Below are 206,029 nucleotides of genomic sequence, written 5' to 3'. Positions count from 1 at the left end.
CAACCCCCTGCAATGCAGGAATCTCAGCTAAATCATCCTGCGGGTTTAGGGTGGTATATAAATTCTAATCGTCATCATCATCCATGTCTAAGCTAAGTCATATTTTTAAGTAATGAGTAAAACCTAGCTGAATACACTCAAGGAGTATGTGAACCCTGCCCACATGCTCAGTAGGGCGGCTGGGCAATATATTGATATAACCGGTTCAAAGTCCATATTGGGATGTCGGTTTGATAGTTTTTGAGCTGGCAACACATTGTGAATTTTGTGTGGGTGGGTGTACTGTGCACTATGCAAAAAATCACAATGTGGGGAAAACCGTGAAGCAGCCAATGCCTCTACATAGCTCTGTCCTTATTTCAGACCTGTGATATATCGGTATATCGCGATGTTTAGTTGGTGATAATATCGTAATGTTGAAAACCAGCCCTAATAATGTTCAGCCTGGGACAGAAGGGAGAAAACCGTGCAGGGAAAGTCACAAACGGTGCAAAAGCAGTCACTACCCATCCAGCTGTTTGTGAAAACACCAACACGGCCCATCAGTCTGAAACGGGATGAGATTGTAGTACAGTAGTTATCCCCATAAAGGGGTTTAGGTGAACAAACTGAGGGCATGTGCTTAAAAATAATCAGTACTAGCGTAGTGCTAAATAGCCAAGTGGTAAAGCATTTAAAGACTGCTCATTAAATGGTATCCTTTTGTTGCTGTATTTTAGATGCTTTCTGACTTCTTATGCTACCTAGGTTCCTTTGTAAGTCTAATGTCTCTGAACATTTTTTCTTTCCTTTCCTTTTTAAAAACAAAAATGCTCATGCCCATGTTTCAGACAGGGAGAGATTCAGCACAAATGCCACTGTAGTTCTCCTTGGAGCTAGGACACATACTGCATCTGTTACACATATAAAATATCTCGGTGCCATAGGCAGGGATCTTAGTATAATGGGATGCAATTGTCATTCTGCAAACGGCTTGAAAGACGGACAGCATGGAGTTGTGCAAGGAAAATCACAGCCTCCTTTTTAGTTAAAAAATTTTTTGAAAGCCATTTCCGATTGCCACTTTTGTATTGTCTGTAAAACCTTCAATGTTTTAAAAAGCCAAGGTACCTCTGAGTAGTTGTTCACACGGGTAGAACATCAGCCGTTTGTGATAATCTGGGAGCAGCCCACACACTCAGTGTTAGGACACATGGCTTTGTCCTAGGCTCAGTCTCTGGTGCCTCCAGTTAAAAGGCTCTTAGGTGAAAGACCGTGAGCTGGATGTTGCTGAACTACAACTCACAGCTGGCAGAGGTCGATGATACAGCTGTAGTTGCGCTACACCCGGAAGGCCACAGTTTCCCTACCCCTGGGCTGGATGGACCAGTGGTTTGACTCGGTGTAAGGCTGTGCTAACAGAACTGATCACTCTAATTCTGTTTTCATTCTTTTTTTTATTCTGTCGAAAGGTTTTGCAGCGGCGTGTGAATCATTAGCTGACGTTTACACAAGCTGGGCCTTGTGTAATGAAAACCACATAGGTATCACACTTTAGGGGGTCGCTGCAGAGGCATAATACCATCCAACATTTCCCTCTGAAAAGAAAGTGAAGCATCAGCTCAGATTTCTAGACGCGAGCTTAAAATTATTTTGTCGACAGCTGGTCAGAATCCTGACCAGCCGTATTTCCATCTTTCAGCACCCGGCTTCCCCCATTCCTTTTTAGGATGCGGTGTAGGTACGATGGATTCCCCCCCCCCCATGGCAATTTTCATGCTTGCAATTTTCTCCCTGCACTTCTACAGCATCCTGTGTCCAGGGTGGGGTACTTGCTTGGTAGGCATGTAATGCCAGATTCAGGCTGCTCACAGTCTACGTGATTCACCCCCCACCCCAATTTCAGGCCATCTGTGCATTGCAAATAGCTGGTCCTCCATACGCTGTCATGCACAAAAGCACACGGTTTGTCTGTCTTCCCCGTCCCCTCCCCCAGCTGATCTGCGTAGATCTGTGGGGTCATCGTTCTCTCTCATCAAACAATCAATCTGATGATCAGGAAGAAGACAATTTGTACCCTTAGCACTGTGCTTTTTTTTTTTTACATTTCTCTCCCCTCCCCTGCCTCTCATCCGCTGCCATCAAAATTGGTGGACCCCTTGGGAAAGGAGCAGAAACATTTGATTGTGGGGCAGGAGGCAGTGTGGCAAATTAGACCCCTGAACTGTGGGTTAACCCTTCGCCCCACCATTTTGTGGCTTTGTTTTCAGGGTTGCTGGTAGGGGTGGTAAAAAAGAAAAGAAAAAAGAGTAGATATTCATCCTGTTCCTGGACAATCTTATTTTGCCCACCAAGCGAAGTAAGCACAACCTTCTGAAAATAGTAAAATAAAAATAGCAACAGTAATAATAATAATAATAATAATAATAATAATAATAGTAGATATTCATCCTGTTCCTGGACAATCTTATTTTGCCCACCGAGCGAAGTAAGCGCAACCTTCTGAAAATAGTAAAATAAAAATAGCAACAGTAATAATAATAATAATAATAATAATAAGCCATTTCTATAGAACAGGCACGTCCAACTCACAAGAGACTGTGATCTACTCCCAGTATTAAAATTCTGGAAGTGATCTACTCATGAAGGGGGGTGGGGTGGGAAGCCAAAGTTGTTGACTCCTTTTTTAAGGGGGTGGGGCAAGCCAAAGTTGTTGAGCTATTTTTTAGGGAGGGGGGGGGGACGAAAATTATTGACCTTTTTTTGGGGGGAAATCACTCACCCAAAACAGCGACGCAGTGGTAACGACTGCTTCCGTTTTCTAACGTACCATTAAAGAACACCCATTTGACGCAAAGGAGGAACAGAGCCGCGGGCGGGGGGGGGGGCGGGGACTTCCACTCGCAGACTTGCTTATCACCAATGCCAATCGAGAGGGAGCCCGAGATCGACCACAATCGTCCGGGGATCAGCCTGTCCATCGCGGTCGACAGGTTGGACACCCCTGCTATAGAACATATAACTTCTGGTCAGCAGCATTTTTTTAAAAAATGAACCTGGTAGAGGAGCTGGTGCAGGGTTGGTGGGGAAACAGAAGGGGCTGCCATGGTCAGAGCAGGAAAAATTACCTCTAGTTGCAATTAATTAAAATAAATAAATAAACAAACCAGGATCCAGCATCAGCATCTATGAAGCCAAACCTGGACACGGGTAGGGAAAGATGTCAAATAATGTTTTAGGTGCCTCAACATTACCTTTTGAGGCACCTGAGATCTTTCCAGCCACGCTTGGGAGGCTCACTTTGCTTCTGTGTTTTATGCGTGCCATAATATTGCCCCAGTTTGCACCAGCTTCTTCTCTGTTCCTGCTCTGGGAATTGCCATCCTGTTATTTCTTGCAAGGAAACGTGGAGGACAATGGCCGGGCCTCCCGTTGGTGCCCCCAGAAAGCTTACGGTATGTGCTCGGGCGCATAAAATAAACCAGGGTGCGTGTTTTTGTGGTTCCATCGAAACACAGCCCTGGAATTTCCAGGCTGAAGCTGTTTGGCGGAGTCAGCTTGTTTAAAGAAATAAAAGGCGATGTTCTAACTGCATGCGACAGTCTGTCGCTGTGCATAACTTTGTTCCTTCCTTGAAGTGTTAATGTTTTCTAACCAGATTCCTAGATTGTTAGCGGTCCTGGAAACCTACACCAAATCAATGGGACATCTGCTGCCTGTGCCTCTTTTTTGCCCGTGCAAACGGGTGGGAAGAGGCTTGCCTGAACTAATTGCTTTGATAAATTATTCATTCTGGTGCTACGCAGCAGGCTGGCGATCAAATGCTGTCTCTTTTGCCCGCGGAGGAGACAAGAAGATGTAAATCTTCCTTCCCCTGCAAAGAGCAGTGATTTAGGCATCTTTTAAGGCCTATGGCAGGTCATTAAAGGGAATGGAAATTGGTCACAAAAGCCGAGCTGGTTGATGCCGACTGACTTACTGCTCTCCCTTTCTCAAAGCAAGGGACGGACATCCATTGGGTGTCACTGTACTTTGGAGACTGGAGAAAAAGGCCCGCAACATCTGACTGTGGTTAATTTCCAATGGGATAGTTCTTTATCTCCCTCTGTTGGCCCACACTAAACTTTCTCCTGCAGTGAATTCATCAAAAACTTTCCAGTAGCACCTTAGAGACCAACTGAGTTTGTTCCTGGTATGAGCTTTCGTGTGCATGCACACGAAAGCTCATACCAGGAACAAACTCAGTTGGTCTCTAAGGTGCTACTGGAAAGAATTTTTTATTTTGTTTTGACTATGGCAGACCAACACGGCTACCCACCTGTATCAAAAACTTTGTTTTGTTTCCCACGGTTGATGGTTTCTCCATAAGCCGTGTTCTCAGAAAACATGGCTTTGGATAAAAAGCTTGCTTGAACAAGGGGCCAGCAAACTTTTTCAGTCCCTCAGACCTTGTGGGGAGCCGGACTATATGGGGGGGGGGGGAATGAACGAATTCCTATGCCCCACAAATAACCCAGAGATACATTTTTAAATAAAAGGACACATTCTACTCATGTAAAAACATGCTGATTCCTGGACCGGCCGCGGGCCGGTTTTAGAAGGCGATTGGGCAGGATCTGGCCCCTGGGCCTTAGTTTGCCTACCCATGGCTTAAACCTTCAAGCTGCTTGCTCCCTCCACCCCCTTCTCAAAGTGAGGTCTTAGTGGGGAAAAGAGGAATAATAGATTCTTGCAGGTACCGGTAGACTTTAAAGACAAGGTGCTTGGATTATGGTGGGCAAGGATGGAGATCTCTCAGTGAAATCCATTAGCCCCGCACCCTCATGTTTGCTCCCCCTTTAGCTTTCTAAAATACAGTTGCTGTTGGGTCTGGAGGTATGAACGCAGCTGGGAGCCCCTCTCTGTACACACCAGGTGCTCTCATGATACTCAACCCTGCATGGTCTGGGTTCTCAATCACACAGGGTTGGGAGTCCAACCAAGCTTCAGAGCTCTTGTAAGGAACTGAGGAACCAAGGCATCTGCACTTGCCTGTTCAACAGACTGGAGAACTCAATTCCCAGATCTAGAGGGGAGCCTGGCTGTGACAATTAACATCGGTTGCTTTCTTTGTTCGGAATTAATCAAGGAGTTGACATCAGTCACTTGCCCACTATACAGTTGTACCTCGGTCGACGAACACCTTTACGACTCAAACGTTTTGGCTCCCGGACGCTGCAAACCCGGAAGTGATTTTTCCGGTTTGCAAGCGTTCTTTGGAACCCGGACGCCCGACGCAGGTTCCAATTGGCTGCAGGACCTTCCAGCAGCCAATCAAAAGCCGTGCCTTGGTTTCCGAACATTTTGGAAGTTGAACGGACCTCCGGAACGGATTCCGTTCGACTTCCAAGGTACGACTGTACTACTGAAAAGCTTTTTCTTTAGGCAAGCCTAGATAGGACATAAAAACAGCCAACCACTTAGAGGTTTTATTTATGGTGAAGTGGTATACATGTTTTGTTAAATAAATAAAATAAACGTTTTCTGATGTTGACACAACTTCTGCGTGTTTTTCAGTCTTACGTAGGTACGACCAATGGCATGGTCTGATTTGAATATGTCACACAGATTGTGGGCGAAGCTACTGCGCCGGAATGCCATTTTGTGATTTTAGTCTTAGCTTGGGGTGGCTTAGCCCCGGCCTGATCTAGACACCCCCCCTTTCCAAACATTTATTTTCTGGTCTTCCCTGGCACCCCCAATATGGGTGGCAGCAAAAAATAAAAAAAAAGGTGTGTGTGTGTGAAATCAGATACAGTGCTGTGATGATGCAAATCACCAGTCATCATATCAATCGTTTGATGAGTAGAGAGGGGCCAATTACATTTCTCTTAACTGATTCACACAGATTCTCTAGAGGAGAGTGTATTGTGTGTGTTTTGTGTGTGCTGCTCCTCTGGCTGAAAAAGGTCAGCTGTCCCTATTTTAGTTCCTTCTGTTCCCCCCCCCCCTCTCTCTGCCCCTTCCCAAACCCATCTGCCTATGAAAGGATGGTGAGCCAGTTATTTCAACGCTGGAAAGTAATGTTACAACTAACGAAATGGATTTTTGCATAGCGGCAGCAGCACTGCTGTTTTCCACCAAGCCTTGCATTGTTTTGTTTTGTTTTGTTTTTACTGTGGAGAGTTCACGTTTGCCTGGGTCGCTGTTTGGACCTGTTTGTAGTTAACCGTTCCTGTGAGATCACAGAGCTTGCAAAGAAGCTGAGAGTCTTGTGTTCCACCCCCCCCAACCCCACCCCACCCAATGCTTTGCTGACTTGTGAGCCCCTATTATATTGCACAATCGTACTGGAAGCCGCATTCTTCCACAGCACTCGCAAGGATCCCAGTTTGCTGTCCATTGAAGCTGAAGAGCAAATGCTTTTTCCGGTTCTGAGCTCCCCATAGTTACTAAAGACTCCAAGGACAAAAACGTGGTATTATTGTTGTTGTTTTTTTAATCTTTGCTGCATCACTAGAGAGTAGGAAGAGATCAGACTGAAAAAATGTTTTTAATGCCAAATCGGTGGGAGTGGACTACCAGTTTGCCCCAAATACAAAGCCTGGGCTTTGTGTATAGATCAGCAAAGGGGGCCCTCATGGTTGCTCCACCACCCTCAGAAGCTGTGTGGGCAGGTGGCTTGGCAAGTGGGCATTCTCTGTGGCAGCCCCTAAGTTGTGGAATGCCCCCTTCCCATGGCAGTGTGTCTGGCTTCTTCACTGTACAGCAGTGTTCCCCAACCTTGGGCCTCCAGCTGTTTTTGGACTACAGCTCCCATCATCCCTGGATAGCAAGGCCAGTGGTCAGGAATGATGGGAGTTGTAGGCCGAAAACAGCTGGAAGCCCAAGGTTGGGGAACACTGCTGTACAGCTTTCAGAGAATCCTGAAGGCACAGCACTTTATCCTGGCCTCTTGACACCTGAGACGTGTGTTTTCAGCACCACACCCTGTTAACTGTGAACATAATTTTAAGTTTTAACTTTTTAATTCTCATTTCTTAATGGTTGTAACCCGTCCTGGGACCTGCTGGTGAAGTCTGGGTGGTAATAAAGAATAAAAGGGTTTTTGAAGCTTATTGGCTAATAGGTTGTGTGTTGTTTTGTCTCTAGCCCATGGCAGTGGCTATTGCTGTTTGATTCTCAGTGCTGGCTTATTTCCAGTTTCCTACTTTGATGACCAGTGTGGTGTAGTGGTTAAGAGCGGTGGACTCGTAATCTGGGGAACCGGGTTCGTGTCTCCGCTCCTCCACATGCAGCTGCTGGGTGACCTTGGGCTAGTCACACTTCTCTGAAGTCTTTCAGCCCCACTCACCTCACAGAGTGTTTGTTGTGGGGGGGGAAGGGAAAGGAGAATGTTAGCCGCTCTGAGACTCCTTCGGGTAGTGAAAAGCGGGATATCAAATCCAAACTCTTCTTCTCTTCTCTTCTCTTCTCTTCTCTTCTCTTCTTCCTGTACAGGACACAAATGGGTTAATGGCAAACCCTCCCCTATCCTGGAACCCTTCAGATGTTATAGGACTTAGATAATTATAATTTTATTATTTATACCCTGTCCATGCTGGCTGGGCCTGATGGCTGTTGTAGTCCAAAACATCTACATCAGGGTTTCCGAAACATGGGTCTCCCAACTGTTTTTGAACTGCAGTTCCCATCATCCCTGACCCCCTGCTCTAGCTAGCTTGGGATGATGGGAGTTGTAGTCCAAAAACAGCCGGAGACCCAAATTTGGGGAAACCCTGATCTAAAGGGAACCAGCTTGGGGCAGGGAGATTTCGAGGTATATCCATGTCATTGATTCTGATGTCCAGAGCGAAGGATTTCCTTGGCATATGTTTGTATGGGGCGACCTTTGAAAACCGTCTGCTTTCGCCCAGATAAAAATATGCGGACCATTTTTTAAAAGTGTGGATCACCTTCAGAGACCAGCGAGTGTTCATTATTTTAACTCAGGCGGCTGCGTAATGATTACCGTTTCCCTCCCCCTGCGAGGCGCAGCGCCTCTCTACAGCCGCAAAGGATGCAAGAAGGTCAGTGGCGGGAAGGTAATATATTTTTTTTGCAGGTGATTGTACTTGAGTTTCTTTGTAGCTGGAATCCGAGGCGCAGGCAAAGAAGCCTGCCTTTTGAAGTGGTAGAAACACCGCTCTCTTGTTCTTGCCTCTTCTCCGTCTTTGAAAGTGCTCACAATCTGCTCTGCCTTTTTCTCTCTCTCTCCCACCCCTACCAGGGAGGAGGAATAAGCCGTGAGTCGCATAAACTTTCAAAAGACTTCCGATAAATCCAGGCATCGCGCAGCTCGCGCATCGGAACAGATGGATAATGGAGACTGGGGATATATAGTAAGTATGCGCGGCTGGGCTGTGGGGGGGCATGGCAAGTTCTCCCAGGGGTTCTGTGTGTGTCTGCTGTGCACATGTGTTTGAATCTGCCCTCCTGTGCTCCTTTACCAGGCAGCTGGCCCCCATGCAAATGCTGCATTTCTTCCAGTAATAATACCCTGTATGTGTTGTTAGCTACAGGCCTACAGCCAAAGATTGGGCCAGTAGATTTCCTCTGTCAGCTGCCGGCAGAGGTGGAGAACCTTCTTCTAGCACGAAGGTCACACCCATTGAAGCTTTTAAGGAGTGTTAGAAACTCAGATAATACAAGCTAGGTGCCAAATGGCTCCTTAAACCAAAATTACAGCTGCCCAAATAGAATGCTTTGTTGCCATTTTGGCTCTAAAGTCTTAATTTTTCAAAGGATGAACTGAGTGTGATGGATCATCAGTTAAACATCTGGCTAGTTCAGGTGACAACCTTGAGCAATGTTAACAGGCTTTGAGAACTTAAAAGAAGATAAGTAACTTGATCCGGGGACAGTCCACATATATGTTGGCCTATTCCTACCTCTTCACAACGTTCGCAACGTAAGAATATTCTTCAGAGCTGTGTGAGGAGGGCAGTGGGATGGGTTAAGTGAAGACAAGCTACAACAATTAACTTTGACTTTGTTCGCTGCTCCTGCTCGGGCTGCACAGAAAAAGCATTTTGGTTCCTGAAATTCATTCCAATTGTGCAGATAAAATATAACTGATAGAATGCTACAGGATGTGTTATTAGTGTGTGGAAACAGCCAAGATCCAATGACCCCCCAGGCATGCACCTCCAGATGGTGGAGGTGTCGGACGCTGTCCTGCTGCCCAGGCATCTTCGCTGGGTTGCAAATAGTTGGTAGCCAGGTGCAAAATGCGCCTGGCTAATTTCGAACACTTCTTTTAAGCAGAGGTTGGGGTAGCCATCTGTCATGGATGCTTGAGTTGAGATTCCAGCATTGCAGGGGGTATGGTGAACCTGATCTTTCTCATCCGTCTGACAAAGCAGGCGACTCCACGGGGATTTATGCTATGCTGAATTTATGTCACAAGGATCTTTGTTGTTGGTACTCTTCTAACAGCTTCCTACTTGTAGTATTACTTATTTATCACAGTTATTTATATTTTGCCTTTCAGGGTACAAAGCCCCCGAAAGCTGCTTATAAGTAACATTTACATTTCAAAACGAAACATAAAGTTTTTTTAAGTCGTCAGGGTCTTTCACACAGGGCAGCTGGTGGTAGGTAGAAAGACCCTGGTTTGTGTGTGTGTGTGTGCTCAGGATACTCCAGCTGTAGCAAATCCCAGGTGTCCTTTGCCTACATCCTACAGACTACAGTGGTGCCCCACTAGACGAAAATAATTCGTTCTGCGAAAATTTTCGGCTACCGGGTTTTTCGTCTAGCGAAGCGGCAATGACAGCCGCGCTTTCGCTAGACGAAAAAAGAAAAAAAAAAGACGAAAAATTTTCGTCTTGCGAGGCAGCCCCATAGACAAATTCGTCTTGCGGGGCAGCCTTCCGCTAGACGAATGCCTTCGTCTAGCGAGTTTTCGTCTTGCGAGGCATTCGTCTAGCGGGGCACCACTGTATATTCATATCTGAGAAAGTTTTCATCTCTGCCTCTTTTCCTTTGAAAGAATGGGCAGTATCCATCAATAGCTCCTAATGCACAAGGAACAGCTGAAATCCCACTTAATAAGGCCTGCACAAGTGAATCTCCTAATGCCAAGCATCCTTTTCTAAAAGCCATCCCGCAGGCAACGGAAGAGTTAGATGAGCATCTCACCTTGACTCAAAAGCACTCTATGTCCTGCTTGTTCGCTCACGAATCTGCCCCTGCATGATGCCACATGGCCCAGCAGTGAATCTGCTTTGTTTTTTTCAGTGCAGTGGTCAAGAAGTCAAATGATGTTTGCAGCCAAGAAAGTTTTGTCTCCAGTTTCAGTATAATATTTTAAAGGAGCCTTATTTTGCTACAGTGGTACCCCGCTAGACGAATGCTTCGCTAGACGAAAAACTCGCTAGACGAAAGCATTCGTCTAGCGGGAGGCTGCCCCGCTAGACGAAAAAGTCTATGGGGCTGCCTCGCAAGACGAAAAAATTTCGTCTTTTTTTTTTTCCGTTTTGCGGAGCGCGGCTCCCATTGCCGCTCCGCAAGACGAAAACCCCGCTAGACGAAAATTTTCGCGGGACGAATTATTTTCGTCTAGCGGGGCACCACTGTATTTCTATTGACTCATCCTGGGGGGGCTTCTCTGGGCAAGTCACGCATTTCCCCTAATTGGCTCTTCATTTCAGCAGTTCGTTTGTTATGTAGCTCTTTTATTTCGACCTAAAAGAGTTCCTTACTTAAGTCTGGTGCCGCTGGTCCTCTCGGCGTTGGTTTCTTTTTTGTTCTGCTGAGCTATTTCTGCCTGGTATATGTTGAATGTGCATAGAGAGCAAAGGGGGCGGGGGGGGGAGAGGCATTGTGCTTGAATTCAGACTCTGTAACCTACTGGGCTACACTGTAAAGGCTAAGCAGGTTCCCTCCCTTCCAGACATATGCACACATTGTCACAAAAAAATTCTCCAAAAGTGTTGTGCAGCATTGTGGACAAAGGCACACGGGGTGCATAAGTGCGCTCATTCTTGGGTGAAATTGGCTGCATGGAGCCATTTAGTGCAGCCTCCAGGGGGGTACTATAATTGTATAAAGCCCAGTGGGGTTAATAGTAGACCAGCTGAAATAAATGGGCCTAAGCTAGCCATGGCCATGGATTTCAATGGCTCTGCTCTGGGTAGAGCTAACATTGGGTGCAAACCAATGTGGCCTGTGTGCCAGGAGTGCCACAGGGAACAGTGGTTTGCGACTCATCCTGGGGTGCAAGTACCCTTTTTGCACCTCTTACTTTTTGCAGCTTTGTAAATAAGGCCTAAAGAGGCAGTTACACCTCCCTTCACCTGGTTGCCCACCTTCCTCTCCTCTTTGGACAAGAGGTGGGGACACTTGTGCACAGGGGTGATGGCACCGTAAAATAACTCTGCATGAGCAGCAGGGTCTGCACTGTGATCTCAAAAGGAAATGGCAGGTCAGGTGAGAACGAGGCACAGAGCCAGGGTGATGTAGGATGAGTAAGATGCTGTGCCACTGATAGGTGGCTGCGTTCGGTCACCCGTCGGCAATTGTTCTTCGGCCCAAGAGAGCAGGTAATTGTATGGCTAGATCAGGGGTCTGCAACCTTTAAGACACAAAGAGCCACTTGGACCCGTTTCCAAAGGGGAAAAACAACAACTGGGAGCCGCAAAACCATTGCGACATTTAAAACAAATATAACGCTGCATATATTGTTTCTTACCTTAATGCAATAATAATAAATAACGTATAGGAGCCAATGCAAAGTATAATTAGTAAAAACAACAAGAATAAGTTATTACTTTTTTGCATTGACTCAGGGGCATACCCAGGATCAAAACTAGGGGGGGGGGCAAGCCATGGTCGTTCAGGTTGTGACATTTCAGCACGGAAAGGCGAATTATAGCAGTGCTTTATTACAGTAGTTATTACAATTATTTGCTTGGTTTTTTAAAATTTTTATTCTAGTTACATGTCTTATACCAGGGGTGGCCAACTCCCAAGAAACTGTGATCTACTTTCAGCAGTGATCTACCTCCATTTTTTGGGGTTCAGCTCAAAGTTGTTTTTAGGGGGGTGTGGTGGGTGGGAGAGAGGGCTTCCCCCTCTAAGATAGGTTGGCAAGCGAACTAATAAAGAAAGAAAAGGGGGGGTGGGAATGGAAAAGTGGGATGGAAAAATATAAATTGGGGGTGGGGTGGGGAGAATATCTATTAAAAATATGTAGTAGTTTAAAAAATAAAAATAAAGGGGGAAAATCTTTTTCTTCTTTTTCCTTTTTTTGAAAACAAAAACAAAAGGGGAAGAGAAAAGAAAAAGGGGGGATAGAGGGAGAAAGGGGTAATAATAAAAATGCAAATAGAGTGGCTGCAGCAGCTGTGGGGGTGTTTGTTTGTTTTTCGTTTGTTTGTTTGTTTTAAAAATGGGATTTCTCCCCTTGGATTAAAAAAGGAGGGGAGGAAGAAAAAGAGAGGGGGGTGGGAGAGCAAGGCAAAAAGCCAAAAAGCAAAAAACAGGTTTGGGGGGGGGGAATCACGCCAGGCACTGCAGCGCGCCGCCCTTGGGGCCCCGGGGCCCCGAGCCGCCCTTGGGGCCGTCTTGAGCATGTACACCGCCCGCAGCGAGCGCTGGCGAAGCACCGGTTGGCGGAGGTTTCAGAAGCAGCCTGGACGTTTTCGCCGCCGCCCCCCCAAAGCAGCTCTACTTCATCCTGTCGGCGACCATCACCGCCCTCCCGTCACGGCGACGCCTGGCCCGCCTGCTCCGCCCTCCGCGCGGCTGCTTTGAAAAGGATTCCGCCCGACAGGGGCCGCTCAGAACAGGGGCCGCCGCCACCTCCCGCCGCCTTTATTATCCCGACTCTTTTCTCTCTCTCTCTCTCTCTCTCTCTCTCTCTCTCTCTCTCTCTCGATAACTCGCAAAGCCCAGCTCCTTCTTCTCCCCGCCCTAACGCCACCCTCATTGGCATGTTCCCCTCAAACAGGAACAGGCATCCCGGCGGCTCATTGGCCGGACGAAGCATCGCTCTCCCGTGCCCGCCTCCCGCCTTCATCCTCAGTGGCTACCTCGGCGGTAAGGCCCCGGCTCCGAGCCTATGCGCCAAGGCGGGCGATCTGTCCTGCCAATCGGCACGCCGAGGTGGTAAAAGCTCAGCCCTCCCCACACACTTATTGGTGTGAAGAAGTCGCTTCCTCTCTCTGGGAGTGGTCAAGGTGGACATCAATCTTGGGTCTGTCCTCGGGAACCCCGAGAGGGCTGAGAAAGACCGCCCAGCTGTTCAACGTTGATGCGGATTATTCATGGTTTTTTTGGCCCCCCTTTTTTTGCCGATAACCATTTAATTATTATTGAAAGGGCATTGAAAGGGGGCATGCCGGAGCCGCGGGAGACCTGTCAGAGAGCCGCATGCGGCTCCGGAGCCGCAGGTTGCTGACCCCCGGGCTAGATGAATGCTTCCCAGAGGATGGTACAGTTGTGTTCCAGATGGAATTGAAAGGCAGATTATAAATACTGTTCTGCCTTATTCCCTTTTTATTAGGGGAGGAATCCAGCTGGTGCCTTTGGGCTCAGACGAGGGGCTTTTGATTCAGGCGATGCCTCTGCTAAGAGGACAGGCAATGGGGGGGGGGTTGTCCTCTCTCCCCTGCTCCCTCCTTGTGCCACCTGAAAATTGAGCTAGGGGCGCTCCAGAACAGGGCAGCAGGTGGCAAGAGGGAGAGCTGCAGGAGGAAGGGCAAATCAGGAAAACTCCCCTCCATTTCTGTTCTTCTTCTGGATCACAACACCTTCCGTGAGCGCAAGTTGGGCTCTACCCTAATTAACTTTGGATAATAATGCCCTGTGCTAAGTCATACAGCGGGAAAGTGCAGTTCTTAATTGTTTGTACAAGCAGTGGTTTTTTAAATGGTCGTTTAAGGTACTTAGGGACGCGGGTGGCGCTGTGGGTTAAACCACAGAGCCTAGGGCTTGCTGATCAGAAGGTCGGCGGTTCGAATCCCCGCGATGGGGTGAGCTCCCGTTGCTCGGTCCCAGCTTCTGCCAACCTAGCAGTTCGAAAGCACATCAAAGTGCAAGTTGATAAATAGGTACCGCTCCGTTGGGAAGGTAAACGGTGTTTCCGTGTGCTGCTCTGGTTTGCCAGAAGCGGCTTAGTCATGCTGGCCACTTGACCCAGAAGCTGTACACCGGCTCCCTCGGCCAGTAAAGCAAGATGAGCTCCGCAACCCCAGAGTTGTCTGCGACTAGACCTAACGGTCAGGGGTCCCTTTACCTTTACCTTTAAGGTACGTATGGGATATTCATATGTTGGCTTGTGAGAGCTCTGAAACCTCTCCTCTCCCCTTCCGCAGATGACTGAGCCGATCACTCTGAATGTGGGTGGCCATTTGTACACGACGTCGCTCACCACGCTCACGAGGTACCCCGACTCGATGCTGGGGGCCATGTTCCGGGGCGGCTTCCCCACTGCCAGGGACTCCCAGGGCAACTATTTCATTGACCGGGACGGGCCGCTTTTCCGGTACGTCCTCAACTTCTTACGGACGTCAGAGCTGACTCTGCCTCTGGACTTCAAGGAATTCGACCTGCTTCGTAAAGAAGCGGACTTCTACCAGATCGAACCCTTGATACAGTGTCTTAACGAGCCCAAACCTCTGTATCCCGTGGATACCTTTGAGGAAGTGGTGGAGCTTTCCAGCACTCGCAAGCTCTCGAAATATTCCAACCCGGTGGCGGTGATCATAACGCAGCTAACCATCACGACCAAAGTCCACTCGTTGCTGGAAGGCATCTCTAACTATTTCACCAAGTGGAACAAGCACATGATGGACACGAGGGACTGCCAAGTTTCTTTCACGTTTGGCCCATGCGATTACCACCAGGAAGTCTCCCTCAGGGTCCACCTGATGGAGTACATCACGAAGCAAGGCTTCACCATCCGAAACACGAGGGTCCACCACATGAGCGAACGAGCCAATGAAAACACGGTGGAACACAACTGGACTTTCTGTAGACTGGCGCAGAAAACGGACGACTGATTTCACCCTTTCTTTCCCCGTTTCTGTTCGTTTACTGTCCAAAAGCTATGTAGCAGCTTCTCAGAACAAGGTATTAGAGAGACTGGAGACTGGCTTCCACTCAAACAACATTGGAGAATCTCTCTGCATCTCTCTCTTTCTCCATATATAGATAGATAGATAGGTAGGTAGGTAGATAGATAGATAGATTTGTTTTAAATATTTATTACAGATTCCTAAGGACCGGAGAATGGGCATGCTCCGGCCTCTCATCTTCCGTCATGTCGTGAGGAAATGTTTGCATGTGCCTGCTCATTCCATCAAAGAAAGTTTTTTTTTCCCCCCGCAAAGGATGAAGCAAGAGGGCATCCTTGGAAGGACTGTGAAATAATTACATTTAGGACACATTTTCCGTGGTGTTCACATAGTACAATGCAAAGTGCTAAAAATCGTCTCCTGGTTTTTAACCTATGTTTAATCCGTCTAGTGCTATAACAAACCACTGGGAACATGCCAGAGGCTCCAGTCCAGTGTGAATTATGTCATAAGCTACACCAAAATGAATAAGAAACAGTACAAGAGAAAACAAAATAATAAATAAAATAAAAAATCCTTCCAGTAGCACCTTAGAGACCAACTAAGTTTGTTCTTGGTATGAGCTTTCGTGTGCATGCACACTTCTTCAGATACACATGCAAGCTCATACCAAGAACAAACTTAGTTGGTCTCTAAGGTACTACTGGAAGGATTTTTTTTTTTAAAAAAAAATTTTGTTTTGACTATGGCAGACCAACACGGCTATCTACCTGTAACTAGTACAAGAGAAGTTTGTGTAGGAGAAGTTCTCTCTGGACTGCACCCAGATTTGTTAAAAGTCCAGCTGGAGAGAAGAAAAGCTACCATCATGTAATCTAACCTAGGTTTCATAAATCAGTAAGCAAGCAGTATTAAAATAATTGAGGTGCCACCAGGCTTCTCCTGACCCTGGTTTTATTTTCAGCAGTACAGCCTTTTATAGTTATGAGAACGGTTTCTTTCTATGCATTATAAAACAAGCAACCAAATATTACCTATGGCGATAAAAATACAGTTAGAAGTATTTCCATTGGATTTGGAATGAAAAAATAATAATCCCTGTGGCAGAACTTTTTTTTTAATGCCTGGTGAAATATTATTCCCAGGTATAATGCTTGCCAGCAAGAAGCTAATAAAAAAATGAAAATTACAGATTTGATTTGTTTGTTTTTCTCTCTCTCGAAATTATTCCAAGATGCATAGGAGTAAATGAAAATGAAGAAGCATCTCTGAAAGTAAGAAAACTTTTTAGAATCACCGGTTGGAATTTTCTGAGCAACCAAAATAATGACAGCGCTGGATTTAGGGATCTATATCACACATGGCAGCTGGGCAGGGCGAGAGGAATATAATTGTGAAGAATTGCATCTTCCGTAGAATAAGAAAGGCCAGCTGGCACGCTGCAGGCCAGATCCAGCCCTTGAAACAATTTGATCTGGCCCTCTGAGGCCCCACCAAATGCTTTCCAAATTGGGTTAAAAAACAAATCTTGCTTTACAATTTCGCTTGCAAGGGGAAGAAGTTGTGAGTCTGCACGTATGTTTCATATGCATTTTATTGTATTGCTGTTGCATTTGCACTGTGGAAGTGCACAAATGCCACTGCTTAGTCTCCCATCATTTGGGGATCTTTCACGAAGCCGCCCTACCCTTCCCAGGCTTATGACCTCATACCATCTGAGCACTTGTGTTCTGCATCTGCTTAGTGCTAATAGATGCCAGAGCACCCTTTGCACTCCCGGCCTCCAGATGAGCACTCGGGGCAACAGAGGGTTCTCTTGAGAACATAGGAGCTGACCTTCTCTGCCATTGAAACAAACAAAAAGCTTGTTTCTCGTGGATGCAGATAAACGGCTTTTCAAAGTATTTAGAAATGTACAATTGCAGCAGTCTCCCTCACTTTGTGTTTGTGCATGGGGCTTGTAAGTAACACAGATATAGCTGGATGTCCCTTATACAATGAAATACACGAGGACAAGAAACGTGAGAAACAGTATTAATAAATATTACAAAGGAAGATGCCTTTAAGGTCATGCTTTAGAGCTCGCTCAGAAAGCAGTTCTGGAACATGGCATTCAGATGTGTGCTTGTGTTTGTGTACCAATTCATTCAACAATTGTTGCCACCTTGCTTGCAAATGACCTGAAGGGTTTTTAATTAAAAAGTCATTAAGTCTTGCTTTTGATTCTTTAGTGATGTGGGTGGGTGGGAAGGAGGGAGGTTTCTGCCTCTGGCAGATAAGGAGGCTTGCACCAGCATGTTTTCCCCTACAGTGTTTATTTTATTTTTTTTATTTTTAAAAGCATAGTGCTCAGTTAAAGACCGGGTAAATGGCCTGCATTAGCTAGTCGTTTCCCTAAACACTCCCAAATAAAATAGAGTGGATGCTCGGGTTGCAAACTTCCGGGTGCGTGACCTGAAATCGCGCAACCTGAAGTGGCCGTAACCAGAGGTATGACTGTAATCCCAGAAGACAGAATGCAAGAAGGGGGAAGGGGGAATTCCGAAGACAATGGAGGCCTGCAAAATTTAACTCAAGACTAAAAATATTTCTAAACATCAAGCAGGGGCGCTGCTAACTTCATCCAAGGTTTGCTTGACTCTTTACTCAAACCCTTTTCAGCATTTCAATCCAGTTAGCAGTTGATTTGGAGGGTTCCAGCACCAATAAATTCTGCACCCCTCCCAAAAAGCTGTTCTCCCCTCAAATATGTCTCCATTGACGAACCAACAACACCAATAGTTTCGATAAGACAACGTGGCATCACACGTTTTTATTTGCATTGCAATGGCTAAATTGTTCAACGTGCGAATAGCAGAATCTAAAAAAATTAAGTGGCGCCATTTAAAAATAAAACAACATTGTGTGGGGGAAGATAGACCCATCACCTCTTGGATTCCGAAGGAAACTTACAAGGACAACAGCTTTACTTGGAAATGACTCTTTCTTTTTGTTTAAAGTACTAATCTCAAGGATGCCATGGAGCTTACATTGGTAACGCATTATTCTTGTGAATGAGCTACAGATACAGCATAACGGCTAAGTGTGAGAAAACATATGCTGCATTCAACTTGTAGCTCGATTACAAACTCATTAGGTGGCCTATGTCAAGCTGTTATGATCCCTCCTTCGTCTTCAGAAGATGACAGCTCAAGGACCACCAAATGAGCTTCAAGGCTGAGTGTAGATTTGAATCCAAGACTCCTCTGTCCTAGTTTTGATGTTCTAACCACAGTCGCACACGCAGCCTCTTGTTCTTAAACTTTAATGCCAGCAGAGGACTTTCCCCATTCCTTTACTGCGCTCCTTTTAATTTATTCACAAGAACATTATTTATTGCTCTTTGTTCCTCAGCCTCCCCCCTCCTTGTAGGAGCTCAAAGTGCTGCACAATAATCACAAAAAATAAAATATGCATAAAACCACAAAACGCTTATCAGCAACGAAATACAATTCAACAGACAGTGATACCTAGACTGCTGAACTCCAGTCCAGCTCTGTACTAAAGTATGTTCTAAGTTTTCAAGAATGATAACGGCATGTGGGGGTGTGGGGGGGAGCCAGCTTTCCAGCAGGATGGAATTCCACAACCAGGGAGACACCACCGAGAAGTCTCTGCTTTGCATCGCAGCCCTGCGGCCCACGTCTCTCCAAGGGACCACAAGCACAGCTTTGCCATCTCAAAGCCTGAACTGACAGAAACTGAGGAAGGCACTTGTTTTAAGTACTTGAGTATCAAGCCACTTGGGGTTTTGTACCGATCCCTTGAATCGGGCGCAGTAGCTCATAGGCAGCCTGTGCAGTGCTTTAAGGATTGGTGAAACACGAGTCCCTCTTGCTGCCCCGTGTTCTTAGCTGCCAGCAGCAGTAGTGCCAGCTTTTGCACAGTCTTCAAGGTAAGCCCCACATGGGGTGCATTGTAGCAGTCTATCGCTTAAAAAGGCGAGGTGCATATGTATCCCCTGCTTCCTCCAAGGAGCTTCACATGGCATACACTGCTTTCCTTCCCCCACTTCGAAGCATCTGAACTGCAATTTATTTGCTTGAAAGTGCTCTTCCTAAATTGCACACTCTCGCAAGCTGATTAAATGGAAGCAACGCAGGTTGAACTCGATCATTAGCTTAATTTCAGCTTTGCGTGTTTCTGCTAGCCTGGTGCCTGTGTGGAATTAATTTAAAACATCTATACCCCTGTCTTTTCTGCGCAGGTTTTTCAATTTAGTGCAAGCTCTGTCACCACAGTGAGGTTTTAAATTAGAGGTTGCGAGGTGGGTTTGAGAGACCTACAATTACATCCTAAGGGTCTGATGGTTCTTAAAGGCATCTTGCCGAGTTTCTTTTTCTTTTTTTACAGTTTAGGCACTTGGAGAATAGGTACGTTTCCCTGAAAGTATTAAAAACAAGAATCATCATCATGGACCATTCCATGCCTCTGCTTACATTAGTGCAGGCGAATTTCCACACAGGAAACGCGTGTGTTAGAAAAGGGGGCGAAATCATTTTCGGTTGGCTCAAGTTGCAGCCAGCCCTAGGTGGGCAAGCATGCCCCGCTGCCAGTCACCTGAAATCGTATGGCATCTGACCTGGCTGAAATGGTGCAGTTTGCATTCCGCTCCAGATTTACATTGCAAACTTGCTTGCAAAAGGAACAACTGGGAGCCCCAATCTAATGCTCCCAATTGCTCCTTTGCAGCTGCGGCTTTCCCTGAGGTCATATGACATCAAGTGAGTGACAGGTGGGTGTGGCCAGGCCCTGAGAAAAGCCATAGCAATCCCTTCTGCCATCACCAGAATTCTGCGATCGATAAAGTTGCTATAGGGGGTTCTGTACAACAACTGCTACTCCCTTGGTCCTGGTCTGGATCCTAAAGCAAGGGAGGGAATTGTGGCGCTCCTCCTAGCTCTGGTCAGCATGACCAATGGTCAAGGGTGATGGGAGCTGTAGTTCAGCCGTATCTGGAGGGCCACAGGTTCCCCAATCCCAGCCCTAAAATGGCTGGTGGACTGATCTCATGGCAGTAATTCCAGTGTCCTGGGCTGGCACATAACCTTGTCAGCAAGGGCTGCTGTGCACAGTGAAATAAAATAAAACTTGGCTTATTTGGTGAAGTTAAAAAGGCATCACCCCATCGCCAAAGCAAATTGTTCAGATTCGCTGGCTGCCTTCCGCTTGCGGGGAAAACTCAAGAGAATGTTTTGATGGACAAGACTCAAAAGGCAGTCGGCCACTACATTTTATGGGTTTACATTAATCAATAAATGTTGCTGTTGCTTTGAGAGCAGCAGCGGGGGAGAAAGGAGCTGCCTCTCTAATTCACTTCCTCCTTTCACAGCTTGGACAGGGCGTTCCGGAAAAGTGGCTTCAAATACGTCTCGAAGATCCGGTTGTCCTGTTGGGGAGACAGAAAGCGAGTGTCAGTCGCATAGACGGTCAGCTACCTAGGACAGAAAACAGAAGCCATTGTGGGGGAGTCAACACCTTGTGTAACTCTGTGCTTCCTTCTTTAGTGTCAAGACTGAACAGGGTAAAGGCAGGGCTTTATGGGCTCTTGCCCAGCTGCAGAGTTCAGCAATGAAACCAGTATGAAGGTCATATTTGGAAAAGGTGCTGTAGGAAGACATGTGCTTAGGCGTAGTGTGTTCCTGCAGCGGCTAAGATGCAGGCCACACACATATCACCTAATAATGCTCAGTAAGTGCTGAGGAGCAATTAAAGAACCTCTTAATGAGGGTGAAAGAGGAGAGCACAAAATATGGCCTGAAGCTCAACATCCAAAAAACTTAAGATCATGGCCACTGGTCCCATCACCTCCTGGCAAACAGAACGGGAAGAAATGCGAGGCAGTGAGAGATTTTACTTTCTTGGGTTCCATGATCACTGCAGATGGTGACAGCAGTCACGAAATTAGAAGACGCCTGGTTCTTGGGAGGAAAGCAATGACAAACCTAGACAGCATCTTAAAAAGCAAGAGACATCACCTTGCCGACAAAGGTCTGTATACTGGTTTTCCCAGTAGTGATGCATGGAAGTGGGAGCTGGAGCATAAAGAAGGCTCACTGGAAGGACAGATCCTGAAGCCAGATCATGGCCACCTCATGAGAAGAGATGACTCCCTGGAAAAGACCCTGGTGTTGGGAAAGATGGAGGGCACAAGGAGAAGGGGACGACAGAGGACAAGATGGTTGGACACTGTTCTTGAAGCTACCAACGTGAGTCTGACCAAACTGCGGGAGGCAGTGGAAGACAGGAGTGCCTGGCATGCTCTGGTCCATGGCGTCATGAAGAGTTGGACACGAATAAACAACAACAAAGTGCTGAGCATTATTTTGCCAAGACCAGCCCTTCCTGCACCTGTTAGCAAAGCAATTGCCTATTATTTGCTGCTTTTCTCTTAAGGAGCTCAAGGTGGCATACATGGTTCTGCCCCTCCTCTTTTAATCCCCACAACAACCCTGTGGGGTAGGTTAGGCTGAGAGGCAGTGACTGACTCCCAAGGCCACCCAGTGAGCTTCGTGGCCGAGTGGGGATTTGAACCCTGGTCTCCCAGGTCGTAGTCCAGCACTCGAACCACTACACCACACTGGAGCTCCTAAATGGTGCTCTTTTAGACTACTGACACCTTTCCCTGCTCTATCTCACCTTTCAGCATGTCAGCTGTGTCCCCCTAAGGCCCTAAGGAGGAACACAGCTTTCAACTGCATCAGGGTCAGGCTCCCGACCCTTGCAAATAGGCAGGGCTCTGCACTGAGTTGCCTCATTCCCCCTTGGACATGCGCAAGAGAGAAACATGCCTGCATTTCACCGACATTACTAATACCTGTGCCAGGGTACCCCAAACTCTGCAGCAATAAAACCTGGATTCTGTTAAGTGCATAGTTAAGCAAATCGTGCTGATGGTTTGCCCATTTTGCAGAATCTATTCTCAGTTCTTGAATCATTGGTTTAAAGGAAACCCACAACCGCTGCCCTGTTTCTCCCTCTGATTTTAGTCAAGAGCTGTGCCCCTCTTCAGCTTCCCTGCGATTCTGGTTTTGCTGCTTGGGGGGGAATCCAAGGAGCAGCTCGGAGAATTACGCTCACCCTGTTGGCTGCTGGGAGCCCTATTAAGCTCCCACTGCGGCGCTGAAGATGGTTAGATGCTGACAGTGTACTTTCATGCTTTCCCCTGCAGTCGCCAGAGCTAGAAAATTGCCTTTCCTAAAAATAAATGTGCCCCATAGCAAATTTGGTGTGCCCCCTCACCTTTCTGCACAGCACTTTGGAGCGCACACAACCCTTTATATATAACTGTGCCTCAACTCTCATCTCTTTTCCATTTCTCCATCTTTCTGTGCATCAGCTGGTCTGTGTTCTTTTCACTCACTGCAGCTTTTTTTTTGCTAATGCCACATCGCCCCTTAACTCTCCTTATTGCCCCTGCCTTCTCCAAAGCTCCGGTCACCCCTTCCTTAAAAGTAAAGCTTGCCCCGAACCACCCCAAACTCACTTCCCCCCCTGCACTTTTTGGCTCCAGTTAACACTTCCCTGCCCTGTTCCATCTACTGTTTACGATGCTCAGGGCTGCTTGTATTTTGGGCTAAATCTGTCACAAATGTCCAGAATTCTGCACCAGGCGAATAATCCAAACTATGCACTGCGGAACGCTAAGCTGCATTAAGTTATGCAAACTGAACGCAAATGTTTAATTGGTGCTCAATCTGCATATCTTAAACACAAATGTGCTTTGCATAATTAAATTTTATTTCGGCTTGGTATGGAAAGCAGGCTTTGCCCTGCTGTAGTGCAGCATGACAATTAATTCACGTTAAAACGGGGAAGCACAGGTATGCCTCTCCTTTAAGTTGTCTGGCATGCACTGCTCTCACCTGATGGTTGGTTGGCGACTTCTTGGCCCACTCGTAAAGCCTCTGATAGGCTTGACCGTCATAGCAGCCAAGGGCTGAATTTAAATTTGCATCCGAGAAATCAAATGCATCCACTAAGGGCACAGCATCTTTCCTGAAAAAGAGCAAAGGAAACTTAATGAGCCCCAATATACAAATCACAATTTCTACTTCATAAAAACCAAATAAATCCCCTAACACTTGCTCTTCACCCTAGAAGTGCCAGAAAGCATTTTTTGTTCCTTTTGTAGCATAAACATTAACTTTGTCCAGTCCTGGGGCACCACAATTTAAGGAGGATATTGACAAGCTGCAATGTGTGTAGAGGAGAGCGACCAAACTGATCATAGGTCAATGAGAAAATGTTGAAGGAGCTGGGTATATATTTAGTCTGGAAAAGAGGAGACTGAGAGGGGATATGATAGCCATCTTCAAACATCTAAAAGGGCTGTCACATGGAAGATGGAGCAAGTTGTTTTCTCCTGCACAAGCAGGGCTGCAACGCTGATAATTTGGCTAATGAAGACAAAGACAGAAGGAGACCCCTTTTTAAAGCAGGACCTATAACATTTACAGCTTAGAAGGAAGTGCCAAGATCCTGAAACTGGACTGCAGGCAAATTGGCAGTCAGAGCAAGTGAGCCAAAACTGGAGCGAGGCACTTTCTCTTTTGTTCCCATAGTCATTTAGCACAAAGGTAAACTTGTAGTTTCTAAAATCCAGATGGCCCTGTGCTGGCTACTTGAGTGAAGTTTTCAAACAGTCTTCAAGGGTTGTTCCATGTAAAGCGCATTGCAGTAGTCTAGATCAAATGGCATTGTCAATCAGGGAGCACAAGCCTGTGGCCTGCCAGGTGGTGTTGGGATCCCAATTCCTATCAGCTACAGCCAGGAGGGCCAATGGTTGGGGATAAAGGGAACTGTGATTCAGCCACAGCAGGATGGCTATAAGTTTCCTACCCCTCTCATAAATGAACTACCGTATTTTTCTGTGTATAAGACCCCCCCATGTATAAGACACCCCCTATTTTTAGGGACTCTAATTTAAGAAAATAGGGGGGAGATTGCCCTGTGTATAAGACGACCCACAGTTTTCCACATAATTTTAAAGTAAAAAACCCTAGTCTTATAGACGGAAAAGTACGGTAATTGTAGGCCAAAATATCTGGTAGGTGGGGTGGTCTGACAGGACACTATCATTCCTGCCTTTTTATTTACATCTTTTGGCTACATCTACCTCCATCGCTAGATAATCAATTTGTCTGTCGACTGCACAAATAAATCTGTTCTCGGAGCTAGGTATGGAAGATAATATTTTGATATGCCGGGGCATCCATTGCTTTAGGTTTTATAACCCAGAATAAACTCTGTAGCATTATTCTACGCTGGGTAGATATATTGTGGTCCCAGACAAATGAAAGTGGATACACATGGGACAATTGAACATAATAAGAAAATGTAAGTTTCACAGGGAAGCCATCAGAACAATTTACCATCTATCGGTTACAGATTGTGTCTCTTTAATTTCAACCCACCAAGGTAAATCCCAAAGATAATCTGTTAATGGCATGCAAACGGTAGCTTTATCTTTTAATGCCTTTACGCTTCGTGGTGAAGTCACGACATCATAGTCACCCTCCTTATTGGAAGCGATTTGATAAAAGTCTTTAGAGTAAATATTTCTGACTTGTTTAAAAAGCCCACGCAGCTGATTTTGAATCAAAACCACCCGACGGTGCTGATGCATCCATTTCCGTTGGGAAACAGAGAGGCCGCGGCTTCTGTGCTTTTCAAAATTTCAGAGCCAGCAGGAACGCAACTCTTATTGCAATATCTTTATCTGATTGCTTTTATTAAAAACAGACAAGATCTCGATAAGCCACAAGAGACGTCATCGTAGGAAACTGACCAAAAGGTTGAAGAGATATTGGTATCTGAAGAAGTGTGCATGCACACGAAAGCTTATACCAGAACAAACTTAGTTGGTCTATAAGGTGCTACTGGACAATTTTTAATTTTGTTAAATTTTTTATTTTGTCTGCGTCAGACCAACACGGTTACCTACCTGAATCAAGATATTTTCTGTTTGTAGGGTAAATAATGGCCTTGTAGCTTCAGTGCCATTCAAGCACACCAAACTGACAAAGGCCACATAAGTTTAAAGCAGGGGTGCCCAAACTTTTTTCAAAGAGGGCCAGATTTGATGAAGTGAACATGCGTGAGGACCAAAGTTGTTGAGCTTTTTTAAGGATTTAACCCGAGGACATGTACTGCCACGGGGGCCGGATTAAAACGACCGGCGGGCCCCCAAAATGAATGGATTTTGGACATGCCTAGTTTATAGCACTCTCCTAAACCACTTGAGCCCCAAAGAACCCTGGGAACTGTAGTTTCTTAAGGATGCTGACAGATGTTAGGAAGAACCCCTATTCCCTTCACGGAGCTACAATTCTCAGGATGGTTAAACATTCCATCCCTCTTCCCAGGAACTTTGGGAGTTGTAGTTCTGCAAGTTCCCCTCTTCACCCATCCTAACGATGGGCAGCTTGCTAGTTTCATACACGGTATTGTTTAATGACTGTTACGACACAAAGTATGTTCCAAACACGGAACCAACCGTATGAAGCCCTTAGCAGAAAAAGAGAATAACCTCACCGAACGACAGCCAGGAGATCCAGGTACGATTCGGTCACCATGTCAGTTTGCTTTGTAGAAAGGTAGCCATCCTGCACAAAGTCTCCCAAGTCAGAGAAAATCCCATGCAGGGCATAGAGGTCGCAGAGATGCTTAAGGACCCTCTGGATGGCAGCCTCTTTTCCAAATGTCTCCAACGCTTTGACAAATTTTTCCACCACGATGTATTGGCTGTGAGCCTGGCAAAGTAAAAACACCATTCACCTCTGTGTGATAACTCACCTTGAGGGGGGGGGGGGAGGGAGCGGTGGCATTGTGGAACTAGGTTCCACTCCTGGGCTATGTGCTTTCTCTTTTTTTATGATTAAAATAGCTTTATTTAATTTCAAACTTATAAGATACAATCATAACAAATCAACCAATAGAAACAAATAAACAATAAACAAAGAACGAAAAGCATATAATCTAGACATAGTAATCCACAAAAAAATAATATATGAAAAACAAAACAAAACACACGGAAAAGAAAGAAAAAAGCAAAGAATTATAAATAACAATTAAAAATTGGTTTCCAATTGTCGGTATATCGCTTCCCTTAGTAATAAAACAAAACTTGCTATACCTCATGCAGTAATTGAAAAATAAATAACTAAATAAATAGCTCACATTTTCATATAAATCTCCATATTATATGAAAATGTGCTTTCTCATTTCAAGGCCACAGCTGCCAGCCTAATTGTTAAGAGGTCATACCCACATTGTTCATTTAAAGCACCGTTATACCACTTCATGGCTCTGTGAGAGGTCTCCTAACAACCCTCAGCAGACGACAGACCCCAGGTTTCTTTGTGGGAAGAGGGTTTTAAATGCCTGGTGCAGATATGACCCCAGTATCAAGGTGACCGCAGTGCCCTTCAGACTCATCCCCCAGCTGAGTGAGAGCTGGTTCTCTCCAATATGCTCCCACGTGACTGGGTGCAGAGGCTGAGAGCAAAGGCATAAGGCTGCAAATCCGTTCCTCACTTCTTTCCCAAAACCTCCACTCCATTACTCTGTCCATTATGGAGTCCTGCTTCCACAACTCTTAAAAGAAATCCTGAGCTGGGTTAGGTGGACTGAATTTATGCATCGCTTCCCACAGCAGAAAGCCCCGAAACGATTTACAGTGAGACAAAATGACCTCTCGTCCGTTCATTCTACTGTTCATCACCACACACACCCATTTAGGGAAAGTCGTAGCTTAGGGGAAGATCATCTGAGGGCCCCCGGTTCAATCCTTGGCATCTCCAGGTAAGGTTATTTTTATTTATCCGTTTCATAAAATGTATAGACTACTGGATTGTTAAAAAAAAAAACACCTCAAAGTGGTTTACGAAAAGACTCCCCCAGTGTTTTCTGGATTCTAACTCCTATCAGTCCCGGCCAGAATGATCAGTCGCCAGGGATTATGGGAGATGAAGTCCAGCAAGATCTTGAGGGTCAAAGGTTAGCCACTCCTCCTTTAACAAGGTACTGTTCAGAGCTAGAAACATCAGTATCATGTTCTTATACAAAACAGGGCTTTTTAAAAATGGGATCTGGATGCAACACAATATGCTGTACTGTCTATTATTATTACTATTATTATTATTATTATTATTATTATTAATCAGTTTAGTTTTTCAAGTGCAGTTTAGGAGACAGGATATCTGGCAGAAGAGCCAGTAGTAGGTGAAGCTACAAAGTTTTTACCAACCATGGCAGCCTGGGCAAGTTGGACAGAGCACCTGTTCCAAGCGTCGTGCTGTGCCATTCCCTGCTGAACAAAACCCTGGAGTTTGACAGCTGCGTTTCTTGCAACTCTATAGGGATAGATTGAAATAATAATAATAATTTATTAATTATACCCAGCCACTCTGGGCAGTTCCCAACAGAATATTAAAAACACGACAAAACATTAAAAACTTCCCTAAACAGGGCTGCCTTCAGATGTCTTCTAAAAGTCAGATACTTGTTTATTTCCTTGAAATCTGATGGGAGGGCGTTTCACAGGGCAGGTGCCACTACCGAGAAGGCCCTCTGCCTCGTTCCCTGTAACCTCACTTCTTGCAGTGAGGGAACCGCCAGAAGGCCCTTGGAGCTGGATCTCACTGTCCAGGCTGAATGATGGGGGTGGAGACGCTCCTTCAGTAACTATTATAGACACCCAAAAAACTGTCAACAATTTTGCAAATATTTATGGCTATTTTTTTTTAAAAAAATGCCCCTAAATGGCAGAAACAAAGGTCTGGTCTGCACATGGAAGAGAATGAAGGTGACAGAAATCTGGGCTGTATCACACAAGTGTCTTAACCAGTTTTGAATGGTCCATGATGTAAAGCACAAAAACAACTCCCTGCAAATTAAAACAGCTCTTAAAAAAAAGTTGGAGCTTCCCCCCCCCCAAAAAAAAGTCATGTGGCCTAACGTGATGGCTATCCCTCCTACTACCACCTAAGAACTCTACCACCCTGTTTTGCTGAATGTATAGCTCGGGCAATATGCACACAAACCAGCCTCTCCCCACAGAAGCTCTTACCCCGTTTCTAGATAACAAATAAGTCCCCTGTAACATAATGGATTTATCCTGCATCAGAAGCTTTGCATGTTGCTCTCATATTGCATTTTATTGCATTACCCGTTTGCACCCTAAAGCTTTGAAATTGTAACAAGATGAAATACAACATAAGAAACAAAAGAAGCAATAAAATGCAATTAAAAATAAGATATGCTTTTAATGCAGCCATGCCATGAACTGCCTGAATGAAACTCGCAGTTCACTGGTGGTGCACAGACTACAGTTCGAGAATCCCTGATATAAGCCATTTTAAAAAGCAGTCTAAAAACAGTTAACACGTTCAACTAGTAATTTCAGGGTCACGGGGAACAGTATCTTCCAGCCATCATACAGGGCTTATGTAATCAGCCGTTCATCAAGGGAGTTTGGGGGAGCAATTGTAGTATCACAAAACAACCCCCTGAGGTAGGTTAGACTGATACAACTTGGCCTACAGCCTTCCCTGATCACGATTACACCTTATTTGATCTCCTGTTGTCTATCATCCTCTGCCTTTAAGATGGTACATGCAAGAAATCCCACCCCCCCCCCCAAAAAAAAACCACACAAGCAAAACTGTTGGGTTCCAGCATCTCTGTGCCAACCTGAATGCTCTGTGCCTATAAGCTTCAGTGTAAACGTCAGGATTCAGGAAGTCTCTCTTTTCCTGGGCTTGGCATTTCCCAAAGCTTTCAGAAGTCAGGTAAGCAACTGATGAAGGAAGAGGCTGGCCGCTTTGTGCCATCCCAAGGCACTTTATCAGAAACCTAATGACAAAGAAAATGAAGATTGAGCCACATCCTCATCCCAGAGGCATTTGCTGAACTCTGCACCTTGTTTCCAAACACTTAATTTTCAGCGGTTAAAAAGCAGGGCCACAGGTAAGGCAACATTTCTGTACGACTCATGATACAAATAACTGGAAAACAGGATAGTTAGTAGGCAGGCCAGGGGGCGAAAGATATCTAAGAACATGCATCATGGCTATATCTCAGGATATTGACTCTGCTGCAGAATCCTCAGCAACTCTATCTTGCATTTTTAAGTGTGCTGGGTTTGCACCCCTAATTGTTGCAGAGAAAACACAGAAAATATATTCGTCAGCATCACTATTCCGGGGTCTCCTACAAAGGCCTGCCCCCAGGAGGCCACTAGATTGTTGTTGTTGTTCAGTCGTTCAGTCGTGTCCGACTCTTCGTGACCCCATGGACCAGAGCACGCCAGGCACGCCTAAACTTCACTGCCTCTCGCAGTTTGGCCAAACTCATGCTAGTTGCTTCGAGAACACTGTCCAACCATCTCATCCTCTGTCGTCCCCTTCTCCTTGTGCCCTCCATCTTTCCCAACACCAGGGTATTTTCTAGGGAGTCTTCTCTTCTCATGAGGTGGCCAAAGTATTGGAGCCTCAACTTCAGGATCTGTCCTTCCAGTGAGCACTCAGGGCTGATTTCTTTAAGGATGGATAAGTTTGATCTTCTTGCAGTCCATGGGACTCCTAAGAGTCTCCTCCAGCACCATAATTCAAAAGCATCAATTCTTCAGCCTTCTCTATGGTCCAGCTCTCACTTCTATACATCACTACTGGGAAAACCATAGCTTTAACTATACACTAGATTAGTCACTCAAAGACTCCGCTGAATACAGACTTCCCGCAAAATACCTGCTGCCACCAGTAGGCCTCTCTCTTCATATTCTTACCCAAATGCATCTGCACAAGTCATGTGGGATGAGACTATGAACCTTAGAATCCACCCAGACCAGAACACAGACAGTTTAAATGCTAAGCAGACAATTGATTAAGGAACACAACATCCAGGGTATTTCAAAAACAGCTATCCTCTTTTACAGTTGCTTGCTCTCTCTGTCTGTCTACCTGTCTCTCTCATCTCATTCTCCTTTCTCTCTGTCTCATGCAGTCAGTCAACTGTCATTTTCCAATCAATGCTCAATTCGCTTAAGAGATTTCTAATCCCACTCTTCATTAAAAATAATCCTAGAGTGGTGTTATCTGCCTATCACTCACTTGCAACTCCACCCAACATTTGACTCCATTCCTCCACTGTCAATCATTCTTCCACTCATTCTTCTGCCAGTCAGAGTCTGCAGAAGAGAGAAGAGTTACAGTGGCACACTTGACCACTGCATACCCTGATTTTCAGCCCACTCCCATCTCACACACCACCATCTTTCCTTAATCCTTATCTTAGTCCCCAGGCACAACAACAACAACAACAACAACCAAATTATGTAATCCTTCCATTTTTCTGAATTTTGGAAATCCTGTTCCTTGAGCCTGCAAGAGGTTTTAGTTCTGGCCAAAATGACAACTTTCCTTTCCCTCACAGAAGGTTGGCTGCAAAATACGCTTCAACAGCATTGACCGCTGAGCAATTGGAATATGCCCTGAATTGGAATGTACAGTTCTCTACATTAGAACTGTCAACACCTAAAAAAGGATGCAACACGTGTCAGTTTTTCCCAGTTGCTGAGTTCGGAGCTCATCATTTCAGAATTTTGGAGTGTCAGGCACTCCCTTAAATAAATCAGCATGAAGTTGCTTGGGACACAACTTTGGCTGCCTAGTTTCAAGCAGAAGCACAGATTAACTGCTTGCTGACTTCTAAAAGACAAACACACACACAATTCTGAGCAGAAGCATTTGCGAAATGTATCGTGGAAAAGCTTCTGATATCTAAAGTGGCTTTGGCAAGGCCTCGGAAGCAAGATGGGAGACAGATTTCGATAGAGTTTCAGTGCAGTTACCTGGCTGTCTGCAGGAGGAGGACAGTGTTTTCCCCCTCATAGGTGCAACCAGCCACCTGCCTGGTGTATAAGGAAGGCAGGCCGCTGAGAAGAGAGTAGCCATGCCCCCCACAGGCCTTCCGACAAATCTCGACTCCGGCCGAGCAGTAGTCTGTAGCGATGACTTTAATTCCTGCAGCAAGAGCATGAAGCTGTGAATTGAGGCAGAAAGAACAGTGTTAAGGGAGTACACTTCTGCATTTCCCATTCTACAGAACAGCATCTCTGGACCAGTGACATATGAAATGTCTGTAGGTTTATATCCTTTCCTACTATCATCCTGAGGGACGCGGGTGGCACTGTGGTCTAAACCACAGAGCCTAGGGCTTGCCGATCAGAAGTTCGGCGGTTCGAATCCCCGTGACGGGGTGAGCTCCCGTTGTTCGGTCCCTGCTCCTGCCCACCTAGCAGTTCAAAAGCACGTCAAGTGCAAGTAGATAAATAGGTACTGCTCCGGCGGGAAGGTAAACGGCGTTTCCGTGCGCTGCTCTGGTTCTCCAGAAGTGGCTTAGTCATGCTGGCCACATGACCCGGAAGCTGTGTGTGGACAAACGCCGGCTCCCTCGGCCTACAGAGCGAGATGAGCACCGCAACCCCAGAGTCGTCTGCGACTGAATCTAACGGTCAGGGGTACCTTTACCTTTTTACTGGCAGCTGGCAGTTATGAAGTTTTTCGTGTTTTAATATTCTGTTGGGAGCTGCACAGAGTGGTTGGGGAAACCCAGCCAGATGGGTGGGGTATAAATAATAAAATTGCTGTTGTTTTTGTTTGTTGTTAAATATGCCACCACTGCGACTGGACCTAACGGTCAGGAGCCCCTTTACCTTTACTATCATCCTACTCAGCTTAAATTCATAGGTCATATTTTATGGCCGTGGGAGTGTTACCTGTCCTAAATTCTTAGGATAGGTTACAAAACATATTTGCAACCAGACCAAAGTTTCCTTGATTCCTGTGGGAGTCAGTTAAAACCAATTAAGACCTTTTAACTGGACACCAGCGAGGTCTTAAAAGTGCTGGATTTTGACTGGATTGTGTGCAACGTCGGAAACTCTGATTTGTATTTATGGAATTAGCCACATATCAATGATACTGGGAATATCCAACATGGTGGCCTCTGGATGTTGGTGGATTCCGGCTCCCCTCAGACCCAGACAACTTGGTCAATGGTCAGGAATGATGGGAGCTGGAGTCCAACGGCATCTGGAAGGCATCACAATGACTGTCCCTGAACTAAACCCTGAAACTGCAGGTGCCCCACAAAGGTAAAATTCACTTACCATGTATTCGGGAAAGGCACCGAGTACATGCTCCCCTGAAACTCTACCATTTCAAGACGGTATGCATATTTGTAATGTGGTGATGCATGTCTGAATGAACCCTGCACATGAAAAGTTAAGTACCTCAGGAGCAAAGGTTTCTGTCTAGCTTTCCACATCTAACGAGTGTTGTTTTGGGAAATTTGGGAGAGGCACTCAGCTTTGCCACTACCCAGAGTTTGAAACGGCACAGTCCGAAGGGAATGTAGCATTTGCCTTTCCTACATATCTAAAATCAGCTCCAAGAGCCAAGTTTTTACAAGCAGGGTTGTCAGTTGAAGGGAAAAAAACACCATACATCAGTTGAGGAGGGAAAGCCTGCAGCAGCCATACCACTTGTGTCACTTTTAAAACAAACGGTTACTTTTTCTTAGTCTGTTTTATTCTTGTGGATTGTTTTTAGTATTGCTTTACTAATATTCTATATTGGGGGGGGGAAGAGTTTTTATTGTTGTAAACTGCCTTGGATAGGCTTTGCATGTAAATATTTTTAAAGTCAATGCAGATAAATATCACCTCACACATTTGACTGCAAATCAAGCAATGCAGATATATGTATGAAGTAGTCCTCTTCCTGACACTTCTTCTTTAAAAAAAAAAGATTTCAAAATCTTCTGGGTTTCTTCTTCTGACAGTTTGTTCTTTTTATTACCCACCTTTTAAAATTTAAAGGTTTCTAAAGGAAGGCCTGAAGGGATATTGCTTATCTTTCTTCACGTTACCTCAGGGAGCAAGTCAAACTTTCCTTCTTTGGTTTCCATGTAGCCCCTGTCAAAGAAGTCCCGCAGATAATTAGCAACAAAGAAAAAGGCATAGGCGGTTGCCAGCTGAGGAAGAAGCTTCTGTTGCTGGGTCTGATAGTCAAGAATCTTTGCCTCGCGGTCACTGAGGGGAGAAGAAGAAGAAGAAGAAGAAGAAGAAGAAGGAGAAGAAGAGTTTGGATTTGATATCCCGCTTTTCACTACCCGAAGGAGTCTCCAAGCGGCTAACATTCTCCTTTCCCTTCCTCCCCCACAACAAACACTCTGTGAGGTGAGTGGGGCTGAGAGACTTCAGAGAAGTGTGACTCGCCCAAGGTCACCCAGCAGCTGAATGTGGAGGAGCGGAGACGCGAACCCGGTTCACCAGATTACGAGTCTACCGCTCTTAACCACTACACCACACTGGCTCGGGAGAGAAAATGTCTCAGATTATCCAAAACGAACAGCAAATGAATAGCCTCCATTTACCCGAAGGAGCTTCCATTTTGCATTTCCTCTTTCACTCTGGGAAGCCAACACAGGGCGGCCAATTTCTGTCTCAAGAACTGACCCAACCACACGCCCCAAAAACACCCACTCACAGGTGGTGACCGGCTTAGCAGTGAGATCTTATTCCAATGTTAACAGGACAGCATTTTCCACCTGACTAGCTTAGGGGGCCAGCGGAGGCCGTGTGGCAGGTAGAGGGGCTGATTCAAGTAAGTGAGTCCCACTGGTGCAACAGGGCTTCCTCCCTTCCTTTGCTGAATGGAAGCCATTCCAGGAAACATTCCTTGTCAAAATACATGGAGGTAACTTTAAGCTTGCACATGCACATTCCAACACCTTTAAAATAAAGATAATACCGTATTTTCCGGCGTATAAGACGACCCCCAACTTTTCCAGTTAAAATATAGAGTTTGAGATATACTCGACCGCAGATTCTCCACCCGGCGTATAAGACGACCCCCGACTTTTGAGAAGATTTTCCTGGATTAAAAAGTAGCCTTATACGCCAGAATATACAGTACTGGTAGTGAACCAGATTTAAACAGAGGCTGTTTTCGACGGCCTTAATGCACACACATACAGAATCCAGGGTCCCCTCTATGTCATAGCTGTCAACTTTTCCCTTTTCTTGTGAGGAATCCTATTCGGAATAAGGGAATTTCCCTTTAAAAAAATGGGAAAAGTTGACAGCTATGCTCTATGTTTGTGTCTTTCCTGACCGGAAATAAATTCTGAGCCAACCTGAACACACAGCCAGGTATCTGCGGTCACAGAAGGAGGAAAAACATACTGAGACAAAGAGACACGGTCACCCCAACTGTTTGGGAACCTCCCCTTCCAAAGCACCCTTGGGGCACCCAGTCCCTCACATGAGTCTCCCAACATTTGCAAATTCACCTGCTTGCTTAGGCCTAATAGTTTAAGTAGATGTAAACAAGGGGTGGTGGTGGCGATTAGTGGCCGAAACACTGAGAGTTGGTGTGAAAAGAGGAAAGCAATAATAATAATAATAAATAGTCAACAGAGGAGCAGGACATTTAATGCATCCCTGCCTGGAGCCAGGCCCTCCCTTCCCACCATACCCGGGCTTCAACTCAGACTGCCGGCGCACTGCGGAATATCGGATTGCGATGGTGCATGCCTTCATCAGATTGGGGACAATTTCATTTTGAAGCATGAAGACACGGACCACAATCATAGTAAGGTAGTTAATTTTTGCAGATCCTTTTTTCATATACCGGCCATCTGGCAGGACCTGGAAATTGTGAAACAATTAAAAAAAAGGTGGTGTGTGTTAGCAGAAGCAAAATTTAAGTCCAGCATTCAGAACTCTGAAGCATTTACAGACGCTGCAAATGTCTTTCAGACTGTGTTGTTGTTTTTTCTTTTTTCTTCCTGTCACCGGTTTCTCTGTCACCTCTTTTTTTTTGCTCCCCATGGCAGCCATTTTGTGCTATCGCCCACAGCACTTTTATCAAAATATTACTACTGGCCCGTCACTTAAAAAACAAACAAACCTGAAAAAGCATCATTTTCAAACATTCCTTGATCACCATGAGGACTAGTCTCTCTTTAAAAAAATATGAAATAAGAGAATGAAACTTCATGTAGATTCTTGACATTCTGTCTTCACCACCTGACAGATTCCATATGAAATTCCACCCATAGAGTAACTAGAGGCTTTTGCTATGGTGCAACTGATGAAACCTGTTTGATATCCACAGCTAAGTTTACCTGAGAGAACTTGGCCAGCATGTTTTCCCTCGGAATACGAACATTCTTCAGCAAGAGAAAGCCATTGTCAACATTTTCAAAGCTCATTTTGGGACCAATATCCCCTGCAGTTACTCCTACGGAGCAAAACAAGCAAGGATTCAGACAGAAAGGTAGGTTTAAAAAAATTGTGCAGATTGAAGTCTCTTTTGGAAATCAGGATACGTAACCCAGCATTCTGCACAGTGATGTGGCTAAGTAACAATAGACTCTGGACTTAATGGTTTTATGCCCACCAATGAAAGCACATGTTTCTTCTGCCCAACAGAAAGCACTGAAAAATCTATTAACTCCCTTTTTATTAATCCCCCAAATTAGATGGCAGTATGTACTACAGTACTTCACTTACAGTGCAAGTCTATGCATGTCTACTCAGTAGAATACCCTATTGAGACAAATGGGACTTTACTCCCAAGTAAGCATTACCTTCAAATGGTGGTAAGCCGGACACCCCTTCCCCCCTAAATATTCTTCCTTATTCTGTCCACCTCCTTTGCACCCCCTCATTTTTTGCATAATATTTTAAGACTTTAATAGCTAGGCTAATGTATTTCTGTATGTAAATGGTGTCTGATGAACTCTGCTATTCTTCTCTCCATTTATTTTTCATTTTTCACTATTATTATTATTATTATTATTATTATTATTATTATTATTACTATGGCACAGCCCCCAAAGTGATGAATATATCTGAACCACATGACAACATGAAAGCATTTTTCTGAGCTTAAAAATAATGTTGGAAACCAGATTTATTTTTGCATTTAGAGGCCCTTTTGCTCATTCTGATGAGAGGGGCCCAAGATTGCGACTGCAGGGGGTTGAACTCGATTGAGCCTTGGCATCCCTTTCAACTACCCAATTCTATGTTTCCATGTCTGCCTCCCAAGACTGCCCTGATGGCACCACTGATTTCAAGGCACCCCAGTTTCGGATGGTCAAAGACCAGCATTGGCAGGCTTGAAACAGATACAAAAAAAAAAAACACCGCCCAATAGAATCGTCTTGGAACCCTCTGGAGTAAGTCACTGTCGGGATACATAGAATGTTGTTTAGCCTAGTAAGTCTGCAGGCTTGAGCTTGCTTGCAAAGTGAAAGAAGCTGATGCAATAGACCTGCAAACCTTACTGTGTCAGAGTGACTCAGCAAGAGTGGGCCAACAGATGATTGGCTGCTGTCTTGTATTAAAGGGGAACCTGTTAAGCAGGGTGTGGTGGTGTAGAGTGGAATCAGAGAGTGAGAGTGAAGTTGTCATACTTGTCTTTGTATGAACTGTCTGTATGTATATAGCTCACAATAAAACAATACTGCAAGGAAGGACCTGTGGCTTTTGCACTTCTCTGCTACAACGCCTTGGAGCAATCCGCGACAGTCACCTGGTTCCAGAGAATGATCTCGGAGGCTGCGGACCTGCACCATGAAGGGATGCATGCCATAGGACTTTCCTTTCAGGTAAAGCTGAGCAAAGACCACAGCGTGAGTCGCTGTTCGTCCTACTGTAAGGGCAAATGGAGGGTGAGAAAAATAAGTCATCAATTCCTCGAAAAGTTAAGCGGCATTTTCAGAACATAAGAACAGCCCTGTTCCAAGTGTTGGTGCTGACCTTTAAAGCTCTAAATGGCCTCGGTCCTGTATACCTGAAGGAGCGTCTCCACCCCCATCGTTCAGCCCGGACATGGCGGTCCAGCTCCGAGGGCCTTCTGGAGGTTCCCTCACTGCAAGAAGTGAAGTTACAGGGAACCAAGCAGAGGGCCTTCTCGGTAGTGGCACCCGCCCTGTGGAACACCCTACTGTCGGATATCAAGGAAATAAACAGCTGTCTGACTTTTAGAGGACACCTGAAGGCAGCCCTGTTTAGGGATGTTTTTAATGTTTGATGTTTTATTATGCTTTTAATGTTTCGCTGGAAGCCGTCCAGAATAGCTGGAGAGGCCCAGCCGGATGGGTAGAGTATAAGTAATATTATTACTGGATGAGGCCAAAGGCTTGTGAGTGCAAGAGCAATTCTCCTCACCTGCCATTCCCAGCTACAGTGACGTGAGAACATAGCCTATGTGCCTAGGAACCACTGACAGACTTATTCTCCATGAAATTTCTCTAAATTTCTCAAGGAGAAAACTTTTCTCCATCTACTTTCTCCACATTGTACCTAATGTTATGCACAGCTGGGCTGCTCCCCGCTACTTGATTTCTCCCTAATCTAAAAAATTGTTGCAACCTTTCCTCACAGGAAAACCTGCTCCCACCCCCCACACCCATTTTGGTTGCCCTTTCGCAAACCCTTTCCAACTCCACAATCTCCTTTTTTCAGGTAAGGTGCCCGGAATTGTACACAGTATTCCAAGTGCGGTTGCACCACAGATCTGTATAATGGTGCTACGATACCTTTATATTCCAGCACCGACCATATTCAAAGCTGCAATTAAAGATGCAGATTGGGAAGACAAGGGGTTTGGGAAGGGACCTAACTATGGGCTCACCTGGACTTCCTTTTGTGCTGCATGTCTAGACACAAATCTGGTATTTAAAGCTCTGTGCCCGAGCAATGGTTTTTTGTTTTGTTTTCTGTTCTGGCGCTTACCCCAGGAAAACCAGTGTTTTCCTGCTGAAATGCAGCAAATGGCAAGTGGGTTTTCCTCTGTACGTTTCCCAAGTGGATTCATTCATAGTGTTTCACTTAACACTTTTAAAACATTCAGCTATAATACATCCTTTAAAGATTGGGGAAACAACTAAAGGACAGAACGAACGAAAGAAGAAGAGTTTGGATTTGATATCCCGCTTTATCACTACCCGAAGGAGTCTCAAAGCGGCTAACATTCTCCTTTCCCTTCCTCCCCCACAACAAACACTTTGTGAGGTGAGTGGGGCTGAGAGACTTCAAAGAAGTGTGACTAGCCCAAGGTCACCCAGCAGCTGCCTGTGGAGGAGTGGAGACACGAACCCGGTTCCCCAGATTACGAGTCTACTGCTCTTAACCACTACACCACACTGGCTCCACCCCTGAATGTGTTTGCTACCTACAATCTCCCGGCCACCACTTCATGGCAGAGATGCTTGGCGTGTTGAGAACAAACTCCTGTGTAGCAGCATCAAAGGTGGCTGTTGTCTCCAATCCCCGAAGGTAAGTTCCTGAAATAACAAAGAACAGGGTTTCTCAGAGCATTGCAAGACCACCAGTAGATTCCACATTCACTAGTCAGGCCCACAAATCCCAGCCGTGCTGTTCTCAAGACTGGGTCCAACTCCTCATTTTTTGTAAGCAAGTTCCACCCTCACAGGCATCTCGATTTTTCATTTGGGGCTTCCTTGACTCAGGGTCACTGCAGCCGGTGCTGTTTTCCAGAAAAACAGGTGCCGGAAATCACCATAAACGCCTTCCTTGTTCTCTTATAATGGCAATGGCGCCCACCTGAGGGTTGCCAGAACTGAGTTCCGGCAAGTTCCGGCTGGGGGAAAAAAGCCCTGAGTGTGGCTAACCCCCATTTTCCCATGACCTCTATTCTCCAGCTGTCTTTTAAAAAATGAAAACAAAAAATAGGGATATCCCCTGCAATCAAAACTCAGGTGTTGAACTTGACAGTTTTAGACTGCTAGCCATTTTCCTCTTGTGGCCTTCAGGGACCAGAGCCCCTAAAGCACTGCCAGACAATTACAAATGGTCGGAGTCTTCTGGGCGGTCAGCTGCCCACTCTGCTGCAGGGCAAAATGCCAGCTGGAGCTGCCTGGACTCAGACCTGGTGGGTTGGCGGCAAACGTTTCCCCGCAACTGCTCTGAAGCAATTGCTACATTAGGGCCCCATTGGCACAGTGGGATTTGACATCGTGGTATTTGGATGGGTTCTGGCCCTAACAGCCACAATAATCTAGGAAACTTACCGTGACCCAATTCGGTCTGGGCATAGGTGCCTACGATGTAAAATTTTTCTGCCAAAGGGAGCCACTTGGCGAGCTGTTCGTCTGTGGCTAACCCCATAAGGCTCTTAACAAAGACCACGTGGACGTTGAATGCCAGGTTGGCATGAAGGGCCCTGCAAAAGGATATACAAATCCTGTCATCTCCCTGACGTTAGTCCCTAAGTGTATGATCCCTGCGCAGAAATGCAAAATTGCAAAGCACAGGGCGATTACATCAGTGGAGAACGTGACATTTCAGCGGGGCATTTAACTTCACAACAGAGGCGTGACGCCTGTCTTCCTCCTTATGCCGTACTGCTCCCTGATAAACGCGGCTGATAAAGAGCAATTTTGAGATAGCCAATCAACATGGCCTAACATTACTCGTCCGTTCAGTTCGCCCACAAAAGCCACTGGCAACCCTCGCTAACTCATTCCCGCAGCAGCTTCTGCCCTTTCCCCTCCTGCCGTATAAATCCAAGGGTGCTCCCACAAATACAGAACAACATATATTTGACCTCACTGGCTTACAGGGAAATCCAAGTTCTACAGTGCTGTCTGATGCACGTTTAACTCAGAAATAATTCCAACGGGACTTACTTACAGTAAGTGTGCACAGAAAGGGGAAAGGGGTGGGTTTTTTTCAGCTCGAGGGTTAGGTGCCAGTGGTGAGCATGGCCAGGAACACACACACACACACACACAATGGGTGGAGCAGTGGGTGGAACTTTCACCTTTGTGCAGTAGGCTGCTTGCCAATTATGCAGATGCCTGAGCTCTTTACAACCAGTAAAAGCAATTAAGATCTATTAGCATAGTCCAAGGACATGTTCTAACCTGGCAACAACCATGGAAGGTATGAAGCAGAGTCAGTGAGGCGGGTGGGCTAGGGAAAATCCCAAGAGATGGGAAGTGGGGAGTTTTGGCCTTGTATACCTGGAGGAGCACCTCCACCCCCATCGTTCAGCCCAGATACTGAGGGTCCACCTCTGAGCGGTTCCCTCACTGCAAGAAGTGTGGTTGCAGGGAACCCGGCAGAGGGCCTTCTCAGTAGTGGTGCCCCCTGCCCTGTGGAACGCCCTCTTGTCAGATGACAAACAGGTACAAGCAACTATCTGACTTTTAAAAGACACTTGAAGCCAGCCCTGTACAGGCAAGTTTTTAATATTTGGTGTTTTACTGTGGTTTTATGATTTGTTGGAAGCTGTTCATATAAAGTGGCATATAAAGTTGTTGTTGTTGTTGTTGTTGTTGTTAGAGAGGGAGGGCTGGAGGGTGTCCTTTGGGTTTCGCATCCCTGGTACATAGCTAACCATGTCTACTCAGAAGTAAGTCCCTACTTAATTTAACAAGGTGTACTTCCAAGTAAGCAAAGGTAAGGCTGCAACCTTACTTTCTGTTCATGCGCTTAACAAAATTTATATACCACCCTGATTGCAACTAGAACCTCTTAGCGGTTTACGAAAAACAAAGCAGCCGTGAAAAGTCAAAAGCAGGCGTTTTCTTTTTTTCTTTTTAAAGAATTAAATAGAATTAAAATCAATAATTATGCTAAACATAGATTGAAGTACATGTCAGCTTCTAGGTGTCCGGATAGGCTTGCCTGAACCAAAATGTTCTTAGCTTGCCTGAACCAAAATGTTCTTAGCTTGCCTGAACCAAAATGTTCTTAGCTTGCCTGAACCAAAATGTACACCGAAAAGGGTACAGTGAAGGAGCCTGCCTGATGTTCAACAGGCAGGGAGTTCCAATGTGCAGGTGCTGTCATGCTAGAAGTTAGATTTATTGCAAGTACAGATCTAATATTGCATGGCACCTGCACCAGTGCCCATTCTGAGGAATGAAAGGGTCCAGTGGGCTTATATGGGTTAAAGTGACCCATCAAGTAAGCTGATCCTAAGCTGCTATGGTGCTGGAGGAGACTCTATGGTGCTGGAGGAGACTCTATGGTGCTGGAGGAGACTCTTGAGAGTCCCATGGACTGCAAAAAGATCAAACTTATCCATCCTTAAAGAAATCAGCCCTGAGTGCTCACCGGAAGGGCAGACCTGAAGCTGAGGCTCCAGTACTTTGGCCACCTCATGAGAAGAGAAGACTCCCTGGAAAAGACCCTGATGTTGGGGAAGATGGAAGGCACAAGGAGAAGGGGGCGACCGAGGACGAGATGGTTGGACAGTGTCCTCGAAGCGACTGGCATGAGTTTGGCCAAACTGCGGGAGGCAGTGAAAGATAGGCGTGCCTGGCGTGCTCTGGTCCATGGGGTCACGAAGAGTCGGACACGACTGAACGAATGAACAACAACAACAAGCTGCTATGGCCTTTATATGCTAATACTAACACCTTGAACCTGGCCCAGTAACCAATCAGCATCCAGTGCAGTTTTCTGAACAGCCAGGTGACATGCTGACAGGGTCTCACTCTCACTCACTTTGTGCACTAATTTCCATTTCCAGATCAAGTGCAAGGAAATCCCGACATCACACTATGCCAGTGTTGAAGTCACAGGCTCCTGAACTACTGTGCTCAAGCTCTTCCCCCAAAACATTTCCTTTTCCCCCTGTGCTTTTTGAGCCTGAATCCCAACCCTTTCATCTTACGGCTGCCATATTACGTGGCAATATGGTCATAGCTGCTCCTTTATGTATTTAGTAACATTGGCGCATTGCTTGACTGTAAACGAACGAAACCTCACAGCAGCTTACAAAAATAATAATATTATAGGTAAATTTTCAGATCAGATGTGGCGTCCTCTCAACTCTGAAAATGTATAGGCAATTCTGTCTGCCACATATTTGCACAATCTCTTGGAAGCCAGAGATTTCCCTTGACTGTAGTAGGCCGCCTCACCTAGCTTAGGTGAAAGCAGACACTTTTTTTTTACAAAATAGAAAATTCTTTCCAGTAGCACCTTAGAGACCAACTGAGTTTGTTCTTGGTATGAGCTTTCGTGTGCATGCACACTTCTTCAGATAGTGTGCATGCACACGAAAGCTCATACCAAGAACAAACTCAGTTGGTCTCTAAGGTGCTACTGGAAAGAATTTTCTATTTTGTTTCGACTATGGCAGACCAACACGGCTACCCACCTGTAACTGGAACTTTTTTTTTTAGATAGCTAATACAATTCTAGCAGCATTTTGTCGTTTTCAAATCACCTGTGGCAGTAACCCAGTTCAGGTCCGCCTGCCTCCCATCCCATTTCGGCCGCCTTCTTTGAGAGGTGAACGGACTTCCTGACAGCATCTTCGTATCTTTCGTTCTGGCTCATGAAGTACTGGTTTTCTAGGCTGAACACCGGATCACTCTGGATCATGGCATCTGCAGAGCACACAACGATCCTTTAAGCAGGCCGAGGCACAGGAATCACACACAGGAAAACCAAGCTGCAATTACACTGATGTTCGCTAAGAGATTTATAGAAGAAAAATGCAGCTCTGGCAGTGAAGCATCTATAGCATTTTACAACACAGCAGAAACCTCCAGGCCATTCACATTAGCCTAAGGCTCTTCTTCGCCGAATCTCTGAGTTGGGGTGGGGTGACCCAAAAAGAGGCCATCTTAGCCCAACCTGCTGACAACTTGTATGAAATCCACCATTATTTAATACATACAAGTTGATAGGGACAGACTACCGCCAGCACGTTAACTCCGGCGCTTAAAAGCTTGTGCTAGCTGTTCATACATTACTACGTCAGGTTCAGGGTTCTTGCACAACCTCTGTTTTAGCTTTTGCACAAACTTAATCTGGATAAACGTGCAACGAACAGGTCATTCCGGAAGAGCCTCTTTAAAATCAATCATCTCACCAGTCCAGTTTCTGAAGACTGCAAAAAAATACGATTGGTTTGGCTAAGACTTTTGTTGCAAACGAAACCATCCAGCTACAAAAATTGTTTTTAAGCGCTGCGAAGGAGGATACACCAAAAGGCAAACGATGCATAGTTGGGGAAGCATTAAAAATAGCATATTGTCGACGTTCAAACTAACACAAATACTTATTTCCATGTGGACGACTTACCTACTGTCCTCCTCATCTGTGTCTTTTCAGCACCTCCATCCAGTATATTGGTCAGTCGTTCGACACTGAAGGAAGCTGTTTTCCTTTCAATGTCAAGGTCAGGGTTCACAATTTGTCCAGTGGAATTCTGGATGCTTTTATTTGCATTCCACGATGCCATTCTGAACGTTGGTGGAATGCTGAAGAGACAGAGGAAATTAGTTACTGAACATTTATAGACGTCTTACAATGAAGTTGTGGGTTTTTATATTTTTGTCTGCAGAACTGAAGCTTCTTTAAGACGGCCCTTGAATGGCTATCAACACAGCCCCACGTGCACTTTACTTCTGAGTAATCGTGCGCAGGAATGCGCTCTGTGAGCGCACCTTTAAATCAATTGGCTCCACCTTGAGAATATGCTAATCTGGGAGGAGCATGCTCATAATTATAATCATTGGCTGATAGTGCTGAGATCCCTTGAACGTGTGCCCAACTGCAGAAATCACCAATAAGCTACAGGACACTAGGTTTGAAAGGGGATCGAAAAAATTCATGGCTACTGGCAGCTGGATGGGACGGGGATGGTGCTGTAGTCTAAACCACTGAGCCTAGGGCTTGCTGATCAGAAAGTTGGCGGTTTGAATCCCCAGGACGGGGTGAGCTCCCGTTGCTCTGTCCCAGCTCCTGCCAACCTAGCAGTTCAAAAGCACGTCAAGGTGCAAGTAGATAAATAGGTACCGCTCCAGCGGGAAGGTAAACAGCGTTTCCGTGCGCTGCTCTGGTTCGCCAGAAGCGGCTTAGTCATGCTGGCCACATGACCCGGAAGCTGTCTGCGGATAAATGCCAGCTCCCTTGGCCTATAGAGTGAGATGAGCGCCACAACCCCAGAGTCGTCCACAACTGGACCTGACGGTCAGGGGTACCTTTACCTTTTTACTGGCAGCTGACAGTTATGAAGTTTTTCATGTTTTAATATTCTGTTGGGAGCTACACAGAGTGGTTGGGGAAACCCAGTCAGATGGGCAGGGTATAAATAATAAAATTGTTGTTGTTGTTGTTTGTTGTTAAATATGCCACCACTGGGTTAGGCCCCCCATGCCTCTCAATACCATCTGCTGGAGAATAACAGAACTCAAAGGTCCAACAACTGGAACCAGGTGCAAAACAGTGGCGAGGAGGGAGAGACTTTAGGACCACGGTGCCTCTGAGCATATGTTCAGCCCAGGAATTTTGTTTTCAGAACCGGAATTGATTTTCCAGTCCTCTCACACAAAAAATTGACTCCTGGTTCCCAACCTTCATTTCATCAACCTTTATTTTGGAGGGTTTTTTTTTTTTTTTTTTTTTTTTTGCTGTTGCAGCTATTAAACAATTGGCAGTCAGACTCCTTGCTGATCTATTGCAAATCAAAGATCTACCAGCAGATAACAATCTACTTTCTTCAAACCCTATTTTAAGCTGTTGTGAATTAATAGTTCCTGGGGGCTGGGGAGATCTGTCCTCTTTATAAAACCAAGTGTACTTACTTTGCCTCCCCCCCCCCCCATTTCCTTGGCACGGTGCATTAAACCTCTGCAATAACACAGGAGTTATTGCAAAACCTCAAACTTTGTGCTGACTGCACCTGTAGATCTCACATTGTACCCTCTTGCACAACAAATTTAATGTCTGTGCTTGCACATCCCAAGGTACGTACGTGTTTTTCCTCCTGCACACGCCCAACACGGGTTAAACATTTTCAAAACTGCGAATTATTATTTTGCAATCGTAAGCCTTTCATTAAAATCACACTTTCTATAAAGCTGATAGGGGATTTCCCTACCTCTGATCTCAGGAACAACCCCGGGGATATCCAGCGAAGACCCTCGTAGCACCTTTAAAGTTTAACAAATTTATATAGGCATCAGCTTCCCTGGACCAAATCGCCCACCATCAGATGCATGCAGCTTCATCCCGAGTTGCAGGTGTGGGTTTTTGAGTGTTGGTGGCTTGTAAACAGTGAGGCAGGAAAGCACGGTTGGTGATAATTGTGTGGCCATTCACGCACACAATCAGAAATTCATAGAACGGTAGAGTTGGAGGGGGGGGGGGAACCTGACTGTCATCTAGTCCAGCGCCCCCTGCAAATGCACGCATCCTCAACTAAAGCACCCGTGACAGATGCTTAAAAACCTCTTGCTTAAAAACCTCCCGTGAAAACTCTGTTGTTTCCGGCGGGCAAAGTTAACTCAGCCCAGGATTGTCTACCGAGAAATTAAAGTCCCACCGAATTCGGGGTGGGGGTGGGAGGTTTTAACTCCCAGGAAAGCGAGTCCAGCTTCAGTCAGGTCCCCTCCTCTCCCCCCCACGCACACGTGGGTCGTGCAAAGTGACTTACCGCCCTTCGCAAAAGGGGAATTCTCGCAAGGCTATTTCCTGATCCGAGCGGCTGACGGAAAGACTTCCACTGCCGAGCGCCTTGCTAAGTAAGTTTGAATGCCTTTTACCTTCTTTGCATATGCGTGTCTATGGTGTTTTCCCCCACGTCTCTATCGTACTGGCTGGCTGAGCGGGCAGACGCGTGTCGCCACCGCCTTCTCCTGGCCGGAATGCCGAGCTGCTCCCGGGAACAGAGGAAGAACGCCAAGAGAGCTCTTTCTCTATTTTTTTTTTTGCCTTCTCAGATCAGAAGACACTGTTAACAGGATCAGAGTTCATCCTCATGTAACAGATGATGAAATCAAGGCTTTATGCTTAACTCCATCCTCTCCTAAATGCTCTCAACCAAGCAGTGCCGGATTTACCGGTATGTATAAGCTAAACAAGCTATGACTTAGGGCCCCACTCTCTTGGGGCCCCCCAAAAAAATTAAAGGGGAAAAAACTGGATGTACATTTCCAAAAATATAAGATAAAAACAAATAAAATAAAACCTACATACAGCAGGTTTTATTTTATTTTATTGTTTTGTGTTGCGTAGGCTCCTATGATGTAAGTAATGGGCCGCACCTGCTAGCCTGCTCCCTAAAATTTCACTGGTTTGCTCATTTCTATATACTTCATAGGGTGCCTGCATTCTGCGTGTGCAAATGGTTTTAGATATCTGTTAGGTCCATAAATTACCATATAGCATATATTCAACACAGAAAACAGTGACAATTTGTTGTTGACAAAGGACAGCTGGACCCATTACCTTCAGTAGCTTAGGGCCTCATCAAACCTAAATCTGGCCCTGGCTCTCACCCAAGGGCCACGTGTTGCGATGCTTGGACTAGATGACCCTCGAGGGACCCTTCCAATTCTACATTTTTTTTTAATATTAAGAATACGAATAATAAGAATAATTTATTATTTATACCACGTCCATCTGGCTGGGTTTTCCCCAGCCACTCTGTCTGGCTCCCAACAGAATATTAAAAATATGATAAAACAACAAACATTAAGAAGTTTCCTCACCTCCACTATATTATTATTATTATTAAGTCACACCTCACCTTTCCACTGCAAAAGTGGTGCTCAGGGCAGCTTGCAGCAGTTGTTTTTTAAATAAAAAACAAAAAGAAAAGAAAACTCCCCCCCCCATATGGGAATGAGCACCACCAGAGTGACTCACGAGAAGCAGAAAGTAATATAAGGACTCGCAGAGAAAGGCACATTCGATGAAATTTGTGGTTTCCATTTATTTCATATATAAAAAGAGGGAAAAGGATCTTCATTTTACTTGATGCACAAGAATGTTTCTGGAAAGGATTTGTGCATTTGTGATATGCTTATGTACGACCATGGATGCATTATTGTAACAAATTAAGCTGTACCATTGCCGCTGTAATCCGCAGACTGGACTCTAGTTCTGTTTTCCTGTCAAACCCCTTTTTATTGAAAAAAACACTATGGGGGGGGAACACATTTTCAAAAATAAAATAAAATAATTACGCGTTGCTGAAGGGTTTGTTTTTAAATCCTCCTGCTGTTGGATTCATGTGTTGTTGTTTAATTGTTTTTTATTGGGTTTTTGTGTGTGTTTGGATTCATCCGTTCTTTGCTCTCTTTAAAAGACGAGAAGGCGATGTTCCTTGGGGTTTTAAGTTGCACTAGAAAAACAGTAAGGCATCAACAGCGGTTCAAAACATATAGCTACCTCAGCAGCTGCAGTGTGTGAAATTGCGCCTTAGGCTATTGTCCTTGGGGGAAAGACTATATAGCACAGTGGTAAATCATATGTTTTTCACAGAACTGCCCCCCCCACCCCTGCCTCAAATCAATTCAAATCAATTCCTGGTTTCTTCGAGTTGGGCTGGAAACAGACTGGCCAGATTTTTCTTTTAAAAGGGCCAGAGATCAGAAGGTCGGCGGTTCGAATCCCCGCGACAGGGTGAGCTTCCATTGCTCGGTCCCAGCTCCTGCCAACCTAGCAGTTCGAAAGCACATCAAAGTGCAAGTAGATAAATAGGTACCGCTCCGGCGGGAAGGTAAACGGCGTTTCTGTGCGCCAGCTCCTTTGGCCAGTAAAGCGAGATGAGCGCCGCAACCCCAGAGTCGTCTGCGACTGGACCTAACGGTCAGGGTACCTTTACCTTTATTAAGAGTGGGGAACCCTTTTCATCCCGAGGGCCTCATTCCCATGTAGGCAATGTCTGGAGGGCCATATGGTCACAGCCAGAAGCAAAATATTTCCTTCAAAGGCTGGACTAGGTTACATTTAAGGTCCCTTCCAACTCTAGGACTGATCAACATGAGTAGCAGCTAAACTATCTGGACTGTTCCACAATTACATCCCACCAGAATCTTGGGAGAACTAGGGCTTCAAGAATTATAGGGTGGGCACCAGGCAAATATGCTTGGGGAGGGCATTCTGCAATAAGAGAAAGCCCTGTCCTCTAGTGGCCTCCCATCTCATATCTGATATGTGGCCTTCACTAATAATAACAACATCATCATCATCATCATCAACAACAACAACAACAACAACAATTTTATTATTTAAACCCTGTCCATCTGGCTAGGTTTCCCCAGCCACTCTGGGCGGCTCCCAACAGAACACTAAAAACACTAAAAACATTAAAAACTTCCCTAAACAGGGCTGCCTTCAGATGTCTTCTAAAAGTCAGGTGGTTGTTTATTTCCTTTTGACATCTGATGGGAGGACGTTCCACAGGATGGGTGCCACTACCAAGAAGGCCCTCTGCCTGGTTCCCTGTAACCTCACTTCTTGCAGGGAGGGAACTGCCAGAAGGCCCTCGGAGCTGGACCTCAGTGTCTGGGCTGAACGATCAGCATATGCCTGGGATCAGATGGGAATTGCTTATGCCATCCCCACCATTGCATCCCCATGTTAGGAAAAAGATGCACTGCTGAATTTTTTGCCTGTCGTGCAGTTGTTCCAGAGACCCAGCTCGGGGAGGGGGGAGGGGTTAAAGAAAGGTAATAACAGTTTGGACTTTGGACATTTAGCTGCTTTATCAGTCCTGAAACTGGAACAGCAGCATTGTGCTGAAGTTCCTTAACAGCGTGGAGGTTTATTGCTGGGTAGCTCAGTCAGAAGTGCATGAGGAACTTAATCTCAGGGTCGTGGGTTCAAGCCCCATGTTGGGCAAAAGATTCCTGCAATGCAGGGGGTTGGACTAGAGGACCCTCGGGGGTACTTTCCAACTCTACAATTCTATGATTCAATTTCACATTGATATACCTGCCACATTTTCTTCTCAAGGTAGTGTACATGGTTCTTCTGCTCCTCATTTCATCCTCGCAACAACTGGGTGAGGTAGGTTAGGCTGAGAGAGAGGTATGTATGGCCCAACATCACCCAGTGATCTTCATAGCTGAGTGGGGATTCGAACCCAGGTTTCCCAACACTCTAATCATTACACCACACTGGCTGACAAAGGAAGGCCGACAAACACCGCAAATTCCTGCTAGTTTCCACAAGATCGGTTTATACAAATTTGATGGCCGTTCAGCAATATCCACTTTGGCAAGGCCTTCATTTTCCCCTTAGGCACATGTTCAACAGAAAGGGAAGGGAAACATTACTCCTTTCTTGAGGCAATTTTTTTTCTGCACCCACTTCATAAGAAGGCAAAGGATTGATCCTGTTTTATAACTGGATTTGGATGAAGGCAAGTGGAAATAAACGCCCTTTAATTATCAGGCTCAGCAAGGACAGAAAGCGTGGTTAATAGTTTCCGAACTCTTCTCTGCCCATAGCACCATAAATTTCACCTGTTGAAAACATGCTATAAAATCTTTATGAACAAGGTTAAATGGAAGTTGCTTATAGGAAAGTGGTTTCCAACCCCACAACCCCCCAAAAGGACCACTTGAAGATTGCTAAGGGTCTTGCTGGACCACTTAGCGATTCTTCTGCCTTCTGTAGCCATTATAATGCACTGTGCTAGTTGCGGCACGGTTTTTAATGGCATTTTTATTGCTTCTTTTATTATATATTGCATTTCATTGTAGAATTCAAATTGCAATACAATGTAAGAAATAAAATAAGCAATAAAAATGCAGTTAAAAACCAATACACATATTTAATGTGATGGATGTGCCATCTCCTGCCTTCAGCCGCAAATCCAGAAACATGCTACACAACACCTAAATGAAGTTTTCTGGCCACTGGTGGCCCGCTGGCCACAGTTTGAGACCCCCTGTTCTAGGGTATGGGTGTCCTTTGGTTTATTATGGACAGTCAACAATCTTTTTCAGGGGGGGCTGGGGGCTGGGCAGAGGGCTAAAAGACACCAGGCTTTCTAGCAGATCTGCATCTTGGGGAAAGCAATAATCAATAATCAGCATCTGTGGATTTTCTTGGGTGTGTGTTGTACTGGTGAAAGATCAAACTTCAGTGGCAGAGCACATGCTGCAGTACCCAGCATTTCCAGCAAAAAAACAAACAAACAAACAAAAACAGATCAGGCAGCAGTTGATGGAAGAGACCTCTGCCTGGGACCTCACAGAGTTGCTGCCAACTCTGGCGGGAAATATTGGGTTAGATGCAGAAATTGTTCGACGTGGACCGTATGTCCTGCTACTTTAATATCCTCCACCACCACCACCATTGACACCTTAATGCTGAGATTAAGATAAATCCTTTATTGCGTTTTCTGAAAGGATTGTCCAGGTGTTTTTCAAATTAGCCTTAAGGCATTCCATCTCTCCACCCTCTTAAGCTGGTTGCAGGAATTTCCCAAGCAAAACGACAGCTCACTTCTGAAGAAGTGTATCTGAAGAAGTGTGCATGCACACGAAAGCTCATACCAAGAACAAACTTAGTTGGTCTCTAAGGTGCTACTGGAAAGGAATTTTTAAATTTTATTTTGTTTTGACTATGGCAGACCAACACGGCTACCTACCTGTAACTAAAGCTCACTTCTGAGTTATACAGGCATTGGGGCATCTGTATCATAGAATCCTAGAGTTGGAAGAGACCACAAGGGCCATCCAGTCCAACCCCCTGCCAAGCAGGAAACACCATCAAAGCATTCCTGACAGATGGCTGTCAAGCCTCAGCTTAAAGACCTCCAAAGACGGAGACTCTGTAGCAACACTGAACTTCCCTGGCCATTGGCCATGCTCGCTGGAGCAGGGGGGAGGTGTGGTTCGCCAACATTTGGAGTGCCAAAGGTTCCCCATACCTGCACCAGGGCTGAATTTACATGCGTATTTTGGAGTGAGGGTGGGAAACCTGCCACTCTTGGGATATTGATGGACTACAATGCCCATCATCCCTGCCACACTGGCAATAGGACAGTCGTCCGACAACATATGGAGGCCCGCAGCTTTCTCAACCCTGAGCTAGAGTAAACTTTGCACTATGGTACTTCTTCTGCGAATATTGTATAAAAGCACCCCCAAGTGGTGAAATTATGTTTCTGAGCCTGCAATAGGTAGCTATTGGATGTAAGTTAACATATTTATTAGTATATTCTGTGCCGTTTTTGAGCATGGTGCTTTGCAGTGTACCAGAGGAGCAGAGGGTAAATGACTGGGTTGAGAGTTAATTAAAAAAAGATTTGATTTGGGGAGGCAGGGTGCGCCCTAACCCTTTGGGAATCTTTCTCTTTTTGGTATTATTCTCTACGGCATGAGTCATAAACCACTTTGAGGTGTTCATTTGTTTTACAATCAAGCAGTGTATAAATTTTAGGAAACAATAAAATAACAAAAAGGGGAGAAGCTGTCTTGTATTGTTGTCTATGACAGATTTCCAAATGTGATTGTAGGTCCAAAGAATAAGGGTATTTTTGGGTCAAGTCAAGAAGTTAGGACAGGGAAGTTAAGACAGCTGGGAATTGTGTGCATGTGTGAACTTTTGGTTGAGCGGAAAGTTATAGTTCATTGAGATTAGTGCAGTGAAATATATATATATATATATATATATATATATATATATATATATATATATATATATACACACACACACACACACACACACACACACACACACACACACACACACACACACACATATACTCAGTCCCTTCGAGTAAATGGAATCTGCTTGTCAAATAAATGAAACACCCCAGTGCCATTGTAAAGTTGAGGGGGTGGTAGGAGCAAACTGACAGCTGAAGCAAGGATGAGGTAATTTTGAGGGCCGAGGCGGCCAGGCTGCCGGACAGAGAGATCACTGATGAAGGAGGAGATGTATATTGCAATATTGTGCAGGGTTAACTTAGAAGTAATCCTTTCATAAGGAAGGGAGTAATGTCTGAACATATGCACAACTCTATTCAGGTAGTTATGTGTGTGTCTGTTCCTCAGACTCATTCAACAGGCTGGAAATGCTGTAGGGCTGTTTTATCACTACTGCACCAGAGCTAGCCTGAACACCAGCTAGTGGCACAAAGTGTAAGCAGAAGGTGGGAGAATTTTCTGGGTTTTTTTTTTTTTTTAGCCAATCCAGACACAGAGAGAGAGAGAGAGCAGGAAATTCTGACAAGGGGAATACTTTTGTCCATTATTGATCCTGGCTCCTACCTTTGGAAGATGGCTCCCAGTTCTGGACCAGATTTGTCTATGCCTTTAAATTATATATAATGGGATTTTAAATCCCCCCCCAAATGATAGGTTATATCTGGCAGCATTGACCCCACTATGTGGGAATCCCTTGCAAATGATCGCAGTGCCTGGAGACAGAAAGTCAGGACGTTTATCTGCAGCAGTGACCAAGGGAGGAATGACTTCTGGGAGGAGTGCAGAGAGAAGAAACGCCATGGTGCATCTGCATCAGCACAACTGGACACCTTCATCTGCCTCAGGTGCAACAAAACATGTCTCTCCCATATCGATCTTTATAGCCACAGCAGACGTTGCGACCTTCCCACTGTTCAACTCACCCCTCCATTGCATCCCGAGACAGATGGATGCAAACCAATGTGTTTAGTGGTTTAAACATTTTTGTCAGGCTCAGTCTAGACCAAAACCTTGTGCAACTTCTCACTGAAGCGCTGCGAATGTTAACTATACTTGTATTAACTGCAGCTGTACTTGCTATAGCCGAACACTAGAAGACAGCAGACCCGAAGCAGTTCTGGCAGCAGCGACACTAGAACTTGTCCTTGGTGCGAGAGTGCAAAACAAACCATGATCCTGGGTTTGGAATGCTGTGCTAAGCTAGCTCCCTTGCGGTTCATTTACCTGCTAATGCAAAGGTGGGGTGAAGTGGCAGGGCTTGGGCTGGGGGCATCGATATGCAACTCGTACACAGGCCTGGGGATGTCGAAAGCTCTTTGTTCCAGGGCAGAATTTGCTTTTGTCTTCTTTGCCGACACAAGGTGTTCTAAGGATAATGGCATCCTTGCCAAATGGTTGTTATGAAATGAGGCCGGATTGAGCAAGGATTGCCAATGCTCTCAGGTGTTCATTGGACCCTGTTAATTAAGTATCTCAGCCACAGGGGGAATATTGTGAACAACGAACGGGTGAGACACATCAAAGGATTTGCCCTCCCAAAATTAATAATGGGGAAGTGAATCAGCTTAATCTCGCGACCTTATTCTCTTTTTGAGATTCTGCATTGTTCAAAGATTCTAAATATCACCACCATCATTATTAATCCATTTGTATCCTATCTTGCTTCTGAAAAGCAAGGTGGAAACATTCATGAGGTCTCCAGGCACTCTTTTATCCAGACGTTGGCCAAACCCAGGCCTGCTGTTTCGTTCCAGACAGCGGGCTGCATTATACATCCTTGGATCGTGAAGTGCTCTAATAGATTTCACGATTTCCACCAAGCGACTTGGAAATGGAGAAGATGGCATTGCTTTGTGAATGCTTTGCAGGGCTGGGGCCTTGGAAGTAGCTCCACAATGTTGCAGACCTGAACCTGACTAGAGGCTAATATACCTGACCAGAGTAACGATGGCAGCTGTTTGCCTGGGTGTAGCATCTTTCCAGCGACAGTATATGGGTTCCCCCGAGGAACGATCTTTCTCTCTCTGGGCTCAAGCTAAAGCTACATTAGTAAAAGGAAAAGGAAAAGAAGTTATAAATGCGTTTTAACACTTTGACACCAGATGGTGCTGTAGAGCTGAAATAAGAACTCTATGAAATTTTCCATTAGGAGCTTCAAAATGGTTTTCTACAGAGCATTTTCAGACCGGTTTTTTTTTTTAAATAGCTGTGTAGATGCAGCCTCTCTTTCTGCCTCGCACACACACACAGAAAGGGAAATTAGACAAAGGCTGCTTTTACACCACACATTGAAAGCCACTTTAAAAAGTTGTGGCTTTTCCGCACAGAATTCTGGGAGCTGTAGTTTGTTAAGCTGTCGTTGGTTAGAGTTGGTTAGGAGCCCTTCTTTCCCTCACAGAGGCCTCAGTTCTCAGATTTCCTCTTGAATATGCATTGATTGTTAAACCACTCCGGTAACTGCAGCTCTGTGAGGGGCACAGGGGCCCTCCTGTATAGAAACTAGCCAACTATTATGAAGATAAAAGCTATATTTTTGCTCTGTCCACTTTCTTCTCTGATTCTGCCCACTGCCAGCGGAACGTTGCCCAGAAATGAATGTTGCTCCTGGTCTCCTTCTCTATGTTTTCTTTCTTCCTAGATGGGTCCTGGGAGGAGATCCCAGCATGCAACTCTTAATGAAAAGGTGGTCACCTGGGGGGAAGACCATGAAAGTTGAAACCGCACCCCCCTTGAGTAAGCCTGGAGTTGTAGTTTTAAAAGATCATCCGTTCCTTAGAAAAACGAAATCAGTTTATTTTGGCTGCTGGCTGTTTTCATTCATAGAATATCTAGCAAAATATACAATTACTCATCAATTCGGGTTTTGTTCTGTTTTTTTTTTGTTCTTGATAAAATGTTCTCTCCCCAAGAAAGCAATGGTGGCAGTTAAGTTGTTAATATGAGGTTGTGCAATAATATACATGCAGCAGATACACAGATGTCACTATGTTTATATAGCACAATATACCTAAGTAGGGTACAGAATGAGTTTCTTTGGGGTAATAATAATAATAATAATAATAATAATAATAATATGCGCTTTCGAGGAAAAGTAACAGACATTTTGGGAAGCACAATTTCCGGTACCTCTGTATAGGCTTAATTCTGACTCATATAGTACAAGATCCCTAGGAGCTGTTAAAACACTGCCCAATAAAGATCTCTGCATAGCCTTCAGATGTGGTGCCCCTGGCTTGTTCCAGAACATTTGGAATGGCGAGCCCCAGTGTTTACACATGCAAATTCCTAATATCTACCAGCAGGTTGTATTATGGATTAATTGGTCCCAAGCCAAGCCTTCTTGTGTGAAGGCACTTTGAGGCTCTCTTTGAACCAACTTCTCATTACTATTCTGAATTTTTCCGTGGGGGAAATATCTCTCAACTTTTGTTTCTTGCTTTAAGAAGAATTCCCCACCCGCTTCACATTGTACCACTGGGGTGGGGGTAGGGGTGGGGGGGAAGGAACTACAATCTGACAGCTGGAAGGGACCTACTTTTTTTTGAAACAAAGAAATAAAGATAAGGGAATCACTTTTATGTGCAATAGAACTGCTCCTTCATCATGCACTGCAGTTAAACCATGAAACTCCCTCACACGGGAGTCAGCAACAGCCACTAACTCGGATGCTTTTAAAAGAGGATCCAGCAGATTCATGGTGAAGGCTACAAGCCACAATAGCTATCTGTCTCCATGGTCTGAGGCAGTACTGCTCCTGAAAATCTGTTGCGGGGAAACCACAGGAGAGGAGAGCGCTCTTGGACTCGGGTCCTGCCTAAGGCACCTGGTTGGCCACTGTGAGAACAGGGCGCTGGACTAGTTAGGGCAGGCATGGCCAAACTTGGCCTTCCAGCTGTTTTGGGACTACAACTCCCATCGTCCCTAGCTAACAGGACCAGTGGTCAGGGATGATGGGAATTGTAGTCCCAAAACAGCTGGAGGGCCAAGTTTGGCCATGCCTGAGTTAGGCCATTGACCTGAGTCCACACAGGCCTCTGTGTGGCCCCATCAGGCCCTCTCGATGCAGCTGCTGTGATTCTTATTAGGCCACCACTTCCCGTCTCTCTGAGACCGCCATTTTCATCCTCCATATTCTGAAAGCAACACATTTGTAGGCATGGTTTCTTACTCCTTCCACACAGCTCCTAAAGGCCCCTTCTGGAATATGATCCCCGCTCCCCATGTCACAGCACGAGGGTTGAGAAGTGTTTGCATCCGACCGCATGATATAACCCGGGCCTGCTCATTCCGTAGTAACATGTTAAGTCACAGAAAGGAACGCGAGTGCTATTTTACGAATGAATCTAAGAGAGGACCAACACATCCTCATAGGAACAAAGAGACACCACATGCTTCCCCCACCATCTCAGCGGTGCAATACATTGGAGGCTTGCCTTATTGTGTGTCAGACCATTGGCCTATCACTCAGTACTGTCTACACAGGCCAGCCGTGGCTTTCTGAGGTTTCAAGTGGGGGTTTCGACCTGGGAGCCTTTCACATCGTGAGGCGAACTTCAAGTGAAGTACAGAAACTCACACGCTTATTGACATGGTTGCATTTTCTGGGTGGGTGTTGCTTCGATACAGCAGAAAACGGCGAAAGCGTAGCTGAGTGAGCTCTAGCGGGTAGCTGGCGCTGACTGCCTCTCCCCTTTTTCGTTTCTTTTGTTTTTTGGCCCCCTTCTCTGGTTTTCCAACAAGCTACTCCAAAGATTAGCTCGACTAAGCCTGAAATTTATTACAACCATTAGTTTCTGCTGCTGAGCGGCTTGAAGCCCTGGCATTGATATGGCAGCCTATTCTTGAAAGACCATCGCCCACTCTGTCCTCCTGAGCACACGTTGCATCTCCAAGGTTTAAGCCCAGAGCTAACAAGGGATGGGATAGGGCATCAACATTGCCTGTTTACTCGAGAGGAAGGCTCAGGCCATTATTATTACCCCTCACCCAAGCGCTTCTACTAGCAGAGCACCACAAACTTTCCCAGCCAGGCCACACACCCCCACTGATGTTATTCCTTCCTAGATGTGCAGCAAAAGTCCATGTTGGGAATTTCTACCGGAGCAAGCGTTAATAAACCAGCAAGCAGCCCCAAAGACGTAACTGTGAATGTCCACCATATAAGAAGATGTCAGCATGTAGGTATTCAAGCGAGCAGAGAAGGCCCTCCTCTTCCATTTTGGTCTCAGCTGCTCCCATCTGCTAGGCGACCTTCTCCACCCCAGTTAGCGTTGATGTCCTCCTCAGGTTCTCTTTTACTTTAATAAATTCTGGCGCGTTTTCTTCTTGCTTCTCCTGCTCCCTCTCCAACTGACGGGAGAAGAAAGGAAGGATATATACATGAATAAAACTGTGTATGTGTTTGTGTGTGGAGAGAGGGAGACCTCAGGCTGGGATGGTGGAAATGCAGCTCTCCGTGTCTCTCCATCAGGCCCCCGGCACGCTCTCTATTATTATCTATTTAAAGATATTTTAATCCCACTCTTCCCCCGAAAAAGGTTTGCAGGTCAGTGTACAGATCACTGTATAGTGGTATCTTGGTTTGCAACCATAATCTGTTTGGGAGGTCCGTTTCTAAACCAAAACAGGTTGTAACCCAAGGCGTGCTTTCGCTAATGAGGCCTCCCCCCAAAATTTGTTCGTAATAAAAAAAAGGGGGGGGTTGTAATCCAAAAAAAGGTTGCAAACGGGGACACACACTTCCGTGTTTGACGTGTTTGTAATGCAAAACATATGCAAAACAAGGTACCACTCTACAAGCATGCTACATTCCAGTCGGAGGTTTCTACAAACAGGAGGTTCCATGACACACCCTAGTCAGGCAAAAGCACTCAAGGAGGGTCCAGTGCAGAGCTGGTGACGGTTGTGGACTGGCGGGAAGGGGAGTATGGCTTTGCAGAGGTGGCCCTCCTTACCACCCTATGCCAAAAATAATCCCCTTCCCTCATTTTAGAAAGGCAGGATGTAGAATGGGAAGGAAGGCTGATTAGCAGCACGAACTTCCTTGGAATGCTGCCACACTTTTAGTGGGGGGAACATAGGAAGTCTCCTTATACGGAATCAGACCTATTGGTCCACCTTGCTTAGTACTGTATACGCTCACTGGCAGCCGCTCTCCAGCCTAGGGGTCAGCCTAGGGTCTCTCTCTGCCCTACCTGGAGATGCCAGCCGGGGACTGACCCTTGGACCTTCTGCAAGCAAAGCAGATGCTGTACCACTAAGATACGGGGAGAATGCATTTTGATCTCCTCCCATTGAAAGTCTTGCACCATCTACACACACACCCCTTTTCTAATGAAAGGCAGCTGCTAAAAGCTTTCAGGGTGGGGGGAGAGAAAGATGCTTGGATCCTGTATTTTGCCTGTCTAGCAGATAGCTTTAATTGCAAATAAGCCAGAATAATTGGGAAATTGCTGAAATCAGGTTGAGTTGAGACAATAGTAATTAATAATCATAATAATCAGGAGGCTTTAAAAGAAAAGAAAAGAAAAGGAGTTAAGAACTCTTAATTAAATGCCTGAGGAGGAGAGTATTTTGTTTAAATTGTATTGGTTTTTTAAAAATAAAAAATAAAAGAGCTTAATCACAGCAGATTTCTAGCTAAGCTCATGCTACACGTCTTCCAAGCCATGGAACATCCACTAAGCGATGTCTGCAATTACCAGCTAGCGTGAGAGAAGGGAACAGCATGTGTTAATGAAAACAAGAAGGATGAACATGGCAACGCGTGTTGATAATTGTGCCTTCAAGAGATGTGTGCGGCGCTCTGCCGAAAATTTAATTAAGATCTCTATCTGGTTAGAGTGCAACACGCAATGTTTTGGTTGCCTTCCCTGTTTCGCCGGGCTGGTTTAAAAAAAAAGTGAAACCCTGAACTGGTGTTTACAAGCTTAGAGCTCTCGGTGACTTCAAGGGGATTGAAGAGTTTGTAAGTGGTGTTAAGATCTGGGGATTAAAGCCAGGGGGGAAAAGCAGCTGCTCTGCTGCTGGGGCAGGAGGCTTAGGCGGCCTGGTGGCTGCAATCCCATTATGGAGGGCAGAACCTGGATCGAAAGGGTTTATCCGGATCATCAGGTGAAAGCTTGAGGCATATTCCTGCGAGTCTTGAGCAAAGGTAAATTGCATTAGTTTGCCAATGAAGGCCAGTTTGCTCCAGTGAATGGGCCCCCTGCCACACCAACCCCAGTCTGCCCTCTCTGTCAATCTTATTACTTACAAACAAAGTAACCGGGGGGGGGCATTACCTTTCTGCTTCCTCCTGCTTAGTCTCAGCTGTGGATGAGTTTATGGAACGAAGGGGGTGGTGGACCAAAAATGTTCAGGAGCCACCGATCTAATCAATCGTTTGATGAGTGGGGGGTGGGGAGAGATGGGTTGGCTGCATGCCTCTGTGTGTGCATGCATGTGAGACGGTGGCATATGGTCGCACCCACTTTTGGCCACACCCACTGCTGGCCTGGGGTGCCCAGAGGGTTGGCTAAGGATGGATACAGCCCTCTGGTCACAAAACATCAGTCCCTGCTGATTTAGACAGAAAAGCATCACTGTGGTGCAAGTACAGAGCACTGGGATTGGTCATGGATTCATCTGTTTCCAAGCCCTGTTTCAGGTATTGAAGCTTGACAGCAGCACTGCGCATAAATACCCACAGATCCTTTCCCTAACCTGCCAGTGCAGAGTTGTTTGTGAAAAGACCGGAGAGCACCATGTGACTGCACTTTAGAGTAAGTACAGGGTGGATTTCTCTGTGCTTCTGATGTGGTTTATTGCAACAAGATTTCAGAACTGCGTCCTACCTGATCCAGCTTCTGTTGCCTCTTCAGGAGCTCTTGCTCGAAGGGAGATTTCAACTTCTTCGCCTCTTCCTCTTCTTTCCTCTGCCTGATCAGCTGGTTCCGCCGCCGATGCTCCATAACTCGCTGCAGTTCTGGTTTGCTCTCGACTCCCAAGCCTCTGTGAACCCAGGAGGGGAAAGGGGCAGGTTAATTAAGGCTGAGCTGCCAAGTGCAAATGGTTGCATCCTGCGGGGGAAACAAACAGGGCAACCCTATTCAAAAGTAAGCCCCAGAACTCAATGGTACTTACTACAAGAAAAGTGGGGGAAAGAATTGCATGCTTGTGGTGGAATCCTACACATGTCTACTGCTAAGAAGGACATCCCATTGAGTTCAATGGGACTTACTCCTAGGTAGGTGCGTAAAGGACTGCCTTTTGAAAAACTACTTAGGTATAATGATTATGTACAAAGGTGCCCCAGCTATGGAATCATTTCCATAAAGAGAGTCTGCCCACATTGCTTTCCTTCAGGTGCCGCACAAACATTTATATTTGCCCAGAAATTTAAGAAAACATTTCTTCCCTTTGCTGATTATGCAGCTGTCTCCAACCTGCTGCTTTAGTTCAGTTCTGTGTTTTATTATATTGTTTTCTTTTGTGCAGCACGCGGTCTGAAATCGAAGATGATGGGAGGCAACTTATCTATCTATACAGTGGTACCTCGACTTACGAATTACTCAACATACGAATTTTTCGACTTACGAATGAAAAAAGTGCCCGCACGCCTATGAATTTTTCGACATCCGAAGGACATCTGTTGGCGGTTTTAGATGGGGTTTACTTGACTTATGAATTTTAGATGCGGTTTACTCGACTTACGGATTTTTCCGAATTTTTCGTTTCCAATGCATTCCTATGGGGAAATCGCTTTTTTCGACTTACGAATTTTTCGACCAACGAATGTGCATTCGGAACGGATTAAATTCATAAGTCGAGGTACCACTGTATCTTAGAATTTCAACAGGTGTTGCTTAAAGGTGCTACAAAAACCTGTCCTCTTTACCATTTGGCCACCATTGGGGGGAGAATGGTAGCGGGTTAGTGATGTGGCCAACCATGTGCTGTGCCTTTCTCTCAGCCAAGCATATGACAGGAGGTGTCTGGTGGCGTCTTCCTGAGTAACCAATTCAGGCTGACTGGGTACAGGAACAGTTCCATTGGCCAGAAAGAAAGTGATGGGAATCCATGGTGCTGGCAGGGCAGGGGGTTAAGACAGAAGGTACCATTTCCCCACCAAGTGGAATAAGCAGGAGCCCTCAACCCCAAGACGGAGGAGGGCTGGCCTGCCACCTTTTAGAGTAAGCAAGGCAATGCACAGGGCCATCTAAAGGGCATCCCCCAACCCCATAAGACTGCTAGGTTCAGAGTCTAAAAATGACCCAACTGCAGCATGGATGGGAAGGGGAAGGGGAAGGGGAAGGAGACTCTGTGCTGGCTACCAGGCAAGGGCTTTCCCCACCTGCCTTGCCCCACACTCCAGCCCTCGGAGCCCTCAGAGATTTCAGAAGGAAGTTGCTACCATGACAATTATGTGAATGTGTTTTTTTGATGAACTGAGTGGAAGACTATGAGTCATGGGGAGGTTTCGGGGGGAGAGAGAGCACGTGAATTCAGCAGTGCTTACTTTGTCTTTTGCTTGCTTGTTTGTTAATATTGTTGTTGATATTGTTAATATTGTTGCTAATACTGTTTTGTGGATTGTAAGCACTTTGTGAACTTTCTAATATGACTTTTCTCATGGTTGGGCTGTTTAGTCTATTTTTTAAAAAAGTTGTTTTGTTAATGTTTTATAGTAGGTGGTCACTTTATTGATGACTTGGTAATGTGTATATCATCTATGTTGCAATTGTGATGCTCCGCTATGTTATTATTTATCGTATGTAAGCCGCTTTGTGACTCATGAGAGTGAAAAGCAGAATAGAAATATAAGAAATGAATGAATTGGAAAAGGAAAGTTACAGACTCCTGGAGATCCCAATTCATGACAATGGAAAATATTTGAGAAGCCCTTGGTTTGATCAGTGAGGCTACTTTCTATATGACAAATCGTGCATCAGTGCGAAAGCTTTATCTGAAATTATTCCTCACACCGCTACTCTCTGTGATCAACCTTAAAATTGTATGGGGAAAAGTATAAAAAGAAAATGTTTTAATTAAGCATAACATTTCTAAGTTTAAACAAAATAAAATAAAAAATTCCTTCCAGTAGCACCTTAGAGACCAACTAAGTTTGTTCTTGGTATGAGCTTTCGTGTGCATGCACACTTCTTCAGATAATTTCTAAGTTTGACCAACTTAAAATAATAATAATAAATCTCAGCCACTTCTTTACCATCCACCAGCAGGGGGAGTAATTCAACCAATAATCTTACACTAGAATACCTCCCCCTTCATGGATCACTGCCTTGTCGTGGCGAAGGGGCTCGAATTACTCAGAGAAGCTATGGACAGGTCAAGATGGACAGGTCATAGTGGAGAGTTTGGACCAAACGTGATCCACCTGGAGAAGGAACTGGCAAGCCGCTCCAGTATCCCTGCCAAGAAAACTCCATGGACAAAGACAACAGGCATATAAAAGATATGACGCTGGAAGATGAGCCCCTCAGGTCGGAAGGCGTCCAACATGCTACTGGGGAAGAGCGGAGGACAAGTACAAGTAGATCCAGAGCTGATGAAGCGGCTGGGCCAAAGCCGAAAGGACGCTCAGTTGCGGATATGCCTGGAAGCGAAAGGAAAGTCCAATGCTGTAAAGAAAAGTATTGCATAGGAACCTGGAATGTAAGAACCATGAACCTTGGTAAGCTGGATGTGGTAAAAAATGAGATGGCAAGAATAAACATTGACATCCTAGGCATCAGTGAACTAAAATGGACAGGAATGGGCGAATTCAGTTCGGATGACTATCATATCTACTACTGTGGACAGGAATCCCGTAAAAGAAATGGAGTGGCCCTCATAGTCAACAAAAGAGTGGCGAAAGCTGTACTGGGATGCAATTTCAAAAATGATAGAATGATCTCGATACGAATCCAAGGCAGACCTTTTAACATCACAGTAATCCAAGTTTATGCACCAACTACCAGTGCTGAAGAAACCGAAATTGACCAATTCTATGAAGACTTACAACACCTTATAGAAATGACACCAAAGAAGGATGTTCTTCTCATTATAGGGGATTGGAATGCTAAAGTAGGGAGTCAAGAGATAAAAGGAACAACTGGCAAGTTTGGCCTTGGAGATCAAAATGAAGCAGGGCAAAGGCTAATAGAGTTCTGTCAAGAGAACAAGCTGGTCATCACAAACACTCTTTTCCAACAACACAAGAGACGACTCTACACATGGACATCACCAGATGGGCAACATCGAAATCAGATTGATTATATTCTCTGCAGCCAAAGATGGAGAAGCTCTATACACTCAGCAAAAACAAGACCTGGAGCTGACTGTGGCTCAGATCATCAGCTTCTTATAGCAAAATTCCAGCTTAAACTGAAGAAAGTAGGAAAGACCACTGGGCCAGTAAGATTCAATCTAAATCAAATTCCTTATGAATACACAGTTGAAGTGAAGAACAGGTTCAAGGATTTAGATTTGGTGGATAGAGTACCTGAAGAACTGTGGATGGAGGCTCGTAACATTATACAGGAGACAGCAACAAAAACCATCCCAATGAAAAAGAAATGCAAGAAAGCAAAGTGGCTGTCCAATGAGGCCTTACAGATAGCGGGGGGAGAGAAGACAAGCAAAATGCGAAGGAGATCGTGAAAGATACAGGAAATTGAATGCAGATTTCCAAAGAATAGCAAGGAGAGACAAGAGGGCCTTTCTAAACGAGCAATGCAAAGAAATAGAGGAAAATAACAGAATGGGAAAAACCAGAGATTTATTCAAGAAAATTGGAGATATGAAAGGAACATTTCGTACAAAGATTACCACAATTAAGGACAAAAGTGGAAAGGACCTAACAGAAGCAGAAGACATTAAGAAGAGGTGGCAAGAATACACAGAGGAATTATACCAGAAAGATATGGAGGTCTCATACACCCCAGGTAATGTGGTTGCTGACCTTGAGCCAGACATCCTAGAGAGTGAAGTCAAATGGGCCTTAGAAAGCCTTGCTAACAACAAGGCCAGTGGAAGTGATGATATTCCAGCTGAACTATTTAAAATTTTAAAAGAGGATGCTGTTAAGGTGCTACACTCAATATGCCAGCAAGTTTGGAAAACTCAGCAGTGGCCAGAGGATTGGAGAAGATCAGTCTACATCCCAATCCCAAAGAAGGGCAGTGCCAAAGAATGCTCCAACTACCGCACAATTGCACTCATTTCACACGCTAGTAAGGTTATGCTTAAAATTCTACAAGGCAGGCTTAAGCAGTACGTGGACCGAGAACTCCCAGAAGTGCAAGCTGGATTTCGAAGGGGCAGAGGAACCAGAGACCAAATTGCAAACATGCGCTGGATTATGGAGAAAGCCAGAGAGTTCCAGAAAAACATCTACTTCTGCTTCATTGACTATGCAAAAGCATTTGACTGTGTCGACCACAGCAAACTATGGCAAGTTCTTAAAGAAATGGGAGTGCCGGATCACCTCATTTGTCTCCTGAGAAATCTCTATGTGGGACAAGAAGCTACAGTTAGAACTGGATATGGAACAACTGATTGGTTCAAAATTGGGAAAGGAGTACGACAAGGCTGTATATTGTCTCCCTGCTTATTTAACTTATATGCAGAATTCATCATGCGAAAGGCTGGACTGGATGAATCCCCAACCGGAATTAAGATTGCCGGAAAAAATATCAACAACCTCAGATATGCTGATGATACTACCTTGATGGCAGAAAGTGAGGAAGAATTAAAGAACCTTTTAATGAGGGTGAAAGAAGAGAGCGCAAAATATGGTCTGAAGCTCAACATCAAAAAAACTAAGATCATGGCCACTGGTCCCATCACCTCCTGGCAAATAGAAGGGGAAGAAATGGAGGCAGTGAGAGATTTCACTTTCTTGGGTTCCATGATCACTGCAGATGGTGACAGCAGTCACGAAATTAGAAGACGCCTGCTTCTTGGGAGAAAAGCAATGACAAACCTAGACAGCATCTTAAAAAGCAAAGACATCACCTTGCCGACAAAGGTCCGTATAGTTAAAGCTATGGTTTTCCCAGTAGTAATGTACGGAAGTGAGAGCTGGACCATAAAGAAGGCTGATCGCCGTCGAATTGATGCTTTTGAATTATGGTGCTGGAGGAGACTCTTGAGAGTCCCATGGACTGCAAGAAGATCAAACCTATCCATTCTCAAAGAAATCAGCCCTGAGTACTCACTAGAAGGACAGATCCTGAAGTTGAGGCTCCAGTACTTTGGCCACCTCATGAGAAGAGAAGAATCCCTAGAAAAGACCCTGATGTTGGGAAAGATGGAGGGCACAAGGAGAAGGGGACGACAGAGGATGAGATGGTTGGACAGTGTTCTCGAAGCTACTAACATGAGTTTGGCCAAACTGCGGGAGGCAGTGAAGGATAGGCGTGCCTGGCGTGCTCTGGTCCATGGGGTCACGAAGAGTCGGACACGACTGAACGACTGAACAACAACAACAACAGAATACCTCTGGCAGTTTTTGCTGCAAATAGTCCCTGCAGAAATTGATCTGCTCTAAGCAGTGGCCATTGCCCATCATACTGACTTGAGCAAAGTTGGGTCAGGATTCAACGGCTGTTAATGTGGCATAAGAGTGCTGGAGCTGCATGGTGCGGATGTGTGGCCTTAGTCAGTGTGGTGTGTTTTGAATGGGTTTTTAGCTCCAATGCGACTGTTTACATTCTTTGACCTTTTGGTCACCCTGCTCAGATGATGTCCCTTGCGACTTACCAAGATCTTAACTGGGTTTTTTTAACAACAACAACTACCATCAAATGAATTGACAGAGAGCTTGGAGAACATGGTCAATCATGTCTGGACTGGGTGGACCAATGGTCTCACTCTATAAGGCAACATCTGCACCCTATAGTCATGCCTCCTCCCCACCCCACAACTAATCCTGGGGATTGTGGTTTGTTCCCTAGGAAGATGGGTTGGCTGTTAAACCACTGCAGGCAAACAGAGGTCTCTGACAACTCCCAGCACCCTTAACAAACAACAGATGTCAGGATTCTTTGGAGGAAGTCCTGACTTGATAAAGAGGTATGATATGGTTTTAAAAGTACTGTATAGTGTAGATGGGAGTCTTAGAGAGGCTTCTATGTCCAAGCTTGTGAAATAAACATTTACAGCTAAAAGCAAGTGCTGATGAGCCACAGAAGAGGAGAGCAAAATCCTAAGTAGAGGGCGCTCAATAACTTGCCTTGGATTTTCAACCTGGAGACAGGGATCGGGGCGGGGGCGGGCGGAGTAGGACCTGCAGATTCCTTCAGATCTGGTATGTTGCCTGCTGAGGCAACATTGCAGATCTCCGAGATCTCTGGTGTATTTCGATGGGGACTAAACACGCTTCAAGCCTGAGACTGTTTCGAAGATGTTGTGACAATTAAACTGGTATTAGAACCAATACGCTTGTAGCACAGGTAGGTATTAAGATTGTGAAGATGCTGTGCCAGATCCTAATCTTATCAGATGGAAGCAGGCAGGATACACACAGTCTGGAATAAAAGTAGCTCCCAGCTCCACAGGTAAGCATGCTGGTTGTTAGCTGCTGCCATTATTAACTGGTTTAGGCGGCTGTCTTAATTGTATCTACAGAGGAACATAGGAAGCTGCCTTAAACTGAGTCAGGTCATAGGTCCATCAAGCTCAATACTGCCTACACTGACTGGCAGCAGCTCTCCAGAGTTTTAGGCAGGAATGCCAGGGACTGAACCAGGAATCTTCTGCATTCAAAGCAGATCCACTACCTCTGAGCTACAGCAATTTTCTAGCCACCCACCACAAATTATTGTTCTTGTTCTAAGCCAGCTAGGGAGGGTGTTGCCCTGAAAGGTAGAATACAAATTTATAAATGAACGAATGCATGAATAAATACATACATATGCTAATTATCCGACCTGAACAGCTCACTCCATAGCCCAACTGCCCCCTGCCTGCCCTTTTCAAACAAGATTCATGCTTCATAAAACAAACAATGCTAGCGGATGTGGCTTGGAAGCAGACAGGATATTTACCAGCTCTTCTGCTTCCTTTTATCTAGGAGGACCTTTACAAGCCCCCTGTCTTCCTTTCATCTATAAATATATGTACCGGTACCTCTTCGGAGGGTTTGGGGAAATCTCGGGCGGGAGTTGACGTTCTTCTGGCTCTATTGACGCTGCAAAAACCCAAGGCGAGATTATGAAACGTGACCTGAATTGTGTGCAGGCTTCTCCTCTGGTGTAGGAGTGCGTGTCCGCTCGGGCTTTGTGATTTTAAATAATGATTATTATGTTTAAAGAGGAAAAAAAGAGCTATGGATATTGTAGTGCAATGGACCAGCAGGTGAATGTTAAAAGGGGGGAAATGAAATAGTGAGGATGGATAAATTGTAAAAGGAAAGGCCTGCCTGTGCTAATCGGAATAGTTATGGAGACATTCACATTGATCCCAGGGCTAGAATTCCAGAATCTGGCATGGATTATCAGAAGCCTGGCAGGTCCAACTATTTCCCAATCTTGCTCCATGACTAGCAGGGGCAGAACCAGGGTCTGTGGAGGAGCCACTTGCTACCTGATCCTTTAAAACGGGGGCACCAGGGAATTTCTTCATATAAACATTATGAAGCACATGCCCTACTGCTCAGCTATGGTCTACTACCCTAATCACTGCTGTTCAAAATGACTATATAGCTCTATTCTAGCACGGATATGGGCGCATGGAAGCTTCTGCGCTTAAAATGCCAGCTTTCTTTTTCATTCAACAGAGCAACTTCCTAGTCCTCATGGCTTGCGGGAAAAAGTCTACAAAAGGTGCCATTTCCCAATGAGACTCGTGCTAATTGGAGGGAAGGATCTGTTTGCTTCACATCAATCCCTGCCTTTTATTATGACTCCTGGCCTCTATTCTGCAATGCTCACTTCCAAGTTTGCAGCGTTCGGGAGCCTCTATTCTGCAATTTATTTATTTTTATTTTTGCAAAAAACATGTGGCTCTAAGAAAGACTCTTAAAATCCACCCCCCCCCCCCAAACTCACAGGCCAAAGGCCTGGAGGGGAAAAAATCCATAGTCTGGGATGTGGAAGGACATGGCATATTCCAGTTTTCATAAGTGGAATAAACTATGCAGGTCAGCGGTGCAATTGTGCATAGACACGGGACCTGCTTCTTCTTCCTAGTTCATAATTCTACTCACTTTGAGGTTAGGGTGCAGTAAACAGCAGTGCTGGATCTTTTTTCCTCACCTCTTATGATTCATAAGCAGCTCCCTGTGAAGTTCTTGATGGCTTTTCGAGGCTCTTACAGGGTTGAGCAGCTTTTTAGGTTTGATAAGATCAGGGTTTCCGTCAATGTAATCTGGATGAGTCATGATATTCCCAATATCTGGCCTCTCTCTCTGTATTTCAGTATACATAGATGCTAGGAGGGAGGGGGGAAAGCGGGGGAGAGAGAAAGAAAGAAAGAAGGCCTCTGGATTATTCATTTTTCTTCTTCCAGATATATACTGTATATATGAATCATCTAAAGTCTGTGCCCTTCCGGATTACAATTACTACCTGAGCAATGTCATTCCCTGACAGTAGGTAAGTAAGCGGTTTGCGCTGGACCTCTTGCATGGTGCTTGAGCTGAGCTCTCTAAGCTTTTGGAGGACTAACTCATGTTTTGACTCTGTGTGTGGAGAGTTCCACACAGATCCCCTCACCTCTTGAAAGAATGTGCCGGAACTCACTACAAACAGCGCCCTTGTCCTCTTATTATGGCAATGGCGTCCACCTGAGAGGTCCCAGTACTGAGTTCTGGCTGAAAAAAAGCTCTCCTTCATTCTCTCTCTCTCTCTCTCTCTCTCTCTCTCTCTCTCTCTCTCTCTGTGTGTGTGTGTGTGTGTCTGATATATAATTGCTGTGTATCCTGGCATTGCACACATGAGTCACACTGCTCACCAACCTTCCCTGCGCATAGAGCTCCAGAACGCCCCCCATACAAGGGGATAGGAATCCTGATTGGTCCAGAATTCCCCCTTGCATGGAAGAGATTTATCCGTGGCTACTAGCCACGATAGCTGTGTTCCACTGTCAGAGGTAATGCGCCTCTGAATGCCAGGGGCTGGGAATTGCAGGCAGGCAAAGTGCTGTTGAGCTCATGCCCTGCTCCCTGCCTTCCCACAGGCACCAGGCTGGCCTTTGTGAGAACAGGATGCCGGACTAGGTGAGCCGTTGGCCTGATCCAGAAGGGTTCTTCTTATGTTCTTAGGTCCTCCTGTTCTCTGCTTGTGTGCACTGGGCCCCACATCCCTAGAGCCGGTTGGCAATGTGGGTGCTGCGGGAGTGGGTCTGGCGGGCTCAACGTCACTCCCTTCCTCAATTCGTGAGTCCTTTGAGCGACCCTCCAGCAAGGTAGGCAACGACATGGTGCCCTGCAAATTCCGGGGCTACAACTCCTAGGGTTGCCATATTTCAAAAAGTAAAAAACCAGGACACCCTGAAAGTCGTTGAGCTCTTCATTAGAAAGACGCCAGAATTGTTGAGCTTAAAACACCACAAAATGGTTGAGCTTTCTGGAAATTCCCCCTGGATGTGACTTCTGCCTTTGAAATCCCAGTAATGTCTGGAAAAACCCGGACGTATGGCAGCCCTAACGACTCCCGTCATCCTTGACCATTGGGCCATGCTGCCTAAAATATTCAGCTTGAACTCCATTTCACCCTACCTTTCTGCCCCATTCCCCCACTTCTGTGACTCTCTATGCCCTGTGTGCTGCAGTGATATTTGCTGGACATACTTGTACCAGACGCTGAAAATGTCAGAGTGAGAGCAGAGGGGAAGAAGGGCAGCATTAAATGAATTACAACCTGATAATTCATAAAATTATACATAAAAAACAGAATTCATAGTGTTGAAGCGGCTTCCTGCTGCATCGCATGCTAACTGGGCTAGTGTCCCACCGGGGTGGGGCGGGGGGGGGTCAAGGGAAGGGGAGAAAAACAGATCACAACTGATTACATCAGCATAATTGGGGCGAAAAGTTCAATGCTGCAATTAAACGCTGCAGGGTAGCGGATCCAGGCGCTCCGTGCACCAAATTATTTTGCAGCAGAGTTGCAAACCCCATTCGGCTAGCAGGGAAAGAGAGGCTGGCTAGCTTGGCCACCGTTGTTGAGACACAGACCTGTGGCTCACCCTGGCCTGTTATGACACAAGAAACACCTGCTGTACTCAGGAAAGTATAGCTCCATATCTAGGAATGATCCTTGCTGGAACAGCTCCTTCCTTTGTACAACTTTCCCCAGAAACAGTGTGTGTGGTTTTTAAATGCTTCTTCCACAGTTTGGAAGCAAGAATCTTGGGGTGTTTCCAGAATCTGGACTGTCACTATTTTCAGGTGGGGTTCAGTCACATGCCAGCAAATTTGGGTTGACTGGGAGGTTTTGCACAGCAAACTGATTTCCCCAAAAGGTTGGGTTTCGTTTCATTTTTGCGATAAGCAAAGCGACGGGGAAATGAATTTGCTTTGGTGCAGCAGTGTCTAACATCCCCACCAGCAAGTCAGAATGGATGCTCACTGAATAGCCAACTTCATCTGAACTCCCTGCCAAAACAGTTCAGGATGAATACCACAGCCAGGTAGTGGAGGTAGAGCTGTGGGGCCAGGACATAGGAGACCCTTGAACAAGACCGGTCCTGAAAGACCTACACTGGCTCCCAGTTCATTTCTGAGCACAATTGAAAATGTTGGTGCTGACCTTTAAAGCCCTAAACGGCCTCAGGAGCGTCTCCACTCCCATCGTTTAGCCCGGACACTGAGGCCCAGCTTCCGAGGGCCTTCTGGCGGTTCCCTCACTACGAGAAGTGAGGTTACAGGGATCCAGGCAGAGGGCCTTTTCGGTGGTGGTGCCTACCCTGTGGAACGCCCTCCCAGCAGATGTCAAGGAAATAAACAACTACCTGACTTTTAGAAGACATCTGAAGGCAGCCCTGTATAGGGACGTTTTTAATGTTTGATGTTTTGTCATGTTTTTAATATTCTGTTGGGAGCCACCCACAGTGACCGGGGAAACCCAGCCAGATGTGGGTAGGGTATAAATAATAAATTATTATTATTATTATTATTATTATTATTATTATTATTACTACTACTATTAATGAGACCTTGCTTTCTGCAATACATTGCTATCTACAGTCTGAGTTTCTCATCTGTAAGATGGCCATAACATTGACCTACCCCACAACTTTTTTCCATCATGGGTGCAGTGAGATCAAGCGGCTTAGTCCCACTTTCTTACCTCGGAGGATTTTGTTGGGAGCTGCTACAAAAACAGGGAAGAACCTAGAGCCTGTTCTTTGCCAGATCTGTTGTTGTTCAGTCGTTCAGTCGTGTCCGACTCTTTGTGACCCCATGGACCAGAGCATGCCTGGCACGCCTATCTTTCACTGCCTCCCACAGTTTGGCCAAACTCATGCTAGTCGCTTCGAGAACACTGTCCAACCATCTCATCCTCTGTTGTCCCCTTCTCCTTGTGCCCTCAGTCTTTCCCAACATCAGGGTCTTTTCTAGGGAGTCTTCTCTTCTCATGAGGTGGCCAAAGTACTGGAGCCTCAACTTCAGGAACTGTCCTTCCAGAGAGCACTCAGGGCTGATTTCCTTAAGGATGGATAAGTTTGATCTATTTGCAGTCCATGGGACTCTCAAGAGTCTCCTCCAGCACCATAATTCAAAAGCATCAATTCTTGGGTGATCTGTCTTCTTCATGGTCCAGCTCTCACTTCCATACATTACTACTGGGAAAACCATAGCTTTAACTATATGGACCTTTGCCAGATCTATATATGGTTAAAACATTTATATCCCACCTTTGTTCCAAGTAAAAGGTGACACACATAGTCAGAGCAAAAGGTCCCAGGTCCAGTCCTTGGCATCTCCAGGTGGGGTTTGGAGAGACACCTGTCTGAAACCCTGCAGAGCCTCTGCCAGCCAGTGTAGACAATACTGGGGTAGGTGGACTAATGGTCTGACTCAGCATAAGGCAGCTCCCTATGTTCCTAAGTCTCCCACCCCCGGCTCACTTTTATCTTCATGCCCACCCTGAGGTAGGTTGGGCTGAGTGTGTGATAGGGCCAAAGTCGCTCAGTGAGCTTCATGGCTGTGTCGGGATCTGAACCAAGTTTCTGCCATTCAGAGTCTGATGCTCCAATCACTAACCCACACTGCCTCTCTAGTGTATTAAAGTCCCTTTGCCAAATAAAATGCTGAAGTCATACACTGGCTTTGATATCCAATGGTTGTTGACCCCCCAAAAAACTCCCCACTTGTCACATTGAAATGATTTTTTTTTTTTTGAAACATTGGAGGCAGGGGAAGAAAGAAACAACCTTGAAAACATATTTAATTTGCCCTCTAAAGTAAAGGAAAATGAGAAGCTGGAGAGCCTTTTGTTTTGCGATCCCTCGGCCTTTGTGACAAACAAGTGTTCCCACTTGGATATTTGAGTGTAAAATGAGAGGAGCAGGGAGACGCCAGTTCCTGGGCAATCTGTCAGGAAAAAGGAACACCCTCTGGCTGTTATTCATCCCTCTCAGTCTTACGTAACCCCTGAGCTCCTCACTGAAGAGGACTGGACTTTGTTCTTGCAAAGAGAGGCTGAATTAATTTGCCGACAGCCCAGAATGTTCGAAACCAAAGAAATCGATGGCAATGAGTGGACAGGAGAGTATCTCAAGATTGGCGTCGGGAGATCCTACATGCTCTGGCCAAAACGGAAACAAAAGGCTTGTTCACACGTTACACTGAATGCAGGCAGAAGCTGTCTCTACACGTGTACGAGGGCGTGTTTGAAAGAGCGCGCACTTGTCAACACTTGCTGAAAGCCACTCCTATGCTCTTTGCATGCTGCTTCCCAAACATCTGACAGGTGGCTGGCAAATCTCCTCGCTCTTATGGCTCATAAGTGCCCCAAAACCAATGCACTGCCAGGCACTAATGGGAAGTGCTGAGCAAGGGGATTTGATGGGACAAGCCACCTGCCAATATTGTGATGACATCAAGTGATTGACAGGTGGATTGTCCTGCCCACTTGCCAGAGTTGGCCTATGGGGCGGGGCAGATAAGGATCAAGCTTGCTGGACTAAAGAAGTTTCCCACCCTGGCCCAAGAGAATAATAGTGGCTCTTGTCTTGTGCAGCAGTACCAGGGCTGGCTCAAGACATTTTGCCGCCTGCGGCAAAGGGCAAGATGGTGCCCTTACTCCTGTTCCATGTACAGAAGCTAGTTGAATCTTATTTCAATGCTGGTAACAGGACAGCATATCTCCCACCATACCCGAGGGCAGCAGGCTTAGAGGGTGCAAACAGTCTGTGTGGAAAACACAGAACTGTTCCCCAACACTGCCCTGCTCCCCAACACCTGCTGCCTGAGGTGGCCACCTCATCCTGCCTGATAGTAGGGCCGGCACAGAGCAGCACGCAGAGCACAGTGCACTTGTAAACATTACTAGACGCCTGGCTTGACGGAGAGCAGAATCTTGACCTGGAGACAGCTTAGAATGATTGCCAGAAAGATTTTATGGATCTCAGTGCAGAGCTCAGAGTGAATGAAGCATGAACATACCCAACAAGCTGAGTGAGTTTCAGACAAATATTTACTCGGGTATTTACAAAAAGGAGAGGTATAGCAGGTTTTTGCTGGACCTCACCTTGCAGAAGCACGAGTTTCGTAAGGAATGTGTGGTTCTCTTTGGAAACAAAGGGAACAGTTTCTGAATATTGACGTGGCAAAGCTAACAGGGCACGTAGCACTCAATAACTAGGATCTTGGTGTTTTTTTTTTGTAGTCATCAACATTTTGAATCTTACACCTGGATCCGGAACTTCCTCCTGATAGCTTCTGCCCTTAACCACAAGGCAACATCATTAGGCCGTGGAGTAGAGGGGCATTTTGACGTGCAGAAGCTCATTATGACATCCCCAAGGAGAGTCCAGAAATGCCGCCAGCTCTGTTGGTCTACTGTATGTATTTGTACACACATGCACCAAAGAGTAGCAGTACACAATAATACCCCATTTATTAGGATCAGCATGGCTGTAATCCTATTCACAACTCCCTTGAAGTCAGCTTCACTGATTTCAGTGCTTACTACATAGGTTCAGCTTGCGAATATACTGAGCTTTGGCACACGACCTTTGGGCTGATAAAATGCAACGTTTAACTTTATAATGCAAACGATCTTGCAAAGAAACAGCTAGCATGAAGTAGGAACGCCCAACAAAGAAAAGGGAAGCTGTGTCCAATCTCTGCTTAATTATTTCCCTCTTTCTCTGATTTCCCCTCTTCTGATCACTTACCGACCAACTTGAAAACCTCATTGTTCCCTCATTCACTTTTGCTTTTCAAAAGGAGCAACATTATTCCTGCTACAGCACTTTTCAGCGCACAAAGCATTCTGCAGTTTTGGGTGGAATCTACACACACGTTAAAAACGCTGTGAAAATCCTTTTTAAAAAAAATTGTTTTGAAAAATTCATTGAATTTGCTATAGCTCATGTTCGCCACCTGGTGTCACAATTTTATATTGCACTTTACGTCGCATTCAAAACGTTTCATTTGCAAAACGTTTTATTTCCTAATATAACAGCCCTACCATTCTTTTCACCAATGAATGTTAACTCCGATAACAGATATATCAGTGACCTCTCTTACTTGGCATCTCATGGTCTCTTGGACCAAGATGGCAGCAACACCTTCTTGTTACACACCTGTCTCATAAGAGCAAAATCAGGGCAGCTGGCGATGCTGATCTCTATGCCGAGAGATAGCCAAGCCCACTGCAGTTCAAACTAGTCTTAAGACCACATCTGACAGAATTAGATTAATCACACTGGCAATCATTTACAATCTGTTTTGGGTATTTTGTAATGTTTTAGACTCCATGGCAACTAGAGGAGAAGGTGGGTGGGAGAGAAAAGCATTTTAAAATGTGAACGATCTCTGCTAGGGAAGGAATATCTGACAAGGAGGGTCAGACTAATACAGATTGATGCAGGTCCATACAGGGGCAGGTGGTCTTTCAGGTAACCTGGTCCCAAAAGCTGTCCAGGGCTTTTTATTTGTTAGCAACAAGGCCTGGAACATGGCCCAGTAGCTGATAGGCAGCCAATGCAGTTCTTTCAGCACATGTGTATCATGTGGACATCCAAGTGCTCTGACCAAGAACCACTCAGTGTGGCCGAGTCTTTGGGGAAATCCAACCTGTGCTGAGTTTTCAGCAAAATCAGACCATGGCAAGGCAGTTTCACACTGCCCTGAGTCAAATTCAACCTCTGCATGCTGCCACACACATATTTATATACTGAGGCACTAGAAGGGTTGTGCTCAACCCCAACCCACGAGTGCTGATGTCACAGCAGCTGCTTCTCCACAGTTGTGAGGAGCAGCCCAGGATGCTGCTGATGGTGGACTGACCGCAGATAATTCATTGAAAAATAAATAAATAAAAATTGAACCTATTTTTTTCCAGCCTTCTAAAAAGAAGCATCACGCTACAAAGGCCATTTCCATGTTTTGTGGCATGACAACAATTGGCTGAATAAAGTGTTCATGCACATGAAAGCTCATAGCAATAACAAACATAGTTGGTCTGTAAGGTGCTACTGGAAGGAATTTTTAAATTTTGTTATAACTGCTGAGCTTACTCCAAATCAACTAAAGCTCTAACATTTTTACAGTGTTCTTTTTTTAAGGCTTCCATTCTTCTTTAAATCTTTTCTCTTCTTGCTCTATAATTCTGCTGGTTAAGATTGCTAATTCTGCATATTCCATTAATTTCATCTGCCACTCATCCTTTGTAGGTACTATCTCTTCTCTTCATCTTTGTGCATATAGGATTCTCGCTGCTGTAGTGGCATACATAAATAAATTTATTTGTTTACTTGGCACCTCAGACCTCATTATTCTTAACAGGAAGGCCTCTTTGGAAAAGTCTTCCGAAATAATTTTTTCAATTCATTATATATCATTTCCCAATATTCTTTAACTATTCTACAGGTCCACCACATGTGATGAAAGGTTCCATCCATAGCTTTACACTTCCAACATTTACCTGATTCTGACTTATACTTTTCCTTAAGAGCACGTCAGGCCGTGAATTTTAATCCTGTTTTCCACAGCTTCCCCCACAAATCTAACTCTATATTGTGGCCCACATCTATAGCCCAAATGATCATCGCCATTTTCGCCATTTCATCCTTTGTCTCTCATGCTGACATTTTTTAGGGCAGACTTTCCTTAAGTTAAAAGCTTGGTTTCTGCTACTTTAATTGCTTTCTGTTCAGCCACCTCATGAAGAGAAGACTCCCTGATGTTGGGAAATGCTGGGTGATAAGTGATTAATTGCTCAGTAATTAGGTAGGTTCTGTTCACTGCAGGGAGAAGCTTTAACAGCCGGCTTTCTTTTACTGTATTACATTTTGCTTTCTTTCTTTTGTAGCAAAATTATATTGTTTTAGCTACCTAAGAAAAGGGGAAAATGGAAGGAGATGATGTAGTCAAAGCTCTACTGCAGTGGAGGAGCATATTAATTAAGAGGTACTTAATCATTATTCCTCACAGTCATACTGAACAGGAAGCAACAGAATGGCAAGAAGCTACAAAGAGGAAGCTATTAATTATTTTTTCAGGGGGCCTTGGCTGAACAGGGCTTATTTGTGACTGAACAATACTGAAGGGTTTTGGCCACTTCGTAGGGCATTGCTGGGTAACTCAGTGCTATATGCTGTGTTGCCTGAAGCCACTATTTAAATTAGTGTTAAACTGGTCTGTATAGTTAAAGCTATGGTTTTCCCAGTAGTGATGTATGGAAGTGAGAGCTGGTCCATGAAGAAGGTTGATTGCCGAAGAATTGATGCTTTTGAATTATGGTGCTGGAGGAGACTCTTGAGAGTCCCATGGGCTGCAAGAAGACCAAACCTCTCCATTCTCAAAGAAATCAGCCCTGAGTGCTCACTGGAAGGACAGATCCTGAAGCTGAGGCTCCAATACTTTGGCCACCTCATGAGAAGAGAAGACTCCCTGGAAAAGACCCTGATGTTGGGAAAGACTGAGGGCACAAGGAGAAGGGGACGACAGAGGATGAGATGGTTGGACAGTGTTCTCGAAGCTACCAACATGAGTTTGACCAAACTGCGGGAGGCAGTGGAAGACAGGAGTGCCTGGAGTGCTCTGGTCCACGGGGTCATGAAGAGTCGGACATGACTAAATGACTAAACACCAACAAAAGTAGTCGGCCAGCAATTTTTTTTATGCCTTCATGAGGGCGAAGCAAAAGTAGCCCTCAAAGGTGAAATTCTAATGTTGGAGTGAGTGAATTACCATATTGGAGGGAGTGGATTTACCACATCAGATGAAGCAACAGACTATTTCACAGTTTTTCTTACTTAAAAAAAAGCTGCAACCAAATTAAGTAGCCAGGGCTGTGGTGCTCCTCATTGCCAACAGAATTACCTAGTGCAAACAGTGCTATGACGGAGCTTGTTGTTGTTCATTCGTTCAGTTGTGTCCGACTCTTCGTGACCCCATGGACCAGAGCACGCCAGGCACGCCTATCCTTCACTGCCTCTCGCAGTCTGGCCAAACCCATGCCAGTAGCCTCGAGAACACCGTCCAACCATCTCATCCTCTGTCGTCCCCTTCTCCTTTTGCCCTCTATCCTTCCCAACATCAGGGTCTTTTCTAGGGAGTCTTTTCTAGGGTCTTTTCTAGGAAGCATCTTCCCCATTATTTGTAAGAAGATAAAGAAAGGGAAAAGGACTGCCCCAGCTGAGAGGCGATACAACACCAATGGACTAAATCAAGACCATTTCATTTGATTTAACTTAAATTGGTCCCCTTCACATCTTGTTGCACAACCTTGTCAATCCTGTATACTAGGGATGAGGAACCGTCATCCCACAGGCCAGTCCTGATCCGCGAATGGGTCCAATTTTGCCTGCAAGGCCATTTCTCCCAAACCACACCCACCTGCCCACCAGCTGACGTCACTGGTCAGTTTATGGGTGGGAGGTCAGGGTTTTGTCTTGCATTAGCTGCACACCATGTTCCCAGGCGGAAACAGCCAAGGCAGCAGAATTTTACCCCTACTCATTGGCGTTAAAGCTCTCTGCAAAAGCACTCTTTGAAGCAGCTCTGTTTTAAGCAAGTGGGTAGGTGGGTGACAAGAGAGGATAATGGAGCCTTTTCTCCCCCACCATCAGTTCCTGCCCGCTCTCTTAAAGGAGAAGCCTGGGGCTGCTTCAAATACCATTTTTGCTAAGGCCTTTAAGACAACTCCCCATGCTCCTGTTTCAGTCTCTGGAGGCTGAAAAGGGCGTGCGGATGCTGTCGTAAAGCCCTTTGCAATAGTGCTTTCTGAAACAGCTGCCCCAGTTCTCCTTTAACAGCAAACTGAAGCTCTCACGTTACTTTCCAGAGAAAGGGGCATTGCTTCAAGTACAGATACAATATGCGTCCCTGAGAAGTGAGACTTGGAATCTTTTCTCCTTGACTAACACAGCTGGTGTTTCCAAGAAGCTGACATTACATTGGGCCATCAAACAAAAGTAGCATTTATCCTGCCAAAGTACAGATATTAAATACAAAAGGGTTTCCATGCCAACTTGAACTCTCCCTTCTCCTTTTCAAGGTTTCGGTGACCAAATCTGATATTTTCCAAACTCTGTCAAAAAAACCTTGTCCAAATAAAATGAATTTTAGAAATAATGCCTTTTTTAAAAAAAAAAAAGAGAGAGGGGATGAAGGAAGGTGCCTCACCTCAGCTTGAAAAGCAGGAATACCAAGCACTGTGGAGATTTTGAAGGTGTAGAAGAATATCCCTATTTTACAAGTCTGCTGAAGCCCAACTCAGTTACACTACAATTGGAAATGGCTGACTTACAGCACAATCCTAACTTACCATGAATACTCATAAGTAAACCCCACTGAATTCAATGGAGCTTACTCCTAATTGGTTTAGTTAGCAGCTCAGTCTCACACTCCATGGTATGGGTAGGTCGGAATCTACTGACTGATCTCTAAAGGATTTGCAGTAGATTAGCAAATTGAATTGTTTAAATATCAACCACCTCGGGCCCTACAACTTATCAGGAGAGGCCCTCTTGGCGGTGGTGCTTCTAGTTACGGCCTGGATGGATTTCCTCTGCGACAGGGTCTTCTTGCCAGTGGCTCCAAGTGATTTTAAAAAACATTCCTGTTTACCCAGGCATTTGACGGCTGATAAGACACAGGCCATGGCAACCGTGAAATTCGTGACAGTGGGGGTATGTGATTGTTTCTAAATGTTCATAGATGTTCTAAATATATTAGGATGGCTTTAAATATGTTTTTAATTTTAACTCTATTTTAATTACCTTCAGCTCTGAGGTTTGGCAGCCTGGGATCCTTTGATGGAAATTTAATGAATGAATAAAGGCAGAGATGGCCAAAACGGAAAAAAGGGCAGTTTCCTTTCCTTTTAAATTAAGATGGTAAGGATTTCACTCTGGTCCGTCACCCAAACCTTGCCCTGTCTGGCCAATGATTGGCCCAACCTGAATTCCAGTTGATGGTGGGCTATCCTGCCCTACTTTGTGGCTGAACAGACCGGCCTAGGATGGAGAGGCCTCCCCCCCCCCCCCATGGAGCCAAGGCCCTTCCATAACGGGCTGCAACTGGGTAAGAGGCCATTTTGGTAGTAAAATCAAATTTTGAGTATGTGGTCAGAGGCGGGACCCTGGTCCTTAATTCTACATTTCGTGGTCAGGCGAGTGGGTTACTGTGGGGGGCTGGTGATAAAAGCCCATATGACTTTGGGGGCACCAAGTGCATCTGGACTCTTATGACATGTTTTCAAGTCTGCAAACAGGATACACATTCCACTGTGTCAAAAAGCCAAATGCCAACAGATAGTTTTTCATGCGGCTGAGGAGTGGCTGATAATTTATTTCATTTCCATTCCGCAAGCCGACACAAAAAAAGGCAAAACTTCGCAGCACACAATCCTCCCCATTGTTTCTGAAGGTTCTGCTTTGCAGTTTCCACAGTGTAAGCCAATGTGCTTTGTACAATGCGGCCTACTGCCTAGTAAAACGTGTTTAGGATTGCAGCCTTATTGTATTCGCAGATCAGCAAAGAAGAGAGTCGGATTTCTGAAAGATTAGGGCTAGAGGAGTGGTTTGCCAACTGAAGAGTCGATTAATCCCCTTGCTTTTAAAGTTACCATAATGCCCAAACCTCAATATTAATGCCTTTTTGAGAATACTGAAGGCGAGAAATATGAAATAACCTGCAATCTAGGCAACCTCCCGCCCAGCCTCATTGTTAGATTGAACCTGTGTACAAACCATACTTTTAAGCACATTTAAGGGGCATCTCCACAAGGTATCCTGGGAACTGTAGTTTGTTAAGGGTGTTGGGAATTGTAGCTCCATGAGGACTAAACTACAGTTCCTAGTATTCTTTGGGGGAAGCCATGTGCTCTAAAGGTAGGGTGTGTATGCCGCCAGAGACATACTTTATATTCTGTGCTTCATTTAGTGCCTCAGTAACACACCTGTCTTAGGCATGCTAATAGAAATGCGCCACAGCCTTCTTCAAACTGGTGCCCTTCAGATGTCGTTGAACTTCAACTCCCGTCAGCCCCTGCCAGCGTGGCCAATGCTCAGGAATGATGGGAGTTGTAGTCCCTGGAGGGCACCAGTGGACCTCTTAAAACAAAGGCTGAGGATAAGTAACAGCGTTTCTTTACCTCAGCCGGCGAATGTGCTGAACAGCAGAACTAACGCACACCACAGGCCAAGACATTCTGCTGCAGCTTCCTTTCCTTGACCCTGTTCTTCCTCCACTTCTGCTTATAACCACATTATCTGATTAGGGATGTCACCTGAAGATCTTAACATACAGGGGGAAAGGGACAATTTCCCCACATCATTAAAAGGCGGTTGGAGGATGGATGGCGGATAACAGATTGAGGTTGAATCCTGACAAGACAGAAGTACTGTTTTTGGGGGACAGGAGGTGGGCAGGTGTGGAGGACTCCCTGGTCCTGAATGGGGTAACTGTGCCCCTGAAGGACCAGGTGCGCAGCCTGGGAGTCATTTTGGACTCGCAGCTGTCCATGGAGGCACAGGTTAATTCTGTGTCCAGGGCAGCTGTCTACCAGCTCCATCTGGTACGCAGGCTGAGACCCTACCTGCCCGCGGACTGTCTCGCCAGAGTGGTACATGCTCTAGTTATCTCCCGCTTGGACTACTGCAATGTGCTCTACATGGGGCTACCTTTGAAGGTGACCCGGAAACTACAACTAAACCGGAATGCGGCAGCTAGACTGGTGACTGGGAGCGGCCGCCGAGACCACATAACACCGGTCTTGAAAGATCTACATTGGCTCCCAGTACGTTTCCGAGCACAATTCAAAGTGTTGGTGCTGACCTTTAAAGCCCTAAACGGCCTCGGTCCAGTATATCTGAAGGAGCGTCTCCACCCCCATCGATCTACCCGGACACTGAGGTCCAGTGCTGAGGGCCTTCTGGCGGTTCCTTCATTACGAGAAGCCAAGCTACAGGGAACCAGACAGAGGGCCTTCTCGGTAGTAGCACCCGCCCTGTGGAATGCCCTCCCACCAGATGTCAAAGAGAACAACAACTACCAGACTTTTAGAAGACATCTGAAGGCAGCCCTGTTTAGGGAAGCTTTTAATATCTGATGAATTATTGTATTTTAATATTGTGTTGGAAGCCACCCAGAGTGGCTGGGGAGGCCCAGCCAGATGGGCATGGTATAAATTTATTATTATTATTATTATTATTATTATTATTATTATTATTATTATTATTAAAGTAGTAAAACAAACAAACAAAGACAATATAAGCCCCATCCCTGGGGTGACATGACGGATATCCCTTGATCTGCATGGCAAGCCGCTTAACGCGGAAATATTTTATACAGACTGTGTGGGTCAGTGGTACTGCCTTGCATGAAAAAGGTTTAATCCCTGGCATCTCCAGGTGAGGAAGACTGGGGAAATCCTGGCTGGAACCCTGAGAAGCTGCCCATTGCCAGTCAGTGTGGGCAATATTGAGCTATGTGGTATAATAAGGCAACTTCCGACGTTGCCCTGTTTCCTTCAAATTAATGTACGGAATTTGCTGCTGCTGGTGACTAGCTTGGATGGCTTTAAAGGGGGATAATACACATGAGTGGTGGAGGAAGAGGATGAGTCTATCAGTGGCTGTCAGCCGCGGTGGCAAAATGGAACCTCCATTTTCATATCACTCGGTGGGAAGCAACGGCCAGCAAGAGCGCTGCTTGAGGGCTTCCCAGGGGTATCTAATTGGAAACCGTGTGGGGAACTGTACAATGGAACTGATGGGCCTTTCATATGATCCAGAAACGGGGCCCTTTTTAGTCTCTTAATTAGGCTGGATGCAACCTTTGCAACCAGACCTCTGGCTGCTGGATGTCCTGCGGTCCTGTTTTGGAAATGGAGTTACAGAAAATTGCATGGCTGTGCTGGAGAGAGGCAGGGAGCTGGTAGGAGGTTTGGAACACGGGTGGGAAACCGCTGTATTCTGTGAGCAAAAGAATCTGTGAACACGGAAGAGTTTGCAAATGCTCAAAAGTTACGAAAAGTTAGGCATCAGGTGAAAATACTGCTTTTGAAGCAGGGCCATGGCTGATTAAATCATATATGGCCTTTTAAATGTGTTCGTGGGTGGGGTTTGTTGTTATTATGCTATGCATTTTGTATTTTTGTTTTGTTTTTTATGCTGTAAACTGCCCTGTGATCTTCAGAAGAAAGGTGGTATACGAATTTAATAAATGATGATGATGATGAACAGAATTGCAACCTGGAGTTTTCGCCCCACTATAAATTTTGAAAATTGAGTTTGTTAAGGGTGCTAGGAGTTGTAGCTCAGCGAGGGATAAACTACAGCTCCCATGATTCTTTGAGGGGGGAGATCCATGTGCTTTAAATGTACATTGTATACTCAGCCTGATGAAGGACTAGGAGAAACAGTTAATGCCTTGTCTCCTAAGGTACATTCCTACTCTAGTTTTGGAGTCTTTGCTAATCAAGTACCACGCACAAGATTTCTTTGCAATCATGAGGTCTAGGACCTTGATTCTTTTTCTTAAAAAAAAAAGGACCAGAGCTTTGATTTTCAGGATAGACACTGAATGAGGAACAAGATTCCACGCTTGTGAACTGAACTACATGGACTCCAGGCCAAAGCTTTACGTGCTTTTCACTGTGTGCACAAGAGTTCCTACATGTATAGGTTTCCCTGTCCACTTCAATTCTAGAGCAGCCCTGTGCAAGTACAGTGGTACCCCGCTAGACGAATGCCTCGCAAGACGAAAAACTCGCTAGACGAAGGCATTCGTCTAGCGGAAGGCTGCCCCGCAAGACGAAAAAGTCTATGGGGCTGCCTCGCAAGACGAAAAATTTTCGTCTTTTTTTTTTCCCCGTTTTGCGGAGCGCGGCTGTCATTGCCGCTCCGCAAGACGAAAAACCCGCTAGACGAAAATTTTCGCAGAACGAATTATTTTCATCTAGCGGGGCACCACTGTACAGTCATTCCTCTTCCTAATTCCCTGAATATGGAATTTCTTGTAGGCATGGAGTCGCATGAGTCTGAGGATTAGGTAGGCTGCTGCACACCTTGGTGACCCTTAATTCTTTTCAACCAGTTGTCTCTGCAATTAATTGCTTATCCAATCATCTCCAAACTTCTCGCACAATATGCCCATTTAAGCCAACAGTGACTCTGAGCTATTCCTTTAATCACAGAGCTTTTGCTTCAGCAGATTGTGGGAGTTTGGCTTGTGCAGAGATTCCCACACCATGCCCGTTATCTGCCAGCAAAGAGGGAAAAAACTGAGCATAACTTTTGACGGGGCACCATTTGCTCTCCCGTCACTCACCAGGCAATGCCCTTTTTTCAGGAACAAAAGCTCCCAAAGGAAGAGCCAAGCCCCCTTTGTGCGGGCCGCATGTGAAACATTAAATAATTAACCACATCTAATTTGCCCGTATTCATAATGCAGCAAAGCGCCTGGAAACTGAGGCTGACTTCATCTTGGGTCATCATCCTTCCTCCTTATCAGGTCTCAAGGTAAAGGAAGATTAAACTCTATTGCACCTGCACCTGGCTAAACCAGCTTATGCACATGGGAACCCACCCTTAGCTAATACAGGTGCAATCCAACTTCCTATTTAAGTGAGTGCGGGGCTCCATCTTCTCTGGGAAAAGAAAGGTCTAAAAAAACTGCAGTTATATAAATACGCCAAGTTACATATTTGTCCTTCCCCTGATGAGTTAACACAGCGAATCATTTTAAATGCCTCTCTGAAATGTCAAGCATGCTACTGTTCACCAAAACCACTCCAGTAGCCACCAATATTTTTCTAAAAATATAATTGCAAAGAAGCAGTGCAGCAATAATGATTCCCCACCTCTAAAGAGTATAAAACAAATCTCTCCAGTCCTGCTGATACAATATATTCAATATGAAGAAATACTATGTAAGCTAAATGATCAAAACAGCTACTGTATTAACTTTTGCTAAGCAGTGACGGGTGTCCGGGAACAATACAAAAATTACCGATTTGCATCATCACGTCATCATTAATTAGATAATTAACTAGGCACCTCACAGAAACAGGGTCTACTCCCTCAGCCCCAGCTGACAGCGCAGAGCAAATTGTCACAGAAAGTTCAGCGCTGGTTTATTTGCTGGCAGTCTTCCAGAAAGAAAGAAAGAAAGAAAGAAAGAAAGAGAAAATATCTTTCTAAATGCAATTAGCCTGATAAGTTTTCAAGTTGTGTAATGCTAGAACTATGCACAGTGAAATCTTTTGCAGCTGAGAAAGGCTTAAAAGAATCTGCCACCAAATTCAAACATCTCAGGATAGCGAAATTCAGTGGACGACGAGAAACAAAAGGGGGACCCATTTGTATACAAGAGGGATTCTGCAATCCAAGAGAGAAATTCCTAGGCAGTGTGAGATCTACAATCCCTGTTGTCAAAGAAAATAGGGGTGTGTGCGTGTGCGTGCTCTGCTACATACCCAGTGTCATATAGATATCTTGCACTGTGCTGCTCAGAAAACACCCTCATGTTTGCACTTACCTGATTTGACTAGCATTGCTCTGTAAAGTCCAGTCGCCCCAGGTGGGATCCTCACCTGGTCTTCCATCCTCTGGCTCATTTAGGCTTTCAGGTCTCTCGGTTTCTCTCTCTCAGCTCCCTAGCACTGACTTAAGCCTCTCCCTCTTTTCCGCACCTCGGCATGTTTCTAAGCGTGCATGACTTTTTGGCAGTATACTGCTAAGCTCTTTCACTTCTGCAAAGACCTTTTCAGAGGCGACGAGAATAAGCGGTCACGTGACCCTGCGAGCGGCTGTATAGTTGCTGCCCTCCCCTGCTGACAAGCACATTCTGCTCTAACAAAAACCATTTCCCTCAGATCCTGTAATATATTACATTACTTACTGTGCAAAAAAAGAAAGAAAGAAAGTGCATCAGCCCACACCTCTTAAGAAGGGGGCACTATAGACTCCCTTTTGCACTAGGTTTGTCGGGCATGCTGTGAACTTTGTCAGTGCCTTCAATGTTTAAAAATAATATTTTGTGTTCATTTCAGGAAACACACACACACACACACACACACACACACACACACACACACATATTGGGAGGTGGAAAATAAATTAGCAAGTGGGCAGCGTAGTGCAAAACAATGATTTCAAGGAGCTGAGGAGTTGCTAGAATGGCAATTTAGACAGGAACGTTTGCCGCTTTCCTCCTACGCCTGGAATAGCAGATGCCAATGTCAGAATTAGCACCCAGGTCACAGCAGCCAAAGAGACTGCTTTGTTTGACAGGTGCACTCTGAACACTGTTCGGGGGGGGGGGAGAGAAAGAGAGACCAAGTTGTTGGGCAAAGCCATAGGGGCACATGAAGTTTACCTTAACCTGACTCAGGATGCTGGCCCGTCTAAGCTCACTATTGTCTATACTGCTCCCAGCCCAACCTGGAGATGCTGGGGTATAAATAAATAAGGGACATTCTGCATGCAAAATAAGTGCTCTGGCATTGAACCGCAGTCCTTTCCAAAGTTTCTCAAACCCCAACTGTGGTTGGACTACCACTCCCATCATCCCTAGCTAGCAGGGCCAGCGGTCAGGGATGAGGGGAGTTGTAGTTCTACAACTGCTGGGGACCCACGTTTGAGAAACACTGGAAGCTGATGGTTCCCTACAGTCCTCAGTCAAAATAAGCTAAGTGGTGACGAGTCCCTGTTTCTGGGTCACAGCCTGCTCACTACCAAGGAGGAGTGCTGCTAGGTGCTTAAGAGACTTTGGGTACACACAGGCCCTTAACACAATGTGGCACGTAATAATTTATATTATCATCAAACTGTTGAATTTGTAGTTGTGTGCGGAAGGGAGGTCAGTTGGTGGTATGGGGTTCCTTTGTTGTGCTGTGTATCGTGAGGGGAATAGTGTTTGTATGAGGTATGTTTTTCTTTACATTGCAATGCAATGTAGTCGAAGCAAAATTCCAAGTATGGTTGATACTTGGCCAATAAAAATAAATTATTATTATTATTATTATTATTATTATTATTATTATTATTATATGTGCAAATATATAAGGGGGGGGGAACTCTGGCTGCCAAGGCTTACTGGGAATTATGTGCCGACAGAATTTTCCAGGTCCGGTGTCCTGGATTGGGCCCTCCCCTCTACCTGCAACCCTTTGGCAAGAACTGCTGCCTCATGTGCCCATTAAAGGTAAAACAAGGGCCGCTGGGCAAATTAAGAGGGCATTATGTAGTGTGTCTGGTCCTCTGTAAGCAAAGTTTGTGGGTTTTTTTTTAACATCTTAACTTTTCTGGTTATTCTTTTCTGCAAGCTGCTCTGGGTACTTTATAGTAGAAGGGCAGGGTATAAATGCTAATTAACGACCAAGAACAACAACAACAGGTGAGGAAAGAAGAAGAAGAAGAGTTTGGATTTGGGTTCCAGGATAGGGGAGGGTTTGCCATTAACCCATTTGTGTCCTGTACAGGAAGAAGAGTAGAGAAGAGAAGAGTTTGGATTTGATGTCCCGCTTTATCACTACCCGAAGGAGTCTCCAAGCGGCTAACAATCTCCTTTCCCTTCCTCCCCCACAACAAACACTCTGTGAGGTGAGTGGGGCTGAGAGACTTCAGAGAAGTGTGACTAGCCCAAGGTCACCCAGCAGCTGCATGTGGAGGAGCGGGGAATCGAACCCAGTTCCCCAGATTACGAGTCTGCCGCTCTTAACCACTACACCACACTGGTGGGCTGATGCTAGGCCCCAGTCACTGAGGTAATTGGGCAGGGCAGGGTCTTTCCTTAGGGTTGCCATACATCCAGGTTTTCCTGGACATGGCCTCTTTTGGGGGGCCCAGCATGCCCCTCTGGGCGGATTTTTGTATTTTACATTAAATAACTTTTTTATTTTATTTTTGGGGCTGTGCTAGACCTGGTGATGACTCCGCTGGCCGCCAGGCCTTGCACGGACCTCTGGCCTCCCATTGTCTGGAGACGCAGTGTCTCATGAGCAGGAGAGCGAAGACAGCAAAGGTAAGAGAGGGGAGGGAAGGAGGGAGCAAGCAGGTGGGCGAGAAAGGGGTCAGTGGCAGGGAGGGGGCGAATGACGGAGATGCAGGATGGTGGGGTATGTGTGTGCCCCAAATGCGTCCAGGTTTTTGCACTTTGGAATATGGCAACCCTGCTTTTCTGCTCTAGCTCCTGTTGGGTCACATGTTGTACGGGTGAGAATTAGGTACATATTTCAGGTTCTTCCCAAACTTTCACCATTTAGTAGCAATAGTAAGCAATGTAACTTACAACTAGGGATGGATTAATGTATCGTTTTTGGTTTCTCTCAGTTTCCCAATTTTCTTGTTTTTTGAGTTCCATTCACCACATTTCCACATCCGTCTGCATTCTGTTTGTTCCTTACAGTCCACGTGAAAATTCATCAGAATCTTGTGCGGATTTCCCCTAGTACACATTTCTGTGTGTGGTGTCTTTAGGATTTGTGGTTTATTTACACATATATGCAACCTGAGGGAGAGGCTTGCAGCATTAACACCCCAAGAAGGCTTTGCTTCTCCCATAGCCATGTGCGCCAGGTTGTGAGGTCACACACGTGCAATGGGTCTCCACAATGTTGGGCGCAACCTTGTGCCTCTCGGTGCTTGAAATGACTTACGGTACATAGCCCTCTGTATCTTCCTGTGTTGCTGCTTAGCTTGAACAATAGCTTAGCATCATGCTCTGGACCAGTGCCTATTCTCCACTTAACCTGAAAAGAAGTGTGTTAACGGCTGCTGCAAAGGTGTTGCAATGCAGAGTGGAAGTGAGATGAGCTTAATAAGGATCTTTTTATCATGTTCTCTGTTAATTTATGCCTACAAGTGAAGATGACGCTTTGCAATACCTCACATGCCATGTGAATGGCCTAGGGACATTTAAAGATCAGCTCCTACACGGAACCACCCTTCATTCCGAGCACAATTGAAAGTGTTGGTGTTGACCTTTAAAGCCCTAAACGGCCTCGGTCCCGTATACCTGAAGGAGCGCCTCCACCCCCATCGTTCAGCCCGGACACTGAGATCCAGCGCCGAGGGCCTTCTGGCGGTTCCCTCATTGCGAGAGGTGAGGTTACAGGGAAGCAGACAGAGGGCCTTTTCGGTAGTGGCGCCCACCCTGTGGAACACGCTTCCACCAGATGTCAAAGAAATAAGCAGCTATCCTATTTTTAAGAGACATCTGAAGGCAGCCCTGTTTAGGGACGTTTTTAATATCTAACGCTGTATTGTTTTAACATTCATTTGGGAGCCGCCCAGAGTGGTTGGGGAAACCCAGCCAGATGGGCGAGGTACAAATAAATTATTATTATTATTATTATTATTATTATTATTATTATTATTATTATTATTATTATTATTATTATTATTATTATTATTATTCCCCCTTCGCTAAAAAAACATTTGGAAGCTGCAACCGGCCCAAAGTTTAGCTGCCATCGTTCTTACGAGAGTGAAGCAGTCGTTCCCCAGCTGGTGGCCTCCAAATATTGCTGGACTACAGTGTCCATCATTCGTTCGGAGATTGGGGTGGTGTGCAGATTTATGTTATCAAACCTTGAAGAGACCGCTCCTAGTCAGGGTTGACAATACTGAGCTAGACGGAACAATGGTCTGGATCAGTATAACACTACATCCAAAGTTCTGGAGGGGGCAGGACACTTATGTGAAGAAAAAGTCTCAAAAACTTTGGCCCACCTGGGCTCATAGTTATCTCAAACACTCACCTGAGCCATTGATAACATGATTCCCGTTTTCCTTGTGACACTTGGGCTGGAGGGAGTATTCTTTCTAGGAAAAAGGAAAATAATTTGTTTATTGTTTAATTTACATTTATTTAAACCTTTGAATTGTAGCCTCCTCCTTGTATTGTTACGGTAAGAGCTTGATCCAAATGTTATAAAAGTATGTGCAATGTGCAATGTCTCTCTCGTATTTTTTCCATGTAACATTTTTACAAATCAGTTTCATTTGTTGAAACATTAGGAAGAAAAGGGGGAAAGAGGTGGGTGGGGTGGGGAGATATGTGGGGTGGGGTGGGGTGACGATGTTTCTATTTTACTTAATATATGTAGGATTTGGTGTCAGCGTTGCTTGTGCAGGTTCTCTGTTGTTTGCTTGTGTTCCTTTGGTTGTGATAGAGGTTGGGGTTGGCGTAGGGTGTGAATGTTCATTTGTGGTTGGCTGTGGTGGACTTTGTTTTCATGTGTGAGTGGGGTGGGTGAGTGTTTTGGATCAGGTTAGCCATATTGATTTGTATGCTGTTGGTGGATTTTTGTCATTGTCTTGTTGGGCTGTGTGTGTGATATAGGGGAGCCATACCGAGGTGAAGGTGTCTTCTTCTATTTGTCCCCATGTCAGTTTCAGCTTATTGGTTAATTTTTCTAGTAGGGCTGTTTCCCATACTACAGTATTTGGTACCATTGGTCCATGCTTACTCCTGACAGGTCTCTCCAGTGTCTGGTTATGATTGATCCAAATGTTATATAACCCACATAGTGTTCTTGCTAGATCTAAGATTTTTGGGGGGACATAATGGGGTGGGGGTGGGGAAAGGAAAGATACCTAAAAGACCGTATCCCCTCAAATGAGTCTGCCTTGGTAAGCACACTTGGTAGGGACAAGGAACAGGGCCTTCTCCCAGATTTGGAACTCCCTCCCTAGAGAAGCTAGTCTGGCTCCCTCCTTGTTGCCCTTGCGCCAGCAGCTAAAGATCTTCTTATTCCAACAGGCTTTTGAGAACTAGATGCTTTTAATGAAAGGACTGGAGCCGCGTTGTATGGTTTTAATAGATTTTATATATGTATATAGTTTTAAGTCTATCAATGTTTAATTGTTTTTTAATGATTGCTTTTTCTGTGTCTTATTATTATAAATCAGGCTCTAACATCTGCAGGGCCATGTAGGGCTTTTCAAGTGAATCAAAAGTTGAAACACTAATTCAGGAGTAGTAAGTGTGGTGGTCTCCAGCTGTTGGACTTATACTCTCAACAGTCCCAGCTAGCATTCCAGATGCTGGCAGAGGCTGATGGGAACTGTGGTTCAACAACATCTGGAGATCACAACACTGACAACCTCTGCCCTAAGGTATACAAATGATGTATTTGCTATGCTAAGTGTGCATCCTGAGTTGTGAATAAAAGTTATGCACCTGAGTTAAAGTGCACTGGTAAACATGTTGACTCAGAGGTTGCACTCTGGTCGGTGAGGTTTAGTCTCCTATGGGTGAGTTGAGAATCACAGCTTCATAGCACAATCCTATGCATGTTTGCTCAGAAGTACACCTTGCAGCGTTCAACAGGGCTTACTGCCTAGCAGGTTTGTTTAGGATTGCAGCTTTTATTTTTGCAAAAATTCCCTGGCATGAAACCAAAATATTAGGGGGAAGCTTGCAGCTGGTTTGCCATCATGTATACCAACAACAAACTCCATGTGCCTTTCTTTTTACTTTTTACTTAAAAGCTTTCATATACCTCTTAATATTCTTTAAAAAAAAACATACAACTAAGCACTGCACAATCTAAAACAATTTAACAGTGAAACAAAAACAAAACTGAAAACCAGTAAAGCAGCAATATAGATAACGGTATTTAAAACATATAAAAGTCAGAGGAATCAAACATGTACAGAAACATCTAATCTTATGGGGCAGGGAAAGCCTGGGCTCAACGAGATGGCCAAAACAGCACCACCTACACACAAGAAAAGTACTTGGGAAGTACAGTGGTACCTCGGGTTACATACGCTTCAGGTTACATACACTTCAGGTTACATACTCCGCTAACCCAGAAATAAGAACTTTGCTTCAGGATAAGAACAGAAATTGTGCTCTGGCAGCGCAGTGGCAGCGGGAGGTCCCATTAGCTAAAGTGGTGCTTCAGGTTAAGAACAGTTTCAGGTTAAGAACGGACCTCCAGAACGAATTCAGTTCTTAACCCGAGGTACCACTGTAGAGAAGTCTTGGGAGGAAAAGAAGCCCAAGGGGAGAGCCCTCCAACAGCCCAGTAGGGAATGAGCATGTTCAGAAGTCACAGAACATATGTGTGTCTCTGGGGAGGAGGAGGAACAGAAAACAGGGATGGCGGAATAGAGGAATGGATTGCAGTGATCTGAAAAAAGGGACTGTCTGACTGAGAGGAAACGAACAGGCACACTCCACGCTGCAGTATTTTGTTGTAGGCCCAACTTCTTGTACTAAGAAGTCTTTGCTTACTTAACCCAAAACTAGTGTACAGTACTATCAAATGGAGGGCTTTCTATTTATAAAGTTTCCAGGTATGTGGGGGTGGGGTGGGGGTCCCTGTAAATGTGATTATTGGGGTGTCGAACTGGCGTGAACAATATCTGTATCTCACCAAATGTGTTGGTCACCCGCAGCCCCTGTCAGTAACATGAGAAAGAGGAAGCTTTAATTTTCACCCTTCCATACACTGGGTTAATTCTACTTATTTACACGGCATAACCACTTCAAAGCGTGGAATGTTACCTCGACCCATTTAACCCCGAGCAGAGAGTTTAACAGGAGTGGGTTTCCACATCAAAAACCGGGTTGTTTTTTTTTTCAGAAGTTGTGCGAGCTAAGACCCCAATTTGGCACCTAAATTAGGAAAATAATCCCAACCTATGCTCTTAAAGGCTTCTGCACAAAAAGCCTTTGTGTTTCTCCAGGGCTCCCTGAAGGTTACTGTGTGTCAGCGATGCTGGTTGCCGGGTGATGTTTATCTGGCGCTGCTCCTTCGGACAATGCTTTTCATAGTCAGAGGACTTCTCCTTCCTGCGATAGTACTTGTGAGACTGGGGTTCTTTGCACTTGATATCCTGAGACGCTGTAACATGAATACTGCTGGGTCCCAAGATGGCAGCAGCAGCAGCAACCTTGGCCAAACTCCCCTCCACCCTTTCTCCTTGCTGATTTGCCAGGCATGGAACGTTCCATAAAAGTTTCTTTTATGTGAGCTAACGTCACAGGCGCAGTGTGCTCTTATCTGGTGATACGAAGGGAAATCATAGGTAACTTCTGTGTGAGGGAACACATGCCGGAAAGCCAGTGTGGTGCATTGGTTAAGAGTGCATAGCTGTCAACCCTCCCTGCTGTTTCCCAATGCTATAATAAGGGAATTTCCCGCAAAAAAGGGGAAAGGTTGACAGCTATGTGAGTGTCAGACTGGGACCTGAGACCAGGGTTCAAATCCCCACCTGGCCAGGCAGCTCTTTGTTGCGCAGCATAAATTAATAACGCAGAGTTTTTCCGTGAAATAATAAAAGCTTTAATGGGTTAAAGTAAACTTCTTCATAAAGAACATGGTTCCAAATAGTTTGACTGATATTGTGGCAGTGGCCCAAAGGGCCATAATGAATGTGACAATGTGAATCCCTATAAATCCTTGAATATGCTTCTTTAGAGAAGTTGTGGTAACCTGTTGCTTTAAGAAACTGATGATTTGGCAAGAGACCATCCCCACTGGGATAGAAAAACAAGCAAATATGTCAATCACAAAGCTGCAGCTCATAAACTAGAACATAATTTGATACATGGTGCAAATGGCTACACGTAACACAGGTTCCCAACACGCATACTAACAAAATGTAACGGATTATTGAGAATCAAGGTTTACTTAGCAATGCTGATTGCGCATGCGTATTAAACTAGAATGAGGTAATGATTGTACATGCGTATTAAACTAGAATGATGTAATGATTAACTTGATTGGTTAAATTGAAATCCTTTGTTTGAAGCGTTATAAATACCCCTACCCGGACCTTTGGGCGGGGTTGCAGTTTTGCGAAAAGATTCGACTGTAACCTATTGCTTTGCAATAAATAACAATGGACTCCTAAGCTCCTCTTGTCTCTGAGTTTTATTGGCCTAACTCAGAATATAGGCCATTTCGGCCTACAACAATATTACATACTGACTCTGCTCACAACTGAGGCAGACAGACTCTTGACTGAAATCTTATTGAGAACTTAACTGACACACAGAGAAAATGGCTGCTACTTTTAAGAAGAACGAGTCACATGTCAGAGTGACTCAGCAGTTAGTAGTTAGGCCTGAATAACTTTAGGCCCGAATGATTGTGCAGTCCCAGCACTTCCCAGCCTGCTTTGCTGCTTCTGGTCTCATGTGTCTTTGTCACACGACACTCTTTGGGTGACTTTGCGCCAATCACTCTCTCTTAGCCAAACCTACCTCACACGGGGTTGTTGTGAGGATAAAATGGGGGTAGAGAACCATTTATACTATCCTGAGCTCCTTGGAGGACAAATGTGGTGTTATAAATGTGATAAGCAAATGGGTAGGCCTGGTCCTCCTCGACAGTTGCGGAGCTCTGGAAGACAGTTCCTAGTTTGTTTCAACACTCAACTGCCTCCTCTCTCCCTCTTTATCCCCCCCTTACTTTCCCACTGCTCCTTCAAGCCTGAGGTCTCTCCTTCTGAGGCTGGATTAAGTACGGCTGGAACTAACTACACAGCCTGGGAATAAACCCCCTGCCCACCGGAAACACCTGTAAAAGGAAGTAGAAAGCAGAGGTTGCCATTTGGGCAACCGGGTTCGCGTCTCCGCTCCTCCACAGGCAGCTGCTGGGTGACCTTGGGCTAGTCACACTTCTCTGAAGTCTCTCGGCCTCACTCACCTCACAGAGTGTTTGTTGTGGGGGAGGAAGGAAAAGGAGATTGTTAGCTGCTTTGAGACTCCTTAGGCTAGTGATAAAGCGGGATATCAAATCCAAACAAGACACTGTCATTCCATCAGTATACCTGAACCCTACCCAAAGGCCTGGGCAGAAAGGTGTGTCCTCACTTGCAGGTGAAGCAGAAGCAGTGTTGTGGTAAGACACATCTCAGAAGGGAGGTCATTCCATTGCTACACTGCCTCTACTTCATTATCTCCTCTTTTGTTTTTAATGACAGCCAGTGCTTCTTTCTGGGGGTACGCATGCCCCTAAACATTTTATGAATCTAAGTTTGGCTTCATTGAGGGGCAGTATTTCAATATGAGTAGGACAATGAGAGTACCCCTAAACATTTTTTTTAAAGGAAAAAAGCACTGATGACAGCAACTGGAGTCGATGCAGCAACACTTAGTGGGTAGGAGGTGGATTTGGCCCCAAGGTCTCCTAGTTTCTGACTATGGATATTTGTGATATAAAAAACCAATGTCAAATACTGTGACAAAGCAGATGCACACTTTCCCTTCGTTCTGACTTTTTCTTTCTGCCCGCAAGTAGAATGCAGGGTCTCACTTAGGTCGTCAAATAATGCTTGTTGGCTAAAAGGCACACTGTGTACTGCTTTTGTCCCTGTTTGTATCTATATTAAATATCTCAGCACAATGAGAACAGCTGCTTCCGTGGAGGAGGAGATGTCACGGCCGTTTCCTTTTTATCAGTTTCAGACCACATATTGGAAGGAAATATACACATTGCTTGCAAAAAGCACACACACACACACACACACACACACACACAAAAACACCTTTCTGCAACATAGAAACCGATCTTGTTTATGTAAATGAAGGTCACATCCACACTGTTAACACTTCCCCCAAAGAACTTTGGGAACCGCTAGCATATCCAACATTTCTCCAATGAAAATTTGTTGTCGTTTAGTCGTTTAGTTGTGTCCGACTCTTCGTCACCCCATGGACCAGAGCACACCAGGCACTCCTGTCTTCCACTGCCTCCCACAGTTTGGTCAAACTCATGTTGGTTAGCTCCGAGAACACTGCCCAACCATCTCTTCCTCTGTCGTCCCCTTGTGCCCTCAATCTTTCCCAACATCTGGGTCTTTTCCAGGGAGTCTTCTCTTCTCATGAGGTGGCCAAAGTATTGGGGCTTCAGCTTCATGATCTGTCCTTCCAGTGAGCACTCAGGGCTGATTTCCTTCAGAATGGATAGATTTGATCTTGCAGTCCATGGGACTCTCAAGAGTCTCCTCCAGCACCATAATTCAAAAGCATCAATTCTTCAGCAATCAGCCTTCTTTATGGTCCAGCTCTCACTTCTATACATCACTACTGGAAAAACTATAGCTTTAACTATACGGACCTTTGTCAGCAAGGTGATGTCTCTGCTTTTTAAGATGCTGTTAATGAAAATAGGGATGTTCTATTGAACAACAACAATTTTATAATTTAAACCCCGCCAATCTGACTGGGTTGCCCCAACCACTCTGGTCAACTTCCAATATATATATATATATATATATATATATATATATATATATATATATATATATATATATAGCATTTCCCCATACAGAGTTGCCTTCAGATGTCTTCTAAAGGTTGTATTTCATCTCCTTGGCTCCTTGGTCACATAACTCCACATCCTCCAACATTTCTCTAATGAAAATAGGGACGTCCTAAGGAAAAGTGGGACATTCTGGGGATTTCAACTAAAACTCCATCTCTTAGACAAATCGTAAAGGGAGCCCTATCCTTGTTTACATCTGGTTATAGATCCATTTTTGATCTGCAATTAAGTAATCAGTTAATTATCCAAACTAATTAAACCAATTGGCATTTACATCTTTGGTATGTATTACTGCAAAGCTGGGACAAATAGGTGGAATCATATCTTACCAATTCTTAAACAGCTGGTTACTAAAGTGGCTGTGTGTGGCCTACTTAGGAGAGTCCTCTGTTTGAAGGGCTGTCTGGTCCAATACTGGTTTAAAGGCAAAATAACCACAAGAAGTGAATCTGCTCATCAACAGTTATGCACCTGGGCAGCTGAGTAGGCACACAGGTCATTCGCTCACAGTCTCCCCCACAGGACCGGCGCTAGGGCTTCTTGCGCCCTAGATGAACCACCTTCTGGTGCGCCCCCCTCGCCAAAGCCTGCTTTAACGGGAGGTGGTGGTGGTGGAGAGGCAAGCAGCAGCTTCTCCGCTGTAGCGGAGAAGCTGCTGCTCGCCCGCCCCGCCCCCGCCAAAGCCTGCTTTAGCGGGAGCCGGGGTGGTGGTGTAGGGGGCAAGCAGCACCTCTCCGCTACAGCGGAGAAGCTGCTGCTAGCCCCAGGGCCGTCTCAGGCACATCTGCTGCCATGGCGCGGCGATCCTTCCAGTGCCCCCATGCGTCCGGGGTGTCTGAGGGAGAGGGCGGGCGGCGCAAGCACCCGGCCGCCCATGAGGGCAGGGGGAGGCTGCCGGCGGGGCCGCGTGGCTCCCCCCACTCGCTGCGCTCGAAGACGGGGCTGGGTGGCTGGCTCGCAGCCCGCCCGGGAGCAGAATGGGTGGCAGCGGCTGTGCCACCAGCACGCGAACGCCCGCCTGCCCACCCGCCCGTGGGGGCAGGTTGGGGAGGGGGTGCCTGGTATGCCGGGCGGCTCACGGGGGCACCCCTGGGGGGCCGGCGCCCTGGTGCGCCATGCCACCAGCCCCAATGGACGAGACGGGGCTGGCTAGCCCGTCCTGCCCAAGCCTGGCCAGCGCTCCCTCCATTTTGGCGCCCTAGGCAATTGCCTAGTTCGCCTAAATGGACGCGCCGGCCCTGCTCCCCCACTATAGTGGAATATACTGAATTGCTAACTGAATTACTGTATGACGAGGTTTGTGTTCAGCATTTGGCAAAAAAATAAAAATAAAAAATACACAATGGAGGTGCCAGATCCACTGCTGTGGGGAGGGAATTGCACAACTTTGGAGCTACCTCAGACCTATTGAAGTTAATAGACACGACAAACTAAGGTTCATCAGTTTTAGTGGGTTTACTCTAAGTAGGAATGAGCTCAATATAACCCTGGCTGTATAGGATTGCTAGCCATTCTAGAGGGAAAGATGTGCTGCTGAGTCATCCTGCTCAATGCCCCCGCCTTTGCTTTGTGGTCAAAGAAATGAAATATAAACCAACCCCCCCCCCTCACACTGCTGCAATCTAGCTAGGGAGGTATGGATGGCTTGTTTGGCTTCTTGAGAGGGAAGATAGCATGACAAAGGACCTTTCAAACAAAGTCTTTCTGGTTGATTTAATAATTTGTATGTAGAAAAATGAGGGGGGCAGAGAATATTTAGGAGGAGCCAGGCCCCCTAGCTCCCCTGTGAAGGTGCTTTTCTGAGTGCTCCTGCTGCCACAAGTGAGGTGGGTGATATCTGAGGAAGGGGACTCCTTAGTTTTGGCTCCCTGTTAATGAAATTCTGCCCCCTGGAAGACTTGCCTGATGCAGGTGAAGGTCTTACTTTATCAGGCTTTTAAACTGTTAAAACTGATAATTTTATTGCTGCAAATTTGTTGTTGTTGTTGTTGTAGTAGTAGTAGTAGTAGTACCCTGCCCATCTGACTGGGTTGGCCCAGCCACTCTGGGTGGCTTCCAACAAATATAAAAGCTTGTATCTATCTATATCTCTATTTTTTTTATCTTGTGTGCCGCATAAATGTGGAAGAAGAAGAAGAAGAAGAAGAAGAAGAAGAAGAAGAAGAAAAAGAAGAGTTTGGATTTCATATCCCGCTTTATCACTACCCGAAGGAGTCTCAAAGCGGCTAACATTCTCCTTTCCCTTCCTCCCCCACAACAAACACTCTGTGAGGTGAGTGAGGCTGAGAGACTTCAGGGAAGTGTGACTAGCCCAAGGTCACCCAGCAGCTGCAAGTGGAGGAGCGGAGACGCGAACCCGGTTCACCAAATTACGAGTCTACTACTCTTAACCACTACACCACACTGGCTGTGTGGCATAGATTTTTTTAAAAGTACTAACAGGGCTGACCTATGGCATAGCTACTAAAGCACAAGGAAAATGGTGTGTGCAGAGAGCACTCGGCCATTTTATGATTCTCTTCTATCAAATTGATCTTGCGACTTGTTTTTCTGAGAGCTAACATTTCAAATTTCCTGTGGAGAGAAATACAGCATGACGTGAGGTGGCGTGACACCACCGAGTCATCTGGTTAAAACCGTTGCACTGAATCATAGCCGGCTCGTCTTTCTCGGGAGCAAGTTAATTAACTAGCATCAAATCAGGATATTACACTGAATCTAATAAAATATACTCCTAGGATATGTGTGTTATGCGCGTGTGAAAGTGTATTGAATGTATTTCCTGCTAAGGGCAGATGAGCAAGATCTTAAGATATTTTAACCTCCCAGCTTTTGTGCTTGGAAATTAACTTATTATATAATGGTAACTATTAGAGCATTTTATTAAGAGGTGAGCCTCTTCCTACTTTAATGGCTAGCGAACTCTTTCCAGGCTTAATTCAAGATTATGGGGGTTGTTTTTTACAGCACAATCCTGTCCACGTTTACTCTGAAATTGTACCTAAATGGCAGAATTACTCCTTAGTCAGTGTGCTTCAGATCAAGATCCTGTCCACGTTTACTCTGAAATTGTACCTAAATGGCAGAATTACTCCTTAGTGTGCTTCAGATCACGACCCTAAGTAACCTGGGACCAAATATATAAGCCTGCCTGTCCAATCGTTGAGGCCTAGTTCCTTGTCTCCCTGCCACCTGCAATGTGCCAAGTGTGCATGAAAGACAGGACCAGCCCTACATGTAGGCAGAGTGAGGCAACTGCCTCAGGCAGCAGATGCCGGGGGAGGTAGAAGTATCCCCACCATTTCTCCTGTATAGCGCAGTGGTAGAGCACCTGCTTCATAGAATCATAGAATTACAAGGGTCACCTAATCCAACCCCTTGCAATGCAGGAATCTCAACTAAAGTATCCTTGAGAGATGGCCATCCAACCTCTGCTTAAAATCCTCCAAGGAAGGAAAGTCCACAACCTCCTGAGGGAGTCCGTTCCACTCTCAAACAGCTCTTACCATCAGAAAGTTCTTCCTGATGTTTAGTCAGAATCTCCTTTTTTGTAATTTGAAGCCACTGGTTCGAGTCCATCAAGCTTGTATGTGACAGCTCTTAATATATTTGAAGATGGCTATCATATCTCCTGTCAGTTTCCTCTTATGTAGGCTAAACATACCCAGCTCCTTCAACCATTCCTCATAATGCTTGGTTTTCCAGACCCTTGGTTGCCCTCCTCTGCACACGGGAGGAGGCGAGGGTTCCATATTCAATTTCCAGGTCTAGCTGGCAATTTCCCTGCCTGAAATTGTCAAGAGCTGCTGCCAATCAGAGTTGACAATACTGAGTTAGGAGGTCCAATGGCCTGATTTGGTATAATACAGCTTCCTAAGTTCCTATCAGGTGTAAGGAATATTGTATCAGCAAACTTTTCAATAGCTCATGTTCCTTTGACAGCAAATTGTGTGTATGTGTCTGTCCCTCTCCCTCTCCCCACCCCCGTGTGTGTTATATGAGAGAGTTTTATAAGCATCTCTAGATTTGTTAAGAAACTCAGAATTAATCCAATAGTTTCAAATTTGAGGAGTTTTTGCTTGCTGAAATTTCATTTCATTTCTATTTCGGTAGTGGATCAGCAGAAGTACACATTCGGCAACATTTCTCTCTCTTCATTTTTCTTTTCCCTGCCGCTACATTTTCTCCAGTGGCAAAATGTGCGTTCCACACAGGTTCCTCACTTTATGGCTCTCCTGAAAGAGAGCATGCCATGCCATTGTCAAAGCTTTATGCCTGCTCTGCTCTCCTACGCTAAGTATTAATCATATGATAATTTCCCCACGCCTGGCTAGCATAGAGTTACCTTTCAATGGGATGAATGCCGCCAGTAATCTGTGGTTGCATTCTTGCTTTGATTTGACGAAGCCAGCTGCCAGCCCGCACATAATCTAAGTACCAATAATGCGAATTTAATTGCTCCATGGCAGGAGTGCCTTTGAATAGATTCAGGTCTGCATAAAATAATATTGCCATCACTATATTATGGCTGTTCGAAATCTGATCTCATGAACTGGGAAGAGACTGCGGTGATTAAGAAATCTTAAGATGTATAAACACAGCAATCCTATACATGCCTACTAAGTAAGTCCTATTTTGTTCAATGGGACTTATTTCTGGATCGGTGGGTGTAGGATTGCACCTTAAATTACCAGTCAGAAAGAGATTTAAGATACATTCCTAAATCCGCTTACCTTGAAGAAAGCCCAATTGAATTCAGTAGAAACTTATGAGTAAACATGAGTGGGATTGCACTGCAAAGGTTGCAATCCTATGCATACTTACATGGGCGGAAGACCCTTTGAACTCAGTGGCACTTACTTCTAAGGATTACTCCACATTGTGGACTATTTGTGTGAGCAGCAAAATCATTAATATTGGGGCTTTTAGCTGAATCCTCTTGGGTGAGGAGGTGGAATTTTCCAACAGCTTTTCCTCAGAAAAACCCTCTTTTTTTGGGGGGGGGAAATCAGCTCACTTAACGTTGAATGAAATTCTAACGTTGGTTCATGCTGGTTGATTGAAAGAAGGAGTGGGAGGAGGGGATGGAAACTGGTAGGAGTAGTGGGGACAAACCCATTGCTTCCTTTAGTTATTTTAAAATAATATTGAACAGTACTAAAAACTGGATCCCCGTTGTGTCCAAAATTCATCGATGAAGAAATTTGGAAAGCCATTTTGCAGAATATAGTGAGAACAGGATGTTGGGTCTGATCCAACAGAGCTCTTATGTCCCTACCCCCTTTATATTCTCTTGGGCAGGACTGGAATTTTCCTTCAGAAACAACTCGACAAAAGTGGTTAGTTCCACCACCCTCAGACGTACAGCCTGGGAGACAGACGGCTTTCTCTGTGGCACCCCATAAATTGTGGCACTCCCTCCTCACATAGCCACATCTAACTTTTTCACTGCACAGCTTCTGCCATATGCTGAAGACACACCTCTTTACCCTGACCTTTGACAGTTAAAATATTTTGAGTTTTTCTGGAGACCCATTAATTTTGCTGAAATTACAATGTTCCATTTTTGGTAGGAACACATTGCACTTGTTTTTGTAACTATGTATTATATCACTGGGACCTTATGGTGAAGGGCCATTGAGAAAGCTTATAAATAAATAAAAGGGAACACTATTTTCCAAAAATTTGTCAGAAAATATATCCTGATTAATTTTGGCTTAGTCGTATTTGAAATAAATCAAGGATGTTTCTCTCTAGATATCAGGTGTTGGATGATTTCCCAGAACGCACTGCTAGACAGGGCCACAGAGAAGACAAGCGCCTCATGGGTGTCAGGCTAAGAACATGTGAAGTCCGTTGCATGAGTCTCCTCACCCGAGAATTGGCAAGCAGCTCTGAAGCACTCTAAAATACAAGGGCTATTATGCTGCTGTCACCGCTGTGGCACTGGCTTCAAAGGAGGTCATTTTTTTGGTGGCGATTTTTTAGAGAGTGGAGCCATCAGCTTTGGCAGCAAGATTTGTCGGCTGGCACTTAGCCAGGAGGCTAAGATCATTGACTGCTGTCTCTCACTCAGCTTCTTTAAGTTCCCTTCAGCTTTATAAAGAATGGCAAGTGAATGGTTTCATGTCACAGCAAAGATTAGGATGAGGCACTCTGAGCACACAGGATGGGGGTGGCAAAAGAAGAGAGACGAGAATGATACTAATGGAAAGGAAGGCAGCTCAAAGCATAGAAAGCAAGAAGGGCAGGCGACAGCCTTGGCTTCCCAGCAGGGCTCACTATTTCTAGGGTGTACTGTCCACAGTGAGCTGGGCCCCAAACCAGACAACACAATAAAGCAGTGTCTTTAACCTCCCCCCTCCCATCCCCAGTGCTACAGGTTGTTTGGTACAAACTCCAAAATGGATTCCCATCAAATTGTGTTAATTGTAAGACTAAAAGAAGAGTCTTGCTGGATCAGACCAGTGGATATCTAGCCCTGCATCCTGCTTCCACAGTGGTCACCCAGATGCCACAAGCAGGACCCGAATGCTACAGCAATCTGCTAATGTGGTGTAGTGGTTAAGAGCGGTAGTCTCGTAATCTGGGGAACCGGGTTCGTGTCTCCGCTCCTCCACATGCAGCTGCTGGGTGACCTTGGGCTAGTCACGCTTCTTTGAAGTCTCTCAGCCCCACTCACCTCACAGAGTGTTTGTTGTGGGGGAGGAAGGGAAAGGAGAATGTTAGCCGCTTTGAGACTCCTTAGGGCAGTGATAAAGCGGGATATCAAATCCAAACTCCTCCCCCTCCTCCCCCTCCCCTCCCCCTCCCCCTCCCCCTCCCCCTCCTCCTCCTCTTCTTCTTCTTCTTCTTCTTCTTCTTCTTCTTCTTCTTCTTCCTATAGTTTCTGGCAACTAGAGTTCAGAATCATGCTGCATTGAACAATGGTAGTAGACCCTAGCCATTGTGACAAGTAGCCATTGATAGCCTGTTCCATGAATTTGTCTAATCCAAGTGGGTGGCCATCACCGCCTTTAAGGTATGCTTGTTTTTCTGGTTTCTGGTTTTAAGGCATTCATTCCAGTCCAGAGGTTGCCATTTGTGGCACCTTGGATACAATGGCGTCTTTGAGATCTTCCCCCTAGTGCCCACAAAGCCAACATTATCATTATCGTCACCATCACTGAAGGCAAAAAAGGGTGGTTGGTTTTCTACCCCTTCCAGTCCTTGTCTTTAGGCCCATGGCTTCCTTCTTTCACCATAAGGACATCAGAAGAGGCTGTTGGATCAGGCCAATGGGCCATCTGGTCCAGCATCATGTTCTCATGGTTGCTTGTAGGAATCAGATTCCTCTGAGAAACCTGCAAGTGGGAACTGAGCACAAGATCCCTCTCCACCACAGTCCAGCAACTAGTATTCAGAAATTTTACTTCTTTCGACTGTGGAGGCAAAGCACAGCATGTTCTGGTGACGGAGTGGTCGCGAAGACCATATGACACTGATCCTGTAAGATCTACATTGGCTCCAAGTATGTTTCCGAGCACAATTCAAAGTGTTGGTGCTGACCTTTAAAGCCCTAAACAGCCCAGTGCCGAGGGCCTTCTGGTGGTTCCCTCCCTGCGAGAAGTGAGGTTACAGGAAATCAGGCAGAGGGCCTTCTCGGTATTGGCACCCACCCTGTGGAACACCCTCAGATCAGATATCAAGGAAATAAAAAACTCCCTGACTTTTAGAAGACATCTGAAGGCAGCCCTGTTTAGGGAAGTTTTTAATGTTTGATGTTTTATTGTGTTTTTAATACTCTGTTGGGAGCTGCACAAAGGGGCTAGGGAAACCCAGCCAGATGGCCGGTGTATAAATAATACATTATTATTATTATTATTATTATTATTATTATTATTATTATTATTAATTATCTTATCACAGAGTTTAATTCAATATTAAAAGTAATCTTGCAGAGTACAGTTCTCTGAGAAAACTTTAGGAAAAATTCACCTCCTCCACAATAATTTGCAGTGAACCCATCTACCCCCCCCCCCCATTTTACTTTCCTGCAGCATGAAGAGTTTGGGGGAGACTGTTTTTACTCTTCCATGTATTGTCTTGGTTTTCTTCACATTGACTTATAGTCCCAGAACTCAACGATTTTTCTGCTCATCCCTTTGTCAGCTTGCCAAAGTGTCTCCTATTTGTCCTTCCTGTCTCCTGCTTCACAGGCAAAGAAGTGTAAAGTGAGGCATCTGCTTATTTTTTAAGTAACACAGAAATATTATATTACCTTTATTCCCTGACCTCAACACACAATAGTTTTCAACTAGTATCATATGACACAATGCTCTTCAGAGCCACGAGTGCTTGTTGTTGTAATGTTGCATTATCTATCTTTGAGAGAGAGAGAAAAAATCCTAATTTCCATGCTGGGAAGTAGCTGGACAAGAACTGGGCCAAAGCAAACAAGATGAATTTTAACAGGGAGAAATGTAAAGTACTACACTTGGGCAAAAAAAATGAAAGGCACAAATACAGGATGGGTGACACCTGGCTTGAGAGCAGTACATGTGAAAAGGATCTAGGAGTCTTGGTAGACCATAAACTTGACATGAGTCAACAGTGTGATGCAGCAGCTAAAAAAGCCAATGCAATTCTGGGCTGCATCAATAGGGGTATAGCGTCTAGATCAAGGGAAGAAATAGTACCACTATATTCTGCTCCGGTCAGACCTCACCTGGAATACTGTGCCCAGTTCTGGGCACCACAGTTCAAGAAGGATACTGACAAGCTGGAACGTGTCCAGAGGAGGGCAACCAAAATGGTCAAAGGCCTGGAAACGATGCCTTATGAGGAACGGCTTAGGGAGCTGGGTATGTTTAGCCTGGAGAAGAGAAGGTTAAGGGGTGATCTGATAGCCATGTTCAAATATATAAAAGGATGTCATATAGAGGAGGGCGAAAGGTTGTTTTCTGCTGCTCCAGAGAAGCGGACACGGGGCAATGGATTCAAACTACAAGAAAGAAGATTCCACCTAAACATTAGGAAGAACTTCCTGACAGTAAGAGCTGTTCGACAGTGGAATTTGCTGCCAAGGAGTGTGGTGGAGTCTCCTTCTTTGGAGGTCTTTAAGCAGAGGCTTGACAGCCATCTGTCAGGAATGCTTTGATGGTGTTGCCTGCTTGGCAGGGGGTTGGACTGGATGGCCCTTGTGGTCTCTTCCAACTCTGATTCTATGATTCTATGATAAGTTCAAGAGAGGACAAGCTGGGAATAGTAATAGTCCTACAAAGTTTCTGGCTGAGCTTCGCAAAATGAACAACATCCCCGATGGGTTTTTAATAGCAGGGAAGTTATGATTTTATATTGACACCAGGCACAATGCCTCATTAATAGGCTTCATCACAGTGTCCCGTTACCATGGTGTCATGGCAGGCTCCATGACAAACAGCCAAGTGGTCCCATTGACAGTTTATCCTCTTTCACTGTTCATGTTGGTTGCCAGACCAGCAGAATACAAATATTCTGGGCATTAGTTTGGCAAAAGCTGACTAAAGCACACTGCAGAGTGAAAGAAAAGGGATTTATCTGCCCATGGTCTGTAATTCATATAAACGTCGCCTGGAAAAGAGGAGGCTGAGAAGAGATATGAAGAGCCAACTTCAAAGATCTGAAGGGCTATCACATGGAAGATGCAGCAAACACTCCCTGGCCTCTGTTTCAGCCAGCTGCTTTATTTGCAAGCATGCCTCACTACAATCAGTGCGAACAAAAAAATAAAAATAAAAAACAAATCCTTCCAGTAGCACCTTAGAGACCAACTAAGCTTGGTCTTGGTATGAGCTTTCGTGCGCATGAAAGCTCATATCAAGAACAAACTTAGTTGGTCTCTAAGGTGCTACTGGAAGGAATTTTGCTATTTTGTTATTTTGTTTTGACTATGGCAGACCAACACAGCTACCTACCTGTAACTACAATCAGTGCGGCTTGCTCCCATCCATGTAAATGTGTATAGGATCGCAGTTTAAGAGTAGCCTATACATTCTTGCTTTGTGAATTTAAAACATGCTTGTGTGTCACGTGGGACATGCCTGTTGATACCTGTATCCTTCTGGTCACGGCCAGACCCGAAGGCAGGGATAGTCTTCAGACTAAACTTCCCTCCTTGGTAATGACATGGTGTAGTCTTAGCGTAACTCCTGCTCCTTTCTGTGATTACTGGGGTTGTGTCTTGCACAGACCCAAGGATTCCTCTGGGATGGGCCATCAACATATTTTGTCATGTTAACAGCCTCTGTCCCAGGTGAGGCCCTGGCCTGGAAAGGGAGTTTAGCCCGTGTTTTTCCACTGGCCTGGAATCTTCTCTCCAGTACTCCAAATGCTATCTAAATACTACTGTTCTTTAATGTCTACCATTCGCTAATGGACTTTGGTACCCTAGATCTATAACAACATGACTATTATTTATTACGTTTCTATACTGCCTTTCATCCGGGGATCACATAGCTCTTTACAATATGTGTAGGGTTATGCTGCGCTAAAGGCCTAGCTAATCAGTGACCCCGAGAATGTGCTCTTGCTCAAAACAGTAAACAGACCAAAGTTCATCAATCACACATTCTTTGCAAGGATCCCAGCACACCAGGCTGGCTGCTGCTCACCTCTGATATATGGCTTGTTACCACTGCTTCTGCCTATCAGGGCACTCCTATTTAAGCTTCAGGGGGAGGGAAAAGTGAAAGAGGTCCACTTTGCCTGCTTGACGCCTCAGCAGTTTAGCTGTTAAAACTCGATCTAGGTGCAACAGGAGGGGATGTTCTGCACGTTTCACAATAGGACGTCCCTATTTTCTTTGGAGAAATGTTGGAGCATATAACGCTGCCATTTGGGCTACCTCTTTGGCCTACAAATGTTCCCACAGAATTATAGTTCCAGATAACTGCCGTACAAAGGAAGTGTATGTCCGTCAGTTTTGGGGGCTTATGTGTGACTCCAGGAAGTCCCATAAGGCTCTCTTCTGTTTCTATATCTGAGGTATAGAAGGCTGCCGCCGCCTTCCCTCCTCCTGGCTTCTCCCCGCCCTGCCTAGAGGAAGAAGGGGGGGGGACTGTGCTTTGTTGGTGCCAGCAGCAGCAGCGCTTGAGCGGCCGCCATTTTAAGCAGCCCCTAACCGGAGCCCTTTTGCGCGCCGCTCACTGTCCCTCCACCGCCACCGCCGCCAGCTCCTGCTGCTCACAAGACACAGGTAAGCAGTCACCAGAACTCGTGGTGCTCTTACCCCCCCCAAATATAGTCCGCCCCCCCCACAAAGTCTGAGGGACAGTGGACCGGCCCCCTGCTGAATAAGTTTGCTGACCCCTGTTTTACAGCATCTGCAGCTGGCCATATGGAAACAATAACATTATTGCACTGCCACCTGCTGGCCACACAGCACAGCCAGCTGGCCCTCAGAAGTAGCAGCAGATAAATGATTAAACTTTTTGTTTCATGCCTGCCATAGAGATTGTTAGTGGAGTTCGGCTCGCACAGTGATGCTTTTGTCTCTCCTCTTCCCCACAGCAGGACTTTGTGCACCCTGAATAGCAATTCTGGAGGAACTGGGAACCCTCTGGAACTGCGAGGGGCTGCAGAGGTTTAAGAGCAGAGTTTCCCTTCTAGATGGGGTACCTTCCCAGGGTGATGAGCCCCATCCGCCCCTCCCTTCCCTCTAAAAACACATGCAGAAACTGCTTTCTTGGACCCACTCTTGGTCTCGTCTGCTCAGTTCACCTGAGACTGTCTTTGCATGCATCTTTGCATGCAGGGGAAGGCCACCCATGACCCATGACCCCTGCCTCCACAAACCCACCACCCCGGAGGGGTCCTAAGTCCACGCCAGCATTCATCAAACAGTGTCACACAGAGCTTCCAAGTGACACACCATGCGTGGCTCTCTTCTCCTATAACTTTCTAGAGGAAAACACAAAATGGAGCTCTCACTCTGGCTGGCAGCGAGTACTGGACCAGGCCCCTTTGCAGCCTAAAAACTCTCGGCACATGCCCACATTGCCCAGCTCCTGGTTCGGCCTCTAACTGTTGCTATGCCACAGCAATAATATCTCCACCGTGCCAAATGCTCCTCAGCGGCTCTGCAGAAGTTGAAAATAAATTCTGAGCCCACCTTCCTGCCCCACTCGTGGAGCTCTTTCCCCATTGTTCGCCTTTGCTTTCCAGATGAGAAATATATAAAAGTAAGTTAAGAGAAGGGCATGTGAATGGCTCAGCCTTTTAAGCGACGGCACCTCTCTCCCTTTCTCTTTAAAGTAGATGCCGTCCCAGGCCCTGAAACTCTGGCACAAACACATGACCAAGCTGCCTAAGTAGCTGGCATTACATGCTAATCCCCTGGAAACACTGAGGGTTCTCCTTCGGCCTGCTTCTCTGAATGAAAAGAGGCCTTTCCCTTTCATGCTCCAAAGCTGCCCTCTGTTCGGCAGGCCACAAACACAGATCTCTTGTCTGCTTTTTCCTACCCCTACTTCTTTTTACCCATTACAAATTGAGGAACATGCATTCTTGTCGTTGGGATGAAAAATGTTCAACTAGGGTTGCCATATTTCAAAAAGGACGCCCCCAAAGTTGTTGAGCTTTTTTAAAAAAATATATATATGCAAAAAACAAAAACAAAAACATTTCCGTCTTTCGGAAATTCCTCCCAGACTCATTTAGGGTGTCAATTTCCCCCCACTCCCATAATTAAATATGATGTTCAAAGATGATAAAGGGGAATAGCAGATCCTCCAAGTGAAGTGTCCCTATTTTCCAGTGAAAGTCCCAGATTTACAGAAGCTGTCCTGGTTTCCTGATTTGATCCCATAATGTCCCCCTTTTCCTTAGCACATCCCTATTTTCATCAGTGAAATGTTAGTGGATATGGTAGGATGTCCCTAGTTTCATTTGATAAACGTTGAAAAGTTTGAAACGTTGAAAAATGGTCAAACGCCTGGAAACAATGCCTTATGAGGAACGGCTTAGGGAGCTGGGTATGTTTAACTTGGAGAAGAGAATGTTAAGGGGTGATATGATAGCCATGTTCAAATATATAAAAGGATGTCATATGGAGGAGGGTGAAAGGTTGTTTTCTGCTGCTCCAGAGAAACGGACACGGAGCAATGGATTCAAACTACAAGAAAGAAGATTCCACCTAAACATTAGGAAGAACTTCCTGACAGTGAGAGCTGTTCGACAGTGGAATTTGCTACCAAGGAGTATGGTGGAGTCTCCTTCTTTGGAGGTCTTTAAGCAGAGGCTTGACAGCCATCTGTCAGGAATGCTTTGATGGTGTTTCCTGCTTGGCAGGGGGTTGGACTAGATGGCCCTTGTGGTCTCTTCCAACTCTATGATTCTATGATTCTATGATCGAGTTATGATACCCCAAGCTATATGAAGGCAGCCCTGTATTGGGAAGTTTTAAAATGTTTAATGTTTAATCATGTTTTTATATATGTTTTATACATACATGTTTTATATATGTATGTACAGTGGTGCCTCGCAAGACGAAATTAATTCGTTCTGCGAGTGCTATCGTATAGCGAAAATTTCGTCTTGCGAAGCACCAATGGGGGAAAGAGCGGTTTGATGGGGGAAAAAAATCGCGGAAATTTTTCGTCTTGCGAGGCAAGCCCATAGGGAAATTCGTCTTGCGAGACAGCCTTTCGCTAGCGAATGCTTTTCGTCTAGCGAGTTTTTCGTCTAGCGAGGCATTCGTCTAGCGAGGTACCACTGTATATGTATATGTTTTATAAATCCCTATTTTCATCGGAGAAATGTTGGAGAGTATGGGGTAGGGTGCTGTATGACTGAGAATATGCAGGAGAAATGAAGCACAAATTCCCACCACCTCTGACCACTGGGCGAAACCACCTGGGGATGATGGGAGTTGTAGTCCGACAACATCTAGGGACCCAAGGGTGAAGAACACTGACTTCAAGAAAATAACACTGGAGTGAGTGTTGTGAAAGAAGTTAAGGTTGGATGAATCTGTCAGTTAGGGCTCACTCCCAAGTTAAGTGTGCATGGGATTGCATTCTAAGATGCATAGATATGAGAGAGTTTAGTGTGATGTGTTATCTTAAATTTCTTTCTAATGCAGCATACAATTCTCTGTTATCGATCCCCAGATCCACACCCTACTCCAAGAACTATACAATCCTCCATGGTAGGGGAGAATGATTACAAAACAGTTTCAGTATGTATGAGGGTGAAACTTGTGAGTATTGCTAAATGCACCCCAATCTCTGAGCAGTGATACGTTTCTGGGGGTTCCAGCATCTACCATGGAACTGATTTTATTACAAAGTCACTGGTGACTGAAGTTACTGCACAGTTTCAGAAAAGAAGCATCACCAGCTTATTAACAATGCTTCCTTGATCTCCTGCCCAGTGGCCACATGAACTGCAGAGCATGACGACAACCTTAGATTTTTATGTATAGGGGAAGAAATGTTGCAAACACCCAGCAAGAATATCTCCCTCCCCCTTCCCTTCGGCAGCAGTGTTCAACACCTTGCAAGCCTCTTCTTCAGGGGTTGAAGGCCTACACATTCCATCTCACCTGTGCAAGAGTGAACACCTGCCCTCCTTAAAGCAAACAAACCAAAAAGGAGCGAGCAGCAGTACAAATACTACCAGAGTCTCTTCACCATGGTCTTCCCTCTATCCCAATCAGCTTATATGTCAATTGTAATTGAAAAAAGAATTTGCAGGGCTTCGCACAAGGGCTAAAGCACTTGAGGCACTGAGAGAACATGAAGGTCCTTGACAGGTAAACAGTATTAAGAAAGAACGAAGACACCAGACAATGGGATTAGGTCAGATCGGGATGGCAGGCCATCCTAATTGGCTTTTGTTTAAAATAACTCTCTCCTTCAAAGTAAAATAAAGGAGGGAAGCTGAATAAAGATAAGGGACTAGTAGGAGATTTTTTAACACAGAGAGATCAAAGGCATTCTCAATCCATGTGGAGCTGCCCCCCAGAATATCACTGTTTAGGGAAGTGGTGAACAAATAGCAATACAGTACTCACTGGCGGGCAAAGGTGGGGGCAGGGGGAGCCCCAAGTGCCATGCCTTGGTTTTTGTTTTTTTGGGACAACCCCCCCCCCAGGCGGATTGGCGTAGCGGCACTCACACCCCTGGCGGGCGGATTTTCGCAATTGTTGCAAAAATCCGCCCACTGATCAGTGTGCAGCGCTGGCTGCTGGAGATGTACCCCTCCTGCAGGTGGCGTTCGCATCCAGATGGCGGGCAATCCACCCATGGGGGTGTGCTGATCCTCCCCGGTGTCCAGTGCCGCACACTGGGCATATTTGTGCGATCGGCGGGCGGTGCTGGCACCCCTGGGAGGATCGGCACACCCCCATGGGTGGATTGCCCCGCCTCTGTGGGCGGATCGCCCTGACCCCGGGTGTGCGTCATATTTGCCACTTCGGGTGCCCCAGCGGCTTCATCTGCCACTGACAGTACTTAGAAAGAGAGAGGAAATAGCAAGGTCCTGTCCATTGGCTTGACTGGGACTAACTTGCTTGTTGCTCCGCTGTTCCTGGAATTGTCTCCATTAGCAGCTATTTCATCAGGCTGCGGCAGAGAGAGTAGTGAGACTGGAAAAACCTCTCTTCCTGTGCTTGGCTAGTAAAGGTAAAGGTAAAGGGACCCCTGACTTTTAGGTCCAGTCGTGTCCGACTCTGGAGTTGCGGTGCTCATCTTGCATTACTGGCCGAGGGAGCCGGCGTACAGCTTCCAGGTCATGTGGCCATCATGACAAAGCCGCTTCTGGCGAACCAGAGCAGCGCACGGAAACGCCTTTTACCTTCCCGCCAGAGCGGTACCTATTTATCTACTTGCACTTTTGACGTGCTTTTGAACTGCTAGGTGAGCAGGAGCTGGGACCAAGCAACGGGAGCTCACCCCATTGTGGGGATTCGAACCGCCAACCTTCTGATCAGCAAGCCCTAGGCTCTGTGGTTTAACCCACAGCCCATCCGTGTCCCATTTGATTAAACTTAACCAAAAAGAATCCTGTGACACTAAAATTAATGGGAAACCATTTGTGAGCATGTTACATTGTTGTTGTTGTTGTTGTTGTTGTTGTTGTTGTTGTTGTTGTTGTTGTTGTGTTTTTAAAAATGTGTTGCTGTTGTTGTTTGGATGAAAGTATTCATGGGAATTCATGGGAATACTCCTGGGACCGTCTTTTCAATATGACACCAATACTTGCAGCATTCCAGCTTAGCCAATGAAGTCCTGCTCTCTTCGTTGGCTTTGTGAATTACAGAACTGTAGAGTTGGAAGGGACCACGAGGGTTATCTAGTTCAGCCCCCTGCAATGCAGGAACTTTTGCCCAATGTGGGGTTTGAACCCATAAGAGGCTCATACTCTACTGACTGAACTATCACAGCTACTCCCCACCCCCGAAAGATGGATGATTTATCCATCTGATTAATTGCAAGGGGTTGCCCATGTATTTTGGAATAGGTTATGGATGCAGAATAGGGATGCGGGTGGCGCTGTGGTCTAAAACCACTGAGCCTAGGGCTTGCCGATCAGAAGGTCGGCGGTTCAAATCCCCGCAACGGGGTTGAGTTCCCGTTGCTCGGTCCCTGCTCCTGCCAACCTAGCAGTTCGAAAGCACGTCCAAGTGCAAGTAGATAAATAGGTACCGCTCCGTCGGGAAGGTAAATGGCATTTCCGTGCGCTGCTCTGGTTCGCCAGAAGCGGCTTAGTCATGCTGGCCACATGACCTGGAAGCTGTCTGCGGACAAACGCCGGCTCCCTTGGCCTATAGAGCGAGATGAGCAAGCAACCCCAGAGTTGTCCACGACTGGACCTAGCAGTCAGGGGTACCTTTACCTTTACCTTTACCTTTTATGGATGCAGCATATTTATTAGTGGTGGGTTAATACTTAATCATCCACACATCATTCCCCATTACAGTATTAGTTGTTCTGTGATGCATCCCCAATGTTGTACCACTATTGCCATCTGGAAGGTACTCTGTAGCACAGCAATCGTGGGACAATAAATAAACTGGAACATCTGTGGTATGCAAAGTTACAGTACTTCAGAAGGAAGTTATGGAACATCCACCAATTGGAAGCAAAGCAGTATATCTTCCCCAAGTCCTTTGATGGCACAAGCAGCATTGAAAGCAGGACCACGTATAACTGCCCCGATCCCATCGTGAGCACGAATAATCATGGATGTACAATAAAAAGGATGTCCGGAGAGGTCCTAGGTTGGGAACAGATTCCACCTAGTGGCTGCTTCTTAAGGCCGCACTACATAGAATCATAGAATCATAGAATCATCGAGTTGGAAGAGACCACAAGGGCCATCCAGTTGCACTAACTGTGTGCTGCTCACTTGCAGTCTGGATAGCTCTATTGGTTAGAGCATGGCACTGATAATGCCAAGGTTGCAGGTTTGATCCCCGTTTGGGACAGCTGTGTATTCCTGCATTGCAGGGGGTTGGACTAGATGATCCCTGGGTCCCCTCCCAACTCTATGATTCTATGATCTGTGCCTTTTCTTTAAGTACATGTGTGGAGGGTGGGATGCTATCAGGACAGGACTGCAGCACCCAGGGAGGGGAGCTTTATCCTGACTCCCTCCAACCATGATCCAGACAAAATCCCCCCTCCAGGACCAGGCGTCTTGGGGGAGGAATGCTCCCTTTGGTGCAAATGGGAGCTTTCACCCTAAGCTTCATAGTTGTGCTGTGTGGGGCAGGTGCAGGGAGGGACATTCATCTGGGTCACTGTTGCAGAGGAGAGGGAAGGGACAAACCTCTCCTCCTCATGAACCTGATGGCAGCCACCTCTTTTGCACCTGCAATTATTATTATTATTATTATTATTATTATTATTATTATTATTATTATTATTAAACAGCCCTGTCTTCTGTGCAATCAAAGTAACATCCAGTTTGGCACTTAAGCCATCCCGATACATCCATCTCAGCTAGTTAATTCCAGTAATGTCTAGCTAGGCAGTGCCGTCTCATCCAAAGTGGAAACACATAGCGAAAAAGTATTACCTTTTTCCCATGAGCAGCTCCCATGATTTTAAAGAGTTCAGTGCCGTTCCCTGCAGTGGTTTCAATTTAACTCTCCTGGCTTTGGCAATGCGTGTCAGAGAAAAGGCACAACGCCGGCCCCCTTTTGAAAAACGGACCTTTCTTATTCTGCCCCCGCTGCGCATGCCACTATGTGCGGACAGGCACCTTCTGCATCCTGCGCTGGAGAAAGGGCTGGTGGCATGCAGCTCCTTGCACACCCATTCTACTCGCCGAGTAAGAGGGGCAGAGAAGCATCGGGGGACAGCAGGCTCTTCAAGGTGATGAGCAGAAAAGTTTTCCCTTGATGGCTTCCCCTGGCATGTAAAGAATTCATTCCCCCCCTCCCTCTCCCCCTTATATACCTAACGACTGCCAGGGGCTACACACAAAGGCTGCTTTCATGCTGTCAATGCCCAGCTTCTAAGCAGAGTCCCTTCTTGTGGTGGTGGTGGTGGTGGGGGAAAGCCTGTAGAAGATTAGAGTAATCAGACTTGACACAGCAAGATGTCACAGAACGCAGAGCCAAGCTGAGAAGGAATCCAACCTGCGCAGCACAGCTGGGCCTCAGCAGCCTGAGATCCTTCCTTGCCTAGAGGTTTTGTGCCACCCTGTCTTCTTCTCTTCCTCTGTCCGTATCCCCACGGCCTTCTTCTTACCTCAATGAAGCTTTGGAAGGAGAGAGCTTTGGGAAAGGAGCGCACGGAGACCCGCTTCTGGAGGAGCAAGGTGGTGGGTTCCTGCTGGAATCAATCCTTCTGCGCCACTGAGATCGGGAACAGCCAGGCGGCCCCTGAACTCTCTCCCCACAATGCACCCCCCCCAAATTCTTGCTGCTGCCCACAGAGAAGAAGCTTAAACCGTGACGTTGCATAACGTGAAGGCAGCAAGCCATAACCAGGGAGCAAATCAGCCTTGAGCGGACAGGCACAGCCCTCTACTTGATGTGGTTCTGTGCTGTTTTAACGGGACAGTCCTATGCATTGTCTTTGGTACAGCTGACAGAAGGTTACTAGATTTTTTTCAGTGAATCCGGGGACAAAATAAATACATACATACATACATACATACATACATACATACTACACGTTCGGGATGTTGATGCTGCAGCTATGGCGGTGGCAGAGAGGTGGCCACCACCTTGACCTCAATCGCCATGTTTCCCCTTCCTCTGAGGCTTCTATCTCCTTTCTCCATGAGCCTGGGCAGCCCCTGAGTTGTTGGTGGTGGGGAAGCGGGTGCGCGGTGGATCAGGCACGGAAGGCGGAGAAGGAGGGCCAAGAGCGGCGGTGGCGGTGAGGCTCCGGCAGCGCAATGCTTACCTTCCCATCGGAGCAACCCCAATCCCATTCCTACTTGCGTGCAAGCAGGAGGTGGCGGCGATTCCTCAGCTGGGAAGGGAGGCTTCCCGTTGCCTAACCGAGAGATCCCTGCCCCCTCCTGCTTGCTTCGATAGGCAGCATGAGGACTCCCTTCACAGCTTAGTTGCTGGGGTCAGGGAAGGTGGAAGCAGTCCAGAAGCTGCATCTTAGAGCCCCTGCACCACCATCATATGGGGACTTCTGAGCAGCTCCTGAAGCCAGCCAGAGCCAAATGCTCCGGGCTGCTGAGACTGCCGCTGCTGCATTCCCCGGGGACATTAGATGAAATCCGGCGACATTCTGGGGATGGAATTTGTCCAGGGACTTATTCGCAAATCCGGGGACTGTCCTCAGGAAACGGGGACGTCTGGTAACCCTAAGCTAACACAGTGGTTTGGCTTGACCTTAGGAGGCGTACTCCATTGTCCCTCAAGACGGACAGAGGCCAACAGTGGACAGAAGCCAACAGCCTATCATCCCCAGCTACTTTGGCTAATGGTCAGAAAGGATGGGAGGCACCACCTTGGCTACTATATATATATATATATATATATATATATATATATATATATATATATATATATATATATATATATATATATATATATATATATAAAATTAGGGGTAGCCAAGGTGGTGCCTCCCATCCTTTCTGACAATATATATGCGCTAGTTTTTAAAACATATATATCTGAACTTAGTGGTACAGAAGGAGCACCAAAGGTGGATTAATTGCAATTTTGTAGAAACAACGATGCCAAAACCAGGGAGCCAAGAACAGCACCGAAAAAACATTATCAGTTACATACAATGAAAGCCTGCCAGAATAAAATGGTCTTTAGCAACCGAGGGAATAGGCTGATGGTAATTCATAGGGCAAAGGGATGCCATAATTCAGGTGCAGCCACTGGGAAGCGCTTTTCTCTTGTCCCAATCAAAACAAGAGGCCGAGCAAATGCCCCCCCCCCTTCGTAAGTGGGCTGCGTGTTATGGAAGGAGGCAGTGAAAGTAAAACCTCTAGCTCTCTAGCACAACCACACCATAGAGGATGCAAAGAAACTTGGGAGACTGTAGTTTAATCCTCAACAGGGCTTGAATTCCCCAAACCCTTTTGAATGAGCTTCTGTTCTTGTGCAAAAGAGGCTAGTGACTCTTTTTTTTTTAAGAGAAATTTTTGTTCATCAATGACAAGGTCTAACATTTTTTCTGCTCCTATTCCTTTATAAAGGGAAGATTTCCACCTGCTGGTTAGAAGATAAAACTGTGTCGTCGTTGAACGATTGCCACCGTAGTAGAATTCTTTTTATCTTCGGTGTGGAGGATAGGAATATTCGTCACCGAGCATTCAATCCATTTCCAAGTCGCTTTAGTTATTTCTGCAGAAGCAATCTATGGCCGTGAGGCAGAAGGAGGTGTACAGCCAGAGCTTTGTTTGATGCTGATGTCTCAAGGAAAAATTTCAGGCGCACCCACGTCAACAAACACGACGTGTAGGTCAGCAATAAAACAATAAATCACCTGAGGCTCATCAACTCCCTTGCTGAGACAACACCACGGCCGGCCCAAGACATTTGGGTACCTGAGGCGAACCACAAAATGGCAGCCCCACACACACCAAGGAAGAAGGGGAGGGAGGAGCCCAGCAGCAGCTGTAAAGGTGGCATTGTGAGGAGCTGCTGAGGAGGATCCAGCCTTCAAACAGTGCATCAAAACCATCACACCATATTTGGTTGGAAGCCACCCAGAGTGTCTGGGGCAACCTAGTCAGATAGGCAGGGTATCATTATCATCACCATCATGGCCACCAGCCTGCAGGCCTTGTGAATTTTGCCACCTGAGGCGGTTGCCTGGCCACCACAGAAAGAGGATGGGTTCCTCTTGGCTTGGTCAGGCCCAGGCTGTTCTACTACTGCAAGGGGCAGGGGTACCTATGGCCCTCTAGCTGTTGCTGGGCAACAACTCCCCTCCTTACCTGCTCATCACTGACCCAAGTGCCAGGAACTGATGGGAATGGGAGTCTAATAGCAGCTACAGGGCTTCAAGTTCCCCCACTCCTCTGCTAATGTAAACTAACGCTTGGAAGAAGCAGAAATTACCAGCAATACCACTAGTAGTAAACAAAGACAAACAAATGAAGGATTTTATGAAAGGAGGGTATAAGAGAACAAACATTTCATAGGAACGCTAAACACAAGAAAAACTAAAATTATAAAAAGGACTTACTTTTTTTTTAAAGCAACAACCCAAAAATCTGAGTGATTTAACTGTACAATGAAAGAACTACATGAAGGCTGAAGACACACATACCATACAGAGAGCTCAGTGTTCTCAGATCCCCATTTTTATATAGTGTCTGGCAATATGGCCTATCAGGGAACCAAATGCTGATAAGACAGCCTTCTCCCTTCCCTGCTCACTTACCCACACAGTATTGTATCTAATACAAGTCCTACCTTCAGAGTAGATTCACTGAGATTAATAGACCTAAGTTCATCATGTACATTAATTTCATTGGGCCTGCTTTGAGTGGGACTCGCATTGGACACAACCCAGTATCACTGAGGCCTTGTTGGTTGTGCTGCCATTGGAGGCTGCCTGGTAGGGTTGCCAGGTCTGCTTCCAAAAAATAGTGGACAAGCTGGGGGGGGGGGGGTTTAAATTAAATTATATATTTTCTTACAAACATTTTAACACGTATTAAAATACCATTTCATCATAAAGCTTTTGAATAAAAAAATGTCCACTATTTTGTGAAAAAATAGTGAACATAATGTGAAAAAGTGGACTGTCCACTCAAATAGTGGACACCTGGCAACCCTACTGCCTGGTTGGTGCTGACCCATGGCAGAGCCCTTTCGGTGGTGGCTCCCCGGTTGTGGAATGCCCTTGCTAGTGAGGTACACCTGTTTTCATCACTATTAACTTGAATTTGAAACTCCTGTTTACTCAGGAGTTGGGTGTCTGAAGAACAGTCTTCCTGGCAACTTGGGTGGAAGTATGTCTTTAATCACAACTGCTTTTAGAATGTTTTAAATTGTAATTTGTGTGTTTTAATATTGTTTCAAAACATTTTCCTTAAAAAATAAATAAATTGTGTATCTGTTGCTGCCCTGGGCTCATTGCGGAGAAACAGCAGGGTATCCAATAATAAATAAATAAATAAATAAATCACTGCCTCCTCCCCTTTGAAACCTATGCCCAGAGGGCTGTGGTGGAAGCTGCGAGACCATGCTGTTGTGTGTGAGGTGTGTGTGCTTTGTTTCTGAGCCAAATAAATGATGACAGCAGTGGCAGCAACAGTGACTGGCAGGGCAAGAGCTCCATGTTTGAGGGAGCCCTCAGCCAAGTGCCTTTTAGGGCTCACCTGGCCGTGGGCTGTGGTGGCAGCAGCCGCACTCGGCTCTGAGGTGGGCAGCTGCCAATTCCATATCCCACACTGCCCCTGGTGTTGTGCTGCTTTGGGGCACTATGGGGAAACAAAATGGCCGCCACCTGACACTGACTGGATTAGCAGTTTTGAAAGGGGGACTAGGGACAGGCATTAGTGAGAAGCCCTGTCAGTGAGCTAAGGGCCCTGACAGCTGCCCATGGGTGCTGTTTTCTGGCGCCATGCATTTGACAGACCCATCCAATTTTTGATTTGCTGGTATGCTAGAGACAGATAGGGCTGACATATGTCCCAGTTTTGAATTTGCAAAACGTCTGAGGAAAGCCGGATGTATGGCAAGTAGGGTGGTTCTTTTTTCAATGCTCTAAAGAGCCAAAAAAGCCCCAAAACTTTATTTTTTGGGGGGAGATGTTCCCTCCCAAAAGCTCAACAGCTGCCCCCCCCATAAAAAAGCTGAACAACTTTGCCAGGATTTTCACTTTTAGGAATATGGCAACCCTAGAGGTAGAACTTAATATAAAAACAGGCCTCACAGCATACCCACAGTGCAGAGGACTCTCTCTCTGTAAATATACATACTTGTGTGTAAATATTATGTGTGTCTTCAGTTCAAACAACTCTTCTCAAGCCCTTTGCTGTTGCTATTTGAGGGTCTTGGCTTCCCACCTGACTGCAGGGCTTCCAAAGACATTACATAAACCGATTGCTGAATACCTTTTCACAGATCCTCTTCTTCACCTCTGTAGAATCTATTATTAATACAGCGCAACAGTACTGAAATCCTGTGCTGAAATGAAGCATGGTAGTAGATAGCGCTCTGTGTTCAAAACCCCACAGGGCAGAGGGCAGAGTCTGATCGAATTGGTTCCACCATATCTGAGGCAAAGTGAAAAGTCGGTCAGCTGGGAGCCACTGGGAGCTGTTCTGAATTTAGCTCATTGTCATTCCAGCTTCTTAGGTACACAGCCCTCCATTTCCAGAAGCTCAGGCCAGCCGTCATACTTGTTTGTCTCCTTATCATTTTTCAAGTGCTGTGGAAAGTAAAACGGAGAGAGACCGTCAACTGTATGCAATGAGTTCGGTGCATAAGAATTCCCCTTTATGCTTTTTGCATAGGATTGTCAACTGCACATATGGCTATGCCTTAAACTGAATCGAACCATTGGTCCGTCAACCTCCATACAGTGGTACCTTGGGTTTACGAACTTAATCTGTTCCGGAAGTCCGTTCTTAAACCAAAGCATTCTTAAACCAAGGCGTGCTTTCCCATAGCAGTGGGTGGGACTCAATTTACAAATGGAACACACTCAACAGGAACCAGAACATGTTCTTATTCCAAGGCAAAGTTCACAAACCAAAACACCTACTTCTGGGTTTGCAGAGTTCTTAATCCAAGTTGTTCATAAACAAAGTTGTTCTTAAACCAAAGCACCACTGTATTTCGTTTCTATTCTCACTGGCAGAGCAGGTCTTCCCTGTTCCTGCTTCCCAAAAAGATCCTTTAACTGGAGATGTTGAGGGTTAAACCTGGGACTTTCTGCATGCAAGGCACATGTGGTACAGGTAAGTCCTCCCTGCCCTCCAACCCTTTCAGGACAATTCCAAGCTGCTGTTTGTGCAATTTAGCATTAATCTAGGAATATGGAAAATAGAAACTGCCAAAGAGAGGTGCGAAGTTGTGTAGGCTCTGTGGAACAGACTTGTGTTCTCCACTGTCACTTGCAGTAACCCTGCCCCTTCCTCCCCAGCCTGCTCCAAACTACCGCCTGAGGCAGTCTGCCCAACTGCCCAAGTGTTCATACCGTTAAGGAAGCGTATCCTAACGTACTGCCAAAACCCGTATCCCTGTAATTTCCACCCTAACTTAAGAGAAAGGGAGTAGCATTTGGCCACCATTCTCCCTGTAGGCTCCGTCCTTCATGTCCACTATATTTTTCCTTGCATCACAAGTTGACTTGTGACTAACTACAGGCAAATCAGCCAGTCTGGGTTTCTCTCAGTTTCTTGTTTTTCCAAACTTATATTCAGTCCTTCACATCTCTGCATCAATTTGTGATTATTATTATTATTATTTAAAATAAATCCTCATGAAATTTCACCAGCATTTGTAGTGCTAATTTCTCCTAATAAACACATTTTTGGATGTAGTCTCTCTCTCTCTGTCTCTCTCTCTCTCTCTCTCTCTCTATATATATATATGATTGCCCACAATATGATGCATCTTTGCATGTTATTTTCACAAACACTTTTATGCACCCTTTCCCTGAAATAAATGCGTTTCTGTAGGCTTTCTTTAAAAAAAAAAAGAATTGGAGAGCTGCAATGCAAAATTTGAAGGACAAATTTTGAAGGATAGCTGTGTTTCAGTTTACATATAGGTTCGAGAAGTGCGAATTAGTTAGTTTCTCATAAAAATGCAAACAAAATCAAATTTCTGTCCTATCCCTACTCACCGTATCCTAGGCAGAACAGGAATGAAGACTAAATACTTGTATTATTTGCCGAGTGTGTAGATGCGGAATGATTTGCCCATTTGAGTGTGTGGAATATGAAGGAGGATGGTTCAGAACACCCTCTGCTTCAGAATAAATGGCTGCCATGCTACCTGTCCAAAATGCAGCACCTCAGAGGGGCATCAATAAGAAGGTGTCAAATGACCGCATCTCTCTCACTAGGTTTTCTCTTGAGGAGCTGACCCAATGTGCTCCGCAAATAGCTCATGTTCAGATTGGTGCAGTGGATGTGCAGGAGGTTATAATGACCACCGCAGTGGTACCTTGGTTCTCAAACGCCTTAGTACTCAAACAACTTGGAACCTAAACACTGCAAACCCGGAAGTTAATGTTCCAGTTTGCAAACTTTTTTCGGAAGCCGAAAGTGCTCCGTTTTGAGTGTTGCACTTCCGATTTGAGTGTTACGCTGAGGTCTCTCTGTTTTTGCAATTAATTTTCCGTTTTTGTTTCTGCAGCTCTTTTTGTTTTGTTTTTGTGACTGTGTGGAAGAACCCAGTTCAGCTACTGATGGATTGATTGTGTGAACGCAGTACATTGTTTATTGCTTTCAATTTATGGATTGATGGTCTCGTTAGATCGTAAAATTCATGTTAAGTTGGTGTTTTGGGGGTTGTTTTTAAAAGTCTGGAACGGATTAATCCGTTTTGCATTACTTTCTATGGGAAAGCGCGCCTTGGTTTTTGAACGCTTTGGTTTTGGAATGGACTTCCGGAATGGATTAAGTTTGAGAACCAAGGGACCACTGTACGAGGAAGCACATCTCATAGTTGTGCATCTATTAGGGGCAAGTGTACTGATTAGGGCTGCGCACTGGGATTTGGCCGAGGCCAGAGCCAAATGGGGCATATTTGGAGGAACTCAAGAATTGGATGAGCCAGGGAAAGACAGCCCCAGATTGGGCCAGAGTGATCTGCTGCTGTCAGGGGGCGGAGCATCAGGCAGGAAGGAGAGGCAGGCACCCTATGGGAAAACACGTGACCATCAGGAGAAGGAGCTCGCTTCTTGTACGGTGCATATTGCTTCCCTGCAGAGAAGGCACTTGCAAAGGAGCAGGATTGTCGTGAGAGAAGGAAGGTTCAAACATGTCTGCTTAATAAACCAATCCCTAAAACATAAATATACAAGCAGTATAATCACAGGTGCCTATTGGGATTGCAGCCACTTTTCACGAGAAGGTACCTGCTCAAAGGGGCTTTGGTTTTTGAGCCCCTTCCCTCCAAGAAACACCCAGTTGTCTCGAAAGCCCAGCTTGGTAGCGTAGCTGCTTCCCAGTTCAGCAAACAACTTCCGTGCTTCATCGTTCAGCCTGCAGAGACGGGGAATATTTATTCCTTCGTTATACTTTGCATTCCCTTTAAAATCCCAAAGAGGTGTACAAAGCTTAAAACACCTAAGACTTTTTTTGGGGACAAATTAAGAATGTGTGTGTGTGGGGGGGGGGAAGCAGCAGCAAAATGACTGATCCAGGTGAGATGAAGAGAAACAGGCCAGTGATTTTCTGAGGCCGTCGAATGGCCAGCAGGTGTGGTGTGCAGGGAGATTTGGAAACCGGGATCTCCTAATTGAAGAGCTCGGCTGGCAGTATAGCATGTTATACACCAAAGACCCCCAGAAATCCAAGCCACACACTCCGGCAGTTCACTCACTTTGTCGCTGGGTCATCATAGGAAGCTACGAGCACGATGGTACCTGTGCTAATTGTTTTCAGGAAATCCAAGAGCTTCTGGACATCTAACAGGGAAATCAAAGGGAAATTGTGAGGCTTGCTCTTTTCTTATCCTGCCATCTAGCGGTCTCTCAAGATACATGCCGAACAAGGAGACAGCACTGAACAGGCGACACCAACAAGGACTGCCTATATATATGGCGCTTTCTGTCAGGATTCAGTGCAAACACACACACACACACACACACACACACACACTTCAGAACCTACTGCAGATTAAGAAAGAGAGAACACTGTTTTTCAGGGATTCTTAAAGAAATGGAACTCCCACATAGAATCATTATCCCTACCACATTTATACCCCACATTACGCCCAAGGAGCTCAAGTTGGGGTACGTGGTTTTCCTCGCTGCCCCATTTAATGACCCCAACAACTCTGCAAGGTAGGTTTGGGGTGAGAGACCTGCGACTGGCCCAAGAGAACCCAATGAGTTTCATGGCTGAGTGGAGATATGAACTTGTGTCTCCTCAGTCCTCGTCCTACATTCTAACCACTATACCATGCTGCTTCCCAAACTTTAACAATATAAACCAGGCTTCCTCAAACTTGGCCTTACAGATGTTTTTGGCCTACAACTCCCATGATCCCTAGCTAGCAGGACCAGTGATCAGGGATGATGGGAATTGTAGTTTCAAAACATCTGGAGGGCCGAGTTTGAGGAAGCCTGATTATATGTGTGTGTGTGTGTGTGTGTGTGTGTGTGTGTGAGTGATATACCATCTGTCATGCAAAAAGGATCCTTATGCTATGCTTTGGGACACATCAGCTGCCTGAAAGGGAAAAAAACCCTGAAAAAACAAAATCTCCTTCCTAAATAACCCTCCCTGCTTGATGGCAATGGATATAAAGGCCTTAAGTTGTCCAGGAATGCCATGTTCCAGTGGGACCCAGGTGTCTTTTAAGTTCAGTAGTTTCAGTGCACAAAAGGCTAGGTTTTGCTTCCATGGATTCATCAGTCAATATACACGTTTTTTGGGGGGGACATGTTATTTTCACGAGCACCTGCTTTTTACACCCTAGCATATGTGCACATTGCTTGGCTGAAGGACCACATTGCAGAATCCTCAGCAGTGCAAATTTGGAACAATGGCTGTGTTTCGGTGTGCATATTATTCCAAAAAGTGTAAACGAGGAAGCTTCACCTCTGAACGCAAACGGAACCTAATTTCTTCCCTTTTTCTATGAGAAAGACACAAATTCTTTCCTTCAGCTCTTCCACCCACATGTTGCCACTCAAAGCTGGTCCGTTCATTCTGCCGGTCAGCACTCTGCAAACAATATGGTCAACTCTGTGGTTGGCACTCTGTGGTTGACCTACCTCCAGAATACATGTCAAAGGCAGCTGTCTTGAGAAGCTGTCCACTGCTTCCTAGATATTGGAATGGAAAAAACAGCTTTGAAGGTAGTGTGCTTATATATACACACACGTTGTTCTTCAGATATGTTAGAGCAGTGGAATAAATAATAAAATGTTTCAATTAACTATTGAACTTAAAAAGAGAGAGATTTCTGAAACACAGACTTTCAAACTGGATTATCCTAGTTATCGTATGCAGAAAACATCTAATCCAACCTGCTTCTTGATGCAAGAAAGCTACAGCAACCGCGGGTCTCAGATTGATGTTGGACTACAACTCCCATCATCCCTGAACTCTCTAGCTAGGGTTGATGGAAGTTGTAGTTCAACAACATCTGGGGACCCAAGTTTGGGAAAGGCTGAACTACAGCATACCCAACGGACGGCTGCCCAGCCTCTGATGGAAGACTTCCAGTGTGGGAGAGCCCACCACATCTTGAACTCAGAAGTGGCTTACCCGACGGAGTAGAGCCCCAGCACTAGCTTCCTGGCAGGTGTGTCACTACTGTTTACCAGAAGGGAGAGGGGTGAGGAGGCAGAGAAATTGGTACAATGCAGATGCACCTGCTGAGGCAATCCAGAATGTCCACCAGTGGAACCACCTGGCGTTGGCCTCACTGCTTCACCCTCTCCCTCCCGGTAAGCAGCTGAGACACATCTGCCAGGAAGCATGCCTCTTCTGACCTCGACAACTCAGAGCCTCCACTGCTCAAAGTAACATGTACCACTGTTTGAACTGCTCTTAGTATTAGACCTTCCTCTTAACGTTCACTTTACCACTTCGGCAGTCGTGGCTTCGCCCAAAGAATCCAGGAAACAATGGTTTGCTAAGAGTGCTGGGAACCGTAGCTCTGGGTAAACTAAGTGCTCCCAGGATTCTTTGGGGGATGCTGTGTGTTTTAAATGCATGGTTTGCACACAGCCAATGTCAGTGTGGCAATCTTCAAAGACACTGCTTTACTGTTCTCTCATCCTTCCCTGTTCCCTGTGACAGAGGCTATTTTGCAACCTCAAAGCACCAAACAAAGGACCTTCTGTCTCCATTCTAATCTTCAAGAGCAAGTAGTGTTTTATTTTTTTAAGTTTACAGGCTGGTTGACAGCAGGCTTTGAACTTTCTTTGACTACTTGGTGTTTCATCTTTGTTGCTGTTGTTGCATGGCTTTAATATACTGTTTGTTTGATGTGATATTGGCACACTGTTGTGTTGCTTTATTAAACGGCCAAGAGGACTTGTTGACCTATAATGCATTAAACAGCTCAGGACCGCAATACCTCAAGGACGGCCTCTTTCCATATGAACCTACCCGGACCCTGAGATCATCTTCTGAGGCCCTTCTTCGTGTGCCTCCTCCTCGAGAGGTCCAGAGAGTGGCAGCACAAGAAAGGGCCTTCTCTGCAGTGGCTCCCTGTCTGTGGAATGCTCTCCCCAGGGAAGTTCACCTGGCGCCTTCATTATACACCTTTAGGTGCCAGGCAAAAACATTCCTCTTCAACCAGGCCTTTGGTTGATTTGATTGACAATCCTATGCCCTTCTAAAATGTGTTTTTGGGGGAGTTATTGGGTTGTTGTTCTTTTTATTTTGATCATGTACTTTGTGGTTTTATATTCTGTGATCTGCCCTCAGACCTGCGGGATTAGGGCGGTATATAAATTCAATTAATCATCATCACCATCATCACCACGACTATCATCATAAATGCTGCATATCAATAAATAAATGAAACTCATGCATGAGAGGACTCTCCTGTTAGCCTCTGTAACAGGGTTGGGGAAACCTCTGGCCCATGGCCAGACTTAGAATAATAGAATCATAGAAGCACAGAGTTGGAAGGGACTCAAAGAGTAATCTAGTCCAACCCCAGGCAATGCAGGGGGTCTGTATAGGGATTGAATTCATGACCTTGGCGCAATAAGCACCATGCTCTAACCAACTGAGCTAGGCAGCTTGGCCCACCATTCCTCCCCATTTGACCCACCAGGCCTTCCCCCCTAAATCATACTCAGCCACCCCCACAACTGATATCATATGTGGGGGTCAGGCCTGGGGCAGGTACAAATATGGCTACGAAGGAATAGCCAGGAGTTTGACATCCTGCAAATCTCCCCACCGTTTTAGCAACGGTTTTTTACTGCAAACTGCTTGGTGCTCCAGGTGCAGGAAGGCATCTCGCGCTGCGGTTCCCAAGCGCCTGGAAAGTGTTTTGCAATGGGTTTTGACATGTGGGCGAGGCAATCCACCAGTCCGGTGATTGACAGATGGGTTGTGCCACCCACCTCTCAAGATTGCCAAAGGGCCCACTGGATGCAGGATAGCATATACCCGCTTGACCACTTCGATCTGCAGAACTGGTATCGTTAAACGCATCACCCTAATGCCCCTTCTGCGTTTGTGAGAAATCCATCTCAGAGTGTGCCATCACCCACACTTTAGAACTCCCTGCCTGTGGACACCAGGCCATTGCTGTATTCTTTCTGGTGCCTGCTTAAAACATATTTGTTCGGGCAAGTGACATGTGTTTTATTTCTTTTTAGCGACTGTCTGTTTTAACCATCTTTTGAACGATTTAAATACCTGTTTTTAAACTGGACTTTCGTTGATAGTTTTCCCATGTTTTATTTTATATTGTTGCAAACTGTTCAGAGGGCTCCCCACCAACACCATCAAGCAGCACGCACATTTTGTCAAATAAATAAATAAATAAATAAATAAATAAATAAATAAATAAATGGATCTGGCCCGCGGGGTGGGGCAGGGTTCGCCTGCTCTATCCTCTCAGCAGGAGGACTGCCCTGGGGGTTCTTGAGTTCCCAGAAGCAGCCATTGCTAGCCAGGTTCAAGGGGAGTTGTCTCAATAAATGGATGAACAGGAAAGAAGTCATTATAACCAGGGCGAACCCAAGGTCCAAAAATGATGGTCTAAAAAACATTCCCCTTTACATTAACAGCATTTGCAGTTGCCTCTCGTGGCCTGCCTGCCTGCTTCCTTTGTGCAAAGCGCACAGTGCTAAGCAACACACAGAAGGGTGTTTGTGTTAGTTTGCTGCAGCTCACCGAACACGTTTTCCTTCAGACCTGAAGGGTGCCCAGTTCCCATCACGCCTGCCAGATGCCACGCTATTTTCTCAAGGTCGAAACACTTATCTTAAAATTTTATGAGAAGAGGGGATGGGCTCAGTTTTATTGCACACTAAGGAGAGGCATGCTTACCTCCGTGTTCCAATGCTCGACTTCCACGTCAGCCTAGATTGGAAAAGGGTGTGTGGAGTGGAGCGTCATTGCGGACCACCCGGATGGAACGCAAACCATTCGCTCCAGAGTGAAAAGGGACAGTGAAATAGTTTAGACTGATTTATTTTAATTTTTTTTTGCTCCAGGAACTGAGAACTGCAAACAAGAAGAGTTGGCTAGACTGGACCTTCTTGAAAACCGGTTTCACACTGAGCCGCCGGACACCAAAAACACTGTTCGCCTTCTGGATACCACGCCCCACCCTACCCCAACATCAGTCAACTGTCTGGCAGCTGAGCCTGCAGAGATCCCCAGGTACAGTTATGGGCTTTCCCCTACTGCATGTGCCTGCAGATCAAGCTAAAGTAACATTCGATATATTCAGCTTTTTAAATATGTGTTCTACCCCTCCCCTCAAAAAAATGTGTAAAGGAGGGTTCTTCTGAAAAGATGCAAGATGTCATTAAAAATAATAATATTGGCATGCTTTGGGCTAGAGGACAGGATTTCCATATCAGAAGGCCAGTGGCATAGCATGGGTTGTCAGCACCCGTGGCAGGCAAGCTGCTGCTGCAGTGCCCCTCCCAGCGGGGCCGTGCTGTGCTGCCTGCCAACACAGGGGGGAGCCCAGCCAGCCACTGTGGCCCTTGATGGGTAAATCCCCCCAATACCTACTGAGAGGAGCAGTGGGCCGGGCTACACTGGGGTTATGCGTTGCCCACCTCTCTCCGTCTGGGCCCACTCATTGTGGGCCTGTGCTGCTCTGCCTCCTTCGCTGGGCCAGGGCAGGGATCTCCGTGGAAGCTGGAGCCTGTGGGGGGGGGGGGAAGCCGAGTTGCACCCCCTCAGAATTTTGTACCTGGGGCCCCTGCACCTTGGGGCCCCTGCCACACTATGCCACTGCAGAAGGCATGCCTTTTAGATGGGCTGAATCCCTGGGAAATGTCCTGTTTCCTAATTAAGCCTGTGCTGCCACAGTTGGTGGATGACCAGTAATTAGTAAAGCACCCTTGCTTTAATGCAGGAATAAAGGGCCGGTGGCTCTTTTTTTTTTGCATTTTTTTTTTAGCGGCTGGTGGCTCTTTAGATAACACCAGACTACAACTCCCATCATCCCTGCTGGTTGGGACCAATGGGAGTTGGAATCCAGCAGCATCAGGATGGGGACACACCAAAAGGGTTAGAATCTGTTGCTTTTTGTGGACAGGAAACGGACTTCACCCTCTTATGGCGCTCTAAGAGAGCCAACGTCAAGAAACGGTTTCCAGCTACATGGTGGCTCTGATGTGGAGACACGTTTAAGCAAGGCAATTTCCCCCGTGGTTTGAGAGGTGGTACAGCCCTACAAGGACAGTGCTGTGTGCCATTGCTAGATATCAAGTCTGTAGGATCTGAATGTGCTTTGCATCACTTTAACACTTATACGGCTTAGGACCCTCGTACCTACGGGACCACCTGTCCTGGTATGCCCCACGGAGGACCTTACAATCTACAAATAACGACACCCTGACGATCCCGAGCCCCAGGGAGATTAGACTGGCCTCGACCAGAGCCATGGCCTTTTCGGTCGTGGCCCCGGCCTGGTGGAATGCTGTCTCCCAAGAGACCAGGGCCCTGTGAGATTTGACATTTTTTGCAGGGCCTGCAAGACATCTTTTTGCAGGGCCTGCAATTTTGGGGTACATTTTAATCAATTGTTTGTTTTTTATGTATATTGTGTTTTATATTATGTTAGCCGCTCTGAGCCCAGCTCCAAGAAGGGAGGGCGCGATACAAATAAAAATTATTATTATTATTATTATTATTATTATTATTATTATTATTATTATTATTGATTCCATCAAATAATCCTGAGAATTGCAATTGTGTGGAGTGCTTAGCATCCTCTGTTAAAGGTCCCCACCACTCTGGAATAAACCTATGACATTGAACAATAGATTTAAATAAAAACTGCACGATTAGATTGGACAAGAAAACCGGCTGACGAGAGGGAGGGAAGTCGTAGCTCTGCAGAGCGAGGATATAAGTGTGTATGTCTACGTATGTTTTGTTCGATGTAATTGATTTAATTGGAAAATAATAAAAATTATATGTAAAAAATAAATAAAGGTCTCTACCACTCCCCTCCCTGCTAAACTACGATTTCCACTTCAGAAGTTAACAGGTCTCCCAAAGGGACATCTGAGTTCCTGATAGAGTGGGAAGCGTCAGGTCACATTGACACCAGGAAGTTGAAGCACTTTTCTGCCACTTTAACAGCCATGGCTTCCCCCTAAAGAACCCTGGGAACCGTCGTTTGTTAAGGGTGCTGAAAATTGTTAGGCGACCCGCCTCACAGAGCTACATATCCCAGCACCCTTAACAAACTACAATTCCCAGGATTCCGTGGGGGGGGGAAGCTGGAACTGTTAAAGTGGTATAAGAGCAATTTAAATGCACGATGCGGATGTGACCTTCGTGCAGTCACTGCAAAAAGAAACACTAAGAAGGAACCCAAAGAACAGGGGGGAACTGCATGAACGGTTGACCCCTTAAAAACAACAACTCACTGTTAAGATAGGATATAAGAACTTAGAGTTGTGTAATGTTAATTTTTTAAGGAATAAGATTAGGTATATGATGATTGTGATTTGTAATGATTAAGATTAGTTGTGAGAAGGAAGATTTGACAATGTTATAAAGTTACTAAAGAAGATTAGAAATGAACGCAGAAGAGAGGGTGTGAGGAAGTCCCAAAATAATGTATATAAAGAAGATAAGGATAGTTAAATAAGTGTGTGTAAGTCTTTATTTGTATTGTATTGTATTGTAGTTTTTTTGTAGTGTTTGTTGTATTTTGTGTGTTTTTATTGTTAAAATTTAATAAATTCTTATTAAAAAATAAAATAAAAACAACAACTCACCATTGACAAGTGCAATGTTTAAACCCCGACCAACGTTATTTTTTATGCTGCTTAACACTCTGTAAAAGAAGAAGAAGAGGAAGAAGGGGAAGGGGAATTAGTCATAGGGCTATACAAAAAGTCCTGGTGGGTTGTATACTCATGGGGGCAGTAGATGGTTGATGGAGAACCCTGGGTGGGAGGAGGGGAAATGAGAGGCTGGGAGGAGAAAGGAAATATCCCAGGTGAGCTCCTCCCTTCTGTGGGTGCCAAGGCCTAAGAACTACCCTTAAGAGAGGACTCCACCTTCTGTTTCTTCTATCTGTATTTTTTTGTAGCTCTTATCTTTTTGCAGTATGGAAAACTTCAATAAAAATCTTATTACTGGAAGAAAAGCTCTGCTGGGTCAGGTAGGTTTCAAAAAGTGAGAATGTGGACACAAAAGTTGTTGCACTTTTTTGTGTGTGGCAAAGTTGTTGAGCTTCCAACTGCTGTATTCCGGCTATGCCCAGAAAATTTTGGGCGTATGGCAACCCTAAATGTAAAGGTAAAGGGACCCCTGACCATTAGGTCCAGTCGTGGACAACTCTGGGGTTGCTGCGCTCATCTCGCTTTACTGGCCGAGGGAGCCGGCGTACAGCTTCCAGGTCATGTGGCCAGCATGACAAAGCCACTTCTGGAGAACCAGAGCAGCGCACGGAAACGCCGTTTACCTTCCCGCCAGAGCGGTACCTATTTATCTACTTGCACTTTGATGTGCTTTCGAACTGCTAGGTGGGCAGGAGCAGGGACCGAGCAACGGGAGCTCACTCCGTTGCGGGGATTCGAACCGCTGACCTTCTGATTGACAAGCCCTAGGCTCTGTGGTTTAACCTACAGCGCCACCCACATTCCCTTATGGCAACTAGGTCAGGCCAAAGGCCAATCTGGCTCAGCATCCTGTTTTCACAGTGTCCGATGCGCATCAAAAAACCACCTGGGATTCCCATCAACTGGCATTCAGACGCATGCTGCCTCTCGTGGTGAGGTCAGAAGACAGCCTTCTCTTCCACGAATTTGCCCCATCCTCTTTTAAAGCCACCCAGGCCAGCACAGGCTACTTCATGAAACATGGACACATGATGCATAATTTGCTGCGCCTTTGCACAGAACTTACTTAACGTTGTCGAAGCACATGGAAGGTCCGACGACATTGGCTGCACCGCTAGTGATTTTGAAGGCGAAACTATGGCTGGGGCACGGTCTTTGGTTGCCGCATTTATGCCGGAGAGTGTGCCCTTCTGACAAGGGAAAAAGAAAATTCATCCTGCAGTTTTCTTCACAGCACTAATATCATTTTTTTTAAAAAATATTTTTTTAATTTGCATATTTAGCAGAGGAAAGGAAGGAAGGGGTGAGGGGATTATTAGAAACAAATAAAAAGAAAGAATACTAATATTGGGGGGGGGGGAGAGAGAGACACCATTGGTTCACATTGCAGACAGAGTAACTCTGAGTAAATGCATCTGAAGTTAAACATATACGTAAATTAATGTAAGTCCTCGATGTCCAGCTAGGCATCCACATGAAGTTGACATCTATATGGTTATGTACTCTGCTGTACATAAGTCTTGAGACAGTTGTATATATTCATCCTTCACCCTGAGTTCCAGAGAACTGTTAATAAATATCAGGTTATACAACGGAACTGAACAAAAAGGCAATGTACTCACTGGTTGGCTTCACTCCGCTACCTGCAGAGATGACAAACAAAAGCAGAATGAAAAGTCTTGGTTGTTTCATGCAGATATTTAGACAAGGTAGCAACAAATGTGTGATGAGGAAAGAAAAGCATTGCTGGCTTAGCCTTGTTCTAGGCCAAGTGTGGGGAAATTTTGGCCCTCTAGGTATCCTGAACTACAACTCCCATCAGCTCCAGCAAGCATGACCAATGGCCAGGGATGATGGGAAGTGTAGTTCAGTAATATCAGGAGGCTCAAATGTCCCCCACGTCTGTTCTCGGCCCTTACAGACAATCCTCTGGGGGATTATCTTATGGAAGACACACAAATGAGTGGGGCCATTGGAAGAGCCACAACCGGCCCCTTTCATTTTAGCTGGGACCAGGGGTGGCGCATCCGGTTTTGCCACCTGAGGTGAGATGGGAAGCTACTGCTCCACCGCCAATCTCCTTACCAGAGTCGTACGGTGGCGCCTGCAAAAGCAGCAACAACGACAGCGGGTTCTGGAGAGATGTCGTGGCGTGCATGAGATCTTGTGAGATTTCTTTGCCTCATGGACAAGCCTGCTTTGTGTAAGGCAGCCTCCACCAACCCAGTACTCTGGCTGGGGCTGCTGGGAAGTGGTGATGCCCCCCAAAGACAAAAATCCCACCTGAATTATTCTTTGATGATGATGATGATGATAATAATAATAATAATAATAATAATAATAATAATAATAATAATAATAATAATAATTTATTTGTACCCCACCCATCTGGCCGGGTCTCCCCAGCCACTCTGGGCGGCTTCCACCAAACATTAAAATACATTTAAAATATCACAGTTTAAAAACTTCCCTAAACAGGTTGTTAAAGGAGACAAGACAAGTGGATCCTTCAGGTTGTGACCTGACAACCCCCTGGAGCTATCAGGTGAGGACCTTGGGCCTGTTTCCCATTTTGGGGGTGTGGGAAGCTGCAAGAGAGATCCTTGCCCTCTGGCTGCTCTTTCAGGTGTAAAGGAGGGAAAGCCCAGCGGGCCAAATGAAAAGGAGGAGAGGGGGGGGGGAAGTGCTCTGCTCTGGTTGCAACCACAACTTACTCACCCAGCCAGCTCCTCAGGCTGATGGATTTCATGCCAGTGCGGTTGAAATAGGTGTTGACAAAAAGCCAAGTTGTTGCCAAGGTGAACAGCACGGCCAGGATCCGCAGCACACCTGAGTCAGAAGGGAGATGGGGGGCGGGCGTGTCAGGTGAAAGGTAGGAGCAGAGCAGGTGGACAGACTGCCGAAGGCAAGGGAGAAGGATGAGGCTGGGCGCGTTCCTGAGCAAACAAGCAAGAGCCCAACCCCAAACCTGCAAATCAGTCCATCTTTGGGCCCTTCATAAGATGGTAGTGATTCAGAAGTCACCAGCTAGTTCCCACTCTCTGGGTGGGTCTCAGAAGTCAAGGCAATGAACTGAATCAAGGAGCCACCACTCACAATGAGGAAGAAGCAGGGCTTGCTGGGGCACATTCCTGCAGTAAGATTGAACGAAGGATTTATATTTGCCCATTGCGAAATCGTAAAGGGCCCTCTCCCTAACTAGGCAAGAAGTGACACTTTGTCTGGAGACTACAGCGGCAAGAATCTTATTTGCTCAAAAATGGAAAGAAGAAGAAATCCCGACGGAAGAAGGAACGGATGCGAAAACTTACGGAATTCGCCGAAATGGCGAAACATACCGGAAAAATAAGAAATCAAGATAACAATTTTTTTTTTTTAAAGTAAAAGAATGGAAATGGTTTATTCAATATTTGCAAACAAATTGTAAACAGATAAGAACACTGGCACGATAACTGTAATAACCTGCAGGTTTATAAGCGTATACGTCTAAAGATGAAGAAATGAGTAAGTTAATTTGGAATATGCAGAAAATATATATGTAAAAAATAAATTTAAGGAACCGCAGAAAGAGGGGGAAGGAAGTCGAGTTTTGAAACGTTAAAATGATTATTGAAATGTATAAAATTGAAAATCATAAATAAAAATTAAAAAAGAAGAAGTGATACTTTGTCCACAAGGGCATTCATAATAATAATAATAATAATAATAATAATAATAATAATAATAATAATAATTTATTCTCCACCCATCTGACTGGGTTGCCCCAGCCACTCTGGGCGGCTTCCAACATAATATGAAAGCACAACTAAATGCCATGCATAATGGGCGTTTAAATCAACCACAACACCCAGACGATGGCTTGATAGAGATTTGAAGTTCGTAGTAACGGATGGAACGTGTCAGACCTCTTGGGAGAGCAAAATGGTGCTTTGGCTACAAAGGTTGTATTTTCTAGAGGGTGGTGGGTTTTGCTTTTGTTTCTGGTCATCTGCGCATGTCCCCACGGCCAGATGTAGCTGGCTTTCAACACATTAAGAGCATAATAAGAATTCTGTTGGATCAGGCTAAATGCCCATCTAGTCCAGCATCTGGTTTTGTGATGGTGTTTCAGAGCCTAATACAAGAGCGCTCCTCCCTCCTGTGGTTTCCAGCAACTGATGTTTGGAAGCATTACTGCCTCTTGACTATGGCATTGCCTTCCTGGTTGTTCTTAAGTGCCATAGAAGCTTAGAGTTGGAAAGGGACCCAAGGGTCATCTAGTCCAACCCCCTGCAATGCAGGAATCTCTGCTAATTTGTCCAATTCTCCTTTAAAGCCATGAAAGCTGTTGACCATCACTACCTCTTGCAGGAGCAGATTCTGTAGTTTATCTGTGCACTGCATGAAGAGATGCTTTCTTTTGTCTGCTTGTCTGTCCTAAATCTTCCAACATTTGTAGGGTTGCCCCGGGGATGGTGTTACTTGCTCCCTCCTCCCCCACCCCATTTTCCTTGCTGAACTTCCTGCTGTGTTGTACCTGACAACGGGTGAGAAACTGACACCAAGGTGAGGTATGTGAGAATATAAAGAAAATGTCCTGAGGCATTTTTGCCTGGGGGGGGGCTCTTTTCTTACCTGTCACTCTCATCCTTTCGTTCCAACGTAACGAAATATGTACAGAAGCTTGTCAAATGTCGCGAGCTGACCTGTTGAAAGCAAAAAAAAAAAAAAAAAGGCCAGTGGTCTTCATTTAACAAGAAATCTAATTGAACGATAAAAGTAGCAGCTGTAGAGCAGGGAGAAGGAAAGATTAAGCCACTTTGCATTTTAAAGCATATTCACGCAGTTTATACTTGGTCTGAAGCTCAACATAAAAAAACTAAGATCTTGGCCACTGGTCCCATCACCTCCTGGCAAATAGAAGGGGAAGAAATGGAGGCAGTGAGAGATTTCACTTTCTTGGGTTCCATGATCACTGCAGATGGTGACAGCAGCCACGAAATTAAAAGACGCCTGCTTCTTGGGAGAAAAGCAATGACAAACCTAGATAGCATCTTAAAAAGCAGAGACATCACCTTGCCGACAAAGGTCCATATAGTTAAAGCTATGGTTTTCCCAGTAGTAATGTATGGAAGTATGAGCTGGACCATCAAGAAGGCTGATCTCCGAAGAATTGATGGTGCTGGAGGAGACTCTTGAGAGTCCCATGGACTGCAAAAAGATCAAACTTATCCATCCTTAAAGAAATCAGCCCTGAGTGCTCACTGGAAGGGCAGATCCTGAAGTTGAGGCTCCAGTACTTTGGCCACCTCATGAGAAGAGAAGACTCCCTGGAAAAAACCCTGGTGTTGGAAAAGATGGAGGGCACAAGGAGAAGGGGACGACAGAGGAAGAGATGGTTGGACAGTGTTCTCGAAGTGACAGGTATGAGTAAGGCCAAACTGTGGGAAGCAGTGGAAGACAGGAGTGCCTGGCATGCTCTGGTCTATGGGGTCACGAAGAGTCAGACACGACTGAACGACTGAACAACAACAAAATACTTCCTCAACTCGTGTAAACCAAACACACACCTAACCCTTTGAAATTCACATTGCGTAGTTCTCCAACAAACACGTGTGCCCCAAAATGCATGTATTTGTGACAATGCTGTACGAAAACTACATTATATTAGAGAAAACTGCTCACCAAATGCGTATTTTAGGCAAAATCACGCACTACACTTGCATGTAGTAGGAGAAATTTGCATGAAACTGCATATGAATTTTCGTGCAGACTTTGAAAAGAACAAATAATAAAAATGATGCACAAATGGGACGAGGTTGGGAAGATGAAAAATTGAGAGCTATAGAGCTAAGTACTATAAATAAGAGGATTTTTGGTTGTTGTTTATCTTTGCGAGACAGAGACAGAGAGAAGGACATTATTTTGCTTTACGAATGACTCTTGAGTAGCAAACAATGGGGAAGTGAGTTTATTATGATTATGATTATATTGATTTCCCACCCTTTCTCTTAGAAGCTCAAGGTGACAGCTATAATTATCTATTCCACTGTAATCTACACAACAATCCAGTATGATACAATAAGCTGAGAATGAGTGACTAGTCCCAGGTTACTTCATGGCTGAGCAGGGATTCAAACCCGGGGTCTCCTGAATCCTAGTCTGACATTCTAACCACCACACCTTGTTGGCCCTTTGTCTCTTCAGTGCCGTACTTCTCAAAACAGGATGCCTAGCAAGCCGGATCTCTGGTCACAGCACCGTCCCTACCATTAGACAAAGGTGACTGCCTCAGGCAGCCAGTTTTGAGGGGTCATGAAAGGGACAGCAAAAGGTTTCTTATTTTTAATTTATTATTGCTATACTTTTACTCCCAAGGAGTGACACTTGTGGGATTTTCTGTCTCAGGTTGCGAAATAACGTGGTCACGCTGGGTGTGGTGTGTGTGTTATATATTTATTATTCATTTAAATAATTCAGATTGCACATAATCCCATGGTTTCTCATTTATTGATTTATTTAAACGCCTTATTAAATGCAAAACAGCCGAGGGCTAAATTCCTCTCTCTGTAGGTATATAAATGTACCTCTGGTTACAGACGCTTCTGGTTACAGATGCTTCAGGTTTCAGACTCTGCTAACCCAGAAATAGTTCCTCGGGTCAAGAACTTTGCTTCAGGATGAGAGGCAGCGGTGGTGGCAGCGGCAGCGGGAGGCCCCATTAGCTAAAGTGGTACCTCAGGTTAAGAACAATTTCAGGTTAAGAATGGACCTCCAGAACGAATTAAGTTCTTAACCTGAGGTACCACTTTAGCTAATGGCACCTCCCATTATAAAGATTAAAAAGATTAAAATACATTCAACATTTGTTGTGAAATACATTCCCCACTCCTGCCATCTCCAGAAGCAGAGCCTTCCTCTGCTATCATACCATTCCAAAACAGGAACACTTGGCTGTCCTTAATTATTATTTTCTAAATATGATTTTGAAACTCGATTCTAATTAATCCATCTTTAAAATGCAACAGAAAGGGTATCCTGCATTGCCTTGCTGCTTTGTAATCTGTCTGATCTTCCTCCCTTTCCTCTTGAAAGCTGTGTGTTCCTCCCTTCCTCCTCCTCCTCCTCCTCCTCTTCTTCTTCTTCGATCACTCGTAGCCGAGTGAGATTGTCTTCCATGAACATGGTTTTAACTGTGAGTCCGTAAGTGACTGTGGAGGCCAATTCTGGATTCACACATCCTTCCACAGTGGGGACATAAGCCATCCTCTTAGCACGTTTCTCCCTTTTGTCCGGAGTTCTCCAATTGGAGCACTCACAGGCCAGTGTTTCCCAGTTGTCAGTGCTTATACTACAGTTTTAAAGCTTTGCCTTGAGAGAGTCTTTAAACCTCTTTTGTGTTCCTCCCAAGAACAGTAGAAGAGGCCTGCTGGATCACGCCAAAGATCGACCTAACCCAGATTCTATTTTTCTCTACAGGGCCCAAATAGCACTTAATCCTCCTGTTATGTACTGAGTTGAATAGGATCCAAAATGCAGCAGTCTGATTGGTCCTAGAACAATAGGATTCAGAATGCAGCAGTCTAATTGGTCCTAGAACAATAGGATCCAGAATGCAGCGGTCTGATTGGTCCGCAGGAGCCACCCAATCCAGCTCCAGGTGGAAGTGAATCTGCACTCTGATTGGCATACAGGAGTATCCCTGAATTAGCCAATCACGTGGGGCCCATTGTGTAAATAGTGTATATAAAGCAGACGTTTTGGGGGAACTGCATTCCTCACTACTATGAGCTGAATAAAGAGCATGAAATTCACACTTGACTCCGAGTATATTTCACCTCCCCAGCACTAAACCACACCACTGCCCTCTTTCTCTTGCAAAGGCGCAAACGGTAATGTGGTTTCCCACTCGCACAGCGAGACCCGTCTTTGTCCCGTCCGTTGCCAACGGGCTTAGCACAGTGTTGTCACGGCTAAGCTGAGAATCCGGAAGACCTCAATTCAAGAAAGCTCACCTCTATCAGAAACTCAGGAGGTGGTCTTACAGATGCGACTGTTTTCTCAGCTTCACTCGCCCCACAATCTCCCACAAACAATTTTATAGTCAGCAAGGGGGGGAGGAGAAGAGGGAGAGGGGAGGTGGCTGAGCAATCTTTGGCCACCTCATAATGAAAGCACAGGCAGCTCCCAGCTACGTTCCAAGGCACCACGCGGTTATGTGAAATATCTTTGAAATGCCACTGAAAAAGACTGCAAACGCCCCGTTCCAGCCCTGCCCCACCCCTTTTTGTGACATTGTTGGGTCACTTCCGGGTTTGGCGCAACGTGCATGAGCACGGCTGCGCACCCATCAGATGTGCCTGAAATGGTCGCTGCCTGTAAAAGTTTTTCTCCTTCTTTCATAGCACCAGAACTCATAGACATCTAATGATGGCGAAAGATTCAGGACACATCCTTTACGCAGAGGGTAGTTAATCTATGGAACTCCCTCCTGCAGGAGGCAGGGATAGCCACCTACTTGGACTGCTTCAAAAGAGGATTAGGCAAGGATAAAGCAATCAACCGCTACTAGCCATGACACCTATGCTCTGCCTCCGAACAACAACAACAACAACAACAACTTATTTATACCCTGTCCATCTGGCTGGGTTTCCCCAGCCACTCTGGGCAGCTCCCAACTGAATATTAAAAACACGATAAAGCATCAAACATTAAAAACTTCCCTAAACAGGGTTGCCTTCAGATGTCTTCTAAAAGTCAGATGGTTGTTTATTTCCTTGACAGCTGATGGGAGGGCGTTCCACAGGGTGGGAGCCACTACCGAGAAGGCCCTCTACTTGGAGGCAGCAATGGTTGTGAATACCAGTTTCTGGAAACCACAGGGAGGGAGAGTGCTCTTATGCGTGAATCTTGCTGGTGGGGAGGCGGTAGTTTCGGGGGTAATAGTTTGGGGGGTAACCTGCCCTCTGGTGGTGTGGGGCCCCACAATTGCACCCGTTATTTTGGTCCTAATGGTATCTCTGTAGCTGCCCCATATTCTTCTGCAAAGGTGCAAACAGTAGTACAACGCTTTTCCCACACAGCCAGGTGGCCGGCATTGCATCCATGCCATGCGAGCTGAGTGTTGCAGAGACTAACAGGCAAAAACCAGCCTTTCCCAATCTGGCGCTGCGCTGATGTTTTGGACCACAACATCCCATTAGCCCGAAGCATCATGGCCAATGGTCAAGAGACGGCAGAACTACACTCCAAAACATCTGCAGAGCACCCAGGGTTGTTTGGGGGAATCCATGTGTGTTTGAGGTGGCATGGTACTGCTTTAAATGTACATCGCAGACAGGATACTGATACACATTTATTATTTGATTTATTAGCATTTTTTTAAAAAAATTAAGAAAATAGTTTAATACCGTAGAAGTCAGACCCTGATTACAGTTTCCAGTTCTACCTAAGACAGAATTCAGCTTTGGGGAAAAAAGAATTCCCTATGCAGGTATATTCAGTTCATACCCCATGCAAATCCCTTGAACAAACAAAGCACTGAAAGGTGACGTTAAAGGAGCTGCCCTGTTGTCATGGAACGCTTGGGTTTGGCATTCACACAACGGGTGGAAGAGTCTCTCTGTTTCCTTGCTTCCTGCTTAGGAGTGTGCAAAGAGCCAAAGTCCATGGCTTGGGGCCAAATCAAACATGATGCTGGAGACCTGCGACTGGTCTCCGCACCACCGTGGAAATTAAAATGTAGCTTTGAGGGGCTGCACATTGGATCAGAGGAGTGGTGCACACTCCACCCACTGCCCCGATCAAAATCCAACAGTGGAGGCAAACCATGGCCACTGATGATCTCATCCTCCATGAATTTCTCTAGCCCTCTTTTTTAAAGCCATCCAAGTCGGCAGCCATCACTAGGGGAGCGATTTCCATAGCTGAACTATGTGCGGTGCCTTGAAACCTCCAACACAGCTTCATTGGATGTCAATGGCTTCTAGTGTTATGAATCATAGAATCGCAGAGGGAATCTCGACTAAATCATCCATGGCAGATGGCTATCCAACTTCTTTCATATTTTTTTATTTATTTTCAAAAACAAAGAAAAGAGAAAGAAACGAAGAAAAAAGTGATAAAGTTACATCCAAATGTCTTGCACATTCACGTATCGAGATTGCTGTGAATCTCCTGACTTCCCCCCATCCCATCAATGGGTCCTCTTACTTCTGTTTTCATCTGTGTATCGATACTTCGCCAAAATTTCCATCTTCCTAAGTTATCTGTAATTTCTATTACATTACAAGTGCATTTAAAATCCTGCTAATGTTTCAACCTGTTTAAAATAATTTTGTATATACATTATAAACATTTCCCATTCTTCTTTAAAAATAAAATAAAAATTCTTGTCTTTCTTCTTGGTTCCTGAGCTTCTCAGTTAATTTTGCCATTTCGACATAGTCCATCAACTTGATCAGCCATTCTGGCTATCCAACCTCTTTCCATCCAAGGAGAGAGGGAGAAAAACTTTTCTCAGTCCACTTTCTCTATGCCATGCATAACTTTATAAACGTCTATCATGTAGCCTCTCGCTCCCGTTCCCCCCCCCAACTAGTCCTAAACACCACAACCTTTCTTCATAGGGGAGCCACTCCATCCCTTCAATCTTTTTTTGTGTCCTTTCCTGAGCCCCTTTGAACTCTGCAATATCCTTTTTGAGGTGAGGCAGCCGGAACTGCACTCAAGTGTTCCAAATCTGGTTGCATAAAGATAAAGGAACCTAACGGGGGAGACGTGCATCGTCGTGAAGTTGTCAGTCGACAGCGACAACCTGAGCAGCAGACTGAGCAGGCAAAGAGGGTCTCCTGGTCACAGTCTTCCCAGCTATGGCAGGATGAGTTTCACTTCTATTTAAATTATAGTAATTATTTCTAAAAGTGCACCTCTACATAGAAATCGGCACATGCTAATTCTCTGCAAACTTGCATCTTCTTGTTTAGTGATGCATAAGTGTAATTTGGCAACCTGCAGGCCTGAATGGTTCTCCATTATATACAGGGCTCCCCCCCCCCCAACCAGAACTCGCCGAAACTCAGTTCTGGCACCTCTCAGGTGGGCGCCATTGCCATACGAAGAAAACAAGGAATCTGTTCATGGTGAGTTCTGGCATCTCTTTTTCTAGAAACACAGCACTGATTCCCCCCCCCCCTCTCACACAGACACACGTAAAATTTTTAAAAGCAGGCGTTAATTTTCCTTGAGGAGGAGTTTAGGGGGAGGTGGAGGTATATGAAACACGAACTATGTGAAACTGCAGTCTGAAATGGTATAACTCAGACATACCTTTATTGTTTTTTGTTGTTGTTGTTTATCCTTTCATTTTTGAAATGTCTGTCCTGCCTTTTGACAGCCAGGTGGCTCCGAGGCAGGTCAGAACAATTTAAAACTATTTGTGCAGTAAGATAGGATGATAAATAGTTAGTGATTAAAGGCAGACGTTTAAAACTATGCATTGCACAAGAGCAGTGGGAAAGCAGTAATTATAACAAGTCAAAAGCCTGGTGACAGGGTAATGTCGCCAGTGCTCCCCTGAAGGCAAAAAAACAAGGGAGTCAGCCAAGCTTCCTGAGGGAAGGAATTCCACAAGTTTACACCTTGCCTCATATATCTCTGCCTGGCAACTGCACCCCTTTTCCAAGTGGTTACAGACCGACTGTTTAATTATCTGTTCTACAACCTTTCCTGGTGTTTCTGTCAAGCTCAGCGGTTGGTAGCTACCTGGATCTCCCACAGCCCTTTTTGAAGATGGGGATAACATTTTCCCGCCTCTAATCTTCAAGAACCTCACCTGTCCTCCAAGATTTCTCAAAGATTATAGACAGAGGCTCTGAGATTACATCCACAAGCTCCTTTAGTACCCTTGGGTACAGGCAGGTCACCAGGCCCTGGAGATCTGAATTCATTCTTTTCCTATCTTGGGCTATACCTCCCTCCTTACACCATTTATTCTGTCATCACCAGGTTGGGCACTATTTTCCTTTTGGGTGAAGACAGAAGCAAATTAGGTGCTGAGCAGTTCCGCCTCCTCTCTGTCACCCGATAGCATTTCTCCATCTTTTCCACACAGAGGACCTTCCACTTGCTTGTTCTTCCTCTTGCTTCGAAAGTAGCTGAAGAAACCTTTCTTAAAAATAATTTTAACCTCTCTGGCAAGCCTGAGCTCACTCTGAGCTCTGCCTTGCCTGACGTTCATCCTGCAACTGTTTGGCTACTGGTGTATATTCCTTCTTCATGATTTCCCCTTTCTTCCATTTCTTATACACGCCGTTCTTAAATCACAGCTGATCTGTAATCTCCTTATGCAACCATATTGGTTTCTTTAGGTGCCTTCCACTTTCCTTTCTTGAATAAATTGTCTGGATTTGTGCCTTCAGTATTTCACCTTTAAGAAACTCCCATCCATCTTGGACTCCCTTCTTATTGACTATTTCTGACTGTGGGATCTCCCCCAGTAGTTCCCTAAATGTTTTGTAATTAGCCTTCATAAATTCAATAGCGCAGGTCTAACTACATACAGCTTTCCCTTGCTTCTGTACAATGAAACCCAGGGGGACATGATCACTTCCTCCCAAGTTTCCCAGTGCTTCTGTTTTGTCAATGAGTTCCTCCCTGTTAGAATCATACAATCATAGAGTTGGAAGAGACCACAAGGGCCATCCAGTCCAACTCCCTGCCAAGCAGGAAACACCATCAAAGCATTCCTGACAGATGGTTGTCAAGCCTCTGCTTAAAGACCTCCAAAAAAGGAGACTCCACCACACTCCTTGGTAGCAAATTCCACTGCCGAACAGCTCTCACTGTCAGGAAGTTCTTCCTAATGTTTAGGTGGAATCTTCTTTCTTGTAGTTTGAATCCATTGCCCCATGTCCGCTTCTCTGGAGCAGCAGAAAACAACCTTTCACCCTCCTCTATATGACATCCTTTTATATATTTGAACATAGCTGTTGGTGAGGACCAGACCCAAGTTGATGATCCCCTTGTTGCTTCTTCCACCTTCTGGGAAATGAAAATGTCAGCGAGGCAATGGAGGAATTTGTTGGAACTTACATTCTTACATACCAAGTTCTTCATGGCTTGGGACCAGTTTGACCACTTTCAACTGTGGAACTTGCACTTTTACAAGTGCTACATAATGTTCATTCTGCATTTGTGTCTTTTAGTGTGCTATGAATCTCTCTGCCTACTAACATTAGGCAGGTGCTCTCACTAGATGCCTGCTGAAAACCTTATATTAGCAAAGATAACATAAAAAACCCCACGTTGTATTAGGGGAAATTGTTTTGCAGGAACGCATTATATGAAGCAAAAGTGCACACACAAATGTGTATAGTAGGAAAAATTCACACGAAAACGTGGATGAATTTTCACGAGGACTTAATTTTTTTTTTTTTAATGTTGAAATCTTGAAATCTTGAACTTAACATTAGGAAAATGAGAAACTGAAATTGACACACAGCTCCACCCTTGCTGAACACACTATAGTACAAGCCCATGCGTTTTTATTCAGAAGTAAAAATGCACATAGACTGTTGGATGCGGCTTACTTCCAGGTAAATGTGCACATGATAGGATTTCAGCTGTAGTGTAGAAGCACAGCAGAACTACCTTAAACTCAAAAAGGAAACACACACAGAGCATTGCATTATGCTTTACTCTGGTTTTTTTTTAATGGTGCTTTCAGTTTTTTTACTTAATTTATCTCATGGCGTGCAAATGAGTTTTAGTCATATTAGTGTGCTCCTTTCCCAGAGTCTTGAGCATGCCTGATTTGGAATAACAGAATTATGCCCCAAGATATATCTTAATATATATACACACAACGGATAAGCACATACCTAAATGCAAATATCAATTCATCTTATTCCAATTATGTACATCCTGAAATAAAATTAATGGGCCATATCTCTAATATGCAAGCCAATGCAACTATGTACATTTCCCGGGGATGAATGTTTGGCTCGCTGCCTTTTTGCTGAATAGGAAAATATATGTTTGCTTGAAAACTATTATAGCTGTTGTGCTCAGGATGGAGATTAAAAATGCAATGTCGGCTGCTGGCTTCAAAAACAGCTACCTATTAATAGGAATGAATAGGAAAATTATCCTGTGCTCAGGTTCCTCCATTGTTGGAATGACAGGCTGAAACAGGATGGATTCTCTACTATCCACTTCCCATTAAGCAAAAGAAACACTGCATAAAGATGAGCTGGAGCTAATCTTTTCCTCTTATTTTTAGCGTTTAAAGAAGGTAATTTGACAGAGACATCATTCCTTGAAGCGTCCACCCTTTTTTTGCTCTGCAGAAACAGGTTTTGCTTGTACTTCTCTGTCTTCCTTTTAAAAGATAAAAACCTGATTCTTGATTACATGGGTGGGGGACCTCGGGACCAGGGGTCAAATGTGGTCCTCCTTAAGACTTTGACTGACTCTCAGAACATTCCCCAGGACACACACACCCTTCTTGGCCACACCCCTTTTTCAACCACGCCTCTCACCAGCACTGCTTCAGATCCCCCTTGAGTCCTTTGGCCTGGCTGGAATGCATCCCTGAGCTCTGTTATTAGAGTTATTAGAACTCTGTTCAATAATAGGGAGCATAAAAAGGTAAAGGTAAAGGACCCCTGACAGTTAAGTCCAGTTGCGAACGACTCTGGGGTTGCAGCACTCATCTCGCTTTACTGGTCGAGGGAGCCGGCGTTTGTCCGCAGACAGTTTTTCTGGGTCATGTGGCTAGCATGACTAAGCCGCTTCTGGCAAAACCAGAGCCACACACAGGAACACTGTTTACCTTACCGCTGGAGTGGTACCTATTTATCTACTTGTACTTCGACATGCTTTCGAACTGCTAGGTTGGCAGGAGCTGGGACTGAGCAACGGGAGCTCACCCCGTCACAGGGATTCGAACCTCCGACCTTCCGATCGGCATGCCCTAGGCTCAGTGGTTTAGACCACAGCGCCACCCGCGTCCCTAATAGGGAGCATAGGGACTTGTTAAATGCTAACGCCGTTAATAAATGCTTTTAAATAAAAATAAATTAGAGAAGGATGTGTTTGTGTTGTGTGTGCAGAAACTAGGTAAAATTTACACTCCCTGCTTCACGCACGTGTGCCTCTGGTTCTGTCTGCCCCTGGCATGTGGCCCTTAGTAGGCTGCCCGGATGCAGATATGGCCCTCAGCCTGTAATAGTTTCCCCACTCCTGCTCTAGAAAGAGGATTTCAGGATCTTAGATACAAGAACTAAGTATCCCATGGAATTAATTTGGAAGACAACACTTAATTTCTACCTAGCAGCCATTTATTTCCCCACAACCCTTTGTTGCCATTATGGGATGGGAAGCCTGTGGCACTCTGAACATTGTTGGATTGCGACTGCTGCTTTCATCACCCCTGGGCATTTGCCATGCTGGCTGGGGCTGGTGGGAGTTGGAGTCCAGCAACATCTGGAGGGCCACCAATTCCCTGTTTCCAATATTGACACCTTCCATCCTCACCAAATCGTGCCAAGCGGCAAATTACCATGCCATGTGTCCCTTTACCAACATATATTTGGTTCCTTCCTGCTGTAAGAGAGAGTTAGAGGTGTTCTCGGGCTTCCACCAAGAACAGGTGCTGCTGCTGCTACTTACTAATAAGAATGTAAGAAAAGGTCGGCTAAATCAGGCCGCTGGCCCATCTGTTCCAGCACCCTGTACTTACAGTGGCCAACCAAATGTCTATGAGAAGCCCTAAATCAGACCTGAGCGCAACAGCTTCCCCCTCACTCGCGATTCCCAGCAACCTGGTATCCAAAGGAATACTGCCTATAACAGTGGAGGCAGAACGCAGCCTTTGCTTGACATTTTATGATGTTTTTATATGTGCTGGAAGCCGATAGCTTTAACCCCCCACAAATTAATACCAACGGACTGTAACTATTTTAATATATCACACAACTGAGAACTAGAGCTTCTAACAACACTCAGTCGACTTACCAATAACCCAAGCAACAACCAGAGTGCAATATTCATTACTTGGTCCAAACTGGGATTCCAGAATGCTCCAGGTTTAAGCATAGACCAGTCAACTAGACCAGTGGCTCCCAAATAGCTAAGTACTGCAGACCCCCTGTTCTTCAAATGCCAACCCATGGATCCCTTACCTTTTGAAAAATTTGATATCTCTGGGGTAGATTTTGCTATCCGAGTGGTACAACGGATCTCCTGGGTGGGTTACGCAGAATCCCCCGGGGTCCACGGACCCCCAATTAGGGACGACTGCACTAGACAGGTGGGGCGGGGGATTCCAGAAGAAAGAACACCACCAGTCTGCATGAGGCTTTAAGGAAGGAACGCTAATTGTTTTTTCTTTCTATGTTGCTTCTGGAAGGCAGGTGACCCCTGATAGCATTATCAGCTCTTGGCTCTGTTGCAGGCACTTTCCCCACACGCACACCTTTTCCTTTGTCCAGTCCGGGGGCCCTGCCACTCAGGGAGCTGATAACAATCTCCCGAGAGTACAGTTCAGTGAGTTGTTCCCCAGGATGTCCGGCTGAATTACGACAAATTCACGGTTATCTTTGGTAAACAGGCACTCAAGGAACTGGGGCCAAAATTAAATGCAGCCTTACTGACACTTACCTTGTCCAAACAAGGATGCTGGGATGTTAGGAACTAGCGAATAATGGTGATTTAATTTAACAGCATTCAGTCAAATAACTTTATTTATGCTCCATCTGCACTATTTAGCTAAAGCAACTTCATGCAGCTTTAGACAGTCATGGCTTCCCCCAAATAACCTTGGAACTGTCGTTTGTTAAGGGTGGTGAGAGGTGTTAGGAGACCCCACTACATAACATATGCTTAGAGCAGAGGTGGAGAACCGTGGTGCTTCACATGTGGTGAGACTACAACTGCCATTATCGTTGTACATCAGCAATGACAGCTGGGGCTGATGGGAGTTGTAGTCCAACAGCCTCCGAAGGACCACAGGTTCCACACCCCTGCCTTGGACTATATCTTAGGAGTTGTGTCTCTCCTGCCTTGCCTAAAACCATCTAGGAGATTCATGGATGAGACACGATTCAAAGCTGGTATTTCCCGGCGCACAAATCATTTTTCTTAGGCATCACATCGCAGCTGCCTAGTTATTTGGAACAGATACAAACAGAGATAAGAGGCACGAATAAGTGACAGGCACCTAAACCTGCATCGCACTGTCGGAATCTAAGGGTATTTAGATACTAGCTGCTGTGAAAAGGACAAATTCCATTTTAGGGAACATTATTGCAAGTAAAGATACCAATATCATAATGCCAATATACAAATGTGTGGCAGAGCCGGTTTTGGAGTCCTGGTTGCCTCACCTAACAAAGGGATAGAAACGTTTCCATACATAGCAATCAAAATGGCCAAGGAGCTGGAGCAACTCACAATGAGGAAAGATTTATGTTCTTCATCTGCTGGTCTGTTAAGCTGACAGTCTTTCCTCCATCACAGACACAGCATATACATGGTCCATATAGAGAGCAGGCCCCCAAAACAAAAAGAAAAGTTTTCCTTTATTTTAAACTCCATTGATATTATTATTATTATTATTATTATTATTATTATTATTATTATTATTATTAAAAATAGTATGAGGGATTGGATGGTGCAAGTGCCATCCACTAACAGTTACTTATTTGAAGCGCCCAGTTTAAATTGGAGATTTAATTTTTTCAGGATGCAAGACGTAAGCCAATTTCCTACAGAAATCCAACCTCCACCAGGATTTTAATGGGATGCCCTTGGCTTTCACATCAGTTGTGGTTCCCCTCAGCCAAAGCCCAAGGGCAGTCAATTAAGCTAACAGGGCTCTTCAGACTAGGGACAGCTATCTTGGAATCTCTTTGAAGCCGGTTGAACAGCCATTAATTAGGAGAGGTGCTTGCAGAACAGTGGAGCCAAGGAATGGCCATACCAACTTAGCAAAGCTAAACCCCAAATGAGTAATAAAGGAAGGGGGGAAATGTCCGGATCCCGTGGTTTAAATCCAAGTTCACCTGCAGCTAAATGCTTAAGTACCATGTTGATGGGAAAGACCCAGCGAAGTGGAATGCTGGAAGATTCAGAGCAGACAAGGGGGATACCTCTTCGTGCAATGCAGAGTCACACTGTGGAATTTTCTGCTACAGAAGGTGGTGACGGGCAACAATTCAAACAGTTTTGAAGAAGAATCAGACAAATTCGCAGAAGATAAGGCTATGCCTCCTAGTCATCACAATGTCTGCACATTACCCCTCCCCCCCGGGATCTTCTGAAACCATGTTCCTGGTGAACAACAGCAGCAGAGAGCTTTTGCACCCAAGCTATAGTTGGGAGCTTCCCGTAAGAATCTGGCTGGCCACAGGATGTTGGACTGTTTGCCCCAATCTAGCAGGTCTCTTATGATGTCCTTGGGGGCAGTCAGAATAGACCAGCCCACCCCAACATGGTTGCTTACTAGAGGTTGTCGGATTACAGCTTCCATCTGTCCCAGTCAGCATAGCCAACGATGTGGGGGATTATGAGAATTGTAGTGGGAAACATCTGGAAGACGCAGGGCTGGGGAAGACAATATTTGGCCAGATGGATCAATGGTCCGACTCAACATGAGGCAGCGTGAGACATGATGCTCCTTTAGAGGCTTCCTTCCTATTGCAGCTGTATTATGGAATATATGATACGGAGTAAGCTTTGCATATATCTTCTTGTAGCACTGGGTCACCATGCTACCTGGCAAACGCCTTGTCTGTTGATTTCTCATCGCTTTGTCAAAGGCTTAAGAGCCTCTGTCCGCCACAGGGAGTAATGGCAACAGTCTTAGCTGCGCTGCAAACACCAGTGGGGTTGTGTGTACAGCATGGCTCTGTTCCGCTGGGTCCTAGGGCTTCTCCCATGGCAGAGGGACCTTTTCACAGTGGAATGGATTTAACACTCATTGTTCATTATGAAATAATTCAGTAAAAAGACAACCCTCCTGGGCTGCTGCAGTTATTGTCCTTCTAGAGTGATACAGATGTATTTAGTAGAACGCGAGGGATATGCCTGCTTCAGCAAAGGGAATGTTTTCTAATAATGCAATGCTTTACAGTAACAGGAAAAAAGGAGTGGCTTACAGATCCCATAAACACACACACACACCATTTTTTAACAACCTGTTATATGCAAATGCATTCACAGAGGGTTAGCTGTACTGAGGAAGTGGGGTGTGGGTGTGGGGAGAACAGGAATTTTCACTTGAGGAGCAACTCAACTATAGCCCAGAAAAGCTACAGCCTCCTCCTCATTGATAATAAGGTTGTTCTGTAGCTAAGAAATTAAGCAGAAGCCCCAGGGCCAGCCCAGCCCATGGCATTTTGCTGCTTGAGGCAAAACTGCAAAAGGTGTCCCCGCCCCCCCGCCCTTCCACCTCCTTATCCACTGTGACCTGTGGCGACTGGAGGTAACCTGGGGAAGTCCTGGCGTGCTGACGGTGTCAGAGGAGAAGAAAGGGGTCTGGAGAGGAGCTGGCAGTGATGGGGGTCAGTGCTGGGGATGGCGGCAGCAGAGGAGGAGGCAGGTGCAGGTGCCAAGCGCAGGATGTGGCGAGTGGCACTCTCCTCAGGGCCTGGACTTGCCACTCCTCCCAGCTGTCCCCAGCCTTGCCACCTGAAGCGATTGCCTCACTAAGCCTCATAGGCCAGCCGGCTGGCCCTGCCCCAGGGACACCGAAAGGCTGTGGGAAAGGAAGGCACTAATAATGTTCAACAGCAGCAATCCTTACATCTGAGAGACTAAGCGATCTTCAAAACATGAAGATTATTCGCAGTAGTTTAGGGGGGAAATGGAGCAAAGGACATCTATCATTTACAGTTACACAAGCTTAAATAAATCTCTTCTGGCTTTTGCTCAAAGTACCACAGCTGTTCTGCTTCTGAGGGGAGAGTTCCTTGCTTTTGGCTTTTAAAGGTAAAAAGGTAAAGGTAAAGGACCCCTGACAGTTAAGTCCAGTCGCAGATGGTTGCGGCACCCATCTCGCTTTACAGGCCGAGGGAGCCGGCGTTTGTCCGTAGACAGTTTTTCCGGGTCATGTGGGCAGCATGACTAAGCCGCTTCTGGCGCAACGGAACACCGAAACCAGAGCAGCACACGGAAACGCCGTTTACCTTCCCGCTGGAGCGGTACCTATTTATCTACTTGCACTTTTGGCGTGCTTTTGAACTGCTAGGTTGGCAGGAGCTGGGACAGAGCAACGGGAGCTCACCCCGTCGCAGGGATTTGAACCGCTGTCCTTCTGATCTGCAAGCCCAAGAGGCTCAGTGGTTTAGACCACAGCGCCACCCGCATCCCTTCTTTTGACTTTTACAGGACTTTTATTCAGACAAGACAAGTTCTGAAGCCTCAGCAACAGAGGTTGGACCTGTAAAAAATGCAGGAGTCTAGGAATGGGCAATCTTGTCCTGAATGCCCTTGGGGGCACATGCCATTGTTGGAGGTGAGGCGGAAGCCATTCCACACATTCTCTCAAAGTCTCTCTTAAGATAAAAACATCATTCTGCACTGGGTTCCCACTTTGCTCCCTTTTAAGGATCTCAATTGCGGGGGGGGGGGGGGGAGGTGGTGATGATCTTAATTTTCCTCCTCAGGGCTACCTGTATGGAAAAGTCCCATGAAATTAGGCTCATGGGTCACAGGTTGTCCACCACTGCTGTAGCCTAAAGGCTCCTAAGCTGTTAGCTTGATCTGTGGATATCAGCCGGTGACCAAGTTTGCCAAGCTGCTGTTAAAGGCACAGAAGCAGGCAGGGTTTTTTTTTTTTTTTTTAGATTATGTGGCAACTCTCTTGAGACCTCTGGGAATAGAGTTCAAACCGGGGCCCCATGCAACTCTGCTCTTAATAGCAGCTTGTTAGGCAGGAGTCAGCAGGTGAACATATTATCAGCACGTAGATAAATGTTATCCCTCCGCTGCAAATCATGGCGCAGCAACACAGGCCGGTTGAAAGGTTGGCAAACCCTTGCTCAGCGTCCGCAGCCTGAGACCATACGTTGCACGCCAGAAACAGCCAACTGCGGATCAGACATCGAAATGGAGAACTGACATTGCCTCAAAAGCAAAATGCTGTCAAATATCACATGCATGTGGGGATCAATGCCCTTAGATGAAAGCAGAGAGCACCGAGGGGAAATCAGTAAGTTTGAACTGGCATAGAGCCATGTGCCAAACAATATTTTGCCCAACCACCCAGAATTCTACCTGCTCTTGTGTGTCCTTGCTGTTCCGTTCTCTCAGTCTGGAGTCTCCTATCAGGGCAAACGCCTGCAGGTGTCTTTCTTCCCTGGTAGTTGATGCCAAACGAGAGCACAGTTATCTGAGAGTGGAGAGAGTAAAGCGAGGGAGAAGGGAGGGGCTGGACAACTTTATGACTAAGCCACAAATCCAGTGAAGTAGAAGGTGAAATCCATTGCCAAACCCAGCCTCTCTCTCTTTCTCTCTCTGAGTCACAGGCCAAACAAACACCTCCCAACCCCACAGGTTGTGTGGCTGCCCTTGCAAATGTTAAACAAACCGAGTTGTGCTTATATTAGAATGAGGAAGCATCCTTGCAGTTGCCCAGAAGGAAGCCCAGCTCAGCTCTGAACAAGGGCCATCGCATCAGTAGCAAATGCTCAAATCAACTTCAGAAATATACGAAGCTGCCTTATATATCGAGTCAGTCCATTGGCTCAATATGGTCAGCACTGATTGATTGAAAGTGGCTTTCCAGGGTTTCAGACAGGGACATCTTTTGCAGGCATAGGATCATTGAGTTGGAAGGGACCCCCAAGGGTCATTTAGTCCAACCCCCTGCAATGCAGGAATCTCAACTAAAGCATCCAGGAGACACGGCCACCCAACCTCTGCTTAAAAACCTCCCATGAAGGAGAGTCCACCACCTCTCGTGGGAGTTTGTTCCACTAGCAGCTCTTACTGCCAGAAAGTTGTCCCTGATGTTTAGTCGGAATCTCCTTTCCTGCAACTTGAATCCATTGTTTCGAGGCCTACCCTCCAAAGCAGGAGAAAACAAGTTTGCTCCATCTTCCATGTGACAGCCCTTAAGATATTTGAAGATGGCTATAATTCCTCCTCTCAGTCTCCTCCTCTTTTCCAGGCTAAACTTACCCAGCTCCTTCAACCATTCCTCATAAGGCTTGGTTTCCAGACCCTTGATCATCTTGGTTGCCCTCCTCTGCGCACGGTCCAGCTTGTCAACATCCTTCTTAAATTGTGGTACCCAGAACTGGACACAGTATTCCAGGTGTGGCCTGATCAAGGCGGAATAGAGTAGTATAGAATCCTAACTGGAAATGCTGGGAACCAAAGCTGGGAGAAAGTTCTGCGTTCAATTCAGATGTTCTGCCACTGGACTAAAGCATGTTCTTTCTCACATATCAGTCTTTCTCCATTCTATATATGATTTATTCTCTGTTTTGCTTCCCTCTGCCTTTTATTATTATTATTTTTTGGCCAGGAGTATGTGTTGATTTTCTTGGCATTTCAATCACCTGTTCCCTCTTTGCTTTCAAAAAAGACTTGACACTGTAGCATGAGGTAGATACACAATGCGTAAGTACTGCAAAGTAAACCAATTTAGCTTCCTTTTGGTAAAGAACACTGGCGTATGGTAAACAGTGACAAGTGAGCTATTGTGAGCTCTTAGAGATAAAGTGACATTTGAAGTCCCGCAAGCACAGGTGCCAACAGGATTTCCTGGGATTAACAATATATTAATAAATTGTAGTGGGACGCGGGTGGTGCTGTGGGTTAAACCACAGAGCCTAGGGCTTGCCGATCAGAAGGTCGGCGGTTCGAATCCCCACGACGGGGTAAGCTCCCATTGCTCGGTCCCTGCTCCTGTCAACCTAGCAGTTTGAAAGCACGTCAAAGTGCAACTACATAAATAGGTACTGCTCTGGTAAATGGCATTTCCGTGTGCTGCTCTGATTCACTAGAAGTGGCTTAGTCATGCTGGCCACATGACCCGGAAGCTGTCTGTGGACAAACGCTGGCTCTCTCGGCCAGTAAAGCGAGATGAGCACCGCAACCCCAGAGTCGGAAACGACTGAACCTTATGGTCAGGGCTCCCTTTACCTTTACCTTTTAAGTCTGTCATCTTTCCAATCTTGAGTTCACTACTCCACATTTATACACCAGTTTGCAATCTTTTTTTTTTAAGTCACCGAAAGAATTTGTCTTCAGCATGTTAGTGTGTGTTTCTCCAAGGTAGACTTCATTTTATATGCACTTTTGCCAAATATACGCATTTTCAATGCGATTCCGCCTAATATAATGCATTTTCACTCTGTTCTTTTAAATAACACAATATGTGATTTTTAATGCACTCGTTAACCTCGTGTACAATTTTTAATTTGTTTTATTTTGTACTGGAGAACTGCATTGCAGAATTCAGAGAGCTGTAAATTTCAAAGGATCCACGTTTTTCAGTTTGTGTATTATTCCAGGAATTCTGTTGGGGCAGAGTTTCTCTTTTTGCTCGCTTTGCTTCAGCAAGTGCAAATTGGGTAGGTTCACATGGAAATGTGGACCAGCGAGTTCCCCCCTCTGCCACCCCTTGTGGACATTAGCTCAGAAGAGTAATGAGAGGCAGTGTGGTCTAATGGTTAGGGTGTTGGGACTAGGACCAGAGAGACCACTCAGCCATTCAGGGGCAGTGAATGTCTGTCAGCTAACCTACCTCACAGAGTCATCGTGAGGATGAAATCGGTGGGTGGGGGTGGGGGGCAACTGTGTCTGCCACTTTGAGCTCCCTGGAGGAAATGTGGGATATCCGCCTGTCCTGAGAGAGAATGGAGTGCACCTCAGGGGTGAAGACAAACCTAAGATAGAAAGGTAATAAAGAAATATGTCTCATTTGGGCACTTCCAGATGTGATGATTATGGAGGCTCTGAGCCAGGCTTCCCCAAACTCGGCCCTCCAGCTGTTTCGGGACTACAACTCCCATCATCCCTAGCTAACAGGACTAGTGGTCAGGGATGATGGGAATTGTAGTCCCAAAACAGCTGGAGGTCCTAGTTGGGGGATGCCTGCTCTTAGCACGCAGCTGCTAATCCCCCTTCCCTGGGGCTGATCCTCATCATAGATCTGTAGGCTCATCTTGGATAGCACTGTTGGAATATTCTAGAAGACACTTGAAAATGGCCTTGAACAAGTTGCTAGGCAACGAAAAATTTCCCCAGCAACAGGTGCCGTTATTGGGGCATGTGATCAACTAAGTCTGGGTCAGTGTAAATGAGCATGTGAATGAGTCAGCATTAGGTCTTTGGCTGGATGGCTAAAAGAGGAAAAAGTTTGTGTTGCTTTATTTGTTTGTTTTTATTAACGACCAGGGTAAAGTTTTGTAAATAATAAAGACTCTGAAAAACAGAACCAAATGGTGTTTATTCGTGTACAGTGGTACCTTGGTTCTCAAATGCCTTGGTACTCAAACAACTAGATACCCAAACACTGCAAACCCAGAAGAAAGTGTTCCGGTTTGCGAACTTTTTGCGGAAGCCGAACATGCTCCGTTTTGAGTGTCATGCTGACGATTTGAGTGCCACACTTCCATTGTGAGTGTTACGTTGAGGTCCGTCTGTTTTTGCTATTTATTTTGCGTTTTTGTTTTTGAGGCTCTTTTTGTTTTATTTTTGTGACTGTGTGGAAGAACCCAGTTCAGCTACTGATGGATTGATTGTGTGACTGCAGTACATTGTTTTATTGCTTTCATTTTATGGATCAATGTTCTCATTAGATAGTTAAATCCATGTTAAATTGCTGTTTTAGGGGTTGTTTTTAAAAGTCTGGAACGGATTAATCCGTTTTGCATTACTTTCTGTGGGAAGGCATGCCTTGGTTTTGGAACGCTTTGGTTTTGGAACGGACTTCTGGAACGGAATAAGTTTGAAAACCAAAGTACCACTTTAATGGGGATTTCACTAAGAGATAGTTGGAATGCTGCTGCTGCTGCTGATGTAAAGAAGTAAAAGATGCAGGAAAACTTTTCTGTAAAAGGAACTCTGCTGCAGAAAGAAATGAAAACCCAAGAGTCGATGCTCACTCACCAACATGACAAAACAGCGACACTCCCCCCAAACCCTTGAAATGGGGAATATCTCTTTAATGTCACTGCTCTTGAACTGGGTACCATCTGGAAAAACCTCCTTGACTGTTTCTGTTTTGTTCCCACTGGTCGTTCTGAAAGCAAAAGGCAAAGAGGGAAGATAACTTTTGAGTTTTGATAGTTTTTGGGTACCCCGGGTCGAAAATTTAGCTGCAGTGAGAAGGATCTGTTTGAATAAGAACCAGAGGCTTGCATGTCTCTGGGGAAATATCCTTGCTATTAAGTTTGCTTAGCTGCTGGTAAAAACAGGCTCAGCTCAATAACAAACAGCATCAGTGCTGCAGGGCTGCTTTGCCTGTCCACGGAGGCAGAGATGCTTGCTGGTTTGGGGAGCAGTAATTACCGCTTCCTAGCTCAGCTCAGCCCAGGTTGCCTTTACCTGAGCCTAGAGCTCTTCTCCATCTCGGCAATAACATATTGCACTGCTTTGAGATGAGTCTCGTTGGTTTCAGGGACACCTTCTTCATCCATAGGAGCCTCGTGCTTCTTGCTAGGAAAGCAAGCAGACTCTTCCGGGCTTGGTTAGAACCTTTTGGCAGCGTTTCCATCTAGGCCGGAAAGGAAGAGAAGGTGGCCACAAGCGTGATGACAAAATTGGGGGAGAGGGAACTGTGGCGATAGGGGAACCGAACTGCTGGACCCACAACCTGCTGGACACCACAACCTGGTGGTCTCTGGCTCTTTTGGACCACATCAACCCACTGGACCAATGGGAGTTGCAATCCAAAACATCTGGAAGGTTGTTGCTGACGTCCACTAGAACTCATCAACATTTCTGTTAAGAGAAACCCTGAAAACTTTTCAAAGTTGCTTTTGATTAAGGTGAGCTGGGGATCCTCTGCTGGGAACGAGAGACTGGCTGTGCTGCTTTTATGTGGGTTTGCTATCTGCTGCTTAATGAGCGGTATTCTCACCGCAACTATTTCTGCTTGTGCAAAGGAACTTTCCCCTCTTCCACCACCCATGTGTGAGCAGGGCCCTCTGCAAATCTGCTTCAGAGAGTTGGGGGGGGGGCGACACACCTCTATAACAGACTTAGGGGCCATGCAGGGAGGGGGAGAACATTCCATTGCACGAGGAGAAATCCTTGCACTGGTGGAACGAGAGGCTTAGTGCTGTGTTGAAACCCACCCAGTGCTTTTCCCCCCTGGGGGTGTTCAAGGGTACGCAGTACTGGCACCCCACCCCAATGTTAAAAGTGTGGCACTTACTATAACAAATTCATGGTGAGTGCCGGTACCTCCCCCCCCTAAATCCCCGTTGTGGGGATTCGAACCGCCGACCTTCTGATCGTCTTTAGGATAGACGGCTTTAATTACATATACAGTGGTACCTCTGGTTACGAACTTAATTCATTCCGGGGGTCCGTTCTTAACCTGAAACCGTTCTTAACCTGAGGTACCAGGTACTCCCCAGAAAAAACCCTGGTGTTGGGAAAGATGGAGAGAACGAGAAGGGGACGACAGAGGATGAGATGGTTGGACAGTGTTCTCGAAGTGACTAGCATGAGTTTGGCCAAACTGCGGGAGGCAGTAAAGGATAGGCGTGCCTGGCGTGCTCTGGTCCATGGGGTCACGAATAGTCGGACACGACTGAACGACTGAACAACAACAACAACAACCACTTTAGTTAATGGGGCCTCCCACTGCTGCCGTGCCGCTGCCGCCACCGCCACATGATTTCTGTTCTCATCCTGGGGCAAAGTTCTTAACCCGAGGTATTACTTCCGGGTTAACGGAGTATGTAACCCGAAGTGTTTGTAACCCGAAGTGTTTGTAACCCGAAGTGTTTGTAACCCGAAGTGTTTGTAACCCGAGGTGTTTGTAACCCGAGGTACCACTGTATATACAGCCTGAGTGTCAGATGGAGTGGCTCACAGCATTGACACCCCAAAATATCTTGCTTCTCCATTCGTCACAGCTTTGGATCCAGCACAGAGCAAGCATGTCTCTGTGTCTCCAGCTTCTAGTCTGCTCCCAGCTCAGCTTTGACGCAACACTCTGGCTATTGCTTTCCTAAGTAGCAGTTAGGGGGAAGGCCCACCCATTTGTTTTGCGATGTTTATCTAGTCATCCAAAACCATTACCTAGACAAAGGGACTGGTTTGTCAAGCTTGCTCTCATACACCCTACCCCCACAGAGACAGGATTCCAATAACCGTTAAGGGACTCGGGGCATCATCTGGACTGACCCCACTCCCAACTCAAATCAATATGTTGTTGTTGTTGTTGTTTAGTCGTTTAGTCGTGTCCGACTCTTCGTGACCCCATGGACCAGAGCATGCCAGGCACTCCTGTCTTCCACTGCCTCCTGCAGTTTGGTCAGACTCGTGTTGGTAGCTTCGAGAACACTGTCCAACCATCTCGTCCTCTGTCGTCCCCTTCTCCTTGTGCCCTCAGTCTTTCCCAACATCAGGGTCTTTTCCAGAGAGTCTTCTCTTCTCATGAGGTGGCCAAAGTATTGGAGCCTCAGCTTCAGGATCTGTCCTTCCAGGGAGCAATCAGGGCTGATTTCCTCCAGAATGGATAGGTTTGATCTTCTTGCAGTCCATGGGACAATATAACTTTATTCTATTGCATTGCTATGATATGTCTTTCGAGACAGGCGGATGCCACCAGCAACAAAGTTTACCATTTATTTATTTATTTCATTAAAAAACCCAAAAGTGGTTTACCAAAGACACACACGCAACCATAAAAGTATCAATAAAAAGTATTTATAACCATAATTTAAAACTTTTTTAAAAAAATCAAAATCTGCAATAAAGTAAAAACAGTGAAAAGCTCACATCCACTCTCTAAATTTGCATGTCGATATCCTGACCCCTCCCGTGAATAAATGAGACACAAGACACCGTATATAAGGTTAAATGGAGAATAAAAGGCCACAACTTTATTGGTTCCGGATGTTGAGCGGTATTGGCTTTAGGCATTGGATCTAACTAGACTATATCCGACTCCAGTAGGACGTGCTGGCAGTCCAGGAAGGGATAACCACTGTTGGGTGAGCCCTTGCTGCTGCACATCAGCTAAGGACTCACCCTGTGATCACCGATCTGGGGTGTGCCTTAGGCCCTCACCACCCACGGCTCCGGACACGGACACGCCCCCCGGACTCCTTTACGAAGTACCCTTCAGCACTTGGGGGGAGGTGTTGGCCCGTCCTCCCCCCCACCTCCTAACCTTCCTGACCTTATCCAATGCCAAACCAAAGTTGTGACGAGTTGCTACGAGGTAGGCGAAAACCACAAGGCAGAGCCAATTTGCCAGGTGGAAAAATTCCTACCAGGCCCCTCAACGGCGACCAACCGTGGTCCATAGCAAGGTCAAGGAAAACCTAACCTAAAGGGAGGGTGGGAAGGGAAAGCAGGAACGAACAGGAGCCCAGGAAAAAAGTGCAGTGGGCACGCCCTAGCCGGCTGCACTGGTTGGTCAGCCAGCTGGGCACCGCACCCAGAGCTCACCCAGTAGCGCCAGGGGATGCAAGCATCCCCTGTGCACATGGAGGGCTCGTGCTAACTGCAACCCCCCCTCCTTTCTAAGGGCAGAAGGGGCTATCTAGATGGGCTTGTCTAAAGAAAAATGTCTTAAGCAGGTCCTGAAAAGAGTAAAGTGAAGGTGCCTGCACGGAGTTCCAAAGGGTAGGTTCTTCCATTGCAGAACAGGCATTATGCAGTACCTGTACCAGTGCCATTTCCACTGAGCCCACTTCCCAAGTCATAGCATCCCCTCTCCCTCTGTCTCCTGGAGGACAGTCTGATCCTAAGTCTGGACGAAGGTCCTAGGGCCTCTTTCTTATTTTATAATTACAAATGCTCGCTACAAATCTTGCAAGGATATGTGTTGATCATTAGCATGCATTTCACAGCAGGCAATATTTGTGACATTTTTTTTCTCCCCCTGCCTTTTTCTTTTTTCTTTTTGGTAATTTGTTATAGTATGTGCCAAACTTTTCCACATAGCTCCCCGAGGGACGGCTTCCTGCCCTTTCCCCAGTTTATTTGCTGTAATAGTTTTAGCACCTGGCGACAGGTTTCCAAGAATTTTCTAGGTTTCTTTTTACAAGTTTTCTTTTATTATTTAACAAGTTGACCTGCTACACAAGCATAAATTTATTCCCTGCTATGATTTCCCAAATGACTTTAGTACCAAATTCTAATAGCTTTTTAATAACTTTACGGAGGAGCCTTTAGATATGCAAGAAACTAGTGTCTTTAGCCCGATCCCTTCCAGCATCTTCTCCTGGTGGTATTGTTATGAGTCTGGCAGTCTCAATTAGCATAAATCACCATGGGTGGAATTCCATGTTTCACTAAGGCAAATGTTCCATCCGCTGAAGCAGTTCTGCTCACCAGATGGAATGATCTACCCTCTCCTTCGCCCATGCACCGTTCTAGAGGTTCTCCCAACACACTAGAACCAATTTGAGGGGGTCACGGGGTCAGCAAGGGGGAGAAAGCCCCATTGTGCTAGCAGGACTCATTGTGCTGGCTGCTGCTAGTGCAGCTGTCCAGCTGAATCATTTCACTCTGGTTTTCCTTACATGTTGCCTGATGCAAATCAGAACAATATAGTTCCCTGATGGCTGGAACTCTCTTTACTTCCATTGGAATGTGACACCCAACAAAGTTTGGAAGAGGGAAACAGCTAGAAAGAGCTGCAGCCTGAATTGAGGCAGAGACAGAGGATGTAGAAGTGAGTGAGCTAAGAGTTTAGCTGGACTGAAAGCAGTCTAGGGAGCAGGAAAGGTCCATACTATCACTTTAGGATATCTGTTGTAGGCATTGCCCACCACAGGAGTCATTTTGCTTCCATTTGTCTCTGTGCTTATATTTGGTATAGAAGACAAACATTTCCTTATTTAAATTTGTATTGTTTCAACAAACAAACAAACAAACAAACAAACAAACAAACAAACAAACATTTCCCCAAAGTGGCTTACAAATCAAAATCCTGCCAAATCACCGAGCTGTATCCAACATTAAGCCAATGTAGAGAAGATCCAAGCTCCCCACCCAGCCGGAACTCACCGGAACTCAGTTCCGGCACCTCTCAAAGTGGGTGCCATTGCTATTATAAGAGAACAAGGGAGGCATTCAAGATGAGATCCAGCACCTCTTTTTCTAGAAAAATAGCACTGCCTATAGATGCATTGAAATGAATGGGTGTGACGAACCCTGGCCCATTAATTTCAGTGGGTCTACGCTGAGTAGGAGTAACGCTGGATAGAACCCAAGGAATCCATTTGTGCCGATAAAGTCAGGCAAGTTTTTGTGGTAGACGGAAGTTGTCTTGTGCGGAAGGTTCAAAATGGTTGTCACCATGGGTGTAGTCAGGATTTATGGGGGGAGGTTTTATGTTGTGGGGGGGGGGCAGAACCTAGCTGTTAGTTAAGTATTTTTATTTAATTAATTGATTTAGTAGGGCAGCTGCCCTTCCCTGCTCCCCCCGGCTATGTAGATCAGTTGTGGGGGACCTTCACTCCCTGCCTTTCTCTTAAATAGAATAAATCATGGAATAGATCTGTTTGCCTGTGTGTGAGGGTTTGGGTGGAAATAAGGTCATCTGTGTCAGGAATGTGGTCCCACAGAGCGCAGGGGAAGAGTAAGACTCAGAGATTGAACTAAGTGAATGAGAGACCGACTCTGCAGACGAGAATGGCTGACAGAATTGAGAAAGGACAGCTCAACCCCCCTTCCTGGGGAAGACTCTATTAGCTCTCAAGAAGAGGAAGAGTTGGAAGGCAGCCAGAGTGTTGCTATGCAATCAGCAGATAAGCAGAGGTCTGAGTCTGTGTCGAGTGAGAGTGGGAAAGGGGGAGCTCAGCCTCTCAGTCCCTGTGCTGGGCAACTGGATAAAATCAGAGGGCAATGGAAGGGCAAGAGGGGAAAGGCAGACGTCAGGCGTCCTTCCTGCTGTGGGAGGGGCAAAACTTCAGACTGATCAACAAACGTAAATGCGAGCAGGCAAGAAGCAGGGCTCTGGATGTGTATTTTTTGTAAATAAACGTACATAAAATTGCTGGAGAGTCATTACTTCTTATCGGGGCTTGCTTGCCTGCCAGAGATCATTACAATCTGCATGCTATTTTTAATTTTGTGTGTGTGTACCATGTACTAACATAGAACAAATCAGTCAATTGATATAAACAAAAGTACGTATAACACTAGTGAACTTTTCTGTCCTGTGAAATGTCAGCCAGCCACTATATTTGATAGGGTCTACTGTGCCATAGGAATGCTGGAAGTTGTCTTGTACCAAGTCCAGAGGAGGTATTAGGGTAGCGTGGCTGGTTCAGCCGCACTGGGCACCATGCTTCAGGGGGCACCACAATGTTGTAGAATAGAGCACAAGAGGCTGCCAATTATTTGTGTCACACAGGGCACTACTGAAATTTGAGAGCCCTAAGTCTGCCACTGCCAAGGGATACAAAGGGTTCAGCCAGGTCAGTACTGTCTACATTGGCTAGAATCATGATCACTTCCTCCCAAGTTTCCCAGTGCTTCTGTTTCGTCAATGAGTTCCTCCCTGTTAGAATCATAGAATCTTAGAGTTGGAAGAGACCACAAGGGCCATCCAGTCCAACCCCCTGCCAAACAGGAAACACCATCAAAGCATTCCTGACAGATGGCTGTCAAGCCTCTGCTTAAAGACCTCCAAAGAAGGAGACTCCACCACACTCCTTGACAGCAAATTCCACTGTCGAACAGCTCTTACTGTCAGTTACTTCTTCCTAATGTTTAGGTGGAATCTTCTTTCTTGTAGTTTGAATCCATTGCTCTGTGTCCGCTTCTCTGGAGCAGCAGAAAACAACCTTTCTCCCTCCTCTATATGACATCCTTTTATATATTTGAACATGGCTATCATATCACCCCTTAACCTTCTCTTCTCCAGGCTAAACATACCCAGCTCCCTAAGCCGTTCCTCATAAGGCATCATTTCCAGGCCTTTGGCCATTTTGGTTGCCCTCCTCTGGACACGTTCCAGCTTGTCAGTATCCTTCTTGAACTGTGGTGCCCAGAACTGGACACAGTATTCCAGGTGAGGTCTGACCAGAGCAGAATATAGTGGTACTCTTACTTCCCTTGATCTAGACGCTATACTCCTATTGATGCAGTCCAGAATTGCATTGGATTTTTTTAGCTGCTGCATCACACTGTTAACTCATGTCAAGTTTGTGGTCTACCAAGACTCCTAGATCCTTTTCACATGTACTGCTCTCAAGCCAGGTGTCACCCATCCTGTATTTGTGCCTTTCATTTTTTTGCCCAAGTGTAGTACTTTACATTTCTCCCTGTTAAAATTCATCTTGTTTGCTTTGGCCCAGTACTCTAATCTGCTAGCAGTTGCTCTACAGGGTTTTAGACAGGAAATCTCTCCCATCCCTACCTGGAGATGCTGAGGATTGAATTGGGGCCCTTCTTCATGCAAGGCAGATGCTCTAGCCACTGAGCTATGGCCCTGCCCGTCCGTGAGCCTGAGCTGCCCGCTCGACCACTTAGGCGTGCATTCTTCCATTTCCACTGCTCTGCTTTCCGTAGCCCAAGCCCTGCTCTCAATCACAACAAACCGTTGTGCCGAATGCTATTAAAATGACACAAGATGTTGCTCGACGATAAATTAATGCATCAAAACTCTGAAACAGATAATTAACTCGATCACAACGGAGTAAGCAATAAACTATTAGTGGTGCAATAATATCACATCCATCACAACTTGTCATCTCTCCAATTGCCGGGTGTAATTTCCATGAGCTTCACTGGGATAAGGGCCCCCCGCCTCCACGTGCAAAATTACCTTCGATATTGAAAAGGCCCGAGGCAGGTGAATAATATGCAATTAAAAAAAAGCTAAAAGCTACTCTCCGTGCATTCTCATTAGAGGTCCCACCCTGTTTCATTTGGAGACAGAAGCTCCGTTCAAGTCATAGAATCAGAGAGTTGTTGAGTTGGAAGGGAACCCAAGGGTCATCTAGTCCAACCCCCTGCTAAAGAATCCCTGACAGATGACCACCCAGCCTTTGCCTCAAAACCTCCAGTGAAGGAGTGTCCACCACTTTCTGAGGGAGTCCGTTCCAGTCAAATAGCTCTTACCATCAGAATGCTCCACCTAATGTATAATGGTTCAGGTCATTGGAGCAGCAAAAAACATGCTTGCTCCATCTTCCACGTGACAGAGCTTCAAATATTTGAATATGGCTATATCTCCTCTCAGCCCAGAGCTAGCCCACCCATAAGGCAAGGTGAGGTGTCTGCCTCAGGCAGCAACATCCACCGGGCAGCAGATCCCAATATTGATCTTTCTTCCCCTCTTGCTCCTGATGTAGATCTTCCCTCATTCCTTCTTCCCTGGCAGGGAGTGGGGTGTCATTTTGGGGTTCACCTCAGGTGCTAAAATGTCTTGGGCCAGCCCTGTCTCAGTTTCCTCTTTTCCAGGCTAAACATACACAACATTTACATATATACAGTGGTACCTTGGTTCTCGAACTTAATCTGTTCCAGAAGTCTGTTTGACTCCCAAAACCATTTGAAAACCAAGGCACGGCTTCCGATTGGCTGCAGGAGCTTCTTGCACTGAAGTGGAAGCCGCATCGGATGTTCAGCTTCCAAAAAACATTTGCAAACTGGAGCAGTTACTTCCGGGTTTGCAGCGTTCAGGAGCCGATTTGTTCGGGAGCCAAGTTGTTTGAGAACCAAGTTACCACTGTAAAGTTAAATCCTTTTAACATTTATTTTTCGCTAGTAGCCTCACACCAGGTGTTGTTTGGGAATTCCAAGAAACTAAAAAGACCAGTGCAGTTTTGAAATAAATCTGTGACTGTAATTCACGGGTGTCAAACACAAGGCCCGCGGGCCTAATTCGGCCCGCCAGACCTCGTCATGTGGCCCGTGTAGCTGCCGCCGGCCGCCAGCCTTCACCTTTTATTCTCACTTTTTTTTTTAAACAGCTTCAGCCGGTAGCGATTTTTAGGCCATTCTAGGACTCCCCTTCTCTATAGACCGTCCTTTCCTCTTTCCCCCGAGTGCCGACCCCCTTTCTTCCTCGTCTCTATGATCCGCGCAACCTTTCGGAGGCGATTGGCTGAGGGCAGCTTGGCGGAGCTCTCGCGAGAGGCGCGGCCTTCGAGAGGCCGGCGGCAGGGGTGTGGGGGGGAGCGAGAGCGGCGCTGGGAGGAGGGGGCGGAGCAGGTGACGGGGCCTGGCGTTGAAGGGCTGGCGGAGGAGGCGACGGCGAGCTCGGTCGGTGAGTAAAATGGCGGCGCCGGTGGGGGAGAGAGGGTCACCTGTGGGGAGAAAGGCGGCGGCAACCCATGAGGGGCATGGGGGCCTTCTCCGTGGCGGGATGCGGCGGCGGCTGAGGGGGAAGCAGCCATTTTGGGGCGGCGTGAGGTCTGCCTGGTGGCGCCGAGGGGTCCGCCCCAGCCTGGGCCTGCTCTCGGCGGGCGAGAGGAAGGAAGCCCCGAGACACGGCCGGGAGGAGCGGTGGGCGGGCAGCTCATGTCGCGGGAGACTGCCGACGCGGCCGCTTCTTCCTCTTCTTCCTGGGTTTTTCCCCCTTCTTCTCTCCCCCTCCCTCCCCAATTGACACGACGCGGCCTCATCTTCGCGCCTGTTTCGGAGGCCAAGCTTTCGGGGTTTCATTTCTTTTATAGTTGTTATTTATACACTGCTCCCCCGACACCCTCGTTTTTATTTCAAAGAAATGCAAGCTTTCGTGGAGCACTTCTTTTTTTTAAAAAAAGGGGGGGGAGGAAAGGGAGAAACTGGATCCGATTCCTGCCTTGCACGAAACAGATTGTGGCGCCTCTTCTTCGCAAGCTTTTTTTCAATAAAATCATTTTTCAATAAATTGTACAATAATTGTACATTTGAAGATCTACTTGCCATTATTTTGACTATGTTTCTGCTTTCAGTGCTAGTTATTACTTACATTATTACAAAAAAACAGTAATAATTGAATGCAGTGACAATAATTTATAATAAAGAGTGGACACATAGTCCTACAGATACAACCGGCCCTTTGAGGGTGACCAAACTGCTGATGCGGCCACCGATGAATTTGAGTTTGACACCCCTGCTGTAATTAGTGCAGCTTTGACGGAGTCTGCCCACCATCTTGCTTCAAAATGGCGTCCAATTGTATCCAACTATAGACGAAAATCTGTTCCTTGATCTCAGGAACCATCATGCAAAATTTGGCTACAATCACGTAAAGAGATGTCCAAATGCCTGGCGAACAAAACAGCTTTCCAAAATATATAGTAGATGATTAAGTACTTTGTAAAAACAGCAGATGGTAGGCGCCATTTCCCCCTCGCAGACAGAAAGGAGCGCCTCATTTAAGATGGTGCCTGCAGTGACACAGACACACAACTTCTCAGCGCAGCCGACATCTCCCCTCCCAAACTGCTGTTTTGCTCTTACGCAAATATATGCAAACGTTAAGCGATTAATGGGTTCAACACGATGAATCCGTTAAGATTTCCCTGAGCTGGGTGACAGCGCTGCTTTTAAAATAACAGCAATAATAGTAATAATGAGTGTGAGCAGGATTTTTTTTTTAAAAAAAAAGAGTCGAGGCTGCAAAACGTTTAAAATAAACAAATCTATTTGGTAGCCGTCTTTGAAGATGGCTTGAATGAAGATGTCGAATTCTGCAAGGAATTTTGCGGCAGTGCTGTAAGGAAGAGGGAGGGGGGGAAAACCCCCCAACCCACTAACTCATGCCACTTGGCTGCCTGTGCTGGGGACTTTAATTGACAGACAGTTCACCAAAGGTCCGCATGCTGTCCTCAAAACTGCGGTAATTAATGCTCCTGATTGCCACTTCCTGGGCTGAGTGTGAAGATGCTCCATTATGGAAAGGAACAGCATTTAGCCCCCTCCTCTGCACACTTACGCAATTGGCAAAACAGAAGTATTAATTGAACTAAAGGACGAGGCGCATTAGCAAGCTGATTACGCATTCAACAGGCTCTGCCACAATGTGGCGCAAATGGCTTTTCCCATTAAGGTTTATCGCCAAAAAGAACAAAACAAAACAAACCCCACACCAACAACACCCCGCAGTGTTTCAGGGGGACGATGAGAGTGGAAATGTGTCCCCCAGACTGCCTTGTGGGCAAAACAGAGCCGGGAAGAGATGGAGCTGCAAAATCCCTGTACTTATAGATCATAGGAGACAAGCCAGGGTTGCAAACGATGATGCAGGCAATGGAGAATAAAAGGAAAGATGAGGCTTGTGTTCTTAACAGCCAAGATAATAGTATCGGGGCTTTGCCTGTAGGTGGTGCTGTTGTGCAGCGGATGGCCTTGCTAGCGGTTTCACCTGGCCATAATGTGCTGTGGGAGGAGGAAAAACTGCCACTGCTTTTGCCATGAGAGAGGAAGGGAAGGGGGGCGGGTGGACTCAGTCCACACACGTTTATAAAGCTTACAATACATGGTCCTCATCAAACTCACTAGCAATTTACCTTTATTATTTCCTCACAGGTCCCTGGAACCAAAGGATGATGCACACACTAAGTGTTTAAGAGGAAGGTAATTATTTCACATTAGCCAGATTCACAGAGTATAGACACAGAAAATAAGCATCCACTGATTATCCCGAATGTGGCATTTGTAAGATTTTTCAAATGCAGTAATTAGACCTATTCTAGAAAATTAGTTTTGGTTGCACTTTGTCAAAGCCTCATTCATCACCCACTCCTTATTATATACCACGGCTATTGCCCAAAAGGTTGTGTTTCGTGCTACAGACTGGATGTTCAAAATATGCACATGGAACATTTGGGCCTCGGAGGGCAACAGAGAGGATGCTTTTCATAACAGGATGGCATAATAGAATTGTAGGGTTGGAAGGAATCCAAAAGGTCATCCAGCCCAGCCCTGAGCAACGTAGGAATCAGAATTCATGACAGATAACCATCCAACCTCCTCTTAAGAAGCTCCAACAAAGGAGAGTCCAACACCTTCCAATGGAGACCGTTTCACTGTCAAACACCAATTACCATCAAAACATTCTTCCTGATGTATGCTTGGAATTTCCATTCGTTTAATTCGAATCCTTTGGTTCAGGGTTCCTACCCTCTGGAGCAGCAGGAAACAAGCTTGCTCCACCTTTCACGACCTCTCCAGCTTCTTGAGAAGCTGGTGCCTCTGCCAAGGACAATGCATCCCTTTCCCCGCTAAATATTTTCAAGAAATGGAGAAGCATTTGGCAAGGGTCCTTTTGGACACCAAGTGGGTGAAATGCTTCAGGGCTGCAGTTAAGCTAGATGAGCTGCTAGGTATCCAGTTGCAGCCCTGCATTCCCATGTTTCGCCTGCATTTCCCCCCACCACTCTTTAAAATAAAATTAAAAAATACTGCATTCCCATGCATGTTTGCTGAACTCCTCGGCCTACAAGATGGTCCACCATCTTTGGAACGTTTTCTGAACACATGCCTGGGAATTAAACTGACACATGCACTGCCCTTCACAAATTACAAGGGGATATATTATCTCCATGCCACTTTCTAGAATAACTCCCTAAGGACACAAATCAAGAAAACAGCAAGGGATGCAGCCTGAGACCACAGCCATTTGTCTAAGCAACAGTTTTAGTTTTTCGCTGTGCAAAGGAAGCAGGATTGGGCTGAGATGAGCTAACAGCGAAGTAGCTTGGCATCGCTGTTTACGGTCTGCAGCAGCTTAATTTCCATTTGCTCTTTTGACAGCTATAACACTTGCTATCTATTTCCCATCGTCAGCCATTATCCCCAGTCCAAAGGCCTATCTAGTCCAGCATCCTGGTTTCACAGTGGACTACCAGGTGCCTAGCCCTCTCCCTACTTGCGAACCCTGTACACACACACACACACACACACACACACACAATTTTATTTGTAGGCCGCCTTTCTACAGTTCAAACCGTGCTCAAGATGGCTTACAACATGAAAAATATACGCAACTATAACATAACAAAAGTCGTATAGAACATTACAAAATACACAACCAAACTGAACAATTTCTGCATAAATCGCAACAAATCAAAATACAAAAATCAACAGCAACAACATCCCAAAACAAAAACCCAGCCCCAGAGTCTGTTCGGGACCCTCAGATTTTGTAGCTGGAGTCAGTCAAGGCTTCGCCCTCCCAGGCCAGGTGGGAAAAGGCCTGCAAGGCAGAGAGCAGGTCTTCCAGGATTCACAGCCAAGGTGCTTTCTGGCCTCTTCGGCAACCTCAGCTTTTGCAGCTGGAGTCAGTCCAGGCCCAGCAATGGTATTCAGAAGGATACTGCCTCCAACAGTGGAGGAAAAACTCAGCCATCATGGCTAGCAGCCACTGATAGCCTTAAGGTGTGTGAAGGATAAAGGGGTCACTTCTGGAACCATGACTGTCTCTTGAGGCTCAAGTGGCTTTGGCTTCCATTAGCTTTGGCTGGTGGCCCAACTACACACCTATCTGAGCAGATATTGCCTCACTTCTGTTGTACACACACACACACACACACACACACAGTGCATTTTAGGTTGGTTTACCCTTGAATTTAATGTTCATTTTTGTAAGTCACTTTGAGTGAATAAAAAAGTGACTAATAAATATAACAAAACAAACAAACAAACAAACAAACAAACAAACAAACAAACAGATAAAATAAGGATGTTGAAGTAAGATTCAGCTCCAGTCAGCTTCTGTATGTGGAATCTGCGGTGTCTACTGAAAGTGGTTCGTGTGTACACCTTAAAATGTAAATCGGCCCCTCTTTGTGGGTCTAAAATAACTAGAAAATAAATGGACAAATCTTTACTGTTTAGTGTTACTGTGCTTCCAAAACCACTGAGGGAAGTCGTTGTGGTGAGGTGTAGCCTTAGGGATGACCAGCTTTCTCTCAAGCGCATAGGAAGGGTGCGCTTACATCTTATTTCTTTGTCCTTCGCCACATGGGAGATATAGTGATGTCCCTCAGAGAATTATTCTGCGCACAGGCAGGATAAATATTGTAAGACACTGTTCATATTTTAGAAGTCTTACATAAGAGCTAAAAATAGAGTACAGGCTCCAAGGAAGAACAGACTCGCAAAGGGCCTTATATTGGCAAGAAAATATTTGAGGAACATCCTGAGACCAAACTCTGCACTTTTTTCAACAGTTGGAGGTCAAGTAGGGTGAGCCCCTACCCATAAACACACACACACACACAGAGAGAGAGAGAGAGAGAGAGAGAGAGAGAGAGAGAGAGAGAGATGCTGCCTTCACAGCATACATTTGAAGTACATTAAACAACATACACACTCAAAAGTCCTGGGAACTGTAGTTTGTCATGGGTTATGAGATTCTCGGGTTTGCATGTGCATGCTTTAAATGTATGGTACGTCCTGAAAATGGCGACAGTCCTGAAAATGTAGCGGCCAGGCACATTCTGATGTTTTGTCTCCTTCAGTGTCCCAACAATTATTATTTAAGACGGAAATAAATACAATCCTATGCCTCTTTTAATTTTTTTTCATGGAATATTATTTTGTTTTAGATAATAATTATTGGGCCACTGAAGAAGACTAAACGTTGAAATGCGCTCAACCGTATTTTTTTAATTGGCAGTTACTTGCAAGGGATCAGAAGTGCTTTCCTTCTACTTCTATTCATTTATACTGTTCATTTTATCTTGTTGTTGTTCAGTCGTTCAGTCATGTCCGACTCTTCGTGACCCCATGGACCAGAGCACGCCAGGCACCCCTATCCTCCACTGCCTCCCACAGTTTGGCCAAACTCATGCTAGTCGCTTCGAGAACACTGTCCAACCATCTCATCCTCTGTCGTCCCCTTCTCCTTGTGCCCTCCATCTTCCCCAACATCAGGGTCTTTTCCAAGGAGTCTTCTCTTCTCATGAGGTGGCCAAAGTACTGGAGCCTCAACTTCAGGATCTGTCCTTCCAGTGAGCACTCAGGGCTGATTTCTTTAAGGATGGATAAGTTTGATCTTTTTGCAGTCCATGGGACTCTCAAGGGTCTCCTACAGCACCATAATTCAAAAGCATCAATTCTTCGGCGATCAGTCTTGTTTCTTTTATCTTATGGAATATCAAAAACGCTACGTTTATACACGGCCTAAAGCGAGTCACCTTCACAGAGACATCTCTGAGAGGATCGTTACTCACCCTGCACTAGGGTGCATTGCCAAAAAGGAGAGCATATGCATGTGGAAATTCAAATGCACAGACACGAACTTAGAAATAATTACTATCCTGTGAATAGAAATATATTACATGTCACTGTGGTGGGGTGTTAGAAGTGGGTCTGAGACCCTCAAAATAAAATCTGAACAAAATCCGTGAAGCAGCAAAGAGTTTATTGAATACAAGAGTGGGTGTCCAGAAAGTAGGCACACCCAAGAATTAACAAATCATAAGCTTTTATTCTCTATACCGAACACAAGTTCCCTCCCTTGTCTCCCCATTGGCTGGGGCACGACAAGGTTTACAGCCTATCCCGACCGCCTAATTACCCTATGCAATAATTTGCTAAGCCAAACAAAAATACCTGGAAATAAATGTGAATTAATTTCTATACTTCCTGATACTTCATCTTGACAACCAGCAGGTTCCAGCAAGTTCTATGATTGCTGACGCCTGCTAATCGAAACTTTCTAAAATTATCTAGTGCTATAGCCAGACTTGTAGCCCATGGAAGAAGAAAAGCTACGTTTTGCCTGAAGGAGTCTAGTATCTATGGCCTTGAGCGAGGCAACATTATGCCTTAGAATTGTCTAATGATTGCGGTCCGTGTGGCTTTTATATGAAAGAGCATTTCATTTCTTACAGTCCATGTTTCTTATGATCTTACACATTGACTCAAGCGATAAAGCCTAACCACCAGTGGGTGTAAACGAGTTCCATATCAGTCAAAGCATACAATGGAAGCATACGATAAACAGCAAAACAGCCCTACCTATGAGTATCCTAACCACAAACTGTACTAAAGATATGCCGTATAAGCAAGTCTGTGGTTACCTAGCCGTTTGCAACCTTATGGCTGTTCTTTTTGAAAAAAGCAACATTTATTATTCCTCACATGGGGTCTGTGATTTTTGATTTTGTTTTGACTATGGCAGACCAACACGGCTACCCCCCTGTAAATGGGGTCTGTGGGTGACTGTGACCTGTTTTCCTGCTCCTCGTCTGCTGTCCAGGTGCTAACTGTTGACGGGGAACTTCAGGGCTGCCACACTCTCCTTTCTTAACAGTTATTTATATTTAAAACCAGACAGGTACCGGACAGCTCCTCAAATACAGGACACGTTCAACTAGAGGACTATCCCCTGTAAAATGGGACATGTGGCCATCCCCAGAGCTGAGGGCCAATTGCAGCCCTCCAGGCTTCCCCATGTGGCCCCCAGAGCTCTTTGCCAGACCACGCTCCTTACAGGCCTCGCTTCTCACTTGGAGCGTTTCTGCCTGGCGATAATGTGCCCTTCAACTTGGATAAGGCTTCTTGCTTGTCAGGAGGGAAGTGTGTGGAAACAGCTGTATGTGTGGAAACAGGACTACTATACAGTGGTACCCCGCAAGATGAATGCCTCGCACAATGAAAAACTTGCAAAACGAAAGGGTTTTGCGAGTTTTTAGTTGACTCGCGAGACGAATTCGTCTATGGCTCTTTTTCGCAAGACGAATTCGTCTGGCGAGGTACCACTGTAAGCCGGCACCGGACCGCGCTGCGCCGCGTTTTAAAGCTGCAGCGAGCGAACAGCAGCGCTGCTGTTCACTTGCTGCAGCCTTAAAACGCAGCGTGGCATGGCTTCGGTGCTGGTCGGAAGGGGCCCCCGGACTTTCCCCCCCATAGGAACGCATTAATTAAATTTTAATGCGTTCCTATGGGAAACGGTGCCTCGCAAGACGAAATTTCCGCAAGACGAAAAGTCTTGCGGAACGAATTAATTTCGTCTTGCGAGGCACCACTGTACTACTGTCCCTAGAAAATGGGGACACTCTGGGGGGGCGGGGGTGTTCCTGGCTGCCTGGCAGCTTGCCTGATGCAAGTACCCCCTGAAATCTCCCCACACCACCATTGCAAGCTTGGCCTCAGCGACGAGGGGACGTTCCTCAGCATCTCTCAATAGCGAATTTGGGGTGAAGATGGAGTCAGCACACTAACTAAAGCTCCCTCATGGTAGCCACCACTCTTACAGCTGGGCAGGTAATGCGCAAATGAGAGGACAGAAAGAACCCAGCACCGCTCAGGCGCTTCCTCAGTGAAGGAGCAGAGGCAGCGTTACGAAACCAGCGCCGATGTAAGTTATTATTAATGCTCACCCAGGATGTTTCTAAACCTATTAGCATCACATTAGTCACATTTGTTACTAGCCGTGATTTTATTACAAGGTGGAAAAGATAACAGCGCAACACCAGATCGGCCTAATTAATGGCCGGGGTGGGGGTGGGGCGAGAATGACAAGAGAAAGGAAAACCGTCAGCCGGTTTCTGAAGGCTACATTTTGAACAGCATTGCTGAAGGCCTGTAGCTCTTTCGCTTTGCATGGTGTGTCTGATAAGATTGCGAAAGAAGAGTCAGGTTACTCGGCCCATGAAAGGAATTAATGCCCAGAGCAGTATTAATTAAATGGCTGGGGGGGGGGGCAGCCCCAGGCCTCAACCTGTTGCCTGAAAGCAATAACTTGCTTGAGACCCACTTGGTGCTACACTTCGACTCCTGTGTGTGTTCGAAAGGTCACTCAATGTAGCGCTGAGATTGTGGCGGCAGCCATCTAACACCTTTTCCTCTCTAAAGACTTATGAGGTGCAGGGTGTGTTGGCGTCAATGCAGAATGGGAGTCACCAACCCTGTTAGGCCCATGGGAGTATTTTGATTTCTGAGCAAGTGCTGTGGGTGCCACATAGGAACATTGGTCCATCTGGCTTAGTTTTGTCTACATTGACTGACTGACTCCAGGGATTCAAGCAGGGAGTGCTCTCCTGAAGTTTTGGACTACAACTCCCATCAGCCCCAATAGCCATGAACAATGGGCAGGGATGATGGGAGTTGTAGGCCACAACATCAGCAAAGCGCCATCTTGGCTACTCCGGATCTCGAAATCATATGGCTGGGTTTTTCACAAGAGATATTATTTTTTAAAGAGAAGAGTGTTTCCTTGGTTTGTTTTAGTGTTTGTTTCCATGATCCTTGGATGTTGGGTCGTTGGGCTCAGTAGCACTATTATTTCCATCCTGCTAGACTTCCGGCGAGGGGGCCATTGTCGGCGGCTGGGAGTTGTCTCCGTCCCGAGACAGCTCCGGTTTCCCCGGGGGCCAGGAGTCCCGCAACCGCGCAGCGGGCTCCGGTAAGCCGCGGGAAGAGAGTCCCGCGGTCAGGGCTCTCCATCGGGTCCCATTGCGACGTCCTGTTCTTGGGATTCCCTCGTAAGAGGGAGCCCCGAGTGAACGGGTAACGGCGCGGGGCTGTGGAGGCTGTCCCCAACCGGGGGAAAACCAAGCGGCGGCCTCTGCCGACACTTGAGCGCCCCGTTCTTTCTCAATTGGACTAAAATAAGAAGAAACCCGTAAGCTGTAAGTACGGAGTTTAATTGGATGTCAAAATTTGCTGAATTGGCTTTAGGGGAGAAACGTAAAAGAGGAAGTCCGTTTCTCTCCCCTGTGACAGGAGAACAGTAACATTGTATCTGGCTGTTGCTACTTTTGGCTGATACAAGGTTTTTCTTGACTTTGATTTTGATCTATGAAGACCCCTTTTAGGGGTGGATGGAGATTTTTGAGGTATTTCCTCGGAGACACTGTGGTTTGTAAGGTGGAAAATTTTTGCACTCTGATTAGGGGGAAATGGCGGCTGTAATTTGAGATCTGAAGATGGAAAAGTACTGAACTTTGTTATTTCCTGCCTACCTCTGCCCTTTTCGGTTTCGTTTCTATGATGCCTACAGACTCAGCAATGATTTTAGGACAAAGGAAAATTCTTCTGGAATTGGAACTTTCGCAACAGAATGTCATCGAAAGATTTTCTGAGATTGGAACTGCTTTTAGGAACTTTGCTAAGGAACTTAAGGAACTTAAAGAAATAATTATTGAGCGTTGTTCAGGGATTTCATCTGAAGTAAAGGAGACGCAACTCCCAAAAGAAGAAAAGTCCTGTCGACGTGAGAGGTCCAGGTCTGATTATCGCAACGTTATAACTGCTTTCTGGGGTGGGAGCCCAGAAAAGCAGGAACAACAATTTTGGGAATTACAATTGCAATCTGATTGGAAGACTGAAGTGGAGATGCTTGGTGGTGATGTATTACTTTCTCTGAAGAGCTCAGCAAAAATGTTTTGGGACAATATTTTGATTTTTGGATATCAAGGAAAAGAGGACATTCTGGATTTTGGTTTGGGAAAAGATTGGGTGGAAGTCTGGTGGGTGACTGTGATGGGAGGAGAGAAAAGGGCAAGAAGTGGGGTAGGATGAAAGAATCTATATGATTAACCAGGAAGGCCTATCACGGTACCCCGACGTCGGAGAGTAAAAATGGATTTGGAAGGATTTTTATGATATTGTGTTGATTTAATATTTTATAAGGTATGAATAAGAAGTAATAGGAGCAGCAGTTTTATGGAACTAAGAGAAAGAAAAGGATATAAGAAGTTAAGATTTGTAATATGAGGTTGTATTTGTATTTAGAAGTTATATGATATAAGATTTTGAGATAAAGGTTAAGAAGGATAGTGAATGATTAAAATAACTAGGAAAGTTACTAAAGTAAATTAGAATTGAACGCAGGAGAGAGAACGGGGGAAGTCCCCCCTAATAAAATTTGGAATAAGATTATAACTAATAGTTGGTGTGTTCCTGTATGTAAGGTATGTATTTGTTTTGTTTTCTTTTATTTAGTTGATGTTGTTTGTAATATTAGTTTTTTCTTTGAATGATTGTTATTATCTGTTGTTGTTTTTTGTTTGGTTGTATTTGTTCTTTTTTGATGTGAAAAACCAATAAATTTTTGTTTTTTTAAAAAAAATATTTCCATCCTGCTAACCGGAGCAGATAGCCAAATTAATAGCAGTCATTTTCAGACACTTGTGTGATAAGAAGGAAAGTTTAAAGTGGCCATATTTAATGTGTCTGTTATTTGGCTCTGAGAGAAATATTCCATGCCTGTATATATGAACATCAGACTTCACCAACCTTTGGTATCCTGGATGAAGGTTGAGATAGGATCAGTGGGGTTACTCTCACCTCATTGGTGATGCTTTCTACACCTTTATTTATTTATTTATAAAACATCTATATACCACTATATACCATATCTATATATTACTTGCCAGGGTACATCTTCAGGATTTTGGTCCCTCTCAAGAATTTAATAAGTTAAATCTCTCAATGGAAAGACGGATAAATTCTGTAAAGTGCTTTGTGGTTTTTGCGACAATCAAGCAGTTCATAAATTTTATGTGATACATAAACAAATTCCTGCATTGCAGGGCGCTGGGCTAAATGACCTTTGGGACCCTTTGTAACCCTACATTTCTATGATTCTATGATTAAATAAATGAATGCACTTAAACATTAAGGAGCCATACAGCTTGCCGTTTCACACGCTAGCAAGGCTAATTTTGAACTGCTAATAATGCATTGAAGGTAGAGCATTGGTTTGTTTGTTATTATGTCGTGCATTTTTGTGTTTTTATACTGGAAACCACTCTGGGAACCTCGGATGAAAGGCGATATATAAAAATTAATTAAATAATTTCCACTCATTCCACTGTACTTCTTTAGCCCAAACCCAAACAAATCTTTTACCTCAGACAAATCACTTTCTGGCCATAGAATCAGGAAACCACACTCTTTCCACATTTCTCCGAGATGCTGATGGCCATCTTTCCCTCTACTATGAAAACTTTAAAATGCCGCATAAGTGAAGTATAGCATCACAAATCTAATTAATAGTTGGAACTTTCCTTTTTCTTTTAAGAGAGAGAGATTTTTTTGTTAAAAAACGATTCTGGAGATGAAAGAATTTCTGAATGGCTAAGAACACAAAAACATCCCCACCCAGAGCAGCTTCTTTTAAGCCATTAAAAGATATTTAGATGAGCTCTGAGTTATTCATGCCAAGCACCATGGGGCCTTATTACAAACATGGCTTGTTTTGCCCAGTGAAGACCACCCATGAGCAGCTGCTGGCACTTAATTGAACCCCCTGCCTCCCAGTCCTTTGAAGATCATGTCAAGATAATGAAATTTCATCCCCTTCCCCACCCACTCTTCTTTCCCACCCCTCATTTGTGCCTAAATATAATATGCTACATCGCCTGGGCTGAATCAACTGGCAGATTTATAACCGAGATCCAGGAAAGAAAGAGGCTAGGTAATTTGCTGGGGTAGCTCAGCTCCTTCCTAAGGGACCCACAGGCAATGATGCTGCCACAGCCTACCTGTGCACATTCTTGGGGACTGAGTTCTTGGGCACTTCTCCTGTGACTCTTTGAGCTGACCAAATGGCTCCTCTTGTGCCGGCTGCCGTTAAAGCTACGGTATTTTTTCACCTCCCACATTCAATCGGCACAATATCCCATGGGGGTGGGGGTGAGAACACTGGTCACACATTCGTTCTGCTACACGCCTCCCCCAAAATCAATGTTAAAAGCTTCCATTCTGCAAATAACAAGAACAACAACTCCCTATATTGGAAGCTGCACTGTTCTTGATTCTCATGCTTCTGCTTAAGGGTGGCAAAAGGTGGAAAGAAACCTGTCATCCTCATTCAAGGAAGGAGACCGTGTAGTCTCCCAGATGTTGGTTGGTTACAGTTGTCATCATCCCTCCCCAGAGATTATTAGGTTCTCTGGGGCTGATGAAGGTTGGAGTCCAACAACATCAGGATGCCCATAGGTTCCCCAACCCTGCCCCAATGGAAAGCTGTGGTTTCATGCTGGGAAAACTCTTCTATGGTTGCACTCTTTCTCTTTCTCTTCCAGCACTGGCTCTTGTTTTCCTTCTCAGGCAGTAAGGGGATATGGATGACCTTGTGCTTGATAAGGACACAGAATCTGACCAAAGTAATGGGCTGGCTGCAGTCCTGCAGATTCTGCTTTTTTATTATTAGAATCCCCGTGGCAAGAATGCTTACTCAGAATGCCTTAACAAGGAAGGCAAATGAATATCTGCTCAGTGATCATAGAATTGTAGAGTTGGAACGGACCCCATGTGTCATCTAGTCCAGGCATGACCAAACTTGGCCCTCCAGCTTATTTTTTGACTACATTTCCCATCATCTCTGACCACTGGTCCTGTTAACTAGGGATGGTGGGAGTTGTAGTCCCCAAACAGCTGAAGGGCAAAGTTTGGCCATGCCTGATCTAGTCCAATCCCCTGCAATGCAGGCATCTCAACTGAAGCATCCAAGACAGATGCCCATCCAACCTCTGCTTGAAACCACCAATGAGGTTTGCACATGCACTTTTACATATGAATGCGAGAAAAGCCTTATTAGAACAGATCAAGGCCTCCCTAAGCCAGCATTCATTGCTAAATTCCCAGGAACTGACAGACACAACGTCAGAAATTGGCCATTGGTCTATCAGTGAACTAGGACAGACACCAAAGTCAGCCTTAGGCTAGCCTATAGTTTCCATCTGAGAAGTTGGAAGCAGTTACTCTGCATCCCAGAGCCATCCACTGTACGTTGCCTTCTCTGACATAATTTAGACTGGGATGCTTGGGAAAACTGGTAAATTTTTCAGTGGCAGCACATCCAGGTGAGGTGTTAAGTGGGGAAATGCAAATTCGAGTCTTTTGGAGGAAGCCAAGACCCTAGTGCCATGAAGACCACGAATGGAATATCAAGATCGGCATGGGAGAGGAGTGGCTAACCTTTGACTCTTGAGATATTGCTAGACTCCGATCCCCATCGCCCCATACTATTGGCCATGCTGCCTGGGGTGGGGGGGTGATGGGAGTTGGATTTCAGCAGCATCTGGAGGGCTACAGGTTCCCCATGGCTTGCACAGCTGCTGTAGGTCACCAAATCAAGATACTGTACATCTGCAATGAACTGTTGTCAACTCGCGAAAGACTTTGGAAGAGTGACTTGAATTTACATCCAGGTGCCACTTGGGATGGTTCGATGCATACAAACCGTTCCCATCTGAAATTGTGGGGTTCTTTGTTGTGCGAGGAAGGCTTTGTCTTTAAAGTTCTAGCAGTTCAAAGATTTAGAGTGTCAGCCTTTTATGCTGCCTTTTATTTGCATGTGCTGCTGGCGGGCTGGCTTGGGAGCCATCTCCTTGGCACCTGCTCACATTCATGATTCAGCACGAGAGTCACTACGTCCCTCGGCTTGGCAGCCTGCAGTCATCCCTATCAGCCACAGGTAGGGACTGGGGGGAAAACTGCCAATGTTGGTTTCTCTGAGTTTCTCGTTTTCTCATTCTTCAGTTCAGTTTGCTCCATTTCTGCACCAGTTCATCTTTTTTAAAGTAAGGAAAAAGAAACACCCACCGGCATTTTAATGTACAATTCCCAGATACGTAGAATGTGAATGGGCATTTTGATTTGTTTAGCTTATTGCTGCTTTAATTTTTTGAACGTTTTAAATAGTTTTTAATGTCAGTTTGCATTTCTTAGTGCAGAAAGTATTGATCTGATGTGTAGAGATCTTTCCTATTCTAATTATCCAAGAGGGTTCTGGAAGCTTCTCTGTGTGAAAGAAGCAAGCAGAAGGTTCGTGATGTTGGGGTTATACCTTCAGAGAAGCTGAGTACAGCTGGTTTAAACCGGTTCTCTTATCTCTTCTGTCAAGGTCATGCTGACTATAAAAGTAAGGGCACTTTCTCTTTCTATCTTTTTTTTCCTTCTGGTGTGGCATTCTGTATGTAGTGTTAAGGTTTGGTCTTCTTATAAGTATTGTAAGTTTAAGTTCCCTAGAAAAGACCCTGATGTTGGGAAAGATGGAGGGCACAAGGAGAAGGGGACGACAGAGGATGAGATGGTTGGACAGTGTTCTCGAAGCTACTAACATGAGTTTGGCCAAACTGCAGGAGGCAGTGAAGGATAGGCGTGCCTGGCGTGATTTGGTCCATGGGGTCACGGAAGAGTCGGACACAACTGAACAACAACAAATTTAAGTTAAGTTTGCTGCAACTGGATTTATTATGGACAGTGCCAATCCTGAGTGTATTGGATTTGTGACCATTATGCTCATTTGCCTTCAGTAGCAGTAAAGCTCTGCTGGACGAAATATAATTGCCTCTAGTCTATTTTTTGGGAATCCTGCAATGCGTTTTAAGTTTTTACTCTGCTAACTATATGTCTGAGTTCTGCTCTGGATCAGTATTGAGTACAATTCCATGACATTTAACTCTTTTTAATTGGTCATTTAATTGTTTTATTCTCTTTGTTTTTTGTTTTTACAATCAAGTGGTTGTGAAATAAATAAATTTCTTATACTCATTTTTCTATGTGATTTTACCAAACAAGTGTATGGTTGTTGTTTTTGGGGTTTTTTTGCAAGCAATTTCCCCAAATAGAATGCATTTTCTGCGTTATTTTCACCAGTATCTGAATTTTAATGTCCATTCCCCCTGATAGATGCCTTGCTTTTCAGGGCTTGATTTTGTAACACTGTGGAGTCACAACGGCCTCATTAAGGTTGGGAGGTGGCTCCAGTATAATTTAATACTTTCAATAGATAAACTGAGGGGCTTTTATCAGATAAAAATGTAAATTCAGCTTGACAGAAGGATGTCCAGTGAGAATGTACATACTTAATTGAAACAAAAAGAGCCTCAGTTAAAAAACACCCCCCCCCCCAAAAAAAAATAAACTGTAGCAATTTGGTTTCGATGCCCATAGAGGCTGAAAATTCATCTATGGTGAGGGCTGTTTGTATTTAGCATGCACCCATCTTGAATGGTGCAATTGTGAGAATGTGGCTCCTGGAACAATCTAAAACTCAGTTTTCAGTTCTTTTGAAAATCAATTTTCCAATCCTTCTAGATGCAGGAATAAGCTTGGAACAAATACATGTGCTATGCCCGATCCAATCTCAGAAACCAAACTGTTTTAAGGGTTAGGTTGAACACCTTGTAACTTCAACTTTTCTATCTGCTGCCCTGTGATCCTACATAACTATTTCATTGTTATCCCGGTCTGCTCTCAATTTATCACCAGAGGAAATCTTCTCGGTGCAGAGTTGCAAGTAATCCTTATTAAGATGGAGGATTTTGATGCTCAGTTGTGATGCAGAGCCAATTACTTTCTGGAGGTTGCTTGGCAAGCATTAAACTCCGGTAGTATTACAGTGCTATGCGAGGTTATATAACAGAGACATAGTTGGAGATCTGTGGAGCAAGAGGTGGGATTTTATACCTCAGTAGGTCTGAGGCTGAATTTTGACATCTCCTCCGTTGTTTAGACAAGTTCATTAGAACCAATGCACAGGTTTACAGATAAGTGTGTTAAATAATGCCATTTTTTTTAAAAAAAGGGGAACAGAATTGTACTTTGAGAATGGTTCCTTAACAAGGCAAAAATCCTTGCCTAATCTGTTTCGGGACATTCAGGAAAGAGAATGCAACTCGAGTGGACTCAGACTGTGTACAAACCATACATTTAAGTACAGGATTCCCACCAAAGCATAATGGGATCTGTAGTTTACCCCTTGAAGAGCTACAGTTCTCAGCAGCACCTGGTTCCCAATATGTCTGGGGGAAGTCATGTGCTTTAAGGGTAGGCTGTGGATGAAGCCTCAGTTACTGTAGTATAAGTGCAAGGAAATCAGATCTCTAGGGAGACAGTGAGCTCCCAGGGGTGTTGAAGGGGCTCCAAATGAATCTCACTGTGGTCACATGTATACACACAAACATGTAACATTGATTACATGGTTGTTTTTCATTGGTATTGTAACGAATATTTTAGACCATTATAACTGCTTAGAGGTCTTTTGTTCTAGGAAGTGGCATATAAATTTCGGTCATTTATATAAATAGAACAAATCAAGTGATTGACAGGTGTGCAATCTGCCCTGTCAAGCCTGGCCTATGTGGGAGAAGGGAGGGAATGGCCAGCTTCTCCCCCCTGTGTATGTCATTGAGTTTTCAGGCCAAAGTACCTGCCTCTTTCTCTCAGCACCCGCCATTTTGGAAAAGGCTGAGAGGCTGTGAATAGAGTGGAAAGGAATTCCAGAACTCGATCTCTGTAAATGTAATCCTGCCCACCCGCCCAGAGCAAACTGCCCTAAAATGTTATGAACTGGATGCAGACCCAAATCTAAGATTACCTCCCAACGAAGACCCCTTAGGAGCCATTCATATGCCACGAATAAAGCATTCTTTGTGTGGAGCTTCTGAAGATAGTTCTCCCTTTGACGTTCTGCTCTGTCAAAAAGAGGAACTCCTGGGACTGAAAAGCATTTTGAACACTAGACGCTTTTAATCTGTGCACACTAGAAGCAAAACATGAATTAGTGATATGAAAATTTATATTGATGAAGAAAAAGAAAAGACCTGGGGGAAAGAAATCAATATAGTTTGATGAAACATACCACTGCGCTCGCTTACCAGGATAAATAGAAAATCTGCGGCAAGGTGTCGTTGTTCTGTTGTAGTGTATAATTCATACTAAGGCATCTGAGCCTTTACAACTTCACTTCGTGGGTCTGAGGAAACGTTATTTATGCGACCGAAGGTGTCTCCCTGTTATTGAGAGTTATGGCAGCTTTCGGCCTCCAGTTGATTCAGAGATGTGCTTAAGGTCAGAGGGACCTTTGTCATTTTAGTACATGGATCCTTAGACAGATCCTGCCTCCTCCTAGAAAGCCAGCCAGTTTCCACGTAAGCTGTGTGTGCCCCTCAAGACAGAAGTTAACGTCTCCCACAGAATGCTTTATCCTAGGCTCATCCTACCCATCATAAACTTCATCCACATCCTGAGCTGATATGTACAGTAAGAGCCCCAGGGTAGGCACTCTTAGCGGGTAAAGATTCATGATGTTCATTCTGTGGAGAGCAAGAGCCACCTGTTTGCAGTGTCCTGAGCAAAGCAGAATGTCTTCAAGCATTTCCTGCAGGTCCTGTGAAGGATAGCTGTACATTTAAACCAGGGGTCACCAATATGTTCTTGAACTTCAGTTCCCAACAGCCATAGCCAGCCTGGTCAATGGTCGGGGGGTGACAGCAGTTACAGTCCCAATAAGGAGTTGTGCCATGGTTGGTTGCCACAAATTTAAGCAATTGCACTTTTGCCTAATAAACTTTTTGACAGGGCTGGATGAAATTTGTAGGCATATCATCTCCTTCTGAGTGGATAAAAATCTGCACAATTTCAGGCAAGTAGGTGTTGGGGAGCTAGGGGTTGTGTGTGTGTGAGAGGAGAGAGGGGGGGGAGGGAGGAAGGGGGAGGAGTGAGGGAGGGAGAACTAACCTCCTGTGCAAAGGTAACATTCACATTTATTGCTCTGTCCATTTTTGCGTCTAGAATTCAAAATTCTGTCAGGATGAGATGGTTGGACAGTGTCTCGAAGCTACTAACATGAGTTTGGCCAAACTGCGAGAGGCAGTGAAGGATAGGTGTGCCTGGCGTGCTCTGGTCCATGGGGTCATGAAGAGTCGGACACGACTGAACGACTGAACAAATTTTTGCTTTGACTCTGGCGCTGCCCAACATAGAATGCAGCCCCTGGAAGTCTGCTCAAATGGGACCGTGCTTCTTGTTCCGAAAACAGCCCCCATCCCTGTACTAGAGGCATGCCCTTCTGACTCTGGAGTGTGAACAAACGCACATGTCTCTTAATTAAAGTCTTATGAGGTGCCAAGGCATTTGAGTGGCTCTCCCAGTGTTGCTGCAAGTCCCATCTTCCCCAGCCATTGCCCAGTGCTGCTAGGGCTGGTGGCCTTCATAACGTAGCAACTTCCAGTGCCCCACAGCTGCCCCACCCTTGACTTAAGCAGAGCATCTGCCTCAAGTTGCCTATTCTGATGAGAGCAACATTTGCAAGTGGATGTAACTTAAGAAGCTGAAAACTATGAGGAATAATAAATGCAGCCATCATTGTGTCCAAGGACAGGGAGATAGTGGCCAGCCTTATTCCTTGGCTATCAATCATTATATGTATCCTGACAACGTTCATTGAGTTAACTACTGGCGATGAGTGATGCCACTCGATGCTGATCTTCTGCACCCAACCAGCTATATTTTATAAAGTTGAGCCAAGTTGCCTTCATGTAATGGGAAAGCCGTTGTCCAAGCAGGCACCATATCCGCTTCCTTGATATGAATTAATGAACACTGTGGATTATTAACTTGACGCTTAGGATCTTTGGTGGCTTACCGTCGATAATAATGTGGTAATGAAAATCATTAGTAATATAATTTCTTGTTCAGTTTCCTCAATATCTCACCCAGCTTGTCAGCATCTTTGGGCTATAGGACATCTCCTACTCTATTATTCCAGCTGATTTATGGAGATGAGCTTCATCTTTTTTGATCAGCCTGTAGACCATTTACTCGGATTTCTTTTTACCTCTCACGTAGTGCAGCTTTGTGTGTGAGAAATAAAATGTCAGTCGGCTGCCCACACAGAGTGAGCCAGTGGTCCCTCTGGGTTCATCGAGGAGCAGATTTGCCCCATCCGACGTTAGAAAATGTATCAAATGAAGCTCCATTTGTTTAACTAGAGAAATCTCACCCAGTCTGTGCTCAGGCATCAGCCACTGATGATAATCCTGCTATTGCAAAATAACAGAGCTTCCAAGTGTCTTATCCTGCAACCCCATGGTCTGGTGGGAGAGCATCTCAGGAAACAATGGAGATATTGATCACATAAAATGCTCCTTGCTCAATCACACCAACGGGCATCTATTTCAGCGTCCTATATCAAAGTGACGACCAGATGTTCCTGGTAAGCCGTAAAGCAGGACCTGATTGCAACAACACTCTCCTCGCTTGCCAATTATCAGCACCTGGTATTCAGAGCACAATGCCCCCAGCAGGTCGAGGAAGAACATAGCCATCATGACTAGTAGACATTGACCACCTTCTCCAAGGGTGGAGCGAATGAGAGAAGTCCAACATGTCAGTCCTCTTTTGTGAGGTTGTAGAAAGATCTGCAGCTGGTTCCTCGTCAACAGTGGAGAGGGCACAGGGGAGGACCAGGTGGGCCTTTGGACTGATCCAGCAGGAAAGTTTTTATGTGGTCAGTTACAGAGCCACAGTCCCCCACTGCATCCCCCCTATACCCCTGGACAGTGGGACAACTGCCTCAGCCCTGGAGCTGGTGTTATCTCCTCCTATTGTTTCCAAAGGAAGGGGGATGGTACAAGAAAGGGGTTTGGGGAAACCTGGGAAAGGAGCATAAGACCACTGCTCCACCCTTACTTCTGCCTTGTCACCATGAGCCCCAAAGGGTATTGGAACAGGTGGTCTACTGACATCTGGCTCCCTCATCTCTCTGCATTGCAAACTTAAGATACGTTCATGTGTTTCATATATGAAGGTGGAAGAGATGAACACCTGGCACATGGGTAGGGAATCTGCGGCCTTCCCAGATTTTGCTGACTACAACTTCCATCATCCATAACCATTGGCCAGGCTAGCTGGGACTGATGGGAATTGGAGTGCAACAATTCTAGAAGGCCACACATCCCCTAACCCTGTCCTAGACAGAGCAAGGAACCTGGTAAAAGGTAAAGGTAAATGTACCCCTGACCGTTAGGTCCAGTCACAGACGACACTGGGGTTGTGGCACTCAATTCGCTTTATTGGCCGAGGGAGCTGGTGTACAGCTTCCAGGTCATGTGGCCAGCATGACTAAGCTGCTTCTGGTGAACCGGAGCAGCACACGGAATGCCGTTTACCTGCCTGCCAGAGCGGTACCTATTTATCTACTTTCACTTTGACGTGCTTTTGAACTTCTAGGTGGGCAGGAGCTGAGACCGAACAATGGAAGCTCACCCCGTCGTGGGGATTCGAACCACCTACCTTCTGTTGGCAAGCCCAAGGCTCAGTGGTTTAGACCACAGTGCCACCCACGTCCTAAGGAACCTGGTAAGTAAGTGCATTTGCCAAGGAAGGGCCCTTAATGCAGAATTTGGCTGGGTTTTGGGGTTTTCACAGTCTTTTTTTCAGCAGCAGTGGTGCTTTATGGCAGAATGCTTTGGGGCAGCACTGATGGGTTCAGAGGGCTTCACTTTGGTTGTGCAGCAACTTACACAAGGCCAGCTGGAGTTAGTTTCTGTAGCATCATTTCATCTGGTTCTGTGTTGCTTCTTGTAGAACTCAGCACGGAGTAAGCATGGGGAGAAAGCAAGACTTAGCTGGCCCTGCCTGTCAGTTGCTTCACCTACTGCAGGGATCTTTGAGCACCAACCACCTCTGGTGCCATAGATGGGTCTACCCACCCACCCTCAATAACCTGCTATAACCTTTGCTTTTTCAAAGGCACTGCTTTGACACACGAGTTTTTGAGGCCAGTTGCTGTAGCTCTGGAAATTAAATGATAAGATCAACTAGAAATGTGCTTTTAGCAATGGTCCATTAACTCTAACAGGGTGGAAATGTTTCTTCTGTTACATTCGGCTTAATTAGGGCACAGTGTGGTATTAGAGCAAAACGCTGCATGCACCAGGGAAGCCGAGGAACACCAAATCAACTCATGAGAGAGGGGTTTTTCACACCACACGGAGGGTATCTTGCAGCTAGTGTGGTGACATTCCTCCCCCCATGGTTCTCCCCCATCCCCTATTCTCCACCAGTGAAAAGCCCAGGAGAGGGTAGCCTGGGAGAAATCCTTTGACAGCTAAGGGATTTTGTGGGATCTGGCTCCTTTGCTGAATTTATACTGTTTTGTTCCATTTGGAACTGCTTTGATTTTTAAACATTTATTATTATTATTATTATTATTATTATTATTATTATTATTATTATTATTATTATTATTATTATGTAATGGTCTTGTCATTGAGAGCCAGTGTGGTGTAGTGGTTAAGAGCGGTAGACTCGTAATCTGGGGAACCGGGTTCGTGTCTCCACTCCTCCACATGCAGCTGCTGGGTGACCTTGGGCTAGTCACACTTCTCTGAAGTCTCTCAGCCCCACTCACCTCACAGAGTGTTTGTTGTGGGGGAGGAAGGGAAAGGAGATTGTTAGCCGCTTTGAGACTCCTTCGGGTAGTGAAAAGCGGGATATCAAATCCAAACTCTTCTTCTTCTTCTTCGTCATGGTATATAATATTGTTGTAATCCGCCTCGCAATGGGTGAAGGATGAGTAAGAAACTGCATAAATAAGTAAGTAAATTGCACAAATGAATAAATGAAATTAATGAGAAATGAAATTGTTTTCAGAAATTATCAAAGGGGAGAGGAAATGTCATGGGTGGTGTGCAGGTTTGTGTGTGTGTGTGTGTGTGTGCTTATTTGACTTTTGAGGTGGCTTAGGAATGCTTTTGAGAGTTTTTCCTGCAAATAGATGATATACAAAACTGACTGAGAGGAGTTGCAGAGAGTTGAGAGAAGGCACAGGAGGACGAGCGGCAGAAAAGCAACTGGAATTTGGTGCGAATAAGTGAAAAGTACATCAGAAGCAAATGATGCTAATTAGAGATACAGAACGTTGGGCTCAAAGTTAGCTGGAGGCTATTGTGGGTATTTGGCTGCAAACATCCATTCAGAGCAATGCACATGTCAACAACAGCAAAAGGAAAGAGAAATGCTGTGAGCTACCAGGAAGGAAAAGAGAGTAATTTGGGGGGAAACTGACTACATAAAGCAATGCTGCATCATTTTCTTACAACAGTGTGTAACGCTGGGATGGGTGTAAAGAGAAGCAGCAAAAACCTTACCAAACCTAGACTAAAACACTATAGGGTTAAATCAGTTTTCTTGAGGGCCAGGTTTTTAACCCAGCCTGTGGGTACCCCGTTGGCCATTTTAGGACTATATCATATTCAAGTCTGCTTTCATTTCTGTGATTTTAGACTATTCCCTGCATATAAGATTTTTTAAAATGCCATTATAGTTTTTAATTGCCAGTTTTTCTTGTCCAGTTCTGATCAAAATCATTTCAGGAAATGGTGGAAATGGTCAACCCATTCCACCACTCACTGGCCTGCCAGATGTTGCTGGACTCCCATCAGCCTTAGGCAGCATGGCCAGTGGCCCAGACACTTCAGGAAATTTCGTAGGGCCACAGCTTCCACAAACTTGATTTTAAAAAAAACAGGCAGAAGGTGGGGTACAAGGAGTTTCGGGCCATCCAGTCTTCACAAGGCTCCAGCAGGCTTCAGTGTGCTGCTGAGGCAACAGCTCTGCCAAAATGAGTCCTAGCTAGCACTGGCTGTTGTGAGCTCTCCAAGGTCCTGACACCCTGCTGCACACAGAACTACTCACCCACCAACCACAACAGGGATGTGGAGCCTCCAGCTCGTGGACCAAATGTGTGCCAGGAAGCCTCCTCTGGTATCCAAGGTTGAAGGGATTAGCATGCGGTGGCCTTTGTGAGCCTTCCTGCACACACCACTGGCAAGAGGGGAGTGAAGTGGATAAAGTCTTTCTCTCCTTTGTCCTCCCTTGCTCCTCCCCTGCTGCTGCTGCTGCTGCTGCGAGAAGTGCAAAAGAGAAGGCAGCGTTTTTACACATGGGTGGAACAAATAATGTTAGTTTTCCCTTTGTGCAGAAGGTTAGTTTCTACACACACAACCCCACTCAATCCTTTGTCTGGACTAGCAAGAGTAATTATTAGAGTTCCAAGACCCATTCCAGCCAGGCAAAAACACTTGGGGTTCAAAGCAGGACCAGTGAGGGGCGTGGTCTGGAGGAGAGTCATCTGCAGAGGCCTGGAGGGCTGCATCCAGCTCCTGGGCCTGAGGTTCCTCACCCCTGCCCAAAAGCAAGAGTCCTACAGTCTGAAATGCCATGAAATGGCCTTGGAACTGTACACGTGCATCGCTTTATTCACTCCTACTGATCTGGACTCAATGTTGATGGCCTCCTGGTCACTTCCAAACTTGCAAATTCCAAGCGCAAAGTTATAATGCTCTAAGCAAAGTCTGCTATGTTTATTAGCAAGGAAAGAATAAAATATTTACAGGCTTCCAAAGCAACGTGCATATGACTTCGGTAGCCAAAGCGATAAAGGATTCATGGAGGTGAGAGCGGTCACCCAAAGGCCACCGTTGACACCAGCCTTCCAGCCTCCTAATGGAGGTGCCAGTGACCCCTGATCCATGCCATCTACAAAAGGGAACAAGTTCCAGTTAATTGACTCATTTCTTCTCCTGGAGTTAAGTAACAGGATGCTGACCTTCTGCACCGAAGGACTTGCTTGTTCATTTGTGGCCGTGACAAAATTGCTGGTATCGATAACTGTCTTGTGGCATTAATAATGAAGTGTTTGAAACCGCATAGATGATTTGGATTAATCAAAGGGGAGAAAGCAAAAGCCTCAGAAGGGGAGGCGGAAACCAGAGATGAGGGAATCCAAATGAGAGATCTGGGTAAGGGGCCGGGGAATGAAGGGACATCGTTACTCTGGGTCAATCAAGGATTTTTGTAACTCGGATTGGGAAACTGCACCTGCAAAACATTTCACACTCTTTTAAACAGCCGCGACTGGTGTCTTATCAGGACTGATAGGGTGGAATGCAGGGTGGCCAACAGCAGGGGGAGCCAGAGCAAATGACAGGCTGAGCCAACTTGTTCTAGTTTTGCCTCCATCCTTATTCCTGCTGAGTTCTGCAAGGGCAACAACTGAGACTAAGGAGGAGGAAGCTGACAGCCAGGGTCACCCTCTTGACTGGGTGTAAGGAAGAAGGCAGGCAGGTGGGGGCTGGTGAGAGCAGACTGTGGTTGGAGGGGCAGTGCGCCATTTGCCCCAATGTGTGGCACACTCCATGGGAGACACTCAAGCACATGCCGGGGAGAACAAAGGGGAAAAGAAAACACACAGGGTGTCTCTCCTTCTGTACCTCCACCACTTAATTATTTCTTCACTCATATCAGCACTTATATCAGCAGCCAGCTTTTCAGCTGTTGTTGGCTCCAAAAGCACCTTACAGTTAAAATCCATACAGAGGTACAATCGGATTAGAGATAAAGGTAAGGTAAAGGTAAGGGACCCCTGGGCGGTTAAGTCCAGTCAAAGGTGACTATGGGGTGCTCATCTCGCTTTTCAGGCCGAGGGAGATGGAATCTGTCCACTTCTGGCGCAACAGAACACCGTGATGAGTGCCAGAGCACACAGAAACACCATTTACCTTCCCGCCACAGCAGGTACCTATTTATCTACTTGCACTGGCGTGCTTTCAAACTGCTAGGTTGCCAGGAGCTGGGACAGAGCAACAGGAGCTCACTTCGCTGTGCGGATTTGAACTGCCGACCTTCCGATCGGCAAGCCCAAGAGGTTCAGTGGTTTAGACCACAGCGCCACCCGCATCTCTGATAGGTTGGTGTGTGCGTGTGCATATGGATGCATAAGTAGTCTCTTCCTGCCTCCCTCTTGAAGTTGGTGTTACAGTCTAGTTTCTGGGTGCTTCTCTCCAGAAAGAAGGTCCAGGAGGAACTAAGGATGGACTTGGGCATAGCTGTCAACTTTTCTCTTTTTTTAAGGGAAGTTCCCTTATTTCGAATAGGATTCCTCGCAAAAAAAGGGGAAAAGTTGACAGCTATGGACTTGGGACCTGGCCGATGGAGAAGATGACAGTCCACAGGAGTGAGCAGTCATTCTGGCAGTTTATAACTACACCTGGGGTGGGGAAGCTGTGGCCTTCCAGCTGCAGCCTATAAACGAACAATGAGGCCCAGGGGCATTGCAGAGAAACAGTAAGCACACCCTGGAAGCCTTGGGGCCGCACTATCACATTGCACAGAGAAAGGCAGCATAACTCCTGCGTGCTCCGAAGTGGCACAAACATCTGCTTTGGAGCTTTGGCAGTCTTCTCAGAGAACTTCTGTGGGGAGCGTGCACCATTCCTGGCATGACTGGAGCACAGGAAACCACCTTATAACAAGTCAGGCTTTTTGCCCGCCTGGATTAGTGCTGTTGATTGTGATGGGCAGCAGCTCCCTAGATCTTGGGGCAGAGAAGAGTCTTTCATCACCTGCTGCTACCTGTGGCTCTTTCGAGTGGAATGCCAGCGGCTGCACTGCGTGCAAACCTTGTGGTGTTGACGCTTGCTTGTATTTCAGTGTTAACTAGATCCATGGGAGTTTTTGCTCAACAAAAAAGGATTTTCGTACATCCTTTCCTTCTGGGCAACTGTTTACAACATGCAGAGCCTCCTTTACCTGCAGTGGTTAATGGCATAATGTGGACTCTTCCGACCAGCTGCTTGTAAAGCAAAGAACTATCCCTGCTGAGATCAAAGGGGCGGACACTATCGGAAGCATGGTGATGGGATGGGCGGACCTTTCATTTGACACAGCAGCCCTTTCATGGTACAAAATGGTTTTGGTTTCGTTAGTTGAAATCTGGAGGGCACTTCATAAGCGAGGAATGACTCTGTCCATTTTGGTTCCTCACCCCCCCCCCATCTTAAGTTCAGTTCCTCACATGCCCACATCAGCTTTTGATACGTGTTTTTTTTTAAAAGAGTTCTCATGAAAATGCACCAGGATTTCAGCGTGAATTTCTCGTAATACACCTTTCTCGTATGTGATTTTGCCTAATAACACATTTCCCCCCTAATATACCTATTAATTATAAACTAACAATAATTACCCACCCTTCACCCTAAAGCCCCAGGGCAGGTCACAACCATTAAATCACAATATTAAAAACAGTTTAAAACAACTTGCAATCACAGAAATAAGGTGTGTCCAAGTATTACCTTTAAAGCCCCAGCCCTGTATACCTGAAGAAGGGAAGTTTCCCTATTTAGGAAAGTTAATAATAATAATAATAATAATAATAATAATAATAATAATAATAATAATAATAATAATAATTTATTATTTATTATTTATACCCCGCCCATCTGGCTGGGTTTTACTGTGTTTTTAATATTCTGTTGGGAGCCACCCAGAGTGGCTGGGGAAACACAGCCAGATGGGCGGGGTATGTATAAATAAATAAATAAACATTACCAAAATAAATATTACCACCCCCACCATGTCCACCCACTATTGTTCAGCCTGGACACTGACGTCCAGCTCTGAGGGCCTTCTGGCGGTTCCTTCACTGTGAGATGTGAAATGTCAGGGAACCAAGTAGAAGTCCTTCTCTGTAGTGGCACCCATATATTTACTTTTAGAAGACATCTGAAGGCAGTGCTGTATAGAGAATTTTTTTTTAATGTTTGGTGTTTTATTGTGTTATTATTTATTTATTTATTTTACACCTCAACTTCCAAAATCCAGGTGTGCTTCCGATGTTCTCTGGAAGCTATATAATGAAGGTGCTGGACGCACCTCTGTGGGGAGAGTGTTCCACAGCTTAGGGAGCCACCACAGAGAATGTCCTCTCCTGGGCAACGGAACAACCAAGATGGCACCCTCTGCAGTTCTGTATGTTATTTGCACTAATAAATGCATTCTTATACACATTTCACATCAGTCCACATTTATTTGCTGGAGAAGTGCGTTGCAAAATTCAGAAAAGTAACAATTTTGACGGGCGGCAGGTCTACGTTTCAGCTATGTATTGTTTCGGAAACCGTGTACCCTCATAAATGCGAACTGCACCCAATTTCTGTCCGATTCCCAACTCTGCAATATTAAAAAGCACCAGGGGTTGCAGTTTTCAGGAGCACTTCTTTCCTGTTGCTGCTTCTCCTGGCGCCTGCTTCTCTGCCTCCTCCTTGAGCGACTCATATAAGTATTCCAAACCATTAAACACGGGCGCAGGCACACCGAGGTGGGCAAACCTTTGCTCATCCTGATTTGCGTTTTCTCCAGACATTCTGACAATTGTTTTTTTATGCACTGTGTAAACCAAAGTAAATGTGTGGGAAAGGCTAAGTGCCTTTAGTAGCTCTGAATATTTCAGGTGCTTCATCTTTCCTTGCGCAACGGTCCATAACAGCCTTTTAAGAGCGCCATTCAAGGGCGTGTGTTGGAAGCTCTCCTGGATGGGAAGAGCACTTTAAAACACTTTCACAGGCTATCATTTAAATCCTTCTGAATTCACGCTTTATTGACCATAATGGTTCTATATAAATATTTTGTCCCTCTGCATCTTGTGTGGGCACTGAGCCATCTGCTGCAAACCCTTTCTAATAAACATTTCATACGTCTGTTATTTCTGGTTTACGGGTGGGAAAGGCCGGGGGGGGGGGGAGAGAGGCAAGTCCAACTGAAGCGCTTTTCGCAGCTCTGAGCCATTCCGACAGCTGGTGTTAAAATTAGAGGTTCTCAAACCTATCGTGTTGACATTGGCTGCGTACACACCTTTAGAGCACATTCGAAGAACATTCTCTCCCTCAGAGAATCATGGGAACTGTAGTTTGCTCCCCACAGAGTTACAATTCCCAGTAACCTTATTCTCTGAGGGGAGAATTCTCTGAGAATTCTCTGAGGGGGAAAATGTGCATCCAGCAGTATATAGTGTTCATGACTGCTGGGCAATACAGTCGTACCTTGGAAGTCAAACAGAATCCATTCCGGAAGTCCATTGGACTTCCAAAATGTTCAGAAACCAAGGCACGGCTTCCGATTTACTGCTGGAAGCTCCTGCAGCCAATCAAAAGCCCCGTAAGCCCCATTGGACGTTCGGGTTCCAAAGAACGTTCGCAATCTGGAACAGGTAGGTAGCCATGTTGGTCAACCAGTCAAAACAAAATAAAACATTAAAAAATTCCTTCCAGTAGCACCTTAGAGACCAACTAAGTTTGTTCTTGGTACGAGCTTTCGTGTGCATGCACACTTCTTCAGATACACTGAAACAGAATCTGGAACACAATCGCAATCTGGAACACTCACTTCTGGGTTTGCTGCATTCGGGAGCCAAAGCATTCGACTTGCAAGGCGTTCGGGATCCAAGGTACGACTGTATATGGTTTTCAACATTGTGGTATATTACCAGCTAAACATCACGATATACTAATATATCACAATGTCTGAAATAAGGATGGAGTGATGTAGAGGCTGGCTTCACGTTTTTCCCCCCTGCATCGTGAGTTTTGCTGGCACCTGCTCTTGTGATTCACTGCCCCCTGCATGAGGCAAGGGGGAGCTGAGCCGGCAGTTAACAGGGGCTGCAGGAATTGAGAGAAGCACTGGCTGACTTCACGGTTTCCCTCACATTGTGATTTTTCCATAGCACCCCCCACCCACCCATGATTCGCAATATATTGCCAGGTCAAAAATTATGAAACTGATATCACGATATGCATTTCAAACCGGTTTTGGACAATATGTTGATATATCACCCAGCCCTAGTCTGCAGCCCTATTTCGTGCTGTCCTTGAATCATGGGGGAAAATGGCCTACTTGATGATCTCAGGTGTTCTCTCACTTGGGCCGTAGGGCAGGGGTGGGGAACTGGATCTGGCAAGTAGGACAGGTCCAGCTCTGACCTACCACCTGCAGGCCACTTTTGAGAGGTGGGCATGGCCCCCTCCCCAAGGAAAGGGCCATGGCTCAGTGGGAGCATATGCTTTTCATACAAAATATCCCAGGTTCAACCCCGAATATCTCCAGAGAGGACTGCGAGAAACTCCCTGTCTGAAACCCTGGAGACGTGCTCCCAGTCAGTACAAGTGAGCTAGATGGACCAATGGTCTGACTCTGTATAAGGCAGCTTCCTGTGTTCCTAAGCCATAAGGAACACAAGAAGCTGCTTTATCCTGAATCATATCATTGGTTCATCCAATTACAGTATTGTCTACGATGGCTGGTAGTGGCTCTCCAGGGTTCTAGATTGGCGGATGGTGGGGGAACACTCTTAGTCCGATATGGAAGTGCTGGGGACTGAACCTGGGACCTCCTGCATACAAAGCTCATGCTCTACCACTGAGCTACAACCAAACATAATGTGTTGTTGCTAGGAAAACACAATTCTCCCCACCCCCCAAAAAAGAACAGCACAACGGGCTGCAGCAGCTCCGTCAGATCACTTTCAACTCCCTGGAAAAAGCAAAACAAAAACCTCACAATGCTTGATTACTCAGTGCCAGAATAAACACGACCAAGTGTGTTGGGTTCATATATTCATTGTTTTTGCTTTGCAAATTGAGTGGTAAAACTGCAGCCATGAATAAGCTGCCTGTAGTAAGGTTTTTGTTTTTTCTAATAAAAAAAAATTCTAGTGCCATGGAAGCAGATGGCCTAATAAATATGCAGGGTTATTAAAAACAAACTACATATGCAAGATCAGAAGGAGGCCCACTCTTCCACGCTCTCATCTTTCTTTCTGTCATTCAAGCAATATGCGAATGTCCTTGTTTTGTGTGCGAAAAAGTAATAGTTGCATATGTAACTAAAGCCTAATTTCCAAGTTGCTTTCAAAGTGGGAAGGTCACCATGAAGTGAACGTCTTGCAAGGGTTGGGGATGTTTAATTTGAACGAGGCCTCGTGTTAGAAATTCATAGAACTATTGTAGTGTTGTGGTATCTTTCTGCAGTCTGGGCAAATTGGTATGCATCAGATTGTGGGGATAGCTGATGCCTTGCGGGCACCAGCTATGGGGCCAGCCTGTGGATGGGACAGCCGATAATTCTGGAGCCCTGCTCCCACCGCACTGTGAAAAAGGGTCCGCTGGCTGGAATCTGAAGGTTGAGCTTGTGAGTTTGGATTGTTGATGCCTCGTGAGTCTTCTGCGAGCGTCTGTGAGTTCCAAAATGTTCCGGAAAATAAGAAGAACTAAACTAAAAGGTGGCCAAAAACTAACAGCCAAATAAAAGGTTTTAAAGTAAAAACGAAAATGAAATAAAAACAACGGAGACTGCAGTCTGGTGGAAGAAGCCTACCGCTACCCTGCGTGGTTGGTTTCAGTTTCTCTTTCTATCTGTGCTTGCCACGCAACGATGTTCTTACTTGGCTTGCCTCGCGCTTTCTCCACACCACAAACAGGGAGCGGCTACTATTTATTAGAAGATCAACCAACGTCATAACAAGCATAACAACCAATTACAGTCCTGTTACCGTGCTAAGTTTAGGCGGGAAGAAGACTAACGACCGTTACCTTATTTAAAGTTGGAGCCTTTTTTACCCGCGGAGGGATCCATGCAGTGAACTGCCTGTCGGATCCCCTTTTTTACCCTTCCTTCCAAGGCGGAAGGATATCATCAAGTAAACATAAACAAACATAAATAACCATAAATAACCAGGTGCAAGGGCACCTACAAAACATATTCCCACATCAGATTGCAAAGCTGGGTGTGCACTTCTGATCTGTAGAGTCCAGACGTGGACCCTTCAACACCAACAAACCAGAGAGTGGAGAGGAGAGGACGGCAATGGATTCTGTGCAATTTGTATATCTCTCTTTTGCTAGTGAGGCCTAAGAGTGTACCAGGAGTGATGCTATCTGAAGCCCCATGTTGTCAGTAGTTTGCTCTCGTGTCTACTGGTCTCTACAGAAGCTATGAGCCAGCCTCAGCCTTGTTACCTGTGCCCCAGGTGTCCAAAGAGAGTGATGTTCCAAAAGTGTTGTGCTTGCCTAGGTATGATTGCTTTTGCCTGGCTGCAATGTGTCTTTGAACTCCGATAATGCCTGTTGCTCCCCTAGGTGGAGGGTAAAGAAGGGTGTGCGATCCTGTGTGTAGAAACTAGACTACTGTACAAAGGGCGAAAATTGCATTTGTTGCTCTGCTAACTTTTGCCTCTGCCCCCCACCCACCATGGTAGAGCATGAGATTCTTAATCTCAGGGTTGTGGGTTCAAGCCCCACTTTGGGCAAAAGATTCCTGCATTGCAGGGGATTGGACTAGACGAGCCTTGTGGTCTCTTCCGGTTCTACAATTCTATGATACTTACGTATTCTGCTCTGTTTTGCAGAAACTTGAGCCTGCGAAAACTCAGGGTGCTCAGAAGAGTTCATGCCACTTTCTGGTTTCTTTGCTATGCTTGATATGTTTAGACCTGCTAGAAAGCTAGGAGGAGGGTGCCAGAAACATCTCAGCTCCTGCAATTCACGCCGCTAACAAGCAGGTTAAACTGGCGACGAGAAACCACAGGCATTTTAGCACTTTCACTAGCTGGGGAGTCTGGATGCAAAAGCTCCCACTTTGTGAGGGGTCCCGATTTGAAATAGCTTTTTTTAGCACTAACGAAAAGGTGGCTGTTGGAAGATGCTGTTTCTGTGAAATACGGGGGGAAAGTGGAAATTAGCAATGTTGTCATGTTGGGGGGGGGGAGAGACCTTTATCTTTTTTAAAGTACAATGTCCTGTTTGGATTGTTTTGCTTTAAAGCCTGTTATAAAACAAATCAGCAGAGGAAAAGATTTCTCCTTCCCCTGGCGTTTTGCTTGAACTGTGAAAATAGCAGGTCAAGGAAAGCTTGTAAACATCATGGCAGTATATGTATAAAAGGCTCAGAAAACAATAGGGAATGATAACAAAGAACTCTCTGTGTTAGGTCTTAAGAATCTTGCCACCTTAAATCAATCGAATGAGTTGGCGGTCTTGAATTCTGCTATTTTAACATTGCGCGTAGGTAGCACCTGTAACTGGTGTGAGCAGAAAGAGAAAACATAATGAATCGGGAAAATGGAAAGTCCATAAAGAGAGCCCCATGGGCTGAACCTGGAGGCCTCTGGGTGAGGCAGTCAGCACAGTGTGTGGCAGCTGTGACAAAATGGTGAATGCTAATGTTGTATGTTGTAAGAATATCAAGGTCATGTCATGTCATATATATATATATTCATAAGTGTGCCAAGCAAACAAGGCCACATGTCTGAGACAGACAGTCCTGACACCATTTTGACTCCTGACACCATTTTGACTCTCAAAACTGGCCAAATGTTTCTCTGTGAGGAGGGAGGGGGTGAGGGAACTTCCCAATTGCCCAGGAATCAAAAGAGATTACCATCTCAGAGTCCCATGGACTGAAAAAAGATCAAACTTATCCATCCTTAAAGAAATCAACCCTGAGTGCTCACTGGAAGGGCAGATCCTGAAGTTGAGGCTCCAGTACTTTGGTCACCTCATGAGAAGAGAAGACTCCCTGGAAAAGACCCTGATGTTGGGAAAGATGGAGGGCACAAGGAGAAGAGGACGACAGAGGACGAGATGGTTGGACAGTGTTCTCGAAGCGACTGGCTTGAGTTTGGCCAAACTGCGGGAGGCAGTGGAGGATAGGGATGCCTGGCGTGCTCTGGTCCATGGGGTCACAAAGAGTCGGACACGACTGAACAACAACAACAACCATCTCAAAGGAATGGGCAGGCTACTGAGCAAAGGCAATCAGATAAGGCATTATCACAAACTGGCAGACAGAAGGTAAACAAGGGCACTCAGATTTCTCTTGAAATCTGTTGGAGAGCACCTTTTTGTGTGATGTAGGTGTGATGTATCTGGGGGGTGGGCTTTGGGCTGCACCTCTTCTGTGATGTATGTGTGATGCTTCTGGGGAGTGGTCTTGAACTCCAGTGTGGGCAATTTCAAATTTCTATATAAGGCCAGGTGCTCCTTTGTTCTGGGTCCCTCCCCTGTTCTCCTGTGTGTGGGAAGGTCAACACTGTTGCAACAGAACAATAAAGATCAGGCTTACTAGCTGATTTGCTTCTAAATATTCTCTGGTTGGCCTCTGTTATATTCTCCTACCGATGGAGAACTCTACAAGGGCAGATTTTTGTTTATTACACTAAGAATGAAAGCAGAACTACCATAATGTTGTTATATAGATCCATGTTTGCTGCATCTCAAAAAGGATATTGTAAAGATGGGGGGTGGGTGGGTGGAGGGCAACCCAGATGATCAAGGGGTTTGTCCCCTGAGAAAAGTTTGCCACATCTGGAGAGTTTTAGTTTAGTAAAGGAGTAAATGTGGGAGATTAGAGTGATGTATACAATTATGCATAGTGTGAGGAACGTAGATACGGAGAGTTTTTATCCTCTCATAATACTAGAAATTTGGGGCCATGTGATGAAGCTCAGTTTTGGAAGACTCAGGACAGATACAATTAAATATCATCGTACAGTGCATAGTTAAACTACAGACCATGTGGTGATATCCACCAACTTGGATAATGTTAAATGGGACTAGTCAAATTCATAGTGGATTGAACTACTGACAGCTACAAATCAATAATAGCTGTCTACCACGTCCGCTGTCAAAGACAGTCTGCCTTTGAATACCAGTTTCTGGGGGAACATGAACTGGGAGAGTGCCGCTGCACTCGGGTCCTGCCTGGGGGCTTCCCATGGGCATCTGGTTGGCCAGATGATTGGACTACATGGACCTTTGGTCTGATGATCCACCAGAGCTCTTCTTCTGTTCTTCTAGCCTATATGGTCCACCATTTTGTTTGTTTTTAACAGTGCATAGCTAGATGCCTCTAGGAAGCCCACATGAATAAATGTGAGTTGGAATTGTGAGCTGGCATCAAACACCACTACTCCATGTTATCAACTGTGAGTATGATTAGAAGTGGCAATGGCATGCCATTTTCTTCCAACTTTCCTTTGGCAGTATGATGTATGTATGCATGTATGTGTATTATTAGATTTCCCACCAGGAATATTTCTTAAGTTTCTAGAAACAACCCCCCTGTTCCTCTGCCCAAATTCAGGTGATGTCCTTTCTCCCCAAAAGCCCCTTGCACCACACCCACATTCTTAAAGAGGTGAATCTGAATCCCCCCCTGCCCGTTACCCAGAGTCCACATATGGCTGGGAGTGGATGGGAATGAAGCTATGGTTAAAACTTTTTGAGCTTCTGGAAAGGCTTCTCAGGGCCTACAGATGGCTGCGGGGCAAAAGGGTGGTCAAAACTTTTCTTCCATGGACTTCCTTAGGTTAACTTTGCAGGATCCATCAATTTATACATCTGCTTTGTTCATTTTAATTATGGCAGTCCTATCCACTCACGAAAGCTCTGAAATGATTATGCTTTGTCTACATCTTGTTTTAAAACCTGTGATTTGGAATTGCTCAAATATCCACCTTTTGTTATAGATTTTTGAACGGTAGCAAATTTGTGCTGGATTTGCTATTATTACGACAAGAGTTGGAGTTGGCTTCCATGGTGTTTTAAATTAACAAAGTTTTGTCTTCTGTTCCAGCCCTTGAGTTTGAACACTTTGATTTTTGGGAATTGGCTATTTCCCAGTTGTAAGCAGGCTTTGGAAATGGTTCAGTGTCCTTTGGAGAAGAAAATCAAACAAACCACCAAATGTTCTTTGCTGGACACTTCACTGAAGAAGCATTCACTTTCACACACAGGAAGAAAAGAATGCATTTGAAGAGTCCCACTAGTTACTGAGAAATAAAGAATGGTATGATTTTCTCATCTCTAGTCAATGGACTATGGCAGTCTGGTTTGCACATTTCCATCACCATGGGTGAAAACCTCAGTACTGTATGTGCTACATGCCACTCCAGCATGAGGTGCTGAGGAATTTTAATGTGTTATAACAGAGTGTCACAGAATTTTCTTAACTCCACATGATATTGTTGAGCAGAGAGATACAAAAAGAACCAAGACAGATTAGACCAATACACCACAAACTAGTTTGGGTTGAGAACAGCAAGTGTGTGCTATGATAGAGGTGACCATTGCTTTATTGCAATGTATGTTCAAGAATGACGACAACTGGTTCTGTAGATAGAATACACTTTGTTAGGCCAATTCAGGTTCTTGGATCCAGTAAAATTTGAGCTCCATGTGGCTATCATCATATTACAGAGTTCTGGACCTCAGTTTGCACTTAGTATTGTTCCATCAGCTAGGGCTACTGCATTTCCTTAAGGGCCCCATCCAACAAACTACTCTCTCTAACTTAGATAATACTGCAGTGTGTGCCAAGTTGTTCAAGCAGAATGTGAACCGGCAACTCACACAACCTATTCTGTATTTTCATTGGTGAATGACTTCCACTTTAAAGCATCTTCTGTGAATAATCCCATAAACAACTAGCTGCCCAAAAGACCCGAGATGGGAAAAAACTCTGGCCTTGTTTCGACAGAACATGCACGTGCCAATGAAAACTAGTCATGTCTACAACTCTTTCGAGGTCATCTGTACAAATATGGGCAACAGGAGGCCAACAGAAGATTTGCCCCACGTTGCAAAAAGTAATTTGGCAAACAACTGAGCTTTTTATTTTCTGTCATAATTCCACATGTGGAAGTTTGGACAAAATATGTTAGAAGGCACAGACTCCTAGATTTTTTTTAAAAAATGCAAGTTTCTAGTCCCCTGTGGAAATGTATCAGAGATATGTTCAACCCCCCCCCCCATTTTAAAGGCAAGCTTGTGCCTCCAATCAAATAACACTGTCCATATACCTTCATACTGATTCCACAGCTTTTAAAACAACCCTCTTGCATTGCTCAGAACTCTGCCCTCAAAATAAAAATCCTCTTAGGAATTGACCAACATCAGCAAATTTCTAATTGTGGTGTGCAAGGAGCTGTGCTGTACCCATATGCCATTTTGTAGCTACTGTAATTGGTTCTAGAAATGGCATGCATGTATATCTATGGGGTAACTTCCAGAGGAGTCAATTGCTCATGACAGGGACTAGTGTTGTGTAGTGGTTAAGAGCGGTAGACTCGTTATCTGGGGAACCGGGTTCGTGTCTCCAATCCTCCACATGCAGCTGTTGGGTGACCTTGGGCTAGTCACACTTCTCTGAAGTCTCTCAGCCCCACTCACCTCAGAGTGTTTGTTGTGGGGGAGGAAGGGAAAGGAGAATGTTAGCCGCTTGGAGACTCCTTCGGGTAGTGAAAAGCGGGATATCAAATCCAAACTCTTCTTCTTCTTCTTCTATAACCAGGCTGGGCCCACTGATGCTTTGAGTGGTAGAAGCCCAAGAGGTGATGCCCACCTTGCCTCTGTCCAGCTGTCTCTGCCAGCAGTGGTTTCTGGTGAGGCATCACCGAAATCTCATGAGATCTCTCATGGAACATGAGAAATCTCATGAGACTTGGTCAAGATCTCGCCAGAAAACCTGTGCTGCAGCTTTGTTGGCAGTATCTCTGCAAGATGCAGGTAAGAGGAGTATGGCATGAGGGTGGCAGCAGCAGCAAGGGGGCAGGGCCGGAGCATTGTGGGGAGCAGCACATTCCCATTTTGGTTCACATTGCAAAACGGGACACATCACCCCTCCTGCCTGTAACCCTTAGAGCAGGGGTCAGCAACCTTTTTCAACCGTGGGCCGGTCCACCATCCCTCAGACCATGTGGTGGGCCAGACTATATTTTGAAAAAAAATATGAATGAATTCCTATGCCCCACAAATAACCCAGAGATGCATTTTAAATAAAAGCACACATTCTACCTTGTAAAAACACCAGGCAGGCCCCACAAATAACCCAGAGATGCATTTTAAAGAAAAGGACACATTCTACTCATGTAAAAACATGGATTCCCGGACAGTCCGCGGGCCAGATTGAGAAGGCGATTGGGTCACATTCGGCCCCTGGGCCATAGGCTGCCCACCCCTGCTTAAGTGCCTCATGAATGATATGGCCATTGACACCCAGCCAAACAATCTTTCATGGAAGGAAACCTTGGGTGGGGGGGACCTGACCTCACAGCCGTATGAGATTGCCCCCTTACTTCTGCAGTGCTGGAGGAGGCTGACAGATGGCAATGTTTCAGACCCCCCTGGGCTGATGGAACTTTAGCAAAATGGCTGCACTGCAGAGAAATTGCTTGTAAGTGTCGTGCCAGGAAGAGCGGAAGTGGCCCATCCTGGGTCTTTTCAGAATGTGTTTCAATTAGGTAAATGGCAAGCATTTGGGAGGCAAGCATTTGTAAGGCCCTTCTTACAAAAGGTGTGAGGTGGTGGGAGAAAGGAATGAAGCTGTCTGTTGAAGCCTGTTAGTTTAAGGGAGATTTGCCAACTTGTGCAGCTTGAAATGTGCAGAGGAGTCTATCACTCCTGACACATACAAGGAATATGCAGAATGGAACCAAAGGCCGTGATTGATGACCTTCTGTCAAGATATGCTGACTCCAGGCAGCGCTCTCCCAAGCTTGTTCTAATTCCTGCTGCTCCAGAGCACATCCGCGGCACATTAATGAGGCCTTATGAAAATGGATTGCGTTTCAAAACGCCAGTGTGATTATGGGCTCGCTTCCTGAAAACCTAGCCAGCTCCTTTTGATAGTTTCATTAGGCTGTATAGGGTACTAATAGTACTTAATATTTATATACCCCGAGTCCCTGGTTAACAACTAGATTTCTCAGAGGACCACTTTTAAGAATGCAGTCAGGAACAGAGGAGACCTTAGGCTTTACAATACTCCTGTGCTGCTGCTGGGTTGACAACTGTGGGGTGTACCCTACTCCTAAAGGGGATCCATTTCACCCAAAGAGTTCCTGTTGCTAAGCTCTACCTTAAGTGCTCTTAACACACCATGTTGGTAACCTTTAACACAATATAGGGTAGACCACTATTTTGTTCCCTATTTTGAAGCCAATAGATTATTGCTTGCCTAAGTCTTCTAAGTGAATTTGTGGCTGATATTGGAACCACATACATGCAGCTCATGTTCCTAACCGTTATGAGTTCCTGGGGGCTAAACGCATGTAACAGAGAAATCAACCCCACCTTTTAAGACAGGAATCCCCAAACTCAGTCCTCCAGATGTTTTGGAGCTATTGGAGTTCAGAAGTGCCCAAAGCAGGATGCTTGACGCAAGAGAGTTCCATAAGCTGTCGTGTGGTGGAAGGAAGGAAAAACCTAAGACTGGCTGGGTGCTCTTGCTGCGAGAAAACTTCTCAGTCTGAAATGAAGACTCTTGAGAATAGGATTTTATAAACTCTGGTGGAGACCAATTGTTCATTTACGACGGGATCAGCTAACAGTCCCAGTCATGTGGTATGGCCTATTTCACATCTTCGAAATGTGCTTGAGGCAAAAAACACTGCACTGTGGCACAAGAAATAAGGTGCTGGACTTGACTGCTGCGAGCCCTGGTACAAGACCTCCCAGGGTGTTTAACAGGACCCCTGGCCCAAACTGGCAAGGCTCTTTTGATTAGGAATGGGCACCATGTTGATATCATGCTGTATCAGGCTTCTGGAAGCAGATGTACATACCCACCATCCCCACAACCAGGGTGTATACCTGTTCTTCCCTTGTCCCAGGCGACGTGTATGTAATTGTATTCCAAATGTTTGCTATTTTTGTGATGCCTGGATTTTCATTAAAAAGCCTCAAAAGGTGACGGTACAGCCTGATTATCTCGTTTCAAAGTAAGGCGGTTGCAGTAACTCCAGCAGCAGCAACAAAAATGGACAGACCTAGTAAAGCTTACATCTGAAATGACCCATTCTTTCTTTTTTCTTGCCTTGGCCATTTCCTCCACTTGCCTTCCAGCCTACATCTATATGTAGCTGTTTTCTTGTAGGGAAAATATTTTCATGAATATTCAGGGGGAAAAACCCTTCCTTCATTTTGAAAACAAAGACAGCAGCCAATTGTCACATATTTACAAATAGCAAGATTTGGAGGAGCCATGTTACTATCCGTTTGTTAAAACTTCCAACAAGATGCGAAAAACCCACCCTTCGGTGTAATCCCATCCCTCCAAGGTAGCCATGCATAGGGATTTTATTAATCTTTTTGCCCTTTCTCCCCTTCCAATTTCCCACCTCCAAAACACTCAATTCACTCCTCCAACAAGTCATGCACACGGTTTTTCTTAATTCCCTTTCCTCTCCTCCCCTTTCTATTGTCTGCGACCTTGTTATCTCTCAGGGAAAAAAAGCTGTCAGGTGACACATTTGCATTTCTTCTTTCAAGGAGCCTCCTCGCAGTGGAGGAAGCAGGCAGCTCAAAGCCTCAAGTATATTGTCACAAACCACCAGTTCCAGGATGTTCCTGCACACAAAGGCCGCGTCAGAATCTCCCTTGTCATTTTTCATATGCCACACGCCAAGTGAGACCATGGAGCACAGTAACCAGACACACAGCTGGTGTGACATCCTGTAAGTGACACTGTCAGAAAGTTTGATGCTTTGTCAAATGAGATCTCCTGTGCAGCAGCAGTGTCTGCACTTCCCTTGTTTTGAAAATTGGCAGCATGTAGGGCTCTGTGTGTGCACTGTGACAGCCACGGCCTACCCAAATCCTGTAGCCAAAAGGAGCTGAGCTAGCGTAGGTGACCTGATTTGTGAAACTAAGACTATCAGAACTAACTACAGGCCCTCAGAATTTGGCAATGAAGAAATTCCTGCTCCTGTGATACTTCCCTTCCTTTTTCTGTCACTGCTTCAAGGTAACCTTTCATCGTCTCCTGTGTCTCAGAGGCACGCTATCGGTGTCTCTCCCCAGCATCAAATGATTTGCCAGCTCCTGCCTTGCCTGCATCACTAAAACCCAACCTTTCCTCTTTCTATCAACGGCCAAAATGTTTGGCTATGTTCTGGTTGTGTCTTACCTTTGATGACATCTCTCCTTCCTGCATTTCTCTTCTTCAGAAACAATCCAAATTATCAACCCCATGCTCTGCATAAACTTCGAAGCTTCTCCTCACTATTACAGAAAATTTCTTATACTTTTTCCCCACCCCTGCAGCTCCACACAAGCCCACCTACTCTCAAGTTCAGTTTTACCACTTTCTCCCATTATTTGTTATGTCTGCAAGCTGTCCTTCATCCAATAAGTGGCATAGGTGGTGTTCCTAGGTGGTTTCATGCAGGTATTGGCTGCCTTGATCAGCTTAGCTGCAGACACAGAACTACACAAAGCACCTCAAGACACTGTTGGGCAAGCAAGAGATTTGAGTGTGCAATGTCACATCTCCGCCAGCATGTTGCGATGTAAGGCGATTGCATGCATGTCTGACCTCTGGACAATGGAATCCTGCTCTTCATGCTCTCCCTGGTTTAAGTACAGTGGTACCTTTGTTCTCAAACTTAATCCGTTCCGGAAGTCCATTCCAAAACCAAAGCATTCCAAAATCAAAGCGCTTTCCCATGGAAAGTAATGCAAAATGGATTAATCCGTTCCAGACTTTTAAAAACAACCCCTAAAACAGCAATTTAACATGAATTTTACTATCTAACGAGACCAATGATCCATAAAATGAAAGCAATAAACAATGTACTGCAGTCACACAATCAGTCAATCAATCAGCTGCTGAACTGGGCTCCACACAGTCACAAAAACAAACAAACAAAAAGAGCCGCAAAAACAAAAATGCAAAATAAATAGCAAAAACAGACAGACCTCAGTGTAACACTCAAAATGGAAGTGTGGCACTCAAATCGGAAGTGTAACACTCAAAATGGAGCACGTTTGTCTTCTGCAAAAAGTTCGCAAACTGGAACACTTACTTGCGGGCTTGCAGTGTTTGGGTTCCAAGTTGTTTGAGTACCAAGGTGTTTGAGAACCAAGGTACCACTGTATAGTGAGAGTGTGGACTTCATTCCCCTTTTTTATATGTGTTGTTTTAATTTTCATAGGCATTAGCAGGGGGTGGATAATTACTCTGGAATAAAAGGGCTGTGTATTCATCCTTTCAAGGTTTGTGCAATGTGTCAAAAAATGTGTAAGGTGATTTGATATCCATTCCCCCCACCTCGGAATGCCACTTGATAATTTTTTAAAAAATTAAAATGGTTTTATCCAACAATAAAAAAGTGAAAAGACATTTTACGGTACAATTCCCCTTGAACATCACACTGTATTTTCAGAAGTACAAAGATGCATTACATCCTCTTAAATTAACAGAGATGAAAGAACAAGTGATTTTT

The 206,029-nt window shown here is 45.4% G+C and overlaps 4 protein-coding genes across 6 annotated transcripts; 1 reads left to right on the top strand and 3 right to left on the bottom strand.

Annotated features, from left to right (window-relative positions):
• Nucleotides 1-8,228: 8,228 nt before the first annotated feature.
• Nucleotides 8,229-15,082, top strand: KCTD6 (potassium channel tetramerization domain containing 6). Its single transcript, XM_033141336.1, has 2 exons — nt 8,229-8,339; nt 14,319-15,082. Exons 1-2 carry the CDS (start codon nt 8,313-8,315, stop codon nt 15,003-15,005), a joined length of 714 nt encoding a protein of 237 aa, XP_032997227.1. The 5' UTR covers nt 8,229-8,312; the 3' UTR covers nt 15,006-15,082.
• A 4,026-nt stretch (nt 15,083-19,108) lies between these two features.
• Nucleotides 19,109-45,693, bottom strand: ACOX2 (acyl-CoA oxidase 2). 2 transcript variants are annotated; one of them, XM_033141334.1, is made up of 16 exons: nt 45,566-45,674; nt 45,011-45,062; nt 43,210-43,388; nt 42,347-42,509; nt 39,174-39,325; nt 38,319-38,426; nt 36,671-36,790; nt 35,256-35,371; nt 34,604-34,776; nt 32,994-33,156; nt 30,913-31,103; nt 28,755-28,916; nt 27,310-27,415; nt 25,596-25,813; nt 22,925-23,057; nt 19,109-20,448 (listed from the first exon to the last, which is right to left on the bottom strand). In XM_033141334.1, the coding sequence occupies exons 3-16, from the start codon at nt 43,367-43,369 to the stop codon at nt 20,386-20,388; spliced, it is 2,028 nt and encodes a 675-aa protein (XP_032997225.1). In that variant the 5' UTR covers nt 43,370-43,388; nt 45,011-45,062; nt 45,566-45,674; the 3' UTR covers nt 19,109-20,385. The 2 variants fall into 2 exon arrangements, with proteins under 2 accessions (XP_032997225.1, XP_032997226.1); XM_033141335.1 differs by lacking the exon at nt 45,011-45,062 and having other exon boundaries at nt 45,566-45,693.
• Nucleotides 45,694-55,715: 10,022 nt separating this feature from the next.
• FAM107A (family with sequence similarity 107 member A) lies at nt 55,716-113,542 on the bottom strand. 2 transcript variants are annotated; one of them, XM_033141331.1, is made up of 5 exons: nt 113,525-113,542; nt 88,955-89,018; nt 67,820-67,994; nt 59,417-59,573; nt 55,716-56,930 (listed from the first exon to the last, which is right to left on the bottom strand). In XM_033141331.1, exons 3-5 carry the CDS (start codon nt 67,987-67,989, stop codon nt 56,823-56,825), a joined length of 435 nt encoding a protein of 144 aa, XP_032997222.1. In that variant the 5' UTR covers nt 67,990-67,994; nt 88,955-89,018; nt 113,525-113,542; the 3' UTR covers nt 55,716-56,822. The 2 variants fall into 2 exon arrangements, with proteins under 2 accessions (XP_032997222.1, XP_032997223.1); XM_033141332.1 differs by lacking the exons at nt 88,955-89,018; nt 113,525-113,542 and adding an exon at nt 84,730-85,030.
• Nucleotides 113,543-119,083: 5,541 nt separating this feature from the next.
• On the bottom strand, nt 119,084-151,378 carry FAM3D (FAM3 metabolism regulating signaling molecule D). Its single transcript, XM_033141330.1, has 11 exons — nt 151,351-151,378; nt 146,937-146,940; nt 134,707-134,772; nt 132,811-132,921; nt 131,715-131,735; nt 131,159-131,282; nt 130,024-130,082; nt 123,850-123,900; nt 122,451-122,535; nt 121,984-122,110; nt 119,084-119,322 (listed from the first exon to the last, which is right to left on the bottom strand). Exons 3-11 carry the CDS (start codon nt 134,717-134,719, stop codon nt 119,233-119,235), a joined length of 681 nt encoding a protein of 226 aa, XP_032997221.1. The 5' UTR covers nt 134,720-134,772; nt 146,937-146,940; nt 151,351-151,378; the 3' UTR covers nt 119,084-119,232.
• Between the last annotated feature and the right edge of the window lie 54,651 nt (nt 151,379-206,029).

Source organism: Lacerta agilis, chromosome 2 (assembly GCF_009819535.1).
Source record: "Lacerta agilis isolate rLacAgi1 chromosome 2, rLacAgi1.pri, whole genome shotgun sequence".
NCBI lineage: Eukaryota > Metazoa > Chordata > Lepidosauria > Squamata > Lacertidae > Lacerta > Lacerta agilis.
The sequence above is the reverse complement of the archived record's forward strand: the minus strand, read 5'-3'. Positions and strand labels throughout refer to the sequence as shown.

Excerpts from the sequence above, each read along its gene's own strand:
- KCTD6 (XM_033141336.1), top strand. The coding sequence starts at position 8,313 with ATGGATAATGGAGACTGGGGATATATA. Across the intron at positions 8,340-14,318 it reads ATGGAGACTGGGGATATATA|ATGACTGAGCCGATCACTCT; the intron begins GTAAGTATGCGC and ends CCCCTTCCGCAG.
- ACOX2 (XM_033141335.1), bottom strand. The coding sequence starts at position 43,369 with ATGGCATCGTGGAATGCAAATAAAAGCATCCAGAATTCCACTGGACAA. Across the intron at positions 36,791-38,318 it reads GAAGTGGTGGCCGGGAGATT|TAGGACGAACAGCGACTCAC; the intron begins GTAGGTAGCAAA and ends TTGCCCTTACAG. Across the intron at positions 33,157-34,603 it reads CAGTCTGAGTTGAAGCCCGG|TGACCGCGAGGCAAAGATTC; the intron begins GTATGGTGGGAA and ends TTCTCCCCTCAG.
- FAM107A (XM_033141332.1), bottom strand. The coding sequence starts at position 84,808 with ATGAGCCAGAGGATGGAAGACCAGGTGAGGATCCCACCTGGGGCGACT. Across the intron at positions 59,574-67,819 it reads CTGCTTATGAATCATAAGAG|AGGCTTGGGAGTCGAGAGCA; the intron begins GTGAGGAAAAAA and ends CTGGGTTCACAG. Across the intron at positions 56,931-59,416 it reads GGCAACAGAAGCTGGATCAG|TTGGAGAGGGAGCAGGAGAA; the intron begins GTAGGACGCAGT and ends TTCTCCCGTCAG.
- FAM3D (XM_033141330.1), bottom strand. Across the intron at positions 130,083-131,158 it reads ATGTGCTTCGACAACGTTAA|AGTGTTAAGCAGCATAAAAA; the intron begins GTAAGTTCTGTG and ends CTTCTTTTACAG. Across the intron at positions 123,901-130,023 it reads AAACATTGCACTTGTCAATG|GAAGCAGTGGACAGCTTCTC; the intron begins GTGAGTTGTTGT and ends TCCAATATCTAG.